General features: G+C 52.3%; 10 protein-coding genes and 1 long non-coding RNA gene across 24 annotated transcripts in view; 8 read left to right on the forward strand and 3 right to left on the reverse strand.

Moving 5' to 3' along the window:
• Window positions 1-1336: 1336 nt before the first annotated feature.
• NME3 (NME/NM23 nucleoside diphosphate kinase 3) lies at window positions 1337-6881 on the forward strand. The gene is made up of 5 exons (XM_058035300.1): window positions 1337-1474; window positions 1814-1944; window positions 2358-2459; window positions 3348-3460; window positions 4761-6881. Exons 1-5 carry the CDS (start codon window positions 1366-1368, stop codon window positions 4876-4878), a joined length of 573 nt encoding a protein of 190 aa, XP_057891283.1. The 5' UTR covers window positions 1337-1365; the 3' UTR covers window positions 4879-6881.
• A 2459-nt stretch (window positions 6882-9340) lies between these two features.
• Window positions 9341-39239, forward strand: UBN1 (ubinuclein 1). 8 transcript variants are annotated; one of them, XM_058035327.1, is made up of 18 exons: window positions 9341-9378; window positions 9809-10211; window positions 11690-11776; window positions 12655-12750; window positions 13293-13427; window positions 13865-13968; window positions 15080-15509; window positions 21131-21201; window positions 23568-23697; window positions 24966-25084; window positions 25536-25658; window positions 26427-26570; window positions 29313-29363; window positions 30424-30466; window positions 30764-31987; window positions 33347-33599; window positions 33885-33974; window positions 35360-39239. In XM_058035327.1, the coding sequence occupies exons 2-18, from the start codon at window positions 9972-9974 to the stop codon at window positions 35458-35460; spliced, it is 3441 nt and encodes a 1146-aa protein (XP_057891310.1). In that variant the 5' UTR covers window positions 9341-9378; window positions 9809-9971; the 3' UTR covers window positions 35461-39239. The 8 variants fall into 8 exon arrangements, with proteins under 8 accessions (XP_057891310.1, XP_057891313.1, XP_057891315.1 ...); XM_058035330.1 differs by having other exon boundaries at window positions 36847-39239; XM_058035332.1 differs by lacking the exon at window positions 33885-33974 and having other exon boundaries at window positions 36847-39239.
• Window positions 39240-39902: 663 nt separating this feature from the next.
• On the reverse strand, window positions 39903-71028 carry PPL (periplakin). Its single transcript, XM_058035746.1, has 22 exons — window positions 70918-71028; window positions 61878-61977; window positions 59986-60140; window positions 58712-58832; window positions 58071-58196; window positions 57766-57807; window positions 57288-57449; window positions 56778-56885; window positions 56047-56142; window positions 54979-55101; window positions 53985-54131; window positions 51681-51832; window positions 51101-51198; window positions 50689-50846; window positions 48368-48546; window positions 48146-48284; window positions 46713-46906; window positions 46237-46387; window positions 45866-45949; window positions 45214-45330; window positions 44497-44589; window positions 39903-43458 (listed from the first exon to the last, which is right to left on the reverse strand). The coding sequence occupies exons 1-22, from the start codon at window positions 70977-70979 to the stop codon at window positions 40774-40776; spliced, it is 5292 nt and encodes a 1763-aa protein (XP_057891729.1). The 5' UTR covers window positions 70980-71028; the 3' UTR covers window positions 39903-40773.
• An 8229-nt stretch (window positions 71029-79257) lies between these two features.
• LOC131090301 (syntaxin-binding protein 4-like) lies at window positions 79258-130017 on the forward strand. The gene is made up of 22 exons (XM_058035589.1): window positions 79258-79320; window positions 89689-89762; window positions 98082-98177; window positions 98958-99027; window positions 100000-100074; window positions 108208-108293; window positions 109825-109945; window positions 112848-112989; window positions 113175-113281; window positions 114018-114171; window positions 115731-115803; window positions 118677-118774; window positions 120858-120954; window positions 122908-123035; window positions 123504-123596; window positions 124080-124145; window positions 124246-124434; window positions 124903-125019; window positions 126140-126189; window positions 127039-127169; window positions 128424-128481; window positions 129246-130017. The coding sequence occupies exons 2-22, from the start codon at window positions 89696-89698 to the stop codon at window positions 129346-129348; spliced, it is 2121 nt and encodes a 706-aa protein (XP_057891572.1). The 5' UTR covers window positions 79258-79320; window positions 89689-89695; the 3' UTR covers window positions 129349-130017.
• Window positions 130018-136544: 6527 nt separating this feature from the next.
• On the forward strand, window positions 136545-175477 carry SEC14L5 (SEC14 like lipid binding 5). Its single transcript, XM_058035334.1, has 17 exons — window positions 136545-136614; window positions 140225-140332; window positions 142165-142238; window positions 156483-156632; window positions 156740-156871; window positions 158941-159069; window positions 159854-160064; window positions 161678-161790; window positions 166267-166456; window positions 167268-167356; window positions 167750-167820; window positions 168651-168822; window positions 169421-169555; window positions 170524-170661; window positions 171336-171581; window positions 172478-172656; window positions 173623-175477. The coding sequence occupies exons 3-17, from the start codon at window positions 142176-142178 to the stop codon at window positions 173726-173728; spliced, it is 2124 nt and encodes a 707-aa protein (XP_057891317.1). The 5' UTR covers window positions 136545-136614; window positions 140225-140332; window positions 142165-142175; the 3' UTR covers window positions 173729-175477.
• A 1626-nt stretch (window positions 175478-177103) lies between these two features.
• LOC131090165 (uncharacterized) lies at window positions 177104-178210 on the forward strand. Its single transcript, XR_009115299.1, has 2 exons — window positions 177104-177163; window positions 177250-178210. It is a non-coding gene; the product is annotated as an uncharacterized LOC131090165 (long non-coding RNA).
• Window positions 178211-189428: 11218 nt separating this feature from the next.
• Window positions 189429-201933, reverse strand: NAGPA (N-acetylglucosamine-1-phosphodiester alpha-N-acetylglucosaminidase). Its single transcript, XM_058035843.1, has 11 exons — window positions 201897-201933; window positions 201063-201786; window positions 198129-198268; window positions 197053-197161; window positions 196490-196618; window positions 195545-195753; window positions 194190-194237; window positions 193735-193863; window positions 191660-191791; window positions 191453-191507; window positions 189429-190924 (listed from the first exon to the last, which is right to left on the reverse strand). Exons 1-11 carry the CDS (start codon window positions 201931-201933, stop codon window positions 190699-190701), a joined length of 1938 nt encoding a protein of 645 aa, XP_057891826.1. The 3' UTR covers window positions 189429-190698.
• A 7779-nt stretch (window positions 201934-209712) lies between these two features.
• On the forward strand, window positions 209713-220761 carry ALG1 (ALG1 chitobiosyldiphosphodolichol beta-mannosyltransferase). The gene is made up of 13 exons (XM_058035844.1): window positions 209713-209950; window positions 210032-210109; window positions 211304-211407; window positions 211868-212016; window positions 212443-212532; window positions 213165-213275; window positions 215904-216043; window positions 216941-216979; window positions 217541-217600; window positions 218311-218421; window positions 219341-219455; window positions 220164-220239; window positions 220543-220761. Exons 1-13 carry the CDS (start codon window positions 209713-209715, stop codon window positions 220675-220677), a joined length of 1446 nt encoding a protein of 481 aa, XP_057891827.1. The 3' UTR covers window positions 220678-220761.
• An 81-nt stretch (window positions 220762-220842) lies between these two features.
• Window positions 220843-228318, reverse strand: EEF2KMT (eukaryotic elongation factor 2 lysine methyltransferase). Of its 4 annotated transcripts, XR_009115312.1 has the most exons (9): window positions 228195-228302; window positions 228055-228117; window positions 227379-227459; window positions 227077-227181; window positions 226344-226477; window positions 224880-225187; window positions 223724-223873; window positions 222634-223006; window positions 220843-222351 (listed from the first exon to the last, which is right to left on the reverse strand). XR_009115312.1 is itself a non-coding variant. In XM_058035579.1 (8 exons), the coding sequence occupies exons 1-8, from the start codon at window positions 228276-228278 to the stop codon at window positions 222906-222908; spliced, it is 1026 nt and encodes a 341-aa protein (XP_057891562.1). In that variant the 5' UTR covers window positions 228279-228318; the 3' UTR covers window positions 222442-222905. The 4 variants fall into 4 exon arrangements, 3 of the variants coding, with proteins under 3 accessions (XP_057891562.1, XP_057891560.1, XP_057891561.1); XM_058035579.1 differs by lacking the exon at window positions 220843-222351 and having other exon boundaries at window positions 222442-223006; window positions 228195-228318; XM_058035577.1 differs by lacking the exon at window positions 220843-222351 and having other exon boundaries at window positions 222442-223006; window positions 224880-225079.
• A 929-nt stretch (window positions 228319-229247) lies between these two features.
• NDUFB6 (NADH:ubiquinone oxidoreductase subunit B6) lies at window positions 229248-231967 on the forward strand. Its single transcript, XM_058035542.1, has 4 exons — window positions 229248-229566; window positions 229642-229734; window positions 230671-230715; window positions 231815-231967. The coding sequence occupies exons 1-4, from the start codon at window positions 229387-229389 to the stop codon at window positions 231881-231883; spliced, it is 387 nt and encodes a 128-aa protein (XP_057891525.1). The 5' UTR covers window positions 229248-229386; the 3' UTR covers window positions 231884-231967.
• Window positions 231968-238442: 6475 nt separating this feature from the next.
• Window positions 238443-275608, forward strand: part of CAPN15 (calpain 15) — a 58418-nt gene continuing 21252 nt past the window's right edge. Inside the window, exons 1-5 of one of the 4 annotated variants that reach the window (XM_058035811.1) lie at window positions 238443-238529; window positions 243657-244037; window positions 244126-244296; window positions 246893-246933; window positions 254180-254496. In XM_058035811.1, the coding sequence (XP_057891794.1) occupies window positions 254321-254496 (176 nt within the window). In that variant the 5' untranslated portion in view covers window positions 238443-238529; window positions 243657-244037; window positions 244126-244296; window positions 246893-246933; window positions 254180-254320. The remainder of the gene's footprint in view (window positions 238530-243656; window positions 244038-244125; window positions 244297-246892; window positions 246934-254179; window positions 254497-275608) is intronic. The other 3 variants (XM_058035810.1, XM_058035812.1, XM_058035814.1) reach the window with 3 other exon arrangements.

Consider the following 275608-nt stretch of genomic DNA (forward strand, 5'->3'; position numbering starts at 1 on the left):
AACAGCCCGGGAACAGACTGGGAACGGACTGGGAACGGACTGGGAACAGCCCGGGAACAGACTGGGAACAGACCGGGAACAGACTGGGAACAGACTGGGAACGGACTGGGAACAGCCCCGGGAACAGCCCGGGAACAGACTGGGAACGGACTGGGAACAGACTGGGAACAGACCGGGAACAGACTGGGAACGGACTGGGAACAGACTGGGAACAGACTGGGAACAGACTGGGAACAGACTGGGAACAGACTGGGAACGGACTGGGAACAGCCCCGGGAACAGCCCGGGAACAGACTGGGAACAGACCGGGAACAGACTGGGAACGGACTGGGAACAGCCCCGGGAACAGCCTCTGAATACAGCTCTGGGAACAGCTTTTGGGAACAGCCTTTGGGAACAGAACAGCCTCTGAATTCAGCTCTGGGAACAGCCCCGGGAGCAGCCTCTGGAAACAGCCCTGGGAATAGCTCTGGCACCGCCCTCGCCTCCTGAGCAGTGCCCACGTCTCCACAAGGGACAGAGTTTATCTTACAAAGGCTTTTCCACGGGCAGAATAACAACCGTACTGGAGCAAAGGGGTCAGCTTTCCTCAGGCAAAGCCACGCACTGGACCACCGGGATGCAACCACTAATTATTGATTGGTACAAACGTGGGAATGATTTACTCAAAACAGTGTTGGATAAAGCAGCTGGGTCCCTGCTGTTTGGAGACGGATCCCTGCTTGTCCCAGCCGAGAACAGAGGAGAGGGAGCAGAACACTATCTCTGAACACGAGACGCAGGATGGAAGCAGAGCCAGCACCCCGTGAGGCACCTGAGCAGCTCTGGGAGCAAAGCCAGCCCTCCACAGGGCACCTGGTGCAGGTATTTCATGGGCTGGTGTTTCCAGAGGCTGATTTTGGAGGGAGCTGAACCAAGAGGTGAGTTCCTGAGCGCAGGAAATGGAGCCCTGCAGTGCAGTGCTGACGAGCCCTGAGACTGAGAGGGCACTGACAGCCGGGTCTGACAAATGGAACATGGAGTCAGTGCATGGCCCTGGGGAACTCAGAACTCCTCTTCCTGAGCTCCCTGCCCGGGCCAGAGGGGCTGCTCAGTACCGCAGCAGCCGCCCCACACCGGCCTGATCTATAGTGTGCAGTAACGACAGAGACGGCGGAGGTAAAAGTCTTATAAACACCCGGGGCGCCGTCGCAGCGGCACAGGGGCGCTCAGAGCCGGCACCAAGGAGGCCGCGGCCGGGACATCTCGCCCCGGTGGAGCCCGGTGTGACCCACCGGGCCTGCACCGGGCCCGCCCGTTGCCATGGGAACGGGCCGTTCCCGGTGTCCTCGTGTCTCGGCCCCGCCGCTCCGCGCCCCCGGCACGATGGTTCCGCGGGGGGCGGTGACAGCGCGGGGGGAGCGCGGCCCCTTTAAGAGCGGCGCCGCCATGATCTGCCTGGTGCTGGGGCTCTTCGCCGGCCTCTTCCACAATGGTACGGAACGGAACGGGACCCGCGGCCGGGGTCTGAGGAGCAGGGACCCCCACTCCCCTTGTGCCTGAGGGCCAGGGACCTCCCTTCCCCGGGAGAGACCCCGCGGTTGAAGGCCCAGGCCAGGCCCCGCTGTCCCTGTGCCCTCAGCGGCCAGCACCGCCCTGCCCTGCCCTGCCCTCCCCTGCGGGAACCCACTGTGCCCTGTACCCCCCTGGGAATCCTCTGTGCCCTGTACCCCCTTTGTCCCCTCAGCTGAGGCCCTGCCACCCCCTGTGCCCGCTTGGCTGAGGGCCCGCAGGCGCCCCCTTCCCCCCTCAGAGCTGTGCCCTGTCCCTGCAGCCCTCGGCGGGGTCCACGAACGAACCTTCGTGGCCATCAAACCGGACGGGGTGCAGCGGCGCCTGGTGGGGGAGATCATCCGGCGCTTCGAGAGGAAGGGGCTGCAGCTGGTGGGGATGAAGCTGCTGCAGGTGAGGGCCGGGCCCAGCCAGCCTGGGGGTCCCTGGAGTGGGGGAGCCCCTGCCAGCCTGGGGGTCCCTGGAGTGGAGGATTCCCTCGCCCCCCCAAGCCGTGGCTGTGCTGGTGACTACTGGGGTTCTGCCTGTAGAGCCTGCTGGTGTCACTTGCAGCTCAGAGGAGAGCTGGCACTGGGAGGGTGATTCCAGCTGTGGGGAACGTGTCTGCCCTTGGCTGTGCCCATACTCCAGGCTGGCACTGTAATCCAGCAGCTGGAAACACCTGTCTGTGTCAGGCTGCTGCTGTTTCACTCCTGGAATTGGGCATCTGTGCAAGAGCTTCATTCTGTGAATTTCCTGCATCCCCGAGGTGCAGCCCTTGCCCAGGTGCCCCTGAGGGAGCAGACTGAGCTGTGTGCTCTGTGCAGGCCTCGGAGGAGCTGCTGAAGGAACACTACAGCGCCCTGCGGGACCGGCCCTTCTACGGCCGCCTGGTGAAGTACATGAGCTCCGGGCCCATCGTGGCCATGGTGAGTGCTGCCAAGGGACAGGGACACAGTGCCAGGTGTGTGCCTGCTGGCACAGTGGAAGTAAGGTGATATTGTTTTGCAGAGGTAACCAAAAACTCCACAACTTTGTGGAAGTTGTAAAGCCGGTATGTTTATTTACAGCACTGGATGCGTGTGGAGATTTCTCTCTTTGAAAGACATGTGTACTTCTGGGAACTTCATGTCCCTTTTTATCCCCCTCTCAAATACATATACATACAATTTCACAATTGGTTCACACATATTCATTTTTACGAATTTCGAGTGACATTTGCTGCTAGTTCTTTATCAGAAAGAATTCTTAAGTCAGGTTGACCTGTTCTCACAGCAATCTCTTTATCACTCTCTGTCTCCCCCCTTTATCTCTGTCCTTCACTGAAGCAGTTTCTCTGAGCCTAGGCTTTGCAGTCAGGCTAAATAGCTATGTTTTCTAATCACAGACTTCAAAGATGTACATTTCACCTAAATCAAAATGGATTTCTACTCTGGAGAATTTTTACTCTGTCTCAATATCCCCACTCAGAGGGTCTCTTGAAGCTGTTCTGAACTGCAGGGATGTTTTCTGTTGAACATTAAATCATAGAATTGTTTAGGTTCGAATGGATCCTTAAGGTCTCATTCCACCCCCTGCCATGGCAGGAGCACCTTCCACTAGACCAAGGTTGCTCCAAGCCCTATCCAGCCTGGCCTTGAGCACTTCCAGGGATGGGGAGAAATCCACTGACAATTTGGATTATTTTCCAAAATCAACTTTGGAAGAATAATTTGGAGACACTCTTTGCTGTCTGTCACCAGGGTGGGGAGTTCAGAGGGCAGCTGTGACCTGCTGGGGCAGCTGTGGAAGCTGATCCTGCTTTTGCTCTCCTGTAGGTGTGGCAGGGCCTGGATGTGGTGAAAACCGTTCGCTCCATGATCGGGGAGACCAACCCAGCTGAGTCCAGGCCTGGCACCATCCGAGGAGACTTCTGTGTTGAAGTTGGCAAGTGAGAGCTGTGACTTTTTCTTCCCTCAGTGTTTCAGGGCATCCTGTCCAGGCATTCCTGTGCTAAGCCTGCCAGGAATGAGTCTGCATTCCCAGAGCAGAAGTTTTCCCTTTTGTGCTCAGACCAGAACTGAGCTCTGCTTGCCAGGGTTGGCTTTAATAGGAGGAAGAGCCTGGGTTGTCTTTCCTTCCTCCTGAGTGCTCTGTTGAAAGCAGGTGGGCTTTGCCTGTTTTCCTCTGCTAATCAGGACTGTCAGGCTGTGAAGAGGAAGGGAGGCTCCCACTCAGTCCTTTCATGGGAGCAGGTGAATATCCATGGCTGGTGACCTTGGGTGGCCCCAGCCTGGCTCTTACTGAACCATCCTGCCTTAGATCTGTTTCCTGGTGTCTGACACCAACCCTGCTTTGATGGAAGGGGGAAAATCTGGAATCCCTTACATAAAAAATGCACATCCCAGAGCTACAGCCACTTGCAGCTTCTCCTGTAGCAAAAAAAAGGTTCCTCAGCACAGGAGGGGGCAGTGCTGGGAGCTGGCACTGCTGGAAGGATGAATGGTGTGGGATAGGAAGGGATATTGGTTAGGTGTGGTTAGGAGCATCAGGGGGCAGGATGGTCAGGACAGAGTCAGAGATCTCTGCACCAGGTCAGGAACTTGGGGTTTATTGCAAAGGGCCTGGGGGCAGGGCCCTGCTGGGAGCTGCCAAACACAGCTCAGAGCAGGCTGAGAGAAGAGAGGGGCAGAGAGGATGAGAGGGTGAGAGAGAAGAGGGTAAGAGAGCGAGGTTCCCATTACAATACAATAAATCTTCTTCTGTGTTGAATATTCTCATTCTCACTAACCAGTCTAATACAAGATACAAATCCTATAGCATTTCCATACAGCCTATAAGAATCACTACATTACCATACTGTGTTACATTTTAAACCCTAAAAACTCCTCTTTAAACCCCTTCTGCCAAGCCAGTAAGGTCTGCTGCGACCCTTAGACCTGCCTGCAAGCAGAGGGTGTTGTTCCATCAAAAGGGGATCACCTTCAGCCAGCCACACCATTGTTTTCCTGTTGTTCAGTAAGAGATCTCAAAGCTTGCTTTCATTTCAATCTCACTTATAGTTTCCATATTCTCAAAATCTTTTGCCAGGCAATCATATTTATAAAGCTTCCCTGTCTCATCTTCCCCAGCATCGTGGGACAGGACTGGCTCCATCACTTTAATCAAATTGGTCAAGGGGGAATTTTGCAGGCTGCAGCATCCCTCTCCCACCTTTCCCAGCTTGGTGAGAGCTTTCTCCTCACCCACAGGAACGTGATCCATGGCAGTGACTCAGTGGAGAGTGCCCAGCAGGAGATCTCGCTGTGGTTCCGGCCCGAGGAGCTGCCGTGCTGGGAGGACACGGCTGCACGCTGGATCTACGAGTGAGCAGCAGGCCCAGGGCAGCTCACCCCCTCCTGCTGGGACACAGCACATCTCCATCCATCTCCTGGCAGCTGCTGGGCTGGCTGCAGCTCCTCTGTGGGATTCCTCTTCTGCCTGTGGATGCTGGGAGCTGGGCTGTGTGTGGAACTCTGCTTCAGCTCCTGCCAAGGGCAGCTCTTTGTTTTTTTTTTTCTCTCTCTGCTCTAGTAAGTAGTTGGTATTGTTGCTCTGTTTGCTGCAGCATCTTAAATCCCAAGTAGCTCAAGCTGATTAATTGTAGCAAAACTTGGGCTCTTGGCCCATTTTCTGGGTGTTCTCATCCCTGCCTGGAGCAGGAGAATGTTTTCCTTGCTGCTGGGAGAGGTGCTGGTCACAAGGTGATGGGCTTGACAATTTACCTGCTTTTCTAGAAGGCTTTTCACCAAAGGCTCTTAAAAAATCAGGCTGCTGTAGGATAAGGGAGCAAATTCTCAGTTTGGAGTTCATTCCAAGACAAGGAATGAAGGATGGGACAGTTCTCTCTCCCTTGGTGGGAGCCCTGGGTGCTGGGCTGGCAGAAGCTCACCCAGTTCCTGATGTGATGAGCGAGTCCATGGAAGGAAGATTCTCCAAATGCTGCTAAACACACAATTCCTCAGGCTCTGCTTCCTGGGCTGTGGCTGTGGGGTGGGAAGCAGCTCCTTCAGGTCTGCTCTGGTTCTCTGGGGCCAGAGAGACCCAGAAACAGCCAGACCCTGCATGGCCCTGACCCAGCCTGACACCAGACTGTCCCTCCCTGGTCACTGATGTGAGGCAGCAGCCACAGGAAGAGAGGGGGAGAGGGGGGCAGGGAAGGGTTTGTGGATCTGGGGCTCAGGAAGGACTGTTTAGGGGAGTATTTAGTTCTCTCTTGTGAGACTGTGGAGTCCTGGCACTGAGCTCTGGCAAGTGCCAGGATCTTCTTGTCCCCCTGAGAGCTTGCAGTGGAGCTTTCCTGCTGGGAGGGTGTCTGGAAACCAGTTTGTAACGGGCTGGGCACCCCCTGTGGGCTGTCCCTGGGCCACCCAGCTCGTCAGAGCTGTGCCTGAGCTCCCTGTGCAGCCTCACCAGAGCAAAAGGACAGGGACAGTGACATTGAGTCCTGCCATGGAACAGGGACATGGTTCAACCAAGGGAACAAGATCCCAGGGCTCTCCTGTGTGCAGGATGAGCTTGACCTGTGCCCTGGCAGCCTGTCCCTCTGGCTGCTCAGCCTTGTAGGTGCTGGGGAATGAGGGCAGCTCTGGGGGAGCAGAGTGAGGTCACCCCCAGCCCTGCTCTGTGCTGGCCCCAGGTGTGGGGCTGGGCAGGGCAGGGGTGGGAGGTGTCCCCCAGTGAGTGGGGCTGTCCAGCTGCCTCAGCCAAGGCTCCTCCTGCCTTGGGGCCTTCTCCAAGCACTGTGTCCAGCTCTAAATACCTGACAGATCCCATTTGCTCCTGGAACTTGTCCACTTGGCTGAACCTGGAGTCTGGCTGCAGGAGAAGGTGCTGGTGAAGACTGAGGTGGGAGGAAGGCCATGTTTGTTGTTTAACAGATGCATTGAGAAGAGCTGCTAGCACCAAGAGCTGCCAGCTCTGACACAGGAAAACTCTGCCCAAATAGCTGAGCTTCATCTCCTGCCAGTGCCTCCTCCTGAAGGATCCCTCTTCTCCCTGTCTGCACACACAAGACTGAAGATGCCTCCTGGTTCAAAGTGCACTGAACTCCAGTCAGATACAGACCTGACTCACTGAGACACAATCCCAGCCCATCCTCTCCTCTGTGTGTGTGTAGGTTTGGTGTCTGCCATGACCTTGTCCTGCTCTGGGGCACAATGGAGCAGCAGCTGCAGGGAAAGGGCCCCCACAGCCCCTGCCAGGAGCTGAGCTGTGCCTGCTGTTCCTCGAGCCCCTGGGGACTTTTAATTGCTTTGCATGTTGGTTTCTGCTGCTTCTCCTCTGTCCAAAACTGTGTTAAACTGTAATAATAAATGTTGAAGCTGTCTGTTGTTCCTCTTGGGGCCCTTGAAGGCAGGAGGCTGCAGGTGCTTGTCAAAAATAGCCTGGGCAGCAGCGTGGAGGGGAGGTTTGGGTGTCAGAGCTGGAGGAGGTGAAGGCAGCAGAGATGGCCCTGTCTCTGCCCTGTGCAGGGTTTTGTGCTCCCCACTGAAGCAGGAGCCTGGCTGGGTGGTGTTCAGTGGAGCCAGGCTGATGCTGCAGCACCACATGCTCATGGCAGCAGAAACAGCAGGGGCTGTGTTCCTGCAGGAATCACAAAACCCCAGAACAGCTGGGGCTGGAAAAGACCTCTGGAGATCACTCAGTTCCCTGTGAGAGCAGGCTCACATGGAGCAGCCATCACAGGAATGAGTCCAGGGGGTTTTGGAATGTCTCCAGAGCAGGAAACTCCAAACTCTCCCTGGACACCTGCTCCTGTGCTTTGCCACCCTCAGTGTAAAGAAATTCTTCCTCCTCTTGAGGGGGGACTTCTTGTGTTTTACTTTCTGGCTGTTGCTCCTCCTCCTTCTGCTGGGCACCACTGGAAGAGCCCTGCCCATCCTCTTGGGGGATGCCAGCCCATGTCAGACCCTGCTTTCTGCTCCTGGGGCCTTTCCCTGGATTACCATCTAAAGAGTTGGGTCTGAGCTGCTGCTGTCAGCCAAACAAACACAGAGCATTTGAAAATGAAAGATGGTTACAAATTTTATGGGCTGGGAAATGGCTTTTGACCTGTTCTCTCCATAGTTTTGATCCATGTTCTCTCTTTGCTCCATGTTCTCTCTTTTGACCTGTTCTCTCCACAGTTTTTCTCCATGATCTCTCTTTGGACCTGTTCTCTCCATAGTTTTGCTCCATGTTCTTTCTCTCTTTGGACCTGTTTTCTCTTTGGACCTGTTCTCTCCACAGTTTTTCTCCATGATCTCTTTTTGGGCCTGTTCTCTCTTTGGACCTGTTCTCTCCATAGTTTTGCTCCATGTTCTTTCTCTCTTTGGACCTGTTCTCTCTTTGGACCTGTTCTCTCCATAGTTTTGCTCCATGTTCTCTCTTTGGATCTGTTCTCTCCACAGTTTTGCTCCCAGGTGTGTCTGCTGGGCTGCTCTCCAGCCTCTCATCCCCCAGACTGTGTCCAGCCCTGCCCAGGTGCAGGTTCCAGCACTGCTGCTGTTGGATCTCACTCAGGCTGTGCCTGCCCAGCTCCCTGTGAGGCCCTCTGGGGCTCCACAGCCCCTTCAGGTCACTGTTGTTGGCAAACCTGCTTAATGGATGGTCAATTCCTGGATTTGGAGCATTTGTAAAAACATTCAAGAGCACCAGCCCTCAGACAGAGCCCTGTGTAACCCCACTGGTGACTGTCCTTTGTCCCTGCCCTGGAAAATCCAGTTCCATGGCAATCATGGGATTTTCTCCTCTTTCCCCCTGGATTTGGAGGGGTCTCCTTTCATTCCAGCCTCATCCCAGCTTTGCTGCCATATCCAGCCACCCAAATAATGGGATTTTTGGATCTTCCTGCACATCTGGATGTCCCAGCCCCTTCCCCACCATCCCTGGAAATTCTGGGAAAACCAGGCTGGATACAGGGAAAGCCATTTGGGGCCATTCCTGATGTGACCCCATTTGCTGGAATCCTTTGAGCTTGACCTGGCAGTGACTGCTGCCTGCATTGTCTCTCAAGGGGTTTTCAGCAACTCCCTAAATAACCTCCAGGATTTCAACACTGAAGTGGGACTGACAGGCTTGTAGAATGTAGGGTCTTCTTCCTTAAATCTGCTTGAGAACTGGGACATTTATCACCTTCCACTCAACACAGGCTGTCCAGACTCCCCAAACCCTGAAAAACTACGGAGAGGTGGCAGGGTGACACCAGCAGTGCCCTGGGGTGGAGCAGTTTTATAAATGCTCCAAATCCAGGAATCCCATCTTGTCCCGAACAGGTTCAGGGGCTGCTGTGAGTCTGCCATCGTCCAGCACAGCCCTGCAGCCTTATGCATGCGAGGCCCTATTTAGATATATCAGATTATTCTGTTATCCCTTATCGTTACATTCCCTACGTCGCAAATCATTCTATGGAAGAAACCTCAGCTTCTTTAAGGGACACGAGGGGCAGGACGAACGCAGCTTCCTGGAGGCTTCACGCCATTGATTCCTATGAGGCTCCACAAACGCTGCTGTGGGAGTGAGGCGGGCTCGGGCAGCTCTGCGCGCGCTCCCTCAGGGGCCGCCGCCATCTTCCCGCCCCAGCCTCCGCCGCGCGCGGGCCGCCGGGACGGGGCGGCGCCGGCGCCGGGGATTGGCCCGCCGCCATCACGTGGCGAGGGGCAGCCGTCCGCGAGCCTTTCCCGCGAGGTGTGGCCGCGCCGGCGGCCGCTGATTGGTCGCGGTGCGAGGCGTGGCCGCTGGAGCGGTCGCTGATTGGCCGTGGCGCGCGCGGCCCGGCGCGAGGGCAGCACCGCCCACGTGACGCGGGCGCGGGGCCGGAGCGGGCCCGGAGCGGCGGCTGAGGCGGCGGTGAGTGAGGGCGGGCCCGGCACCGGCACCGCGGCTCGGACCGCCCCTCTGCTCCCTCCGGCGGAGCTGCCTCCCCGGGCCCCGCTCGGCCCCTGTCCCAGAGACAGCGGTGAGCGGGCCTCCGTGCAGCGGGACATCGCGCGGCCGGAGCGCAGCCCGGGCCCGGGAGGTGCAGCCCCGGCCCGAGAGGTGCAGCCCGGCCCGGTGTTCGTGCCCAGGGCTCCCGGGCCGCGTCAGAGCTAGTGTGGCGGGCTGGTTTTGTTGCCCGCAGCTGGATTTCCTTCAGCCCTTACCCATGGAGCGGTGTGGTGCGAGGAGAGAGAGCCGCAATGGAGCTGGAGGGATAGCGAGGAACTGCCGGTGCTGGAGGGAACACTGCTACAAGGCTTGACTTCTTTCTTTCTCTCCTTTTTCTCTCTAATGATTGCAGCGAGCGCTCGCAGCACGGCCCTTTGTCACTTCCCGGGAAAACTCCGAAAGCAAAGCCCTCGTTCCGCTGCTAGCATCCTCCGTTACCCGCGCTGAAACCCCACAGACCTTTCCTAATGCCGTGGGGACGATGCCGTGAGGCCTGGTAAGGCTCGGCCATAGCCATGACAGAGCCGCACCGGGTGTCGTTCACCACTCTGCACGGGCCCCTGAGCAGCAGCTTCCTCAAGAGGTCTCGCAAGGACGAGGCGGAGCAGCCCCCGGAGGCGGAGCCGGCGGCCACGGCCGTGCGCATCACCCTGACCCTCTTCGAGCCCGACCACAAACGCTGCCCCGAGTTCTTCTACCCCGATCTCCTCAAGAGCTGTCGGGGGAAAGTGAAAGGGAGCTCTTCAGGTGATAAGGTGAGTGTCCCTGGGGGATCTGTGGGGATCTGTGCTGCAGCTGAACGTCTCAAGGGCTGTCTCAGTTGTGAGAGCTGGGTCTGTGTTTGCTGTGAGTGCTGCGAGGAGGGAGGAGGGTGGGTGAACATTGACCCACAGGCTGGGGTGCTTGTTGTCAGGCCATGCTGGGGCACTCCTTTGCCCTGCTGAAATGTGGTGTTGTGCTGTGGCAGGTGTGGGATGTGATGCTCGTTCAGTGGATCTAAAGTGAGTTTTGGTACCTGGGCAGCAGGTAGTGATAAGGAGCTGTTTTCCAAAAAGTTCCAAAGGGGACATGAATGAAAACTCCTGTAGCGTCTAAAGTTTGAGTTAGGAGTGTTTGTCTGTGAAAAGAAACTTACTGGATTCTGTTTCTTTTACTGTTTGCCTTCAGGACTGTTAGCAGTCAGTTGATGTTTTATGCCATTTAATTTTTGGGGGTGTTTTCTGGGGTTTGTGAGAAGCAGAGGCAGGTACAAAACAAGCTGGGAAAGCACCCAAACCACAGGGACACTCTCAGAATCCCAGCATAGTTTGGCTTGGAAAGGGCCTTAAAGCTCATCCCATCCCACCCCTGCCATGGCAGGGACACCTCCCACTGTCCCACGTCACTCCCAGCCCTGCCCAGCCTGGCCTTGGGCACTGCCAGGGATCCAGGGGCAGCCACAGCTGCTCTGGGCACCCTGTGCCAGGGCCTGCCCACCCTCACAGGGAACAATTCCTCATTCCCAATATCCCATCCATCCCTGCCCTCTGGCAGTGGGAGCCATTCCCTGTGTCCTGTCCCTCCATCCCTTGTCCCCAGTCCCTCTGCAGCTCTCCTGGAGCCCCTTCAGGCCCTGGCAGGGGCTCTGAGGTGTCCCTGTGAGTGAGCACCCCCAGCTCTGCCAGCCTGGCTCCAGAGGGGCTCCAGCCCTTGGGGTGTCTCCATGGGCTCCCCTGGACTCTCTGCAGCAGCTCCAGGTCCTGCTGCTGTTGTTCCCCAGATCTGGGGGCAGCTCTGCAGGTGGGGTCTCACCTGAGGGGCAGAATCCCCCCCTCCTGCTGCCCATAGCAGGGCTCAGCCCAGCCCAGGGGGGTCTCTGGGTGCTCACAGCCAGGGCAGGTCCAGCTCCCACCCCAAATCCCTTCATCTCCCAGCCTGCACTGATCCCACAGGTTCCAGGTGCTCCAGCATTTGGCTTGGTTGAACTTTGTGAGGTTCCCATGGTCCCAGCCCTCCAGCCTGCCCAGGTCCCTCTGGATGCCCTCCCACCCCACAGCTGGGTGGCATCCCCAGGCATGCTGAGAGTGCCCTGATCACACTGTCCCTGGCACTGATGTTGATCAGCACTGTCCTAAAGGTTGCTTTATCTGAGCTTCTGCCCAGCTGCTCCATTCAGGATGGGTTAAATTCCTGCAGTTTTGGTGGCACTGTGACAGGTTTGGCTGTCATTGTTTTATCCCCTTTGTTTCTGCAGAAGAAAGACCCAGCTGATCCCTTCAATGATGAAGAAAAGGAAAGGCACAAAGTGGAGGCTCTTGCTAGGAAGTTTGAAGAAAAATATGTAAGTGTTGTTTTTTTTAAATTATGTTGTGTTGTTTTTTTTAAATTATGTTCTTTGGGCTGGGCAGTGCTGTTCAGGTCTCAGGCAGTGCTTTTAATGCTCACTGGCTCTCAAGTTCCTGTTCTCCCCCAGTCCTTTATCCTGGCTGCCATGTGCTGCTTTTTATGTTCTTTTTCTGTCTCAGGGCTGCAAAAATAGTTCAGATTCATTCTTAAATCAGATGAGTCTGATTAAAGCAAATTACATGAACTAAAGTGAGCTGCAAATCACTTGCTGTGATTGATAAAACTGAGTTTTCCTTAAGCAAAAATGGATTCCTAGGCCTTGTTGCTGTGGCAGAGTGGAATGTTCAGAGTGTGAGCCCGGGGCTGTGATGAGGACAGTGCTGCATGGATCTCTCTTACCTGTCCTTTCTGTTCTTCCTTTTCCATTATTTCTGTGGCTGGCACTAAAACCACACTGTGGTTTTTATACCCTTTGGCACTTTGGGGCAGTTGTGTTGTTTTGTGGCACAGATTTGGCCCGTGGGTCCCCCTGGCACACTCTGTGTGTGTTTGATGCCTGCAGCACTGAGTCTGAACCTGCTGGAGCACTTGGGGAAGAGCAAGCCCTATGGAAGAGAGCCCTGGCAGGATTGTTGGAGGGATGCAGACCCAGTTCAGTGTGGAGTCTGGCTGGAAGTTTTTCCTTTGGCTGCACTGTTTTGTTTCTGTATGACAAGGCTTAAAACTGGATTTACACACCCTGGGAGCGCAGTGTGACGGGAGCCAGCCCTGCTTTGCTTCTGCTGTAGCTTTTGTGTCCTGGAGCCTTGTGTCAGAGTATCTGTGGGCTGCTGGGATGGAAGAGTGATCCCAGTGTCCATGTTTGTTGTTCAGGGTGGCAAGAGGCGCAGGAAGGACCGGATCCAGGATCTGATTGATATGGGCTATGGCTACGATGAGTCCGACTCCTTCATCGACAACTCGGAGGCTGTGAGTGCAGGGGCTGGGGCTGCTGGGGCTGGGAGTGCCTAAAGGGGGCTGAGGGGAGGCTGAACCTGCTCTGGGACTGAGCCACGAGGCTGCCAGGGCCAGGGAGGGAGAGCTCTGGGGCAGGGGGTGAGCTCTGTGAGAGGGGCAGCTGTGTGGCAGGAGGTGCTGGTGGGCATCCAGAGTGTTCCTGGGGCAGCACAGCCTCCTCGTGACCAGGGACAGGACTTGGGGGCATGGCTGGAGCTGAGCCAGGGAGCTGTAGGTGGGATATCAGGAAAAGGTTCTTCCCCTTTCAAGGAACAGCTTTCTCAGAGCCACAGCACCAAGCCTGTGTGAGCTCCAGAGTGTTTGGACAACACTCTCAGGGATTGGGATTGTTGGGTTGTCTGTGCAGGGCCAGGAGCTGGACTCAATCTAATGGGTCCCTTCCAGCTCAGCATGTTTTGTGATTCCGTGGATCCCACTGCATCCTCCAAGCACCTGAGCTGTGGAATGAGGTAAGCAGGTCCCAGTGGCAATGAAGTGTTGTCTGTTCTTTGCAGTATGATGAGCTGGTTCCTGCCTCTCTCACCACCAAGTATGGAGGGTTCTACATCAACTCAGGCACGCTGCAGTTCCGGCAGGCCTCTGAGTCTGAGGATGACTATGTCAAAGAGAAGAAGAAGAAGTGTCCCAAGGTCAGGAAGGAGCTTTCTCAATGATCCCCTCTGTTACAGCTCAGAGCTTGCTGCATGAAAGTGTGTTAACATCCAGAGTGGGAGAGATTTATGACTTGGCGTGGACAGGATAGGGATAGGCACATGAAATCCCATTGTATCCTAAAATTTCTGAGTAAAATGAAGCATGTCTGGCATGGATAAGACTCTGGTGGGGTTACCTGGTTCCCAGAGCAGAGGTGGCAGCAGCTCCCTGTCACCCTGGAAGTCACAGCATTATGGGAGTGGTGTCAGATGCTGGAGGCAACACATGCCAGAGCCATGGAGAGGGATGTAGGGGGTTGGGGTGATGATCCTGTGTTTTCACATGCCTGGCAGAGGCCCCAGAGTGGCTCTGGGAGTGCTGGTGATGTTGTGGGAAACTCTTTGGTTGTGACTTGTTTTTAAACCCTCTGCAGAAGCGGAAGTTGAAAGATGGGGGTGAAAAAATAAAGAAGAAGAAGAAGGATGATTCTTATGACAAGGAAAAGAAATCAAAGAAGTCCAAGTTTCCAAAAGCTGGGTAAGGAGGGGAGGAGGCAATTCTTGCTGCTCAGCATCTTGTTCCAGGGTTCCAGGTGGCTGCAGTAGGAACCTGTTGCAGTGTGGGGTGGCTTCAATGCACATTGCAAACACCAGCAAGAAACCAGCAACACCACCCCTGTTGCTTCCCAAGGTGGAAAAAGGGAAGGAGCACAGCTCCAGAGCAGCAGGGTGTGAGCATGGGGGGAGCACAGCTGGCTGCAGGAGTGGTGTTGTTTTTGGAGCTCTGTTTAATGGGAACAGATCTGGAGAGGAGAGAGAAAGATAATAACTGTTGGGATGAAGCTGTGGGAGGAAAGGCAGGTGGGAAGGGCTTGGGGCTGCCAGGAGGGAGAGGTTACAAGGCAGGCTGTGTCACTGCTCTCTCTGGGCAGTCCTTAGTACTCCTGCCCAAAGTATTTCTTGGATGAGTGCTCAGCTCTTTTATAGCTTTTGGGCTGTAAAATGGAATGATTTTTCTTTTTGTTCTGAGTCATCTTGTGCTGTAGCTCTGTCCATGCTTTGATCTGCCTGGCCTGTCTCTTTCAGTGTCTATATCTGTTGCTTTTCATTAATTTCCTGTATTTTCCTCCTAAGTTTTTTCCTTCTACCTTTAACTATTCTTTGTAATTTATTTTTTCCTGCATGGATCTGCTTTTGGGCAGCAGCAGCCCATGTGTCTGACATGGTATCAGTGTGTGATTCCTTCAAAGTGAGCAAGGAAAGGAATTTGCTCTCCTGGTTTTAACACAGCAGAAAGCTTCACACTAACTCTGTCCTGCCTCAGTTCCTCTGTACTAATTGTGCATTTCCCAACCTTCCTTGCTGGAATAACAATAATTTTTCTGTAGCTAAGTGAAAGCAGAGCTCTGTGGAGGTCGTTTAGGCCCCAGCACCTCTCTGCAGTGAGTCAGGACAGACTTCTCTGAGCTGAGAAGAGCAGCCAGAACCCTGAGACTTTTAGAAGCTGTAAAATACTTTTTCTGCTGTAATTGGTTAAGGAGCTAAGACTTTTCAGGGAGTTGTGCCTGAAGTGAACTGGGGAAAAGGGACCCTGTCTGCTCCTTGGTCTTGTATTCAGTTCCCTTTCCCCCTCTACCCTTTGTTTGCAGCTTCACAGCATTAAATGCAAGTAAGGAGAAGAAGAAGAAGAAATACTCTGGAGCTCTCAGTGTCAAGGAGATGCTGAAGAAGTTCCAGAAGGAGAAGGATGCTCAGAAGAAGAAAGACGAAGAGCAGAAAGCGGTGGCCCCTTCCCCAGCAGACCCTGCAGGCCCAAGGGAGGCAGAGGCCATGGCTGACCCTCTGCTGTCCCTCTTTGGGCACGCCAGTGACAGTGACCTGCTGCAGGCAGCCTCAGCCATGGACTCCCTGAGCGAGCTGGACCTGGAGCGGCTGCTCAGCGAGTCCCCCGAGGGCAGCCCCTGCCCTGAGCTGGAGGATGGCAGCGACCCTGCCTTGGAGCAGGAGTTCAAGCAGCCCCCATCCCTCCCCGAGGGGCTACCTGCCCCCCTGGAGAAAAGGATCAAGGAACTGGCTCAGGTACAGCAGCTCCTGGGGACACTGGGGCTGGCGGGGACACAGCTCTGCTGGGAGGGTGACAGGAGGGTGTGACAGGAATATGTGTGTGTGTGTCTGTGTGTGTGACAGGAGGGTGTGACAGGAATGTGTGTGTGTGTGTGTGTGTGTGTGACAGGAGGGTGTGTGTGTGTGACACAGGAGGGTGTGTGTGTGTGTGTGACAGGAGGGCACAGCTCTGTGTGTGTGACAAGAGGGCACAGCTCTGCTGGCTCTCTGTGTGTGACAGGAGTGCACAGCTCTGTGTGTGTGACAGTGACAGGAGGACACAGCTCTGTGTGTGTGACAGTGACAGGAGTGCACAGCTCTGTGTGTGTGTGACAGTGACAGGAGGGCACAGCTCTGTGTGTGTGTGTGACAGGAGGGGCACAGCTCTGTGTGTGTGACAGGAGGACACAACTCTGTGTGTGACAGTGACAGGAGGGCACAGCTCTGCTGGCTCTGTGTGTGTGACAGGAGGACACAACTCTGTGTGTGACAGTGACAGGAGGGCACAGCTCTGTGTGTGTGTGACAGTGACAGGAGGGCACAGCTCTGTGTGTGTGACAATGACAGGAGGGCACAGCTCTGTGTGTGTGTGACAAGAGGGCACAGCTCTGTGTGTGTGTGTGACAGGAGTGCACAGCTCTGTGTGTGTGACAGGAGGGCACAGCTGTGTGTGTGTGTGTGACAGGAGTGCACAGCTCTGTGTGTGACAGTGACAGGAGGGCACAGCTCTGTGTGTGTGTGTGACAGGAGGGCACAGCTCTGTGTGTGTGACAGGAGGGCACAGCTCTGTGTGTGTGACAGTGACAGGAGGGCACAGCTCTGTGTGTGTGTGTGACAGGAGGGCACAGCTCTGTGTTTGTATGTGACAGGAGGGCACAGCTGTGTGTGTGTGTGTGACAGGAGGGCACAGCTCTGTGTGTGTGACAGGAGGGCACAGCTGTGTGTGTGTGTGACAGGAGGGCACAGCTCTGTGTGTGTGACAGTGACAGGAGGGCACAGCTGTGTGTGTGTGTGTGACAGGAGGGCACAGCTCTGTGTGTGTGTGTGACAGGAGGGCACAGCTCTGTGTGTGTGTGTGACAGGAGGGCACAGCTCTGTGTGTGTGTGTGACAGGAGGGCACAGCTCTGTGTGTGTGTGTGACAGTGACAGGAGGGCACAGCTCTGTGTGTGTGACAGGAGGGCACAGCTCTGCTGGCTCTGTGTGTGTGACAGGAGGGCACAGCTCTGTGTTTGTGTGTGACAAGGGGGCACAGCTCTGCTGGCTCTGTGTGTGTGACAGTGACAGGAGGACACAGCTCTGTGTGTGTGTGACAGTGACAGGAGGGCACAGCTCTGTGTTTGTGTGTGACAAGGGGGCACAGCTCTGCTGGCTCTGTGTGTGTGACAGGAAGGCACAGCTCTGTGTTTGTGTGTGACAGGAGGGCACAGCTCTGTGTGTGTGTGACAGTGACAGGAGGGCACAGCTCTGTGTGTGTGACAGGAGGGCACAGCTCTGTGTGTGTGACAAGAGGGCACAGCTCTGCTGGCTCTGTGTGTGTGACAGGAGGGCACAGCTCTGTGTGTGTGACAAGAGGGCACAGCTCTGCTGGCTCTGTGTGTGTGGCAGGAGGGCACAGCTCCACTGGCTGTGTGTGGCAGCACACAGGGACAGCACACTCCAGTGGGAGTTTCTCAGATCCTCTGGAATCACACCTTTGTGTCACTCAGTTTCCTCTAAGTGATTTTCTTGAAGGCCCAGATGTGAAGTGATGTCCAAGTGCTGGATCTTGTCAGGTGCTGAATGTGACACTTGAGATCACAACTGGCCAGGATTCCTTCTTTACTCCTCTTGGAAAAGTATGGACCTGGTGCAAGCAGTAATTTCCAAAGTCAGTTTGACATGAATGGACTGAAATGTGAATTACTGAGCCAGGGGTTCTGGTTTGGGTTGGGATGGAGGTCATTTTCTCCAGAGTGGCTGTTTTGGGGCAGTTTGGAATTGTGCTGTACACAGAGCTGATATCCCAGGGATGTTTTGTTGTTGAGCAGGGAGTGCTCACCCAGTGCCAAGGCCTCTGGTGCTCCCACCCCAGGCTGCCAGTGAGAGCAGGAGGAGCTGGGAGGGGACAGCCAGGACAGGGATTCCAACAGGGATATCCCAGACAGGGGAGTCATGCTCAGCAGATAAAACTGGGGGAAAAGGAGGAGGGGATGTTTGTAGTGATGGCATTTGTTTCCCACATGAAACATGTGATGGATGGAGCCCTGCTGTCCTGGGGATGGCTCAACACTGCCTGTCCACGGGGCGTGAGGAATGAATTCCTTGTTTTCTTTGCTTGCATGGCTTTTGCTTTCCCTGTTACACTGCCTTGTCTCATTCCATGGGTTTTCTCACTTTCACCTCTGTGATTTCCTGCCCCATCCCACCTGGGTGAGGGAGCAGCAGCTGTGAGGGGCTGAGTTGCAGGCTGGGGTTAAACCATGACAAGGACAAATGCCACCATAATGTTTTCAATGTGCTGTGCTGGTCAGGACACTGAAGGGGTGCACAGTGCTGTGTGTGTGAAATAAGAGGGTGCAGCTGGAAAGCACTGGCACAGTTGTGCACTGGGAGAAGGCCTGGAAAGCCCTGTAGATGGGGCTTGAGGATTTGCTAGAACCATTTCCATGTCACAGGCAGAGCCTTTGCTGAAGCTTGGGTACCACTGGAGCTGCACCAATTTGGCAATTTGAGTCCTTCAGCCATTTTTAACATCTGGTTGTTGGGGTCCCATTAGGGAGGAATGGATTCTTTGCTTCTTTTCTGCCAGGGCCAGGATTAAGTGACCAGACAGTGTTTCTTGTCAGACTCAGATGTTTATGAGTTCTTATCTATGTCACAGTCTCACAAGCTGTGAGTTTTACAGTGCTTTTCTCTAACAAGGTAGAAAATGGCTATGTATCTCTCTCTATAAGGCCTTTTAAGGCTAAACTGTCCAATTAGGAAATGACACCAAAATTATTTTTACTTTTAACCCAATAACCAACCACCTGTGCCCACAATGTGGACTTTTTATCCAATTACACAAAACCACCCAAACCCATGGAAGAAGATGAAGAAGAAGGAGCAGCCTCTGCCCTGAAACCTCCATCTTGCTTTATATATATTACTATATTCTAAAACATTAAACTCTTAAGTTTTCCACCACACATTACACACTTCTGTTCAAACTCCACACCCACAATCCCAGTTCTGCCATTCCATTCTGGAAGCTTCTCCACAGCCTCAGGTCAGTGCAGTGTTCTCTGGGGGGGTCAGTGCCTGGCAGCACAGAAAGTCTGAAATTCTCAGTGACCAGGGTTCCAGCAAAGGAGTGAAATATATTGATGTCTAGAAGGATGATCTTCTGTCTTTTCACCAGTAGCTCCTCCTGCAGGTGGGCTCCTTCTCCATAGTGTGATGTGCTTTGGGAAGCTCCAGTCTAATTTGGAGAAGGAAAACACTGGGTGCTGGTCAGGGATCTCTTCCTGGCCTGTCACAGTGTGCTGTGAGCCTTGTGGTGTGAGGGCTGTCACCATCAGCCTGTCAGCAAGTGCTGGGAGGTTTTGTTCCTGCTGCTGGTGTGGTTTTAAACATTGATTTTAAGTCCTAAACATGCCATTGGAGCTCTGTGGTGGTTCTGCCTCCTGGGGCACTTCAGTGCAGAGCACCTCTTGCTGAAGTGAGGGATGCTGAGTAACTCCTGTCACTGAAGATAAGCTGCTCTCAGAGAACTGTTCTGCTGAGTTGTGCACTGGGAGTGAGCAGATGGGAGGGGAGGAGGAGCTGAAGCAAGTATTGCCACGGCTGATAAAAATAATGGGCTCTTGGTGGATGTTTCTGTTTCAGAGAGCACCAAAACAGCTGTTTGTGGCTCTATCTGAGTTAAAGGAGAATGTTTTGGAAGTTCCATGGTATCAGGTTAATTGTTATGGTGTTGTGAAACAGTTTAATAGCAGAGTCCCCACTGGTTTCCCTGCTTAGATTTTCCTGCTGCTGTGTCTCTTGTGGCTGGATTGTGGGTGTTAAGAGAAGAAAGAAACTGAAATTGTGGGTCAGGGCTGTGGGACATGAGCTCAGGTGGCACTGAAGAGGTGCTGGACCTCTGCCTGAGAGCCAGATCTCTATCCCAGAGGTGGGAGCATCTCCTGAGCTAAATGGAGCCTCCAGGCATTTCCTTTCTCCTTGAACTGCTTTGACTTTAACCCTCTCCTTCCTGAGTAATTTTCCTGTTTAGGATTCTCCTTAGCATTGACTCTTGTCCTTTGACATCACCTGCTGCTGGCAGGGAGGAATGTTCACCCTCTGGGCATCAATTAATTGCTTGCCTGCCTCAACTTTGGAGTGATAAATAATGGGATTTCAAAATCCTCTCCTGGTCTGCTTCCCTGTGCAAGGAATCACTAACTCATGGTGCTGCCTTGTGCCAAATCCCAGTTTTGTTTATGTCCCCACTCAGAAAAAGCTGAAAGCTCTTGGCAATTTGCTTCTACCTCATTCATCTCTTGGAATTATTTTCCTGCTGGACATATTTTTCATGGGTGTGATTGTTTTGGGCAGCACTTTGTGAGCTGCAGTCATAGCTCTGGAAGCTTCCTGAACTGGGCTTTTTTTTTTTGTTTCCATGGTGTTGACTGGGAGTAACACATCCCCTGTGGCTGTGACTCTTCTCTCTTGGTGTCTTGGCTTAGTTTCCAGATGGATCTAGTAAACCTGGTGATAAGTCTCCTCAACCTTCCTTAGATGTGATTAGTTTGAGCTTCCCTGGTCCAGGGACAAGCTCTGAGCTCATATTCCTCCTTTTACTGAGAAGATAAAACCATGCTTGAAGCTGTTGTTGTCCCCATGGCAAGTTTGCCAGAGAAGTCACCTCCTTTGTCCTAGGAAACACTCCAGAGTGGTGATTCCAATCTGGAGAGGAGAATCCAGGCTGGGAAGGTCACCAGGTGTTGCCAGGTCAGACAGGGACCCGAGCAGGGGAGGTTCACACTTCTGCTGTGTTTTGCAGAGATAATCAAAACTCTACAACTGTTGTGAAAGTTGTAAAGCTGGTATGTTTATTACAGCGTTGGATACATGTGGGAATTGTTTTTTTAAATGATATGTGTACTTCTGGGAACTTCAGGGGTTTTTTTATCTTTTTTTCAGATACCTATGTATACAATTTTACAATAGGTTCATACATATTCATTTTTATGAATTTCGCCTGACATTTGCTGCTAGTTCTTTATCAGAAAGAATTCTTAGGTCAGGTTGACTTGCTCTCACAGCAGTTTCTCTGTATCTTTCTATCACTTTCTGTCTCTCCTTTTATCTCTGTCTTTCATTGAAGCAGTTTCTCTGAGCTTAGGCTTTTTGCAGTCAGGCTAAATAGCTATGTTTTCTAACTACAGACTCAACTCAAAAATGTACATTTCACTTAAATCAAAGTGGATTTATACTTTGGAAAAATTTTACTTTGCTTTAGCTGTGGCAGAGTTTGTGTCATAAAGCTGTGCCTTGTTTTGCAGTAGTTCTGGGGTGGTTTTGAAGACACCTGGTTGCTTGTGCCAGCTGTGAAGTGCTGATGATTTGTAACACAAATTTCCTGACTTCCAGGCTGCCAGAGCTGCTGAGGGAGAAGGCAAGCAGAGATTCTTCACTCAGGACATCAACAACATCATCCTGGAGTAAGTGCTGCCAGCAGAGAGCTGTGGGAAAGGAGAGCATTAAGGAGAGCATTAGGCAGAGCATTCTTGGTAAATCCAGGAGCAGGTTCAGCAGGAATTGTGGGGTTGTCCTTGTACAGGTCTTCCAGGCAGAACATGCCCAGAATAACATGAAAGTCTCCTATAAATGGCTTTCAGTTGAAATATGATGAGCTAGGAGAGTGTTGGAGGGAATGTACCCAGGCCTCCTGTTCTCAGGATGCTGCCTGATATTTTTGTGCCTAAATTTGGTCACTTGACCTGTGAGTTTAGCCTGATGCAAGTAAATCTCTCCCTGTGAGAGATGTCAGGTGTGTTTTTGCTACTTAACTTGCATGCTATGTAGAATTGTTTGTAACTGGGATAAGGCTGCTGTGTTCAACTGGTTCTCTGGGAAAACTGGAGGAATTCCATTCCTGCTCTGTGTTTTGAGGCCCAAATTACAGAGTGCCAGTGTTGCTCAGGCAGCTGCAGATAATGGCTTCATTCTTCTGCCAGAGCCTGGACAGGGCTGATGAATGCACAGGGTTTTGTGATCAGTGCAATTACACTGACACCCAGGCTTTAATTTCATTAAGGTTTATCCAGGCACTTGCAGGGAACTGCCAAGGGGAGTTTGGGACTCTGTTTCCCTCTCATTTCCAGGGCTGATTATCACCTTCCAGCATTCCAGTGCTGGCTGCACAAACAGTCCTTGCCTGGTGGTGAACTGATCACTTCAGCCTCACTCAGAGGAGATTTAGACAGATTTGTACAATTTTGCTGCACAATTTGGAACAGGGGAACCCCAGACATGAATATAGATTGAGAGAAGAATTTGGGCTGTTAGAGAGATGCCCCAAGGGCTGGAGCCCCTCTGCTCTGGAGCCAGGCTGGCAGAGCTGGGGGTGCTCCCCTGGAGAGGAGAAGCTCCAGGGACACCTCAGAGCCCCTGCCAGGGCCTGAAGGGGCTCCAGGAGAGCTGGAGAGGGACTGGGGACAAGGGATGGAGGGACAGGACACAGGGAATGGCTCCCAGTGCCAGAGGGCAGGGATGGATGGGATATTGGGAATTGGGAATTGTTCCCTGTGAGGGTGGGCAGGCCCTGGCACAGGGTGCCCAGAGCAGCTGTGGCTGCCCCTGGATCCCTGGCAGTGCCCAAGGCCAGGCTGGGCAGGGCTGGGAGCAGCCTGGGACAGTGGGAGGTGTCCCTGGACATGGCAGGGAAGGAACAAGATGAACTTTAAGGTTCCTTCCAACTCAAAGCATTCTGTGACTTTAATAATGGTGATGATGAATCACTTGATATTTTTTACACTTTCTGATACTGAGAGATGGCTTAAAAAGCCAGGCTCCTAATTTCTGTTTGATTGTGCAATAGGTTTGGGTTTGGCACATGCTGTCTCTCTCATCTGCTCACTTGGAAGTTGAAACCCAAGGGATAAAGTTTGATTTTGTGTTGTCCTGAATTCCACTGCCACAGCACCTGATACAACCAGTGTGCACTTCCCATTTTATTGCCTGATCCTCCTGCCTGCAGGTGCCAGGGGGAGCAGATGAGACTGCAGACTGCCACCTGTTCCTTCTCCAGCAGATTCAAAGCACAGCTTGGGATAAAATCTGTTGATTCTAGAATCCAGAGAACTTTGATGCAGTTTACCTTGTCCTTCATCCCTCTGTCCCTGTTGGGGGATGATGAAAAGGAAAGCCTTATAAATATGATTGTCTGGCAAAAGGTTTTGAGAATATGGAAACTATAAGTGAGATTGAAATGAAAGCAAGCTTTGAGATACCTCAGTTACTGAACAACTGGAAAACATTGGCATGGCCAGCTGAAGGTGATCCCCTTTTGATGGAACAACACCCTCTGCTTGCAGACAGGCCCAAGGGTCAGAGCAGACCCTGCCAGCTTGGCAGAAGGGGCCCAAAGAGGAGTTTATAGGGTTTAAAATGTAACACAGTATGGAAATGTAATGATTCTTATAGGCTGTATGGAAATGCTGTAGGATTTGTATCTTGTACTAGATTGGTTAGTGAGAATTAGAATATTCAACACAGAAGAAGATTTATTGTATTGCAATGGGAACCTTGCTCTCTTACCCTCTTGCTCTCTCACCCTCTCATCCTCTCTGCCCCTCTCTTCTCTCAGCCTGCTCTGAGCTGTGTTTGGCAGCTCCCAGCAGGGCCCTGCCCCCAGGCCCTTTGCAATAAACCCCAAGTTCCTGACCTGGCGCAGAGATCTCTGTCTCTGTCCCCACCGTCCTACCCCTGACACTCCTACATGTCCCTGCCTCCCAGTCCCCTCAGGGTGGCCCTGGTGGCTCAGGGCTGGCTGGCAGTCCTGCTGAGGCTGTGTTTTTGTCCCCAGCATCGAGCTGCAGACGCGGGAGCTCAGCAGCCAGGTGCGCTCGGGGGTCTACGCCCACCTGGCCACCTTCTTCCCCTGCAGCAAGGACACGCTGCTGAAGAGAGCCCGCAGGCTCTACCTCTACGAGCAGGTCAGGAGGTGCCACCAGGCCTGGGGGGTGGTGGCCCTGCTGGGGGGTGGTGGCCTTGCTGGGCACAGTGTGGCTGTTGCTGTCCCCAAACCCTGTGTCTTCCATGGAGCACCAGCCCAGCGCAGTGGCTGGGTGGCTGGGTGGGGGCTGGAGCTGGCTGGAGTTTGGTGTCCCAGCCATGGGAACATTTTGGGGTGTTCTGTGTGGCAGCAGCTCTCTGGCCACAGAGAGAAACACACAGCTCACACAGCTTTCCTTTTGGAGTCTCTGTGGCTGAGATGACCCCGAGGTGTTGGAAAGTCTCTTTTTCCCAGCCCAGAGATCGAAGGGAGAGTCAGGATTCTTCAGCTCTGGTTTTCAAGGTTTATTCTCTGTTATCTATTATTCTATCTAACATTCTTTTATTTGTTATCTATCTATTTATTTGTTATTCTATTTATTTATTATCTATCTAACATTCTTTCTCTGACCTGCTGAGATCTGTCTGGCAGGTCAGTCCATGGCACACTGACCACCCTCAGGACAGTGTTACCTTTCTATACTAAAAACTACCTGTACTTTATTTATAATAATGTTCAAATACCCATCACCTATGTTAGACAGTGTGTTTCTACTCTAAACCAATCCAAAAGTGCCATCATCACCCAGAAGATGGAGGCTAAGAAGAAGAAAGAAGAAGGGCAAGGCACACCCAAATTCCTCTGGCTTGGCTTCTGAACCCCCATTCTAAAAACCTCAACATTTTACTTTTTCACCCTCTGACAAAGTAACTGTCATTCTACTTAAACTTTTGTGGCTTGTAAACCTTCACATAAAGTTGGTAATTTTCTCCATGGGTTAAAATCAAAGCCACAGGTGTCTTTGGCTTCATGCTAAGGTCTCTGAGCCCCCTCCCAGGGGCTCGAGCCATCCAGGGCAGCCAGAGGGATGTCCTGGGTTCTGACACTTTCCCAGGCATCGTTCTGGGAAAAATCTGTGAGAAGATCAGAGAAAAAAAATGAGAAACAATTCTTAACTTGCTGCACCTGGTATTGTGAACATGTGGAATGTGTAACACAGATTTGTTTACCAAAGGATGATTTGTTACTTAACTAATGGCGACAGTGTTTTAATTAAAGAACTAATCAATTCCTCCTGTAGTGAACTAAGGTACAAAAGTACAGGTTTATTAATACAGATTATTGCTCAGGCTTCTGTGAATACAGGGAGTGTGTGTGGGTTACCAGCCAGTCGTGGCTGTTGTGCTGACAGCTCTGTGCCCGCTGCAGGGCGGGCGCCTGAAGGAGCCTCTGCAGAAGCTGAAGGAAGCCATTGGAAGGGCCATGCCAGAGCAGGTGGCCAAGTACCAGGAGGAATGCCAAGCCCATACTCAGGCCAAGTTTGCCAAGTAAGCTCCTCATTTGCTCATTCCCCCCTCTGTGGCTTTTCCCAGCAGGCTCCCTGTGGCCTGGGCTGCTCTCCTGAAGTTTGCCACCTCTTTTTGTTCCGTGGGTTACATTTGTTGATTGGCCTGACTGAGCTGTGTGTGTTCTTTGTGCTGTCTGTGGCCATGCCAGCTACAGCAGCACTGATGGGACAGAGCTTGGCTGAAGGGTTTTGCATGTGCAGACATGTCCTTGGGAACAGTCAGGCTGCATTAGTCCCATCACCTCTGTTACAAAATATTGGGAGATTTCTTAACCTTCAGCCCGTAGCTCAGCTTGCACCCTAAGCCAGAGATTGCTGATACTGAGACCTCCAGTGCTGTTCAGAGATACTTAATCTACTTAATACTGCAGATTAACTATCTGCTTGTACCTGCAGGATGATCACTTCCAACTTTTCTGTCTCCATTTTAGGATGCTGGAAGAGGAAAAAGACAAAGAGCAGCGAGTTTGTTCTGATGATGATGAGGATGAAGAAAAGGGAGGGAAGCGTGTCGCGGGCCCGCGGAAGAAATTCCAGTGGAATGATGAAATCAGGTTTGAATAACTCAGATATTAAGCAAATTCATGACCTGTCTTACTCTTTGCAGTTGGCAGTGAAGCATTTTGGAGTCTGTGTTTTGTTTACAAAGCACCTGTAGGAGCAGTCAGCGTGGAGGTTCGTGGTCTTGGTTGTGGAAGCCATTTCTGCATTTATTGCATCTCACCCTGAAGCTGATTTCAGGCCCAGGCTAACCCTGAGAGCCTCTGTGCAGAGTCCAAAAGAGAGTCAGATCTTTGGGAGCAGAAGGGATTCAGCTGAATTGCTGGCATCCTACAGCCCAGACTTTGACATGCCCAGGTTCTGGTTCTGGAAGCAGCTGAAGCTGTTGGGTTCTGCTGCCCCTGGAGTTGGGGCTGACAGAAAAGGGAGTGCTGAGAACAGGGGAGAGTGACAAAGGGTAAAAGGAAAATCAGTCCTGCTGTCTTTTTCTTCTTATTCTGGAACAGATTTGTGCTGCTGATCCATGTAGGACACAGCCAGCTGTGCTTCCTTGCAGAGAGGTTCAGTTCTGTGCTTGTTACTGGTGCCTGTGGCTCTGGCACTGGTTTGCTGCCTCAGCTGGTTCAGGAGTTCACACTGGGAAGGGATAACAAGACTTTTCTCCCTGTGCACACACAGACTGTGCTTTTCCCTTCTCCTTTCCTAAGGAGGCAGTGCAGGGTTGTGTCTTGGTGATTTTATCCAGCCTGGATAAAGAGAATGATCTCCAAGTGGGAAAGGTCAATCTGCATAACTGTATGTGAAATCTTCCTGTTCCTCAGGGAGCTGCTTTGCCACTTGGTGAAGATTAAATTGGATGGTTATGACCTTGACAAGAATAAGGCTCAGTCTCTAGAGGATTATGTGAAGACCTTCCTAGAAGGAGAGGTGAAGCCCCTTTGGCCAAAAGGCTGGATGCAGGCCAGGTGAGCAAGAACCAAGGGATTCCTTGTCCCAAGGGACCTGGGAAGGTCATTAGTCCTACCCTTGCTCAGGGAATGGTTGGCTTCAGAGTTAGATCAGAGTGCTCAAGGCTTTGGCATGTGGAATTTTGGAAATTCCCAAGGATGGAGATTACCACAGCATCTCTGGGCTCCTGTTCTGGTACTTGATCACTCTTCATGAGATCTTTTCTCCTTATTTCCTGTAAGAATTCCCCTTGCTGCACTGAACTGAATATTCCCTGCTTTTATTTTTTACTGTGCACCTTTGAGAAAGGTCTGGCTCCATCCTGTTCCTGTCTCCACCACTCTTTAGGTAGTGGCAGTCTGCCATTAGACTCCTCCTGGGGCTTCTCTTTTTCCAGGCTGAGCAAACCCAGTTCCCTCCACCTCTCCTTGACTGTCCTGTGTTGCTGTTCCTTGGGATGTTTCCAGTTTGTTGGCATCTCTCTTGGATTGTGGGGACCCTGAAGCTGGATCTGTGTCCAGATATGTCCTCCCAGGTGCTGATCAGGGGAGGGTTTGCCCTCAGCAGGACACCTCTGCAGCAGTGCTTCCCTTCCCTTGCCCCCAGGAGCCCCAGGCCTTTTCCTGCAGGGCTCTGCCCAGGGCTGTTCCATGCCAGTTGCAGGACTTGGTGCTGGATCTCCCTGAGCTTCACAAGGTTTGTGTAGGTCCCTTTCTCCAGCCTGGGAAGGGCCCTGTGGATGGCAGCCCTGCCTTCTCCCCTGCCTCTGTCCCTTTTCACCTCCCAAATGCCTGAGTGCAGCCAGGACTGGGCAGCCTTGGTGCCATGGTGGTGTCACACAGGTGCCACTGGCACTGAACTGGCTCTGAACTCAGGCCCATGGGCCAGTCTCTGCTTTCTTGGCTCTGTATCACAAAAGATCCACTTGTAATCACAAAGGATACATTTTCCGGACACTTTGGGAAGTCTTCTCTGGAGTATTCCCAAAAGAAGGGTTTTAGGGGCTTACTGGAGTCAGTAGAATCTGGTGTGGTTTCTGCACCCTCGCTGCTGTTTCCTGCTCTTTCCCACTCTCCATCATCCCTGCCCTGAGCTGGCAGTGGCAGAGAGCCACACAAATGGCACAGTCCCTCTGCTGGGGCTGTCACCACCTTCTGGCCTGCTTTGTTTTGCTCAGTACTTTCAAAGCAAGGACAACTCTGCAGTCTTACTTTGGAATCTTTAAGGTTCCTTCCAACCCAAGCTGTTCCATGATCTGTCTCTTTGCATTTCACCAGCTGGGCAGTGCTGACTTCTCTGCTGAGTTCTCTGCTGAGTTTGCTTTCTGGGTGTTGGAGGGTGAAGGAAGATGTAGGTAGCAGCTCCTGAGAGCAGTAAGAATGAGTGACATCAGAGATGCACTTGGAGAAGTCCCTGAGGGCTGTTTGGTGCATGTGCACAGGAAGCTCAGTGCTCAGCATGGTTGTGGTGTGGTGGTGCAGGAGCTGAAAGGTGGCATGAGGAGGTGGGAGAAGATTCCTGCTTAGTTAATGAAGATATACCCAGCCTGAGGGTCTCAGCTTGCCAAGATTTAAAAACTTTTCTTGTAATTAAAATCTTCAAGTTTGATGGTGAAACCGTTCTTGGGCATTCAGGTGTTCACAAAGCCTCAGTGTAGGAGGCACTTCCAGTGGAATTAAGTACAGTAAGTAATACCTCAGTAAAAGTGGATTTCCTGGTTGCTTTCCAATGGCTGAAGGACAATGGTTTCTCCTGCTGGGACTTGGAGTTGGACTTGATCTTTCTGGGTCCCATCCAACTCAAGATATTCTCTGACTTGGTGGTTTAAAGACAGAAGGTAGAGTGACAGCCATGGGGAGGGATTGGTGGCTCTAGGAAAACTGTAACAATTCCATGGATAAGTCAGCTTGATTCGCTGTCATCATGGTCTCAGAAGTTCATCTGTGAGAGGAACTTGAAGGTAGAGCAGCAATTTCATGGATGAGTTAGAGAGGCCCTGCCATGAGTCTGTTTCCTCCATGAGCACTAAGAGATGATTAGCAAAATGTTAGGTTAACATAAGCTTGCTTTTTAAGAGAAAAATAAAACAAAAGTCTGTTAATACCAGCCAGGAATCGCATTCCATGTGCCAGGAATCCCATTCCATGTGCCAGTACTGAAGGAATGTTTGTTGCTCCTCCCTGCCATGTAGGAGGGCAGCTGAGTGGCAGCTGGTTTGGGTCAGAGGGTGTTTGGGGGAGACTCTGCTTTACCCTCAGTAGTGCAGGCTTTGGATGAAGCTTAGTCTATGGCTGTGCTCAGTCAGTCCTTCCAGCAAGGGTTGTGGTGTACAGAGTCACCTCAGCTCCAGGCTGGGGACACAGGCAGCACAAACCCTTCTCTCCTTCATTGCTGGCTGAGAGGCACGGAAAGGGAACTTTCTCCCTGGAGGCTGAAGAGCTCTTGGATGATCTCTGGCAGCAGGAAGGCCCTGAGTGATGATCCTGCCCCTCCAGTTGGCTTTTTAAGCTGGCTGAGCTCTTTCCTTAGGCATTGTCCAACCACTGCCACGATGGCCTTTGCAGTGCCTACAAGCAAAGAGAACTGTGTGGGGCAGCTCAGGATGATCCTCCTGGCAAAGGGCTGAATATTGGTTTGCTCTCTGTGGTTTCAGTCTCACCAAGTCCCCTGCTGTGCTGTGCAGCTCTGTCTCCAGTGATCCCAGCTGCTCTACTGGGTCTTGCTGGATATCACTTCTCATTGCTCTCTTCCCTTCTTAGGACACTGTTTAAGGAGAGCAGGCGTGTGCACGGACACCTCACATCAGTCCTGTGAGTATCACAGCCTTCCTCTGGAGTGACAACTGCTCATCTCCATCCCTGGGGCCTGGGGGATCCTGCAGGAGCACCTGAGCTTGCTTGGCTCCCCCCTCATAGATCAGTGCTGCTTCCTTTGGGGAGGTCTAGGGACAGCAGCTGTTTGTGTGTGACATCTCCCAACACTTCCCTCAGGTGCTTTAGCCTTCAGCAAGCTCAACAATAACAGCTTTAAAGCCAGGTTAGCTCTGGTTCTACAGCCTGGAGTGAGGGCTCTGTGCTGGGCCTGGGAGGCTCAGGGAGGTCAGGTGGAGTGTGATTTCTGCAGCCTGTTCTGTTGGTACTTGCTGGGTTCTGCATTCCCTCTCTCTTGCTGCCTGGTTCAAGGAGGGGCACCGTGAGCTCACACTGGTGGAGGTGGGTGCAGCAGGCTCACCAAGAGCCATCAGAATCCACCTGGGCAAGGGCTTTAATCCAAAGGGTCTCATGGCTCTTGCTGGTGGTCGATAACAGATGAGGATGTGGATTTAGGCTGGTGTCAGTTGGCAGGCTGTCCTGTTCTTGGCACTGGTGAGTGAGGGGAAGTGGAATAGGGTGTGGAGTCATCCTTCCCCCAGCCACACACCCAGCAGCTCAGGGGTGTCTTGTACCAGGGATTGCATCTGACCAAATCTATTCTCTGGGAGTTTGGCAGATGCTTTTGCATCTTTTGCTTCTTCTGGGAAGCCAAAAGAAGGATGTAACTTCTGCAGAACAGTCTCTGTGCCAGTTTCTCTCTGGGCCTTGCTGTAGGAGGGCAGCAGTGGGGTCCTGCAGCTGGTGCAGATGTGCGTGTGGGTGTTTCACTGCTCTGCTGCCATTCCAAGGCTCTGCTCCACTCCCTGGTGGGAGCTGGGGCTTCCAAGAGCAGCAACCAAATGTCATGTGCTTTTGAATCCTAGCAACCTGAGATGCTGCCTCTGTTCCCTGCAAAGACTCAGTGGATCATCACCAGCAGGGCCCAGGAGTGCTCCCTGGCTGGCTCCTTCCCTGGGGCAGTCACTCAGCCATGTTTCTCTTGTCTTGCTCCAAACAGGGCGAAGAAGAAAGTCATAGCTCCTACCAAGGTGAAAGTGAAGGTGAGTTCTGTTTTCTGATTCTCATGGTTGGTGTGTGCCAAATGGCAAGTGACTGCCACCCTGAACCCTGTGTCTGAGCTTTGTATCAGCTCCTGTGAAATGGCTCTGCTCTGCTTGGAAAAATCAACTGGAGCAGCAGCTAAAATTGATGGCAGTGGCAGCTGGGAGGGAAGTGGGAGCTCATGGGCACAGAATATGCGTGTCCTGCCTTTTATCCCCAGATTGTGAACCTTCCTTCCCTTTTCAGCAGTAAACCCTATCTCTCTTCTGACTGTGCCTTCTCCTGTGATGTTCCAGGACTCTTCCTGCAAGCCAGACAAGAAGCTGTCGGTGTCTGTCCCTTCCCTGCACTCGAGCAGCACCTTGGCCATGTCCTCAGAGCCCCAGGGAGGAGCCCTGGGCATCAGTGCCCAAACCAGGGAGCTCTTGTCCCTTGGGACAGCCCAGGCTGCCAGCAGCACTGCTGCTCCTGCCACCTTCAAGGATGATTCCTTGGATGAGGACTTGATTCACAACCCCACCTCCTCCCTGGAAGCCGTGTCCAAGGAACTGGCTGTGCTCAACAGCAGGGCAGCAGGGAGCCCTGACTTTACTCTTCCTGCAGCTCCAAAAGCTCCACCAGAGAAGATCCCAGCTCTTGCATCCTCAGAGGAGAAGAGGACATTTCCAAAGCCGAACCCTTCCCTTTCATCATCCTCTGGTTCCCTCCAGTCTCCTCTAAACTTCCTAGCTGAGCAGGCCCTGGCGTTGGGCCAGTCTTCTCAAGACAAGAAGACAGAGAACTCTAATTACAAAGAACATTCCTGCCAAGCCTCCCCTAGCAAAATCCTTCCTGATGCCCACCAGGCCAAACAGAAGCACCACAGCCTGGTCAGGCCAGGCCACGGGCCGCCGGCCTCGGCGCCGGTGCCGGGCGCTCAGGTGAAGGTGTTCCACCCTGGTGCTCAGCTCCAGAAACCCTTCACCTCCCCAGCTCCCTTTGTCAAACTGCAGAATCCCAAATCCTCCACCCCCCTGCCCCAGCGCTCCCTCCTCCAGCAGGTCAAGTCATCAACCAAAGCTCAGAGCTTCCATTCCTCCGCGTCCCCGGGCAGCACCCAGAACTCCAGCAGCTCCCACAAGAGCCAAGGCTTGTCCTCCTCCTCTCTCAGCTACACCGGGAAGCACTCGAGCGGCTCCGGCTCTTCAGGACAATCTTACAAATCCCCTTTTGTCGCTGGCTCCCTCTCCAAGCACGGGGCTTCTTCCAGCAGCTCCTCTGGAGCTCCTGCCAACCAGGGCGGCTCCTCTGGGACTTTGCTCGCCGGTGTTGCGGCCCCGTCCCCGGGCTCGGCCTCGGGCCGCCCGGCCTCGGGCTCCTCGGTGAAGAAACCTCCCGTGGCCCAGAAGCTGACCCTGGTGGCACCTCCTGGGGGCTCCAACGGGGATTCCAGCGGGGGCACCCAGGGCGTGGCCAAGCTGCTGACCTCGTCCCTAAAGCCAGCTGTGGTCAGCAGCACCGCAGCCTCTACCTCTGTGCCGGTAAGGGGGCCCTGCTGTGCTGGCAGGCACTGCTGCCCTGAAGGGGGCACTTCAGAAGCTAAATCTGGAATGACTCTCTGGATTTCAGCTGCTTTAGACTAGAAAGTTGTGGCCTTTGCCCTGGGCTTGCCCTCCAGAATTCCAGCTTTCACTTTCAGCCTAAACAACCACTGAGCTGAATAAATACTATGCTGCCTTCCAAAGGGCAGTTACTGCCCAGGCTGTGTCATGGTCCTGCCCTGGCCCTGTGAGTTATGGGGACAGTAGGGCTCCCATTTGGATTAAGAGAAAGTGCAGTAAGGTAATTTATCACAAGAGATAAAATTCATTGCATAAACTAAAAGTATAATGATGAATGCATTATTAATTAGATCTACAAACTTAGCCTTCTTTAAATTATTCCAAGTAAATGACTTGTATTATTGCCATTTTTGTCATAACCAGTATAAATAACCTGTGGTTATAGAACCATGGAATCATTCAGGTTGGAAAAGCCCTCTAAGGTCATGAGTCCAACCACTCCCCCAGCACTGCCAAGGCCACCTCTGAGCCATGTCCCCAGTGCCACATCCCCATGGCTTTTAAATCCTCCCAGATGTGGTGACTCCACCCCTTCCCTGGGCAGCTGTGCCAGTGCCTGACCACCCCTTCCATGGACAAATTTTCCCAATATTTGTTGGGATAGAACATTTCAGGAAGGACCTCTGGGTTGTCAGTACAGACTTGTGTTACTACAATATTTTATTACTTAATTGTATAAGGGGGTTCATTTTTATCTATAGCAAAAAAGTAATAGTTCCTAATGTTGTATTCATTTGTTGTTGGCTGCTCATGCCTGCCTTCCTGTGTGCCCCATGGAAAGAGCTGGGAAATACAAGGAGTGTGTTTAAATGGAAAGCATGAACTGCTCAGCTGATACAGCTTGTCTGTTCCTGAGCTAGAGAGCTGGCAGCAGTCCCCAGTGGTGCCTGTCTCCATGAACGAGGTGCTGAATAACCTCCTGGGGTGCCTTGGGTGTCAGACCTCAGTGCCTGGAGTTGTCAGCAGTGTGTGCTGCCATGAGTGAGTGGGAAGCAAACCCTGGAACTCACGGGCAGTGTGGAAACTTTTCCTCTGCCTAATGGAGGCACAATTCCCAGCAAGGGAGTCATGGAGGCAAATCCAGTGTGGCCACATTCAGAAGAGCTGGCTTGCCAATGTCCATCTGCAGATGGCCTCAAGTGCTGGCATCTCTTGCTGGGAGGGTGCTTTTTCCAAGGGGGAATTCTTGAGCATTCCATGTTTTGCAGATCTGTAAGTCTGAATGATGCTGTACCTTGATTCTCCCTCTCCTGACTGACCTTTTCCATTGCTTTGCAGAAAGGAACTAGTGGAGCTGTGCTGCTAACAAGCTCTTCCTCCTTAAGTGTACTGGCTCCATCCTACAAGTCCAACAACCCAAAGCTGCCAGCTGCCCTGAGCTCCACCCCGTTAGGTATTATCTCTCCTATTCATTCTTTCCCTCTCCATGTCATCTCCTTCAGTTCCGACTCCTCCCCCAAAGCAGGAGTTTCCAAGGATGCAATAGTTACAGGACCTGCTCCAGGAACTTTCCACCACGGCCTCGGGCACAGTGAGTATCCTGCTGGTCACCTGTGTGTCACCTGTGCTGTCACCTAGACCACCAGTGCTCTGCTGGGCTGCCCCATTGCACACCAGCCCATCTCTCTGGCTGTTGCTTCGTGCTGTGCTCCCTGCTTTTGTATCTCCAGCAGTTTGGAGAACATCCCTAGAGCTCACCCAGAAGTGCCAATAACTGGAACCCGACCTCTGCTAACTGCTGCAGCTCGTCTGCTCATTCTGTCTTGGATGTGTATTTGTTCCTTTTTCCCTGTCCTCTCTTTGTTTTTCTCTCTAGGTCTTCTGGCTGGTTTGCACTCCAGCCCCCACCACGCAGCGCCACTCCCACACTCTGCCCTGGCCACTCACTTACCACAGAGTTTGCCAGGTAACTTCTCAGATGTGTTTGTCCTTCTGCCTCGTGAGTCTCCCTCTATCTCAGCAGATCCAGGGCTGCAGCCAAAGGGGTTTCCATGTTTTCCAGCTCGGTGCTTGTCTCTAATGCCTCTCTGAGGTACACAGTGAGGGGCTGGGGGAAACCTGCTCTGGTGGAAGGTGGTGGAACAGGATGGGCTTTAGGGTCCCTTCCAACCCAAACCATTCCATGGTAAGGAAGAAATTCTTCCTTGTGAGGGTAGGCAGGCCCTGGCACAGGGTGCCCAGAGCAGCTGTGGCTGCCCCTGGATCCCTGGCAGTGCCCAAGGCCAGGTTGGACAGGGCTTGGAGCAGCCTGGGACAGTGGAAGGTGTCCCTGCCCATGGCAGGGGGTGGAATAAGATGGGCTTTAAGGTCCCTTCCAATCAAACCATCCTGGGATTCTGTGGTTTCTGGAATGAGTCCTCAGTGCTTACAGCAAGTGTTGGTTCCTGCAGATACTCTGAATTATCCTGCCAGGATGAAAGCTGTGCCTGGAATGAATATTCCAGCTCTGGGGAGTTTTGTTCCTGGTGGCCTACATAAAATGTGTCAGACCAGACTGTCTTGTGTCTGTGACTGAGTTAATTGCCAGCATCTCCTTCACAACAAGCTTGTAGTGTAAATGCAGATTGCTCCTCTTGCTGCTCACAACGTGAGGATTTGGCAGTTAAGCCTGTTCCTGCCCCAGTTTGATGCCTGCAGAAGTGATGCATAAAACAGGAGTTTTACAAAGGAGAGAAGTAAGGAAAATTGAAATTCAGCGCCAGCAGATCATTCGTACCTGCTCCAGGGAGCTGCTTAGTCCCCTGATAATTCCCATTTCTGCTTTCTTAGACATGTTCTTTAGCTCTTTGGTGCAGTTCAGTGCCATTATCTTAGTACCTACTCCTGCTGGGATGGTCTTCCTGGGCTAAGTGAGCCTGATTTAGGGGTGCTAGCCTGGCCCTGTGGTGTGTGCATGGATAACCATGTAGCCTCCTGGAGCAGGCATGGAATAAAAGCCCTTGAGTGCTGAGCACGGTGCTTGTTGGCTGGAGAAGGAAGAGTGTGTTGTGCACTCAGGAAGATGCAAAGAGTTGGTTTGGTTTGCTTCCTCTGATTAAGTTTGATGTGGGTTGTGCCATGCTGGTGTGGTAGAGATGAAGAAGGTCCTGGCAGTGATCACTGGTGGGACAGAACCTTCCTTCCTGTTTGTAAATCACACTTCTGGAATGAGATCAGAGATAGCACATGGCTTGTGGAGTTTATTCCATGTCACTGAGGAGCAGCTCTTTGTCCCTTTAGTTCAAGGAGTTCAGAGTGATCACTGTTGTTCAGAGGGCTTATAACAGAAGATTTTTTTGATGAATTCTTCAGCAGGATGCAGGGCCAGAAGACCACTGGGAATAAGTGAAGGAGAATTGACCATGGATCCAGCTCAGCAAGGACCTCCTTTCTCACTTGGTGTTTTCACTTAAAGATAGGGGATGGAGCCTGGTGCTGCCATCTCTTGGATCATTCCCAGTTCTGGTGTTTTGGAGGAGAACACAGCAGATATTTAAGTGACTCCCATAAGCTTAAAATGAATTCCTGTGTTTTGTGGCACCAGCTGTGTTTGGCTGTGCCAACACCTGCCCACAGCTGCATTGCTGTGTCTGAGCACTGGAGCTGCCTGGGAGGTTGCTGCAAGTGCAAGGGAATGTTGATGCCTTAAATAAAAGTGCTTTTATATCCATGTACATCCAAGAGCCTCTGAGCAAAGAGCATCCAGTGCTTGCCTGTGTGTGGTTGGTGCTTCTGTTGCTGGTGGAGGTTCCTTGTGCTGGGAATGTGGAGATGGGATGTGCTGGGCTGAGCTCTTGCATGCAGAGGAGCTGTTCTTGGCCTGGAGGAGAAGCTGCTGCTGCACTGCTGGGTGCCACTGCTGCTTGGCTGCACGTCTCAGTGCTCCCATTTGTCCTTCACAGTCTGAAGTGGTTTTTATTGCTCCTGGAAAACTTTTGCTTCCTTAAACTTCCTTTTTCTCTCTTCAGTGCATTTTCTCTTGTCCTCCACATCCATTCCTTTCTGTTTCATCAGTGGTGAGATTCCTATGGATCCTGTTGCTATCAGTGGGCACCTAAAGCCTTCATTTAAAAAGCACCTAATTAAATAGTTCAAAAAAACAACCAATAAAGCACTTAAAGCCCTACCTAAAAGGGGTTTCTAGGTGAGGGGTTGGCCTCTTCTCCCACACAACCAGTGACAGGACAAGAGGAGATGGGGAAAGTTTAGGTGGGACATCAGGAGGAGTTTCTGTATGGAAATGGTGGTCAGGCATTGTCAGGGGCTGTCCAGGAAGGTTTGGAGTCCCCATCCCTGGAGGTGTCCAAGGAAGGCCTGGACATGGCACTCAGTGCTCTGGGCTGGGGACAGGCTGGGGTTGGGTCACAGGTTGGTCTCCTTGCCCTTTGAGGTCTTTTCCAAACTCAGTGATTCTGTGATTACAACAGCAAAAGTGTTCAACAGGTTCCTTCCAACCACCTTAGGGGCAAGGCAACCCCAGCATGTGTTTTGGGATTCCTGGAGGGGGAGATGTGGCAGGGGGTATTTAGAGAAGGGCCCAGGCTAAGGAGCTCCCTGGCAGCTGGAATTGTGCCTGGGGCTTCTGCTGGGAGCCCACAGGGGACCCTCAGTGCTTCCTTTGTCCCTTCCTCAGAGGCTGCTCCCAGGGCAGAGATGTCTCCAAGCACATCCTCTTCTTCTGCATCCCTTGGTGCTGGGAAGGAGGAGTAGGTCTTTCCAAACTCTGTGCAGAGGCCTGGCTGTCCCAGCTGCCCTTTGGGGGTGCTGAGCCCCTTCCCAGCTGTTTTATTTTCTTTCAGATGCTTCTCAGCTTCACGGCAAAGGGTCCAATGCACAGCAGCGCAAGTTGTGACGCCTGCAAGGAGGGGAGCTCCAGCACCCATAGGATAAAACCCAGAGGAACAGCTCATGGACTTTGGATACCAGCTGTGTCTTTTGATTTCTTTTTTTTTTTCCTATTTCTTTTTTTTTATGACAACTGGAGAGACTGAACTGCAACAAGGAACTCATTGGGGCGTCTGCTCAGAGGCTTTCAGAGCTGAGCCCCACCCCTGGGGCCACCTGGAGCCATGCCCTGATGAGAGGAGCCTTTTGTAGCACTGTTTATTGCTGCTGCCCTTCCTGCATTCCCTGGCACTGGCAGGAGCTGGAACTCACAGGGAGGCTGGGCTGGTCCTGCAGTGGATTCCCACCCTCCTGTGTCTGTAGCTGCCAAGTACCTCCAAGTCCAGTTACCTCCTTGGTCTCCCTGTGGAGGGTATGAAAGGTGCTTCTTTCTTCTGCTTTGGATTTACTTGGATAATTCTAGCACTGCCAGTGCTTTCTTGAAGACATTTGAGGAACTTTCCAATTGTACTATAAAACTGTGCTACACTTCATTGGAGGATTTAATATTTCCTGTGTGGTGAATGTGAGGAACCACCTGATGTTCCCCTCTGGAGGAGAAGGAAGACTCTCTAGAGACTAAAGACATTTTTAGATGCAGTCATCGACTTTTAGAATTCTACTTCTTTTGAGTTTTTGGATTTTTTTCCCTCCAAAGGGATGCTTTTTTCCTGCTCAGTTTTATCCTCATTGCCATCGAATGCATTGGATTGAATGGGACACCTCTTAGCATGTCACATGGATGGGAAGACATAATTCCAGTGCCTTTTATGGTGGAGCAAGAATGGACTAGTGACACACATTTCAGCCCTATTTTGTGTGCTCCTCAACCCTTTTTTAATCATTCTGTATTTAAAATGTATTCTGGTTTATTTAATAGAGCTTTTTATGGTTGCACATCAGAAGAAAAAAAAAAAAAAAAGCTGCACTGTCTGGACTTGAGTGGTGACCTGGTGACTGAGCACAGTCCCAAATCCAGCAGGAGCACCAGTTCCCATCCCAGTCTGTGCAGGCGGGTCCCAGGCCCTCCCCTAAAGCCATTCTTTCCTAGGGTTGTGAGTTAGGATCAATTTGGTGGGCAGAGGGAATGAGTGAGATGAGCCAAGGTCACGACCTGTCCAATGAATTCCAGAGAAAAACACCTCAGTGGTGCCTGCACCAGGATCATGTGCACAGCAAGCTGCAGGAACAGGGACCATCTACAGTCTGGGGGTGTCTTCTCTTGTTCATTTTTTAACTTCAGAGCTAAATACTCCCCCTGTGCACCCCCTTTCAGGCTAAGGGCAGGCTGAGGCTCCACCTGAGCTTTCTGAGGTTTGGTTTCCTGCTCTGCCCAGTCTGTCTTCTCTCAGGCCCCCCCAGCCACGTCCCAGTTGTGCAGGGGTAGTGCTGATCCATGTAGAATTTACTGGTATTCCAAGGAAAGGCTTGCAGCTTCCTCCTTGAGCTTTGGGGAAGGATGCTGAGCCCAGGATGCCAGCAAATGTCTGCTTTAGTTTCCTCTGGTTTTTGTTAAGATCTGAGAATGACTGTTTGCAATTTGAGCTGATACATAACTGCCCGAGATCAGTGAGTTGATTGTATTTCAAATTAATGGACACAGCTCAGATTTCAAGTCTGTTTACAGAAAATACCTAGGTTGTAGCAGAAGAGCCAAAGACAGAACTGGTGTGGGTCAAAGGAAGCACAGCAATTCTTGTTGGACTCTGAGCAGTGGATGTCGTGTGGTTCCTGTTGAAGGCCTCATCCTGAGGGGTGCTTGGCACCTTCCCCTTCCCCTGGGAGCTGAAAGCTTGGGACTCCTGGCAGGACAGGGGCTCTCAGTGAGTGACCTGAGGTACTGGTTCTTCTCCCTCTCTTTGCTTTCACTTGAATGCTTCTGCTGGGAAGCCCCCGTGTGCAGAATCCCTCCTTCTAGGAATTTAGCGAAGCCTCTTGCCTCAGGGAAACGTTTATGTGGTGGAAATTCTGTGGGATATTTTTTCTTTACATAATGAGTGAGTGAGTGGTGTGGAGCAGAGTGGCAGCAAGGCAGGCCCACGCAGAGCAGCTGATGGGGAGCCAGGCTGGCACCTCTGCCTTGGGGAGGCAACTTGCAGCGCTTCCAGGATGGAATGGGGAGGGATAGGCTCCCATGGCACTTACCTGGGGATGGCAGTTCCTTTTGGCTGTAAGAGCTGCAGTTTACTATTCTATTTTTTTTTTATGTGTGTGTTGGCACTGTCTTGCTGAAGATGGTGGGGGTGGTATGAAAAAAATGTTAATCTTGTACAGAACAACTCAATAAATTGTTTCAAACTTTCCAAAACGCTTTTTTTCCCCATCTCCTTACTTCTAGTTCCCTTTGTTCCCAAGAATTTCTGTTGCAGCTTGGATGCTCATCTGTGTCTCGAGTGAGTAATGAATTATTGACTGTTCTAAAGCCTCCTATGTGGTGAGTGAATGGCAGCTGTGTTACAGCTGTTGCAGGGGTAGGAATGTTTCTTCTCATTCCCTCTGTTCCTAATGGTTGAAGTTGGCCTCTGCTGGAAAGGACATGTGGGGCTCAGACCCTGCAGGGCCAGTGAGATCCTCCCTGATGCCTTCAGTCACAAAGGTAAAATAGTGGAGTTAATCCCCAGAGCCAAGAGGGTTAAGCAGGGAATGCTTATGATGCTTTTGTGGACATCAGAGCTCCCCAGGGTGTGGGTATTAGCTGAAATTGGGGCAAAAGGAAGTGAATGGGTTCTCAAAGGTACCATCCCATTGAAATCCACTGTTCTCCTGCAGTCAGTCCCATTCTTTAGTGCACTTCACTCCCATCTAATGCTGCTCATTAGTCCCAGCTTCAATGCTGCTCCAGCAATTTCCCCTTGGAAAAGAGCCAACAGCTAAAATGAGTATCTCAGTGTTTTAATTCTGACTCCTTAATGGCACCTTCTTGTACACCCAAAGATCAGGATGCTGCCATAATTAATGAAAACCAAACACCTTCTGATTGGAACCACTGCATTTTTATTTTGTACTATAAATAGAATTCCCCTCTATTCCCCATTCCCTTACACAAATAAATGAAACATGTAGCTGCATGTAACTCCATCCAGGAAAACACCAGCACTAACAGCTTTTAACCACGAGTGAAGGAGCTGCCTGTGGGAGGCCCTCTGCATTGGATTCCCTTGCATGCTGTGCACAACCCCTTGTGTCTGGTGGTTCTGCCATCTCTTCATGTCCTTTTCCTTGACCTCTGGGGTGATGTGAATGCTCCTCCTGGATCAGTGGCTGGTGCCATCAAAGTACACCTTCATTCTTCCCCAGCAGCACAGGCACAGAGGTGAACAAATGGTGGTGTTGAGTCTTGGCGTGGTGATTCTGGGCTGAAACCTTGGTTTCCACAGAGCTGGTTTTCTCAGAGGATGAGCCCATCATTGAGTCAGTTGTCCACAGTGGGACTATCTGGCTTATCACCATGCAGCTGATGTAACCAGCTCCTGCTGGTCACCTCAAAGTCACCTGGACCTTCAGTCTCTCTCCTGACACGGCTTCGTGCACGACTATGTGAGTAGGAGTTGAGGAAACTGCAGGTTCTACTGAGTCTTTTGGACTTGAGGCACTTCACTGTCCTAAGGCTTTCTCTTATTTTCTGGTAGGCAGGGAGGAAGAGGGGTTTCAGGAGGTTGGCAGATGTTTTCCACTACGGGTGGTGTTTCTGCAGTGTGTGACAACAAGCGGAGCGGCTGCGTAGCATGGCCGGGGCAGAGGCTGTAGCGGTTTGGAAGAGGCGAAGGAGGGCGAGGCTTTGCAGTGATCTGGGTGTCTGCAAGGTGCTGCAGCTCTCACTGGCTGCTCTTGAAGTGAAGTTTCTAGAGTGGAGCGAGCGCTGTGTAGTTGCTTCCGGACACCAAGACTGCCAGCTCCTGGATGGACATCTCCTTGTTGAGGTAACTGTCGTACTGGGCCGCCGTGAGCCTCCCGCTCTTCAGGGCGTCCTCGATGGAGAACTCCCTGCCAGACTTCCTGTCCAGGATCACAGACGATTCCCCGTTGGGACCCTTTATTGAGATCTCCTCCCAGTCACATTCCTGGCTCTTCAGTTTGACAAACAGGCTCCATTCAATGAGGCCAAACACGTGAGCTTCCTCTGGAGACATCTCTTTCCCGGTGTCGGGGTCAATGACCACGATGGAGCGCCTGAGGTGGTTCTCTCGTTGCTCCCTCTTGATAGCCACTGTCTTCAGGCGATTCTGAAGTTGCTCAATCTCTGCATCTTTTTCTCTGGACAACTGCTTCAGATCCTCTAACTCTCTTTCCAAAGCTTGGAACCTGGAGTCCAGGTTTATTCCACTGTCCACGTGGGTCATGTTTCTCAGATCCTGAGCTTCTGTTGCGGTGAGTTCAATCTCTGACTGCAGTCTCCTTGTTTCCATCAGTAGGTTCTGTTTCTCGAGGTGGAGCTTGTGGTTTTCCTCCCTTAACAAGTCTAGTTCCTTTGATGACTTGGAGTTGTTGAATTCCACCTCGGACAGCCTGGTTTCCAGGCGGTTGATATCTGCATCCAGCTCCCTCTTGCGCCTACTTTCTTCCTCCAGGTTGCTCTTCAGCTTTTGAATCTCATACTCCGTGTCTCCTTTGTCCACTTGGACACTCTCTGAAAAGACCACTTTCTCCTTGACCTCCATCTTCTCCAAAGAAAGGAGCTTCTTTCTGAGGGCTTCTAGCTCGGTTTGCAGGACTTGCCTGCGGTGCTTCTCTTCTTCTAACTCCAGCTTGAGGAGGGAGTGCTCCTTCTCCTGCTGGGGATCTTGCTGAAGGATCACTTTCTGTTTCACAGTCACTCGTTCTGTCGTTTCTCGTTCCTGTTCTTCCAGCTCGTTCAGCCGGATCCTGAGCCTCTGCACCTCCAGCTCGGCCTCCCTGCGGGCCTGTCTCTCCTTCTCCAGCTCCTCCAGCTGCCGCTCCAGCTCGGAGCGTCTCCTCTGCAGCCTGCGCAGCTCCTCACGGAGCCCGTCGATCTGCTTCAGTTCGCTCTCGATGCTCTGCGAGAAGGAGTTCACCTCGGCTTTCAAGGCAGGATCCTGCTCATACTTCACTACTTCCTGCTGGACCACCTTCTCCTTCACCTGGGAAAGTTCTTCCTCCTTCAGTCTTACTTTTTCTTCTTGGAGAAGCCGTTCCCTCTCCAGGTCAATGTGCTTCATTTGTTCGTCTGCCAGCTGCACTCGCAGCGACTCTACCTCCTCTCTAGTCTTGGGGTCTTCCCGAAACTGGAGGATTTCTTGAACAACTTCCTTCATTTGCACTTGGGGTTTGGTGTCTTTCAAAGCTTGTATCTCTTGTTTCAGCTGGTAGATCTCCAGGTCAGCTCTTTCGATAGCTCTGGTCCTCTCTATGATTTCCTCCCGGAGTCGCTGTAGCTCCTTTTCAGTTTCTGGATCATTCTTGTACTTAATGACCTCCTTAATTACTTCTTTGACCTCTACCAGAGGCCCTCTGTTCTTCAGAGCAGCCAGCTCGTTCTGGCAGCTCTTCAGCTGTTCATCCCCACCACGGTACCTCCTCTCCTGCTCTACCAGCTCCAGGCGAAGGTTGGCAACTTCATTCTCAGCCTTGGGGTCTGGGCGCACAATCTCACGCACCTTCTCCTGCACAACCACCTTGGAGTTCTCCTCCTCCAGCAGCTGGATCTTCCTGAGCAGCTCAGCCTTTTCCCGCTCGTTGGAACGGCCCTTGGACTTCTCATCTTCATACTGGCGCCGGAGCTCGTTCACCTCCCTCTCAATGGCCAAATCCTTCTCCACCTTCAGCACCTCCTTGACGGTGATTTTGCCCTCGGCGATGGCCCGTTCCTTCTCCAGACGCTTGAGCTTTTCCTGGAGGAAGCTGAGCTCTTCCTCGTGCTTCTGCCGAAGGGCGCTCTCCCTCTCCTTGGTCTCCTGCAACATCCGGAATTCCATCTCCAGCTGGGGATCATTCTGCAGCTTCAGCACCTCCTTCTCCGTCACCTTCTCCTGCTCTTTGTTCTTCTCGCTGGACAGCACAGCAATTTGCTGGCGTAAGAGGATGACTTCACTCTCCCTGGTTCCTTCCTGCCTCCTGAGCTCTTCCAGTTCCTCTTTGAGCTTCAGGATTTCAGCAGCTTGGGCCTTATCTTGTTCAATCCTCAGCACCTCTTTCACTATGTACTCCTGCCCTCCTTCCCTCTTCTCGTGCTCCAGGACTCGCAGCCGGATTTTCAGAGCCTCCAGCTCGTCCTGGAGCGCCTGGTTCTTGCGCTGTTCCTCTGCCAGGTTTTGCTGCAGTCTGTGGAAACTCTCCTCCAGCTGGGGGTCAGGCACCTTCTTCACCAGTTCTTTCTTCACCACAGTTTCTTGGGGCTTCTGGTTTTGCAGGTGGACAATGTTGTTCTGAATGGCTTCAATCTCTGCCTCAAGCTGCTGCCGACGCTGAGTCTCATCCTCAAGCTCTTTCTTCAACTTCCAGACTTCTTCCACAGGCCTTACAGACTTTCTGGTCTGGGCAAAGTCTTGTGTCACCTGAATATCTGGCTGCTGTTGTTGGCAAAAGGATCAAAAAAAATTAGTGCAAAAAATCCAGTTAGTCACACTTTTGGTGCTTATCATCACAGAATCATGGAATCATTTAGGTTGGAAAGAAACTCCATCAAGTCCAACCTGTGACCAGTCCCGACCTTGCCACCCAGCCCAGAGCATGGAGTGTCATGTGCAGTCCTTGGACACCTCCAAGAATGGTGGAACACATCCACCACTCCCTGGTCAGCCCTTTCCAAGGCCTGACCACCCTTTCAGTGAAGAATTTCTCCTGATGTTTAACCTGACCTTCCCCTGGCACTCGAGGCCGTTTCCTCTCCTCCTGTCCCCGTTCCCTGGGAGCACAGCCCGACCCCCCCAGCTGTCCCCTCCTGTCAGGAGCTGTGCAGAGCCACAAGGTCCCCCCTGAGCCTCCTTTGCTCCAGGCTGAGCCCCTTCCCAGCTCCCTCAGCCCCTCCTGGTGCTCCAGCCCCTTCCCAGCTCTGTTCCCTTCCCTGGACACATTCCAGTGATCCCATGTCCTTCTTTTCATGAGGGGCCCAGAAATGGACACAGGACTCCAGGTACCTCAGCAAGGCCAGCACAGAGGGACAATCACTGCCCTGGTCCTGCTGGCCATTCCTGACCCGGCCCAGGAGATCAGTGCCTCCAACAAAGCAGCAGGAGGGAGCAGAGCTGTGGCAAACCCTGAGCAGGGAGCATTTGCAAATGGACCTCTGCAGGTTCCCAGCCTGAGAAATCCTTTCTGCAATGTCAGAACAAAGCTCTGAGCCACCAGGGACACTAATTCTGTCACAGAATGGCAAAAAGAGTGTTGAAAACTATATGGAACTTCCTAGGATGAGTTGGCAATGGGACTGGGGGTTGGTCTGTCTGGTTTAAGTGTCTGTTGATTAATGATTTAGGGGGACAAGACACCAGCTAGAGTTGTTCCCAGTCCAGCCTGTATTGGCAGAGCCCCACATGTGCCATTCACAGGTGTCCCTGGGTCCTGCAGGTGTGTCCCCTCAGCATCCCCTTGCTCCTGTGATCACTCACCTGCCGCAGGAGGCTCTGGGCAAACTCCAGGTTCTGCAGCCTCTGCTTGTTCACAGCGTTCACTTCTGTGTATTTGGCTGCCAGAACAGCTTCCTGCAGAGCAAAAACGTGTTGGGAAGAGCTTGAGAAGGCCAGAAATAACAGGTTCTAAACTGGTAGCTCTGGGTGCTCCTCTAAACACCTACAGCAGTGAACTGCTGAGTTTTGGGGGGGAGAGGGATTCTCAAGCACAGATACACTCATGGTCGTGCTGTGATTTTTCTACTCAAGGTAAGCAAAAACAGGTGCAGTAAGAACCAGGTGAGGAAGCTGAGGAAGAACCAGGTGGACACTTTTGCCTGCCTCTCTAGGCAGGATAGGTTTGAAGCAGGTAGCAAACAGATTCTGCATAAGTGTGAGTAGCTTGTGGCCTCATCTCACTGTAAGTATTTCTATCTTTGGTAGTGAAATCTCTCTGAAAGTCTAGAGAAGGGAAAAACTTCCAGGTTTTTGGCTTTTCTCCTCCTTTTTCCCTTCCAAAAGTGTTAAATCCAGCATTTTCCCTCCCTCATTGTGGCCAGCCCAGTTCAAAAAAAAGATGAAAAATCCCTTCCTCCTGATTCCCTGTGGTTCCCTGTGGAACCAAGGTCCCCACAATAAATGCAGGTGTTTGCAAACCCTCCGTGGTCCCATGAGCTGCCCTCTGCTTTGGCTCTGCTCTGGCCAGCCCTTGCTCACCTCCTCCTTCACTTTGGCAGCTGGGGACTGCAGCCTGGGCTTCTTGCTGGTGTAGCCATTGCGGCCGTTCTCCAGGTCCAGGATGGATCTCAGCTTCTCAGCCTCCAGCTCGTAGTCCTGTGCAAAGACATTCCCAGGAGAAATGTGAAATTGCTGCATCCCCTTCACACACGGGCTCCTCCTAAGCTGCCCTGGCTTTAACAACTTCAGCCCTTGACCCATTTTTTGGGAAGGCCACAAAACCCCACCCTCTGCTCTGGGGCCAGGCTGGCAGAGCTGGGGGTGCTCACCTGGAGAGGAGAAGCTCCAGGGACACCTCAGAGCCCCTGCCAGGGACTAAAGGGGCTCCAGGAGAGCTGGAGAGGGACTGGGGACAAGGGATGGAGGGACAGGACACAGGGAATGGCTCCCACTGCCAGAGGGCAGGGATGGATGGGATATTGGGAAGGAATTTGTCCTGGCACAGGTTGCCCAGAGAAGCTGTGGCTGCTCCTGGATCCCTGGCAGCGCCCAAGGCCAGGTTGGAGCAACCTGGGACAGTAGGAGGTGTCCCTGCCCATGGCAGGGGATGGAATGAGATGGGCTTTAGGGTCTCTCCTAACCCAAATACTCTGTTTCTCTGATCTCTCACAGGCAGAATTTCAGTCCTTACCTTCACTGCCTGCTGGTACTGCTGAGCTGTGGCAGAGACCTTCTGCACCTCCTGTTCCTTGCTTGCAATGTCATTGAGCAGTGCCTGGGTGCACGGAGATACAGGTCAGAGACAACACAACATCCAAATGCATCCTTCAGCCTTTTTGGGGGTCACCATTAAAATCACAACCCTGAGAATTCCAACCTCCTTGAGCAGCCCTCTTTTGTGTGAACAAGGCACAGGAGGACCACGGGACCTTAGAGCACAAAGATAAAGCTAATAAACATTTCTGGTTTTCTATTTGATGTTCAGCAGCTATCTAAGATCTGCTTCTTTTAGTTTTGTTCCCTTTTCTCTCCCTGAGGAGCCCGGGGTGCTCTGGGAGTTACCGCTTGGTTCTTGAGCTTCATCTCCACTTGTTGGATGTTGTCAGTCTCCTGGGGCTCATAGTTGGGGATGTTGCACAGGAACTGGTTCACCTTGTCGTAGTTGGTGCGGTAGTTGGAGTAGGCACTTTTTGCTTTCTGCAGGGTTTGTGTTCTGTGGGGGAAACCAGCTCAGCTTCAGTCTCGTCCCATCTCCTGTGCCTGCTGCAGACACCTCTCAACCCATCCCGCCTCCCCTGCTCCCTAAGACATGGATTTGAGCCAGCTTGTTCTCTTGGCACCTCTGTTGCAACAATCTTTGTTTTCCCAGCTCTACCCAGGCACCACATGCCAGCAACTTCTCCCTCTTCCTCCTCAGACCTCCCTGGAATCCCTTCTGCAACTCCTCCATCCCAGGACCATGGTGCTGTGCCTCCTCCCGTTCCAGCGTGGTTCCACCACCCCAGCAGCCATCCCAGCTCCCTGCCCTGTGCTCTCACCTGTGGTCAATCTGCTTGCTGAGGTTGTTGAAGCGCTGGTTGAGCTTGTAGAGCTCTGCCTCCTGGCGCTCGATGTCGGGGCAGTGCTCCTGGAACTTGCTGGCCAGGGTGTTGGAGCACGTCTTGGTCCTCTGCAGGTTCTGCTCGGCCTCACTGAGCAGGAACTTCTTGGACTGGAGCTCGCTGCCCATGGCCTGTGGGGAAAAAGCAGGAGAGGAGGGGGATTCTCTGGGGTTTCACACTGTTGTCACCCAACTGATCCAGCAACTGCACTGGAGCTGCAGCAGTGCCACCAGTTGTGGAAAAAACCAAGCTCAATACTTATGTGGTAAGCAGGACCACCTGTAAACCTGACAAGGAGAAAAGCTGCCTCTTACTCCCTCCTCACCTGCTGACCTTTAAGAGTAACCATGCAAAGTGCAAAATGAGTGAGGAGCTGCTGTTCCTCATGCAAGGCTTAGATCCTGTTCTTGCCAGTGCAGCAACTGTGGAAGGAGCAGTGAAAGCTCATCCATGTTAGTGTGAATTTGGGATTTCATGGAAAAGCTGAAGGAGCACAGAAAATTCTGGCCTAGCCAGTTCTTGGTCTTTCTATAGCAGAAGAATTGCCAGTTTGGGTAGTTTTTCCAAGCAATAACTTCTCAAAGCCTTGCCAGGCCCATCTTTCCAGTATCAGGCCACTGACTTGCTTTTCCCAGACCATTTTATCCTTCACTTTTCTAAGAATCACAGAAGGTTTTGGCTTGGAAAAAACTTAAAGCTCATCTCATCCCACCCCTGCCATGGCAGGGACACCTCCCACTGTCCCAAGTGTTCCAAGCTCTGCCCAGCCTGGCCTTGGGCACTGCCAGGGATCCAGGGGCAGCCACAGCTGCTCTGGGCACCCTGTGCCAGGGCCTGCCCACCCTCACAGGGAAGAATTTCTTCCTAATATCTAATTCAAATCTTTCCTCTTTTAGTTTAAAACCATTCCTCTTGTCCTGTCAGTATCTGCCCACTCTGAGCTCTCCCTGGAGCCTTCTCCTCTCCCAGCTCTCCCAGCCTGGCTCCAGAGCAGAGGGGCTCCGGCCCTGGGAGTGTTTTCCCTGGACCTGCTCCAACAGGTCCATGTCTTTCTTGTGCTGAGGATTCCAGACCTGGACACAGCCCTGCTGTGGGAGAGTCTCACAAGGGCAGAGTAGAGGGGGCATGCATCTGCATTAGTCCTTTCATCAAATCCCAAGACCTAAAGTTGGATTGGATTGGATTTGAGGATGGGAGGTGTTTGTGTCTGAAGCAGGTGGGGTCACTACAGTCAAGGTGAGTTCTCACCCCCAGCTGAGGGAGCCCATCCTGTCACCAACAGATCCAAGCTTGGGAGTTGAGCAGAAATCACCACAGCTTTTGGAAAGTGTTTTTGCATGTACAGCACACAAACAGGGCAGGAAACTCACCAGCAGCTCTTCCTTCTTCCTGTCCACCACCCTCAAGTCCTCCGGTACCGTGTCATCTATGACCAGCTTGTTCTCATAGGTTGACAGCAGGTCTCGCCCTTGCTGGAGGCTCCTCTCCAGGTTTGTGGCCACCTCAACTCTGTCAGGCCACAAGGAAGGTGTTTAAGCACACCTGCACCCTCCTCCTGCAGGGCTCAGGCTGGGATTTAAGCCATTACTTACTTCTCCTGGGCCGCGCTGAGCAGCTGCACCACGCGCTCGTACTTCTTGTTGGTGTTGTCCACCTTGTTCCTCACCAGGGTGGCACTGCCTGTGTTGGGCACGGACTCGATGAAGGCCTCACACTCCTGGATCTTCCTGTTCTTCTCAGGCTCGATCCGACGGACCTCGTTGGTGATGTTCTGCAGGAGAACAAAGCAGGAGGAACACATCACCTCGTTGGTGATGTCTGCAGAAGGAGCAAAGCAGCAGGAACACATCACCTCGTTGGTGATGTTCTGCAGGAGGAACACATCACCTCACTAGTCATGCTCTGCAGGAGGAACACATCACCTCATTGGTGATGTTCTGCAGGAGAAATACATCACCTTGCTGGTGATGTTCTGCAGGGGGAAAACATCACCTCGTTGGTGATGTTCTACAGGAGGAACAGAGCAGGAGGAATACATCACCTTGCTGGTGATGTTCTGCAGGAGGAAGAGAGCAGGAGGAACACATCACCTCACTGGTGATGTTCTGCAGGAGGAACACATCACCTCGTTGGTGATGTTCTGCAGGAGAACAAAGCAGGAGGAACACATCACCTTGTTGGTGATGTTCTGCAGGAGGAACACATCACCTCGTTGGTGATGTTCTGCAGGAGGAACACATCACCTCACTGGTGATATTCTGCAGGATGAACAGAGCAGGAGGAACACATCACCTCATTGGTCATGTTCTGCAGGAGAACAAAGCAGGAGAAACACATCACCTTGTTGGTGATGCTCTGCAGGAGAACAAAGCAGGAGGAACACATCACCTCACTGGTGATGTTCTGCAGGAGGAACAAAGCCTTTAGAGCAGCTAGGCCAGGAGCTGGCAGCTACAGAGGAGCCACACTTGGCTGTCCAGGGAGAGGAAGGAAGTCAGGGCTGAGGATTTGTGTTTGGTGGAAGGTGCCTTCCAGCCCTGCAGGGCACAGAAGGATATTTTGGGCTGACTTTCTTTTGACCTGTCTCTCCTCAGTGAGGAAACTCCAGCTGGGGAGTGGTTCCCAGCACTCCAGCTCTGTCAGGGACATGCTGGGTTCATCTGGGCCGTTGGGCTCTGGCAGATGAATCCTTGCCTGGACATCAAAGTGCTGCAGGCAGTTGGGGCAATTTGCTTTCTCTTGTGGTAGCACCTGGATTTTGACACAGCCCTGGGCAAGTGATGTAACCAGGACTGAACTTCCTCCTAAACCAAGGGAGGTTTGTGGCATGGAGCCTGTCTTAATTAGGGGTCTGAAAAAGAGGAAAGGAGCTGGATGCTACTGGCACTGGAGCCTGGAGGAGCAGGTCCACAAGGAGAAACTGCCTGGGACCACAAGGGTTTTCCTGTTCCTCTCTGAGCTGGTGATAGTGGTGGCAAAGTTCACCAGGCAAAAATCCTGCATAAATTATTGGGTTAAATAGTAAGCCAGTATCATTCAATATGACAATATCCTTGGAGATATTCTGAGAGATCTTCACATCAGCACAGATCTCAGACTGAGAGCTAATAATGAGAAAGAGCAGAGCTCAGTCTGATGTAAATTTATTGTAAAGTATGATTCAAAGCTGCTTTGTGTGTCTTCATCCAGGGTAAAATAAATCAAGAAGGCACCTCCACTTATTTCCACTGTCAGTACACTCATAGCAAGCATCAGTGTAAATACTTGGTGAATGTTGAAACTCTGAAGTCTATAAGGTGGGTTCAGAACATACTTTTGAATAGCAATTAAGAAGAACCTACATCCCTTCTGGCTCACTGGCTATGATGAACTCCATTTTATCCTGCATAAATCATTGGGTTGGATAGCAGGCCAATGTCATTCAGTATGATAAGCCACTGTAGACCTCTGAATCATGATAATGCACAGAATCATCCACAAGCTGCCCCAGCTCTGGAAAGAAGTTTTGTTAGTGCCCTGGCTTTCACAGCAGTGACTCAAAGATTCTTCAGTGATTCTGTGTTGAATTGCTGTTCTTCTCAATAAAGAGTTTCATGTCTCAGGTCTGGGAGACTTAGACATGTGCTTGGATGATAGGCAGGATCCAAACCTGAGGGCTCCCCCCTCATCCTCACAGCCACCACCTGCAGCCATCACCTTTTTCCCATCTGACTGAGCTGGCAAAGGTTTTGGGCTTCTGAGGCTGCTCATAGGGCTGCTCCCCATCTCTGCGGGAAGCAGCTGTGAGTATCCCTCCACATCCCATTTCCAGGGCTCAGGGAGCACCTTAAGCACCCTTGGCAATGAGACCCTCTGGAGATGCTTTGGGAGCAGGAGCTCTGCCAGGCCCTGCCCCTCGGCCCCACAGCCCCACCTTGAGGTCCTTGGAGCGCTCGGTGCTGTCCTGCACGGCCCGGCTCTGCTCCAGCGGCGGCCGCAGGTTCGCTGTTATTGCTTTCTCCTGCTTCTCCAGGTCACTGGTGACTTTCTCCAGCCCTGCCAGCAGCTGGCGTCCCCGAACTGATGCAGCATCTGGACAGCAAGAGGAGACCAGATTAAAGCTGGTTATGGGAGCTGGGTGTGGGCTCAGTCCCACTGGTGAGTGCCAAATCCTCGTCCTGCTGCTCTCCCTGAGCCTGGCCTGCTGTGACCACAGCCTGGCTGCTCTGCCCCCCACCCATCCACCGTTGTCCCCAGGACCCTTAGGAGATGGGAACATGCCCATAAGATGCTCCACCACCTCAGTTCAAGCCTTTCTGTGCCCCAGGCTGCCCTCCTGCCCACACCTCCAATGCTGTCTGCCTTCAGCCCCTCATAGCGCTGCTGCAGAACGTTCTTGCAGTTGTTGGTCTTCTCCCTCACGCTCACATACTGCTTGGCAATCCTGCAGAAAGGGACAGCAGGAGGTCATTCAGACCCTCAGCCTCTCCATCACCCATCACCATCCCAGTTCCAGGAAGGAGCTACAGCTCTGGAGGGGCTGTGGAGCTGCTCCCTCGAGACAGCCGTGAGGCAGGTGGGGGAAAAAGCACCCTCACCCCATGCTGGGGTAGAGCAGCGTCTTCATTAGAACAGGGGAGAGGCAGCCGGGCAGGAACCTGCCTGCTGAGGGAGGGGTGGGCAGCTCCTCCTGCCACAATGGCCCCCAGAGCAGGGGGAGCCTGGGTGGGACCTTTGGGCAAGCAGGGAAGGGCAGGAATCCTTTGGGAGGAAGCCTGAGGCTCCGAGCAGGCAGAGCTTCACTGTGGGAACCCCTGGGGCACCAGAGCAGGGTGCAGCGCCGGTGGCAGCGCCCGGGGCTGGGCCTGCGGCAGGCAAGGGCGGAAGGGGCAGCGGGACGGTCCCAGCCGGGCTGGGGGCACGTACTGCTCTGCCAGGGCGATGGCTTCGGGGTCGGGCGGGGGGATCATGAAGCAGACCCCGGGGGCGCTGATGGTGTCTCCTGCGCTGTCGGCCACTTCCCAGAGGTCGCCGCTGTTGCTGTGCAGGGTGTAGTGGGCTCCGCGGCTGATCTGGCCCTGCGGGACAGAACCGGTCACAGCGGCACGGCCCGAACCACCGCCCGCAGCACAGCCCCGAGCCCTGCTCCCGGCTCCTCCGTGGGGAGCCTGCCCCTCGCCAGAACCTCCTGTGCCTGCTCCTCCTGCCCCTGCTCCTCCCTGCCCCTCAACACAAACTTGTGTTCCTGCTCCTCCTGCCCCTCTTCACAAACTCGTGCTCCTGCTCCTCCCTGCCCGCAGCCTGCAGGCACCGGGCCGTGCCTCTTGCGACAGCCACGGCAAGCAGTTCCCACTCGGGCAGAGATGAGGAGGCGTTCCCAGGGCTGTGCCCTTGCCTTTCCTTTTCGGAGGAGCAGGCAGCTGAGTTGGCTGGAGCTGCTGGCTCCCATCCCACCCCTGTCGCTGCCGTGGTGGCTGCCGGCTGTGCTGTCCCATCCCTCAGACCGAGCCGGTGGGATGAAGGGATGAGGGGATGAGGGCTGGGAAGGGCCGGTGGCGGTGGGACATTCCTTTGGTCAGGAACACGCCGGGACAGCAGCTCGGGGAGCGTGGGAATGTGACAGAGCTGTGCTGTCGCAACATCCCCAGGGGGTGTGAGAGGCAGCGAGGCCGCGTTTCCCCCAGATCCCTCCTGCTCCTCCGCTGCAAAACCTGCTTTTCCCACCGGGGCCAGGGCGACCTTTGCCTCGTTTTCCCTGCAGGAGCCACCACCACTGCTTGGGCAAACCTGCTCCTTCCCCCAGTGCTGCTTCCCCTGCCGTGCCCCGAGCAGCGCTGCCCGCCTGGGCTGGGGTGGATGGATGGATGGATCATGGATGGATGGATGGATGGATCATGGATGGATGGATGGATGGATGGATGGATGGATGGATGGATGGATCATGGATGGATGGATGGATGGATGATGGAGGGATGGATGGATCATGGATGGATCATGGATGGATGGATGGATGGATGGATGGATGGATCATGGATGGATGGATGGACAGATGAGGGATGGATGGATGGATGGATGGATGGATGGATCATGGATGGATGGATGGATGGATGGATGGATGGATGGATGGATCATGGATGGATGGATGGATGGATGGATGGATGGATGAATGGATGGAGGGAGGGAGGGAAGGATGATGGATGGATGGATGGATGGATGGATGGATGGATGGATGGATGGATCATGGATGGATGGATGGATGGATGGATGGATGGATGGAGGGATGATGGATGGATGGATGGATGGATGGATGGATGGATGGATGGATGGATGGATGATGGAGGGATGGATGGATCATGGATGGATCATGGATGGATGGATGGACGGATGAGGGATGGATGGATGGATGGATGGATCATGGATGGATGGATGGATGGATGGATGGATGGATGGATGGATGGATGGATGGGGGATGGATGGATGGATCATGGATGGATGGATGGATGGATGGATGGATGATGGATGGATGATGGATGGATGGATGGATGGATGGATGGATGGATGGGGGATGGATGGATGGATGGATGGGGGATGGATGGATGGATGGATGGATGGATGGATGATGGATGGATGGATGGATGGATGGATGATGGATGGATGGATGGATGCATGCATGCATGGATGGATGGATGGATGGATGGATGGATGATGGATGGATGGATGGATGATGGATGGATGGATGGATGGATGGATGATGGATGGATGGATGGATGGATGGATGGATGGATGGATGGATGGAGGGAGGGAGGGAAGGATGATGGATGGATGGATGGATGGATGGATGGATGGATCATGGATGGATGGATGGATGGATGGATGGAGGGATGATGGATGGATGGATGGATGGATGGATGGATGGATGGATGGATGGATGATGGAGGGATGGATGGATCATGGATGGATCATGGATGGATGGATGGACGGATGAGGGATGGATGGATGGATGGATGGATCATGGATGGATGGATGGATGGATGGATGGATGGGGGATGGATGGATGGATCATGGATGGATGGATGGATGGATGGATGGATGAGGGATGGATGGATGGATGGATGGATGGATGGGGGATGGATGGAGGGAGGGAGGGATGATGGATGGATGGATGGATGGATGGATGGATGGATGGATGGTGGGATGGTGGGTGGAGGGATGGACGGATGGGTGTGGTACCTGCTCGCCCTCGTACTCGCACAGCGCCTCCACGGGCACGGGCTGCGGCGGCGGCTGCCGGCGGTACCGCAGGGGCAGCACCTGCTGGCTGCGCTCCTGCAGCGACTTCACCACGGCCTCGTACTTGTCCAGGGCCTTCTCCTGGTCCTGGCACGGGGCAATAAAAAGAAACAGTAGGAAAACAGGGGAAGAGCGAACTGCTGGACTCTCACAGCCAGGGAGGAGCTCATTTCCTCGCAGCCGGGACAGAAACTGCGGCTGCTTCTGTGCTGAAGGCACCTCCTGCAGCCCTGGGTTCCTGTTCCAGGTGCTCCTGCACCCTCCTGCCTCCCTCTGCAGCCGGGCTGAGGGCTGGCACCATGCCCAGGGATTGCCAAGCCAGCAGGCAGTGACAGGGTCCCTGTGCCTGGCCCACATGTGGCTGTGCTGGTGCCCCACTGCCAGCTCTGATTCCAGCCCTGTCCCAAGGCTCTCCAGCATCTCCCTGAAGGTGGAGATCCCGAGATGCTGCGTGGGATGGAGCATGCAGGAACAGAGGGGACAGCTCTTGGGAAGGGCTATCAGCTGTCCTGGGACACCTGCATCAGCCTGGCCTGCTGCAGCATGCTTGGATTTAGGCTTAGGCTGAGGCTGAGGCTCAGGCCCAGCACAGCCCTTCCCATGTGGGTGATCTCCAGCCCAGCTCAGTGCAGCACATCGAGTTCCACCACCTCCTCTGGCAGCAGGTCTAATTATGCTCCCACCCCTAACGAGTGCTAACTCAATGAGAGAACAAATAAAAACCAGCCCAGTGAGCAATTACGTTGCTAGGGGAGAGGCAATCTCTAGCCAGGGGGGAAGGAAGAGCTGGGGGAAGGCAGCAGCACGGCCCTGCTGCTCCCCACGGAGAGAGCTGGGCCAGGTGCCCACAAAGGCAGGGACATCCCTGTGACAGTGCCAGGGGACAGTGGCTGCTGCTGCTGCCAACCCTGCAGCCCTGCCTGCAGACACTCACATCCAGCTCCCGGAGGAGCGACTCCAGCTGGTATCTGTCCTTGAACTCCGGGCTGAATTTTTGGTCCAGGTCTGTATCCACCTTCTTCAAAAGCTCCTGAGCATCCTTGGCGTCCTTCTGAAACTGCAGAGAGGGAAAGTTTCTTGTGAGAGAGGATCCTGCTGAAACTGGAGCAGACCCTGCATGGTCTTCACACAGCAACCAAGAGCTCCTCTGGGAATCTGAACACTAGAATATGTGGAGAAAGGCCAGGGATCACTATTTCCCTTGCTCAGGAGATCAGACTGAAGGAAACAACAACCAGGGAGGAGCAGCTTATTCATGCTGAGCTTTCCCTGCCCTCACTTTTGTTTCACGGGGACAGCATCACCACGGTGTGTGGTGCCACCACCACCAGCGCCAGCAGCAGGGAGAGCCCAGCCCTTGCTCACACAAACCATGCCCTGGGGCAGCTGTTCTGGCACATCCCCACAACAGGCACTGCCTGGGCTGGGCACCGCAGCTCAGCTTTGGCAGGAGCCTCGTGGGGTGGGGAACACACCCAGGCTGTGGGAGAGGAATCCAGCCCGACCTGCTCCCCTGCAGAGCCTCCCTGGCTGTCGGATGCCATTTATCCAGCAGACATCTGTCTGCCCAGCTCAGCTGGGACACTCAGCCCGTGTGCCCGGCTCCCCGGGGGGCTTTGGCAGCTGGGACTTCCTACATGGACCTGTTCTGCTTCCCAGAGGAGCATGCAAGCTCTCCCCATGCCGTTTGGGGGTAAAGGGATGCCCTGTTGTCCTGGGCACAGGGAAGCTGACACCCACTGTGGCTCAGGACACTTCTGTGGAGCAGAAGCTTTCTGCAAGTCATGCTTTGGCCAAGCAATCACTTACCTTAGGTGCCTAAGCAATTATGACTTGTGTTCTATCAGTTCAAGGTGCTCTCCTAGCCTTAGTCCTGGGTTTGTAGCACTCCATCTCTTCTACCCAGTTTCCAGAATAACAGGAATTTTTGTATTCTGGGATCTCCTGCAACCCAGCACCCATTCTCCAGGCTCCAGCAACTCACTGCCCAGGGATGTGGTACCTGGTGGAAGTCCTCCATGAACTTCAGGTGGCTCTCCTCACAGATGAGCAGGTTCAGGTACTCCTTCCAGTCGGCGTGCACGGCCTCGATGTGAGCCTGCAGCACAGGTACAGGGGACATCAGTGGGACCCCCTGGCAGGGGACCCTGAACTGCCCTCCAGGAGGTCCCAGTTGCCATCCTGAGGGAGCAGCTCCTTGGCTGCCTCTGGAGCCCCCCAGATGCTCTTGGGGGAGCCCAGGATGGGAACACCCAAGGCTGGGATGATCCCATGGGAACACAGGCTGTGTGCAGGTGGCACATCCTTGTGTCCATCCTCCCACCAAACAGGGAATGGTTCCACCACAGTTTATCCTCTCTAGGTGGCACATCCTTGTGTCCATCTCCCACCAAACAGGGAATGGTTCCACCACAGTTTATCCTCTCCAGGTGGCACATCCTTGTGTCCATCTCCCACCAAACAGGGAAGGGTTCCCCCACAGTTTATCCTCTCCAGGTGGGCACAAGGTAACTGCCACAGGAATGAGGAAGATGGGAAGAGCTCCTTAGGCTTATCTTTTCTCCTCCTGTGGTGTTTACACATCTGCAAGTGAAGGAGGCTTTTCCCCCCTTGGCATCCCAGGAACTAAAGTCACGAGTGGTGTTGGCACTGGGTCCCACTCTGGAGAAGGGCTGGGTGAGTCTCCCATGCTCCACAGTGGCTGAGGAGCTGGGAGCCATCCCTGGTGCTCACCTCGATGGCATTCTTCCCGGGGTGGTTCTGGGCCAGCAGCTGATCCCCATCAGCGTGCAGCTTGTTGATGGCCTCCTCCTTCTCCTCCAGCTTCCGGTGGATGAAGTTCTGGATGGAGAGAGGTGGGATATTGATCCCCATGAAAGGGTGGGAGCCTGGCTGCACTCTGGGGCTGAGCAGTTCCACAAGACAGTGTGCTGTTCTCCCACTGCAGCTTTCACTTTTCCTTCCCTGGCAGATGTTGCTAAAGATGCGACTGCTGCCAAGCCAGCGCTGAGATAAAGAACAGGAGGCTGAGGGAGCTGTCCCTGTCATGGGGACACTCCCCCATCACGTTATCTTTGGCAGAGCTAAGGATTAACCTCACTATCCCTGTACTACCACCTGCACATCTCAAAGCCATTTGTGATGGGTTGGGGGAGACTGAGGCATGAGAGGAGGGACATTTCCTGCCCCCATGCAGCTCCTGGCCCCGTGCCCAGCTCCCCTCTGCCCAGGCCAGGCTCAGACCTCGTACTGGCGGCGCCGGCTGGGGTAGTCCAGGTTGTGGTCGCTCCAGTCGTAATGGGTCCTGTCCTTGGCCTGCTGATCCAGCCAGTAGAGCTTGTTGGTGCAGCGCTGCATGTAATCCTGCAGCGAGTGCAGGTCCTGCTGCCGCTGCTGCGAGCCGGCCTGCGGAGGGACACACGGACAGCTCAGCCCAGAGCTCTCCCTGTGCCTCCCCCAGGGCCACCCCAACAGAGGAACCCTCCAGGAGTCACCTCCAGGGCCACCCCAATGAGGGACCCCTCTGGGAGGAGATCCCAGAGCCACCCCAACAGAGGAACCCTCCAGGAGTCACCTCCCAGGGCCACCCCAACGAGGGACCCCTCCAGGATGGATCCCAGGGCCACCCCAACCAGGGAACCCTCCAGGATGGATCCCAGGGTCACCCCAATGAGGGACCCCTCCAGGAGGGACTCCTCCCCAGGATCCCAGGGGCTCTTACCAGCAGCTTCTGGTATTTGGCTTGGAAGTCGCTCATGCTTTCCTGGAGGAGGAGCAAGGCAAGGGTTAGGAGGGGTGGCTGGAGACACTTGGGTGCTCTGATGGGGGCTTGAGGGTACAGGGGGATGTGATTTATGGGATTTGCCTCATTGTAAAGCCAGAGCTGGCATGCAATGCTGGGCTCTCAGGCTTGGAGGGGATCTGGGCACCCACCCAAACCTGCTGTAGCCCCCTGGATGGTGGGACAGGGACACCTCCCCTTCATCCTGGGCTCAGGGCAGCAGGGAAAGAGGCAGGAGAGCTGACCTTGCTTCCTTCCTTGACGATGTGGGGCCCGATGGCCATGACCTCGTTGTGGAAGATGTTGTGCTCTTCTACTTGGCTGTTGACCAGCGGCAGGTCAGTCCCAAAGCCTTTGCTGCTCAGAGCATCCTGGGGTGCACAGGAGTTGGGGTTAGCAATGGGGGAGTGAGGAAAGGCTGCCAAGGCCTAGGAAACTCCTCTTGGAGTTGCCCTGGAGCTGGGCTTGGATGGGCTCCAGTGGCTGCAGTGCAGGGATGCCCCAGGAGAGTGTGGGTGAAATCACCTGTGCTGGAGGGCAGCCATGGGAAAACCAGTTTGGGGGGTTAAATAAACCCTTCTCTGGCTGGAGGAGTGCAGGGAGTGGGATGAAATGAAAAGTAAAGGCTGTGGCATAGAGCCTAAAGCAGGTGGTGACTGCGGATGCTGAGGCCAGCAGTGGTGCCACCTCGAGCACTGACTCCTGGTGCCACAGCAGCCAGCCTTGTCCCACCAGCTCTGCCCCTCCCCTGCCACCCAGCTGTTTGCAGCTCCCACTGTGGAGCTGCCCAGAAGCTTTTCAAGAGCCAGGATCTCCATGGGGAGCTGCAGGAGTCCCTGCCCAGCTGGTGCTGCTGGCCAGGCAGTGGCACTGGTGGCCCCTGTACCTGTTTCTCCTCGATCACTGTTGACCAGTTGACCTGGGGCTCAATGTGCTGCAGGGGGAAGTTGTAGATCTGCTCGTGTTTCACTTTCAGGTTTGCCACACGCTCCTTCAGCTGCCGGATGCTGCAAGAAGGGAAAGGTGAGAGTGGAATCAGGATGTGGGCATGGCTGGCATTGGCATTGCTGGGTGCAGCTGATGCTCTCCAGGCCCCCTGGATGGTGGCTGTGCTTGGGGAGAGCCCAGGGGGCTGGCAGCAGCTGGGCTGTGCAGTGGGCAGGGAGAGGGCACCCCCTGTGCTCTGCCCTCTGCCAGGGGCTGTGAGCTCAGGGCACTGGGGCAGTGTGGGGCCACCTTGCCAGGCTGCCATCATCTCACACTCCCCGTGCCCAGGATGGTGTGGGTCACACACCCTAACGGGAGCTTGTAGCAGACTCCACAGAATTGGCCAAGGCTCTGTGCAGGGCTGAGATTTGACAGTAGGAACTGCTGAGTTATGATGAGACAGCAAAATAAGCTCCTGTCTTCTACCCCTCACCCCATTGCTTATCTCTGTAACCCCATAGGTCACTTTTCCCTAACCCTTATTATTGGACAAGGTTGGATCCCCCTATACCCCATAAAAATGGGCTGTTTTAGCCCATTCAGCAGAAGAAGAGCTGTCACTGGAACCTTCACAGACCCCTCAATAAACCATCACTGTGGAACTGCCAGGACCTCTCCTTCTCCTCTCTCTCCTCTGCTTCTGCCCCAGCCAAAGGCACCCTAGCAAGCAAGCTCAAGCTGGAATCCCAAGAGAGCTGAGAATCACTAAAGAGCTGAAATCACTGAGCTTGCTTAGGGTAACCAGTGGCTGTGAGCTGACTGGGTATTCAGCACTCTGTCTCCCAGAGTGACTGAGTTATTGGGATAGGACTGCCTTGCTCAGGGTTAAGCCCAATCTGGGGGCTGGGGGCTTGGGGGTAGACTGGCTCCCCCTGCCTTTTCAGGAGCTGGCATGCAGAGCAGCCCGTGGTGACCCCTGCCCTGCATTCAGCCACTATCTCGACAAATTTTGAACATTTTTCCCACCTAAAATGGTTTCATAGTCTGATAATTATGATAGAAGGATTTTTTTAAATCTTTGTTGGAGTTAAAAAAGTTAAGGACTTAGGTCTTTTTCTTCCCTTATCAATGAAATTGATAAATAAAGACCAACTCTTTAGCTCAGCAGAGCCCCTGGAGAGGCCTCCACTCATCCAAGGGCTCTGGGGACAGTGGCCCATGCGTGTCACTCACTCTTCTGTGATCATGTCCCCCTGGGGGTGCTTCATGTGCCGGGCCACAGCCGCGTCCCCATCCAGCACGTAGAGCAGCTTGTCAGACTCGGAGAGTTTCTGTGCTGTCAGCTCCTTGTACTGTGCCAGCTGGCACGACTTGATCTTGTGCAGGTCCTGCATGGTGGGGACAGGAGGAAGGGTCACCCCTGGGTGCCAGGAGGTCATCCCAGCCCGCTCTCCCCTGGCACTGGAGAGGAGCAGGAGCTCTGCTGTCTCCCTCCCACCTGGGATGGATTTTACTTTCCCCTCTCCTGTCACAGGATCATGGAATGGTTTGGGTTGGAAGGACCTTAAAGAAAATCCAGCTCCAACTTCTTGCCATGGGCAGGGACACCTTGCACTTGACAAGGTCACTCTAATCTCTGCTGCTGGGGAAGGGCTGGGGAGCTGCATCACCTCGGGATGCATCCTTTGGGATCAGGAGGGTGGTTCAGGCCTTTGGGGTGAGGAGGGTGGCTCAGGCCTTTGGGGTGAGGAGGAGGGCTCAGGCCTTTGGGATCAGGAGGAGGGCTCAGGCCTTTGGGGTGAGGAGGATGGCTCAGGCCTCTGGGATCAGGAGGGTGGCTCAGGCCTTTGGGGTGAGGAGGATGGCTCAGGCCTTTAGAATCAGGAGGATGGCTCAGGCCTTTGGGGCGAGGAGGGTGGCTCAGGCCTTTGGGATTGGGAGGGTGGCTCAGGCCTTTGGGATTGGGAGGGTGGTTCAGGCCTTTGGGATCAGGAGGGTGGCTCAGGTCTTTGGGGTGAGGAGGGTGGCTCAGGCCTTTGGGATCGGGAGGGTGGCTCAGGCCTTTGGGGTGAGGAGGAGGGCTCAGGCCTTTGGGATCAGGAGGATGGCTCAGGCTTTTGGGATCAGAGGATGGCTCAGGCCTTTGGGGTGAGGAGGAGGGCTCAGGCCTTTGGGATCAGAGGATGGCTCAGGCCTTCGGGATCAGGAGGGGGGCTCAGGCCTTTAGAATCAGGAGGATGGCTCAGGCCTTTGGGGCGAGGAGGGTGGCTCAGGCCTTTGGGATTGGGAGGGTGGCTCAGGCCTTTGGGATTGGGAGGGTGGCTCAGGCCTTTGGGATCAGGAGGAGGGTGGCTCAGGCCTTTGGGATTGGGAGGAGGGTGGCTCAGGCCTTTGGGATCAGGAGGAGGGCTCAGGCCTTTGGGATAAGGAGGATGGCTCAGGCCTTTGGGATCAGAGGATGGCTCAGGCCTTTGGGGTGAGGAGAGTGGCTCAGGCGTTTGGGGTGAGGAGGGTGACTCAGGCCTTCGGGATCAGGAGGGGGGCTCAGGCCTTTAGAATCAGGAGGATGGCTCAGGCCTTTGGGGCGAGGAGGGTGGCTCAGGCCTTTGGGATCGGGAGGGTGGCTCAGGCCTTTGGGGTGAGGAGGAGGGCTCAGGCCTTTGGGATCAGAGGATGGCTCAGGCCTTTGGGATCAGGAGGAGGGCTCAGGCCTTTGGGATCAGGAGGAGGGCTCAGGCCTTTGGGATCAGAGGATGGCTCAGGCCTTTGGGATCAGGAGGAGGGCTCAGGCCTTTGGGACCAGGAGGGTGGTTCAGGCCTCCTCATCCCCAGCTCCCTGCTGGATGCACACCCCACTCTGCACAGTCCTGCTCTCCAGGTTCAGAGGGAATTTTGGGGGGCCCTGTTGCCTGGAACACCCTCCCACCCTCTTCCCACGAGCGGGGGACCCCAATAACCCTTGAATGACCCTTGCAGATCATCACAATCCAGGTGCCAGTGAGGGCTGGGCAGGCACCCACACGTGCCCAGGAGAGGAGGGGAGAGCCCGGGCAGTGCCAGGGGCTGGTGCAGGGGGCAGAGGGGCTCAGGGAGGAGCTGTGGCTGCGGGACCGTGCCCTGCTTACATTCTGCATTCGGGAGTCGGTCTCCACGATGTTTTTCTCCACCTGGTCAGCATTTTTCTGCAGGCGCTCGATGAGCTCGGTCAGCTCTTTGCTGGAGATGCTGGGGACAGAAGGGGGGCTCAGGTCACCCCTCGGGGGCGGGCACAGCTGCCCGGGGTGACCCGGGGGTGGCCGGGGGCCAGCCGGGCCTGCCAGGCTCTGCAGCTGTGTGTGACTCACTGCTGCCTTCCAGCCCTGTCCAAAACACCGAGCCAGGGGGCCGGGAGGGGGCGGCTGGAAAGGGGAGCGGGGCCTGAGCCTCCCTCGGCCTCAGAGCAGGGACAGAATTACAGAATATCCTCAGCTGGAAGGGGCTCACGAGGAGCATCAGCCCCTGGCCCTGCACTGACACTCCAACAATCCCACCCTGTGTCTGAGAAAGGGAGCTCCAGTGTGGAAACAGAGGAGCTGGAGCAGCAGGGAGGGCCCATGCCCACAGTCAGGTGCCCCTTGGAGGGTGTTGGCCACGGGCAGCCCCTGCTGCAGCCCTGCTCTGCCCCTCTGGGCTCAGAGTTTCCCTCTCTGTTCACACTTTAACCCCACACAGGGCATGGGATCACACACATTGCATCTCCTGCACTGGTTTTGCTGCCAGGGTGACACTGGCCAGGCTGGCAGGGTGCAGGGCCAGCCCAAATTCCCATCCCACTGCAGGGACAGCGGGGCTGGAGCAGAGCAGAACACCCTGTGACGCAGGCTCTGCATTGCTGGGCTTATTTTAAACATTTCATCCCGTGTCTGTCACTGTGGCTGCAGGGAGAGGCTGCACATGCCAGGAGCCTGTGCCAGGCACTGCCCAGCTCACCCAGCCCTGACCAGGGGCAGGGGCAGGGTGTGCCCCCCAAACCCCTGCAGCCAGAGGGGGCTGAGGCTGCTGGCAAGGCTGGGGTGTCCCAGCTGTGCTGCTTTGCCATCTGGGCTGGCTCAGTGCAGCCCCAACCATCTTCATATGAGCCTTAATGAGCTCGTTATGTGGTGGCAGAAGGAATCTTTATGTGGCACTTGGAAGTGTCCACTGCTGCTGGAGAGGATGAGCGGGGCTGGCTGGGGGAGCAGCAGCACCCCAGCAGTGCTGGCTCGTGGCACAGAGAGTTCCTGCATCCCCAGGCAGAACCATGGAATTGTAGAGGTTGGAAAACCCTCCAAGCACATCGAGTCCAACCATTCCCCCAGCACTGCCAAGGCCACCACTGACCTGTGTCCCCAAGTGCCACATCCACACAGCTTGTAGATCCCTCCAGGAACAGTGAGCCTGGGCAGCTGTGCCTGTGCCTGGCCATTCCATGAAGGAATATTCCCAATATCCAACCTAAACCTCCCATGGCACAACTTGGGGCTGTTTCCCCTTGTTCTGCTCCCTGGGAGCAGAGCCTGACCCCCCCGGCTGTCCCCTCCTGTCAGGAGCTGTGCAGAGCCACAAGGTCCCCCCTGAGCCTCCTTTTCTCCAGGCTGAGCCCCTTCCCAGCTCCCTCAGCCCCTCCTGGGGCTCCTGACCCTTCCCTGGATCCCCTCCAGCCCCTCAGTGTTGGGAGGGCTCAGAACTGCCCCAGGACTGGGGCTGCAGCTCCCCCAGGACTCTGGTGCTGAATTTCAGGACCTGTTCCTGCCTGCCCCATGTGCTGTCGCTTCAGTGCAGCAGAACAAACCCAAACCCCAGCTCTGGGCTTGTTCCTCCCTACCTCAAACCTGCCCCAGGCTGCAGGAGCCTTGTGGCATCCAGAAAAGTTCACACTTCCCTGGGAAGTTCTGCTATGGGCATGGTTTACACTGATTTTTTTCTTTTTATAGAAGCTGCATCATCAGGATGGTACTCAGAGGTTTGTGCCCGTCCCTGTGCCTGCTGCCTGCCTGGCACCTCCTGCACCAGCAGCAACGAGCCCAGAGGGCATTCCTGGCAGAGGAGACAAGGAAGGGGTCACTGGGAGCTGTATTGCAATAATTCCAAGGGTGATTCTCATTCTGTGTTCAATAATCACAGCTGGAGGGTGCATGGGGAGATGGGGTGTGGGTGCTGGCTCCTGCTCCAGGGGTAGAAGCAGCTCCTCAAAATCCACTTTGGGGTTTCTTCCAACCTTCACCATCCCACAGAAAGCAGGGCAGGAGTCAGGTGGGATCAGTGGTTTGGAGTGGGTGCCTGAAGTGTGCTGCACGTGTTTGGGTCTCTTTGGGTGATGGTTGCTCAGAGCTGGCAGCTCCTGCACCCTGGCAGAGCCTGAGGCCACCAAGGAGCCTTCCTCATCCTCACCCTGCACTGGAGCCACCTGAGCTGGGGGGGTGAGAGGGGTTCATCATCCAAGCTTGGCACTGAGCTGGGCACAGCTGGCAGCTCCTGCTGGCTCCTCTCCCTGGGCCCTGCCTTGGGCTCAGGGACCCCAGCAAGTCCAAGGATGGATCTTCAGGGCTGTAGCATGGATGTGAAAAACATCCTAAAACCCAGCAGAAGTCTGAGCTTTTTCTAGTTCTACCTCTGACTGAAACCTCTGAACTGTAGGCAGGAAATAAACCCAAGGCAGGGAATTTTGGATGCATGGCTGTGGCTCAGGCTGACCTGGAGAGCTGAGCCTGGAGCCTTGGCCCAGCCTTGTGCTCACTTTGCATCACAAAACTGATCTCAGGTGCTGGAAGCAGCGAGGGTAACACCCAGCCCTGAGCCTCCCCTCACTGCCCAGCTGGGGTGGGGTGAGGATGAGCCCCTGCTCCCCTTCCCTCTGCTCCTCTCTCAGCCTGGAGCCACAAACTCTCCTCATCCCTGTGCCCTGCCAGCCCCTTCCCAAGCGGGGGGTGCTGCCCCTGGACCCCCTCCTGCCCTCAGTGACTGCCAGGGCTGGGGCAGAGTCACCCTCAGCCCCTGGCACTGGGGACACTGATGGTGACAGTGACAGTGACATCCCTTCTCCATCAGGGCAGGATGGAGCAGGGGAGGGCAGAGAAGGGAGGTGATGGTGATCCAGAACCTGCAATGTCTGGGTGAGCAGGGCCAGGAAATGCAGCCTTGCTCAGAGCAGGCAAGGACATGCTGGGAGTGCTGTGGGCATAGCTGGGCTCTCCTGGCACACCAGAGGAGCTGTTTGCCCTCTGCTGCTCTGTGGTTTGTGTGAAAGTCTGAGGCTATGGGACAAGGAACTCTCATAAACACTCCCATTGGAGCTGCAGCTCAAACTGCAGCTTTGGGGAGCTGCTGCTGTGCTCCCCATCCTGGCCTGAGCTCAGCTCTGCTCCCCATCCTGCCCTGAGCTCAGCTCTGCTCCCCCAGCCACTGCAGGGATAACAAGTGGGCAGGAATAAACAGAAATAAGAGAGAATGGGAACCCCTCATGGGAGATCTCTCTTATTTGTATATTTATTTCTCCACACTTGTCACTTTGGTGCCACTTCATCAACCAGCTTGGACATCGCTGATGTGAGAACATCGGGCCTGTTAATTACCCATCAGGCCTGTTAATTACCATCAGGCCTGTTAATTACCCATTGTCCCTGCCACAGCTGGGGCTGTGTGGATAAACCAGAGGAGAAGCACAGCCCCTGCATCCAGCTGGATGTCAAACAGGGAAAGCTGAAGCCTGGCTGGACTCTCCATGCCAGGGGATGGAGGAGTTTGGCTTCATCTGCTTCAAGGGGGAAGATGCTGGGATGCCAAGACCCAGGGAATGGCTTCCACTGCCAGAGGGCAGGGATGGATGGGATATTGGGAATTGGGAATTGTTCCCTGTGAGGGTGGGCAGGCCCTGGCACAGGGCGCCCAGAGCAGCTGTGGCTGCCCCTGGATCCCTGGCAGTGCCCAAGGCCAGGCTGGGCAGGGCTGGGAGCAGCCTGGGACAGTGAAAGGTGTCCCTCCCATAGCAAGGATGGGATGAGATGAGTTTGAAGCTCCCTCAGAATCCAACCCACTCCATGATTCTGTGCAGGACAAGCACAAATGGATGGGCAAAGCAGTGAGGGAGCCTTGGCTGCCCCAGGAAAAGTGGGTGGATGGGATTGGGAGGATGGGGCTCCTTTGGGAAGCTGCAGGAAGAGCCATGGATGCATCCAGGGAAGACAAAGGGATGCCAGGGCCCAAAAGCAGCCTGGGGGGATGGCTGGAGCATGGAGCAGAGCAGGACTTGGCCAGAGCCCAGCTGGGATGGGCAGCACACACGAGACTGAGCAGAGCCAGGAGTGAAGTGCCCAGGGCACGGCCCCTGTGGGGCTGCAGCACAGGGGGAATGCAGAGAGCTCTGCTGGAATAGATAAGGCTTTGTTTGAGAGATGAAAAAAAAAAATAAATAAAAGCCTGGAAAAACTGGCTTTGCCATTTCTGGAGAACTTTAACATTCTCTGGTCAGGGAGGAAAAAATGATCTCTCATGGAAAGCTGTGCTCAGCACAAGAGTTGATTTTTGTCAGTGCCATTGCCTGGCTGGGGTGAGGGACCCCAGATCATTCCCATGGGGAATGGGAGCTGGTTTTGGGGTTTCTCCCAGCTGGGGAACAGGAGGAAGCAGCTTCATCCATGTACCACAATTCTGCCCGCAGGACCTTGCTTTCAGAGGGGTTCAGGTGTTTCTGAAGGCTTAGGGGGGATTTTTAGGATTCAGGTTTTTCTTTCTTCTGTTTTCTTACAGTTTTGGTGATTTTTCTTAATATTTTAGTTGAGATATTTTTACGAAGAGGTGTTCTCAACAGACAAATATGATTATAATTATTGTAATGTGAAAACTTTGCTGCTAAAAACTGGACTTTTCCTCTATTCATTTTTCTTTTCCTCTTCTCATTAGGTTGCACCCTCAGTGGTAAGAGCAGGTTTTGGAGCAAACCTCCCTGAGATCAGTTTCTCCAGGATGTGCAAAGGCCTTGTGCTTGCTGGCAGGTGGTAGAAAATCCCTTTGATTTCTCAAGTTTCCTTTTTCCAAACAAGGAGGTTTTTTTTCCTTAATCCCTCCAAGGGAGATGTTCAGACACTCCTGAGTTTTGGCAGCTCCAGCTCATCCTGGGAAGGCTCCTGCTGGGGATTTGCCCCGTGAGCCTGATCCCTGCTGGGAGGGTGATGGGAAGGGATCCCCTGCTCAGGGATGCTGCTCTCCTGTCAGGAACCCTTCCCATCCCTTCTCCTGGTGGGATGGCTTGGCAGGGCCAGGGGAGCTGGGTGAGGATGGCTCTGATCCCACCCCTGGCATGGACAATGAGCACGGCAGGCAGTGCCCACCCTCTGCTGCTCCCAATCCCATCCCATTCAATGTCCATGCACAGAAATGTCACAGAAAGCTCTCCCAGGTCAGCCCTGCTGCTGGAGGAATTAAACTGAATGAATCCTCCAGAAGGCCACAGAGCTCTAAATGTCCTTAAAGCTCCTCCAGCCTGCATGCAATTCTCTCCTGCTGCTTTTAATGACCCTGGAGTGAGGCTGTGGCACAAGGGCTGGGCTCTGGCTGCGGTGATTCAGGTTTGGGAGAGATTAGGATCTGGCTGAAAACTCAGAGCAGGCTCTGTCAGGCTGCCCACGGCAGGGTGAGGCTGGACAGCAGGGCTGCTGTGCTCAGCCCAGCCAGTTCCAGGGGTATTTATCTTCCCTGCGAGCAATGGTGATATTTCTGTAATCTGCATGGAAATGAGGGCAGGAACGGGGCGGGCAAAGGGAGCTGGCTCCTCCCTCAGCCTGAGCAGCTCCTGACTCACCTGCTGACTCCAGCCCTTCCCAACAGCCTCTGGAAATGGGGCCAGCCCTGCAGGCAGAGCTGTCCCAGTGCCTGCACCCCCTCACCTGGCCACTGACACTGCTGAGGGTCCCCAGGGCTGGGAGTGCTCCCACCCCGAGGATGAACAACCTTCCTGCTGGCAGGAGAGAGTTTCAGCAGCTGGGAAGGCTGAGCTGGTTTTTATCATAAAATGATCAAATGGTTTAAATTAGATGGGCAGGGACAGCTTTCACTATCCCAGGGTGCTCCAAGCTCCATCCAGCACCTCCCTCACTGCCTCCTACCTGCCAAGCCTGGACTACCAAAGAAGAAGAAGGAGCCAACCTCTCCTGTGTTCTAAGCATGGCGAGGGTTTGAGGAACGTGGTGTGGAAGGAGGCTGGTGATTTTCCCCACACTGTGGCTCTGTTCAAGGCTTTGCCTTCCCTGCCAGGGACACACATCCATGTAACAACACCGGGCACAGCTGAATTCCCAGGGCCTTCCCGTGCTCAGGGATGAGAGCAGAGTGAAGCAAGCAAGTCCATGAGACAAAAGAGATGAGAAGACAGAAGAGATGTCACCATCATCCCCCAGGATCCCCAGCCAAGGCAGGAGATGCCCAGGGCTGGATGGGGATGGCTCCTGAGCCTGGAGGCCAGGCAGATCACAGAGCTGCAGCAGATATTCCTGAGGAGAGACCTGGACCCTGGTGCTGCTGGATCTTGAGGGCCACTTTGGGGGTGGGACAGGGTGGCTGTCACATCCAGAGTTGTTCATGGGGAGGGTGCAGCTCCTGGTGCCAGTGCTGTTCATGGAGATGTTCCCATCCTGGGCTTTGTCCCGAGGCTGAGGAAGCCACCAAGGCTCCCGGGGCTGGCAGGACACGCTCGGTGCCCCCCTCTCTCTCTCTCTCTCGCCAAACCGGTGCCGGTTCTCGCCCCGTCCCTCGGTGCTTTGAAGGCTCCGTGCCGGGCACCGCGCCCTGCCCAGGGCGCAGCCCCGCCGATCCGGCCGCGCTCCCGCCGTGTCGAAATCGCGGTCCCCGCTGCCGGCGGGGGCGGGAGGCTGATTTGGGGAGTGTTGCTCTGTTTTCCTGGCAGCAGAGCGGGGCGGGAGCCGCCTGGCAGTGCCTGGAGCAGGGGACGGGGCAGCAGCTCCTCGCTGCTTCTTCGCAATCCTCCTGCAGCGAGTTGTTCAACCGGTCGGGCGCCGGCTTCCCCATCTTGATGGTGGGGCTGTTTCCACACGGTGGGAGTGTTCCCTGGATTCACAGATGTTTGTAAACTCCGAGGCAGGAATTAACAAATTGGGGCTAATAAGCACAGCTCTCCCCGAGGTGTGCACGGACAGCCGGGGCGCAGGAAGGGAGGGAGGCTGGCCCCGGGCACAGCCCTGCGCGGCTTCCTCAGCCACCACCAGCCAGAAAAACAGAGGTTCCAGCCTGGCCCGCAGCCTGCGGAGGTGCTCTGGCACCTGCCCAGGGCCGCTGGGCTGCAGGCAGGGAGGAGGAGGAGGAGGAAAGCAGCTTCCTTCCTTCCTGCGCTGATCCATCCCCGGCGGATGGAGAGGGCTCGGGGTACCCGGGGCTGGAGCACAGAGTGGGGACCCGGGCACAGCCCCGCGGTGGGGCACAGTGCAGTCTGTCCTCTCCTGCTCCACAGCCTCCTGGCAATGCTGTGACACCGCAGCTCTGTCTCCTCCTGCTCCCGGGGTCCCGAGCTGCCATCCCATCCCATCCCATCCCATCCCATCCCATGCCATCCCATCCCATGCCATCCCATCCCATCCCATCCCATCCCATCCCATCCCATCCCATCCCATCCCATCCCATCCCATCCCATCCCATCCCATCCCATCCCATCCCTGCTGGGGGGTTTCTCACTTTCGAGCCGCCCGCTGATCCCCCGACGCTCAGAAATGCTCAGAGGGATGAGCATTGGCACCATCCTCACCCGGGGGAGTCGCGGCCGCCAGCGAGGTGCGGAGCCTCCAGGGCTCGGTGCCAGCCCCGTGTGCCAGGATGGGCAGCACAGCGTGCCCAGGGAGCCTGGGCGGCCCTGCCGAGCCGGCCGGGGGAGCCCTCCCGGGGCTGGAGCTCAGCAATACCCGGTGCCAGGGCAGCAGCGGGCACGGAACCCCTGCCACGGGCACAGCCCCGCTCCCGGGGCAGGGAGCAGCCGGGGATCCCCTGCTCGGGAAATGCCGGCGCCTGCTGGGCTGGCCGGCCCCTCCTGGGTGCTCAGAGGCCCCTCAGCCCCAAGCGCTCCCCAGCTCCCTTCCCAAAGGAGATTTTTGGGAGGGGGCGGCTGCTCGGGCTCCACCAGCCGGGACTGGTGCCGATGGAGAGGGATGGGAGGGGATGAACGGACACGGGCTGGGATCTTGAATCCTTGAATCACTCAGAATCCTGGAGCATTTCACATGCTCCAGAGCCCCTGTAGCTACTCTGGGAAACACAGGGCACGTTTCTGATTAATCGCAACATCCACCTCTGTGGAAACACATCCCGGCTCAGGCAGGGGCTGGGGACTGTCCAACATCCAGCCCAGAGAGGCCGAGCCTTCCTGCGGAGGGATTTTTACACCTTTTCCCTTTTATCAGTGACCTTTCACAGGGCGCATTCAACACCCTGCTTTTCTTTCTTTCTTTTTTTTTTTTTTTTTTTTCTTTTTCTTTTAGCCAACCAGTACAAGCGAAAGGCGTCCCCACCCCGCCAGAGAGAGCCGAGGAAACGACGATGGACCGAATCCTCGGTCCGGAGGGAACAGGGGCCAAGGTGGAGAACAACCAGACTATTTTCTCCTAAGATCTGACGCAGCACACACCTGGCAAGGGAAGGAACCTGCTCGCCGGAGCTGCTGCCATGGGAGGGGAGCTGGGAGAGACAATCCCTGTGCCCACAGCCGGGGCAGGAGACGGACCCAGCTCGGGGAGGAGCTGGCACCGCACGGGGGGGCAAACACCGCAGCTCGCACTCGACTCTCAGGGCTCCACCAGCGCCCAGAGCGTGCCCGCACCTCGAGGCTGTGGGAACACTTCAGGGTTCCTCTCCTCGGGGTTGCCCACACTTTAGAGTGCCCACACCTCGGTGGTGCCCACACCTCGGTGCTGCCCACACCTCCGGGGGCAACCACTCCTGGGGAGGTGCCGACACTTGGGGGTTCCACACCTCGGGGGTTCCCACACCGGGGGGATTCCCACACCTGAGGGGGCTCCCACTCCTCGGGGGGCTCTCTCTCCTCGGGGGGCTCAGCTCCGCCGAGCGGGCGGGATGCTGCGGGACGGGATCCCCGCGATCCCCTCTGCCCGTCCCGCGAGGAGCGGGGCTGCCCGGGCCCGGGTCACTCACCTCTTCTTCTGCACGGAGGGGCTGTATTTGCCTTTGTTGCGTTTCCTGAAGAGCGAGTGCATCGCGTCCCCGCACGGCGCCCGCCGCGCTCCTCCTGCCCGTCCCCGCCGCCGCCCGCAGCCTCTGCGCCGCCACCGGGCCGGGCCCCGCCGGGAGGCGGGACGGGGCAGCACCGCCTCTGCCTCCTGCGGCTCCTCCTGCTCCTCCTGCCTCCTCCTGCCCCTCCTGCTCCTCCCGCCGTGCCCATCCCAGCCCGCAGCATCCTCCCCTGGCTTTGGGGGCGCCCCTGGGAGGGTCCCGGCAGGGTTGAGACCCCTCAGATGTGCAGGGGCAGGCACGGGCCCGGGATGGGCACAGGGGGCAGTCAAGGGGGGCTGCGGCTCCTCCCGGGAGGTTTCTGTGTTTGGGGATGAGCGGTGCTGGGAGCGTCCCTGCTCCTTCAGGGACATCGGCACTGCCGGGACAGCGCTGGTCTTTTCACACTGAGGGGATGGAGGGGGTCCAGAACAGAGCTGGGAAGGGGCTGGAGCACCAGGAGGGGCTGAGGGAGCTGGGAAGGAGCAAAGGAGGCTCAGGGGGGACCTTGTGGCTCTGCACAGCTCCTGACAGGAGGGGACAGCTGGGAACAGGGACAGGACAAGGGGAAAACAGCCTCAAATTGTGCCAGGAACGTTCAGATTGGATGCTGGGAAATCTTCGCTGAAAGGGTGGCCAGGCCCTGGCCCAGCTGTCGGGGCTGTGGTGGGGTCCCCATCCCTGGGGGGATTCAAAGCCCTCTGGATGTGGCACTTGGGGACAGGGTCAGTGGCAAATACGACGGTGCTGGGGGAGTTGGACTTGATGATCTGACAGATCTGCTCCGACCTCGAGGTCTCCATAAGGCACGGAGCTGCCTCCCCCAGGCCCCCCGCAGCCTAAGAGGTTTTGCTCACACATGCCCACAGCAGTCAGCAATTAGGACCAGCTCTGGCCTTTTTATCCCGGGATTTTGTGCCCATGCGGGATTAAAGCCCTGATTGTAGCTTCCCCACCAGCCCCAAATCCTCTGTTCTGGGGGCAAGTCAGTGCACGCTGTGACCTATTGATCCCGATCCCTGCGTGTGCCGGATCCGGGGCGCCCTTAAAGAGCTCCGAGCGCTGCGGGCCCGGGCACTCCCGGCCGGGGGAGCGGGGAGGCGGCGGGGCCGGCAGCCACAGCGCAGGCAAGTGCGGCTTCGCGTCCCTGTGTGTCCGTCTGTCTGTCCGTGTTGCTCTGTGTGTGTTTGTGGCAGTCCCCTCCATCCCATTCTGCCGCGGTTTGTGCTCCTGGCTCGTTGAGGAAGTGAGAGCTGTTCCCGGGCTCTGGCACTGCTGCCTGGCTCTGCCATCCCCTGAGCTGTGAGGAACCCACAGCCCGAGCCCCACAGAGCCCCGAGCCCCCCGGGCTGGGCTGTCACCCCACGCACAGCAGCTCTTGGTGTGCCCCATCCAGCCAAGCTGCTTTGCTGCTTGGCCAGCGGGGATGGGTTTAAAACCCTCACTGGGGCCCAGGGTGGTGCTGGAGGTGGATCAGCTGGGGCTGGGGGCGGCAGGGTCCTGCTGGCATTGAGCCCAGCGCTGTCACTCGGTGCTGGGTGTGCTGGTGTGAGGCTGGAGCAGCCCCCGAGAGCCAGAGCTGGGGCTGGGCCTCACCCTGGCCTGGCTGGGGCCGTCTCTGGGCCGTTCCTGCTGCCAGCCATGGCACCAGCTCCATCTGAACCATCACTGGGGTGTGAATTGCTCTCCATGGTGCCCAGCTTCTGTTCTTATTTCTAAATAGATCATGAGGATCCCCCGGGCAGGAACTGTTCATGTGATCCCCAGAGCCCGTTATCCCCTGGCATCCCTGGCACTGCCTGGAGCCTGGCACCCTCAGTGCCTGCCATGGCCTCAGTGCCAGCCTCCTGCCCGTGCTGAGGAGCACACGGTGTTCCCCTGGGTTTTGGGAGGAGGGTTTTGCCGGTGCTGAGGTTCTTTTGGAGGCTGTGAGCATCCCTGCCCTCCCTGCAGCCCCACAGAGAGGAGCTGAGGGGAGAAACCCAGCCCGGCTGCTTTTGCTTCACTGTCTGAAATCCTGCACATCCTTACTCGGCTCTGGAAACACTTTCTGCTTTTTGTGCTTTGGGATCCTCCCCCCATCTCTAGCAGCAACATGTTCTGGATGCTCAAAGGACTGATTGCTCCTCTTAAAGCTCCCAGAGCCATCCCAGAGCCCCCCTTCTTGACCCTGTGGGAAGGTGAGCAGAGGTTTAGGGATGAACTGCCTCTGCCTACCAGGGGGTTTGCTTTCCATCTCCTCCTGTGCCAGTTCTGCAGCCTTAATCCTCCTAATCTCCCCACATCTCTGGCGTGGCTCATTTTTGTGTGCAAATGCCCTTGAGAGCAGCAAAATTGCAGCTGCTGGGTGAAACACCAGGCGGAGAGAAACCCTGGTGTAGTGGAAATCTCTGTCTTATGTAAACTGCCCAGGCACTCTGCCTTTGCCTTGGCTTGGGATCAGAGGCACTGCACACCCTCTGTGCACAGGGTGCTTTTGGGGACCTGGGGGCCTGTGCTTTGGGGGTGCTGGCAGCTCTTCTCCAGCTCTGGTGCCTGCCCAGAGCACAGCACAGCCCGTGCTGGAGTTCCCTCCTCGGCTGGGCTCTGCCAGGGTTGGTTTTGCAAATGAGCCTCTGGGTGGCTTTGCTGCTGCAGCTGCTCCCTGCTGTGCTCTGTGCCTTCCCCTCTGCTGCTGCTGGTGTCCAGGTGTCCAGATGTCTACATATCCAGACATCCAGGTGTCCAGGTGTCCAGGTGTCCAGCCCAGGTGCCACCGGCTCCTTGGAGCCACCTGAGCCTGGGGAAGTGGGGCTGTCCTGCCAGCCTGGCCCCTGCCATGCCCCACGAGCTGCCCCATGAGCTGCCCCAGGTGTGGCTGGTGGGAGGATGCCCAGCCCCAGGGTGCTGCACCCACCCAGATGAGTTCCCTTGGCTCCTTCCCAGCCCTGAAACACCCACGGAGCTCCTTCCACGGAGCCAAGCCCCTCGACAGAGGCAGCAATGTGGCAATATTGACTTAACCTGGGGAAGAATCTCCTGAGCTGCTGCCGCTGCTGCGGGAGGGGAGCGGGAGGGGAGCACGTTTTATGCAATGAGATGACATTTTGCTGGCAAGCCCTGCTCTGGCATCCCACACCCTGCTCCACCCTGTGCCAGCCCCAGCACCCGGCCCAGGCCGACCCTGCTGCCCAGGGCACAGGATGGGCACCAGCCTGGGGGTCTCACTCCCTGCTCAGGGTCTCACTCCCTGCTGAGGGTCCCAATCCCTGCTGAGGGTCTCACTCCCTGCTCAGGGTCTCACTCCCTGCTCAGGGTCTCTATCCCTGCTCAGGGTCTCTATCCCTGCTCAGGGTCTCACTCCCTGCTGAGGGTCTCACTCCCTGCTGAGGGTCCCAATCCCTGCTGAGGGTCCCAATCCCTGCTCAGGGTCTCACTCCCTGCTCAGGGTCTCTATCCCTGCTCAGGGTCCCAATCCCTGCTGAGGGTCTCATTCCCTGCTCAGGGTCTCACTCCCTGCTGACACCTGAGCCACATCCTTGGCCACCCCCCTGTGCCCACCATCCCACCCCACTCAGCCCATTGTAATTTGGGATGGCACCAGGGCTGGGTGGGTGATGCCAGCACCACCATTAGGGTGGTGCCATCCCCTTCCCCATGGCCCCAAAGGCACCGTGGCACTGTCCCCAGGGTTCTGGGGACCCATCAGAGCAGAGGAGGCAGGCATGGAGATGATCAGCCCCGGCAGTGTTCCTCAATGAGGAATTTCCAGATTTCACTTCTGATGGAGGGGAGGGGGGGTTGAGGCAAAACAACTTGGAAATCTCTTCCAAAAGCTCGATGGAACACAAACAGCAGTAGATGAGCCAAAATCTCATTTATTCTCTGGGTGGGGAGTTTGTGGCAGCCCCAGGAGGGCCCAGCTGAGCTGCCGGCCCCCACGGCAGCGATTGGGGTGGGGAGGGAGTTCCTCTCGCCGGGCAGGAAAGCGGGGCACTGAAACACTGAAACGCTGAAACACCTCCGTGCTTCCTCCTGGCGGCTCCCACGTGCGCAGGAATGCGGCCGTGCCCGTTCCTGGCTGCTCCCGAGCCGGCCGAAACCTCCCCCAGCTCCGTTTGGGGCTGTTTGCTCTGAAATCAGCGTCCAGCACGGCTGCTCCGGCCCCAGCCCCAGCCCCTGCCGGCCTCGAGGGCTTTGGGTGGCTCTGGTGGCACCTGGTGGCTCAAAGGAGCGGGCTCAGGGCTCCTCAAAGGGTGAGGAAGAAATAGAATAAAACAAGTGCATGGCTGCCGATGCTGAAGGATGGGAGAGCTCCTGTCGCAGCAGGGAAGTGCTGCCCTTTTTCTGCTGCCCTTTTTCTGCTGCACTTTTTCTGCTGCACTTGCTGCTTTGAGCCCAAGTGCCATCAAGGGACTCAATACTGAGCAAACACCAAGCGAAAGCGGGCGCAGGCAGCCAAGCAAAACAAAGGCTGAGAGAGGCCGGTGCTCTGACTCATTTGGCATGGAAATGCAGCACGGAATAAATTAAGTTTGGCTCTTCCTCCTCCTCCTCCCGGCATAGAGGTACAGAGCGGGAGGGCTGCATTGTCACCGTGCTGGGTGGCTTTGGGTGCACTGGGGAGGCACAGGGACATCTGCACCGAACTGGGGGAAAAGGGGAGAGGGGGACACAGCCACCCTGGCAGGCGCCTGTCCTGTGTCCCCAGCCGTGAGTTTGGAGTGGCACTGAGCTGTGCACAGCTGGGCTGGATGGTGAGGGCAGAATGTGCATCCAGCAGCAGCTTCTCTGGGTCCTTATTCTCCTGTCTCATGAAGGGATGGGGTCCCAGACCCCCAGTGGGGACACACAGGTGTCATCATCATCATCATCATCATCATTGAATCATTGTGCAGTGATTTGGGTTGGAAGGGACTTAGAGCTCATCCAGTCCCCCTGTGCCAAGGCAGGGACACCTTCCACTAGACCAGGTTGCTCCAAGACCCATCCAACCTGGCCCTGAACATTTCCAGGGGCATCCAGAGCTCCTCTGTGTCCCCTGTGCCCCTCGGTGGCACGGTGCTGCAGCCCTGAGCCCTGATCCTGGCTGGGACCACTCTGCCACAGCGCCTCAGAACACATCGAGAGGCAGAAAAAAGGTCAGGGCTTCACTGCAGCCTTTGGCCTGTGATGTAAAGAGTGGGAATTTCCGGGGTGTAATGTTTGCATCTCTATAAATATGCAGTGGAGCGCACCCAGGGGCAGCTGCCTGCGATGGGCGAGGGCGATAATGAACGCCCCGCTTCCTCCAGCGCGGGGAGAAGGGCAGGGCAGGGCCGGTGATTCACGGCCCCGGGGATGCTGTGACCCCCAGGGCTGCGGGGACAGGGGACACATCCCTGGGGAGCCGCGGGAGGGCGGGCAGAGGATGGCCCGGCACTGCGGGCCCGGTGGCACCGGGGCGGGCACGGGGCGGCCCCGCCGCTGTGTCCAGCCGGGCTCTGTCCCGCCCCGAGCGGGTGACACGGCCTCAGACAATCCCGAGCGGCGAGATGGGAGAGGCCGCCCTGCCCCGAGCCCGCCCGCTCCCCGCGGTTTCGGCAAACCCAGGGCCCGTCCTGTCCCGGCAGCACAAACCAGTCCCGGCAGCCACACCCGGCACCGCCCGGCCCGCCTGGCACAGCCCCGGCACCGCTGGGCTGCGGAGGGCATGCCCCCCAAACAGCCCCAAACCCGCCCCGATGGATGGGGGTGCCCCGATGGATGGGGGTGCTGGGCTGAGCCCAAAGCAGAGCCGCTCACAACGTGAGGGGGTGACAGGCTGGTGGCGCTGCCCTGGGCGGAGGGCTGTGCCTCCTCAGGGGACCTGGCACCGGCACCGCTGGGCTGCGCAGGCCGTGCCCCCCAAACACCCCCAAACCCGCCCTGGGGTGCCCCGATGGATGGGGGTGCTGGGCTGAGCCCTAAAGCAGAGCTGCTCACAGCGTGGGGTGGTGACAGGCTGGTGGCGCTGCCCTGTGCCTCCTCAGGGGACCTGGCACCGGCTGGGAGGGACAGGGGAGGCGGTTTTGGCGCGGCACATCCTGCACAGTCACTCGCAAAGGATGCGAGCGGGATGGGCCTCAATTCCCCGCCTTGTCCCGGCGGCAGCGCCCTGGGGCAGCACCCCGGGCCCGGCCCGGCCTCGGGGCCCTCCCTGCTCTTGGTCACGGCGTGGGTGACAGGGCTGGGGCGGCTGTGCTGCCCCACGGAGCCGGATGTCCCCATCGGTGTCACACGGGCACCCTGAGCTCCCTGCCCTGGCAGCCGCGGGATGGGGAACAGAGGCTGCACACACAGGGCACCCATCACAGGGGCAGTGCCAGCACACACAGGGCACCCATCACAGGGGCAGTGCCAGTGCACACAGGGCACCCATCACAGGGGCAGTGCCAGCGCACACAGGGCACCCCCTCTGCTGCTCAGAGCTCTCCTCTGCTGGTCCTCACATGTCCCACCCTGAAGCAGTGACATAAAGCTGTGCCAGGGCAGGTTTAGGTTGGAGATCAGGAAAGGTTCTTCCCCCAGAGGGTGCTGGCACTGCCCAGGCTGCCCAGGGAATGGGCACAGCCCCGGGGCTGCCAGAGCTCCAGGAGGGCTTGGACAGCGCTGCCAGGGATGCCCATGTGGGATTGTTGGGGTGTCTGTGCAGGGACAGTGGCTGCCCTGGATGATCCCACTCAGGATATTCCATGATTTCCTGTGCCAGCACTACCTGGAGCTGGGGGGGATTGATGAGCACAGGAGCTGGCCCTGGGGAGGCTGGTGCCATTCCCAGGCCACCCCAGACACAGACAGATGCATTTCATAATCCCCAGGTCTCACCTAATCCCCAGGTCCCAGCCACCCCCGGCTGCTGCCCTGGGATCAAAACTGGTGGGGAGAGGGAGAAATGAAATACACAAAATGCAGTGGCTCGGTGCTCATCCGGGACTTTCCCATCGCCCTGAATCAGGGCCTGTCCGTCCATCCTGCTGTCTGTGCATCCTGCTGTCCATCAATCCCACCCACAGCTGGATGTGGACAAACATGACTGGGCTGGCTGTGGCTTCACTGCTCTGGGATAATTCACATTCCAGGATAATTCCCCACTTCAAACAGTTTCCATCTGCCCACCAGCGCTCACTCCCAGGGCTTTCCTAAATAGTCTAAAGGATAATTTGGTTGCTGGGGTAGGATCAGAAGACTTTAAACAGGAAGGGAAAATATCCAAATGCAAGACTTGTGCCCCATATTAGATAATATACTTATATATATAAAATATAAAATAATATACTTATTTATATAAAATATTATCATGCAGTGGCCAGGGGTGGGGGGAGCCCTGAGTGCTGCCACAGCCCAGGCTTAGTGCAGGTCAGAGATGCCTACAATTATCTGTAAATAGTTTGTGGTCCAGGTTAACCATGGATCACAACCATCATTAATGATTATAACCACCATTAATGATTACAGCCATCAGCAGCAGCCACTGCAGGTGTAGGGTGAAGGAGGGGGGGGCCTGAAGGGCTCCCTGTGCCAAAATAAACGCTCGGATTATGGGATCAGGGTGGGCAGGGACAGCGGGACGGTGGCACACGGGCGATGGGACACTTTGCTGGCTGCCGTGGGGGTCCCGTGGTGGCCGTGGCTCCCTCCCAGCCCAGGTGTGGCCCAGCCCCGCTGGTTGGAATCAGCCACACTGCGGGTCCCGGCCCGGCCGCTCTGTCCCTCTGTCCCGCTCTGTCGCTCTGTCCCTCTGTCGCTCTGTCCGGCAGGGTTTATCTGGGGGCCGGCAGAGGGGCGATCACATGCTCGCTCGCCCGCCCGGCCGGGATTAGGTGCAGCCGCTGCGGCGGGGAGCGGTGCCAGGGAGCGGCGGTGCCAGGGAGCGGCGGTGCCCGGAGCGGCGGTGCCAAGGAGCGGCGGTGCCCGGGAGCGGCGGTGCCAGGAGCGGCGGTGCCCGGGAGCTGTGGCCGTGGCCCCGCAGCCGCCCGGGGCACTCGGAGCCCATGGCCCCGGGCAGCGGGAGCCGGCCGCGGCTGCCCCCATGATGAACCTGCTGCAGCCCCCTGGCCGGGCCCTGGAGCGCTTCGATGGGCTCTCCCTCATTTACTGGTGAGCGGGATGCGCCCCGACCCCGGGAACGGGATCCCGGGAACGGGAGCCCGAGCCTTGGATCCGCTCTGCAGGGATGGCCTTGGGGAGGATGCTGGGCTCGGTGACCCCGCGGCTCTTGGCGGAGTTGCTTTGATTGGGTTCATTTTCGGGGTTGCTTTGATCGCGTTCATTTTCGGTCCGTGCGGGGCAGGGTCCGGTGGGGGTCCCGCGGCTGCACCGACCGCTCAGGTGAGGCCGGGAGCAGCCAGGCTGCCAAAGGGGATTGATTTTCCAGGCAGCACCAGGGGAGCACCCCCAGCCCCGGGGAGCAGCTGTGGCGCTGCTGCAGCCGCAGTTCTGCTGCGGGCTGTCCCCTCCGGCAGGAGCTCCAGCAGGGCCCGGTGCCGGTGCCGGGAGCGGAGCGGGGCGCGGAGGGGACGGGAGGTGGCGGCGGCCGCGGATGTCTGCGCTATGTAGGGCACGGAGAGCGCGGCCGTGCCCGGGCCAGGGTTCAGAGCGTGCGGCTTTAGCCGATTAACTGGGGGTCAGTGGGCCGGAGCCAGCGCCGGCCTGGGCCCCGCCGGGCTCTCCGGGACCACCGTGGGTTCGGCGGAGCCTTGCTCGGGACCGGGCCGGAGCTGGGCTCCCCCCAGCCGGGACCGCGGCCGGGGCACGCTGGGGGCGGCCGGGGCCGGTCCGTGCCGTGCCGGACACGATGCACCTGCGGCTGAAGTAGGTCAGGGGAGCCAGGGCTGGGGGCCGCGGGGCTGCGCCCCCGGCGTGCCCGCGGGATGGGCAGGGCAGCAGCCCGGGGTCACCGACACCGAGCCGGGCCTTGGGAGGCGGTGCTGGGGCTGCTCTGCTGCTTTTGGGGGCGCAAAGGGCAGAATCGGCTGCCGGTGGGAAGGAGGAGGTGCAGGACAGGCGTGGCTGTGCTGGGGCAGGGATACCAGGTGGGGGCTGATGCTGTGGGGCCGTGGGGTGGATTTGGGGCCCCTGGCCATCCTTGGCTCCATGGGGCTGCTGAGCCCTGGTGCCCTGCGAGGCAGAAATGCTCAAACCCCATTTTCCACCTCACATGGAATTTGGAATGCTAAAATGTTGGGTCGAACCGTCCCTCAGCTTTGCCCACTGGGCCGTGTTTGGTTCGGGAGGAGAGGGGTGGTCGGGGGGAGCGTCCCCCACATGTGGCGGTGCCAGATGTGCTGGCTGGTGTCCGTCTGTCCGCCGGCCCCGCCGGGACGCGGCGAGGATGGCGAGCAGATGGCAGGGAGATAACACCTCCCCGGCCCTCCAACAGGGATGACCCCGCTCTGCCGCTGATTAAAAGATTAATTTTGGAGTTTGAAATAGGAATTTGATAAATAAACGCGAGCCCTCGGCAGAACCTCACCCGGCTGGCAGCATCAGCGCGGGGGCGGCGGCGGCCGTGGCCGGAGCAGCGGCTCATCCCTCGTTCCTCATCCCTCATTCTCCATCCCTCATTCCTCATCCCTCGTTCCTCATTCCCCATCCCTCGTTCCTCATCCCTCATCCTTCATCCCCCATCCCTTGTCCCTCATTCCCCATCCCTCATCCCTCATTCCCCATCCCTTGTCCCTCATCCCCCATCCCTCATTCTCCATCCCTCCTCCCTCTTCCCTCGTCCCTCATGCCCGGCTCTCCCGGTGGTGATGCCAATGGTTCTCCTGCAGCTGGAAGCTCTAAGCCAGTTTTGCAGTGCTGGTTTCTGTGCAGGAGCTCGGCCAGAGCCAGCAGGAGCTCAAACAGCCCCGAGGGGGCCGCCGGGGCCGGGCAGGGCTCGGGGCCTGGCCCTCTCTGTGTTTAGGGATTCACTTGGGTGAATTTCGTGCTGTGGTTCTCAGGATTTCTCCCATCTGTGGGGTGGACAGGGGGTGGCCAGGCCTGCAGAGCAGGTCCTGCAGCCCCCACCAGCCCTTGTTAATAAGTTTATAACCAGTGCAATCCCACAGCCCAGGGGATTTAGGCAGGCAGGATGATTTATAATCCTGTTAACCCTTCACAGCAGTTGACACCCAAACAGGGGCCATGGGACCAGTCCCCAGGTGAGCATCAAATCACTTCTGATGGGAAGGGGAGGAGGAGGAGAAAGGCTTCCTCGTGAGAGAGGTGTTATCACACCTTGGAGCTGCTGTGGTGGAAATGAAGGCCCTGTTTGAGCTTTCCCCTGTGTTTGTGTTAATCCCCATCTCAGGGGTACATCCAAGGGTTGGGCTGGAGCAGATGTTGGGGGATGTTCAGCTCAGCTGGGCTCTGGCATAAATGCCTTTCCTAAAACTCCAGGGCAGACCAAGCCTGACCTCCCTTCTACCTTAAACAATCTCTCCTAATTGCTGCAGGACAGGTTGAATTGATAATTCATAATTGCAGAGGTTCTTTTTGCCTTCTCCCAACCAAAACCTTTTGGAGCAGCACAGGGAGATCTGTGTGTTGATGCCCATTGGAAGAGAGCTGTAACCCTTGCTGTGGTTTAACCAAGCCCCAGCAGTGTCCAGGAGCAGCTCTGCCAGGCAGGTGCCCACGCACTGAGCATCTTCTCCTGAGCAAGAAGAACCTCCAGAAATGCTCCACCACTCTTGGCCTGATGCATAATTGTCGATGGCATCAGGTTCCTCCTGCAAGCCCCTCTCTCCCTGGGGTGAAGGGGATGGGCAGCAGGGATCTGACTGTCAGACAGCAGAGGGTCATTGGGATGAGCCCCTCACGCTGCAGAAATCCACAGGCTGAGAAGGGTGATGGAAATGGGGATGGAGTTTAGGGGAGGGTGATACAAGGGGCTGAAGAACAGGAAAGCCTGACCAGCAGTGAGGTGGATCTCTGGCTGCCCGAGGTCTCTGTGGCTGGTGCAGTGTCCTGGGAGAAGGGGATTTTCCTCCCTGAGGAGTGAGAACGTGCCTCAGCCTCAGGGGAGCCACTCTCCTCCAGCAGGAGGAGGAACAAGCACTGAGAACAGCCCGGCCATCAGATACTCCTCACTCTGCATTGTCAGGCTGGGCTTGGGAGGGAGCGAGGTGACACCAGCAGGAGTGGGGAGGGTGAAACGCCCCCCAGGAGCCCCCTGTGACCTCTGAGGGGTCAGGGGGAGGGATTGAAGGAGCTCTGGGGCCCACAGGGTCCCTGGGAGGAGGAAAGAGCCCAGGGCTGTGGGGACAGGGGTGGCAGCCCTGCCCATGGGGATGGAGACCACAGGCTTAGAGGAGCAGTGTCACCCCCCAGGGCTGGCTGCAGCCACTGCCACCCTCTGCCCACCTGCAGCTGGTGCCCAGGGAGATGCTGAGCCCAGGGCTGGGCTGGGAGCACAGGATTGCCCATCCCTGAGTAGTCCCTGTGGGACCTGCCTGGTCCATCGCCACAATTTTGGCACTGTGGTTCCCTTGGGTGCAAGTTACTGCTGAGGTGGTTCCAGCTGGACATGAGAGGAAAACTTTGGGAACAATCAGCCTTTGGAATCACTTCCCAGAGACGTGGTGCATCCCCCAGTGCTGGATACTTCCAAGGCTCAGCTGAGCAGGGTGCTGGGCTGTCTTGCCCAGACTGTACTTTGGACAAGAATGGTTGCACCAAGCGCTCCTCCAGGTCCCTTCCACCCCGGTGTTCCATGATTGTTTGTTCCCTCTTCTGTTCAGACTTGTCTGTGAGCATCTCTGATCTCCTGAGCTCATCTGAAGTGACTCCATGGGTGCTATTGTGAGAACACCGTGGGCTGCACCGTGGGCAGCTCCCTCCCAGCTCCTTCCCAGCTGATTGGTTTTTCGATTTATCCCCAACGCTTTGTAGCTGATCCTGCAAGCAGCACAGTTGCAATTTTCCAACTTCTAATCAGATGGAGAAACCTCTGCAGCCTACACTGATCTTGTTGTGTCATGAAGTGAACTCACCCACTAATGATCCCGAGTTCCTGCTGCTCCCCGGGGTGGGAGGATGGCAGAGACCGTGACCCAGTGCCCCGCTGGGGTGAGCCCTCCCACCTCCGCCTCCTTAATGCTGCTTTCCGGTGCCAAAAGGCCTCAGACAGATCTCACTTCCACTGCAGGATGTCTTTCCACCTCTAATCCCCACCCACACAAACCTGCTTGGACTCTGCTCCTCTGCTCAGCCGGGCACAGAGGCTCCCTGCGGGCTCAGGGTGCTGCTGTCAGCACGGCCTCCCCTTTTCCTCTTTTTCTCTTTTTCCCCTTTTCCCCTTTTCCCCTTCTCCTTTTCCTCTTCCTCTTCCCCTTTCTCCTTCCCCTTTCTCGTTCCCCTTTTTCCCTTTTCCCCTTTTCCCCTTTTCCCCTTTTCCCCTTTTCCCCTTTTCCCCTTTCCCCTTTTCCCCTTTCCCCTTTTCCCCTTTCCCCTTTCCCCTTTCCCCTTCCCCTTTTTCCTTCCCCTTCTCCCCTTCACCTTCTCCTTTTTCTCTTCCCCTTTCTCCTTCCCCTTTCTCCTTCCCCTTTTCCCCTTCCCCTTTTTCCTCTTTTCCTCTTTTTCTCTTTTCCCCTTTTACCCTTTCCCCCTTCCCCTTTTCCCCTTCCCCTTTTTTCCTCTTTCCCCCCTTTTTTCCCCTTTTCCCATTTTCCCCCTTTTTTTTTCCCTTTCCCCCTTTCCCCCTTTCCCCCTTTCCCCTTTTCCCCTTTCCCCCTTTCCCCTTTTCCCCTTTCCCCCTTTCCCCTTTCCCCTTTTCCCCTTCCCCATCCCTGTGCCTGTGCCTGGCCAGTCTCAGGACCCTCCCTGGGGCTGTCCCTTTGTGGTTTGATGTGGTCCTGGGGGGATCTCAGGGATAACCCAGGGATGCTGCTATGGGATCCCCACGGGGTCTGGCCATGCCTGGTCACAGCTGCTCCCCTCTCCTGGTTCCTGGGTTTAGCCTCAATGCTGGGGCTGGAACAACTGAGATTATTCAGATTAATTCAGATTAATAATGGAGATGATGGTTCCATTTCTTGTACAGCCTCAACGTGGCCTGGAAATTACTCCATTGGTTCAAAACAACAATTTTTAGGCCCAGCTATTTATGGAACACAATGACATTTTGGGCTGTGAGGGTCTGCGTGGCTGTGGGGAACCCCCTGAGCCCTCAGTTTCAAAGGAAATGTGTTTCATGGGAGAGGAGCCTGGGGTGATGCCTCCTATGGAATTTGGGTTTGCTGCTGGACACGCTGCCCATGCCATGCCAACCCTGTCCAGCAGTGACACCAAACCCATCACTGCCCTCGTGCTCCAGCTGCTCCCAGCTCTGTTTGCTCCTTGACAAGGGCACACCTGGGTTGTTTTTTACCATAACTTTACTGTTGGTTGTACTTGTTTCAGCCATTCTCTTCCCCTCTTCTCTTGCTGAAACCCAAACCCATCACCACCACCTTCTCCAGTGCTTCCTCTTGGCGCTGGTTCCTGTGCCTCTCCCAGCGCTCCCAGTTTCACTCTCCCACACTTTCCTCTTCATGCTCTCCCAGAAAAATACACTGGAAATGCACCTGACTTGTGCTGACCCAGCATTTTTAACTCTGTGCTCCTGCTCCAAGACTCATTTTGATTCTATTTACAGTTTCACCCACCCCTGCTTATAAACGGTACTGTTAAGTAAAGCTGACTTATACAGTTTCACTCAACTTCCATTAAAAATATATTTTCCAAGCAAAAGTAATTTTCCCATTGGGAAAAAAAATTTCAAGGGGTTTTAAGCCCATTTTTCTAGAAGTCAAAGAAAAAGTGGACAACAAGTGAAACGTGTTTATTTGCTGTCCAGCCCCATGGGGCATCAATTCTCATTTCAATTATTCTTAATTCTTCTATTCTCTCACTTAAAAAGCTAAAATCTGATTTAAAATCTGAAGTCTCACCAGCAGTTCCCTGGGAGGAGAATCCTGGGTTGCCCTGGAGTGGCTCAGCTGGGTCCCAGCTCCACAAGGATCTCGAGCACACAACCCAGGCCCTTTCCCAGGGGAATGTTTGCCCTCAACACTGTTACACAAATGATCTACCCTGGGACCCTTGGGTAGATCATGGGCCCTTATAAATTCTTCCTGAATGTGATCCCAAGTTTTAAACCACTGAAAATCCTCTGAATTGTTTTTGTTGAAGATTCCTCTGATTGGAGATGCGTTAATGAATGGGAGCAGCAGCAGTGTCTGGTGCTTTGCCAGGTTTGGTGTGTGTTTTGGAGGATGGAACTGAGGAACTGAGTGTTTGGAGAGAAAGTTGGAAGCTGAGCATTGCTTCTCTTCCCTGAGGGCCTCTTGGATTTGGTTTTCATTTCTTTTACCAGCTTGTGGACAAGCCTGTGGTTTATTGCAACATCCCACCCAATGGGAAGGACCAGGAACCCCAGCCTGGGGCAGCTGAAGGACTTTGAGTCAGAAATGTGAGCCCCAAACACACCTGTGTAACCCTGAGTGTAGAAATTGTTCCCTGAGATGCAGAAATCAGGGTGGGTGAATTGCTAAAGTGCCAGGCAGGAAAATTTCCCCATTTTCCTGAAAGTTTTGGCTTGGCCTGGCTCCAGTGAGCTTTCCTGCAGCCCCTCTGAAACTGGGCAGAGAAGTGACCTTATCACAGAGCCACAGAATGCTTCAGTGGGAAGGGACCTTAAAGATCATCTCATTCCACTCCCTGTCTTGGGAATGGACCCCTTCCAACCTGCCTTTGGAGATTTCCATGGATCCAGGGGCAGCCACAGCTTCTCTGGTCACCCTGTGCCAGTGCTTCAACTTTATCCCACTGCCATTGCCTCCAGTGCTTGTGCAATCCCTTCAGCATCGCTGATTTATCCCAGCCAAGACTTTGGCCCGTGGATTGGGGCAGGAATTGTGGGACAATGCATCAGCAGAGTCCCAGGGCATCTGGGATGGTTGTACACGGTGTTTTGGTGGTGGTTTGATGGTGTTTTGGTGGTTTTTGGTGGTATTTTGGTGGTGGGATGGAAAGGTATCTTCCTCTGACCAGGAAGGTTCTTGATGCATCAGAGGACTCAGGGTGTAATCCTGAGTGTGAGTGGCAGGAGCTGCTGGGTGAGGGGTGCCCAAAAGGTCACCCCAAGGTGGGCATGGTGCCAGGGCTCCCCTGCCCCTCAGGGAGCTGTGCCCTGGTGTGGAACAGCTCCCACTGCAGAGTGGGCACAGAGGGAGGGTTCCACAGCCCAGCATTGAATTCCTGTGCATGTTCTGCCACAAAACCTCCTGGCCAGCCTTGAACGAGGCACCAATACCCAGAGCTGGTGATCATCGGGTCTTGGACTCTCCTGCCTTAGTTTTTGTCTCTCCAGCAGATTTGGAGATGGGCCCAGGTTCCACCCCTCAGGCTTAGCCTGCTTCAGCCAAAGCCTTGGCGAGGATGTGGAGAGCCAAAAATTAAGGCAAGAGAGCCAAAAATTAAGGCAGGAGATTCCAACATCTGATGACCCCACATCTTGCTGTGCTGGAGTGTGCAAAATGATCTATCACCAGATGCATCTATGTTTGTCTAGTTGGCATTACTTATCCAAATTTTATTTTTTTAGCTAGATAATTTAATTCTTAGGAAAGTTTTGGCCACCTGAAGGTCAAATCTATTCAGGTTTTATACGGCATCTGAATGTCCTCAAGTGAAAACAATTTTAAAAAAAGAAGACAAAATGCAGGAGAACATTTCCAATTTGTCTTTGTTTTGAAGCACTTTGCACGAGGCCATCGGGGAACATCCAGCTGATAAAATCAGCTGTTCAAGCATGGGAAGAGCAACATCCATCCAGCAGCTTGGACTCAAGGGATGGTTTGGCAAGGGGTGGCAGTGCCAGGCGTGGCCACAGTGGCTGCAGTCAGAGCTCTGCTAACGAGGGCAGGGGCCACTAATGGGGCCTGGCCAGGAGCCTGCTGAGACATGGGACAGCACGAGGAGAACACTGATGGGGAGGCAGGCACAGGAGCTCCCTGTGACCTCAGATGTCCCCCAGAGCTGGCTGGGATGCAGGACCAGTGTCCTCCTTTAGGTCCAGGGGAGGACATTTCCCTTCTCAGGAAAGCCACCAGAGCTTTCCTCCTGCTCCTGCCAAGCCCCAGGGTGGCTCTTCTGGTCCGTTCCCATCAATGGCAAACCTTGGATAATCTTATTTCATCCCCCCATCCCACAAGACAGGGGTGCTGCTGCTTCTCCAGCTGGGTGGTGGCACCAAGATAGGGATGGAGCACACAGCCTCAAGCTGCACCAAGGGAAATATAGGTTGGATATTAGGGAAAAGTTTTTTACTGATAGAGTGATAAAGTTCTGGAATGTTCTGCCCAGGGAGGTGGTGGAGTCACCATCCCTGGGTGTGTTTAACAAAGCCTGGATGTGGCACTGGGTGCCAGGGTTTAGGTGAGGTACTGGGGCTGGGTTGGACTCGATGATCTTGAAGGTCTCTCCCAACCCCGTGATTCTGTGAATTCTCTGGCTGTTCAAAGGCAAGTCAGGCTTTTGAGCTCCCAGCACGCAGGGGACAGCTGAACTTGTCCTGCATTAAGAAGGAAATCCTGTGGGCTGGAAAAGATGCTAAAAGGAAAAAAATCAACATCAACCCTAAACCCCCTAACTGCCACAGTCTGTTCCTGCTTCCAGAGCTCTGCTATGGATTTTAACCCTTTAGGGATGGTGACTGCACACCAAACACTGCCCTCCATCCCTGCAGGGGCCGTTCCCAAGAGCACATCCAAGGAATCCCCTTGTGCTGAGGATGAGGGGCCAGCCCTGCTCCAGCCCCGCGCCTGGAGGGGCCGCACTGGCCCCGGCTTGCGTAAGCTTTAATCTAAAGTTGGAGATGTTTTGAGCTGATCTGTGTTAATGTTGGGAGGAATTAACATGCATACGGGGACACCACGTGATGCCCTCCGACCTCCCCCTTTTTTTTTTTCCTTTTTTTTTTCCCATTTTTTTCCCCCATCACTTTAACGGATTCCTGCCAAATCTGAGCGGTGGTGCCGGGCAGGGCCGGGCTGGCACCGCCGCCACGATGCCCGCGGTCTCTGTGCTTTACAAGGGAGTCATCATCATCAGCAGGTAATGGGGATGGAATTGCTCAACAGAAACAGTTCCAGCCCAGGCTGTGCCCTGTGGCTTCCCCCGGAGCGGGGTTGGGATGCAAGGATGGCAGGAGGAGCCCCGGACTCCGGCACTGGTTGGGTTTTGTGCTTTGGTGGTGTTTGAGGCTGGTTGGGTTTTGTGCTTGGGTGGCATTTGAGGCTGGTTGGGGTTTGTGCTTTGGTGGCATTTTGTGCTTTGGTGGCATTTGAGGCTGGTTGGGTTTTGTGCCTTGGTGGCGTTTTGTGCTCGGGGCTGCCAGGCAGCCGTGCCTCGGCGTGGGGATGATGATGATGATGATGATGATGATGATGATGATGATGATGATGATAAGGGTTGATGGCAGGGATGATGATAAGAGCTGATGGTATCAAGGAGCATCTGCTCCACTGGAGCTGCAGCCGGTGGTGCCTGCCCTGATCCCGGCTCGCTCGGGGAATTTCCTCTGTGATTTACTCGAAATACCCTGAAAATCCCGAACCAGCCTGAATCCAGGGCTGCTCTGCCTCCCTGGGATGCCTTCGAGCTCCATTTTTCAATAGCCACATGTGGCCAGTTGTTTGTTCAGTCTTCAGTGAGGTGCAAGGATGGCAAGAAGGGGCACTTTTTATCATGGAGAAAACGCCTCCAGTCCGAATCTGAGAGGGGGAAGTTACTGGCTTTGCTGGACAGCTCGATATTTTGAGTTTTATTTTGGACTCCTGGTAAGTCCCTGCAGGTTATTCTTATCCTGCATCCTGCTGGATTTGGAGCTGCCTCTTGTTTCCCACGCTGCTGTTCCTCCTCATCCATGTTCAGATCTGGGACCTGATATGGATTGGGAAACACTTTCTCTCTTGGCACTCAGATGCTGGGGAGTGCTTTGGTGCCTCCTCAGCCCTGGTTTCCACCTGGCACATCTGGGTTGGGGTTTCAGATCAGGGCTCATCCATCCTGAGGAGCCCAAGGAGAAGTGCTGGTGGTCCCAGGTTTGGTGTCTGGCATCTGTGGTTGGGCAGGGTGGTTTTGGGGTCATTCATCTGGGAGCTTGCCTAAGGTGTTTAGGGGAGGCTGTGGGATGTTTTGGGGGAATCTCAGGTGTGTGATGCTCTTCCATCTGCTCTGGCTTGTGATGAGAAGCTCCCACCAGGCCAGGCATGACTGGGAGCAGTTCTTACATCCCGTTTTCCAGACCCTCTGCCTGCATTAAAAGCCTTGAGAGTGGATTGTGCCTGTGTGTGTTCATTCCAGGCTGTGTTTGTGAAGTGCTTTATTCCAGAGCAGGGCTCCCAGCTCTGATCTCATTTCCCAGGAGCTGCACAGCTGTGCAGCCCCGATAATCTGGGGTAATGAAGCACAGACAGGTCCAGCAGATTTGCTGGGTGGGGAGGATGATGCTCAGCCCTGCACATATTCTCTCATTTATCTGGGCACAGCTTGGGGGGGCTGGCTGGGCGCTGTTTTGCCCCTGTGGGTGCTGTGGTGGGGCTGTGCCTCAGCCTGGGTGTGTGCTGGGCTGGGAGGGACAATGCGCCCCAGGGTGTGCTGGCTGGGCACCTGTGCCCCTGTCCTTTATGGCCCATGACACAAAACTGCTCCTCTTGTCTCCCCCAGGACACTCATGGGACCGTACGGGATGGACCGAGCCGTGCACTGCTTCGACTTCTACGAGTGTGCAAACGGGCTGGGTGAGTACCAGGGCCTGGGGGAGTACCAGGGATGGGCTGTGCCTCAAACAGCCTCCAGCCCCAGAGCCTGGCTCAGGATGTGCCTCCCTGTGTGCAGGCCCGTGTCCCACTGCATCTTGTGCCTTGTACCTGCCTGCATTGAGCACCTTCTGCACCTTTTGCAGCTGTGGCATTAAAAGAATGTCAAAATCCCAACTAATTCCACGGTAATGGCGAGCAGCCAATGCAGGAGCCCAGGCCCACAGCCCCTTCCCTCAGCTGGATGAGCAGGAGGGGCCTTTCAGAATGTTTTGGATTAAATCAATTAAAATGATAAATAAATAGAAAAGCAGAAGCCCCAGCACTCCCCTGCCCCTCTGCAGACTTTTCCCCTGAAAAACCATCCCAGTGGGGGATGGAAGTGGGGGATGGAAGATGCTTCCTGCAGCACTCCTGAGGGCTGGGTGCATGAGCTGCCTTTGGAAAGTTTGGCCCACAGGGAAGGGAATGAGCACTGGGTGAGTCAGGTGTCCTCCCAGAGCACTCTGAACTTCAAAGCATGGGAGAGGAGGGAAAGGAGGAGGTCACATCCATCAGAACGTGACAGAGTCCCAGGTTCATGACACCCAGCCCAGAGGGATCCAGCAGAGCCTTTCTCTGACCTCTCTGTATCCAGTGGTGCTCTGCCATGGGCTTTATAAAAATCTGTTATCCTGCATCAGCATTTCACAGTCTCTCCCTTAATCCTTGATTGTGAGTGCAGCCCACCCTCCACAGAGCAGCTGGGGACCCTTGGTGAGACCCCTGAATGACCATTTGGGACAACTCCTGAGGAGTCACCAGAGAAACAAGTTCAGGTTTCCTGAGACCTGAGATTAATTATGGATTCATTATTGGCTGTTTCCAGCTCTGGCAGGGACAGCTCTGCTGACTCTTCCCACATTCATGGGGTTCATGGGAGCTCAGAGAAATTACTTTATTTGGTGAATATGATATTTTAATCTGCAGAGGTGGATTTGGTTGGGTTGATGGGATTTCAGCTGCTGGCTTAGATTAGCTCATTGAAGGAGGAGGCCCAGAAAAGCCTGATGGGGCCATCACTGACCTCTGGGAGAGGTGACAGACGTGGCAGCCCTTTGTGAGCCACTTCCTCGGGTTCCAGCTCCTCTCCTTTCCCCCAGTCTGGGCCTGAGGGTCTCTGCAGGGTCCAGCAGAACCTACAAAGCAAATTGTGATGTGCTGGAGGAAGCTACAATGATGTGCAATAATGTGGATTTCCTAAAGCCATCAGCTGCTGGCTTCACCCTCTCCTGTGGGGCTTGGAGCACTCAGGACAGGCAATCATCCTCCAGAAATCATGGAATGCTTTGGGTGGGAAGGGACCTCAAAGTCTCATCTCACTGCACCCCCCTGCCATGGCAGGGACACCTTCCACTGTCCCAGGCTGCTCCCAGCCCTGCCCAGCCTGGCCTTGGGCACTGCCAGGGATCCAGGGGCAGCCACAGCTGCTCTGGGCACCCTGTGCCAGGGCCTGCCCACCCTCACAGGGAACAATTCCCAATTCCCAATATCCCATCCATCCCTGCCCTCTGGCAGCTTAATCTTCCCTCTCTGATGAGTGCTGCTTACAGAATCCCTGTGTGCGCCAGAGGTGTCAGAGTGGGTTTATTTGGGAAAAGAAAGTGCCTTGATGAGTTTCTCAAGCTGAATGCAGGGTTATCCCAGCAGTTTCTCAGATGTTATCCCAGCATTTTCCCAGGTAGGATGAGGTGTTATTCCAGCAGTTTCTCAGGTGGGATGCAAGGTTTTCTCAGCAGTTTTTCAGGTAGGATGAGGTGTTATTCCAGCAGTTTCTCAGGTGGGATGCAAGGTTTTCTCAGCAGTTTTTCAGGTAGGATGAGGTGTTATTCCAGCAGTTTCTCAGGTGGGATGCAGGGTTATCCCAGCAGTTCCCAGATGGATGCAGGGTTATCCCAGCAGTTTCTCATGTGGGATGCAGGGTTATCCCAGCAGTTCCCAGGTAGACTGAGGGTTATCCCAGCAGTTCCCAGATGGATGCAGGGTTATCCCAGCAGTTCCCAGATGAATGCAGGACTATCCCAGGTGGGATGCAGGGTTATCCCAGCAGTTTCTCAGGCAGGATGAGGTGTTATCCCAGCAGTTCCCAGGCAGGATGAGGTATTATCCCAGCAGTTCCTTGGGAGCAGCAGCAGTGCTGGCTGCCAGGTCAGCGTTTGGCCGCGGGTCTGTTGCTCTGTGGCTTCAGGTGCAAACCCACAAGTGAACCTCAGCAGAAGTTCAAAGGGGTTACCTGGCAGCTCCTCTCACCTGAACCTCGAATTAAGGAATAGCCATCAAAGGGAAGTGCTGATTAAGGAGCATTTCTCAGAAACACTGAGATCTCATTATCTTGACCTTCATCTGCTTAGGACAGGGCAGGGAGTGATTCACCTCCAATCTGTCCCTTCCTCCAGACAGAAAAAGCTGGCGGGGGCTGCAAGATCAACAGAGGGATTAAGGGAAATGTAATTGAACATTGCCAGCTTAGGCAGGGAGCAGGCTGCCCCTGTGTGTGCCCAGCCTGGCAGGCACTGGGGTCAGGATGATCCCAGTTGGACTAAACAACCAGCTTAGCCAGGACACCCCCTGACCTGTGTGGATCCAGGAGCAGGTGAGATTATAGCCTGAGAACTGTGACTCTGGCATTAGTGGGAGTGGGATTAGAGGCACCAGAGGAGCTTGAGGGTCTTGGAGAAATTTATAGGATTGTTAAGAGCCTAAACAAAGCACAGACTTGGTCAGTCTTACCTCTAAGTCCATCTGGAGTTTTCCTGGCAAACTTTGTTCTGCAAAAGAGAAAAAAACCAGGGACATGGACATCATCTCCAGGACCTTTGCCAGAAAGGAAAGATTAAATAGAGGGATCCAAAATAGGCTAGATTATCTGGCCCTAAGTATGACTTAATAAGCATTATACTGGGACTTTGATGCTGTGATAATTAAAGAGCCGTTATTTACCTACACTGGGTCCCAAATAGAAATCTGATTGAAGTAAATGTTTATAAAATATGTAAAAAATTATCATCCCAGGAATGCTGCCACCACAGTCCTGGATGGTCCAGGTTTGCTGCCATCCATCAGCTGCTGTCCCCTGGAGTGATCTGAGCCCTGGAAAGGCTGAGCCCTCCCTCCTCCTCCTCTTCCTCCTATTCCTCCTCCTCCTCCCTGCCCCACTGGGACTCTCCAGTGGATTTGGGGGGCAGGACTGGCACCCAGAGCAGCTTCTTGGTGAGGTGATGGGTGTGAGCAGTGGGCAGAGCTCAGCAGCCTCCAGCTGCTTTCCCAACAGGGGAGCTAAAACTGAGGGATTTTTCCTCCCCCACCCAAGTTTGAGTGTGTCTGGAGCAATACTGTGAGTAATCAGTGATTTTAATAACAAGATCGGATTTTCTCCTGACATCGTTGGGGATAAAGGAGGATTTGGGATACCTCAGCTATATTAAGGCATTATTACAATTGATTTGCAGACACAAAAGGAAATGAGTCATTATTGATTTGATATCTCAGCACACACTGGGCTGCTGGGGGATGCTGTGGCTGGGCCTCTGCAAGGTGCAGATTTTTATATTATTTGTCTGATGTTCTTCATCATTCCTAATTCCTTTGTGTTAGGAGTGAAGAAAGATGTAGGATGTGTTCCTCAGTCATGTCCAGCCTTGGGCTGGACTTCAGGCTCTGCTCCATCCAGGAAACTGATGGGCTTTGCCTCTGCAGACCCCTCATGGTTTCCCAGGCCCATCCCTGGGGTGCCCCTGTTCCTGGGATGTCTGCACAGCCCAGCCGAGATCCCCTGGCTCCGCAGGGAGCACAGGAATGTACTGCTCAGCATCCCTGGCCATGGGCACGTTTTATCTTTCATGGCAGCAACATCTCCTCCCTACTTTTGTGCCCAGTGCTTGACCTGACCCACAGCTTGGTGAGGCTCGTGCTGCTTATAGATACTTTTATGGAACAATATTTCAAATTTGAGTGAAATTCTTTTATAAATCACTATAAATTATAAAATATTATAAATATCAATTATAATAGATAATAATATAATATATTGTATAATTTATAATATATTATATATTGTATAATTTATAATATATAAAATAATATATAATGTATATTATATATAATATAGACATTATATATTACATATTATATATTATATATAAATAAAATAAATATAAAATATTATACAAAATATAGAAAATATAGAAACAAATTATAAAATAATATCTATTAATATATAATATATATTCTATATTATATATTATATTATATATAATATAATATTTTATCTATCTTTTATCTTTTATCTTTTATATTTTATACTATAAATTAGAAAATATCAGTGCCCATTCCTGACGTGTTCTGCTGTGAGTTCCCTGTGAGTTCCAGCAGTAACAACAATTCCAGCTCCACACAAGGGCCTGGTTAATGCATTAAGCCTAGGGAATAAACTCCAGCATCCAGACAGGGCTGGGATTTGGAGCTTGGGAAAAGCAGCAATTGGTGCATATAGAAATGTAAATGTATTTATGGGAAATTGTTATAATTTAGTTATTATCTAATCTAATCTGAAGGTGACTTGTGACACAAAGTCTTTCCCTGGAGGCAGATGAAAGCTGTGAGGGGCCTGAGAGCTTGGGTTACCAGAGGAAGGGAAGCAGGGATGGGAATGATGCTGTGCCCTGAGAAATCCCCACCCAGGATCCCCCTCTACCTTAGTTTTTAGGGTTCCCAGGTTTTAGGGCAGCAGCTGGGCCTTGTCCCTACAGCCCAGGACTGTGCAGGGCTCAGAGTTGGGGCAGGGCTGGCCTGGGCCTGGCTCGGTGGCACTGCCTGTTCCCAGCCTGTCCCCAGCCTGTCCCCCTCAGCCAAACGCCCGACCCATGGCTCTGGGCACAGATTTGTTAATTAAAGCCAGGCTTTTTAATCCTTCTGTCCACAGCCTGGATCTTCCAAGTAGGACTTAATGAGCCCTGGATAAATAAATAAGTCTCTTGGACCTTTTCCTGCCAGCCAGCTCAGGGTGGGCACAGCGACAGGCCCGTGGTGGCTCTGAGGTGGCTCTGAGGGGGCTCTGAGGGGCTCTGAGGGGCTCTGAGGTGGCTCTGAGGGGGCTCTGAGGGGCTCTGAGGGGCTCTGAGGTGGCTCTGAGGTGGCTCTGAGGTGGCTCTGAGGGGGCTCTGAGGGGGCCCTAGGTGGCTCTGAGGTGGCTCTGAGGGGCTCTGAGGGGACTCTGAGGGGGCTCTGAGGTGGCTCTGAGGGGCTCTGAGGGGGCTCTGAGGGGCTCTGAGGGGGCTCTGAGGGGCTCTGAGGTGGCTCTGAGGGGGCTCTGAGGGGCTCTGAGGTGGCTCTGAGGGGGCTCTGAGGGCCTCTGAGGTGGCTCTGAGGGGGCTCTGAGGTGGCTCTGAGGGGGCTCTGAGGAGGCTCTGAGGGCCTCTGAGGGGGCTCTGAGGGGGCTCTGAGGTGGCTCTGAGGTGGCTCTGAGGTGGCTCTGAGGGGGCTCTGAGGGGCTCTGAGGGGGCTCTGAGGGGCTCTGAGGTGGCTCTGAGGGGGCTCTGAGGGGCTCTGAGGGGGCTCTGAGGGGGCTCTGAGGTGGCTCTGAGGGGGCTCTGAGGGGGCTCTGAGGGGGCTCTGAGGGGGCTCTGAGGGGCTCTGAGGGGGCTCTGAGGGGGCCCTAGGTGGCTCTGAGGGGGCTCTGAGGTGGGCTCTGAGGGGACTCTGAGGTGGGCTCTGAGGGGACTCTGAGGTGGGCTCTGAGGGGCTCTGAGGGGGCTCTGAGGGGCTCTGAGGGGGCTCTGAGGGGGCTCTGAGGGGACTCTGAGGGGCTCTGAGGGGGCTCTGAGTGGGCTCTGAGGGGGCCCTAGGTGGCTCTGAGGGGCTCTGAGGGGGCTCTGAGGTGGCTCTGAGGGGGCTCTGAGGTGGCTCTGAGGTGGCTCTGAGGGGGCTCTGAGTGGGTTCTGAGAGGGCTCTGAGGGGCTCTGAGGTGGCTCTGAGGGGCTCTTAGGTGGCTCTGAGGGGGCTCTGAGGGGGCTCTGAGGGGCTCTGAGGTGGCTCTGAGGTGGCTCTGAGGGGGCTCTGAGGGGCTCTGAAGTGGCTCTGAGGTGGCTCTGAGGGGCTCTGAGGGGCTCTGAGGTGGCTCTGAGGGGCTCTGAGGGGCTGTGAGGGGGCTCTGAGGTGGCTCTGAGGGGCTCTGAGGGGGCTCTGAGGGGGCTCTGAGGGGGCTCTGAGGGGCTGTGAGGGGGCTCTGCGGTGGCTCTGAGGTGGCTCTGAGGGGCTCTGAGGGGGCTCTGAGATGGATCTGAGGTGGCTCTGAGTGGGCTCTGAGGGGGCTCTGAGATGGATCTGAGGTGGCTCTGAGTGGGCTCTGAGGGGGCCCTAGGTGGCTCTGAGGGGCTCTGAGGGGGCTCTGAGGTGGCTCTGAGGGGGCTCTGAGGTGGCTCTGAGGTGGCTCTGAGGGGGCTCTGAGTGGGTTCTGAGAGGGCTCTGAGGGGCTCTGAGGTGGCTCTGAGGGGCTCTTAGGTGGCTCTGAGGGGGCTCTGAGGGGGCTCTGAGGTGGCTCTGAGGGGGCTCTGAGGGGCTCTGAGATGGCTCTGAGGTGGCTCTGAGGGGGCTCTGAGTGGGCTCTGCGGGGGCTCTGAGTGGGTTCTGAGAGGGCTCTGAGGGGCTCTGAGGTGGCTCTGAGGGGCTCTGAGGTGGCTCTGAGGGGGCTCTGAGGTGGCTCTGAGGTGGCTCTGAGGGGGCTCTGAGGGGCTCTGAGATGGCTCTGAGGTGGCTCTGAGGGGGCTCTGAGTGGGCTCTGCGGGGGCTCTGAGATGGATCTGAGGTGGCTCTGAGTGGGCTCTGAGGGGGCCCTAGGTGGCTCTGAGGGGCTCTGAGGGGGCTCTGAGGTGGCTCTGAGGGGGCTCTGAGGTGGCTCTGAGGTGGCTCTGAGGGGGCTCTGAGTGGGTTCTGAGAGGGCTCTGAGGGGCTCTGAGGTGGCTCTGAGGGGCTCTTAGGTGGCTCTGAGGGGGCTCTGAGGGGGCTCTGAGGGGCTCTGAGGTGGCTCTGAGGTGGCTCTGAGGGGGCTCTGAGGGGGCTCTGAGGGGGCTCTGAGGTGGCTCTGAGGGGGCTCTGAGTTGGCTCTGAGAGGGCTCTGAGGGGCTCTGAGGGGGCTCTGAGGGGGCTCTGAGGTGGCTCTGAGGGGCTCTGAGGTGGCTCTGAGGGGCTCTGAGTTGGCTCTGAGAGGTCTCTGAGGGGCTCTGAGGGGGCTCTGAGGGGGCTCTGAGGTGGCTCTGAGGGGGCTCTGAGGGGCTCTGAGTTGGCTCTGAGGGGGTTCTGAGGGGCTCTGAGGGGGCTCTGATGTGGCTCTGAGGGGCTCTGAGGGGCTCTGAGGGGGCTCTGAGGGGCTCTGAGGGGCTCTGAGGGGGCTCTGATGTGGCTCTGAGGGGGCTCTGAGGGGACTCTGAGGGGGCTCTGAGGAGTAGAACCCCATGCCAAGGTGGTGCAGGACACCCAGGGGTGTCACACATGGAGCTGGGGTCACCCCCCTGCTCCTGCCCCAGCTGCTGCCCCAGGCCCAGCTCTGACACTCCTGGGGTGGCTCTGCCATCCTGTCAGGGCTGAGGGGCTGCTGGGGCTGCCAGGGCGCAGAGATGTCCCCAACCCCTGGGGGGTGTCCAGGTGTGACCAGGGAAGGAATCTCCAGTGGGAAACGCCACCAGGAATGATTTATTTGATCTGCAGCGGGAGCAGATCCTTTCCCATCAGGGATGAACTTGAAGGTGCTGGAGAGAGTCCAGGGCAGCCCATGGAGATCCCCAAGGATGGAGCCAGGCTGGCAGAGCTGGGGGTGCTCACCTGGAGAGGAGAAGCTCCAGGGACACCTCAGAGCCCCTGCCAGAGCCTGAAGGGGCTCCAGGAGAGCTGGAGAGGGACTGGGGACAAGGGATGGAGGGACAGGACACAGGGAATGGCTCCCAGTGCCAGAGGGCAGGGATGGATGGGATATTGGGAATTGGGAATTGTTCCCTGTGAGGGTGGGCAGGCCCTGGCACAGGGTGCCCAGAGCAGCTGTGGCTGCCCCTGGATCCCTGGCAGTGCCCAAGGCCAGGCTGGGCAGGGCTTGGGGCACCCTGGGATGGTGGAATGTCCATTGGAATGGCACTGGATGGGCTTTCAGGTCCCTGCCAACCCGAACCATTCCATGATTCCATGAATTTAGGGTTGGGGCTGCACCCCTCAGGCATGGCCTGTGCCAGCTCTGGTTCTCCTGCCTTTGTGCCACGGGCTGTGCTCTTCCTGCAGGCATCAAGGTCATTGGTGGCATCAAGGAGCTCACTGGAGAAGAATATGGAGTTTATGTCAAGAGGATCCTTCCAGGGGGTGTTGCTTATGCAGATGGTGAGTGGAACACAGGGCAGGGTGCCATGAGGTCTGAGAACAGCCCAGACTGAGGGCATTTATTCCACACATTTGTGTAATCCCTTATTAGATATTTTGGGTGCTTGCTTGGAGATTTTCCAGTGGTTGAGGGGTATTTTTTTAGTGTGGCAGCAGCCTTGGACTGGCTCCTCAGCATCTGTTCTATTGCTTTGTGTGTGTAGAGCCTGACCCATCTCTGCCACACAAGAACTTTCCTGTCCCTTCCCACCTCTCTGTGGCCCCAAAATGAGCAGAGATCCTTTTGCAAACTCAGCTCTGCTCTGATATACTGATTTCATTCTGAATATGTTCAACTAAGTAGCTATTAGGGGTCTGCAGAGCTCCCCTTTTACAACTTCAGCTAAAAGCTATCTTTTTTTTCCCCAGCTGACATCATTTTTCATCCAATAAAGGAAAATAAATCCAGAACAGGTGGAAATGCCTCTCATGGTTTTCTACCTGACCTCGAACTGAACTGCTTGACCTCAAAGTGAATTAAGCAAAAGCTTTATTGCAGTTTTCAGCATTTACTTTTGCAACTTCCTAGAGCAGAGGAAGTGCTGAGACCTTGGCACGGGCTGTTCTGGGAGGTTGCAGAAATTCATTTATGGACATCTGGAAAAACAGGTTGGACGAGCATCTCAGGAACAGCCCATGCATTTTTCATCCTGTCTCTGGGCACAGGGGGAATGCCCAGCCTCTCCCAGTCCCTTCCAGCTGTATTTTCCACAGTTTCTATCCATTAGTTTTCTTTTCTAGGCCGCCTGCAGCCAGGGGACCAGATCCTGGAGGTCAATGGAGAGTCCCTAATTGGGGTTACCAGTGAAAGGTACCATGTCCAAATAGAAATGTCCCATTCCTGTTGCTTTTGTGGGATTCTGTGAAGTGGCTCAGGCTGTGGGTTGTGTGGAGGACACCAGGGCATCATCCTGGGTGCTGTTCCCAAGAGCCAGCTTGGAGATGATCAGACAGAATGATTCAATATAAAAATAGACCAGAGAGCCCAAATTGTATCAGAGCTGCTCAGACATCTCCCCAAAAGCTGGGTTTGAAACAGCTCCTGGCACCTCCACTCCATCTGCTGCAGCTCCCAGCACGTCCTGCAGCTTCCAGCACAGGAGATGAGCTGAGCCTGAGCCTGACAGTGCATCTCCAGCTCCTTCTGGAGCCATGACCCAGCCCCTCAGCTCCCACCAGAAGAATCATTCACAGCTCCACAGGAACACCAGCATTTTGGGGCTCTCCTTTGCCATGAAACATTGTGCTGTCCTATTGCCTGCCCTGCATTCAGGTACTGAGGCTGGATGGGGAGCAGCACGAGGAGCTGCCAAAGCCCCAGAGCTGCTGGGCTTGGTGCTGTCCGTGAGAAATCTCTGTGGCTGTGGGAGGCTGTGCCTGCTCCCACAGCTGCCCTGCCTGCCAGGGGTACTTGAATTTTGTCCCAGAAATGGCTGTCCCTGGGATGGAAGCCTCCCCAGGCTGGGAATTACAGAATCCTGGAATGGTGTGGGTTCAGAAGGATGTTAAAGAGCACCTCGTTCCAGCCCCTGCCATGGGCTGTGCAGGGGGATTTGCTCTGGTGTCTGCTGGGTTTTGCTGTCAGGGACTTCTCGCTTCCTGCAGAAGTGGGAAACCAGGGTATTGCTGGGCTGCCCTCGGCCTCGCTGCCAGGGCAGGGAGTGGGGCGTGCAGCCAAAGCTCAGCTGCTGGCAGGGCTTGCCCAGGGCAGGGGGCTGTGCCAGCTGTGGGGTGAGCAGGGTGAGGCCAGGGGAGCTGGGACTGACCTGTCCCTGTGTTCCAGGGCCGTGGACATCCTGAGGACGGCGTCGGCCACCAGCCACATGCGGCTCCTGATCGCCCGCGATGACGACGCCAGGTCAGGGGACACGGGGAGGGACCTTGGGGCACTCCTGGCACCACAGCTGGACAGCCTTGGGGCAAATGGGGCTCAAAGCCCACAGGGAAGGAGGCCAGGGGTCCTTGGTCACTGTGCACTGGTGGGAATTCAGTGGAGCTGTAGTGGAAGGAAGCAAAGCTTCCCTCGGTGGCTCCCAGCTCCAGCCCTGCCTGGGTGAGGTGCCCATGTCTGTGGGACATTCCAGCACTGAGCAGATTCCCACAGGTCCTTCCCCAGCTAGAGCCAGGGCTGCTCCAGGCTTGGCTGCAGGGTGGCACAGCTCCCTCATCTCTGCTCTGTGGTGTTTCAGCACATCCTGCACAGAACTCTGGATGTAGGGACAGCAGGATCTTCCCTTTCCTTTCTGGGAACACGGGGAAGGATTTTTCTGCTCTCCACTTTTTTTTCCCCGCTTAGTTTTGTCTTTTATTGATGTCCTGCTATCTTTTAAGTCTGTCCTTGAGCATGGGGGAGCATCTGGCATGTATCAGACACACTGAGTTAAGGTCTTCCTTTCCCAGAGGTTCCCTCCTTCTCAGGGAGGATGAGAAGTTTCTCCCTAAACCTGTCCCTTTGTTGCTCCCTGGAAAACCTTGCTGTCTCAGAGGGTTTGGAAGGAGAAGGGAAGAGCTCAGTCTTGTCTTGACTGGGTTAAAGCTGTGTGGGACAATGATGAGAGGGGGCAGAGCTGTGGGAGCCCAGGCATGGATTAGTGGGGTCTTTGCTGATATCCCACAGGAGATCTGGCACAGTGTGCTGGCACAGCCTGTCCCTTGACAGGAGCAGGGGCAGCTGAGGTGCTGAGGAAGCAGAGCAATGAGGGTGGGATGGGGCAGAGGGAGGCTGTGGGCAGGCTGTGCTCTGCCTCAGGTCAGTCCCTGCTGAGCACACCCGGATCCCGTTAGTGTGGAGATGATGGATGATTAATGATGGCTGCATTCCTTATCCATCAGCTGCTGTGCAGCCTTGCTGCCTTGGCACAGCAGTGAGAGTGCCCTAATGACAGGCGTGAGACCAATTCTGACACAGCCATACACTGCTGGGAGAATTATTTGCTATTAATGACAGGCTGCTTTTAGCCACCCTCTTCCAGGGGAAATGCCATCTCCTGTTATTACACTGAGTGCAAGCCCTTCAGCAGCTCTGAGGAGGTGCTGGGTGAAGCCAGTAGGTCAGCAGGGATGCTCTGCTCCAGTGGGGATGCAGCTGTGGGTCACAGCAGTCCCCTTGGTGGGGCAGAGTGCCAGGGGGCATCTCACACTCTCCCAGCAGGAGGGATGGGATCCCTGTGCTCTGACACACTCGATTTCTCAGCCACAGCCCCCAGTTTGGGTTTTCTGCCTCCACGGAGCTCTGTTCCCAGCTGTTCCGCAGCTCCAGCATCCCCAATTGCAGCAGATGTTCCTGCAGCGCTCCTGGGCCGGGCGTGGCCCCGGCTCCCCCCGCCCCGAGCACTGCGGGGAGCTGGGGCAGGGCAATGGAACTTCAAGCGATTTATTTGGCCTCGTTCACTGTTTGTTATCTGTTAAATCTGCAAAAGGTTAGCCAGAGGCAGAGGGGAGAAGTAATCAGTTTATTTTTTCCTTTTTCCAAAAGATTTGCAGAGATTTCACTTACATAATCACCTCGCAAACTGTTTAATACACGAATACATATCTCCAGGATTAAGAGCTGGGGGAACACGGGGAAGGATTTTTCCACTCTCCACTTTTTTTTTTTCTCACTTAGTTCTGCCTTTCATTGATGCCCTGCTATCTTTTAAGTCTGCCCTTGAGCATGGTGAGCAGCCAGATCGATGGAAAGGGGGGTGATGCCCAGGGAGGTGCCATGCCATGAGCTCTGGGCACCTTCCCCCCTTCCCCCTGCCCAGCAAAGCATCCCATGAGACCTGAAAGCTGAGGAGGACACAGAGAAAATTCAGTTTATTTTCAGATCCTTCCTCACCCAGAGCTCTCAAAGGAGGAGGGAACATCATGGCTCTGGGTTTGGATCCAACCCTCCTGCCAATTTTCCCAATGACTCAGCTGAGTAGCATTTTGTTGTGGTTGCCCTTGGGTGAATTTGAGTCATAAACGCTATTATTTGTCTCTGGAGTTAATTATAGGCCCAAATTACCTGTGCTTTTCATGGAACTCAGTCTCTGGCATGTATCAGATGCATGTTTGGGGCCTGTCGCATCAGCTGGGCTGCAGAGAGCAGCAGTAATGCCAGGGCTTGAAGCAGAGGATTCAGATTTGGAGCTGGACTCACCAGGTTTAGGTGATGCTTAAATCTGATTTTCGTCTGTGCTCACCTTCAGCTAATGAGGATAATTTTATTGCATAGTCATAATTATTGTTTATTCATTCTCAGCCTGAAAGTCACAATAGTTCCTTGTTTCTCTGCCTTGCACAGATATGGGCCTGGTCTGTCAGGTTTATCACTGGGAGGAGCCAGGTTGTGCTGCACCTCTGGGTCCTGGCAGGATCAAATATTAAATTCATTGTGTTCCCACATGAGATGCATCCCCAGCACGCCAGGAGCAGGGGCTGGTGGGGTAGCAGGGCTCACACAGCCAGCAGGAAGGAAAGGCTGCTCCTCTGTGAGTGCCCTGCAGTGTGGAGCAGGGTCAGACTCACAGCATCTCTGAGGGTGGAAAGGATCTTTGAGTCCAACCCCTGACTGCTGTCCCAGCTCAGAGTGCCATGTCCAGCTGTTCCTTGGACACCTCCAGGGGTGGGGACATCCCCACGGCCATGGGCAGCCCCTTCCAAGGCCTGACCACCCTTTCCATGAAGAAATTCCTCCTGGTGTCCAACCTGCCCCCCCATGGCACAGCTTGGGGCCATTTCCCCTTGTCCTGTCCCTGTTCCCTGGGAGCAGAGCCTGACCCCCCCGGCTGTCCCCTCCTATCAGGAGCTGTGCAGAGCCACAAGGTCCCCCCTGAGCCTCCTTTGCTCCAGGCTGAGCCCCTTCCCAGCTCCCTCAGCCCCTCCTGGTGCTCCAGCCCCTCCCCAGCTCTGTTCCCTTCCCTGGACACGCTCCAGCCCCTCAGTGTCTGTCTTGTCATGAGGACCCAGAACTGACCCCAGGCCCAGGTACAGAATCAGCTCCCAGGTCACTGTGCCCACCCTGTTTCTCCCAGCAGAGGGGCTGTGACAGGAGCTGGTGCCTGGTGTAGATGCAGGATGGTCCCTCCTGCCCTGCCAGCCCTGCCTGTGACAGTGACAGCCCAGCCCATGGCTCTGCTGTGCTGAGCATTCAGTGCTAAGCTGGCAGGGAGGGCTGGGGCTGGCTGCAGCAAGCCTGGGTGTGCCAGGGACGAGGGCTGGGCTTTGGGACAAGCTGCCAGCCTCTCCCAGAGCTGTGAGCTGCACCTGGGCCTGGCACTGCTTCCATCCCACCACAGAGAGGGAAGGCATTGAATGGTTTGGGTTGGAGGGGGTCTCAAATCTCATCCCATCCCACCCCTGCCATGGCAGGGACACCTCCCACTGTCCCAGGCTGCTCCCAGCCCTGCCCAGCCTGGCCTTGGGCACTGCCAGGGATCCAGGGGCAGCCACAGCTGCTCTGGGCACCCTGTGCCAGGGCCTGCCCACCCTCACAGGGAACAATTCCCAATTCCCAATATCCCATCCATCCCTGCCCTCTGGCAGTGGGAGCCATTCCCTGTGTCCTGTCTCTCCATCCCTTGTCCCCAGTCCCTCTGCAGCTCTCCTGGAGCCCCTTCAGGCCCTGGCAGGGGCTCTGAGGTGTCCCTGGAGCTTCTCCTCTCCAGGGGAGCACCCCCAGCTCTGCCAGCCTGGCTCCAGAGGGGCTCCAGCCCTTGGGGTGTCTCCATGGGCTGCCCTGGACTCTCTCCAGCAGCTCCAGGTCCTGCTGCTGTTGCCCCAGGGCTGGGGCAGCTCTGCAGGTGGGGTCTCACCTGAGGGGCAGAATCCACCCCCTCCTGGTGCCCATAGCAGGACTCAGCCCAGCCCAGGGGGGTCTCTGGGTGCTCCCAGCCAGGGCAGGTCCAGCTCTCACCCCCCAACAGCCCAAATCCTTCCCCAGGGCTGCTTTTGGTTTCTTCTCTACCCATCCTGGACTGGGCTTGGAACTGCCCTGACCCAGGCACTTGGCCTTGTTGTGCTTTATGAGTTTTGCACAGGTTGTGCTTTATGAGTTTTGCTTTATGAGTTTTGAGGGTTCCCCCTCTCCAGGCTGCCCAGGTCCCTCTGGATGCCCCATCCCTCCCCTGCAGGTGTGACCTCCCCACAGAGCTGGGTGTCAGCTCCAGGCTGGCTGGGGGTGCCCTCATTCCAGTGCAGCTGTGTGAGAAAACCTGCCTTTGTGACGCTTTTGGGGTGCTCTGGGTTCATGGCTCCCACTCACCTGCAGGTTTGTTTTTTGGTTTTTTTTTTGAGACAAACCAGTAATTTCTGATGTCACAGGCTCCACTTTCTCTCCCAGCTGTGGTGCAGAGCTGAGGTTTCCAGACGCTGTGTAACCTTTGATGTAGGATTCACCCTTTGTTCTTCCAGGAACAAAAGGGCAGCACAAAGAGGCATTATGAGATAAAATAACAATTTTCTGTGGGGAGATTGACCCCCTGCTGCTTAATCTACAGCAAAGTCATCCTGGAGCTGGCTGATGCTGCAGGACCCCCCATCCCACCCTGGGGCTGGCTGAGGCTCTGCAGGGCCAAGCTCCATTGCAAGCATCCCTCAGACCTCAAATGTTTGCATCCTAATGAAAAAAAACTGGAGAAGGGCTCGTTAAAATGAACTTTCCACCTCATACAACGCCACGGTTGTTGTTTTTTAATCAAGCTGGGCATTTTAGTCCTGCAGGCACCTGACAATTCACAATGTTTTAGCAAGGGTCAAATTTTAAATATTAAAGACATCTTCTGAAGCTTCTTGGTGTCTGAAAGCACAAAGCAAGGCCTGCTGGCATTCCTTCAGTGTGCTCCTTCATTAATCTGCAATGTTTGGGCATTGTCTGCCCTGTCCAGCTCCTCCAAACACAGCACTGAGCACAAAATTAATTCCCATGAGACTGGCACCAGAAAGTGCTTTACTTTCTGCTGGGATAAATAAATGTGTGCCTCAAGTTAGTCATGTGTTTGTGTCCCTGGTGGAACTGGGGCTGGCAGGAGTGACCAACAAAGCAGGAGCTGGGACGGTGGCATTTGGTCACATTGTCCCTGGGCTGGACCCAGCCTCACAGCTCATTCAGGCTCCTGAGAAAATAATGATAAACCTCCTTTGTGGATGAATTTCAGGACACAAAATAAACAACAACAAGGAGTGCTGAGCCCGTGCATGTGCTCACTTATGACAGAGTTTGGCAGCACGGGTTGGTGACGGGCTTTGCAGGGTCACAGAGCTGCTGCACCAGTTGCATTTGCATTGACTAAGAGTATTTCAGCCATTGTTTGGCGTTTATAGCCTCCTCTGTGCTCTGCTGGATTATTATCTGAGGAAAATGGAACAATAGATGACCACAGAAAGACCCAGCCCAAAACAAAGCCTGAGTGCTGGTGTCTTGGTAAGCACTGGGAATAATGTGTGAGATTGCAGCGTGTTGGACCTGCCCCTGCAGGGGTCAGGGAGGGTAAGGCCATGGCTGTGTGAGCTGCCAGTGAAACTGGTATGAATCAGCTGCAAAAACACAGAGGCTGTGCTGGGAAACTGGAATAATTCTGCTGAGATCCACCCGAGGCTCAGCTCAGGGATCAGCAAAGCAGGGGCTGCCTTGTCCTTGTGCTTCCCCAGAGCTTGTGGAAGCATTTAGGTTGGAAAACCCTCTGAGACCCTCGAGTCCAACCCTTAACCCACCACTGCCGAGGCCACTGTTAAACCATGTCCTCAAGTGTCACATCCACATGGTTTTTGAACGCTTCTAGAGATTCCACCACTTCGCTGGGCAGCCTGTTCCAGTGCCTGACATCCTTTCAGTGGAGAAATTTTCCTAATAATTCACTTATTTTGGTGCCTTACATTATGAAACTGCCTTCTCCTCATGCACAGTAAGTGCAGATCACACAGGGCTGGCCCCACACAGCTGTCCTTTGATGGGCCACCAAAAATGCCTGCCACTGTCTGAGGGGTAGATCCAATAAGGAATTCCAGTGCTTGGAGAATGGCTTTGATCATCCTCTTGTCCTCCCTACTGTTTTATCACCACCATGACTGGGAGGTCACAGCATCTTCTGGGTGTCCTGATGGCATCTTGGCTGTTCCTGGGAAGTTTGTGCCCAAGAGGTGAAAGCCAAAAATGCTCTGTGGGGTCGTGAGGTTTCTGAACAAAGTCATGGTCTTTTTTTAAGGTCATGGGTTTGGTTGATAAAGACAATAGTATGGATGCAAATATTGGGATTCACCAAGGCATGTCACTGAGCATTGTGTGACACTTGGGTTTTAAATTAGCATTAAATGGAATGAATAAGGCATAAATTTGATGGCAATATTAGATAAGGCATGCGCTGGTCTTTGAAGTTTGTTAATGAGCTGGTTGTGACTGGGAAGATGTAAATTACTGAGAGCACTTCCAGCAGGAACCTGAGGAGCTGATGATTCATTCATCATTTAATATTGTTGACTCTAATCTAGCCAATAACACCCCACATCTGTCCTGGTGAGGAACGCAGATGACGCAGCGTCTGCGAGTGTGTCACTGCAGTCTCCTCGCTCAGGGAACTTTGCTGTGGCTGGCTTCCTACAGGTTCACCTCTGGAGCTTGTCTGACTGGCAAGCCTGAGAGGGAGCCACTCATAACCAGGCTTTTCCTGGGGCTATGGCATCAGGAAGGCTCCTTCCCATGGGGATTCCCTCCTGCCTTCAAAGACGACATCTAATGGTGTTGCTGTGGCCACTGAAACAACATTTGCAGGGTCTGTCCCACTGCCTGGATGCTTATTAACTGGCATGTGTAAGAAATTAGTCATCCTTGAGGATCTCTCTGCCAAAAGGTCAGATCCTGCAGGTGAGGTTGGGTTATGAAGGGAGAGAACACCCCCCAGTGCAGGGGGACAACATGAGAGCAGCATGGCAGGGCTGGATCAGAAGGCTGCTGAACATGAGCACGATGGAGATGTGATTCCTTTCCATGCCTCCTCATCTGAAAGGATGTGAGGGGCTCACAGCAACTCAATGAAAGCTTACAGAAATGAGGCAGGAGCTGGTAGATGTGGACAATGGTGGTTCTTAATGGAGAGGTCATGAAGAAAATCACCTGTGGTGTACAGGGACTTCCAGCTCATCAAGGGCTCAACACACGGTGGTCAAACTCAACCTGGAACAAATCGTCTTGTGCCTGGGCATGGAGATCACTTTCCAGGGGATTTTGGGGATGAGATTACATGCAGGTCTTTGTTGAGGTGTCATGCTCCAAGGGTATAGCTTGTGATGTTTGTGGAGAGCATCATCATGGATGGGTTAGGAAAGTGGGCTGATGCTTCTGCAGGTGCCCCAAAAGCCATCTCCCCTTTATTCCAGCAAGAGCTACAGGATCTGCCTTCTGTCCAGAAAAAGAGGAGCAAAACCAGAGAATGACCTGTATTTAACTGTCCTAGAAGGAGCCACAAATAGGCCGAGAATTTTTGGGTTTTGTTTGCACAGTTACAGCTCCTTCTGGCAGGGTTTCATTTGTGTGGTGTGTTTGCAAAACTTTTGAGCCTTATAGATGGGGGTGAAAACATTCCCAGGAGGGTCCATGAGGAGGGGTGCAAGGCAGAATGCAAGGCAGGGCTCCAGTGTTCATCTGCCCTCTCTCAGGAATGACAGCTCTCAGCACAGAGCCTGTCCATAGAATCATAGGATCATAAAGATTGGAAAAGACCTTTAAGGATACATCCCTTCCCAGCTCCTCTTGTCCTGAACACACTCCAGGGCAGGGAAGGAGCACTCTGGAGCTCTAGCCCATCACAGGAGAGCTGCACTGCCATGAGATTGATTATAGACCTGAAGCCTTGCACAAGCTCTTGAAAGCAGGCTGTTCCCAGGAGGAAGCTTTGTCTGCTCCCACAGCTGGAGAGCACCAGCCCTGCAGCCTTGGTACCCAGTCCCTGCTATCGGGGGCTCTCTGGCCATCCAATCATGTGGGGGGAGCTCTGAGCAGCAGCTGACTGCACCATGGTTTTGTTTGCAGGAGAGAGTTCTCTGAGCTGCTGGAGAAGTTTGGCTCCCAGAGCAACACGGGCTCGGCGCGGAGCTCGCCGGTCCTGCACGGCGGCAGTGAGTAGCTCTGCAGGGAACTCAAATCTCCTCTCTCTGCAGAGAGAGTTCCCTTCATCCCAGTGTCATTCTGAAGGAGCTGTGGTTGCATTTGAGGAGGTTTTGGGGTGGAGGTTGGAAGAAAGCTTGTCCTTATTGCAGACCCTTGGTGCATGCCAAGAGCATGGCCAATGCTGCCATGGGAGCTTGAATTGGGATCATAACCACTCCCCTGATCCCCAGATTCTGCCTAACTCATGTGCTGGGCAGGTGACTCCATCAGTAAATGCAGCTGCACATTTTTGCTCCGAATTTCAAGGCATTTCAGCAATAATTCATTTAAAGATCATTATTTTTCATTTGCAAATGGGAAATGTTTAAAGAGATGCAACAAGGTTGCCCTAAGCATGGTGCCAGCACAAAAAGCCATGTGTGCCTGGGGAAGAAAGCTTTCCCTACAGCTTGACATCCCACCAGAGAGCTGCTGGCCCTTCCCCTATGGCAGAGGTGTGTGGGGTTGGCAGTCCCATGTTGGAAGAGTGTAGGAGGATAGAACATAAAGTAAATAAAGATAGTAACATAAGTAAATAAAGGTAGTATAGAAAGTAATCTTACCTCCCTAAAGAGTTGCAGCTGAGCCAATTATTAAGGATTAGGAGCAGGCCTGATATTAACAGCCACACCTGTGGCCAATCAGAAGAGTGTTATAAAAGAGTAGATTGGTTGGCTGAGGAGGAACTGGAGTCAATTGGCCACCGTGAGGGCAAGGAAGAGTCAGTGCATAGAGGAGATGCCTACAAGAAACATCAAGGATGTACAAAACTCTAGCGATATGGAACCCTTGCAATGTAATGACAATAGAACTCTTGCACTATAATGACAACAGAACTGTGCCAAAGAGGCTGAATGTTTCCTCTCCTTCAGCCCTATCCTGGTGTCTTTAGCCACCATGTGGCTTTCCCCAGAAATCCAGGAGTATCCCGATGTCTTTTATTACCGTGCCTGAGTGGGTCGCAGCTGGTGAGAGAGAGACGGTGAATCTTGTATCTTGATCAGAAGGCTTATTTATTAAGATATTATATATAATACATTATGACTATACTAATAGAATATAGAGAGGTTTGCAGAGCTGCTAGCTAAGCTAAGAATAGAAAGAAAGAATCCCAAACAAAGTTGTGTCCAGGGACTCAGTCCCCTAGCTTGCACTGGTGATTGGCCCTTAATTATAAACATAGAAAATGAGCCAATCAAGGTGAATCCTATTGCATTCCACAGCAGCTGATAACAATTGTTTACCTTCCCTTCTGAGGCCTCTGCCTTCCAGAAGACACAGAAATCTGAAAGAAAGGATTTCTGTGGAAAAATGTCTGCGACAGTCTTTAGCCACCATGTGGCTTTCCCCAGAAATCCAGGAGTATCCCGATGTCTTTAACCACCATGTGGCTTTCCCCAGAAATCCAGGGGTGCAGCACCATCTCTCAGCAGCAGAGCAGGGGGAGGGTGATGCTGGGGTGTCTGAGTGCCCTGCTCTGACTGTGCCTTTGGTGTTCAGGTCGGTACCTGGAGAGCACCTCGTCGGGCTCGTCGTCGCGCTCGCAGAGCCCGCTGCTGCTGAGCCCGGCCACCTCGCACGGCCCCTTCCTGGGCAGCCCGGCGCACGCTCCTCACGCACAGTACGTACACATCCTCCCAGCCTGGGCAGCAGGGCACCACCAAATGTCAGAGGATACACCCACTAAAGAAATCCAGGGCTTGTGAAGTTTTGTTCATCCTTATGACCTCTCTACTCTTCTATCGCCGGAACGGTTCAGGGGCCACAGCATCTTCTGGATGTGGTGGTGGCATCTTGGCTGTTCCTGGGAGGTTTGTTCCAATGGGGGTGAAAACGTTCCCAGTTGAGACAATCCATATGTCTGCACCATGCAGCAGCTCCTCTTCTGTGGGGGTATCAGTCATCAGTTTTTCTGAGTCTGGATTGAAGGCACTTGAGACAGTAATTCAAGTGTTTATTATTTCTTATCAGTAAAATAGTCTCACTGCTGTGAGTTCGGCAGCTTTTCATTAGAAGGCACAAAATGGCCAACAATCTCTTGTTACAAGGTCTTTTTAAGACTAAACTATCCAATTTAGAACTGACACCTAGATTATTTTCTCTTTTAACCCAATAACTGATCCCAAAGAGCTGCAATGGGGACTTTTCTGCCCAATTACAAAATGCCACCCAAACCCAAGAAGAAGAAGGAAGAAGAAGCATGAAGAAGAAACCCAGGATGACACCCTGTGCCTCCATCTTGCTTCCATCCACAAGATATTAAAAATCCCAAAACCTAAATTTCTCACCAAGTGACACACCTACATTACTCTCTATAATCTATTTCACACTTTTGTGGATTCTATTTTATCTTGAAGTCTGGGAAACTTTCACCATGGATGAGGGTCAAAGTCAGTGCTGCCCTGGGGGTCAGGGCACCCCAGAGCAGACAGAGAAATATTCCTGGTGCTCTGGGTTTCCACACTCTTCCTCCCATGTGAAAGCCAGGGAGAGGCCATGGTTTGCAGCCAGGTGAGAGGGCCCTGCACATCACCTTGTAAACCACGAGCAGTGTGTTCCTGCAAGGCTGGTGCTGCTTTCAGGAGCTGTTTTTGGAGCTTGTGTCCTATTGCCCTGCTCCTGGCACTTTGACCCCATGCTCCAAGAGCACCAGCACCTCTGCATGCAAACATCCCTGATGCCCTTTGCTTTGGGGTCATCATCCTGCAGCCACCTCATCCTTGGGTGGCCAGAGCATCTCCCAGAGTGTGTTTCCATGGCACACTCTGCAGGGTCAGAGGCTGGGACAGGCTGAGCTGGTTTTTCTGCAGTCCCGTCTCCAGGGCCCTTCTCCAGAGGGACAGCTTGGAGGCTGTTCACAGTCATGGAATGGGGACCATTTGTCCCCAGGGCTCCCAGCTCCCATCCTTTGCCAGCACAAACAAGCCAAGGCACTGGTGAAGAGAATCAGCCCTCACTGCAGAACCAGTAAATCCTCTTGCTAAATACCAGCTTATTAGGGATTTGCAGAGGACAAATATTTGGCACCAGAGGTTTAAGCTGCTTGCGTGGAGTGAGAGACCCAAACAGAGGAGACACCAGATCATCTACTTGGCAGCTGCTTTGTTCAAGCCATCCTCACTCTGCTGTTAATTCCCTCCAGGGTGAGGTATGGAATCCAGAATGGGTTGGGTGGGATGGAACCTTAGAGATCATCTCATTCCAACCCCCACACTGGGCAGGAAAATGGGCATTGAGGGGCCTGTCTTGGTGACCTCCTTGCCATGCTGTGCCATGTTCTGCTTGTCTCCATGCAGCTGCCAGGCCCCACAGGTCCCCCCCCTGGAATCACAGACCACTGCTTTCACCTGAGCATTGGTGGTCAGCTGTGAGATGTAATTTGGGCCGTGGGTCTTTTCATGCATGTGGCTGCCACCCCTTCTGCTCACCACAGGTTGTCCCCAGGCTGTGACTTCTCATTGTGGCATCACTTGAGGTCCTGTCCCTCCACTGAGCAATGGGAGCTGGATGCAATGTAATCTCACCACAGTCAGTGTCTGAGATTCTGGGTTGAACAGAACATTTTAATGCTGTATTTCATGACTTCATTTCCCTAAGATTGTTCACCTTACAGCAATGTTTTTTTTCATAAGACTATGGCCCATCCACTCCTTCCCCTGGGGTGTGTGACCACAGGGATGGCATTGCTTGGGAACCTGTGCTGGTGTCACTGTGGGGCGTGGGATGCTCAGCTGCTGTTGTGTCTGAAGTTGTAACACGAGGAGCCAGGGCAGGCTCTTTGGGCAGGGGCTGCTGTGGAAATAAACTGAAAAGCAAAAAGCCAGCTGCACCCACCAGCTGCACCCATCCCATTTGGAGGAAAAGGCTTGTGGATCCTTCTGCACCACCAAATCCTTCCCCAACCCCCCTGTTGCAATGCTGCCCATGGGAGCTCAGTGAAATCTCTGCTCCTGTTTGCTGCTCCTTTCCATCCTCAACTGGACAAGCCACCTGCCACAGCAGCAGCTCACAGTGTGGTGGGTGTTGCTGCAAAGGATGCCCATTTCTTAGGGCATCTTGCATGATTTTGGGTCCAAATCCTGGTTAAGACACACCCAGCTGTGTATCCCGAGCTTCACTTTGATGTTTCCTTAGAACTGCTTGATAGCTGATCCATCTGTAAATTGCTGTCTGGTGATTTAGTTGGGTTCAAGCAACAACATGTTGATCATTTGTGTGGTTTTGGCTATAAAACCAGGAATGCCAAGTATATTCTGGTTAAATCTTTAGTTTCTTCTCTAAACAAGTATTCCCCTATTGGAGATTAGGGGAAGCAGTCACTTTAATAACACTGAACAATGTCTGCCCAAGAACAGGAGGCCTCACTTCCCCTTTCCAACGGTGGGTGGAAGAAAGGATGCAAATAAAAGGCTGGGAGAAGGCAGAAGGATCACACATAGAAATAAATCCAGGCAGTTTGTTCAGTGATATGAGAAGATAACCCAGATCACCTTGAGTCACCTGCTGACTTCTCTCCCTTGCAGCTACTCCATTGACTCAGGAATCCAGAGCATCTCTGTAGCAAACTCCTCTGGCTTGGGGCTGACAATCAGTGGTGGATCCAACAGGCCTGATGGGCCCATGATTTATGTCCAAGAGCTTTTGCCAGACGGGGACTGTTACAAAGTAAGTGTGGAGACCCTCAGGAGCTCTGCCATGGGCACCTTTCCTACAGGCTGTGGCTGTTCTGAAGCAGTTTTTCTAGGAGTAGATGGATAATTGAATGGACTAATGAGGATCTGTGTTGCAGGAGAAGGCTTTGGGCAGAGATGTCCCTTCTCAATGTTGTGTCTTTCTCCCTGTTTGTTTAGGACGGTCGGCTCCGACCTGGAGACCAACTCATTGCCATCAACAGAGATTCTCTGGTGGGCACCACACATGAGGAGGCCAGAAAAATAATTGAAAAAGCCAAATTCAGGTAGGCATAGAAAGTATTTCCTGTCATCATCAGGTGCTGCTGAGTCTTAGGCAGAACACTTCATACCAAGCTTTGGCTTCAAGGGCACTATTAGCCTTAAATGATTCTTTAAGGTGGTCACATCAGGAAATCTTGAAGGCATGGATCATCCTGAAGTGTAATCCAGACCTTCCTGATGTTCTGGGCCTCATGAGTATCTCCTATCACTGCTTTGAAACAGAACTGAAGTTAAAGAAGGGGATAAAAGGAGACTCAGGAGAGATCTTATGGATATGTACAAGAGGGTGGAGCCAGGTGGGGATTGGGCTTTTTTCCCAATTAACAAATGACAGGACAAGAGGAAACAGCCTCGAGTAGTGACAGGGGATATTTAGATTGGATATTAGGAAAAACTTCTTTCATGGAAAGGGTTGTAAAGCCCTTGGCACAGGCTGCCCAGGGCAGTGGTGGAATCACCTAGAGGTGTTCAAAAGCCATGGAGATGTGGCACTTGGGGACATGGGTCAGTGGTGGCCTTAGCAGTACCTAGGAAATGATGGAACTCGATGATCTGAGGGGTCTTTCCCAACCTTAACCATTGAGTGGAATGCAGCTGGTGGAGATCCAGCAGCACTGGTGCAGGCTACTCAGGCTTAGGTCAGGTTATCCTGGAGACAGAACCACAAGCACGGGAGTTCTGCAAATTTGTGCCTTTTGTTTGGCTAATAAGATGTTGTGTGTTTGTTGTTTGTTGAAGACACGAGGGAAGCACAGAAGTGGCCTTTATCCCTGGGAGGGGACGGTTACACCCTGGCCTGTCAGTGCACAGCAACAGCCCATCCCCACCTCCAAAGGCTCTGGGGAATGGCCTGAGCTCCTGCAGGCTGAAGGTCCACGTGAGGTCCCCAGAGGTAGGTGGAAATTCATCTCTAAAGAGGTGTGATAGCAATCCTGGAGACAGATACCAACCCTTGATCAGAGAACTCTTCTTCAGGGAGTCCCAGGTAATACTTCTAAAAATCCAGTGGGAAGTCTGTGCTGTTGATGTATTTACCTGCAGGCAGATGTTTTAAATCTGAAGTAATTTCTTCTCTCTTGGGTTTGAGACAGAGATGGATCTGTGGAGGTAATGACAGGAGTTTCTTCTTCAGGGCCTGCATTCAGACCTGTTTCAAGAGTCTCAGGTTTAAAAAAAACCAAAGCCTTTCTGTGGATAGAACCTGCATCTCATTCAGCAGCAGCCATAGGGCTGGAAGGGATCTCTGGAGCCAGTTTGATCTAGGCTCCTCGCCAAAGGCAGGCACAACTCTTTATTCTCCAAGCCCTGTGATGAGGATGAATCCCCAGCATTCCTGCACAGCCCATTCCTGCTCCTGACTGCTCTAATGATAAGCCAGGCTCGTTCCTGCTGCAAAGCCAAGCTCCACTTTGTGTTTGCAGAGCAGTGCTCGAGCTGTGAATGGCTGGACAGGGTTTAACCACACAACCCTCAGGGTCTGCAGCTCCACTCTGTGCATTTGTCACTCCCCTCCTGGACTGGTGCCGTGCTGGGTGTCCTTTCTGCCCTCTTCCACACAAATTTCCTTCAAAAGAGGCTGGCTGGATGTTCCTTTCATACAAGACCATTCACAAAACACCTTGCTTTCCAGACCTGTGGGGACACACACTTACATGAATGTCACCTATGTGTTGCCTTTGGGTGCCCCAGGCTGGAGACGTGCCCTGGAAAGGCACCAGAGCCCCTGGAGCTGTGGCTGGGTACTGTGGTTGGAGCCCTCACCCCCAGCTTGTGATGCTGTGTGTGAAATCCCACCATTGGCTGGACAGATTTGGCTCCTTTCCTCACTTTGCTGCTGAAAGATGGAACTTCTAATGAGGTCTGGATTCGCACACCAGGGAAAGAGTGCCCAGTCAGATGTGCTGCCTGTCTGTATGTCCTCACACCAGTCCTGTGCCCTCTTGGCACCCAAGTCCCCAGCTGTGTCCCAGCTCTCTTGGTGGTGTTCACCCTTGGATTATTTTTCCCTCTTCCTTGTGCTCTCAGCCATGACATAGCACACAAGAAAGGGTGTGAACTGATTTCAGCTTCCTGCCCTGCTCGCTGGGATAATGATGGGTTTGGGGTAAATATCACACCTGGCTGTGGCCAGACTTGGGACCTCCCTGCTGGATTGGATGCAGAGCTTCAGGGAGATCCTCTGTGGAGAGACCAGGCAAGGCCAAAGCCAGCCCCAGCACTCAGGCACAGTTACAGAAAGGACAGAACTGTTTGTGTGTGACCAGGTTTTGGGGTGGCTCAGCCTGTGCCAGGGGCTCCCAGAGAAACCCCTGGAATCTCTTTAGGTTCACCTGCACAAGGGATGGATGTGGTGCCCTCATGGCTCTGCCTTGAACTCTATCTCCTGCTCATTATTTACACCAACAGATTCTCCTTAGCAACTGTCTGTGCCATTTTGTCTTGTTTTTCTAGAATAGACGTGAAAATCCTTTTCCTGTGCCTTCTTTGTCTCCGGACATTTGCCCACCAGAGCTCACAGTCTCAGGTGAGTCCTGCTCAACCATTCTCTTTGTGTGGGTGACAAACAGCTGTGGCTCCTCAGAGCTGAGGAAATTACAGAATCACAGAATGGATTGCCTTGGAAGGGACTTTAAAGCCTGGCTCATCTCATCCCCTGCCACGGCAGGGACAAATTTCACTATTCCAAACTGCTCCAAGCCCCATCCAGCCTGGCCTTGGGCACTGCCAGGGATCCAGGGGCAGCCACAGCTGCTCTGGGCACCCTGTGCCAGGGCCTTCCCACCCTCACAGGGAACAATTCCTTCCTGATATCCCATCCATCCCTGCCCTCTGGCAGTGCAAAGCCATTCCTCTTGTCCTGTCACCACATTTTTATCAGTGTTTCTACTGCTGGAGTGGAATTTAATGGGGTGATAGTGACACTCAGCCTGCTCAGAGAGAGGGCAGGCAGCAGCTTGGTTTACTCAGTGAGTAGTAGCTATATCCATGTTTGCCCATAGCAGCAAAGCTCTTTAGTAAGGCACTCAAGGACTGAGGTATTCAAGAAGACAAATTCCTGCACTCTCAGCCTGTGGTTCACTTGCAGCAGTGGCTTTGCCCACCTAAACATGCAGCAGGTTCTCCACAGGCCACATTCCCTTCTGGGGGGAATGGGGGGTCTTGGGCACACAGCATAAAGGCAGTCAGGTAGAGAGTCAGGATGTACACAGCAACCCTGGGCTCTGAACAGGTTTTGAGGATGCCCTCAATTGGCCAAACTGGGAAATGGCTTAGAGATGTTAAATAAATCAGATTTATCTCTACATCCAAGCTTCAGTTTTTGCTTATTTTCCATTCTGTGTTTCATCTTTATGCTCTGGGTCTCCTGAGCTTTTACCTTTTGTGGAGAGAACCACTCTGTTCATCCAACAGTGTGGCAGCAGTGAGGGGTGAACCTGAATCGCCCTGCAGCTTCCCAAATCCCTTAATGCTATTGAGGGAACCTCAGTAATCCCCAGAGCCCAGGGAGTCAACCTCCACAAGGTACCCCACACCTCTGTGAGAGGAAGGTTTCTCCTGCCCTGAGGGAAAGATGGATTTACCCAACAAATCCTGAACAAGTGCTGCCCACCATTCTTGCAGCCTCAAATCCAACAGCCCTTCCTTCCCTGTGCTTACAAATCCCTGTGCCTTGCTGCAATTCTCTGGAAGGCTGAGAGCAAGCCCTGGAGCTAAACTGTGTTTAGTCCATCCCTGGGAGCAGCAGGAGATGGGGCAGCTGCTCCCAGAGATGCCTGGCTCACCTTGGGCAAGCTCAGCTCTGCCTTCCCTGCTGCCCTGGAGAGTCCCTGGGATGGGGATGAGCTCTGTCCTCCCTTCCTGAGCGCCCTGCAGGTGCCAGGGACACTCTCAGGTGGCCACCACAGACAGCCAGTCCTGGTGATGGGGACAGAGCAGCCCAGTACCAGCAGTGACCCACCCATGGCCTGACTTAGCTGGGGATTTGCTCACTCCAGGATTTGAGTGTGGGATGCCAAGGAGGATTTGTGCCAGTGTTGTCATCCACGGAGACAAAGTGACTCTGAAAGAACCACAGGCTGGGAGCCTGGGCCAGGCAGTGCCTCTCTCTGGGTGCCTGATGGATGCCCTGGATATGGCTGTGTCCAGAGCTGACGGCACATGGAGCTAATCCTGATTAGCCATGGCTCCAAGGGTAATGGCTCTGCCCTTGAACTTGGAGAGGGAAGTGCTGGTGGCTGATCCAGCAAACCCATTTGCTGCCTCTTGCTGCTTCCCAGCTGCTGGCCTTAGCAGAGCAGATGGAGGCCTGGATTAGGAGGATTATGCAGCTCCTCTGCTACTCACTGCCTTCTCCTGACACCTGGGCCCTGCCCTGATGGCTAGGAGGGCGAGGTGAGGGAGAAATGCTGCAGGGATTCCAGAGGAGCTGTGGGACTTGGCCAAACAGAGCTCCCTGTGATGTTATCCAGACCCAAGCAGCAACAGGAATTGCTCCCTGGGCAAATCTCATGACTGGCACCAGAAGGAAGCTTGTCACCTGGGCTGAAGGTCTGAGGGTGGGCAGGGGCAGGCACAGACACCCTGCACCCTCCTGGAGTCTGGGTGGGCTCTCCAGGAGCAGTAACACCTCCTGCAGCCCTCCTCCCAGGGGGTACCATGGTTCCTTACAGGCAAGGGTTAATCATAATGGAAAAGGTGGGGTTGCCTCTAGGGATGGACTTTTGTGCTCTGAACCATTTCAGCAGTGCTGGCAATGCTGAGCCAGCTGTTGGCAGCTGGATCCTCCAGCTCATGGCAGCTTTTCACCAGTTCAGCAGCTGCTGCCTCTGGGTCTCTCTGCCTCTGTGCCTGCCTTACAGCACATGTGGCTCCTGCCCAAAAACCCTGCCTGCCCAGCTGAGGGGAAAAGGGTTCAAGGCTTTTTGCAGTCTTGGGGAGGGAAAAAACCTCAGAGTGGTGCTTTTCCACATCACTTTTAATCTGTTCCTTCCTATGGGTGTCAGGAATTCTTTCTGTTTTGTTTAATCAGAGTAGACAAGAACCAGGCAGATTTTAATTCATTTTTCTCATAGTTCACCATAACTCCAAAACTCCACAAAACTTTGTGATTGGAGATTTCCAAAGTGCTGGAAGTTTTTTGCAGTACTTTGTCCCTGAATGAAACATCTCATTTTAAACCATGCAGAAGCCTAGTTTCAGAAGGATTTTCCCCAGTATCCAATCTTTCCAATAGAGGCCTAGTTCAGCCTTCCAGAGCTGGTTTAAGTAAATCGTGGGCTTGGATTTTTGCCCTGCTGCACACACTTTACATTTCATGCAACAAGAGATCTGAATTTTGCTTTGCAGACACCTCTACCCAAATGCTTCCCCATTAATCTTTGGGTTTTGATTTTTCAGCACCTGCTTCAGCTTCTAACTACAAAGCAGCTTCAGGCACCAAACCCAAAGTAGCCCTGGATCCCCACATCCGGCTCAAGGATGGAAAACTGGAACTGGTGAGTGGCAGGGTCCCTGTCCCCAGGGCAAGGTCTCCTCCTTGTGCACTGTGCAGGAAATAGTCCAGCTTCAGCTGAGCTTGCTGCAGGTTACGAGGGTGAAACATCCTGACTGTGTCCAAAGGGGCATTTAAACATGCCTTGGCTCATCTTGGCTATTTCTTGGTGCTCCATGAAGCTCCAGAATTCATTTCCTGGCAGCTGCACCTCCTTTAGACATCATGCCATCGGCCAAGGTTGTGCCCTCCAAACTTTTGGTGCTGCTGTCACTGCTAGGGTGACCTCAGGCAGCCTGGTGTGCGGGAGGGGAGGCTGAGACAGGAGTTATCCCATCGAGATTCTCCCATCCCTTTGTGGAGAACACATTCCATGGGCATGGAGCAGGGCTGCCCATCTGCTCACCGAGACCCCGGGGAGGGACAGGGCGGTTCTCCAGTCTGGCACCTTGGGTTATTCCGGCGTTTGAGGGGGGACACGGGGACAGGGCCTCCACGGAGGCCCCGATGTGACGAACATCTGCTGCCCCCCGACGGCAGCGCCGCGGAGCCGCTCTCGGAGCCCGGGATTCTCCCGAAGCGGATCCAGGGTGGCATCGGCACAGCGACCTCTGCTCCTCAGGCTGGCAGGAGCGCAGCGCTTGGTTTCGCTTCTCAAAGCTCTGTTAGCTTTGGGGGGTGAGGCCTCACTTGGAGTATTGTATCCAGTTCTGGGCCCCTCACTTTAGGAGGGACGTTGAGATGCTTGAGCGTGTCCAGAGGAGGGCAACGAGACTAGTAAGGGGCTTGGAGCACAAGCCATATGAAGAGCGACTGAGGGAGCTGGGGTTGTTCAGCCTGGAGAAAAGGAGACTCAGGGGTGACCTTATCACTCCCTACAACTTCCTGAAGGGTGGCTGTGGTGAGCTGGGGTTGGTCTCTCCTGAAGGGTGGCTGTGGTGAGCTGGGGGTCGGCCTCTTTCTCCGGGCGACAATGGATAGAACAAGCGGACACAGTCTCAAGCTGTGTCAAGCGAGATGTAAGTTAGAATTAAGAAGGAAATATTTCACAGAAAGAGTGGTCAGATACTGGAATCATTTACCCAGTGAGGTGGTGGAGTCATCATCCCTTGAAGAGTTCAAAAAAAGACTGGATGTGGCACTTGCTGCCATGATCTAGTTGAACAGTTAGAACATGGGCTGGACTTGATGATCTTATAGGTCTCTTCCAGTCTTGAAAATTCTGTGATTCTGTGATTCTGTGACACCGACTGGCGCAGCCTGAGGTGGCTTTGGGGTGGCCAATATCCCAAAGTGAGGGAGCCTGCAGCAGTGCCTTGCTCAGGGGGGTGAGCAGAGGAGTAGGAGGTGGGAATGGGACAGCAGAGGGATCCCAGGACTCGGTGCTGGTGCTGGGAAGGTGAGCGAGGATCCCTCCGAGCCCCTTCCCAGGGAATCTCCTGTGAGCAGGAGCTGTGAGTGCAGCCTGGAACTCGAGCGTTTCACTCAGGCTCTTTCCCAGAGTCTGCTCGACTTTGTCTTTTAAAAGCTTTCAGCTGCTGCTGCCAGCAGGGAAGCGGGGCTTGCACAGGCTGATCTGCTTCTGTGTGCTGCCCTGAGGTTGGGCTGATAAACATCAGGAGAAGTTAGGGCATCAGGAGTAATGAGAGAGCAAAACATGCAGTGGAGGAGCAAAATGTTTGAATGTCTCCTCTCTCCATGAGAAACACTCTGTTAATAGCTTTTATCTTCCTGGTCCCAAACACAATTTTTGAGCAGTAAGAGAAAGGAGAGCCTGAGTTCTTGCCAGCTGAGTCTTGCTGAAACTCCACTGGCTTTTGATAAAAGTCCAGTGGACTTTTTGATAACTCAGTGGAGCAGCAAATCTGATTGCAGATAAAATGTTCTTGGAGGGATGTGAACCTGTGTTCAGGAACAGACATTTCTGTGCACATGCAACAAAGGAGAGACTGCAAATCCAATCCAAGCCTGTTCCTTTGGGAGATGCTGCCTGGAGAAACCTAGCACCAAGTGTCTTCCCAGTGCTTACCCCAAAGAATTGCTTTTCCAGTATTTTTCTTTTTAAAGGCTCCTTGTTTCTGCTCAAGGTTCTGCAGTACCTTGGTCTGGATGTGACTGAGGAGAAGAAGAGGCAGCTCAGGCAAAGCCTGACCACGGACTCGCAGGGGACTGTGGCCTATGGAGGTGAGCAGGGGCTCTGCCCAGGGAATCTGACATTTCTGTGCAGCTTCACTGGCAGCTAAAAAGGGAAAAAGGGACAGAAGTGGCTGGTGAGACACCTGCCTGGGTAGGGATGGAGCCTATAAAGAGGGGAGGTCACAAACACAAAAGAAGGCATTCTGTAGAATCATGAAATGCTGGAAGGGGTTGGGTTGGATGGGATCTCAAAATTCATCTCATTCCATCAGACACCTTCCACTATCCCAGGTTGCTCCAAGCCCTGTCCAAGAGAACCCTTCCAGGGAAGGATCAGCCACAGCTTCACTGTGAAACCTGTGCCGGGGCCTCACTGCCCTCACAGGGAAGAATTTATTCCTAACATCTAATCTAAACATACTCTCTGTCAGTTTAAAGCCATTCCCATTGTCCTATCATGGGTAAAATCAGACTAAAACAAAGCTGGTGCAAGGGTTTACTTTCCTTAAAATCCCAGTTTTCCCAGCAGGAAAATGAAACACACAAAATGAAAGCCAGTTCTGCTTTCTGTGGCCTTCCAGAGCATGGCTGGCCCACAGGGTCTGCTCCCCAAAAGGCTTTCAGCAAAAATCCCAAACCATCAGCAATGTCCCCAGCAGAGAGAACAGTCACAAGGCATCTGGATCAATGTTTTGTGCAGAGGGAGGGATGGCACACAGAACCACAGCCCTCTCCTTTGAGTGACTGGAGCTGTAGTTAGTGGAAACAGAAATGAGGATGATTGGGGTATTTAGCAATGTGCTGCTTTTGCACAGAGACTCTGGCTCCTGCTGCAGCCCAGGCACCATCCAGGACAGGCTTCAAGGTGGCACCCTGTGAACCTCATGGAGTTCAACAAGGCCAAGTGCATGTTCTTCACCTGGGTTAGGGCAGCTGCAAGCACAAACCCAGGCTGGGCAGAGAAGGGAAGGAAAGCAGCCCTGGGGGAGGATTTGGGGTGTTGGAGGGTGAGAGCTGGACCTGCCCTGGCTGTGAGCACCCAGAAACCCCCCTGGGCTGGGCTGAGCCCTGCTATGGGCAGCAGGGAAGGGGGGGATTCTGCCCCTCAGGTGAGACCCCACCTGCAGAGCTGCCTCCAGCTTGTGGGACACCTCAGAGCCCCTGCCAGGGCCTGAAGGGGCTCCAGGAGAGCTGCAGAGGGACTGGGGACAAGGGATGGAGGGACAGGACACAGGGAATGGCTCCCACTGCCAGAGGGCAGGGATGGATGGGATATTGGGAATTGTTCCCTGTGAGGGTGGGCAGGCCCTGGCACAGGGTGCCCAGAGCAGCTGTGGCTGCCCCTGGATCCCTGGCAGTGCCCAAGGCCAGGCTGGGCAGGGCTGGGAGCAGCCTGGGACAGTGGGAGGTGTCCCTGCCATGGCAGGGTTTGGAATAAGATCATCTTTATGGCCCCCTGGTGCCCAAACCATTCCATGTTTCTGTGATTCTGGGACCCTGGTGCCACCCCCCTGATGGTCCCCACCTGTCCCACACAGGCCATTCTGCTGTGCCTTCCTTCATGTCTGAAAGAAAATTAATGTGGATTTTCAAACTTGTAAATTTGACACCTTTTCTAAGTACTGAACTCACTGAGTTGAGTTTTTGTTTAAATCAGCAACGTGAGAAAGGGCAGCAGGTGCCTTTTTTCAGGGAAATGTGGGTTTAGCCTAAAATTTTAAAACTTTCAGAACCACAGTCGTCAAAACTCCCCTGTGAAAATATCTGGGGTTTTCTGGGTGTTAAAAATGTCGCTTTTTTCAGTTGGATTAGAAACAGGAGTATGATAAAGTCTGTCAACAACTCATTTAAGCTTGACGGGGTTGCTGACAAACCCAGGATTATTAGAGAAACCTCTCTGGCATCTCTAAACCCTGGATGGCCCCAAAACCAGTGGCATTTTCCCCCTAACCCACAGCAATTTTCTCTTTTAGCCTGGTAAAAATTGCTTGTTTCTCACAGATGTTCTCCAAGCACTCAGGGATCTGATGCAGGAGGAGCTGGACGAGGCTGGTCTGGATTCCAGCTCTGTGCTCTTCACTCAGCACGAAGTGGCCAATTTGCTGGATACATCAGCTTTTCACTCCCTGGTCAGTCACCCCAAAGCTCTGCTACATTGAATCCATGGAATTCTGAGATGGGAAAAGCTAAATTACAATTTTCTGGTTGTTCTAGAGTTAGAAAGACAAAGCAGAACTATTAATTAATCATTTTTTAATAGAAAATTCCATAAAAGACCTCAAACTTCTCATTTGTAATAAGGAAATAAGAGTATCTATGGGATAATATGAGGAAGCAGCCTGGCAGTTATGCAGAAGGAGAAATAGCCATAATTAATCAATTCTAAGTAATTTCATCTGGTTCACAAAGTGAAAATTCACTCTAGCTCAGCCACATCAGCAATGATGGGGATCAGAGAGTGAAATTCTGTGGGGCAAAATGAACCATGCTGGAGCTGAATTATTTAATGTGCCTTTTGATCTATTGCATAAAAACGCTGACTCCCTTTTTGGGTGATTCTGGTTCAATGTGTGATGAGTCTGTCCCTCTCCTTGCAGACCTTTGACTCTCTCAACTGCAATGGCAGCGAGGACCTGGAGCAGCTGCAGCTGGAGATGAGGGATCTGCGGCACGAAGTCCGCAGGCTGAAGGTTCAGAGCAGATTTCTTGGCTGGGATTTCTTGCTGTAGCTCTCTGTGGGGGTAATGGGGTGGCCTGTCCCTCTGGAGAAGTCACCAGTTTGCATTCTGTGCATTCCTCAGTCACACAGGAGCCTCTCACCCTCCACTCTCCTTAATTGCCTCTTTCTCGCTCTCAACCTCAAAGGAAAACTTATTTGTACTCAAAGCATGCAGGCCCTTCTCAGCAGGGAGTTAACATATTTAAAAAGCAGCTCTCATTAAGAATTCCAGTGTGTGATTAACAGAAGCAGCACCTGTCCTCTCACCCTCACCTGGCTGTGAGGACCTCAGCTGTGTCCAGGTGAAATTCTGCAGGTCACAGCTCTAAAAGCTCTCCCTGTGTGGGGACAAAGTGCACAGAACTTCTGTAAAATAACATTCTGGTGGGTAGGGGCATTCTAGAAAATGTCCTGTCATCTGTTGCTCCTAATCTGGTGAAAATATTTCCCACAGTCTCTCCTGAGAGAAGTGGAGAGCAGCAAGAAGTCGATGGAGGATGAGCTTCAGCGGCTAAACCAAGTTAGTGGAGGGATTTCTGGGCTGCTGGGGTGGGTTTGGGGGTGGGTTTGGCAGCTGAGGGGGACGTGGGGTGCTCATCAGAAGTTCCTGGTGCTTGCAGAAGGCGCTGGGGTTCCTGTCAGAGAACAGGAGCCTGCACAGCAAACTGCAGATGGCCGAGGTGGTGCAGAGACAGGCCCACAGCGCCGAGCAGGACTACGAGGAAGTGATCCACCTGCTGGAGGCTGAAATTGCAGAACTGAAGATGCAGCTGGCAGGGAAAAAAGCAAAGCACGTCTCTGAAATAGAGGTAATGCAACCCCCTGGAAAAACCCACAGCCCTTCAGACTCTTCTTCTGTGGGTTCATAGTGTCATGGAATGATTTGGGCCAGAAGAGATCATAAAGCTCATCTCAGTCCAACCCTCTGCCATGGGCAGGGACTCCTTCCACTACCCCAGGTTGTTCCAAGCCCCGTCCAACCTGGTCTTGGACACTTCCAGGGATGGGGCAGCCACAACTAACTAAGGTCACTCTCCTTCTATTTACACAGGCCACAACTAACTAAGGTTACCCTCCTTCAATTTACACAGGAGAAAATGAAATAGCACATAGATCATTTGCTATGTGGGACCACAAGGCCAACACAGTCTCTGGATCTGTGTTATAATTTGCACAACTTCCACTGTCCCTTCCCAAATGCCCCAAACTGTTGTTTCCAAAAGCCAAGGCTGGAGCATCACCAGCCCCTTTGTCCTCCTGCTGTGTCCCTGTGTCAGGAGGACATCCTGGAGCTGAGGAGGCAGCTGTCCCTGGCTGATGGCCAGCTACGAAAATCCGAAGTGTCGCGGAAGCGCCTGGAGATCTGCAATAGGAAACTGCTCCTGTTTGTGCAGGTGAGGTGTGCACCTGCCCACTGCTGCAGCATCACCAGGGCCCCTTTCCTTCAGGGTGCTTTTGCAAGTCCAATCAACTTCCTGCTCCATAAGCAAGAGGGGTTTTTTTTCCCTCTCTTACCCAAAAAAGTCACTGTGTGTTGGTTAGGAGGAAGCAGGGGATGAGCTCAGATCTCCTCATCCCCCTGGGAGCAATGCAAACTCCGTGGTGCAGGTTTTGCTGGTGGCTCTGCTCTTCCTGGCTCCCTGTGCTGAGGCTGATGTCAAAATCACCCATGCTCACCTTCCCTTGCTATAGCTCTATAAATAGGAACCTGGAGAGTGGCTTTGCTCTTCCAGCGCTTTTCCCCTTGGATTTCCTGCAAAATCTCAGAGTTTAATGCTTCATTTGATGGGTTTTCCACTTCATTCCCTATATTGGGAACACCAGTCTGTGTCATAAATAAACTGGCCAGCATGGGAAGCATTAGTAGTCAGTGTATCTGCCATGGCTACTGGTGGCCTGTCTCAAGAACTCCTGAAATCATGCAGAAACAGTGGAGCAAAAGGAAATGTAGATGCTGTGTCAATGTAGATGCTGTGTCCTCTGCTCCAGAGAAGGGAGAATTAAATGCCACTATCTGCTAGAGCCTGTGCAGTTTGGGGTCAGAATTTGGAAATATATCTCATTGATTCCAGGGTCAAACATCACAGGATTTTGAGCACTGGAGCAAAATGTCTTCATTTTTCCTCTACCCCTGAGTGGTGCTGGAGAAGTGCATGGTAGTGAGAGCTTACACGTGCAGGTCCAGCCCAGGAGCCAGGGGCTGCTGGCAGCCGTGATCACTGAAATGCAGCCTGCAAAATTATTCCTTGGAAGAGGATTTTTGTGTTGCATTTCATGTGTTTTAGCAGTGGTATTAAAATGCAGAATTCAGATGTGTCTGTAAATTCATGAATGCTGCCTGAGCTGCAAAAGGCCTTGAGATATTTGCTTCAAGGGCAATGAATAAGCAGAAGCTGATTACTGTCATATTAAATCTGATCATCAGGAAAAACCCATGGGGTTTGTTCTCAGGAATTATTCATTCCTACAAGTTTGAAACCTTTTTTTTTTTTTTTTTTTTCTGTTGCATGACAGAACATTTACAAGGTCTTGAGCACACACAGTCATTTACCAGATGAGAAAAGGTAGGAGATGGCTTCTGGGCTGGGAATGGTGAACAGCAACATGAAATGTCCTTTTCTGACCTTTCTCTGGGGAAGGTGCTTCACACGTAACCTACCCAGAGTTTCTAAACATACTTTCACTTTGGAAGTGAAACCATGGGAGAAAGATGATCTGGAGGCTGCTGGTGGGTTGATGCTGGGGGAATTGGGCCTGTGTTTAGGCTTTTTTGGGGAGTGAGGAGCTGAAACTCAACTTGGGTTAAATTGCTCTTGTCAGCAGAGACCCCAAGCAGGTTGTTTCAGAGCAGCACAGTTTTGACCCACCTGCTTTTCCAAACATAAACCAGTTTTGGCTCCAGGACCACATCCTTTTTATCAGCAGTTAGAGCAGACAGAGGGTAAGCAAGGAGCTCTCCAGACTCTCAGCTGCATGAATAGCTGCAGAAACAGAGCTCAGGCTTCTGGACTCCCCTCCAACCTGAGCCTGTCTCCTATCACTTGGGCATAAATGTACCACAACTCTGTGTGTGTTTTTAAATCATTGAAAAGTCACTGTCCCATCGATAATGACCAGTCCCTTTAAAAGCCAGTTTTTAAGAGGGATGGAAATCAGTTTTTAAGTTTCCAAGTTGGTTCTTTCTAAGATAATGCGGGGGAAATGCTTTTGACAAATTCTGAAGAGTACTTTGCTATTTTTCTGTAACAAAGCAATGCAAGTGCGTCTAACAGACACTTTAATGTGAAGGGATGGAGATGCAACCCCCCCAAACACACAGAATTTATGTAGCAGATCCTTCCTGAGAGGCTGGCCAGGATTGTCAATGCCCATTCTCTGACAGAACTATTGATGGCACTTTCCGTATTTATAAGCGTCAACCATGAAACAGAAGAGGATAAAACAGATGCAGTCTCAGACACATCTCTTCCACCTTCAGATCTTGTTGACCTTTTGCTATCAGAAGCTAAAGAGCTGTTAGCACCAATCCTCTCCAACAAGGACGGTAAGCACTAAATGAACCAGAGAAAGCTGAATCCCAGCAAGTCCCAGGGATCTCTGCCAGTGTTATTGGCAGTTTCCAGCACCTTCCATATTTTTCCATACCAGTTGAGCCTCCCTGATTCTCTCATGCTCACTGGGATGTAATTACCCTATATCCATGTGACTCATCTGTGGATCTGCAATGCAGAGTCGCAGGGTATGGAGTCAAAGACTTGTGCCCAGGGCCAGAGGAAAGTTGTTTACCCAGGGGGAAAGCCCTGACAGGCAGGAGGAGGGTTTCACAGAATCACTATAATGATGGTTGAAAGGGACTGCTGGAGATAAGAACTTCTGCTCCAGGTAGGGCCATCCCAGTAGAGGGGATCTGCAGTGGGTTTAGCCAGCCAGGATGGAGATCCACAGCCTTCCTGGATGGTGTTCCCTCACTGCTCTGTGACAAAGATGTTCCCAGCACCAGCCTGAGCTCCCCCAGGGGCAGCCTGTGGCCTCTGCCCCTACTTACACCAGCTGCCCTGCCAAAAACAGCTCAGCTCCACAGCCTTTAATTTCCCTGATGTGGCAGTGGGGGCTGTGAAGTTGCCTCCAGGCCTCCTCTTTGCCAGGCTAAACCAGCCCAGCTCCCTCAGCCCTCCCCAGCCTCTCCCTACAGGCCTGGAGCTTCCCTTGCTGGATCCTGTCCAGTTTCCCAACAGCTTTAGACCCAGGATCCAAACTTCCCTTCTGCCATCCAGGTACCGTTCCAGCAGTGCTGAGCAGAAGGGAACAGTCACCTCCCCATTTCCTTGGAGTAAAAACCAGCCATGCTCCCTTTTCCTCACATCTGTGAGCAAACCAGGGAACAGGCATCCAGCTCCATGGCAGTCTGGATTGGCTTTCCCAGTCTGGGAATCTGAGCTGGTCCATAAGCCAGAGACATTTCTTGGTGGCAATTATTTGACCCTGCTTGTCTCCTCCCCCACAAAATGAGTGTCTGACCTCCTCAGTGTCATGTCCAGGTGAATGCACAGCCCCAAACAGGTGCCCAGTCCTTACTTTGATGCTATTCACCAGCTCAGTGTGGCCACAGCCCAGCACTGGCTTTGTCTCAAAGCACAAGACACAAAGGAAATAATTGCAGCCTTTCAGGAGCACCTCTGGTTTGTGAGTGCTGTCAGCATTTTCTGAGCTCCTGCCTCATTAAAATGTGCATTATCATAATGCAGCAGCATTGGGCATGTTCTCTGCACTAACATTGGCTCTGTGCTTCCATCTGCAGCTCTGCCATGGGACAGGGACCAGTGCCTGCCTGCTGAAGGAATCCCAAATTACAAGGAGTAGGTGTCAAAACTGCTGTGGTCTGTAATTTGGACAACACAGATACTAAAAAATCCTGTCTGTTTTGTTGGGGTTTTTTAACCAAAACTGTTGCTTGATGACTTTTGATCAGACAGTCTAGGAGAGGCCTCCAGATGGCCATGACAGAGAAATGCTGTGAAATTCCTAGACAGAAAGAGACTTCCTGCCCTGCACTGTGTGAATTCCTGGATTTCTCTTTTGCTTTATAAAATGCTGGTTTTCCTTCAGGCCAGATGGGAATTTGTGGTTCTGTGGCTTGTCTAGCCAGCATTTTTATAGTGCACTCTGTGTAAGGGAAAAAGCATCACTGAATATGTTAATTTTTTATGCTGTGATATCGAGATGCTGTGAAGCTCCAGACAAGGAAAGCAGGCTGACTTGGCTTTGTTTGGACCTTAAACTGTTAAATTTCCCTGAAACCTCTTAAATTGCTTGTATTTAACAAAGCCATTTCCTAAAGTTATTTGAAAGGGCACTTTGAGACCTAAATATCTCCTACTGCTTTCTTAGCTTAACTCAACCTGAAGATCTGCCAGCACGGTTTTTTGTTTAGGTACAAAGTACCCATTTGCAAATGATAATTTCAAGGTTATGAAAAGCATTTTCAGACAAAACAGGCAGCCTGCACTGTCTAACCAGGCAAGATCTGTGGCTGCTTCTTCTTTACTAAATAACAAGTGCTATAATAATTACCCTCTGTGTCCTTCTCCCAAACCACCTAAGGCATCTTTCTCCTTTTCAGCCACCTCCATCAGAAGACCACGTGGCCCCCTCCTGCAGGCCAGACCAAGAGTGACCAACCACAGCCACCAAGCCCCACAGAACTGCCTAAGAAGTCGACATAAATACCCCATGGCTTGGTGGTGCCCTGAACCATGGCCATCCATCCCATGGGGGATGAGAAAGACACCCCCAGGCACCTCAGCTTCCAGACCAAGCAGACTGAGAACAAGAATCATTCTTCCTAACTATCCAAGACTTTTTCAGCAACCTCCCCTGCGTGTCTACCTCCGAGTTATCGTACAAGGCTTTTTGCTCACGGTTTTGCAGCTTTATAGGAAAAATATTCTCATGAGGCTACAGAGGCCTGGATTTCTGTGGCAGCCTTTTAGAGCTTGTATTCTGGGTAGCATGAATGTACCTGAGGGACTCAGGGGTCTCCAACAGATCCCTTTTGGTATTTCAGATGAAAAACCAAAGTCTATTTAGTGACTGTAATCAAAGCAGCTTAATCCCTAGTGTCCTAGTTGTCTTGGGATAGGAATTTCTCTTTTTATTCTTTTTGTATAGCTTATCCCAGCTGCAGTGCTTGGAGTGGGAAGCAGCAGCTCAGGCAGTTGTTGGCCAGAGTGCAGGAGGCCAGCAGGGTGCTCTGGTCACAGCGTGGACAGCGAGCCCTCCCTGGAACGTGGCAGGACATAGTGAACATAGCTCAGTAAAGGTCCCTGGTGTCACTGGGAAATGAGATCCACGTGATGCAAGACTGGGACAGCAGTGGATGGGGATGGGCAGAGGTCTGGAAAATAAAATGGAAACACTCCTCACAAGGAGTTTGCTCTCTGGGTTCTGATTGCAGCTGCTGCGTTCAGCGTCTCACAGACAAAGACACAGCCTGAGACCATTTTTCCTCCCTTTTATTTTGGCAGCTCCTGGGGAGATGCATTGAGAAGTTGCAGGAAAATGGGGTACAATCTGGCTTTTACAAATAATTTGTTAAGATTACTTCAAGTCTTCTTTGTGGGGGTTCAAAGCATGTGGATCCTTTATTGTCTAAATTAAAGGCTTAGGCAAAATCATGACCCTCACCAGCATCTCCTGCACTGGAGGTATCACTGCACTGCTAAACCAGCAACTGTGTGGTGGAATATATCACATAAATAACCAGTCTGAAATTCTGGGTAAGCTTAATTTCATAGCTTGGGGTAAATTAAATCTTGGGAGTGCATACCTCAGAATATAAATTAAAGGACTTCTTTTAAAAGGAGATGTAATCCTTTGGACTGCTTACAAGGAATATTCCCAGGAAGGAGAAAATATTCATCTTGGGATATCCTGTTTAATAGCTCATTGCCCAGTGCTCTCTGCTGTGATGGAATGATAGCAAATCCTGGTGTTACCTGTGGGTTTGGCCCTACAGCTTTGTTCTCATCTCCTGTGTTACACAGACAGGTAAGAGGCACACTCAGCAAAATCCAGTCTCACCAGTCTGGTGTACCCTGGCTCTGGAAAAACACCTCCAGTTCCCCTGGGGTTAACCAGCAGATCCCAATCTGCTCCTGGCAGGGTCTCTCCAAAAGCATTTGGCTGGAGGTGGCATCCCAGGGAGATGTCTCCAGCCACTGCTTCTCACACTTGTCAGGGAACAGCACAAACAGGATTTGGGGAAGGAGCAAGACTTGGGTTGTGCTGTGCTATTTCATATTCCCAATGTCACTTGAGACACCTGGGAGAAAAGGGCAAAGTTATGGGGGGAACACACCTGTTTAGGCTGCACTTAATCAGCTAGAAAATCAACAATCTGTTGTGGAAATCCACAGAAGTTTCAATTTCATCTCTGACAGTCATGGAATTGAGTCATTTTCTCAAAATACAAGTTCTGAACTCCACCTCCTTGAGTGCTGGAAAGGCACAGACCAGGACTGTCCCAGCAGAGACCAGTTACATCAACTGAAAGAGGAACTCTTGATGCTGCTTCCACAGTCTGTATTATTCCACAGATGTGTATTTAGGGTCCCAAGAAAGAAGGTTTTGTATTAAAGCATCACAGTGGGTGAGGGTTTGGATGAAATAAGCATTATGTGGTTGGTGCTGGCACCTGGCAAGGGGTGGAAAGAAGGGGATGCTGCTCCAAGGCTGCTGTATTTGGGGTGTCCTGAGCTGTCTGTTTCCAAAAGAGCTGTGAAGTTCTCAACTTTTTAAATTTAAATTTAATAATAATAATTTAAATTTTCAACCTCTGAGGCACAGAGCCTCAACAGCTCTGTGCTCTCAGCTAACTGGCTCTGGAAAGGAAATCCTCCATGTTCCCATCAGCCACTGGAGAGCCTCACACCAAACAAGGATCAAGCACTGCATGCTTCCCCAAGCTCTCATGTTTCTCAGCTGGTTTCCAGTATTTCCTCTGAATTTACCATATTGCTGTGCCTTTGCTCCAAGCCCAGCAGAGCTCCCTCTCTCTGCTAACCCTGCTGTTCCAACCCCACCTTGCAGAGCAGTGCTCAGAGCTAAGCTCTGACAAGAGCTGTGCTCCCGGAGCTGACACTGATTTTGGTGACCCAGAATAGCAAACCTGTGTCAGGCTTTACTCCCAGGCAAGGGGAATCAGGCAGAACTCAGCAAGGCACGGGGTGACATCTCCTCACAGAGCTCCAAGAGGCAAAAGGGGAAATGCTTAAAGGAACAAACAGCACAGAAAGAGAAGTTATTTAAATTGGGTGTTCTTTATTCATACAGGGCCTGTCTAGCACTCTGCAAGAGAGCTGAATTCTGGGTTAATTTGCAATACTTTTGGCTTGCTTGTAGGGTTGTGGAGATGTGCTGCTGTCACAATGTGCTGTGTTTGTCTCAGAGAATGTGCCTTGGAGGGTCCCAGAATGACTGCACAGAAATGAGAAGGAGTGTTTGTGATAAAAATGAGACCTGAATGGTATTAGATCTTCCTGAGTGGCCTTCCAGATCCTGAAGGGATCCTACAAAAAGATGGAGGGAGACTTTTTACAAGAACATGTAACAGGACAAAGGAGAATTCTTCACACTGACAGAGAGCAGGTTTGGATTAGGTATCAGGAAAAACTTTTCTGTGAGGGTGGGCAGGCCCTGGCACAGAGCAGGTGTGGCTGCCCCAGCCCTGGAAGTGCCCAAGGCCAGGTTGGACAGGGCTTGGAGCAGCCTGGGATGGTGGAAGGTGTCCATGTCCATGCAGGGAGTGGAACTGGATGAGCTTTAAGGTCCCTTCCAGCCCCCAAACCATTCTGTGTTTCCATGATTCTATGATAGGCTGGAATATGGCAAATATTTTATGAGCCAAAATGCAGAGAGATCCCCATAAACAGAGTATGTCAACACACTGCAGGTGATAAACTCAAAAAGATGCATTTAAAGAGCATCAGTGGGATCAGCTGTTGAGCTGGAAGCTTTGGGGGTTAAATATTACTGATGTGATGGGTTTATTTTGTATTTCTCTTATGCAAAGCAGAAATTCAGTTCTTAGCTGCTGGTGGTCAGAGGGTGGGAGCCCCCTCTGCCTCACAAAACAAACCAAACCAAGACTGGAGCATCCATTTCAAAAGCTGCAGAAGCAGGGAAGGCAGGGCAGGGAGCCCTGGCACTGTCTGGGAAGGTGAATGTAGCAGAGCCATTAGCACAATGTTCATCTGCAGTCCCACGGGGAAAGGAACCCAATCTCAGCCGGCTGCTCTCCAGTTTCATCTCTGCCACCTTGCTGGGTGACCTTGGGCAGCACATTTCATCTCAGGTTTGCACCAAAAACAAACAGGACTGAGAGTGGCACTGGCAAGGCAAAGGCCAAAGGGATCCACGGGGTGTGGGGCTGTTGTGACCGTGTTCACAGGGGTCTGAGGATGAGGGAAGAGATGAGGATCTGACTCCATGTTTCACAAGGCTGATTTATTATTTTGTGTATTATATTAAAACTATACTAAATGAATAGAAGAAAGGATTTCATCAGAAGGCTGGCTAAGAATAGAAAAAGAAGGAATTATAACAAAGGCTTCTGTCTTGGACAGAGAGTCTGAGCCAGCTGACTGTGATTGGCCATTAATTAGAAACAACCACATGAGACCAATCACAGATGCACCTGTTGCATTCCACAGCAGCAGGTAATCATTGTTTACATTTTGTTCCTGAGGCCTCTCAGCTTCTCAGGAGGAAAAATCCTAAGGAAAGGATTTTTCATAAAAGATGTGTGTGACAGGGCAATGTCCTGGCAGGAGAGGGTCAGTGAGTGCTGTGGGGTTGGGTACTGCAGGTCTGCTTTCAGTCAAGAAAACATCAATGTTTCAACTTTTCCTGGCTCTCAGAACAGCAGATGCAGCTTTTGCTCAGCTCTGGTGGAGCAGAGTGAGATGAAGTGTTAAAAGGTGTTTTTCCCGAGGTGTGCAGGTGCAGAGGTGAGCTCCAGCCCAGAATAGTGCAGGGGAGGAGCTGCTGTTTCTATCCCAGTGCTGGAGGTGTGTCGGGAGCCTCTTCTTCCTCCCAGCTCCCCTGTGACACCTGGACTGCAGCCCACGTTTAGAGAGTGCAATTCGCCTCCACGCTGCTTAAATGGGCTCTAAAAGGCAGGTGAGCTTTACTGCTGAATTTTTAAAGCAAGCCTTTAATGTTTAAGCAGTGCTGATTTTCTAAGGGCTGTTGGACAGCAGCTCCCCAGAGTGACACTGCAGGAAGGGCTGGGCTGGAGGTGTGAAGCTGCCTTTGCCTTTGCCTTTTCCTTTCCCTCAGGGATCCTCCTCCTGCTCAGGGCTGTTACCCCAGCACCTCCATCACAAACCACTGAATTTCCTGGCCTTGCTGACTGCAGCTTTGCCACAAACCTCCTTTGCAAGTTCTTTCAGCTGCTTCCCTAATAAGGTAAATAGGAATAACAATATAATAACAATACAATATAACACTGTCCTGGGCTGGAGCTCACTTCTGCCACCTCCCCAATCCCTACAAACTTTTTCCTGCACGTGATGTGCCAATGCATTTGAATTGCTGTTGAGTTTTTTAATTTATGTCACCAGAAGAGGCAGAGAAGTTGAGACAAAAGCAGAATTTGGAGTGAAATGCCCTTGTAAAGGGGGAAGTGGAGGCTGAATGATATCTCCAGACCAGATGTCCTTCCTGGAAGACATTCTCCTTTCTAACTGCAGGAGTTCCTGGGCTGGGCTGCTGAGGGTCAGAACTTCTTATTGAGGAGCTCCCATGAGAAAAAGCTGAGGGCCAGAGCCAGCCCTTGAGGATAACACCCAGTCCTGGTAGGTGGGAGGGCAGTCAGGGCCCTTGGGAATGCCCTGGAGAGCTGGCCATGTGTCAGGGGAAAAGGCAGCCCACTGCCACTGGAAAATGCCAAGGTGACCTGCTGGCAGCAGGAGAAAAAAGTGTTGGAAAATAGGAATTATAGTCAGGGCTGCACAGCAGAGAAAAAGATGGATTGGGACTCACCAAAATCTCATCCAGCTTTTATGGCCTGAACAAAAGGGAAACAACCACAATTAGGGCACAAAGCAGTTACAGGCTGGTGTAAATTCTGCAGAAGAAGATGGAAATAGTTCTTTATTTTTTCTTCTGTTTTCTCTGAGGAAATTTAGCAGTAAATGAGGAACAGGAGAGACATACCACTTCTTTAAAAAAGAAAGTTGCTTTGTGATGGGAAATTCAGAATATTTATTTATAAATAAATACATTTTGTTTTTATTTTGAATATATATCTTTGAAGTAGATGTTGCAGGCCTTGAGTAACTTTGTGGTTTTTGATGCCAAGTTGTGCTGCAAAGGTCTTTAGGAAAAGTGCTCTGGCTCCACAGGCTGCAGCCCTGGGAGCTCTGACATTTGATGGTCAATGGTTGTTTTTGAGCAGTGTCAGGTTGGTTTCCCCAGTCTGAGATAGCAGAACATTTCAGGAAATATTGCTGATCAGAAATAGCACTGCAGCTTCCTGAAATGCCTGCCCAGATAAGGAGACACTCTGCAGCTGGAAGTGATAAGGAGGCAGGAAAAGACAAAGCAGCAGTAAATGTGATGTTACTTCAATACCAGCAGGCAAAGGGGCAGCTGGTCCTTAGGGAGAACCTGAAAGGAGGCTCTGAAGGTGCAAAACATTCCCCAGCCATTGTCCCACACCCACTCGTGGTGCCACACACCTCTCCTGCCCCAGGACCAGCTGCTCAGGCACTCTTTGACACCCCAAAGTTGGGCAGTGTTGGCATCATTTCCTGCACAGAGCCACGGCCCCAAGGACTGTCACTGCATGGTGACAACTGCCCAGCACATGGCCTGACAAACAGGGGCCACTCACCCTGAACTGCAAAGGATTCAGCAAACACTGCTCAGGCTTTCAGAGCTGGTGGAAGAGGGGAAGCTGAGGGGTGAGGATGCCTCCCAGGATCCTCCTCAGTCTCGCTTGTCTGGGTGACTCCCTGGTACCTCATCCCAGAGCACAGTTTGGGGAATATTTGCTCAAGGTGTGGATTCACAGGTGTGTGATAAATCATGTAATAAATTAAACAACACAGTGCAGTGACAGAGTAGAGAGCTAAGGTGAGCAGGTCCCTTTGCTCAGACCTACCCTGGGATAAACAGGATTAGACTGTGTTTGGGAGCTGTGGCTCTGCCTCCTCCTGCCCTGACCCAAGAAAGTTCCTCCTTCTCCTCAGGGGCAGGTGCTGGCTGGGGGAGAATCACAGAAACATGGAATATCACAGAAACATGGAATATCCTGAACTGAAAGGGTCCCATCAGCATCATCCAGTCCAGCACAGCCCTGCACAGGACACCCCATCAATCCCACCCTGTGCCCCAGAGCGCTGTCCCAGCACGCCTGGAGCTCAGGCAGGGTTGTTGCTGCGACCCCTCTGTGGGGTGGGGTGAGCCCATCTCCACACACAGCCCTCCTAATTCTCCTTTTCTGCCCACGAGAGACGTGCCCGGGGCTGGAGCCCTCAGCACAAGGAGGACATGGAGCTGCCGGAGCGAGTCCAGAGGAGGCAGCAAGGTGATCAGAGGGATGGAGCAGCTCTGCTGTGGGGACAGCCTGAGAGAGCTGGAGACTCAGACTTCAGAGCCCTTTCCAGCGCCTAAAGGGGCTCCAGGAGATCTGGAGAGGGACTTGGGACAGGGGCTGGAATGACAGGCCAAGGGGGAAGGCAGGGTTCGGTGGGACACGGGGCAGCGCCGTCCCCTCACGGCGGGACCGGGACCCGCCCGCCCCTCAGCGAGATGGCGGCGGGGGGTGCGGGGGGGCCGCACGTGCGGGGGGCGGAGCCTGCCCGCGCCCCCGCAGCACAATGGACAGCGCCCTGCGGGGGCGGGGCCGGCAGGGGGCGGGGCCGCCGCAGCCGCGGGAGCCGCCGAGAGCGGGATGGGTCCGGCCGGGCTGCGCCGCGCCCGCGGTGAGGGGGAGCGGGACGGGCGGGACGGGAGCCGCGGTATGGGATATGGGCTCGGGAATCTGGGTGTGGGGTACGGGAGGCGGCCGCGGTGGGCAGCGCTCTCCGGGGATCTCTCGGCGCCGCCGTGTGAGGGAGGGGCGGGAGGGGGTGGGTGTGAGGCTTTTCCTGCCTCGCGTGTCTGGCCGGGCGCGTCGTGAGGCGGCGGAGCGGGGGCGGTTGGGTGAGTGTGGGGGCGCCGGGAGCCGCTCTCCTTCGGACACGGGAAGCCGAGAGGGAAATTTTAGCCATAATCCTGTGGGATCGGGGAAGGAGCCGGTGAAGACTGGGGTGGCGGGGGATCCCTTGGGGTCTAAGGACAAAATGCAGCGGTTGTGGAGCTGTCGGGTCGGTGATGCCGGGGGCAGCGCGGCAGGCGCGGCCGAGCCTGGCGGGGGCTGAGAGCGGGACCCCGGCACCAGCCGAGCTCCCCGGGCTCGGGGTTAACAGATCCACCCTGAAACTCGCCCTGAAGTGTTTATAAACTCAAAGGGTGACTCTGATCAATGGCTGTTGAGTGCATTGATGGATTTAACAGGTTGCCCAGAGAAGCTGTTGCTGCCCCATCTCTGGAAGTGCCCAAGGCCAGGCTGGATGGGGTTTGGAGCAGCCTGGGCTGGTGGGGCTATAACGAGATGGGATTTAAGGTCCCTTCCAAACTATTCTGTGATTCCATGTTTTCAAGTCAGCTTCAAGGTGAACCAAGTATGTTCTCAGGGTCACTTGGCTAAACTCCTCCAAGCAGTAAAATTGGTCTGTAGAGGGTGAGAAGGTGCTTGTGTGGGGTTGATGACAGCCAGCCTCTGTTAAAGGAAAATACAGCTGCAGATTTAACTCAAGGCACGCTGAAACAGTTTGCTGGGGCTTTGTTGTACTGTCAAGTGAGCTTCTGCCTGGCTCTGCTCTTGATTTACGTGTTAAACTGAAGCATGGGGTCCTTGGCAAAGAAGGATGTGAACTTGGTGAAGTGGATCAAGAGGAGATGCCCCAAGGGCTGGAGCCCCTCTGCTCTGGAGCCAGGCTGGCAGAGCTGGGGGTGCTCCCCTGGAGAGGAGAAGCTCCAGGGACACCTCAGAGCCCCTGCCAGGGCCTAAAGGGGCTCCAGGAGAGCTGCAGAGGGACTGGGGACAAGGCATGGAGGGTGATGAAGCCCTTGCACAGATTACCCAGAGGAGCTGTGGCTGCCCCATCCCTAGAAATGTTCAAGGCCAGGTAGGATGGGGCTTGGAGCAGTCTGGGACAGTGGAACGTGTCCTTGTCCAGTGAGGAGAGAAAACAGGACAGGCTTTAAGGTCCCTTCCAACCCAGACCATTCCAGGATTCTGTGTCTCCTACTCTTAAATTGTGTTTGAGAATTGAACTATTTCCTACACTGGATGGATAAATGGATGTGCTATGACTTCCTGTGGAGTAGTAAGGTGAAGAATGAGGGGTTTACTTCAGGAGTGCTTATCTCCTGCTGCAGGCTGGCAAATATCACAGAGTTAATGTATTGCTGTGCATAAAAGTTCCATGGTGATTCTTTGGTGAGAAAATTACCTTACGAGATGGATGTGTGGAAATATTGGGCATGGAGCTTGTTGTGATGCACACATGGAAGAGAAACGGCTCTGAGAGCAGAGTGCTGACACTGTTCCGTTTCCTTCTTCCCCTCAGCCAAAAAGACTGTTCCCTATTGTGTGGTCAGGAGTGTATAAATGTTGTTGTTTGGGTGTTTGTGTTGCACACCAGGACTCCAGGTACCTTTGCCAGGTGTAGGAGCAGTGCCCAGGCTCCACCTCAGCACAGTGATCTGTACCTCCCATGCTGCCTCACCTGCTCCTGAGGTGTGTCTCAGGGGCAAGACTAAGCCCTGCCTGAGCAGATGTCTCCTTCTAAAAACTGGTAAAGATTTATTCTGGCACCATTCTGCCTTGAGCCTTCCTTATATCAAGCTTCAAGAGACTTGTTCTTAAGTTCTTAGGTGAAAAAGCTCTAATAAATATCCTACAGCTTGGTGCTGTGTTGTTATTCTGTGTGTAAAGCATCAATTGCAATATCTCCCTCAGTGAAAGGGGCCCCAGGCAGAGGAAATGTCACACACCTTTCACTCCACCTTTCTCTAGAAAGAATGCAGCCCTGTGGATTCCCCTTTTCTAACTGGAAATATCAGCTTAGCTGGGTGCCACAGCTGGCTTTCACGTGGTGCAATGGTACTTGAGGAAGTCAAGAATCCTGCTATTTTCAGCAGTTCTTTGTCAAAAACAAAACAAAAAAAACCTGCTCAGTTCTCTTCAAGATGAAAAGCAGCCACCACAGGTGGGAGAAGTTAATAAAGTCACTTGCTGCCAGTTCCACATCCAGCAGGCAGCCCCAGTGTGGAAGGAGCTGGGTGAGCTCTGTGCCTTGATGAGGAGCAGGGGGTTTGATTCAGGGATTTCTGTGTATTTCATCTATACACTCATTTCTGATTTCCAGCCATCTGGCTGCATTCTGTTGAGTAAGCTGCTCCTACAAACAGCAGAATAGAAGTCAAGCATATGGAAAACCCCTCAGGTGTGCAGTGGGTGATTCTGGATGAGAAGGAAACACCCAGTCACTGTCACTGCCTGTCCCTTTGCTGTGTGCAGTGATGTGAGTTCCTGCCTGGCTGCTGTGCTGGGGGAGCTTTGCACAGTGGAGCTGCACCACTGCTTCTTCAGAATCCATTTCTCTGGAGTTACAGCAGGTGCCATCAGGGGTCCATATCCCTCCTCCTCCCACCTCCTTCCCTGGAGCACCTGCTGGTGCATCTCAAGCGTGTAATGAGCTCTCTCTGGCTCACAGAGGAGTTGCTGTGTGGGCTGGAGCAAAAGGGGTGCCCAGGGGGCTGAGGCTCCCAGGGCTCAGTGCTGTTGGCACAGTGTGTTGTCTGTCACAGGGTGCTTTGGGAAATGTGGTGGCTGCTGCTGTTTGCTGCGTGCAGCTGTGCAAGAATTGAAATACTTTTAAAACCTACTTGGGATGGTTAGGGTTGCTATTATTGGGATGATTGTTGGTAGCCAGATTTGTTGCTTCAATACATTGATGACTCCAACCTCTGAGATTTTATCAGCTACTCTGGGCTTGGCCAGCTGGTATTGAGCCTCTTTCCTGGTGTTTCCCCATGGATGCTCCAGGTGTGCCTCCACCTGTGGATTGGGCTTTCCAAGTGGTCATGCTGCAGTTCAGTGGGTCACTGCTCTTCACCTGAGTTGTCTTCCCTCAATGTTTTTTTAGCCAGATGCAAATAGGAAGTTGAGCAGGGAGCCTGGGCCACTGTAGAGCTGGGAGGATGTTTGAGGAGCAGACAGACTCTCTGGGTTGGGTGGTTTCTTTCTGGTGGTTGACCATACCTGTTTATAATTTGAGTAGAACACGAGATGAATTTAAAACCACATCTGTCTTTGGTGCTAAAGCCCTGGGAAGATGCACTCTTGAGCTAATATGGCTCAGATGCCCAATGGTAACACCTGGGACTCTTTGTCCTCATCAGTGCTAATCATCATCTTCAGCTGGGTGTGCCAAGCAGCCACCTTTCACTGCCTTTTCTGATGTTTTTTTTCTTTTTTTCCAGGACTTGCAACAAGAATCCCTGTTGCTTTGAGAAGCACAATGACCATCTCACAGCTCTGTTTGGAGGAAAGGGCATAGAAGGTCTGCTGCCACTGCACTCTCCCGAGGTAGGAAAGATTTCTAGGGCAGGTGTGAGTTATCTGTCATTCTTCCACAGCTTCCCGTGGGTGTAATAGTCACTGGCTCTTTTCTCCAGCCTCCCCTCAGCTGGAGGAGCACAGGGACAATAAACCTGTGGCAGTTGAGTCCAGCAGCTGCCAGGAGCAGTGGCTCTGTCCAGGTTGTGCCATCCCACTGCTCTATGGCTGGTGCCTCTGTGGGTGATTCTAGACTGATCTGTCTTGAGCCTTCCTGCTGTGGAGGTTTCTGACCTTCTCCTGCCAAGGTGCAGGAATTCCTGGTGTAGGAAGTGAGGTCAGAATAAGCAAGATCCCAGCTAAATGTGCTTGAGGAGGCTTCTCCTGCTCTGTTTGCACTCACAGGAGGGTCCCTGCCCAGCCTAATCGTGTTACAGGTCATGTTCCAAGGTGCCCTGTCCTGTGCCTCTTGGCTCGGGTGTCTGACACCTGATAGCAGCCAGGGCTCCCTGGGATGTGCTTGTCCTGCTGCACTCTGGGTTGGATGCTCTGCTGGGAGTTTCTCTCTGCACTGACTGGCTTGGCATGGACTGGCTTTTAGCCCCAGCGAGACAGAGACCCAGCAAGTCCTGACCTTTGCTGCTTGGGTAGTGTGATCCTCTGCAGAGGAACTGTCTGATCACTGGGCCCTATTTCTCCAAAAATCCCCCATTCTCAGGTACTCAAACTCTTCAAGTCCTTTTTCCCCTCATCCTTGCATAGATTTTACAGTGTGATGGCATCTTGCAGCAATTTTTGAGGGAGAATCTATTGCCTATTCATGTTTCACCTCGGGTTTTGGGCTGAAAATGTCAGGGATAAGTTGTGTGAGTGCTCTGAGTTCAGCACTACACTGCGTCACGCTGCCCAGGGCTGTGTCTGCTCAGCAGTGGAATTTGAGTGGGGTGGAATGAGCACAGTGCCTCCAACCAGCCATCCATCCAGCCTTTTGTGTCCTGATGCTCATGGATGGCATTGGCAGGAGCAGTACAAAGGAATTCCTAAAGGAATTGCAGAAAGCAGCCTAATAATGCTTTTTATAATGATTTGTGCACTTCCCTTGAGATTCTGGTTACTGGTGCATGTTTGAGGGTTAAAACCCAGGCAGGAGAGTCTGAGGGAGGAATCCTGATGAGGACAGTGAGAGGTGGCTGGGAGCAGGGAAATGCTGAGGACAGGATTGTTCCTGCTCCCTGCAGTTCTTGCCTCAGTTCAGCTGGAACAGTGGGCATCCAGGCAGTGGGATGTGATTGCCAGCTTAGCATCAGGCATGTTCTTTCAGCATGCTGCTTCCTTTTCCTTCCTTTCAGTGAGCTAAAACAACTGAGTCCTATTTTGTGCACAAAAGCATTTAAAACACATGGTATGGGAAGCTGTGGAAGCTTTCAATGAGAAAGATTTTGCCCTAATGATTACAAGTATAATTTAGGGAAGGGGGATAGGGGGAAGAATTGCTGTGTAGGCTCTGTAAGGCTCCTAAGACAGGCTCCTTCTCCAAAATACATTTCATTCTGGCTTTACATCTCTGTGCTTTACATCTCTGTACTGTGCTTTAATTATTGTGAGTTTTGTTGGAGCTCCAAGTTGAATTTATTGCAGTAGTGCTGGCAAGCAGCACAGGATGCTGGGCACTGCTCTGGACTGGGACTGCAGAGACCTGCCTCTGTCTCTGCCACTTACTAGGCAAGATATTCTACCTAATAAATCTCCTTTCTATTTGTAAGAAAGGGCTACAGCTTCTAGTAAGGTCTGTAAAAATCACCTAGAATGTATTGCGCTGCTTGATGTGGGGGATCTAAAATGTTCCAATTTCTCTCTGTTACAGGTGTGGTAAAAATGGTGCAGAAATACCAGTCCCCAGTTCGAGTCTACAAATACCCTTTTGAGCTCGTCATGGCAGTGAGTAACACTGAGCACCTTCCCTGCTCCAGCTGCTGAGGGCCAGGGGAGGTGGGGGACTCTGGGTTTGGCTGCATGTCTGTGACAGTCCTGCTGCAGGGACAGAGCCTCAGCTCCCCTCCTCCAGTTTTCCAGGAAAAATAAGGATTGGTATCTCAGTGTTAAGAATGGCAGCTTAGTTGTTAGAAGGGGAAAACAAAACCAAACAAGAAAATCCAACCTTATGGAATTATTCTTTGACAAGGAAGGGAAAACTAATTGACATTGTTAGGCAGGGTCAGTTTGTGGCCAGACACCTCCTTTGCCACTCAGTTCAAAATCTGTCCAGCTGTGATCCCAATCAGCACTGTAGTATGGATGTATCTACAACTGGATTCTGAGTAATACTGAGCTTTTTGATTTGGTTAAAGGCTGGAAATCTTTGGGAAAAGTCTCCTGTATTATTCTTCCCCATTCACTCTGTGATTGAGCTATCCAGAGACCTCTCTCCAAATCTTGTGATTTCCACAGGGGGCTTGAGGGCTGTCATTGGAGTTCATCCACTGGTAATGCAGAAGGCTGATGTTGACCATGGGAGCTGCTTTAGGCAGAGTTTCTTTTCAATATTCTGGACTTTGTCACAATCAGGTGTGAGTCAAATACCCTCCTCAAAGGTTTGCTGTTGCATTTCAAGGGCAGCATTTGGGTGTTGTTAGAGGAGCTTGCTTATGAAATCTTGCAAAGTTTTGTTTTGTAATCTGCTGGGCATTTCAGCTGAAGGGATCCCCAGGCTTGGTGTTTGGCACTTCCATCCTGCTGCTTCCTCCATGGCCTGTTCCCAGTTCCTTTAGTTTATGGGAGCCCAGAATGAAGGTGGGAAGCTGCAGCTCTTGCAGACAGCTGATGTGATTCCCATGAATGGAAGGGAGAGCCTCTCTTGAGCTCCTCTTGACAATGTGACCTCTTCAAGATTTCTGAAAAATTCACGCCTTAAGATTTGTTTTATCTGAAACAGCCTCAATCTTTTATTTCAACAGTTAAAACTGGGGACATCAGTTTGTTCCTCATTGTGAACAGGGGACCCCAAAGGCAGCAGCAGCTGAGAGTGGTTGCTGCTCACTTTTCTCTCTGATCATCCAGATGAACACTGCTTTTGCTGACAGTTGAGCTCCCTCCCAAATCCACCCCTTTTTCACCCAGTCTTCCCCAGACTGGCCATGTCTGTTCACAGCTAAACCAGTAAAGTGCCACAGAATTGCCCTGACCAGTTTGGGGCTGATGTTTGTGGCAGTGGAGCTTTCTGGCTGTGCTCTTTGCTCTCTCAGTGCATCCTGTGTGAGAATAAGACACCAGTGGCTGTGATGAAGATCCTGGGAGCCTTTGCTCCGTGCACACCTCTCCACATTCCTGTTGTGTATTACCAGGATAAAGCTACCACCAGATGCTCCTCGGTCGATTGGCTGCTAATTGAGGAGGGCTGCCTTGAGACAAATCCTTTGTAAGCTTGTTAGCACAGGCCTAAAGGCCAGGGGCTGCTAGGCTTAATTCTGCAGTGGTTTAAGTTTATTTGCTTTCAGTTTTTCAGCATAACAGAACTTAAAATTCCCTGGGAATTGAGGGCTGGGGTTCTAAATGTCATCCTTTATTGTTCAGCAAATCTTAACAAAGTTATTAGTCCTCTTTCTTATGAACAAATTCCTTTTCCAGGCTCACCCAGCAGACTGTGCTGTGGAGTAGGGAGCACAATACAGACCCCTTAGCTCCCCCCACGGTGTCCTGTGAAAATCCTGTGTTCCCGGCAGGATCTGCTGTTGTCAAGCAGCATTTCAGCCTTGTGGTGGTCGGTGCAGGCAGGGCTGGGTGCCACCGTTCAGTGCCACCGTTTGTGTGGAGGCAGCTCGGATCTCACGGAGCTGTCAGGTACCAGCTGTCAGTTGCTGGAAGTTTTGCAGGGAAGAGTGGGTGTGCAGTGAAGCTGTTTTGCTCCTCAGCACGTGGCATTGCTGTTAATCTCCTTCACCATAAATCTGACAGCAGCTTCCTCAGCACTGAGATTCAGCTGCTTTCATCTTTTCCCCTCAGATGCTGTGTGGGAACCTTTGGAGTGCCGAGGTCTCAGGCTGTGGTAGGGAAGCAGAGGTTGCAGGGTGACCTCAAGACACCCCCATGTTTTACAGATCTCTGGGCACCCTTCAGCCTGATACACTTGTGCTTAATTCCTCACTGGGAAGGGTCATCCCTCACAGCACAGCCTGAACACAACACAGGAAATAAGTTGGGAAAAGTATTTTTCCCTCAGAACCTCCAGTGTTTGGACCCTAGAAAGGTGTGGGTGTGCTTTGCTCACTTAGAGTTTGAGAAATAGGGGTGTCACAGCCAAATTTGGCAAACAATTCCTTGTTTCTGGGCTCACACACACCCCAGGCCCTTTGTGGAGCCCATCCCCAGGAACAGGAGTTCTCCTTGAGGCCGTGTGTGTGCTGAGGCTGTGCTCAGGGATGAGCTGGGGCTTTTCCTGTGATACCTTTGTTACTTTGTCAGGGTAATTGTCTCTGGATTTGCACTCTGCCCTTTGCTAATGCTCCTGCAGCTTGGGTTGGAGCATTTGCAGGCAGGAGATTTGACGTGTATTCCAAGGCCTTGGAAGAACATTCCGCTCCTTGCTCTCTTTGCCAGTCCTGTGCATCTGAGGAAGTAAAAGGGAATCAGCTTAACGAGTCTTTTCTTGTCATTTGGGAGTTCTGAATGCTTTTCTTTTTTCTTGTCCTTCCTTCTAAAACAGATTTTAGCAAAGGGTGTTTTTTCCACACCTGTCCAAGGTCACTGTAGTCATTTCCACCTGCTTTGTTCCTAACTTGGATTCACATTAATGGATCAAAAGTATTATGCTCTTCAAACACATATTCAGTGCCTGGCACCTTTATACCTTATACTTGAAAAGAACCTTGACTTCTGTTAGGCTTTGTTATCTTGTCATGTTTTTCCTTTCTATTTTATCTTTTTTGTCTGTGTCCTCTTTTAAATGGAGCTGTTCCTCCAATGGATTGTCCATGCCTCTCTGGGCCTCATCTTGTCTTCCCTTCAATTAGATCAGTAGATTTGACATTGCATGTCTTCTAATTTTATCTTACAGCCAAGAAAATTCCCAAGTATAAACTTACTTTTCATTTTCTTTCTGTTGTAACTGGAAAGCTAAAAGGGATTTTTTAAAAATTATATAATGAATGAAAAATCCAGAAGGAGAGGTACCTCTGCCACATATGAATGATGCAAATATTTGTGAGCCTTCTGTGATGTACTGGGGAGGAGAATTTGGTTTGGGTGAGCGAGTCCAACATGCAGGAAACAGCCAAGAGAGAGAGATATTGCATATTTAATGTTATTTGCAGTGAATTATTAGGTTAGATGAGATGGCTGGGGCTGGAGGGTTTCAGCTTTGAACGTGGTAGGGAGTTGTGCTCCTGTTCTTTTCAGTAGTGCCTCAGCCCTTCACACTCAAGGTTGACATTGACCATTTTCACACCCTTTTGGGAATTTATAGGGTCAGGTCCCTAAAGGTACAGGTTGGGAATAACCCCCCAGAGACCTCACAGGGCCTTGTGTATGTGATGGATAATTTCAGTTGCTGCATTAGTGGTGCAGATGAGAAATCTCTGGCAGCACTTGTCAATGATTTGCTCCTCTTGCCACAGTGCACTTCGTGTTCAGCTCTCACTGCTAAGAGCAGTTATGGTTTCTGCTGCAAGAGAGAGATCTTTCTGCACTACTCTATAAAAATAAGTCATGATTTGGGGAAAAAGAGCAAAGATCAGGCCCTGGGAGGTTTGCAGGAGCATCAGCTCCCGTTGCCTGTGCAGTTGTGTTTTGTGCTTGAGACAGAGCTGCCGTGGAGCCCCACATGTGCCTGATGTGAGTCAGTGCTGCTTTCTGCTTGACCTCATTTCTTGGTGCTGCCCAGGGCATGTGCTGACACATATCTGTGCAGCTGGGAGCCTGAGCTCTTGGACACACACACACACACACATGGGAGCCTTGGTGTGTGCTTCTGTGCTGCCTGAGTGCTGCCCATCAGCCAGGCCAGTTCTGCTCCTGCAGTGAGAATGTGGCTGGGGGGGCTCCTCTGGGGTGCCTCTGGTGTGGGGTGTGTCTCATCTCCAGCATCACTCAGAGTCTCTGACAGACCTGAGGCAGCTCAGGAGCCCCTGCCTGGCTCTGCAGGTGAAAGCTGCAACATCTCAGCTCCTGGCCTGCACTTCCCAGCAGCTCCCTGACTCTTCTGGTTTTAGTGGTGATTCAGTGTTTGAATCACAGAACAGTTTGGGTTGAAGGGGCCTTAAAGCACATCCCATCCCATCCCCTGCCATGGCAGGGACACCTTCCACCATCCCAGGCTGCTCCAAGCCCTGTCCAGCCTGGCCTTGGGCACTGCCAGGGATCCAGGGCAGCCACAGCTGCTCTGGGCACCCTGTGCCAGGGAACAATTTCTCCCCATCTAACTCTGCCCTGTGGCAGGGTAAAATCATTCCCCTTTGTCCTATCATTCTGTTCCCTCATCCAAAGTCCATCTCCAGATTTGTAGGTCTCCAATGTTCTTTACATTTACTTGTTCTGCAGTTTTTTATTTCACAGGTAAGATGAAGTAGGAAATTAACAGTGGATGGATCTGTTTCAGCTCAGTATAGATTGAGTGTCAGAGGTTCTAACAAGCTGAGTGACAAGTTTAATTCAGGCTACAATTGCTGCAAGTTTATTTCAAGTCAGAACTTAATTCTCATGGAGTAAGCAGCTGAAATATTCCTTCTCCATCATCTCTACTCTCTCATGCTGCACACAGGGTCATAGCCATGGAAAGCAAACATCCATGGTCCCAGTGTGAGATGTCTCTCTCTTGTGCCTGACTCTCAGGAGCAGTCCCAGTGATTGTCACTGGATTTGGCAGAGCCTCACTGCTGTCCCTCAGCCTGCTCTGCACTGTTTGCTCACTGGCAAAGCTTTTGCTCCTCTCCAGCAGCTGAGGATCTGGCCCAGGGTTATGTGCAAGAGTCACCATCCAGGACAACTAAGATCCAATTGCATCACTCATTTCACAGCAATCCAACATTCTTTTGTCACCAGAGTTAGGAGGTTTGTAGATGCAGGCTAATTGAAAACAGCTCCTTGCTGTTTTGGCTGTCAGGCTTAGCTGGAGGAGAAGAAGCTCTGAATGCTGGAGGTCAGGTTCTGACAGCCAGAACTGCTTTCCATCCACTTTTTCAAACTTATTTTCCTTTTCAGCATCAACATGCATTGTGTTAAAGTTTTTAGATTTTAAGTAGCTTTATTTTATGACTTCTTCCTGTTGCCTTTAGCAGATTGAATGTATAAAGAGACTGCTTAAATCTTGGTGTGCTGGGTGTGCTCTCCTCCTTCCCCAGTGCTGTGGTGTCTTAAAGGGTTTGATTTTTCACTGGCTGATGAAATTATGTTCCTGCAGAACCTCTGAGCCCATTTTTGCTGCTTAACACCCAAACAGCTCAGGGTGTGCTGGGAGCAGACAAATGCTGTGAGAGCTGGACAATGCACAAGCAGGCTGATGTCTGGCAGGTGTCTCATCAGCTCTGTGGGTTTGTCCAGAGTGACAGCTCAATGTGTGTGTTCACAGCCCAGCCAGGCCTCAAAGTCTGGTCCTGTCTTCCATCCTAAGTGCTGCAGATTGTTTGTCAGGTCACCCACAGTGCCATGGCACTGCTGCACCACAGAGGACACTTTGGGGGGTTCCTGAATGCCAGGTTGGAGTTACAGGCTGGAATGGCCCCATCTGGGGCTCCAAGTTGCTGTCACTGTTATGGTATTGTCACAGCCTGGTTTTAAATAAAGAAAAGTAGAATCTTGACTGAAATATTTGATGCTGGCTCATAGCCTCTGCTTTCAGGTGTGAGCTCTGGAGAGCATTTTCTGCAGCGAAGCAGAGCAGCTGCTGGCAGCTGGAATCCTCAGGAGCAGCAGTGCAGGCACAGAGGGAGCAGCCAGGGAGCTTGGAGTGGAGCTCTCAGTGCAGGAGTGCCAGGGGAGAGGATCCTGCTGCCCTCTCTGTGGATGGCTGCAGGTGACACAGGGAGGAGCTTTGCTGTGTGTCCAGTGCTTGGGAGCTCCTTTGCAGCTGCTGTGATGCAGGTGATGGCACAGCTTTTAGAAATTTTGAAATTTTTAGAAATTTTGAAATGCTATTGCTGAGTGGCAGGGCCCTGGAGATGGAGAGAAAATCAACGTGCAAGGGGGAAAAATGCCACAAAACAAGTGTTCTTTGGTGGTCAACCCATGCCACACATGACATGAAATGTCTTGATAATAACCTAAGCAGTTAAGAAATTAAGAGATCCTTGCAAAGCAGAATCTGCTTTACTTTTTGTTTATTTGTGTATATTATTTATTTGTTATTGATTGTTATATGTTATAGATTTTTATTGATGTATAGATTGTTGGGTATATAAAACTTGAAATTCCTCCTTGGATGTGCATGCTCTGCCTGGCAGCTGTGCCAAGTATTTTAAAGAAGGCAGCTTCCCTCATCCCTACTTTTTGCCCTGTTTGGAAGGTGAGTTTGCTGTGACTGCCAGAAGCTACTGGGTTAACATTTTATGCACTTAGAGATAATCTAGTGTTGACTCAAGACATGATGCTTCAGTGTGACTTGAAGGCTTGAAACTCTGCTGTCAAGATACACTAAAAATATCCCCTCATCTTGCTGCTGAGCAGCACTTGGCAGCAGGAGCTGGGGGTGATGCTGTGGGTGCCAGCTGGGCTGGCTCTGCTCTGGGGGCTCAGCCCCAGGCCCTGCCACCTCCTCCCTTGGCATGCAGCAGGTTGAGAGTGAGCAGAGGCTGGGGAAGAGCTGACATTTCTCCTGGGACTGTGGTGTGGGATGTTTGCCCTCAGGTGAGCAGGAGGTGTTTGGTGAGTGCTGTTTGTCCCAGCTGCTGGAGGATGGAAGAGCTGCTGGCAACATCTGCACAGCACCCTCAGTGTGTTGTGTGGGGAGGGCAGAGGTCTCTGAGAGCTTTTAGACTCCATTTGCTGGGCAGGATGGTGCTGACCATGTGTGCCTGCAGAAGGTTTGCACTAATTCCAAGGGCTGTACAGTTTACTCACTTCTCCAGCTGCAGCATGGAGGTTTTCCTTGAAGGATGGGTTGTGTCTCAAGCTTAATCTGGCTGGTGCAGGGATGGCTGAGCTCTGAATGGAGCTCCAGTTCAGAGGCACAGCACAGGGAGACACCTCCAGCTCTGCTCCATCACCTTTATCTCATCTTCCTGTAGTGACCCTTCTCTACTGAAGGTGTAGATGCAGAAGATAAATTATAAACTCTTCAGCAGGGACTAAAACAGGTGGTAAAATTTAGAATCATAATTAATTCTTACACCTCAACCAATATGAGCTTGTTTAAGTGCTGAGCACAGTGACTTTCCCAAGTTTGGCCCTGAATCATGGCCAGTTTGTATAAATTCTCACAGCAGCTTCTGGCAATGACAGAGTGTCCTTCTGAGTAGCCATTAGTTTGTGAGCCAGCCTTGTTTGATTTTGGGGTGAATCAGCAAGTAGTAAATGTGTGATGTGACACTTGACTGCTGTGTTTTGCTCTTTCAGGTGTTAGTCACACCAGATCTCTGCCTCCTTGCCTTCCCATTTTGGTTCCTCTCTCTCCACACTGGGCTGTGACAAGCAGTGGTTCCTGGATAAGGTGTCACTTCCACAGTTTTTTGTAAAGGTCAGAGCCTTGTGCTGTTGGTGACCCCAGCTGCTCCACACAGAGTTCCTTCTCCCAGCAGAGGAGAGAAGGCTGCAGCAGGACAGCCTGAATGGGATATTGTTCCTCCTCAGACAGGAGGTCAGGCACGTTGGTGCTCCCTGGGAGGGCTTTGTGCAGCTGCAGGCAGGGCCTGGCTGTAGGAGCTCTGCTGTGGCCCTCAGTTGTGCCTCTATTGCAATAGATGCTGCTGCTCCCTGAATTGTTTCTTTCACCAAAATCTGAGGGAATGAGGCAAATTCTTGGCTCTAGTCCAGGCTGAGATAACACTGGGTCAATGTTTGTGGCCTGGGTGCTGTTGTCCCATGCACTTCTCGCTGGCAAATCTTTTTCCTCTGGCCAACAGAAGTGGGGTTTTATTTTCCCTTGGGCCCCAAACACTTTTGCTGTGCATACTCTGCACCTCCTTGAAATGAAGTTCTCTTTTCCCTGAATCAGTGCCTTTCTGTACCCTAAATATGCATTTTGTCCCTCCCACATTGTTCCTTGTATATTTTATCTTACTTTGTGGCTAGTGGGAAGCTGGGATCTGATCTGTTCAAAGCACGTGGATTATTGTGTCTGGTGTGTGCAGACTCTGTGGTTCCCTTCAGCACTGAGACCAAGCAGTGGGAGGAACTGCAGGATGAAGTTCTTTTTTTCCTAGAAGGCCTCAATCTGCAGAGGAATATTTATATATCATTAGAGCTGCTCAAAAGCTGCTCCAAAGGCATCCACTTCCTACTTAAAAGTGATGAGGTGTCTTCATCTTGCTTCTCATCATCTCTTTTCAAAGGGATGGTGTTCTGGGCATCTTCAGCTCAAAACCTGGTATTGTACCTCCTCCTCACTTCCCTTCCTCTGAACACAGGAGTTCCTTTTTCCTGGCAACCTGCACATGGCTGTAACATGACCTTGAGGATTCTCATTAATTAATACAGATTTAAACACTGTCTGGTCATGAAAATTTGAAGTGTTTTAGCACAAGGGTGAAGTCTTCTCCTTGTCACATATTCGTGTAATATTGACAATAAATTCTGTCTACTTCAGGAAATATTGACTATAAATTCCATCTACATCATCACAATTAAGTTTCTTTGTGCCCCACACAAAGCAATTTCCCCCTCACAGCTCTGGTGCTCTTGGAGATCCCATCTCACAGGAGCTGCCTCTGGAATCACATGGAAAGCACCCAGGGCCCAGCAGGCTGGAGGGAGCTGCCTGGGCTGTGCAGGGGGTTTGGCTGCTGAGGTTTTGTTTCCTGCAGTAATTCAGTGGTTCCACGTCCCTGTTGTTGTGCATTCCTGTGGTGTAAATTGATTTCAAGGTCACTTCCTAGCAAACCCTGCCAAGGAGAAACAGGAGTAGCTGTTGGAGAGATCCTGCCCTGGCCACGTGCTGTGGCTGCTGTAGGAACAGCAGTGTCACAGCTCCTGAAGGGGAGGCAGGAGCTCTCTGGCACTGCCAGGATCTCTGACACCTGGGAGTGTGCAGGGCTTGCACTGGGCCCTGCTCTGCAGGGGAAGGGGCTGAGCAGGTGGAGGGGGGGGTGTAAAAGAGGGTAAATTCCTCTTTTCTCTGTGGCTGTGAGGCTTTAGAATGGCATTTCTGGGGTTTGACACTTGTGGGTTTGTATAATTTGTTCTTGTTTCCATCTGGCTGGCCTTTGGAGTACTGTCTTCTCTCAGATGTGGTCTTTGTACTGGTTCCTGAGTATTTAGCCAGCAGTTCAGAACACTTCCAAGCATGGCTTCTTGCATTCTTCTCAAGCTCTCCTCCTCTCACAAGCTGATTTTCACTTTTCCGTGTTGGTGCATAATCCATTTGGGATGGATATTTACCAGAGCAGGTAAAACCACTGGGATGTATTTCCCAGGAGATCCCAGGGCAAAAGCTTGGTCAGAGCACTCTGCTGATTTGACAGTCAGCTGTATCACTGTTAATGATTGTTCCTTGTAATTAATCATTTGTCAGCTTCAGTGGCACTAAGGGGTCTTTGTTGGGATGCAGAGGTCACTGTAACCAGTTGGAAATATCCTTATCCTACTCTGGGCTCTCTTCAGTGTGAAAGGAAAATCTGACACTATTGAACCTTTGAGATCTTGAACTTTCCTGCATGTTTTAACTTTTCAGCTAGAAATTGTTTCACTTTTTTTTTTCCATTTAATTTCTCCTATGTTGATTTTTTTCATTCTGATGAATTGAATCTAAATGCTGTTGTTTGTTTGGTTTTTTTTGGGTTGGTTTTTTTTTTCTTTTTACATTTAGATGCATCCAGAAATAATTGGTTATAATTCTAAGCAAATGCTCTTGATGAGTTCAAACAGATTCCAGGTCCCTCTGTTTTCACTCAGCCCTCTTGTGAAATTGAATGTGTAATTTCAGTCTCAGGACTGCAGAGATTTAACTGACTCTTTGAACTGTTGGTTACAGTGCACTACAACAAAATCACTGATTTTTGCAGCAATTCTTTTGTCAGAAATCTGGGGAAAACCAGCTTGATTTAGGGAAGGACACTGATCCTGAGCCAGCAGCTCTGGTGGAATGGTTGGTTTGGGTATGAGGTGTTAATCCCAGTGGGGTTTACAGGAAGGGAGGGCGTGGCTTCATGGCAGCATTAACTTTATTATACATATATATTTGATCTATATCTGATTCTGGTGGAGACTTTGGCCACCCCAGTGTAGTCTGAAGTGCAGTCCCACATCAGAGCTGTAACACCCAGTGCTGGCACAACACTGCTGTTGTTCCTTCTGGGAAAGGAGAGGCACAGAAGGGAGAGACAAATCCTAGTTCCTGTATCTGCTCAGTGCAGAGCTCCTGCAGGAAGGAGCTGAAAGAGCAAGTGCAGGTAATCAAAGCATTAAAACAATTAATACCAAATACTCTGTGCCTTTCATTTCTCTGGGATGTTCTGTTGTCCACCTTGGACTCTGCAGAATCCCAGAGGGGTGTTGAGATCATTAGCTTGTCAGAGTGACCCCAAGAAAAGTTTGAAAGTCTCTTTTCCCAGCCCAGCGCTTGAAGAAAGAGTCAGAGCTCTTCATTTCTCGGTCTCAAGGTTGTTTATTGTTTTTTATCTATGAAATTCTTTCTCTTGTCCAGCTGAGGTCTGCTCAGCAGGTCAGACAGAGGCACTCTGCCTGCCCCCGGGGTGGTGTTATATCTTTATAATAAAAACTACATATACAATATTTACAATTACTTCCCAATACCTATCACCTGTGTTAGACAGTGAGCTTCTACTCCAAACCAATCTGTGAGTGCCAACATCACAGCAGAAGATGGGAGCCAAGAAGAAGAAGGAGAAAGGCAGGACATGCCCAGATCCCTCCATCTTGCCCCCCTGAATCTCCATTCTAAAAACCCCAAAATCTACTTTTTCACCTTGTGATAAATTCACTGTCATTGGTCTTAATTTGTCATGGCTTGCAGATCTTCTTCTAAGGTTGGTAACTTGCTCCACGGGTCATAATCAAACCCACAGGGGCATTTTGGGCTCTGTGCCAGGGTCTCTGGCAGGGGTCTTGGCTGCTCAGGACAGCCAGAGGGATGTCCTGGGTCCTGACAGAGGAGGAGACATAACAGCTTTGTGATGGCTTGAAAAAAAAAATAAGCATTTCTCTGTCTTTCTAAGCTCCCTCAGTTTCCCTGTTGCAGCAAAGAGGAGGATTTTGGTAAGAGGATTCTGCTGGGTGCAGGAATGGGCTGCTCTCTGCTCAGCTCAGTCTGCAGGGATGGGAAGTCTGGGTGCTCTGGGAACAGCTTTGCTGTGACTGCAGCGTGGGGCTTCAGCTGTCCTTCATGTGATCTCAGGCATCTTCCCTGCTGTATTTTTAGAGCTGTTGTGCAAAGAAGATTAGCAAAGGACTTAATATCAATGTGGATATGGATTCTTTGTCAAATATGGCAGTGTTCCCCCTATTTAGGCAATGTGTTTGGGCTCGTGTCACAGTTATATCACCAGGCTGTGCCCTGCCATGTGCCTCTGCCCTGGCCTCTCTTCCTGCTCCAGATGTTGTTTAGCTGACTGAAAAAGTGCCTGCACTCAGTTTTGGTCTCAGTTTTGCTGGATCTAATGACAGTTTATTAGGGAGCCTGTTTCCAGCTGGATCAGCTCCATAGTTAGTGGAGAAAGAAGCAGCTGGGAGTTGAGATCCAGTGCTTTACCCTCAGATGGGAGCCACAGACACCTGCATTCAGTGGTGGTTTCGGACTGCCTCTTGTGGTCCCTCCATGGTGAGGGGGCACTTACAGGTGAAGCTGTTCAGGGTCCTGGTCCCACTAGAACAGCTCTTGTTTGTCTGGAAATTCCCTCAAATGTTTCTGGCACAGCTGCCCCCCTGAAAGGGCAGAATCACAGAATAATTTGGGTGGGAAGAGATCTCAAAAGCCCATCCAGTCCCACCCACGCCCCTGCCATGGACAGGGACATCTTTTGCTGTCCCAGGCTGCTCCAAACCCTGTCCAGCCTGGCCTTGGACACTGCCAGAGATCCAGGGGCAGCCACAGCTTCTCTGGGCACCCTGTGCCAGGGCCTGCCCACCCTCACAGGGAACAATTTCTTCCTAACATCTGATTTAAGCGTGTCCTCTTTTAGTTTAAGACCCTTTCCCATTGTCCTATCAAACTGTCCACCCTTGCTGTGGAGTTAATTGGGGCAGCATTTTCTCAGGGAAGGGCTTCCAGTGACACTTCTTGCAGCTGTGTTGAGGGCACATGTATGGGATGACATGGGACAAAGTGCCCAAAACTAGTTGCTATATATTCTGGTATCCCAGTGGCCTCTGAGGTGTTCTCAGCATGCACTGCCCAAGCACTCAGGACTCCAGTAACTCAGAATGGGTGGCCTGAAGAGATACATTTTGTGTGCTCTGGAACAGAAGAGACCAGCAAGGTGCAGGCTTTGGCCTCAGGATAGGCCTGGATGGTGGTTTGGAGTGTGGAGGGTTGGGACAGGGCAGGTGGAAGCACAAATAGACGGTGTTGACTGTGCCTGAGCAGATGAATGCCTGACAGATCCATGAACTCCCATCCTAACAAATTCAGCTGCTCAAAGCAGTGAGAGTGCTTCTCTTGGCTGGAGCCAGGGGGGTCTGTGTTGGAAACTGTTGGAAACAGTCACTTAGCACGGGAATTTTGGATTTATCTAAACTGGATTTGTCATTGCTGTGATGAGGAGTGATAAGCACAGGTAGAAGAACATGGGAAGAGTTCTCTGGGAAGTGTGGCAAAGCAAGCAGGACCTTGCTGAGGGACTGGGAGAGCAGGGTTTCAAACCTGCGTGCTCTGTTCTGGCCAGGACTCCAGCTGGCAGCTGCCTGCACTTCCCTCCTGATACTGGAGCAACATGATAATCTGAAATAGCTCCTTTCCCGTCCAGAGGTCTGGGAGCAGATCTGGAATGTGTCCTTAAGTGCCTGGGCTATTTTGGGAGCAGGGACATGAATCTGTGCAGGGGCATCCAGGCTTTGCATGGCTGTGTTAATGGGGAGCTGACAGCCCAGCTCCAGCATCAGCACAGCAGTGTTTGCTTTTGGGCCAGAGAACTCATGGATGTTTTTATTTTTCTGGTGGTGTCTTCTGGAAGGTGGGAAGATGACAGCAGTTCCTAGAGGAATTGCCTTGGAAAGATGGCAGAAACATCTTAGGATGGAAATGTGGAGCTCTGAGTGGAAGGAGAGTACAGGTTCTCTTCCTGGAACAGCTGCAGTGGAATTCTGGGCACCTTGTGCAGCTGTGCAGCTGCCACATATTTGTAACAGCAGCACAACGTGCAAGAGGCTTTTCAGAAATCCAAGGAAAACATTCCATCCTGCAAACATCTTAGAATATAGTAAGAGATGAAGCACTTAGGGAAGGAGCAGCAGCAGTGAGTACTGCTCATGCAAGTTAACTTCTCTGCAAGTGCCAGGGAAGAGTGGATTTCTGCTAGAGCTGCTAAAGAAGCTTTGGAGAAAGGGCTTTTCACAGGAATGTGCTGATAGAACAGGGAACATTTCAGAGCCAGGACAGAGTTGGTTTAGAAATGATAAATTGAGGCAAAGTCAGTAGCCAATAATTGATGGTCTTACCCTTGACAACAAGAACTGTTCAGCACATCACGTTTTAAGGCTTCATACAACAGTATTGACCCAGACATTATAATATTCCAGTCTTTAGCCAGCAGAAATCAGCAGAGCTCTGTTTGCTTTTGCTAGTTAGGAGCTTCCTGCTGTTGAAGTGATGATTCCCTTCCTAGTATTCTTCAACAGCAGGATTCTGTTTCTACTTCATGTGTGAAGGGAAAGTTATGTTAGGACATGTTTGGCTGGTGACTGACATGGTGCTGTCCCTGCTTGTACCTACTCTGCTTTAACTTCACCTCTGAGAAAACTGGGGAAACCTCCAGAGTTCAGAGGGCTGTGTTTTGTTGGACTTTCACTGTCAGGGAATTATTTAATTCAGAAACAGTTAAAATTGATTTACCCAGAAGCTGAAATTTACTTTATTTTCACTTCTAGGCCTACGAGAAACGCTTTCCTACGTGCCCAGAGATCCCAGTGTTCCTGGGGAGTGAAATCCTGCACGAATCCAGGAGTGAGGACGGAGCCATCCACGTCATCGAGCGCAGCTGCAAGCTGAACGTGGACGCTCCCAGGCTGCTGAAGAAGGCAGGTGGAACCTGGGGAGCAGAGAGGCCTGCATTCTGTGGGCTGGCTCAGATAGATAAAGGCTCCTAAAGCTACTCTCGTGTCTCAGTGTTTCCCCTTCTGTTCAGATTGCAGGGGTGGAGCACGTGTTCTTCATCCAGAGGAACACGGTGAACTGGAGGGAGCGAACGCTGCGCATCGAGGCCCACAACGAGACCTTTGCCAACAGGGTGGTGGTCAGGGAGACCTGCAGCTACTCAGTGAGAGCCCTGCTGGGGCTGGCTGTGCTGGGAGGGGCCAGCTGTGCACTCACACACTGGGGGAAGGTGCATGGGTGGGTTTGAGCACCCCTGCAACAATGGGATTAGAGACTCTGGGGCTGGAAAGGCTGTTGGGTACTGAGTGTGGGATTGTTCAATTGCTTTGGAGAGACAAGACCAGGAGGAATGGCTTCCCACAGACAAGTTGGATATTAGGAAGGAATTCTTCCTTATGAGGGTGGGGAGGCTCTGGCACAGGGTGCCCAGAGCAGCTGTGGCTGCCCCTGGATCCCTGGCAGTGCCCAAGGCCAGGCTGGGTAGGGCTTGGAGCAGCCTGGCATAGGGAAATTTCTTCCTGCCCATGGCAGGGGGTGGAACTATTTGGGTTTTAAGGTCTTGATCTTAAAGGTCTCTTCCAGCCTTGTGATTCTGTGTGTCCATCCAAACCATTCTGTGCTTTCATAGGGCTTGAGAAACTTCTTCAGGTTGATTCCCTGCTTGGAGTGAAAGTGGAAAACAGAACTGATACTCCAGAACTGCTGGTGTCCCCTCAGTTTCTTTTTGATTGAAATTCAGGCTGACAAAAACATCTAGAGCTTAGGCATGTCTATAAATCTGGATGTCTAGAATTAAACCCTCACTGTTCATTATTATGAGGGCCTGAGCAAAGCCTGACCATTTATTTTGCCCACAAATAAGTGAAAGTTTTAGCACCTTGTTTGTCATTATTTTTGTGCTCTAAAGATTTGGGAAAGGACTTGAGCCTTATTTGTGGCCAGGCTGTCTCCCTGTGTGGCTGTTTCTGTGCTGTTTCACTGCAATGCTGCTCTGAGGGCCCAGCTCAGGTGTTTCTGGAAGCAATCAGATCCTACTTGTCTTTCCTTACACTAATGTCCAGCTCCTGTTACCTACCTGCACTTTTGGCAACTGGACAGCAGCTCAGCTTCTTGGGAGTAAACAGGCTGTGAGAAGCTTCAGGCAAGAGGAGGAGTAGAAAAGCTGTGAACATTTTGGATGGTGAGGGTGTTCCTGGGCCAGAGATCCCTTTGTGGCTGCAGAAGGCCACCTAAAAACTGCCAAAAAACATCCTAAAAACTGCTGTAAATTAAACTTCCATCATTATCGAAGGCACAGACAGGTCTGAAATGCTCCCAGGTCAACTCTGAGATTGTTACACTTGCTGATTTTGGCTGTGTCCTTAGGAAGGAAACGTCAGCATCTGGGCTTTGAGGGGAACAGGGTGGGAGCTGCTGGCTGCATCCTCAAGATGGTTCCCTGCTCTATTTTTACCAGTTCCCTTTTCCCTGCCAGAGTGCACCGGAAGCAGGTTTATTCTCATCTTTCCTTTTCTGCTGCCTTCTCTGAGGCAACTTGGAGAAATATGATCCTGCTCCTGCAGTTACTTAATATCTCCCCAGGGAATTTGTCTTTTGTGGTATCTCTGTGTGGGGGCTGGAGTTGTTTTTCTTTCCTGTCAGTTTGTGAACAGCAGCACCTGCAGAGAGGAGGCAGAGCCTTCTCAGGAAAGGGTTAAGTTTGAAAGAGAGAAGGATTCTGTCATAAATAGAGCAGCAGAGGGGAAATGAGGGAAAGGTGTGTGTTGAGCTGGAGTGGGGAAACTCCCTGCTCTGCCATGTCCCCAGTGTTTTGGGGAGAGGGCTGATGTTAGTGGCTGAGTCTCCCACCCAAAACTAAAAAAGAAACCTGGTTTGCATTTTTCTTCTTTGCAGGTGTAAGAGTTTTAATGGCATGTTCCACAAGGCCATCTCTATCTTTCCATAAGGAGACTTTGATATGAATGCTTGATGTGGGCAGTTCCACTGCTTTTTTTGTGCAGTTCAGGTCTGCTGAGGCAGACATGGGTTTAAATCTTGATTTCCTTGTGCACATGAAGAATGTTGGGTTGGCAAAAGTCTGGATGTCCAGTTCACAAAGAGTTCTCACAAGGGGAATGAACCTGGCTGGTCACTCCAGATGTGGCAGTGCCTCCTCTGCCCCTTCTCTGTGGTGCCAGGGCCATGAGCCCTATGTCCCCATCCCTCCTGTGTGTTGTGTTCCCCTGGCTGCAGGTTCACCCTGAGAACGAGGACTGGACCTGCTTTGAGCAGTCAGCCTCCCTTGACATCAAATCCTTTTTTGGCTTTGAAAGCACCGTGGAGAAAATTGCCATGAAGCAGTACACCTCCAACATCAAACGGGTAAGGTGGGCCTCCCTGGCTGCCCCTGGGCCTCCCTGGCTGCCCCTGGGCCTCCCTGGCTGCCCCTGGGCCTCCCTGGCTGTCCCTGGGCCTCCCTGGCTGTCCCTGGGCCTCCCTGGCTGTCCCTGGGCCTCCCTGGCTGCCCCTGGGGTCCCTTGGCTGTCCCTGGGGTCCCCTGGCTGTCCCTGGGCTCCCCTGGCTGCCCCTGGGCCTCCCTGGCTGCCTGAACACACAGACCCTCTGTTTTCCTTTCTCTAAACACACCCAGTGGAGGTTTGTGCCCTTGCTTGTGGCTCTGGAGTCCCTCAGGTGGGCCAAGGAAGGCAAAGAGCCCAGAACAGAGCAGAGCTGGCTGGAATGTGGCTGTGCCAGGGGAGCAGGGCACTGGGTGCTGTGGGTGCAGGGCTGCTGGGCACTGAGGACACTCTTTTGTGCAGGAAGGGAAAGTCCTGGGTGAAAAACACTCCCTGTGTCTCCAGAGGTTGGGCTTGGGACAGGGGCTCTGTGTGCAGAGGAACAGGGCAGCTAATAGGGTTTGAGAGCAGGAGGATGGGGTAAAAGTAGTAGAAAGGCATCCATAACTGGGATTTTCCTGGCCATTATTTGTAATTCATCATTCACAGGGGGCTTGGATACTGGAGGTTTTTTGACAGGATCATGGGGGATGGAAGGAGAGATTTCCTCTCTATTTATCCTTAGCAGCATTCATCATCTGTCCTGAGCAAACTCCAGCGCCTTGCTGGCTCTGGAGGAGGCTTTTCCTAACAAGAGTTCTCCCCTCCAGGGCAAGGAGGTGATCGAGCACTACCTGAAGGAGCTGATCTCGCAGGGGATCACGTTCATCCCTCGCTGGAGCCCTCCCGCGGCGGAGGAGGAGCAAACCCCGGCGCTGGCACGGGCCCCCGGTGCCACCCCGCAGGAATCCGGGGCTGCTGGCACCAGCAGGGACCCTCCTGGCAGCCCCTGCCCGCCCCCGGAGCCTGCCAGCCCCGACGGTAGGCACTGCAGCTCTCACTGACCAGGAGCTTATTTCCATTTCTCTTGGCATCAGGTTTTTCATCTGGAGTGTGGGGGAGGAGGAGGAGGAGGGAAAGCTATTTTCTTTTTTCAAGGAAAATAAACAATGGAACTTTTTCTTTCCCCTAAAACAAAAAAAAAAAAAAAAACTGTGCAGGCAGTGTGTTTTGGAGCTTAGAAAAAAATTCTATTTGATCAGGTATTTTATACTTTAAACTAGAGAAGGTGTCTTCAGTATGCTGGAATTAAATATTTTATCTGTTCCAAAATTAATATTCTTGGGGACAGGTTTGGATGTTTTTTGGTCCTGTATCAGGCCAAGACAAACTTGAGGAATGTCTCCTAATGCATTTTTCCCACAAAATGCCTGAATCAAACTTTATCTTTCCATGTGTTGGTCTGATGATATTTTCTGGACTAAATAAAATACTAGGCAAAAAGAAATAGGAGGGACCTTTGAATCCAGAGTTGTAATAGAAACACTTGTTGTCATTCCTGAGAAGGAAAGGCAGCACTTGTTTTGCTGAGTGTAACCTAGCAAAAAGCTTGGAATTTGGAAATATCAGTAGTTCTGCTTTCACCTGACATTCTCTGGGAGCTTTTCTGGAAAAAGATAAGAATCCACAGAGAAGCTGATTAGAAAAAATGATTGAGATTAATGTTGTCCTCAGAGTGGTGGGTCCCAGCTAGCAGAAGAGGAGAGTAGCCCTTGTTTTTCTGCCCATATTCCTGCTCAGGACAGGATTAGCTCCCCTGGGCCTGCTCCCCACCTTGCTGACTCTGGGGGTTCCATGGGATGTCTCACTTCCAAATGCAATTTCTGTTATCCTGCTTATCCTGTGGGTGTCCAGGCCCCCTTCTGAAGTTGATGGCATCTACTGGAACCTTGTGGCTGACAAAGAGCCAGCTCTGAGGTATCCCCAGCCCTGCTGCCCATGCCTTCCACCCCATCTGCTGCTTGAGCTGCCCTGTTCTGCTGGGTGGCAGCTGCCAGCCCTGGGTGACACATCCCCTGTCACATCCCTCTGTCACATCCCCCTGTCCCTCGGTGCTGGCAGTCACCAAGCCCTTGTCCTTTGTCTCTGAGCTGGAGCAGCATTGAGCTGCTTGGTGTGCACAGGACTTCTCCTGCCAGAATCCTCCCTGGCTGTCAGAAATGTGCTGTTGTTCTCCCTCAGTCTCTGGTGTCCCTGGGCAGAAGAATGGCTTGGTTTCCCAGCAAGCCACTTGTCACTGCAGTTGTGGGTGAGATTTAGGACATGTGGAGATGGAAGTGCCCAGGTCTTGGAGAGGTTGGTGAGCTGAATGCCAGAGCTCATGAGAGATCTTTTAAAGCTCCTGCTGGAGCAATTCAGGGCTGAATGGAATATTGGAGGCAGAGCCAGGTGGAGTGATACAGCACATGCTGCCATGGCCTTGTGCCCCAATCACCAGGAGAGTGTCCCCCCATCCCTCCATCCCTCCCTCAGGCTGCTGGGATGAGGCTTCTGAGCAAATCCCATGTAAACCATAGGAAGCCCACTGTGCAGAAGCACCTGCTCCCCTCCCTGCTGGCTGTAGCAGTTGCTCTGAGCTGTTGTGTCCCCTGCAGGTGACAAACTGGACTCTGACTACATCGAGCGCTACCTGGGCCAGCTGACCCCGCTGCAGGAGAGCTGCCTGATCCGCCTGCGCCAGTGGCTCCAGGAGACCCACAAGGGAAAGGTGGGCAGGGCACAGAGGGGCACTGAGGGGCATCCCCAGCTGGGATGGGGAGCCCTGGCTGCACAGACACACTGGGGAATGAGAGGCTGTGGTGTGACACCACCAGCTGGGGGTGCTGGTGGATGCTGAGCTGAGCATGAGCCAGCCCTGGCAGCCCAAAGTCACTGAGGGCACTGTCCTGCTCTGCTCTGTGCCACAGTGGCCTCACCTCTAGTCCTGAACACCACAGTATCAGAAAGATCTAAAGCTGACAAGAAGTGTCCAAAGGAGGAACGTGATGGTGGGGAAGGGTCTCAAGGGGAAGCCATAGGAGGAGCAGCTGAGGGCACTTGGTCTGTTCAGCTGGAGGAGAGGAGATGGAGCACAGAGCTCACTGGGGCTGCAGCTCCTCCTGAGGGGCAGCTGGAACCTCTGCTCTGTGACCAGGGACAGGAAATGGTTGGAACTGTACCAGGGCAGGTTTTGGTTGGAAATCAGGAGAGGTTCTTTCCCCGGAGGGTGCTGGCACTGCCCAGGTTCCCCAGGGAATGGGCACAGCCCTGAGGCTGCCAGAGATCCAGGAGTGCTTGGGCACTGCCCTCAGGCTCAGGGTGGGATTGTTGGGCAGTCTGTGCAGGGTCAGGGGTTGGACTGGATGATCCCTTCCTGCTTGAGGAAATTCCATGGTTCTCTGATACTTCCCTGAGAAGCAGCACGGGCACTGAGGGATGGATGTGTCTCTGCTCTGCTGGAATGTCCTGGGCTCCTTCTGGTTAAAGGAAAGTCTCTGTCAGACCAGCAGGGTAACTGATATGTGCCTGGGAAAAGAAAGGGTCTAGAGCAGCTTGAATGCCTCAAAAGGGGTTTAACTCCAGATTTCCTGATGGAGAGGGATTAGGAGGGAAGGAAAGAAGGACCAAGGATAGCACCAGAGAGAGTAGTTGGGTGGGCTGAGTGGATAAAGAATACTGAGGAAGAGGGGCAAGTGATCCTGCTTGGAAGCAGAGAGCAGATGGATGATGTTTCAACAGTAAAAGCTTCCTGGCTTAGAAGGAATCAGCTCAGTCAGTCAGGATGGGTTAGGTGAGGTGCTCTGCATTCCTGGCTTTGGGAAGATTTTCATTCTTTTTCCTTTACCTGCCCTTTCCAAAAGACACTGCTGCTTACATGGAGCTTTGCCAGTCCTGCATGCTGTGTGTCTCAGAGCTGAGCATGTCTCATCTGAGTACAGGGAGTCTGAACATGATTTAGAATGCTGTTTCTTCTTGGAAAAGTGAATGTGAATCACCTCTGTAGAAATCAAATGTAACAAAGATTTAGTGCTATTGTCCTGAAGTTCCCTTGTGTGTGAGCAGGCACGTGGGTTTTGTTGGTAGCCAGGAGTGTGGATGGAGAAACAGCTCCCAGCAAACCTCACTCTGAAGACAGCAGGAGGTGTTGGGGCAGTGTCAGAGGCTCCCAGCAGCTGATAAGCTCCATACACCAACAGTGCTGTTGAATTGTAAGAGCTGATAAATTCCCATCCCCAAACATCTGCCAGAGCTGGCCAAGGCCACTGGGGTACAGTGGCATCAACAGCAGCTGGGATACCTTGGACCAGAAGGATGGGGGCTGCTGGAGGCAGGTAGAGACTGCAGGAACAGATGTGTGATATATAATATATGGTATGTGTCATATATAATATATTGTATATATACACACCTGATGTAGCAAAGGGGCCCTTGAGGGGCTGTGACACCTCCCTGGCAGCTGCTCTTGTGTCCCTGTGATGCTCTGCCCCTGAGGAAGGAGCTGGGGCAGTGAGTGAGCTGTGTGAGCAGGAACAGCCTCAGCAAGCAAAGGGCTCTGCTGGAAGCTGCTTTGATCTGTGTCTGCTGTGATCCTCCAGTCAGATGGGAGGCCCTGGACAGGCAGGGGTCAGTCCCTAGGTGTGAGTGGGCTCTCAGAGAGCACAGGAGGCTTTTCATGGAACCCTGGGCACTTCACTGGACAGTGAAGTGTTGTGGGCTCCACTGGGGTAGGAGATCTCTCACCTAGTGGGTCCTGGATGGGAGGACATCCCAGAGACAGGGTGGCTTTGTCCCTGCTGTGACCTGCAGGGATCCTGCTTTCACCTGGAACAGGCACCACCTAAACCTTTGTTTAGGTTGAAAAGTATCAACCCACAGGTTGGTTTTCCCCCTCCATGTCAGAGGCTGGAGAAGGAAGAAGTGAGAGCACATAAGCCAAATGTGGAGCAGCTGCCCCTTGGGTGCCTGGAGCTGGGCAGGGAGGGGCAGCCCCTGTCCCCTGGGCAGTGCAGCTGAATCCTGAGCTCTGGGGACACTGGAGCTGCCTCTGGGTGGCCTTGCTGGGCCCTGTCCCCAGGAGGATGTGGGCACACAGGAGGGGAGGTGCTGGCTACTGAAACTTCACATTGAACCCCCTGACTGCTCAGCTGCTTCTCCTGATTCCCTGACAGTGCTGGCCAAAATCAGGAGCTTATCCTGCAAGGCTGGGGTTGTCCCTGGAGAGGCTCTTACCTTGCTGTGACAATCTGTTCTTTTAATTCAGAGCAGGGATGGCCTTATTCCTCTATCAGAAATTATCAAAAAATAGATCTCCTGTTTCTTGGAAAATGGCCCTTCTTATTTTTGTCCTCTGTCCTATTTCACTATCTTTCCCCCATTCCTTCCAAAGCGGACATTAACTTTACAATCAGATATGTTGTTCCTTAAAAAATCTGAGGAGTTGAAGGAACAAACTGTAAATGGTGTTAAAACTGCAGCAACTTAAAGCTCTGTTCAAGGCTTTGCAGCATGCAGGAGAGTGCAGCAGTTTTACCAGGGAATACAAAAGCAGGCTGAAATTAAACCTTCATTTTCTTGCATGTGGGAGTTACTGCTTTGGTTGGACAAGGATAAAAGACTAATTCTGCTGTGGAATGAGTCTTCTTGGAGCTTCCTGCCCTTGGTCCAAACAGAAGTGCTGGATTTGCCTCTTCCCTGGAGTCCTGCACAGGGGAGGTTTGAAGCAGGAAAACATCAAACCTTCCAGCAGCCATCCCTCTCCTGCAGGGATCCCGGAGTTGTTGTGGGTGTCTGGGCTGGGCCTGATGAGTGACAGCTGCCTCTGAGCCACAGGAACACAATCCTGAATTATCTGATGAGCACTCTGCTGGCTTTAAACTTGCTGTCATACTGAATTCCTCTACATACTCCTGAGATCATCTTTGGGAAGGCTGCCCTCTCCTTTCCAGGACACACAGATGCAGTGTTAGAACCAGTGTTAACCTCCCCCCTGCTCCTAAGGTGCTTAAAGATTGGCTTAGGCTGCCTGAACTCTGCCCCTTCTTTAGGTGAGCCAATTCTTACCATCTCTTGCTTGTGAATCCAAGATTGCTCCCTCCTGACACAGCTGCCAGCCTTGCTTTCTACCCAGCTTTCTGTTTCCCTGAGCATGGCAGTGGACAAACAAAGGGGCTTTGACTGCTGAACATGGGGGTTTGTGTCCCAGCAGGGCTGGGAGTGCTTGGCTTGTGCTAGCACAACATGGATACTCTGGAAGAGACAATCCCTGCTCCACAGAGCTGGATTTTTTTATGGAAACTTGTAGAAAATGAGGCCAAACACTTTTGGAGAAGTTGGAGTGAGGGACTGTGAATCCAGCAGCACATGCAGCTCTAATCCAGTTGGATTTGCAGCTGACAGGCTCTTAGTCAGATTTGGCACTTCTGTGGGATCCATCAGGTTTGTTGTTAATTCCTGCTGCTTGGCACTCCTGCCAAGCTGTCTTTGATTCCTCAGCTAAAGAGAACATGGCAGATCTGGGAGGAGGTTGGGATAAGCCATTCTGCAGACTTGCTTTGGGAAGCTTTTGTGCCTGTGATGTGAGGATTAGGGCTAGTGCTGGGGTGAGTGGTTGGGAGAGGGTGTGTTGTAGTTTGGGCCTATTTGGATCAAGAGTTATTGTGGTGTAATGGGGCAGGGAAGCCTTTGAAGCACTCAGCAGCTTTCCTGTCCCAACACCAGCAGCAGGGCCTGCACAAGAGCTGGAATTGGTTCTGGTGGCATCATTCAGACTGCCCAGTTGTGATTCCCTGCAGTGCCTCTGTGCTCAGGGTGTTACCTGTGGCTGTTTGGTACCTGTTCCCATCATGTGCTGATTTGCCCTGGGCAGGTGAACTTGCAGCTCCCTGACTTTCACGCAGTATTTTGGAGATCCTTGTGGATAACCAGCCAGGGGAAACATCAGCCAGGCCAGGGTTTGCTGGAGCTCCTGGGAATTGCACTGGGGAAGGGCTTCTCACAGCCAGTGAAGTGAGCTGGTCCCTGCTGTTGTGCTCCTGCACCCTCTGCTGCTTCCAGCTGGGTTAGCTGCCGAGGGAGGGAGGCAGAAGGGAACTTTAATGTTTGCCGTCTTACTTTGAAGAGATTTAAAACTGGTGTCAACTGCAGCCTCCTCTGCAGGCCAGATGGAACATTGCAGTGCTGATCCTGGGGTTTTCTCTCCTGGCAGATCCCCAAGGATGAGCACATCCTGCGGTTCCTGCGCGCCCGCGACTTCAACATCGACAAAGCGCGGGAGATGCTGTGCCAGTCGCTGGCCTGGCGCAAGCAGTACCAGGTGGATCTCATCCTGCAGTCCTGGAGACCCCCAGCCCTGCTGCAGGAGTACTACACTGGGGGCTGGCACTACCAGGACAAAGGTGAGGATTGCCAGCCAGGGGCTCTGTACAAATCACAAATGGGATGGGACTGCTGGGAACGTGCCTTGAGCTGTTTGATTTTCCACCACCACTCTCATTACTTGGTGATGACAATGGGAAGATGCCAGTAGCAGACCAAGAACTCAATGTTAGAACTTACTTTAAAAGTTTTCTGACCAATCACACAAAGCAAAAGCACATTGACAGTAGTTCTATCCAATCATTATAACCTTTGGTTAAACAATGCTTGCTTATTTTGGATACAATACCTGCTTGTAAGCCTTAAAACACAATGCACAGAGCTCCATTATTAAGCTTAAAACTTCCTAATATCTCACTAGATACACTTTTCTGCAGCTTAGGGAGTTATTCTAGACAAGCATTAATACACAGACCATTGTTCTATTTATCCTTACATTCCTACATTTTACTGACCTATCCTATGGCTACTGCTCAGCTCTAATCACAGTTCTGCTGTCTCTGAGGCCTGCCTTTTGCAGCTTTCCCAAAACCCTCTGATTTTATGGAGAGTTATTTTATTTTATGCCCCTGGTACCTCACTGGTGGCCTGGGATGTTGAGGAAAGCTGTGTTGACATTTTTAAAGTTAACAAAGCAGTTCAGTGCCTGTGAGTCCCTGTAATTGTATTTCCTCTGCACAGATCAGTCAGTGCAAAGCAATTTCTCTGAACAGGTTGCTTTTGGCAGTGATTTTTATCCTTTTCAAATATTTAATGTGGCTTTAAAAAAAGATATGAGAGTGATATCCTGGGAGACTAAAGTGCTGCCCTCTCTAACCCCTTTGCTTGAAGATGGGCGGCCGCTCTACATCCTCCGCCTCGGGCAGATGGACACCAAGGGTTTGGTGAAGGCCCTGGGAGAGGAGTCCCTGCTGCGACACGTGAGCTGTGCCTTTGTGTGCCACCTGTCCCCTCAGGGTGCTGGGAAGTCTTGGCATGGTGCATCAGGAATCCTGGAATGGTTTGGGTGGGAAGGAACCTTAAAGTTCATCTCACCCCACCCTGTCATGAGCAGGGACATCTTCCACTGTCCCAGGCTGCTCCAAGTCCTGTCCAGCCTGGCCTTGGGCACTGCCAGAGATCCAGGGGCAGCCACAATCTCTTTGGGCACCCCGTGCCAGGGCCTGCCCACCCTCACAGGGAACAATTCCTTCCCAATATCCCCTTTAACCCTGCCCTCTGCTTTCTGTACTTTTAAAAATAAGATTTTCCAGCCATCCTGGTTACTCAGCCATTCTCAGGCTAATCCCTGTCTGTGCTGTCTTTGATTCCAGGTTCTGTCCATTAATGAGGAGGGACAGAAGAGATGTGAGGAAAACACCAACATCTTCGGCCGCCCCATCACGTCAGTATCGTTGGTTTATTGTTGGTTTATTGTTGGTTTATGGTTGGTTTATGGTTGGTGTATCGTTGGTGTATCGTTGGTTTATAACTGGTTTATCGTTGGTTTATAACTGGTTTATCGATGGTTTATCGTTGGTTTATAACTGGTTTATCGATGGTTTATCGTTGGTTTATCATTGGTTTATCGATGGTTTATTGTTGGTTTATCGTTGGTTCATAACTGGTTTTCCTGAGCCCTTGCAGACTCTCAGGGCCATGGTGAAGGATGCTGCTGTGGTTTGGGGTGATGTCCTTAGGGTTACAGTGCAGACAGCAGTGTGTCTGTGGTCCCCATCTAGCCCATAAGATATTTATATATTTATTTGTTGGACTTAAATGCAGACAAATCCCACAGTTTTGTTGGAAAGCAAGTATTGATCCTTCCTTACATCATTTTCATATCCCATCTCAGATTAATTTAATCTTTCTGTTTTGGTGATTTTAATCCACATCTTTGAAATTCTGGGGTTTTTTAACACAGGAGCCTGTCTGCCAGATTCCACCTTCATTTAAAATGCATTTTTGCATTAGTTTTAGCAATAGGCCTGCATACCTTCATCACCTTCTTCCAGAGTGACAGATGTTCCTGCCCTTGGGGTTGGGGGTGTGTGTTACCTGGAGCTCACCTGGATTCTGCTGCCCAGGTGGAGATGTGCTTTTACTGGAGCTGCTCGTGTCCCTTGTTGGCTTCCCTGGGTCCTGCAGGGGCTGTGGGGTCACTGTGGATCCTAAACTGAGCACCCACCACACTCTAAAGTTCTGACAGGTTCTTTTTCTGCCTGTTTATTTTAGATCCTGGACATGCCTGGTGGACTTGGAAGGGCTCAATATGAGGCACCTCTGGCGGCCTGGGGTGAAGGCCCTGCTCAGGATCATCGAGGTGGTGGAGGACAACTACCCTGAGACCCTGGGGAGGCTCCTGATTGTGAGGGCACCACGGGTCTTCCCTGTGCTCTGGACCCTGGTGGGTGAAACCTGGGCTCTGCAGGGTCACAGATGGCTACATCTGCAGATGCAGGGAGGGAAAATCTCCAGGCAGCTTCTGGGGAGCTCCTGAAGAGCCACAGCAGAACCAGGCCATGGGGTGCCTGCAGCTCACTGGGTTCTGGTCACTGCCATCCACCAGGACAGGATGAGAAGCCTGGATCAGAATTGCCCATTCCACCCCTTGGTGGGCTTTCATGTAAATGGGCAAAGACCTTTTAATCTCATGCTGTAGGGCACTGAAGGGTAATAAGTAGTAATAATCAGTAGTAAATAATAAATCTGGTTCTGCCTGGTGCCTGCTGACTGCTCTGGCAGTGTGAGAACATGGTTGTCACATTTCTTGTGAGGTTTGTGGGTGAGGCAGTGACTGCAGACTTCCTTTACATGAAGCAGAAAGTGCTGTGAGATGGTGATACAGAGAGAGAGAACATTTTCAGTTTGGTATCCCTCTGTTTGGGAAGTGCCTCAGAGCTGTGAAGCTCTGCACACTGCTGAGACATGTGATGAGATGGCTCAGCCAGCATCCCTAGCTGCCCTCAGTGACAGCCATGTCCTGCGTGCCCTTTGTCTTGCAGGTCAGTCCCTTTATCAATGAGAACACAAGGCAGAAGTTCCTCATCTACAGTGGCAATAACTACCAGGGCTCAGGAGGGCTGGTGGACTATGTGGACAAGGATGTGATCCCAGACTTCCTGGGAGGAGACTGCATGGTGAGTTTTCCTTCCTCCTGTGCAGGTGCAATCTGGAACTGATTCCCTCTTCCTCACCACCCTGGCCTTCCACTGCCTTCTGGAAGGGGTTAAGCCTTTGAGCATGGCCCTGCTGTGGGCACAGGGCAGATCATTTGTGTACACAGGGCTGCCTCCTGCAGTGCTGGTGCTGCCCTGGGATGCTGGGGTGTAGGAGTGTTGTGGGGCAGGACAGTCAGGACAGAGACAGAGATCTCTGCTGCAGATCAGGAACTTGGGGTTTATTGCAAAGGGCCTGGGGGCAGGGCCCTGCTGGGAGCTGCCAAACACAGCTCAGAGCAGGCTGAGAGAAGAGAGGGGTGGAGAGGGTAAGAGAGTAAGGGAGTAAAAAAGGTAAGACAGTAAAAAGGGTAAGAGAGCGAGGTTCCCATTACAATACAATAAATCTTCTTCTCTGTTGAGTATTCTAATTCTCACTAACCAATCATAGTACAAGATACAAATCCTACAGCATTTCCATACAGCCTGTAAGAATCATTACATCACCATACTGTGCTACATTTTAAACCCTATAAACTCCTCTTTGGGCCCCTTCTGCCAAGCTGGCAGGGTCTGCTCTGACCCTTGGGCCTGTCTGCAAGCAGAGGGTGTTGTTCCATCAAAAGGGGATCACCTTCAGCTGGCCATGCCATTGTTTTCCAGTTGTTCAGTAACTGAGGTATCTCAAAGCTTGCTTTCATTTCAATCTCACTTACAGTTTCTATATTCTCAAAATCTTTTGCCAGGCAATCCTATTTATAAGGCTTTCCTGTTTCACCTTCCCCAGCACTGGGGGCACAGCTCTCTGCAGGGAGCTCACAGAAACCTCGGTGGTTCCCATCAGAGCCACTGTGCAGTTCTGGCCCGTGTCTGACAGCCACAGGAGGTGCTGGCTCACTGCTGGAGCATGCTGAGCCCCTGTCTGTCTGTCTGTCTGTGTGATGTTGCAGTGCACTGTCTCAGAGGGGGGACTTGTCCCCAAGTCCCTGTACCAGAGCGAGGACGAGCCGGAGAACTCGGATCACATCCGGCTGTGGACAGAAACCATCTACCACTCTGCCAGTGTCCTCAGAGGAGCCCCACACGAGGTACAGAGCACACCTGAGCTGCTGTGGTGGCACAGTGACATGTGTCCCCTCTGCTGGGCTGGCTGCAGCAGCCAAGGGCTCCCAGCACAGGGAGCTCAGCAGCAGCTGCTGTTCCTGCAAGGGAGCAGCTGCAAGTGTGGGAGTGAAGAGCAGCAGTGTGAGCAGCAGGGCTCTTATCTCTGCTGTGGCCTGATCTTCTGAAAGCTCCAGTCTCTTCCTCCTGCCCCTCCTCCTCCTCTTGGGAGAAATAAAGGGCTCTCAGTTTCCCTTGTGATAGTTCAGCTCCTATTCCTAGTGGTGTAGCTGGGACAGTAATGGGGGTGATAAAGGAAGGTGTGTGCTGGGAGTCACCACCAAACAGGATGTCCCAAAAAGGAGCAAATCAGTGTCAGACCAGTCTTCTGGCCTCCCTGATGGGGAGTCACTCTGATTTGGCTCTTTCCTCAGTTCCACTGAGGTTTTCCTAGAACAAGTAACTCATTTACAAGTAACTCTGATATGGGGAGAAAAGGTAAAAACACCTGAGTGGGTGTAGTGTGGGAGGTGGTGTGTATCCCCCTCAGGAACCAAGACCAGCTGAAGGATTGTGGAGCCAAGTCTGTTTGCCCCAGAGTGGGGAGGAGCACAGTGCTGCCACCTGACCCTGCAAGGGGCTTGTTCTGTTCCTTTCTCAGATACTCGTGGAGATCCTGGAGGGGGAATCTGTCATCACCTGGGACTTTGACATCCTGAAGGGAGATGTGGTGTTCAGCCTCTTCCACTCCAAACGAGCTCCTGAGCCAAGTCACAAAGAAGCCACAGCACCAAGTCCCTGTGGTGCAGGGGACAATGTGCAGCTCATTGACAAGAGCTGGGTGCTGGGGGTGGATTACAGCAGGGTGGAGTCTCCCCTGGTCTGCAGGGAAGGAGAGAGCATCCAGGTCAGAGGGCTGGGGTCCTGTCATGGCCTCAGGGTCCTGCCAGCTCCAGAGTGGAGTGGTGGGGAGGGAATTGATGGTGTGGGAAATCAGGAACTGCTGGAAAAGGGGGCTGTGGTCATTCCCAGCAGCAGGGAAGGGGGGATTCTGCCTTTCTGCCCTACTCAGGTGAGACCCCCACCTGCAGAGCTGCCCCAGCCCTGGGGCCAACAGCAGCAGGACCTGGAGCTGCTGGAAAGAGTCCAGGGGAGCCCATGGAGATGCCCCAAGGGCTGGAGCCCCTCTGGAGCCAGGCTGGCAGAGCTGGGGGTGCTCACCTGGAGAGGAGAAGCTCCAGGGACACCTCAGAGCCCCTGCCAGGGCCTGAAGGGGCTCCAGGAGAGCTGGAGAGGGACTGGGGACAAGGGATGGAGGGACAGGACACAGGGAATGGCTCCCACTGCCAGGGGGCAGGGATGGATGGGATGTTGGGAATTGGGAACTGTTCCCTGTGAGGGTGGGCAGGCCCTGGCACAGGGTGCCCAGAGCAGCTGTGGCTGCCCCTGGATCCCTGGCAGTGCCCAAGGCCAGGCTGGGCAGGGCTGGGAGTGACCTGGGACAGGAAGATGGGGATGGGGATGGGATGGGCTTTAAGGTCCATTCCCACCCAAACCATTCTGTGATCGTTTTTCTGGATGCCCTGTGAAAATGGGAAATCCTTATTTAAAGTGAGTCATTGGAAAGAGACTCCAAGCTAAAATTCTTAATGGAAGTTAAGTTAAATAAGTTGGGTTTTTTTTCCTGCTGGTACTAGAGGGCTGTGTCTCAGGGAGGTGACACAGGTGAATGCCACCTGTGCTGGGTCATTGAGCCATTCCCCCATTCCCCCGTGCTCAGCTGCTGTCCCTCCCTCTCTGCAGGGCTCCCATGTCACTCGCTGGCCTGGCTTCTACATCCTGCAGTGGAGGATGCACGGGCCCCTGCCCTGCTCCAGCTCCAGCCTGCCCCGTGTGGACGATGTCCTGGCCTCCCTGCAGGGCTCCAGCCACAAGTGCAAGCTCATCTACTACTACGAGGTGCTGGCCTCCAAGGACTTCAGGTAGGGCATTTACAAGGGGTTTACTAAGAGTTGCACTGGGGGTGAGTTAAACATTTGGATATCAGAGACCCCCTCAGGGGGTGTGTTTAAATGACAAGTGCATGGACACAAAATTGGTGGCATTTTTGCAACCAGTCTCCTCTGGTGCTGTAGGTATTTAAAAGTTCCCTTCAATCTGTGTCCATCAGTGAAATTTGTGCTTTGGGTCTTGCTTGCAGCTGCCTGAAGAGCAGGAGATTTTTGACTCAAGAGGGTTTTTATCTTAGTTGGGAATATTTTTAGAAGCTGCTTTTGGAGTAATTTAAATATCAGCTGGGCTGTATCCCAGATGATTTTGTTTGGCACTTGAGAAGGATGAGCACTTCTGGACAGGTGAACAGCCAGCCTTGGCAGGGTGTGCCTGGCCCCTTCAATGCCAGAATCACCTCCCCATCTGTCAGTCTGAGCTCTGTGCAAGCCTTGGCCCTTCCCTGGAGCTGGAGGCGTTGGGCAGAGCAGATGTGAAGGTGGTGGCTTGAGGTGTGACCTGGCCGGGTGCTGTGGGGTCAGAGCAGCAGAAATGCCTCTCTCCAGTCCTGCTCTTCTTGGGGCTATTCCTGAGCCCAGCCTGCCTTGGGCAGGAGGAGCTGGAGGTGCTGAGTTGGGACTCTGCTGTTCAGCAGCCTGGAGCTCTTGGGTTCACAGGGCTGCATTTGGAGTCCTCTGGGGCTTTTCTTTCACCTCTGAGGCTCCAGCTGTGTCCCTTTCCCCAGAACAATACTCAGACACAAGGAATCATATCTGTAAATGGGAAAAAATGTCTCTGACTGATTAATTTTTCATCATGACACAGAGATTCTTAGAGAGCAAGTGGGAAATGATGGGCCCAAAAGCAATTGTGCAAATGTTGGAGAGGGGAGCTGATCTGTGGGAGGAATCCCTGAATTGCAGCCTTGCTAACAGCACATCTGTTCTGTCCCATGCCAGGGGATCCATGTCCAGCCTGGAATCCTGCACCAGTGGCTTTTCCCAGCTGAGTGGAGTCACCACATCTTCCAGCCAGTCCCAGAGCAGCTCCCACCTCTCCAGATAGCAGAGCCAGGGCTGCAGCACCAGGGGCACCCAAACCAAAGAGCTCCAGGGCTGAGCCGTGGGGCAGCCACAGCCATTTGGACACAGAGACGCCTCTGGGGGCTGCTTCAACCACAAAAACTGAAATTCTAAGGGCAGGTTTGGGGGTTTGAGGTCAGCTGCCTGCTCCTCAGTAGCCTCCCTCACCACCTGTGGGTTCTGGGTGCCTGTGAGTTTGCAGGAACCCACTCCACTCCAAAGGGCTCTTTTCAGTTCTTTCCCCCAGAGGAGGCTGATGTTGCCTTACCTGCTGCACCTTGAGGGAATTCCTGGGTGGCAAAACAAGGGAATGTCCTGGATGCCCACAGGGTTCTGCTTCCACACTGGGCAGTCAGGGGGGCATTCCAGGGGCAGGGCCTTGGCAGGGCCTCCCAACACCTGGGTACAGGCAGCATGCTTCAGAAATCACTTCCAGGCCAAACCAAAAACTCTCCTGGTCTGGCAGGATGCTCTGGGAAATGTGTTGGATTTTTTTTAACCCTGCTGAGAAACAAAGTCAAAAGGTTTTGGTTTTGTTTTTTTTTTTTTAGAAATTCCAGGCATTGAATCTGCCTGCAGTGAGTGGCATCTTCCAAACTATTGTTTCTTTTTACTCAGGTTTACAGCAATAATGAGTAGGTCTGTCCCATTCCCAAGTGGATGGAAACTGAATCCAGTCCTAAAGGGCTAAGAAAAGCAATATTTGATTTCCTGAAGGCACAAGATTTTCTGGCAGTATTACAGAACTTGCTTCTTCTAAACATGAGCTCACTTGAACCATTCAGAGAGGCATGTATGTATGTAAGCACTTACTGAAGCCTATTTATTCTATACTAGCTTATTTTAAATTAATTTTTAACTTATTATGTCAGAAATGACTATTTATTAAATACAGTCACCTTTTTTTAATGGGATGAACTTTGTTTTAGAAAGGAATAACTGATTGTCTTCAATCCCAAGCAATCTTTCTGCTTGGGTCCTGATCTTTGTGATCAATGGATGTTCTTGCAAAAGGGCTGCATTGGGGTAAGGGCTTGTGTCACCTTTCTTGCAAGGATAGGTGAGAGTCCCGTGCTTTTTTAGACTGTTTTTTAGGATTAAGAAACAAGGATTGAGTTCAGGAGTTGTCATGAAGATGCACTGTCTTCCTACACACCAAAAATGCCACGTTTGTCCCTAATCTCTGATTGTTCCTCTACTCAGGTTGGGGAGCAAAGTTATCCATGTTCTTGTCCAGGTGAAAAAATAATGAGAGCAGGTGTCAAATACTCACCAAGTTTTTATTCAGGAATCTGTGAAGTTGTTCCTTCCCACCCTGTTTTTTTTTAAATCACTGGTTTTGAAGCACCAGGCTCTGCCAAATGAGAAAAGAGCCAAAATATTTGGGACAATGGGAGACAAAGAACTTGACATGGGTTTTTTTAAGGATTGGAGCCAAGGGAATCACTCTGCACCTTGCATCTCTCCCTGTGAACAGGTAACTTTGTTATGTAGAGCTCAGGAAAGTTCTCATTTCCAATTCTCAGTTGTTGCATGGACTTTCATGTTTCTCCCAGACAAATGAAATTTCTGTCTCTGGCATTTCAGCATAACTGGAGTCTGATAAAGATGGACAAATGTAAATGTAATTCCTACATTTCCTCTGGAAAGTCAGGAATTCTGGAAGCAAAAGTGCATGTGTGTATCCCTCATGGAAAATCCTTGACCCAGAATAAAATCTAATTTAGAAACAGTTTCAGACTCCCAAAGCCTCAGGAGAAAACCCAGCCCTGTCCCCCTGTGCTGTTTCAGGATTTTACCTTCCCTTCTCACGGGTTGCTCACATCCTGGTCCTGGGTTTGCTCTGGGTAAGAAGGATCTCTTCCTTTGCCCTGAATTTGTTTTTTTGGTAATTTTGTTTTGAAACGTGGGATGTGCTGTTTTCTGCTCACCAGAAGTTTGACTTTTGTCAGTGGGGGAATTTGGCCCTGGCAGATCTCTGAAGGGTGGGGTAGGGATGGTTCCTCAGGGTGTTCCTGCCTCTGGGGGCATCCCAATCCCAGTTTTTCCTCTTGTCCCTTGGCAGTCCCACTCCTCTGCCCATCAGAGATCATGCACAGGTCTGTGAAGCAGATTGTGACCTCTCCAGGCTGCCTGCTTTATCCCATCTGACAATTTACTCTGAAATCAATTTAAATAATGCAGTAATTCTTTCCTTTTTCTCTTGAATATTAACAGGAAAAAAGGAAGCAACAGCCTGGATGCTGTGCTGTGCTTTCTAAACCTGACCTTGTGAACTGCAGATACCAGAGACACAGAATTCTTCTACATCACCTTTTCCCCCTCAAACTACATCAGTGTGCTTAGAAAATAAACTCAGAGTTTTCTTCACAGTGAGCTGAGTCTGGGAGGGATTTTGGATCCTCAGAAATCAGAAGTTGGCAATGGGCTCATTGTGGGTGGTGCAGCAAAGCCCTCCCTGCAGTGAGGCTGCTGAGCTCGGGCTGTGTGCAGGGAAGGAGCTGCTGGTTAAAAAGTGGCTCCCAGGAAACTGTGGGGCTGTCCCTGGTTCAGATATTCCCTATGCAAACACAACACCTACCTCAGAGCTGGTGCCATGCCCGTGGGGGCAGGCGAGTGCAGGATGCTGTGCCAGGGTCACACAGCCACAGGGGGCACCTGCATTGCCAGAGCTCTCCAGGTGTGCCCCATTCCCTGGGCTGGGAGGGCAGACACAGAGGATGGGAATGGATGTTGGATGGTCTCAGCTGAGGTTCGGGGCACAGCCTGAGCTGTGTTTTGCTGCTCTCCGCTGGAGGAGGAAGAGGAGGAGGCTGCGCCCCCGGGGCACAGGGGCGGCTCCAGCCCCGGCTCCAGCCCCGCAGCTGTCACCGGAGCCGGGGAGCGCTGGGGGTCGGCTCGGGGGCTCTCCCAGGGAGGCACCGCAGCAGCTCAGTCCATTCTCAGCCCCTGAGCTCAGCTCAGTCATTCACAGCTCAGCCCTTCCTCAGCTCCTGAGCTCAGCTCAGTCCATTCTCAGCCCCTGAGCTCAGCTCAGTCCATTCTCAGCCCCTGAGCTCAGCTCAGTCATTCACAGCTCCTGAGCTCAGCTCAGTCATCCTCAGCTCCTGAGCTCAGCTCAGTCATTCACAGCTCAGCTCATTCCTCAGCTCCTGAGCTCAGCTCAGTCCATTCTCAGCTCCTGAGCTCAGCTCAGTCATGCTCAGCTCCTGAGCTCAGCTCATTCCTCAGCTCCTGAGCTCAGCTCAGTCATCCTCAGCTCCTGAGCTCAGCTCATTCCTCAGCTCCTGAGCTCAGCTCAGTCATCCTCAGCTCCTGAGCTCAGCTCAGTCATTCTCAGCTCCTGAGCTCAGCTCAGCTCAGTCATTCTCAGCTCCTGAGCTCAGCTCAGTCATTCTCAGCTCCTGAGCTCAGCTCAGTCATCCTCAGCTCCTGAGCTCAGCTCAGTCATTCCCCAGCTCCTGAGCTCAGCTCAGTCATCCTCAGCTCCTGAGCTCAGCTCAGCTCATTCCTCAGCTCCTGAGCTCAGCTCAGTCCTTCCTCAGCTCAGTCATTCACCGCTCCTGAGCTCAGCTCAGTCATTCACAGCTCCTGAGCTCAGCTCAGTCCTTTCTCAGCTCCTGAGCTCAGCTCAGTCATTCTCAGCTCCTGAGCTCACTGTTGGGAACAATTCCTGGCACTGAGCAATCCAGGCACTCCTGAGTGACTGAGATGCAGCTGTGCTCTCTGCTCAGCCACTCTGGTTCTGTCTGTTCTTTTTCAGAAGTGTGGATAACAATTTGTAATCCCAGTTTGGTTTGTTGGCAGATTCTGAAAATGCCATAATCCACTCTCAGTTCCCAGTAGGAACTGGTGAGCCCAGCTGCCCACCACACTGGGCTGGGGAGCTGCTGGGGCTGAGGCCAGCCCTGCTCCAGGCAGGGAATCCCTCACTTCAAAAGGCATTTTCAATCCCTCATTTCAATCCCTCATTTCAAAAGGCATTTTATGAGCTCACACTGCTTTAATGTCCCAAATGTTTGTACTGTGAGCAATTAATGCAAGGAACAGCTATTAGAGATTTACTTGACAGCAGCTGTCAAAGATTCCTGCATGCAATTAGCTTTAATATTCCTCCAACACCTTTGTGATGCTCCTTACAGCTGATTATTTCTCTCTTGGAAGGTGAAATTGGAGTCAAGTCACATTTGCTGGCTTTTAGTGACACCCCCTTCCAAGCTTTCAGTTACACCTAAGTTAAATGGGCATTAATTAAGTTTTTTAGCAGCACTTACTTTCTCTCCTTTGCAGCTGGCTTTGGTTTTATACACTGAAATCCTGATTTTTCTCAGCCAAAACCCTCAAACCTCCTGTAAGAGCCCACTGCAGGGCACTGAAATAACAGATGTCCTCCTGTGATGGTGTCTGTGTGTCCTGGTAGAGCTGTACATTTGGGTATGTGGGAAATAAAACTTCTCTGAGAACATGTGGAATTGTTTGATTCAACTGTTGAAATTGCAGGGCAGTGAAAATTCAAGCCTGTGTGCTGCTCTCTTTGCCCTCACAGAAGCAGAGGTAATGCCTGTATTCACTTTTTCCTGCTTTTTAACTAAAATGTTTGGGGTTTTTCCTACAGAAGCAGCATCTTGTGTTTAATTTCCTAGTGAAGCCCTAAAGCAGATAGCCTTCTAGAAGTAATGGGTTAAAACATGGAATGTGAGGCATGTAAAGCAGGGCCTAGCACTAGAACACACGGAGAAAGCACAGCACTAGGAAAACAGAGCAATGAATTAAATAAGAGGTAGAGCATCATGACAGGGGAAGAGATAAGTATAAGAGAAACTAATGGGCTAAGCAGGGGTAGAGCCAGCAATGTCGAAACGACCCTAAGGGTTTTGCCAAGCCACGGGATCTAAGCCAAGTACACCGGGAATTGACCAGATTAGGAAAGGAGTTCAAAAGTTTAAAGAGGAAGACTCATCGGAAAGACCCCGTCTATGATGAAGGCAACAGGAACGACCACCTGAGAATCCCCCAAAAGAGATGTCTCCACCTGCGCTCCGCCCACGCTCCGCCTACACCACGCCCCATATGAATATGCATGATTATGTATCTGATCTGATGTAATCCTATACCCAAAAATGTGTATAAGGCTTGCTTTTGCTATGTGAACTCAGAAATCCATTTTGTGATTTCTCCGACGCATCGCTAATAAAAATACCTCCTGCTTAATTGACTTAAGCTGAGTCTGATTAGGCAGTCACTCTGCCTGTTTGGGGCAAAATTTGGCATCATTTCTGGCGGGCCAGGCAGGAGGTATGGCACCAGACAGGAGATCCAAGCCTTAAGGGTCCTCTCCCGAGCCGGGTCCGGGGCCGGGGTCTTCTGGGCGCCCCTGACGGCTTTTCGTCGGGAGAAGCTCCTTCCCTGGACCGGTGCTCTCGGATGGACGCTGGCTGCATCTCCTGCTCAATTAAGAGGTATTTTAATTGCCTATTGGCTTTAAGAGGTATTTGAATTGTTTGTTGGTTTTGAGATAAAGCGCTTTGTTTGGGAAACGAGGGTCAGACGTGACCGCTCGCAGGGTAAGCCGGAGGGACGCCTCGGTAAAAATCCCTGATTCTACGGGTTAAAGTCCCGTAAATACGGGTTAAAGTCCCGTAAATACGAGTTAAAGTCCCGTAAAAAGAGTACAAAAGGAAATGACTAGGTTATGGTAGAGAAGAGTTGAACTTCGTATCTTTGGTTTGTTTTGCTGTATGGGAGATTGCCTACTGTTCTTTGAGAACGGGAGAAAGATGTGTTAATTGGTGGTTTTATGTGTTTGTTTTATGTGTCCGTTGTAAAATCTTATAGGGGACGCTTTTATTACTTTCTATGTAAACAGATTGGAAATGTATGTGCATGAACTTGGGAACCCGGTATTTCACGGTCTATCGGCGACCTCTTGTGACCAAACCCGGTAAAACAGTCTGTTCTGACATAAGACCATAAGGTAGGAACCTTTCACTGTACGGGTGTGTGTGTGGAGTGAGGTCGGAGACGGACGAAGCGAATGGAAATTGTGTGAATGAAGTGTTAAGGTATATTGGCATATAGTACTTGTGGAAAAGAGCACGAATACAGAGAATAGCCATGGGAAGCCAACAGAGTAAAGATATAAATATGAAAACCCCCTTAGGATGTATCCTAAAACACTGGAAGGACCTGGGAGGGATTCCAGGGGGAAACATAAGTAAAAAGACACTTCTTAAGTATTGTACACAATGGTGGCCCCTGTACCGTCTTGATGACGGAGAAAAATGGCCACCGGAGGGGACAACTAACTATAATACCATTTTACAACTTATGCTCTTCCTCCGGCGGCTCAATAAATGGGATGAGGTAATGTACGCAGACATGTTTTTCACCCTAAGGAATAAGCCTGAGTGGCAAAAGGAATGTGGAATTAATGTAGCCCCTCAGGACCCCCTAGTATTGGCTTTGGAAAGAGATAAGAAGGGTCCGAAGTCAAAGGACCGTTGCTGTGATGCATGCAGTATTGGACAGCAGTGTCTCAAGTTAACAAGGAGAGATAGTGGAAAGGAGAGCGAAATAAGCTTGTGGGAATACCATCCATTTGCTCCAGGGCGGGAAGGACCCCTTCCCAGACCAAAAGAGGAACAAGGGGATCCTAGCCCATTAAAGAAATTGGAGCAGTGGTGGAAATCTAAGTTTGGATGCAGCCCTCAGAAGCTAGACAACGGCTGGGAGGAGGGTAGCCCATCAAAATCGGGGATTAGCGAGGGAAAGGGCAGCCCTCAGGGACCAGGTAGCCCACAGGGGTCGGGGAGCTATGCTGACAGTCCACCCAGACTGGAACTCGAAAGGGAAGAAGGCAGTCCGTCGGGAGTAGAGAGCCGGGGGGAGACACGCAGCCCGCCCGAGCTCAGTCCATATGGGGATAGTAACACATCCAGAAATGGGGGTGACTGTAGAATGGAAACTAGCACACCCAGGACTGGTGTTTGCAGAATGGAAACCAGCACACCAAAGGCTGGGGACAAGAGCGGCTCATTGGGGGGCGACGTCTCTGAATTAAAATATAGTAAGGGGAGTGGTAATGTGACATGCGAAAAGGAGACAGAGAACAACTCGCAGAGACTGAGTATAATAATACAGATAGAGGATAAAAGAGATGGGAAAGCAGCAGAGGACGAGAGGGGTAGTAGCCCGGGGCAGGATAGGAGCCGACAGATATTAGGGGGACGACAGACCCAGGACGGGAATCGGACGGACTGTGTAATAGAGATAGGAGGTGAAAATGAAGAACTGGACATAGAGGCACAGGAAGAGGACCCCGGGGCAAGGACCAGTCACTCGTATTATACCAGATCTGTGGCACGGGGGGAAGCAAAGCGAAGAGAGGAGGGGAACCATACGATAGCTCCTCTCCGACAAATTATGCCAATGGTAGGGGAAAAGACTAGAGTAAAGGTGCCGTTCTCGACAAGTGATTTGAACAATTGGAGGGATGAAGCAAAAAATTTTAGGAGAAATCCGGAGGGAGTAGCAAAGAGATTTGAACTAATGGCGAAGAATTTAGATATTGATTGGGAGGATATAGAAGTGATGCTGTCGGAGCTGACAGATACAGAAAGGGAGCTTGTGTTGGAAACAGGGAGACAACATGCTCAAGTGTTACCGGGGAGAATAGAAGATAATTTTCCCAGCAGTAAACCAGAATGGGACCCAGGTAACGCGGATCATTATCAACGGTTAGTGCAGTATAGGAAACTGATAGCGATGGGCTTGCGTAATGCAATCCCTAAGGCTATCAACTGGTCAGTGCTATATAACATCAGGCAGGGAAAGGATGAGACCCCATCGGAGTTCTTGGACAGACTCAGGGCGGCAATGAGACAATACACACCCCTAGACCCGGCAACAGAAGAAGGGAAACAGCACTTGCTAGAGTTAATGATGGAACAGAGTAACCCAGACATCAGGAAGAAGTTACAAAAGCTTGAGCATCCAGCAAACAAAAACCTAGAGACACTGCTAAACGAGGCATGGAAGGTATACAATAATAGAGAAGCAGAAGAGAAGAAAAAGGAATACAGGAGGATAGCTCGAGTGGTGGCTGTAGCAGTGGCAGCTCAAAAGACAGGTTACCCGGAACCTGGAACTCGAGGAAGGGGTAGAGGCAACCCAATGGGAAGGGGAGGAAGACTCCAGCCCCACCCCACTAGGGTAGGGCCAAATCAATGTGCGCACTGCCTACAGATGGGGCACTGGAGGCGAGAATGTCCCCAACTGAGGGAAAGATTTATGGCCACTACCACCACCACACATCAGGATAGTGAATGACGGGGACCGGTGGGCCGTACCCTAGCAGACCCACTGGTTAGAATGGAGCTAGGGGAAGGTAAAAAGGAATTGAGCTTTTTAATTGATACGGGAGCAACTTTTTCGGTTTTAAATCAAGAATTGGTACCTAAAAGTGATGAATTTGTACAAGTTGTGGGAGCAACAGGCCAACCAGAAAAGGCTTACTTTTTGAAACCCATTAAATACAAAATTGGGAAACAAATGGGAATTCATCAGTTCCTGTATTTACCAAATTCGCCAAAGCCCTTATTGGGAAGAGACCTATTGGAAAACCTGGGAGCCATAATAAAGTTCAACAAAGACAAATTGGAATTTCAAGTAAACGATGAACAACTGATTACAGCCCTAAGCCTAACAATCAGTTGTGTGGAACCCAAACCTGAGAACCACAACTTCGAGCGAATCCTGAGCAAGACTTATCCATTAGTATGGGCTACGGATATACCTGGAAAATCAAAACGAGCGACACCGATTGTTGTCGAACTTAAGGTCGGGGCAAGACCGGTGGTAAGAAAACAATACCCTCTGAAGATAGAAGACAGAAAGGGAATTGAGCCCATAATCAAAAGGTTTTTAGAACTGGAGTTATTGGTAGAATGTGAATCGGATTTTAATACACCGATCTTGCCAGTAAAGAAACCTAATGGAACGTATAGGCTCGTTCAGGATCTGAGGGCAGTAAACGAAATAACCAAGACATTACACCCGGTGGTTGCTAATCCATATACGCTTTTAACTAGGCTAAAGGATAGCCTGGCCTGGTTCACCGTATTAAATTTGAAAGACGCATTCTTCTGCCTTCCCTTAGCCCCCGAGAGTCAAAAGATTTTTGCCTTTGAGTGGGAATCAGTAGATAAGGAGAGAAAGACCCAACTTACCTGGACACGGTTGCCCCAAGGCTGGTCTAACTCGCCCACGATCTTTGGGAATCAGCTAGCCAAAGAATTAGAACAATGGGAAGGGCCGCCGGGAGATGGCGCCCTCCTGCAGTACGTAGACGACCTCCTAATAGCGACAGTGACGGAGGAAGAATGCATTGAATGGACTATTTCCTTGTTGAATTTCCTGGGTTTAAGTGGATATCGAGTCTCTCAACAGAAAGCACAACTGGTGCAAAAGGAAGTGGTGTACCTGGGATACGAAATCTCCAGAGGACAGCGATCCCTGGGAGCAGCCAGGAAAGAGGCCATCTGCCAGATGCCCAAACCAGAGACGGTGAGAGACCTGCGCGCCTTTCTGGGGATGACAGGTTGGTGTCGGCTATGGATCTACCAGTATGGAATACTCGCTAAACCACTGTATGATTTGCTGAAGGAAACCAAGAATGTCCTAGCTTGGACTCCCGAGGCGGAAGGGGCCTTCAAGAGGCTGAAGCGGGAGCTGATGAGAGCACCAGACTTGGGTCTCCCAGATGTGTCAAAACCATTCTGGCTATTTTCCCATGAGCGGCAAGGGATGGCCCTAGGAGTACTAGCACAGCAGTTGGGACCACACAAGAGAGCTGTGGCCTACTTCTCCAAGCGATTAGATGAAGTAAGTAAAGGATGGCCAGGCTTTCTGAGGGCAGTGGCCGCAGTGATAATTAACATAGAAGAGGCTAGGAAGCTTACGCTGGGCCAAAAGGTGACTGTGTTAGTATCCCACACTGTGTCAGCCGTGCTGGAACAGAAAGGCAACCATTGGTTGTCGCCTTCCAGATTCTTAAAGTACCAGGCCATCCTGGCTGAATCAGATGATGTAACCATTCAGGTAACTAACATTGTGAACCCAGCTTCATTCTTAGAAGGAAGAGCCCCAGCAGAACCCATCGAACATGACTGCCTGGAAACAATTGAAGCCGTCTACTCCAGTCGCCCAGATCTCAAAGAAGAGCCGTTCGAAGACGCGGACAACTGGTTTTCGGATGGCAGCAGCTTCGTGAAGCAAGGAGTAAGAATGGCTGGCTGTGCAGTCACCACTACAGAGAGGGTAATTGAGTCAAACCCCCTGCCTGCAGGGACTTCAGCTCAAAAGGCAGAGCTGATAGCTCTGACCCGAGCCCTGGAATTAGCAGAGAACATGCAAATTAATATATGGACAGACTCTAAATATGCCTTTTCTGTCGTACATGCTCATGGAGCCATCTAGAAAGAAAGAGGACTGTTGACTACACAAGGAAAAACAGTCAAACATGCAGAAGAAGTTCTGCGACTGCTGGAAGCGGTCCAACTCCCAACACAGGTGGCCATAATGCATTGCAAGGGGCATTTGAAAGGCAATACTATTCCAGAAATAGGGAACAAGAAGGCAGATACAGAAGCTAAATTGGCGGCCACAAGAAATAGAGAAGCAGAAATAGCGGCCCTAATACCAGGGGAACTGGATATCAATATCCAGCCAGATTACCAAGAATCAGATCATAGATGGATTCAAAGGAACAAGGGCAAAATACTAGAAAATGGTTGGGGTCAATTAGAAACAGGACAGTTAGTGATACCAGGAAACGTGATGTGGCAGTTTGTGAAGGCAGAACATGAGAAGGCCCATTGGGGCCTAGATTCGCTTTACCAATATTTGCAGACCAGAATAGCAGGACCAAAATTATTTACTACTATAAAACATGTTACGTCCCAGTGTGAACGGTGTCTGAAGAACAACCCGAATACAGGAACCAAAGTACACCAAGGAGCCATAAGCCGAGGTAAATTCCCAGGTGAGGTATGGCAAATTGATTTTTCTGAACTCCCAAGAAAAGGGGGGTTTCGGTACTTGTTGGTATTAACTGACACATTTTCTGGGTGGCCTGAAGCATTCCCCTGTAGGACAAATAAAGAAAGAGACGTAACTAGAGTACTGTTGAATGAAATTATTCCACGGTTTGGGGTACCGAAGAGCATTTCTTCGGATAGAGGTACACATTTCTGTGCAAAAGTAGTGAGAGCAATAAGCAAAGCATTACAAATCAAATGGCAATTGCACACGCCCTACCGTCCACAGGCCAGTGGGCAAGTAGAAAAGATGAATCATCTTATCAAACAGCAAATTGCTAAAATATGCCAAGAGACTAATTTGCAGTGGTATCAGGCTTTGCCTATTGCTCTGCTCAGACTGAGAGTCAAACCAAGATCAAAAGAAAAGTTAAGTCCATTTGAAATTCTGTATGGTAGACCCTATGCTATGCAAGTTGTAAATGGAGATGTCATAGACCAGATCGGTAATCAATACATTTACGATTATGTAATTGCGGTGGAGAAACAGTTTGATAAGAATGCTACTGTGATGATCGAGCACCAACCTAAGCAACCTGATTGTAAATTGCATCCGTTTAACCCCGGTGATTGGGTGTATGTTAAGAATCTTTCAGGAAAACCCCTACAAGAAAAGTGGGAGGGACCTTTCCAAGTGCTGCTGACTACCTTCACCGCGGTTCGGATCAAGGAACGACCTACGTGGATCCACTATTCACGGGTCAAGAGAGCTCCGGAAAACAAACAAGAGGAGCTTAAACCTGCCCTAGATGTACAAACTTCTGAGTCAGCTGTCTCCGCAGGATCACGTGAGAATCCAACATAAACTAACATTGACTTTGCCAAAACCTTTATCTCTCATAGCAGAATTTAATGCCGAAGCTAGAGCTGCATTGCGTAGCACGCCAATACAGTGGACAGGGTGGGTTGAAACATACAGTCAACAAAGACCTGACCCACAGGACCCTATTCACGATCAGCCGTGTTTTGGGTGTGGGGAAAGAAATTGTGTGGGACTAATTGGATTTCTTTGTGGAGGTTGTGATAGAAAATTTTAGAACGTACAATGTTGTTTACTGGACCTCCAATGCTATGAGTGTAGCTGCGAAGAAGCAAGGGAAAACGACCACTACTTGGCCTTAGAGAAATTCGCCAACAGACCCATTTTAGAAGCTAAAGAATTGTTTGAAGCTCCCGAACAAATTGTATTAGGGTGGTGCCATTAGAAAGTACACCGCTGGTTACAATATTGTTTGAAACTTAGTCGTTCTAAGGTTTTATCGACCCGTTGCCATTCTTCTGTCCCACGACATCCACTAACAAGTGACCAAATTGGACCCTTTAGAAAACAAAGAGATTTAGACACTGAACTAGAAAAGGTTATTTTACGAGTAAAACAAATTCACATCAAGCAACGAGAGCGCCAAAAGAAATAAAATTGACAGCCAGACATCATGACCCCGACTCCACCTCAAACCTTTACAACTCTGATCATTGGACTCTCGATAAGTATAGCTCTTCCCCAAGACTCTTCCCCAATAGACCCATGGTCTCATGCACACCAGTGTATCCACCCGGAGTTGGGAATGAGCGGACCCTATTTCGAGGTTTATGCCTTACGTAATAATCAGCCATACGCAAGTGGAGTATGAGATCAGCCCTCCATGATAGCATACAAGGGAGACCAAATCCAAATTGGGTGTCGAGAGCTTGACCCAGCAGAAGGAAGAGAAAGAAAAACAAGGCGGCTGGTATTAACAATTCAACCCTCGATGCCAGCCTCTGAACATAACCTAATTACCTTTAGTCTAGTGAAAATGGGCAAGCCTATTGCCTGGACTCAGCAAAAGGGCCCAATTTCATGTCAGTGGAGTGACTTCAGGGAAGATCCACCTGGATCACAACCCCGAAACTCGGTGATTTATAGAAAAGATTCACTTGGGGAGCTACACCCTCAAAACATAACGTATAACCCTCACCCCCTTCTCCATTCTCCGGGAGAAATTGTAGCATCTAGTGGTCCTGAGGAAAGAAAAGCACAGTGTGAGATGGCATTTAGATTAGATCAGTCAATGACGTTCACATGTGAAAGGGAGTTGAAAACACTGGGACAGGGTTTTAGCTTCCCCGGGCGTGCTGTCGAATATAAGATAGAATTACCAGGAGACGTGATCCCATTGTATCCAGATCTAGACTTGCCCCAAGAAACCACCCTACCAGTGGAATGTAAAGCAGTACATAACCTAACCTTTATAGGGCCTCAAGTGATAAGAAAATCTAACGAACTAAAATTATTGTTAGACCCCACTTATTCCCTGAAAAAGGTGCAAATGAACATTCACACCGATATTACTTATTTGCAAAAAGATTGCTGACCATTTATACAGCAAAGCCTTAAGGGATAGAATGCATGGCTAGCGACAAGGTCTCATCACAGAAGAACAAAAAGAGATCTAAGTGGGTGGATTGGCACCGGATTTAGCATAGTAAACACAATAGATCAAGAGGTATTAGTAAACAAATTAAGTACCGTCACGTCGAGCTTAGGAAAGCTTAAGATGCCCCTCAGTTCATCCATGCTTACATTAGCTGAAACACAATCGCTAGTAGTGAAATTACTAACCATGGTAGCAAACCATACTGCAGAAGATTTTGTAAAGCTCACTGACTACACAGGAGAACTTAGCAGAGACATTGCACTCGCTATCCAATGCTCTCAGACGCAACAATGGGTACAATCAGTAGCGGCAGGAATAATGAGAGAAGGAACGTCAGGTATATTACCTCAAGAAATAAGGGAAACAATATTAAAGGACAATCATACTACACAATTTGAGAGGGACCATCAGGCTTGGTGGCAACTAGTAAACTTCACTTATGAGCCTCAACAAGAACACATTGAAGCTTATGTCCTCACCATTAGTGCGGCAGAGGAAAGAGCTATCTTTCCCATCCTCACTCTAGGGACAATACACCAAGATGTCATTGTCAGGCCAATAAACCATAACGTCTGGGCCAGTTATGATTACACCAAAAATAGGTGGCAATCGGTTAGCACAGAAGCATGTATCCCTAGAAGACAATTAGGCTATGTTTGCGAAAATGCTGTGGTAGAAGCCGAAGATTTATGCTTAGATGCTGAAAATAGTGTATGTACCTTAGAAATGCTTCCGCATGATAGAACACAATCACAAGTTTACTATATAAGAAATGGGTGTGCTTGCGTAAGGACAGCTTGTGACAACGTCACTATAGATAATTACCAAGAAGAGACTAACAATACTAACTTTTGTGTATGCAACTTTACCAAGATCGTAGGTTGTGATTTTCATTACACTGTCCCAATAACTACCCAACAGCTAATTAACGCAAATTTCAACCTATATCAAGAAATACCGAAATTACAAATAGGGATGGACGTCAAGATTCTCAAAGCAATGCTTGCACACCCTGAAGTAAAGAAATTAGTGCAAAAGGTGAATCAAACAACTAAACGAATGGTATGGCAGATAGAACACAATTCAAAAAGAATAAAGAATGTCCTGACCGAAGTAGAACAAGTAGGCCAGCATCACTGGTGAGACATCTTTACAAGATATTCCCCAACAGCTACACAGGTCTTCCATTACCTGGTGCACCCAATGCTAATAGTAATTGTAGCTTTGTTATTACTAACCCTTACAAACATTTGTTTGTGGTGGAGACTAAGGAGCATAATGAAAAGGACCCAAATGATTTGGGCAATGGTACGAGCCTATCAGCGTCCTGTGGAACCAGAACTTGACGAAAGAATTCGTAAGTTACAAGAAAAGGGGGGAAATGAAGCCCTAAAGCAGATAGCCTTCCAGAAGTAATGGGTTAAAACATGGAATGTGAGGCATGTAAAGCAGGGCCTAGCACTAGAACACACGGAGAAAGCACAGCACTAGGAAAACAGAGCAATGAATTAAATAAGAGGTAGAGCATCATGACAGGGGAAGAGATAAGTATAAGAGAAACTAATGGGCTAAGCAGGTTTAGAGCCAGCAATGTCGAAACGACCCTAAGGGTTTTGCCAAGCCACGGGATCTAAGCCAAGTACACCGGGAATTGACCAGATTAGGAAAGGAGTTCAAAAGTTTAAAGAGGAAGACTCATCGGAAAGACCCCGTCTATGATGAAGGCAACAGGAACGACCACCTGAGAATCCCCCAAAAGAGATGTCTCCACCTACGCTCCGCCCACGCTCCGCCTACACCATGCCCCATATGAATATGCATGATTATGTATCTGATCTGATGTAATCCTATACCCAAAAATGTATATAAGGCTTGCTTTTGCTATGTGAACTCAGAAATCCATTTTGTGATTTCTCCGACGCGTCGCTAATAAAAATACCTCCTGCTTAATTGACTTAAGCTGAGTCTGATTAGGCAGTCACTCTGCCTGTTTGGGGCAAAATTCGGCATCACTAGCACAGAGTGGGCTGGAACAGCACATCCTGCAGTGTGGGTGTTATTAAACATAAAAGAGCCCCTGGGTTCCACTGGGGGGCTGAGGTTAGCTGGGAAAGGATCAGCTCCTTCTGCAGCTGCACATCAGGAATTCTGAGTTTCAGGCAGGTAGCACTAAAAGACTTTATTCAAGTTTCAAATAAAGTTCTGTAAATCATAGAAAAATAGAGTCTCTTGGTTACAGGCTGATTTGGTGCCAACACTGGCACAGAAAATACACATCCTTTACTTGGAGAGGTAAAAAGGGAGTGAGTGCATAAAGGTGTGTGGGGCTCAGACAGGCTCTCACCCCTCTGCAGCACCCAGGGGCTTGGCCAGGGCTGGTTCCCTCACAGGGCAGCAAATTCCAACACTGTTTGAGTGGAACTGTGCAAGGATGGGTTCCACATTTCCAGAGGAGCAGCTCAGGGTCCTGGCTGGGCTGGAGCCCTTGCTGGTCCCTCTAAGGAGAGCCCAGCTGTGCCATGCCAGCCATGCCAGGCTGTTCCTGTCTGTGCCATGGAGCCATGCCAGGCTGGCCCAGTCTGTGCCATGGAGCCATGCCAGGCTGTTCCTGTCTGAGCCATGCCAGCCATGCCAGGCTGGCCCAGTCTGTGCCATGGAGCCATGCCAGGCTGTTCCTGTCTGAGCCATGCCAGCCATGCCAGGCTGGCCCAGTCTGTGCCCTCCCCCTCAGGGACAGCTCCAGGCTGTGCCAGGGTCCCTCAGAGCTGGGCAGAGCCTTTGGAGAGATGCACAAATGGAACCTGGGACCTGAGAGGCCTTTCCTGGTGCTGTGCTGCAGGAGCTGCCCCAAAGCACAGCACTCAGCACCCGCTGGGGCTGCTCTGGCCTGAGGGTTGGTCACAAAGCACCCCAGCCCTGCAGGGGCTGTCACAACCCTGCATGTCACCTGAGCCATCACCACAGCTGGCACAGGAGGGCTCTGCTGGCACTGGCTGCTGCACCTGCTTCAATGTTTTACAACAAACTTTTGGTCACTTTTCTGATTAAAATCAGCTTAGCAAGGAAGGACAGACACTGATTAGTACCTTTAAGCCCAGCTTTGTACTAGAGGCAGCTTAGCATCTTAAAAAGCACTGCTCAGGTGAGCAGGGATCTTTTGGAGGTGCTGACTTGCATCCCTCACCTGTTTGCCTTCAGTTCTGGAAGGAACCAGCCCATCTCCTTTGCTGCTGCAGCTGTGGAATTCCCTCACCCAAGGGATGTCCTGCATCCCCTGATGCTGCTGGGGCAGCAGAGGAAAGGAAAGCACAGCCACAACAGGGCAGTTCTGGGCTGAGGCTCCCAGTGGGAACAGCCCCAGTCCCAGTCGGTGCTGAGGGGCAATGCAGGGTGAAATCCTCATCCCATCCATGATTCTAAAGGAACTCCTGGTTTGGCTCCTAAGTGTCCTCAGGCTCCTGGGTGTCCTCAGGCTCCTGGGTGTCCTCGTGGTCCCAGGCAGCAGAGGTGGGGCTGTGAGGGCTGTCCCCGTTGATGTCCTTCAGGGGGAGGTAGCGATAGTCGCGGTGCTGCCGCCGCCGCCCCTGCAGCAGCAGCCCCACGTTCCCCAGGGCACTCAGCACCAGCAGCAGGGCCAGGGCAGAGCTCAGGGAGAGCCACGAGCTCCTGTGGGACACAAATCACAGCACCAACAGCTCCCCTGTGTGCCCCAGTGTGCACAGCATTGCCCTCCCTGCCGTGTGTTCCCAAGCTTGTGGCCTGCTCTCAGGACAGAACCATGGAATTGTTATGGCTGGAAAAACCCTCCAAGATCATCGAGTCCAAACATTGTCCCAGCACTGCCAAGGCCACCACTGACCCACGTCCCCAACTGCCACATCCACACGGCTTCTAAATCCCTCCAGGGATGGGCACTCCACCACCTCCCCAGGCACCCTGTGCCAGTGCCTGACCACCCTTCTGGGAAGGAATTTCCCCAATACCCAATCTGAACCTCTCCTTGCACAATTCAAGGCTGTTTCCCCTTGTCCTGCCCCTGTTCCCTGGGAGCAGAGCCTGACCCCCCCTGCTGTCCCCTCCCTCAGGAGCTGTGCAGAGCCACAAGGTCCCCCCTGAGCCTCCTTTTCTGCAGACTGAACACCCCCCATGCTCTGTGGCAGCCTCTGAGATGCACAGTGAGCACCAAACACTTACTCTGACAGGAAGAACTTGTCTTTGCTCTTTCCCTGGGAAGCCAAACACTGTCCAGCTGGAAAGTAAAGAGGGAAGAAAGGTGGGGCAGGGTGTAAAATTCCACTAAAAAAGAGCAAGGTTAAGCAGAGCTGGTGACTGAGAAAACACCATTATGCACTAAAGCTGCTGGTCCAGCTTTTACCCGAGCCCCAGCCCCTGCAGGGATACCTCTGTGCAGGAGCTCCTGCAGCGCCCCGTGGTGGCTGATGTTGCAGCTGCCGCTCTCGGGGTCACAGGGACACGAGTGGTCACACGCACAGCGGCTCCGGCAGCTCGGCCCAAACCAGCCCAGGGGACACTCTGGGGATGGCATCACAAAGGGACTGGTCATTGTTATGAACAAAAATTCGGTTAATATTTTTTTTTTTGTGAGAAAAAGTTACAAAAAGGCAGCCAGATCACTGTAGCTGCCGAAGTTCTTCGTGTTTTGTTATTGTAATCACGGGTCGTTGTGGCCAATCGCTCCTTTTGTATCAGCAGAGCCTTGCCCGAGGCTGTGTACTTTTCCCTGAAGGGTGAAGAGACCTGAGAGGGTTGGGGGGGGTTATGCAAAGTGACTCCAAGGACCAGCATGCTGTGGGACCCTTACTCCAAACGTGCAAGAACCCCAAAAACAACGAGCCAAATAAGAGTTGAGAGACTGGAGTGATGTCTGGAGACGTGAGAAGCCGAGTGCTGAACCTGCAGAGATGCTGAACACCTTCGGACCCTCTCGCCCTGACCATGGGAGTTGACCCCGGCGCTGAGACCGGGCCGACTTGGTTGGGAGAACAACAACTGGAAAGGGATCAGCAGGCTCTAAAGGCTCCCAAGAGGATCTGATCCCCAGCTCTGCCCCTGGTGTACAAAGCTGTGCGTATCCTCTTCCTCAGAATTGCCTTAGGAGAGACACCGGATGCTGCAGACCCGTCGAGCCGCCCTATCCTAAGCTGATCACTTTTAATAAAGGCATTAAAAAGGAGAAGAAGTCTCCTGGCCCTGTCTATTTCAGTCATTGCCACGGCTCGGGGAGCACCCGGGCTGTGGCTGCAGCTCCCTCAGCTCAGCTAGCCTGCAGCAGCCTGGGAGCACCATGCTGCAGGTCAAGGCTGCTCCTTGGTGGGCTTCAGAGGGAAGTTTGTGTAGAACTGGGATCACACAATCATGGAATGGTTATTTGAGTTGAAAGGGACTTTAGAGCTCATCTTGCTCCACCTCCTGCCATGAGCAGGGACATCTTCCACTATCCCAGGCTGCTCTAAGACCTGTCCAAGCTGGCCTTGGATACTTCCAGGGGTAGGGCAGCCACAGCTGCTCTGGGCAACATCTCCGGGACGGGATTAGCTGAGTGTTCCCAGGCTGGAACAGAGCATCACTGACACAATCAGGCAGCCAGGAAGTTCACACCCCTCTGGAATTCAATCACTCACTCAGACACAGGGGACCTGCAGTGGTTACACCAGGCAGAACAGAACACCCAGCACTGGCACGGGGAGTGTGAGGGTGGATGGCAGGACAGCCCTGTGGAGCATTCCCCAGGCTCTGACTGCATCACCTGAAGCCTGGGCTTCAGCAGGGCCTCGTGCAACACCCTGGAGCAGAGGATGTTTTGTGGTCACTCAGGGGCTCTGGGAGAAGAATGCAGCTCTTTGGGGCTGAGACTGAACAGGAATCCACAATTCTCTATTGAGGAAGCAAACTCCTCTTTCCTCTCTGCTCCTTCTGTCACAGACACATTTTATGAAAAATCCTTTCCTTAAGATTTTTTCTCCTGAGAAGCTGAGAGGCCTCAAGAACAAAATGTCAACAATGATTATCTGCTGCAGTGGAATACAACAGGTGGATCTGTGTCATGTGGTTGTTTCTAATTAATGGCCAATCACAGTCAGCTGCCTCAGACTCTCAGTCACAAGATTTTATTATAATTCCATTCCTTCCTTGGCTTGCTAGCCTTCTGATGAAATCCTTTCTTCTATTCTTTTAGTATAGTTTTAATATAATATATATACTATAAAATAATAAATTACCCTTCTGAAAACATGGAGTCAGACCCTCATCTCTTCCCTCATCCTGGGACCCCTGTGAACACCACCACATTCCTTCCTCTCCTTTTCAGCCCATTTGGGTAGGACAGGCAGGCCCAGAAGAGCTGGGAGCCGGCTGGGGATGCTCAGGCCTGAGCTGCCGTGGCAGAACTGCCCCCAGGAGGTGGCACAGGGGTGACACAGCGCTGTCCCAGCCCCAGAGGTCGCTGTAACCCTTACCGTGCTCACAGCTGGCGCCGTAGAAGCCGGCAGGGCAGGAGCAGGCTCCGTGCACGGGGTCGCAGGAGCTGCCGTGCTGGCACCGGCACCGCTGGCTGCAGGACGGCCCGAAGGAGCCGGGAGCACACGCTGCGGGACACAAACAGAGATGTCACCAGGACCCTGGTGGCAGAGGTGAGCAGTGCCAGCACACAGCCACAGCCCATGCCTGGGGAGGGATGCTCCCACAAGCTGAGTGTGTGCCCTGAACAAGGAGCAACGACTCGAGTGTCTCCCACCAAGCCAACTGTAGATGCCCCAGCTGCAGTGAACTCACACTGCCAGGAAAGAGCAGCCCAGCCCACAGGGAGCCTCTCCCTTCCCTGCTCCCCCCTGGGGCAGGCAGCTGCTGGAAAGTGGCTCCCACTGCCCCTCCCTGGCCGTGCAGAGGCACAGGAGCAGCACTCAGGGTTTACCTTCAGTGCAGTTGCTGCCAGTCCAGCCGGCGTCACAGAGGCATCCAGCTGTGCAAACACAGAACAGGCATTACTGACAACAACAACACACAGGCAGGCAGCAAGGACCTGAAATTAGGAGCCTCTGCCTCTGGAGGTGCCCTCAAGAGGAGGAACCCTGCACTCACACCAAGGGTGGGTTCACAGCCCCCTCCCCAGCTGCAAATGCAGCAGAATCCCTGATGGCATTCCCTGGGACCAGCTCTGGGGCAGCACTGGCAACACCTGCACCCAGCAAGCTCTCATTCACCTGAATGAGAGTGGAGTCAGGAGGACAGGAGCAGGGTGACAGGGCTGGGCACAGAGGGGCAGAAGCTGGGGACACACATTCCAGCAATCCCTAGGCTCAGATTCATGGAAGAGTAGCAACTGCACACTTGTAAAAATTATAAAGTAGGAGAGGGAGGTGAAGAAGGAACAGTAAGGGGAGGGGAGAGAAGCAGCTGCTGTCACACAGCGTAATATATAGCTCTGCCCATCAGCAGCCTCACAAAAACCCAGAGCACAACCCTGAAGTGTTGTGGTGTGCTGTAATGTCCCATTTTGGCCTTCCAGGTCACTTCCCCAGGTGTGCCAATACCTCTCTCCCTTCCCCCTTGCCCCCATGCTGAGTGAGTCCTGTCAATCAGGCTGAACATTCCAGCAAGGCGTCGTGTGGTTGGGCAAGTTCAAAGGATGCCCCTATGCCCAGAGGTCATTGGCCTGTCTGGGTGTCATCTTCCCCTGAGACCCTGCCCCTCTCACCTGGTTGGTGGCTCACCTGTCCCTCCCCTCCCCCTGTCCCTGAGCTTAAAAGGTGATCAGACCACACGGCCGAGGTTCTGTTGGAGCAGTTGCTCACGTTCAGACCTCTGTAACCATGGAATAAACCTCTGGACATTAAACCCTCCAGCAGAATCCTCTCCTTTTTCTCTTCACCATTGCCTGAAGCCATTCCTCCTGAGGTAAACGGGGTTCCTAACAAGCCTGGACTTGTTCAGTGCCCAGCTGCAACCACCAGCAAGCCAAGGTATCTCTGGGGTGACACACCGCAGTTGCTGCCTTTGGCCCGGCAGCGAGGGTCAGACCGGCCCAGGCACAATCTAACTGGTAATATTGGGAGCCTTTTTTCCAATACTGAAGCACAAAAGGAAACTGAGGCACAGAGCTGGCTCCTAAAGGCAACGTGCTCTGACCACCTGTGCCTCGGATGCTCTGGAGAGGGGAAGCAGCCCCACACACCCGCCTGGCACTCCACATTCCCCCGGGACATCCCCAGGGCTGCACGGCCAGGTCCCGCCCCCCGGCCCCCCAGTGCCACGGCCCCGGGCGCTCACCGGCGCTGCAGACGCCGCGCAGGCTGCAGTTGGCAGGGCCGCAGTCCAGGGTGTCGCAGGCGGGTCCCGCCCAGAAGGGGCTCTCGCAGCGGCACCGCCCGGCCTCGCACAGCCCGTGGCCGCTGCAGTCGGGCGGGTCGCAGCCCGGCTCGTGCACGCACACCACGGTGGAGATGCGCCGGGGACAGCGCCACATGCTGTCAAAGGAGCTGGGGACAGCAGAGGGGACAGCCTGAGCTCACCCCGCGCTGCACAGCATGACCAACAGCCCTCACATAACCCAGAGATTTCCTCCCGAGCCACGCTGCCAAACATGAACGGGAATACTGGGGAAATACAATCACCAAACTGCATTGGAGTCAATGTTTTAGGTGAGTTCTAAATCCCATCTGATAGGTATCATTTCAAACATGGAATTACAGAAGAAACAGTCCCAGATTCCCTCATTTTGGCACACATTTTCTTCAATGTTATTTGCTTTGAGATACATTATATCACCGTAGTTATGGCAACTGAATGTTAAATCCCTTCATGTTTACAGTCAGAACCGACTAAAAAGTTGAATTTAAAACAAAATATTCTTTAGATTCCCTCCAATGAGGAAGGACAGAGTCTCCCAGTCAGTGTTTCTCTTCCATAATAATAAGCTGCTGACAGATCTCTGCTAATTCCCCTGGATGTGCAGCTCTGAATCTCCCAGACTAAGAGCTGCTGCCTTATCCCATTCCCACGTCAGCCACTCAGTCACAGCCACAGCTCTGCTGCCTGTCTGCAACCAGCTCAGCTTTAATCCTGGATGACTAAGTGGAAAAAACCTGCAGTCACTCAATCTCTTTAAATCCTAGAGCTGCTCTCTCCTGCCTTGGCTGTGCCCTCCCAGGCTGTGGGCTGGGCTCTGCAGGCTGGCAGGAGCTGCAGGGCCTGGGCAGAGGCAGCAGCACCTACCAGTGCTCAGAGGGGTAGTTGGCCAGGGTGCCATTCAGGACCAGCGTGGCAGAGCCTCCCCCATCCAGGTTGATGGCATTGATGACTCCCTGCTGCTTCAGGAATTCTGCCATTTCCCACAGGCTGACCCTGCAAAGCAGAGCTTGGTTGGTGATTTGCCTTCAGTGAAGCTGTCAGACCAGGAGCCTGCTGCTCTCTGTGGGGGAAGGGGAAGCTCTCCCATCCCAGACCGCTTTTGGCGGCTCTTTGGTGACTCTGAATGAGGGGAACTCCCCAGCAGCCAGAGGCAAGTGCAGGGCAGAAGACCTGCATGGAGACAATATGTGGATGTATAAATAAGGGGAGTCTGGTCAACTTCAGGGCTCTGCCAGTGCAAGAGAAGACAGTTTTTAGTGACATGGGCCAGATTCGATGAAAGGCAGCTAAGGGGAAAGTGCAGTAGCTGAGCCTTTTCTGTGAACCTTTTCTGGGTCCCTGAGCTCTGCAAGGCTCAGCTTTAAAACATGTCCCTGACAGCTGCAGAGCCCTCCAGCCCAGGAACTGAGGAATTCCCCAGCCCTTACCCTCTGGACTCTGTCTGTCCATCCACATGGACCAGGACCAGGCGGCCCTGGCGGTCGTGTCCCACGGCAGTCCTGGCTGAGATCACATTGATGAACCTGTCAAAGGTTCCTGCAGCACAGGGAACAATTCACACTCAGCTGGGGCACACAACAGGCTGCTGAGACACATCTGGCTGCAAAGAGCTCCCAGCAAGGGCCTCATCTGAACTGAGACACAGGGAGAGCACAGCCCAACCTCCTCTCGTTCATCCAAGCCCTACAAAAGTGCTCTTGATTAAGCTTTTGTCTGGCAAGGGGACAAAGCAGGGGATTCACAAACCCTTGGCATCAAACTCCTGTAATAGGCACCTGCTTTGAGTTTCTGATTGGACAGGATGGGAATTGTTCCCTGTGAGGGTGGGCAGGCCCTGGCACAGGGTGCCCAGAGCAGCTGTGGCTGCCCCTGGAAGTGTCCAAGGCCAGGCTGGACAGGGCTTGGAGCAGCCTGAGATAATGGAAGATCCCTGCCCACAGCAGGGGTGTGGAGTAAGATGGCCTTTAAGGTCCTTCCAACCCAAACTATTTCATGATTCTATGAAAGTTTGACCTCTTTGTGGAATTCACATTTTCTGAAAAATGTCTTTGCCCAGGATTTTTCTCCTGGGAAGCTGAAGAGCCTCAGAGAAAAGGGAAACAATAATTATCTCATTTGATTCTCCTGTGTTTTGCTCATCTAGAATGAGTTTGGAGATTGTTTACCCACAGGTGATTGTTCCATTGGATTCTGCTGTGAGTTGTTTTCACTCTTTGGCCAATCAGGGCCAAGCTGTGTCAGGACTCTGGAGAGAATCATGAGTTTTCATTATTATCTTTTTAGCATTCAGTAAGTATCCTTTCTATATTCTTTAGTGTAGTGTAGTGTAATGCAATGTAATGTAATGCAATGTAAAATAAATTAGCCTTCTGAGAACTTGGATTCAGATTCATCATTCCTCCCTTCATCTGGGCCAACCCAAACACAATTCCTGTTAAGTGCCCTTGTGCCCAGAGTGCCAGGGACAGCCAGCCCCAGCTGCAGGCAGGCCCACAGCAGTTACCTGTGCTCTGGGTGTCCCCACACTCGGCTGCCCGGCTCTGGTTGATGTACAGCTCTCCATCCCTCAGCAGCCACACCACGCCGCTCACCAGCTGCACAAAGGGGTTGGACTGGTCCAGCACATCCTCCTCAGACAGGTAGCTGGGAACAGAGGGCACCAGGGTCACCCACAGGCACTGCACACCACCTTAAAGCCTCTCCTGAACTAGGGAGAGGGCAGGAAAAGGCAGAATGAAGGACAGCTACATCCAAATCCAGGGACCAAGCAGTGTGAAACAGCACTTGAGCAGCCAGAGCAGCCCCTTCTCTCTGCACAAAGCCACAGCTAACCATGGTCCCAGGTCACTGTGCCTCACACAATGGCAGCAATGTGGCCAGGGTAATGAACAGAAAGCATCTGGCAGGACACAAGGACAGAGCTGTGGAGAGTCTCAGTTCAGTCAAAGAGAATTCTCCCAGGCTTCAGGCCTGGGAAACTTAGAGAGGAAGAATGAAAACAATTATGATCTCTCTTTCTGTTCATGTTGTTTATAAATATGTACCTTCAGAGTGTGCTATTCATAGTTCACCCATAGTGTGAAAGGTTTTTACTTTGAGACCAACTGGGTTACACCTTAGTGATCCTGGTTATAAAAGGACACCACCTCTTAATGAAATCTCTCTTTTTCACCTTCTGAACCATGGAGTCATTTCATCCATCCCTGACTCAACAGTGTCACAGAGCCACTGCCAAATACTCAGGGATCTGTGGAAGCAGCTGTAACATCTTGCTGCCTGTCAGCTTCTATTCTCCAAAACTGTGACACCCAACAGCTTTGGAGAGCATGTGGAGCTGCAGCATCCAGCCTGCCTGCAGCTGCACTGGGTGGCACCTGCTCCTTCCATCTGGGCAGGAGCTTCCCCTGCTCCTGCAGACAGCCAAAGGACAGTTCAGGTGCCACCTCCATGCCCAGGTGTTGTGTGTCACCACAGGGATATTGGGGATACAGGGGAACACCTGCCTCAGGGGAGCCTGGGCTGGGGGATGTCTGCAGCTGAGGGGTGGACAGCTGTGCTCTGCTTTTTGGGTTTAAAGGTGACTTTCTGATGTCTTGTGGGAGCTGGATGCTCAGCTTTTGTTTGGTATCTATGACTGTAGGCAAACAAAGCTTTGTGTAATTGCAAACACCTGAAAAGAAAACATGCCAAACCAATCCCCTTTTCCCATGGGAAAGGAACAAGAAGACAACATGAACGTGGCTGAAAGCAGATCGAACTACAAAACAGTTTGGGCAGGGAGTGACAGCTTTCAGAGCCTGGAGTCACCCACTGGCAGCCCAGGGAGCAGCAGCAGCTGTGCAGGGTGGGGTGACTGCCCTGGGCTGTCCTGCTGGCCTGATGCAGGCTGAGAGTGAAGGTGTCAACGACTTTCCCCACTGTCCCGACAGCCACAATCACACCCAAACTATCTTTCTGATCATGGTTTGGAAGGCACAAAGCCACCAAAGACCACGACAGCTCCATTTAACAGGGACATCCTGCCAGAGCTGGGGAGCAGCAGGGCAGAGCTGAGCTTAGGGACTCAGCAGGGACCCTGGAATTGCTGTTGAATTGAAGGACGTGTCACTGACCCACCCAGCCCCTCTCTCACACAAATCAAGGCCATGGTGCTCAGGCCTGCCAGAATGGCTGCGGGATAAAGCCCTGGCTTGGCACACTCAGTGCAAGGATCCTTCCTGAGCTCTGGGACTGAGCTACCAGAAGGGTGGAGATGCAAATTCCAGGCTGCTGCTGCATCTTCTGAGACCAGCAGAAGGGTCCTGGGAACACTTCTGGGCCTTTCAGGACCCTCCTGCTGCTGAGGAAGGGCAGCTCCTGGAGGCCTTGCACTCCAGAGAGCACTACAGTCTCTCAGTCAAATATTCCTCATCAGAGGGTGATTGGAACTTCTGTCTCCATCTTGGGGAGGGTCACATGCCCAGGTGGGCAAGAAGGCCAGTGACACCTGGCCTGGACCAGCCACAGTGTGGGCAGCAGGGCCAGGGCAGTGACCATTCCCTGTGCTGGCACTGCTGGGACATCTCCAGTGCTGGGCCCTTCACAAGGCAGACACTGAGGGGCTGGAGCGTGTCCAGGGAAGGGGCTGCAGTACCAGGAGGGGCTGAGGGAGCTGGGAAGGGGCTCAGCCTGGAGAAAAGGAGGCTCAGGGGGGACCTTGTGGCTCTGCACAGCTCCTGACAGGAGGGGACAGCCGGGGGGTTGGGCTCTGCTCCCAGGGAACAGGGACAGGAGGAGAGGGAACGGCCTCAAGCTGTGCCAGGGGAGGGTCAGGTTGAAAATGGGGAAAATTCCTTCATGGAAAGGGTGGTCAGGCACTGGCACAGATGCCCATGGCCTTAAAGAGTTCCAAAGAGTAACCACCCATAAAGTGTTCCAAAAAAGTGTTAATATGGTCAATCACACGTTTGCCCAGAAAGGATGTGGAGTCTCCATCCTTGGAGATGTTCAAAATCCAACAGACATGGCCCTGAGCAGCCCACTCCATCCCACCTGTGCTGAGCAGGGTGCTGGATGAGGCACCTCCTGAGCTCCCTTCAAACCCAGCCTTTCTGTACTGCAGCCAGAGCACACACACTGCACTCTGTGCCTCCTCTGTGCAAAACACAGAGCCCTCTCTCCTTCTACCCCACCCAGTGTCCCCACTGCAAGCTGGGAGAGGAGATACTGGAGCCCAAGCAGCTGGAGGTCAGCACTTACTGAGCTTCTCTTCACCCTAGGACATGAGCCAAGGGCCACCACCAGGTGCAGCTAGAACATCCCTATCTTCAGCATTCCAAGTGAGCTTCTGCTCTAACTGGGGAGGCCAAGGAGGCAGTGCTGGGATGAGCTTCCTGCCCAGCAATGCCTGAAACTCTTCAGGCTGGAGAGCACTCTCCAAACACCCCCCAGCTCTTACCCGAACACCATGGTGCCATCTTTGCGGATGCCAAACTGAGCGTTTTGCAGGCCTCCCGAGTCTCTCACCAGCCTCCCATCGCTCACAACATTCCCGAGGCACTCCCCAGTTTCCATGTTGAAGTACCCGCCGTTCTGGGCCACCAGACACTTCCTGAGCTTCGCAGTCTCCTCCACGGTGGCTCTGCGCTGAGCCCGGCAGCCGCCGGCCCCGCCCGGCTCCAGCACCGAGAAGGTGCTCAGGGGGTTCCTCACGAACGTGAAGTGCCCGTAGATGGCCTTGCGCTCGCTGCCCTCCGGGTGGATGTAAGAGACAAACGTCCTGGTGACGGCCACCGGCCCGCCCGTGCTGCTGTCGCCGGGCCACGCTTCGTGGGTGAGGTTTCCGTACTTGACGGGCTGGCAGTCCCTGACGTGCCGGTGGCCGTGCCGGGGGCCGTGCTGCCCGGGCGGGTACGGCTGCAGCGGGGGCTCGCCGGGGCCGCTCCTGCAACGACAACACCCGGTTGTCCCAAGGCCGCACAGGCGGGGTGGTGAGAGCGGCGCAGCTGGGGGTGGGCACGGCCTCGCTGGCACCCAGGCCCGCTTCTCCCGCGTCCCCGGTGAGACCCGCCGCGCTTCGAGGGCGGCCGTCCCGCCTGGCACCCGCTCCACCGGCCCGACACAGGGCACCGGGAGCCCCCGTACAGACGGTGCCCAGACACTCACCCGGCGCCGCGGGCCACCTGCAGCGAGCCGAGCACCGCCAAGGCGGCCATCAGGACCGTCCCGACCCCTGCTCGCCCCGATCCCCGTCCTGGGGCCGGGCCCGCCCCGACCCCCGCCCGGCCGGGACCGCCACCCGCGGCCCCCGCCGTCCCACACGCCGCCATCTTGGCGGGCGCTCGGAGTGCGGGCGGCGGCACTGCCCCCTAGCGGCTGCCGGGGCGGGCGGGCGTCGGAGCGGGGCCGGGAACCGGGACAGGGACAGCTCCCACAGGGCGGGAATCGGGACAGGGACAGCTCCCACAGGGCGGGAACCGGGACAGGGACAGCTCCCACAGGGCGGGAACCGGGACAGCTCCCCCAGGGACACGGGCGGGAACCGGGACAGCTGCCCCAGGGACACGGGCGGGAACCGGCACAGCTCCCACAGAGACACGGGCAGGAACCGGGACAGCTCCCACGGGGCGGGAAACGGGACAGCTCCCACAGAGACACGGTCCGGGGCTGGGACAGCACCCACGGGGCGGGAACCGGGACAGCTCCCACACGGACACGGGCGGGAACCGGGACAGCTCCCACAGAGACACGGGCGGGAACCGGGACAGCTCCCACAGGGACACGGGCCGGGAGCCCGGGCTCTGAGTGTCCGTCTCTCTCTCCACGGCACCTCTGACCCTCAGGGACGGCACAGCACCCACCGCCCTTACAGCCAGTGCAGATCATCCCCCCGCTCGGAGGATCGAGACTCTGTTTTCCAGAAGGGAAAAATTGTTACACCGAGGGAATGATGGTACATTGATTGTACATTGACTGTACCTGGGTTATCCTGAATCTAACTTCAGTGAATCTAACTTACAGAATCATGGAATGTTTTGTGTTAGAAGGGACCTTAAAGCCCATCCCATCCCACCCCCTGCCATGGCAGGGACACCTCCCACTGTCCTAGGTGGCTCCAAGCCCCTTCCAGCCTGGCCTTGGGCACTGCCAGGGATCCAGGGGCAGCCACAGCTGCTCTGGGCACCCTCACAGGGAACAATTACTGCCCAATATCCCATCCAGCCCTGCCCTCTGGCAGTGGGAAGCCATTCCTCTTGTCCTATCACCACATTTTTTATCAGTGTTTCTACTGCTGGAGTGGAATTTAATGGGGTGATAGTGACACTCAGCCTGCTCAGAGAGAGGGCAGGCAGCAGCTTGGTTTACTCAGTGAGTAGTAGTTATATCCATGTTTCCCCATAGCAGCAAAGCTCTTTAGTAAGGCATTCAAGGACTGAGGTATTCAAGAAGACAAATTCCTGCACTCTCAGCCTGTGGTTCACTTGCAGCAGTGGCTTTGCCCACCTAAACATGCAGCAGGTTCTCCACAGGCCACATTCCCTTCTGGGGGGAATGGGGGGTCTTGGACACACAGCATTCCCCTTGTCTTATCCCATTGTCAAAGTCCCCCCCAGCTCTCTTCAGGCCTTGATTCCATCAATGAGGTGGCACAAGGACAGGAACTGTGGTATTTGCTGGGTCTCCAAAACAAAGGAGGAATTGAGACTCTGACTCCATGTTCTTAGATGGCTATTATATTATATTATATTATATTATATTATATTATATTATATTATATTATATTATATTATATTATATTATATTATATTATGCTATACTAAAACCTATACTAAAGAATGAAGGATACAAACAGAAGGCTTAACAAGAATGATAATAAAAATCTCGTGACTTTCCAGAGCCTCAACACAGCTGGACATGATTAACTTAAAACAATTAACATGAAACCAATCAAGCAATGACCAGTTGGTAAACAATCTCCACACCACATTCCGAAGCAGCAAACACAGCAGAAGCAATCAGATAATTATTGTTTTCATTCCTCTCTGAGGCTTCTCAGCTTCCCAGAGAAGAAATCCTGGCCAAGGGATTTTTCCAGAGGAGATGACAGTGACAAGGAGCCAGCCCTGTGCCCTGGGGCTGTGGGGCCACAAGCCCAAGGCTGTACTGCAGGAGCAGAGCCCAGTGCTTCCACAGCCAGGGGGTTATGCCTCAGCTTTCCCAGGATTAGCACACCTGGTACAGGTAAATAAATGTGCTGCTCTCTCAGGTGTCTTGCAGGTGGGAAAATGGAGTTTGATGTCACAAATTAACCGGAAAACTCCCTCAGGACAAGCCAGTGCATTCAAAGATCTTAGCTAGTGGGTTATTATTCAGTTTTATTCAGCCATGGAGAACTGCAGGTGTCCTGCTTGTGTTTCCAGCTGGAAACAAGCTGTCCAGTGGAACTCCAGGGTGGCCTAAAGGTGGTTTTCATGGTCTAAACTCAGCTCTACATAAAGCATGAGTAAGTTTATGCTTCGTCTTTTGCTCAAACCTTTTCACAGAGACCTTCATGTACTAAGAGTTCCACTGGGAGGCTTCCACCCAGTTCCCAAACTCACCCAGGCTTTTCCATGGCTTCCAAGAGAGCCTGGAATCACAACATGCAGTGTGGAATCCATGGGCCAAAAACCACCTTGGGAAATCCCTGGGGAACAGAAACCTCTTCCAAATTGGAATGAAAAACAAAGCAGTACTTCAAAAAGGAATCGTGTCTCCTTTCCACATAGTGAATTGCTTTTCAGTTTGCTTTCCTCTCTAAAGCAGCTCCTTCCACCTGATTAGTATTAAGTATAATTGGAGTTCAAGGGACTTGTTTTTCCAGAATTGCTCAGAGGAAAGGGTGGCATTGCCAGAATTCCAGTGTTTGTTTTGCAGTGACACATGATTTCCCCACTAATTGAGATAAGCACCTGCTGTTAAAGATAACCAGTCTCCATTCCAGGTTGTGTCACAACCACATTCATGTCCCCAAAATGCAGGGTCTAAAGTACATGTGTGTGCAAGGGCTGGGAAAACACCTTGTGACCACATTGAGCTTTGGCATGAAGACACAACCCCAGCCCCAACTGAAATCTAAGTCAGGCTTTAAATATCTCTGTTTACTCCACTCAGTGGAGGTCAGCCAGTGGGTGTTTTTCTCTGTTATCAGAGTGAATATCATGAGAGGAATGTGCCTGCTGATGTCTAGAGCTAATACTAATTCCAATTATATATTGGAATATAAGGCAGATATTCTTCTGTCTTGAGCCTGAAGTTCAATCCAGCTCTGAAAATATGGCCATGACCACAATTAGGAATTATTTTATTCTTTTCCTGCAATTTGAAAATCTTGTGTTGTGAAAAAAACTTGTCTAATAATTGCTAATTTGAATTATCCTATGGCTGATAACCACACTGGCTTTGCTTTTCCTGATTATCTCCTTTCTTCCTGTTCTAAGCCCTGGGAGGAATAAAAAATGTAATTCTATAACCTAAACCTGTACCTGTCTGAAAAGTTGTCTAAGCCAATACAAACCATTCAGGGGAAACTGTCCTTGGGAAGTTATGTAAAAATTTCCTAGGTCACTTCTTTTACCTTCACTCCTTCCTTAGGGATTTTTTGGGTGAGGGGAAAATGAATAATGCAGATGACAAGCAGCTGGTGAGGTTAAAAGGCAGCAACTGCAAGAAGGGTGCAGAGTTTGAAGTGTTTGAGGAAAAAGGAGCATTAAAAGTGTCTTTTCATGCAGTGGGTTGGAACAAGATGGTCTTTAAGGTCTTTACAATCCAAACTCTTCGTTAATTCTGTGACCCTGTGCCATTTTCCCTTTTGACAGGAAGTTTGGAAGGCTTGGTGAAAAGTTTATGGGAAACAGCTGAGATGAGATGAGGCAAAGCAGGTGCAGGTACTAAATAATAACATTAATTTGCTATTTTAGAGCACGGGGAGGGTTGGAGGAACATTAGGGCCAGTCCTCCCTTCAAACACCAGAGGTTTTCCATCTCCAAGGCAAAGCCCAGGGCTGTCCCAGCAGCACCAGCCCAGGCTGTGGGCTCAGGGCTGGGACACCTGCAGGGGCATTTCAGGCCACCTGGAATGGCTTCCAAACTGAGTCTATTCTGCAGCCAGCTCCTTTCATCTCCACTGTGGCAGGGGTTGTGCTTTAAAAGTGGAGCAAAAAGAGAAAAAACCACGAGAAGCAAATCACTTTGCTGTTAAAAATGGCCATAATTTATCCTTCATGGTGTAGTACAGTGCCAGTGCTTGCAGCCCTTTGGAGTCATGGTGAGTTTGGAGGATTGTGCCCCACAGTGCAGGTGCAAATACTTGTTACTGGAACATTCCATGTTATTTTTTTCAGTGCAAATAAATAAATAAAAATTAAAAGGTGGGTTTTAAAAGGTTCCAACTACATATATCATGTGGCTATAAGAGTAACCACAGTAGCAGCAGGCTGTCATGAGATTTGCTTGAGACATTTGAAGTGGAGACTTCTGGGATGAGAGAAGTTCCATTTGTGAGAGGGATTTTGGCTGCTCTGTCTCTGTTTATTGCACTCACAGCAGTCCATCAAGGGCAGGAGGACCAGGCATGGAGCTTAAACACACTATTTCTAGGGTAAGTGCAAACAGCATTTCCAAATTTCTGAAATGGTCAGGAAGAAGAGACAGGAAAAGGCTTTTGTAAAAGAGAACTGCTGTTCAAAACATATGAAAAATTCTCCGGGCAGAGATCAGTAGTCTCTGAAAATGCATTTCTCTAAAGTGCATCCCTGTTCTCAGAGCCTCAGCCAGAAGTGATGACTGCACCTTATTTATCTTTCTCCAGATAAGTACTCTGAAGATGATACAGGTCAAAAGGACTTTTATTGCAACTCTACCTTCATAAACTAAAAGTCACTGCATCCCTAAAGCTGAAACACTTGTAATTTTAAGCACTTTGATAACCTGCCAGAAAATACAGCTGTATGGAGTTGGGGTGTTATAGCCTGATAGCCTGCAAGGATCCATCAGTCCTCATTCCATTGCAGCCAGGATATTTGCACTTTACTCAAGGAAGTAAACAGAAAAACAATTTGCATTTTGCATTAAAATGGTACAAGCAAGGAGCTGTCAGGTGAGATAGGAGGGACTGGAAGAAGGGATTCCCACAAGATCAGACCTCCTGCGGGTTGGAATGGATGTGTGTAACAGCAGGAGGGGATGTGGGGCTTTTCTTGAGGAAACCTTGGCTCCCCAGGGAATGGGCACAGCCCCGGGGCTGCCAGAGCTCCAGGAGTGCTTGGACAGAGCTGCCAGGGATGCCCAGGGTGGGATTGTTGGGGTGTCTGTGCAGGGACAGCAGCTGGACTGGATGATCCCTGAGGGTTCCTTCCCACCCAGAAGATTCTGTGATTCCATGTTTTGTCAGTAGAAAAATATGCATTCCAAGCAGAATCTTTGAACAAACGTTCCAGGCTTTATTTTGTTGTGAAACCAGTCTGCCCACACTTGTAATTAGTTACATGTTTTAAAAGGAGACAATGGTTTCATTGTTACTGCCTGCTTGCTGTTAGGCAATACGGAGAGTTACGCTGGAAATGCAACATTTGACATCTGCCTTTGTCAAAGGGAGAGAGAAACACTGGAACAGCAGGATGCCATTCAGATGGGGGGGGCAAAAGGTCTGCAGAGAGAATTGTGGAATTGTGACATTTCCTGGTTGGGAGGAGTGTCACAGGGATCATCCAGCTGCTGTCCCTGCACAGACACCCCAACAATCCCACCCTGTCCATCCCTGGCAGCGCTGTCCAAGCTCTCCTGGAGCTCTGGCAGCCCCGGGGCTGTGCCCATTCCCTGGGCAGCCTGGGCAGTGCCAGCACCCTCTGGTCCCCCTGATATCCAACCTAAACCTGCCCTGACACAGCTCCAGTCCTGTCTCTGGTCACCAACATCTTTAATTTGTGTCTTTATCCCTGTTTGTAGTGAAGAAATACAATTTGCTCTCTGCATTGTGTGACAACCCTATTGGATTCTTGGCCTGTCACCATCATATTTTCTTGAAAAATCCCCTTGCCCAGGATTCTTCTCCTGGGAAGCTGAAAAGCCTCAGAGAAAAAGGAAAAAAATATGATCTCATTTTCTTCTCCTGTATTTTGCTGCTTTGGAATGTGTGTTGGACATTGTTTACCAACAGGTGATTGGTTCATTGGTTTCATGTGAATTGTTTTTACTTAATGGCCAATCACTGTCCAGATGTGTCGGGGCTCTGGAAAGAGTCACGAGTTTTTCATTATTGTCATTTAGCCTTTGGTCTGTATCCTTTCTCTATTCTTTAGTATTCTTTAGTATAGCATTCTTTAATATAATATAGATCATAAAATAATAAATTAGCCTTCTAAGAACATGGAGTCAGATTCATCATTTCTTCCCTTTGATGGGGGCTTCAGAAAATACCACACTTGGCCAGTACAACTGAACTTATTTTTAAACACTTGTACAACTTAATGATTTCAACGTGTTGTTCAGTCACTTCCATGGTGCCAAGGTAAAGTGGCAAATGCTTCTGTCATCAGGCTTCTGTTTGTCCTGTATTTCCATCAGAAAACAGGGATCAGCAGGATGAAAACAGATGGAAATTGTTTATTAAGTACACATATGAGAAATCAGTGGGATGCAGATGTTGAAGGGATTTAGTACCTAGTAGGATCAGGGATTGAGACAACAAAGTCTCAAGGGATAGCACAGAAACACATAGAGTGTTAACTCAGATCTAGAGAAGGGCTGGTTAGAATTTAGCTGAATTCAAACTAAGGAAAAGCACATGCATTGGATGGTAATGGGGCTGCACTGAAATCAACCCTGACTTCAAGTGTGGGAACCCAGAACATCCCTCTGTCTGTCCAGGACAGCCAAGACCCTGCCAGGGGGCTCAGAGATCCTGGCACTGAGCCCAAAGCACCTGTGGGTTTGATTATTACCCATGGAACAAGTTACCAACCTTATATGAAGACCAACAAGCCACAACAGTTTAGGTAGAATAATAGTGAAGTTATCACGGGGTGAAAAAGTAGATTTTGGGGTTTTGGTATGGGGATTCAGGGGGGCAAGATGGAGGGAACTGGGCATGTCCAGCCTTTCTCCTTCTTCTTCTTGACCTCCATCTTCTGCTGTGATGGTGGCACTTTTAGATTGGTTCAGAGTAGAAGCTCACTGTCTAACACAGGTGATAGGTATTGGAAAGTAATTGTAAACATTGTATATGTAGTTTTTAGTATAAAGATATAACACCACCCCAGGGGCAGACAGAGTGCCTGGAACTGTCCTGCTGGACGGACCTCATCAGCACAGGAGAAAAAATTTTATAGATAAAGGACAATAAACAACCTTGAGACCGAGAAATTAAGAGCTCTGACTCTTAAAGCACCGGGCTGGGAAAAGAGACTTTCTAACTCTTCTCGGGGTCACTCTGACAAACTAGAGATTGCGACATTTGAGATGCTCTAAAATGTCCGAGAAAACCCCACACTGCTGTTTTGCGGAGAAAAGAAGAAACCTCACAACTTTGTAAAAGTTGTAAAGCCCGGTATGCCTTTATTACGACGCGCCGGACGCAAGTCCCCCAACAAGGCATGCGTACTTCTGAAGACCTCGGGTCTTCTTTTATCCCCCTTCCAAATGCATATGCATACAGTTTCACAATAAGTTCATACATATTCATTCCGTGTGACATTTAGCACCAGTTCTTCTTTATCAGAGGAATTCCTAGGTCTGGGGCAGATCGACCTTGCGGTAATTTCTGTTTTTCTCTCTCTGTCTCCTTGCTGTCTCGGCATGCGAGTTCTTCCTTCAGCTTTGGCCTCACAGACTTTTCACCTCTCTTAGACACTTCACCTAATTCAGAATGGATCTTTACTCTGTCTCACTGCGGACGAGAGTCCAGTGCCGCTGTAATTAGTTAAGCCCCGTCTGTGCTGTGATTAATTTAATAATGAACCGTTCACTCGGTAATTGCCGGTACCGCGCTCCGGCCGGGTCCCCTCAGAGCTGCCCCTCCGCCCCGCCAGGGGGCGCTCGCGGCGCGCCCTTCCCGCCCTGGGCGCTCCAAGATGGCCGCAGCGGCGCCGTGGCCGTGGCAGGGCCTGTGGCCGGGGCTGTGGCCGGCTCTGTGGGCGGTGGTGGCGGCTCTGCTGCTCCTGCTGCTGTGGCGGCGGCGGCGGCGGGCGGGCGGCGCGGGCCGGGTGTGCGTGGCCGTGCTGGGGGACCTGGGCCGCAGCCCGCGGATGCAGTACCACGCCTTGGCGCTGGCCCGCCACGGGCGGGAGGTCGCGCTGCTGGGCTACCTCCGTGAGTGAGGGGCCGCGGGGCCGCGGGGCCGGGCTCTGCCCCCGCAGAGAGCCGGCCGCTGACCGGGCTCTCCCCCCGCAGAGAGCCGGCCGCACCGGGACGTGCTGCACTCCGAGAACATCCGGCTGGTGCCCGTGGCGGAGCTGAGCGGGCTGCGAGGTGCGTGAGGGCCGGGCCGGGAGCCGAGGCTGCGGGGGAACGGGGCAGCGTGAAGAGCCCGCAGCGTGTGCGGGCCCAGCCCCGCCGCACGCCCGGCTCCCACCCTGCTCTGCCTTTCTCTTTAAACAGGAGCCCTGGAGATAAACACTGCTGGTGCATTGGTGCTGTTCACGTGTCAAATTGGTGCATTTCACAGTGAAATGTGGACATGATTTTCATTCTGCCTCTTTCTCCCCTACCTTGCGTTTAGCCCTGTTGCCCAGAGCAGCTGTGGCTGCCCCTGGATCCCTGGCAGTGTCCAAGGCCAGGCTGGGCAGGGCTGGGAGTGACCTGGGATGGTGGGAGGTGTCCCTGCCATGGCAGGGGGTGGGATGAGATGAGCTTTAAGGTCCTTTCCAACCCAAACCATTCAATGAGTGTAGGATTTCTTTCTATACAAAATACAGAATGAGAATTTGTAGGGATCACGAGATGTTTACATGGCTTTACAGTGATCATAGAATAAAACCACAAAGGTTGGTAAAGCCTTCTAAGACCATTGAGTTCAACCATTCCCCCAACACTGCCAAGGCCACCAGTGACCCATGTCCCCAAGTGCCACATCCACATCTTTAAACCCCTCCAAGGACGAGCACCCCACCACTGCCCTGCACAGCTGTGCCCATGCCTGACCACCCTTTCCATGAAGAAATGTTTCCAATATCCAACCTAACCCTCCCCTGGCACAGCTTGGGGCCATTTCCCCTTGTCCTGTCCCTGTTCCTTGGGAGCAGAGCCCGACCCCCCGGCTGTCCCCTCCTGGCAGGAGCTGTGCAGAGCCACAAGGTCCCCCCTGAGCCTCCTTTTCTCCAGGCTGAGCCCCTTCCCAGCTCCCTCAGCCCCTCCTGGTGCTCCAGCCCCTTCCCCATCTTTGTTCCCTCCCCTGGACATGCTCCAGCCCCTCAGTGTCTGCCTTGGAGTGATCCAGCCTGTCCAGATCCCTCTGCAGAGCCTTCCCACCCTCCAGCACATTGACACTCTCACCCAGCTTGGTGCAAATTTGCTCAGGGTGCCCCTGGTGTACCCAGGTCATTGGTAAAGTGTTTCCATTTTCATGTTATTCTGCCCTGTCTCTGCAGAGCTGGCTGGTTCTGACATTCACATTTCTGTGGAGAGAGCTGTAATACTCTTACCTGTTTTTCTGTCACTCTGCAGTGGGGCCAAAGCTTTTGCAGTATGTCCTGAAGGTGCTCGTGCAGTCAGTGCAGTTACTGTACACATTGCTGAGGATAGAGCAGCCATCCTACATTCTCCTTCAGGTATGTTTTGTGTTGGGACTGATTTCAGTACAAATAAATGCTTCACAGGGTGGTTTTGGCCATCTCAGACATGGTTGTAATTATTTCAGAGCTGAGCTGGCCTCTTCAGTGGTGTAAACCTGTATGCAGGTATTTTTTGGCTCTAAACTTGGATTGGTCTGTTAACAAGTCAAGTTTTCTCTTCCTATTAGTTCTTGTGCTTTCAAACTTCATTGCCATGGGTGGCAGTAAAGCATAAATCTTACTGGAAATGTTGGTGTGTTTATTGGAGGGGAATTTTCATCTTGATCCAGGGTTAAATTTGAAGTACCTGCCAGTGTTCATAAGTGAACACAAACAGTCTCTGTTGATGAAGCTCTTTTAAGGTGATGCAACTTCAATTTGATTTTTGCTTCTGGTATTTGCTTTGTGTTTGTCACTTGGTCACAGCTGATGCTATTTTGGTTTTGTTTTTGAGCAGAATCCCCCAGGCTTACCCAGTATAGCTGTTGCCTGGGTGGCAGGGCTGTGGTGGGGGAGCAGCCTCATCATTGATTGGCACAACTATGGGTACAGCATCATGAGCCTGAGTCACGGGAGGAGCCACCCACTGGTCCTGCTTGCAAAATGGTTTGTGCACTCATTTCTGCTCCCTGTAAATGATGTGCCTTGGTGAATTCACAGTGGAGGCCAGTGGGGAGGGTGTAATTGGCACAGGGAGGGGTTTCTGGGCTTTGCTGTGTGGTTTCTGTTCTGCAGCTTCTTTGTTGAACATGTGGGAGGGGGTTGCTTTTACCTACCTATGCAAATGTTGATCTTGTTATTGGAATTTCTTTCTAAGTCCTGAATTTTTTGTTCTCTAATGCTGCTTTACACTCCAGCTCTTCTTTGAGCAGCTCCTTGCTGAATAGAATTGGTTTTGTGTAGTTAAAGCAATCAAATTTCAGTTCTGGGGGCAGTTGGGTTTCTTTGGGTTTTGTTTGGCTTTCATCAAGCATGGGCACTGGGAGCAGTTGCTGCAGTTGTGGTTTCTGACTGATATTTCATTTTTGCCAGGTATGAAAAGCTTTTTGGGCGCTTGTCTGACTATAACCTGTGTGTTACTGATGCCATGAGGAAGGATCTCTGGGTGAATTTCAAGATCAAGTAAGTCATGTGCCTCAATTTATTGTGTGTATGTACTAAGTAAATGAAAGAACAGATCCCTGAGGATTCAGGATTCAGAGGGATCTGACAAAAGCAGCTCTCCTGAGCTCACCCATCACCACTGAAACACATCAGCTCAGTTTTGTGATGGGCCAGTATGGTGTGGGCATTCAGGAATCTTCATCATCCTTCTGAACTAACACACCCCAGTGACTGAGGTGGCACTCCAGGAGCCATGGCAGTGTGCTGCAGGCTGCCTGTGGAGCCAGAGAGGGACAGGTGGCACTGGGATTTGAGCAATTACTCTGACCTGCCAGCTTATCTTGAGGGCTTCAAGATCAGGGGCAGTTATGGAGTAAGTTTGAAAATCAGCACACATAGTGTGGTGCATTTCACCCCTAGAATAAGCACACAAGAAAGGGGTTCTTTGTTACTTGTGCCCACCTTGGTGTGTTCCAGTAAACTTCAGGAATACAGGAAGTTGTAAGAGTCAAAAAATTGCTTTGCTGTATAGTTATTTCTTTAGTTTTCTAGTTAATTTTTTCTGATTACATTGTGGCAGCCTGCCACTGTACCATGTGCATGTTGTTACATCTGTATCTTATTTAAGCTGCCCTCTTCTTTCCTCCCAGGGCTGTAACATTGTATGACAGACCAGCATCTTATTTTAAAGAAACACCATTAGACCTCCAACACAACTTGTTTATGAAACTTGCCAAGGACTATGAGCCCTTCAGAGCACGGTATGGGCAAGGGCAGCTGCCCCTGCATTGTAGGAGTGTTGGGGGGCAGGATGGTCGGGATGGAGACAGAGATCTCTGCACCAGGTCAGGAACTTGGGGTTTATTGCAAAGGGCCTGGGGGCAGGGCCCTGCTGGGAGCTGCCAAACACAACTCAGAGCAGGCTGAGAGAAGAGAGGATGAGAGGATGAGAGGGTAGAGAGTAAAAAGGGTAAGAGAGCGAAGTTCCCATTACAATACAATAAATCTTCTTCTGTGTTGAATATTCTGATTCTCACTAACCAATCTAGTACAAGATACAAATCCTATAGCATTTCCATACAGCCTATAAGAATCATTACATCACCATACTGTGTTACATTTTAAACCCTATAAACTCCTCTTTGGGCCCCTTCTGCCAAGCTGGCAGGGTCTGCTCTGACCCTTGGGCCTGTCTGCAAGCAGAGGGTGTTGTTCCATCAAAAGGGGATTACCTTCAGCTGGACACACCATTGTTTTCCAGTTGTTCAGTAACTGAGGTATCTCAAAGCTTGTTTGCATTTCAATCCCACTTATAGTTTCTATATTCTCAAAATCTTTTGCCAGGCAATGATATTTGTAAGGCTTTCCTGTTTCACCTTCCCCAGCACTGCATCCTTGCCCAGGGCACGTGGAGCTGTGGCACTGCAGTTACCAAAATCCTGTGTGGGGCATTCTGACCCCAGCAGGCACAGGGGGCACTGAGAGGCCTTGGTGTCATCATAGAGCACAACAAAGCACAAAGCACCACAGCTCCATCAGAAGGGTGCAAGAGAGATTTATTACAGCAACATGTTGCTTTTATACTTTTTCAAGATATTTACATTCACTTAATATACACATTCACTGCCCAGTGGTTATAGGAAAGAAACAAAGTTTTCAGTGGGTGACCAAGGAGCCATGTCATTCTGTGAGCCAGCTAGAGTCTGTATCTCTTAACTTTCACTCCTTCATCACATCTCCATGGTGACAACCTTGGTGTCTTCCTCAGGAGAGATGTGGGGCTTTCCTTTCTCTTCAGGAGGCCTTTGCTGCCTCACAAGAACAGCACAGAATGTCTCTCCTACACCTTAGTTGTCACTAGAGAGGCCAGAAGAAATGAGAGGACTGAGCTGTGGTGACACAGGCAATGAGAGCACTGAGCTGTGGTGACACAGGCAGTGAGAGGATTCAGCTGTGGTGACACAGGCAGTGAGATGGTTGAGCTGTGGTGACACAGGCAGTGAGAGGACTGAGCTGTGGTGACACAGGCAGTGAGATGGTTGAGCTGTGGTGACACAGGCAGTGAGAGGACTGAGCTGTGGTGACACAGGCAGTGAGACAATTGAGCTGTGGTGACACAGGCAGTGAGAGGACTGAGCTGTGGTGACACAGGCAGTGAGAGGGCTGAGCTGTGGTGACACAGGCAGTGAGAGGATTGAGCTGTGGTGACACAGGCAGTGAGAGGATTGAGCTGTGGTGACACAGGCAGTGAGACAATTGAGCTGTGGTGACACAGGCAGTGAGATGGTTGAGCTGTGGTGACACAGGCAGTGAGAGGATTGAGCTGTGGTGACACAGGCAGTGAGAGGACTGAGCTGTGGTGACACAGGCAGTGAGAGGACTGAGCTGTGGTGACACAGGCAGTGAGAGGACTGAGCTGTGGTGACACAGGCAGTGAGATGGTTGAGCTGTGGTGACACAGGCAGTGAGAGGGTTGAGCTGTGATGACACAGGCAGTGAGAGGACTGAGCTGTGGTGACACAGGCAGTGAGATGGTTGAGCTGTGGTGACACAGGCAGTGAGATGGTTGAGCTGTGGTGACACAGGCAGTAGAAGTGTTTTGTTTTCAAAGCAGCTGGCACCAGCACTGAGGCTCTCTGTGCCAAGTGTCTGGGGTGGAGCTCTGCCTCCCACTGACCCCACTGCTTGGATGCTTTCTTCATAGCATCCCTTTTTTAATTACTGTGCACAGCTTTCAGGATCTTGGTCCAAGAGTTAAACACTCCCCTCTGGCAGTGCAGGATGTCACCTAAAGCAGATGTACCAGATGTTTGACTTCACCAAACTAAGGCCTGAAAAAGCAGTGAAATCCACAGTGCATGGTGGGGATTTTTTGGAAATGCCTTGCTCAGAATGTGTAGGTTTGTCACTATAGGACATGAAACAACACAAGAACACAGCACTGTTCTCAAGGTGAAAAAAGGGAAGTTTATTTTCTGACTCCAACATTTATAGATTTCTAAAAGTGACAGTGGATTGGAGGGTGACAGTGCCACCTCTCCAATGACACTGGACATACCAACAGTCCATCAAATTTCTCTTCCTCTATAAAAGAATGCAAACCAAAAAGTTATTTACAGAAAGTGTGTGAGAAAGTTCGTTACAAGAATGTAAACATCAAAAAGCTTAGAAAATCTTAAAAAATCAAACTACATAAGTTCTGAGTTAAGTAAATGTGCTGTTGGCCTCCATGCTGTGGTGTGAGACAGACTGTGGAAAGGGAACCTGACTGCTCAGCTTGTGAAGGAAAACATTTGGCTGGAAAGTGGAATTGTGCCTGTAGCAGCAGGAAAGAGGGAAAAATGGCCTGCCCTGTCCTGGTATTTCTGTTGCAATGATTCTGTTCCTAGACAAGTTGAGCTTGAATCTGAAGCCAAATGTGTGGGAATGGGTGCCAGGTCGGCCTTCACCCAGAGGGACGGCAGCAGTGGCAGCGTGCTCAGGGCCAGGGGCCGGCCCGCCCTTCTCATCAGCAGCACCAGCTGGACAGGTCGGGAATCGCTTCTGTTTTCCATGTTAAATAGGGGGGTTGTGCTTTCTCACACTTGAAGTTTTGCTTGTCCTTTGTTTTCCTGGGAGAATTTGAAGACAAGGTGTGTACGATGCAATGAAGTATTGTGTAACTTAAATAATACTACAAATGAATGGTTTTTTTGAAGTTGGATTTTAATTATAGAGCCCAACTTTAAGAATAATTAAAAGAGGCTTCCTATTTGTTTGTTTTTTTAGCTTTCATTCTAGACATACAGCTTGCATGGTGGTGTAAAACAGATGAAAAAACTCAAATATTTACTCCTTACTGAGCACCCTGCACCCTAGGGTGCCTCTGCCCTTGGCAGGGGGCTGGGATGAGCTGAGCTTTAAGGTCCCGTCCAACCCACTCCAATTTGTGATTCCATGATTTCTGATGATGTTTATTACACAATTATGTGCATTTTCCCTCTGTATGGGGAAAGGAACAAAGATTAGAAACAAATTCATTGCCAGTGATCATGGGCAGGATTGTCTTTATCTTTGAATTATCAGGGCAGTTTTTACACTTAATTCTCAGTTTCAGAAACTAGAAAATTTTAATGGCTTCAAATTTTAATGGCTTCAAAGATATAAAGTATTTGTAGCTGGTTTATCTGTCATATTGCCCACAAGGGAGATAAATAAACACTGTGTATGGTTATGGACTTCTATTTATGAAAATAAACTAGGGGATTTTTAATAGAACATTTTAGTATATAGTAACCTTTAGGTACAAACTATGTACTTAACTTTGAGTACATGGTATGTGTTTAAATTGTGTAGGTGAAGGTGAGAAAAATCTCAATTGTTATTTCAAGTAAAAAATTTTAAATGGTAGAAATATGAATGTTACTAATAAAACCTTCTCTTTCAGAGGATGAAGACTTCTCAGTCCTTTTAAGAGCTTTAGAAGGTTGGTATGAAGGAATTGGTCTCACTCTTTCAAAGAGGTCTTCTGGCCACTTAAGAAGGGTTTTGCTAAAGAGCAATGCTTCCATATTCAGGTGAAAATGCAGTTGTATTTGATTAATTAGCACTAATTTCAGATTAGTAATTGAAATACAGCAGTGCAACATCTGAATTCAATTAGAGGAGTTGTCAGGGGGAGTTAAATCTCTAACTGTCTCCTAAACTGCAGTTTTATTTTCTGAGCTATTACATCTGCTCTCCACAGGTATCTGCTAATGGGAAGGGAGGGAATGCTTTGTCTTGTCTTGTAGACTTTGCAGCTGCAGTTCCAAATTGATCTATTGAAGCAATTGACTGGGGAGCAGTTGAAGAAATGCTTCATGCACAAACAGCCTGATTTATTTCTGGAGGAAATGTAAATGTTAACATTGCTGGATTTACTGCTGTGTTACTCATACATGCTTGTAAGGAAATTGCTTGTGGTGAGAAGCTCAATAATTCATGCACTGTCACCACTCTTCAGCCAAGCACCCTGTCAGCTCTGACCAGTTTTTATCTTCTCCAGATTATGAGAGGTTTATTGAGGAGGGAGCTGCACTTCCAGCTTTGGTGTGTGTGATAACAGGTGAGGATGTTTGTGTTACAATTCTTCAGTGCCAGCAGAGGGTTCAGTTGTCACTTTTGTTCTGTGCTGACTCTTCTGTTGCTGGTGGCAGAGAGGAGGGACTGTTGCCTTTGTGCTGGTTATCAGGACAGTGATTTCCAGCTGAGTTATTGCACCATCCACCAATTATGGCACATCTTAAGGAGCCTCCCTGTCTGCTCCAGCTCTGCATGAAAAACACTCTAAGGCCCATGTTGAGATGATGCTGCAAAAGCAATGTCAGGGGGAGCAGCCTAAGCTGTGCCAGGGGAGGCTTAGGCTGGGTATTGGGAGAATTCCTGCATGGGAAGGGTGTCAGGCACTGGCACAGCTGCCAGGGCAGTGGTGGATGGATTCACCATGCCTGGGGGAATTGAAAGCCATGGGGGTGTGACATTCAGGGTCAGTGTTGGCCCTGGCAGTGCTGGGGAACAGCTGGGCTTGGTCTGAGAGGGATTTTCCAACCTTAAAAACTCCATTATTCTCCATTGATGGGAAACTCATTGAAATACTGAATAAGAGAAGTCCATGTGCACATTCCTTTCAAGGAAACTTAAGATTTTTCATGTCTTTTTGGGGTACCACAAGTGTTGTATCCTATATGTGCTCCTGATCCAACAGGAGCTTGCATTTCACAGGCCACACTGTTTTCAGTCATCTGGATAAAACTTTTTTTTTTCTGTTTTACACAGGTAAAGGACCTCTAAAAGATTACTACAATGGGCTGATCCAAAAGCTGCACTTTAAACACATCCAGATCTGTACCCCATGGCTGGAGGCTGAGGATTACCCTCTTCTGCTTGGTAAACAGTGGGAGATGGAAAAGCCTTGAGGAAGTGTGGGAAACAGCTCAGCACAGTTGCAGGGGCTGATGCAGACTGGGAGAACACAGTCAGGAATGTTGCTGTTAGTGACAGGATATTCATGGATTTGACTCATTCCAGCAAAGAATTGTTGGAAATTCCTCTGGCTGGCTTTTCCTTGCTTTCCCAAGAAGTAGCTGTGCTGTTTCAGCCTGTCCTGGGCACTCTTTGTTTCTTCCAGCTGTGCTGAAATACAGATTCCAGTGCCTGTTCTACTTTACCTTCAGGGTCAGGCCAGTAAATGAAATTAAAATGTTGTTGGCTGAGCAACCAAAAGTAGCTGAAATTCTAAATTAACATGTCATTGGAATGTTATTCCTTCAGCATCTTCATTGCAACAGCACAAAGGGGGAGTAAAAGAGTTATAAAATACAAATTCAATGTGATCTTCATTCTGCAGGGTTAGAGCCTGACAGTCTATGTGGCTATAAAACCCTGTTTATTTGGTCCTTTTTAAATAATAAACAAAATGCCTGTAAAATCACACTACAGTTCCTCTGTTTGAGCTGCCTTCAGCTGGGAGAGGTAACTAGTGAGGTCACAGTGTTTACTGATGGGGTTGGGATGGGATTTTCCTTTTCTTGCCCATTTTTAACAGATTAAGAAGCAGAAAGGCTGTTTTAAGATACATAAAACTTCAAAATCCTCTTTAATTTAACATGCACTCACCATTTTTCTAAAACATAACTAATTTTGAGTCCAGAACACACTATGCTTTATTTTTTTCCCTGATTGCTTGAAATTGTGTCTGGGTAGTTGAAAGTTTCACTTGCACCATCCAAAGCAGCAGGAAAATGAAGGTTTGCAGGACAGAGGAGCTGCTTTCAGAGAGTTCAGACTGTGTTGTGTTGGATTTCAGGCTCAGCAGACCTGGGGGTGTGTCTCCATAAATCCTCCAGTGGTTTGGATTTGCCCATGAAGGTGGTGGATATGTTTGGCTGCTGTTTACCTGTGTGTGCAATACATTTTGAATGGTAAGAGCTTCTTCTGTTACAGCTCGAGGCAATCACATAAAGCAATATTCTTACAAAGCCAGAGTTCAGCAGCTACTGCAGGAATTCAATGAGATCCCTGTATTCTGCCATTTTAAAAATTAATTAAGATAGAAATCAAGGTTGGTTTAAGTTTAAAAATTAATACTAGTTTCTAAAAACTTGGGAGCATTTAATGCAAATACTTGTCTTAAAAAATCCCTGTATTGCACTGTTTCCATATATTTAATTAAAAACAATCTTTTTTCTGCATAGACACCTGTTCAGTGAAAGGCTGAGTGTGTGCTTGGGCATTCTTGGAATTAATGGTCCTTTGGGAAAACAGCAGCTTTATAAAGAAGATAAATTCCTGTGAAGATTTCATGATGGATCATGGACAGATTTTCCTTGTGGAACAAGAATTAGTTTTAAAGTGATAATTGCCCTGGTTTTTAATGGATGTGCAGATGAGTGGCACAAAGACAGAATGAGGGCCCTTTGGTACAGTTGTGGTAGATTTGGTCTGACATAGAAAGGAGAAGAAGTGTTTAACTGTTTAATACTGCCTGTGTGACTCCTGATGTCAGCTGTGGGGCCATAATGATACAGACACCCTGGTCTGGTCCCTTTGGATGTCACTGTGCAGCACTGCAAATGTCCCACTCACTGCTTTTTGCCTCAGTTCTCCTTTTTTTGTGTCTTTTTTCACAGTTTACACGAGCTGGTGAAGCACAATGAGAATGGGCTGATATTCAGGGACTCACAGGAACTTGCAAAGCAGCTGAAGGTAAAGGCTCTGACTGATTTCTTTCCCCCCAGAAATAACCCCAGAGGTGCCACTGTGTGAGCAGGCTTTTCAGGTCTAACATCACCTGTTTTACATTTTCACAAGGCTGGCCTGGCCTGGTGAGCATTGTCTGCCTCACTTCTGTGTGAATGTGAACCTGAAAAAAGCATTTCAAACTCTGTCCTTGGTCTCTCTTCATGGGGCCAGACCCCAGAACTGCAGCTGTAGTTGAGGGGAGGCTGGAATGAGCCTGAAATGGAACCTCACAGTTATTTTTCTGTGGTTTTGTTTGTTAAATTACAGATGCTTTTCTTGGATTTCCCCAGCCTGGAAGGGAAACTTCAGCGCTTCCGAGAGAACCTGCGCGAGTCGCGGCAGCTGCGCTGGGAGCAGAGCTGGGACCAGACTGTCCTTCCCTTGCTGGGCAGCAGGGACTGATGGGGCAGGAGGGTGTCAGACACATCCCTGCAGCTGCAGGGATTGGGGAACAGTGAATAAAGATTTTGTATTGTCTGCACTTAAGAGTTTCTAACTCCTTTTCTTGGCTCTCACACTCTTCCTGTACAGTTTCAGCTTCCTGGGTGAGTAGGAGGTGCTGGAGGTGCTGAGCTGTTTGTTGTGTGAGAACCTGTGCTGCTTCTTTTGGTGAAGATCCTTGAAAACAGATAGAAACTATGACCAGCTTCACATCCTGTACAGTCAGCACCTCAGTAGGTGATTTGGGTATGGTTTCTTTGGCACATGGCAGATGCTTTTCATTGGAATTGTTTCATTTAATCTGGTCAGTTTGATGGCCAGTAATTGCCCGAGCACTGAATATTCCTGTGTGGATTTATTGGGACAGAACCATTTTGTTTCCAAGTTGTTTTTCCTTTTGACAATGTGTGCAAGGGTGTGGAAGCACAGCACTGGTGTGTGACAGCTTTACTGGGCACTTGGAGCAAAGCAGAGCTTGCAGTGAGTGTTGTCCCTGTACTCTGAAATGAATGTGCCCATTTACCTTGGGAAAGGACCTAAAATTCCTATCTTCTTGAACAGAAAAGGGAAAAATAAACCCAAAATACATGAACAAAGTATGTATAACTTAGTCAAAAGGCACTTTGCTTTGTGAGTGCTTACTCAGGTACAGCCTTCAGCTTTTTGTTAAGCTCAGTATTCACATGCAAGCCTAATGCTTACAAGATTTTTTTCATCAACTTTTTGATGATAAAACAGATGTCAGTCATTGGTAACTTGGCTTGGAATGTGTTTACTGCTTCTCACAGAGCTCCTGCTTCAGGCTGGGAGTGAGGACTGGGCTCTGAACCAGCAGTTTTAAACTCTGAGCAACTCTTGAATATCTGCTTTTGTCAAAAGAGAAAAGGTAAATATAGGGTCAAGTTGCTTTACTGCAGGAATTTGGCAAAACTTCCAGCTTATGGATTGAAGAATGATTCCTAAAGATTGATTTGCCTGTTTTTTAGTGGTTTTTTTCCTGTTTTCAGTCAAAATCCTTTCTAGAGATTTGGCCATTCTTGTGCACATGGAGGTAAATTAGGCACTTTTCTGATTAAACACTAATGCCAAAGGCTTTAGAGAGGTTTCCTCTTCATAGAACAAAACTTTTTAGATCCAAAACGAGCTCTATACAGAACCTTTGTCTTGAATTTTGTGTGAGGGGAGATAAAGGAGCTCCTGTGTGGGCTGCCAGTTTGTGTTTACTCTGGAAATAACAACTTTGAGTTCTTTTTGGGGACAGGGAGCCAAAACCTGGCCTGGGGTTCTGCTTGATCCCAGCAGTCGTGGTCTCCTTAAGCTTGAAGAATAAGAAGATTCTTCAGGTTTCAAGTTAGGTATCATCAGTTTTCTCTCCATTGCTACAGAAGGAGGAGGCTGAAGTGTTTTCATTTCATTTCAAGTAGTTTTTAGTAGAGAAAAGGAAGCTAAAAGAGAAGAATGAGCATCACTTTAATGTTTGTGCTTCAGGACCAGTGCTGCCCAACAGAGAGGGATGAATGATGATGGGAGGTTTCAGAGCAGGGGAGCTCAGTCCTGTTTGCAGGATCCCTGGAACACTGCTATGGAGAGAGATTCCTTTTCCACTGCCAGCCCTGCCTGGATTCCCAGCAGCCACTGTGAGAGAAAGGGACAACAATTCTGACTCATCATCACTGCAGAGTGAAGATGCACCTGATTTACAGCAGAGTCATCCTGGGACACAGCTGCAGGTACTGCTCACTGTTTATTGGGGGTTTTTAAGCCAACCCAAACTGCAAATATACACAGAAAAACACCAGAGTAGATTATTACAGCTGGTTTTAAAACCAAAACCCACTGATTACTCTGAAACATTGCTCTGCTCCCTTGTCTGGGAGATCCTCACCCTGTGATTTGCAGGTTGCCCCCAATACTTACAAATCACAACAGAGTTGGGAAAAATCCCTGCTTGAATTCTGCTGTCTTCTACAGAATCCAAGTGAAGTGTGATTCGGGCTTTTTGGTTCCTGTTGCTTGAGGTTCAGTCACTTCCCAGGGGCAGCTGCAGGCTTGGATCCATGCTGGGAATTAGAGGAAGGACTCCATGTGTCCAGCTGTATCCTCAGAACCTCCTTTCCACAATTCAGGATAATCTTGTTACAAGGCTGACACAGCTCCTGTTGGTCTCTAAATTCCAGTTCTATTTGCTGTTATACAAATAGCTGTAGAATAGTTACATCTGGCTGCACATCACAGAGAAAATTACAGCTGCTGTGGCTTGGAATCACCTGCCACCTGATCCCAGCTTTATCTGTGAAGAGAAACACTGAGAATCATATTTATGCCTAATAAAATGAAGAGCAAAAGTTGCATGACAAGTTCTGTAAGGAGAGATCTTTAGCATGCTGTGATTGTCAGGCAAATGCTTATGAGTGTTTTTGTAAAAATCCCATAAATGGCTGTGCTGAACACTCAGTGTCACTTTGTGAATTAACCAGAATTTCCCAGAATATCCTGAGCTGAAGGAACCCACAGGGATCATCAGGTCCAGGTGGTGAACACCAGCTGACACTGCAAAAGATAGGCCTTAGGAGTTTATATGAAGAAAAATCCCCAAATCTATTTTACTTAATCTCTAGTTGGGGTTTTTTTGTCAAAAGAGAAAAAGTGAAAATAGAGTCAGGTCAAGGAACAAGTAAGATAAGATTAAGGGTTTAGGCTGCATCTTAGCTGTTATCACTGACAGTGCAGCACTGATGGCTCCCTCCTTTAAGCTTAAACCTCTTTTTATTTCCTACTGGCACCAGATTACAAATCATCCCTCACAGATGTGAGCTGTGATAGCCAGGATGGACCCAAAGGTGAGTTCCAAGCTGATGAAATCCATGTGCAAAAGCCACTGCTCCTAAATCCAGCTCTAGGATAAGATCCTGCCCTTGGACAATGCTCCTGCTCCTCTACCACAAAACAAGGAATGGGAAAAGGCAAAAAGGCAGAACTATTGAGCTCTGGATGGAACAGCACCCACCCAGCTCAGCCTGGAACAGCTGATACGTGGCTGGATTTCGGATTGTGGAGGCAATGAACACCTCAGGAGCTTTCCTGTCTGCTCTGGAGGTGGAGAGTTTCTGTAGCATCCCAATGAGGGCTACAATTATCTCAGGATCATACACCACATCTAAAAGAAAAAAAAACATACAATATTTATTGAGAATTGAGCAAAAACCGGACAAAAAACTGCAAAGCAGAAATAAAATCTTCACAGTGCAGGAGAATATTGATATTTTATGGGCTATGCCCTCATCACTAAAAATCAGTGCTCCTTTTTGTAAATGGATTGTCAGATATTTTATTTAAGCCCATCCTAAGGGAGGCAGCAGAACCACTGAGTGTTGGTGCTCTGTTCCCACTGCCCCTGGCAAAACAAAGCTGCCTTGTTAGGAATGAGTGGTTTAGAAGCTGCTGCCAAGGAGTTTTCATCTGGAGTCATTCCCTGGAGAGCAGAAATGGTGCTGAGAGGTCAGGGAACACCAAGGGGAGCAGAGTGCTGATGCTCAGGGGGGGCTGTTTCCTACACAGAGGAGTGCAGGTGTGAAGGTTTCCTACACTGAGGTGTGCAGGTGTGAAGGTTTCCTACACTGAGGAGTGCAGGTGTGAAGGTTTCCTACACTGAGGTGTGCAGGTGTGCAGGTTTCCTACACAGAGGAGTGCAGGTGTGTGCTCCACTGCAGTTACTCGTGCTGCAGTGAGTAACAGCAAATAGAGAGATGTCAGTGCCCCTCAGCTCTTCCCTTCAGAGTGCAGCTGGGGCTGGTTTGGGCACTGAGCAGTGTCACTGCCATTAGGTACCATGCAGGGACTTCATTTTATACAATTCCCAATCACTGCATCCTGTGATACCTGGGATGCCAAAGACATTTTTGCACCTGGATTCTCAGGTTTTTTCTTTGCAAAGCCCCAAATCAGGGTGTAAGTCCTACAGCTGAGGCATTCTGCTCTCACTGGGTATCACCACCATCATCCTACTGCCACTAGGTTTTCCACGACTAATTTTTTATAGATCTCCCTCTGATTTTATACACAGACAAGTCCTAACACAGTCTGTAGTTGGTTGTTGTTATTTGTTACTCCTCAAGAGGCTGCTGGGGTTGCTGAGCCCTGCCCACCCCTGCTCCCTGTGGTACCTGCTGCAATCACAACATCAGCTCTGAGAGGCAGCAGCTGTTTCTCTGTCACTGAGCCCCAATCCAGCTCAGCCACAATCACTTTTGGGGTTTGGCAGCTCTGTCCTTCCCCCTCCTGTCCTTGGGACTCTGTCTGGGGGCTCCAGGTCCCGTCAGGCTCCGGGCTGAGGCCGTTCAGCTGCAGGTTCTCCCCCAGCTGGCTGAGAACACGGGGGTGGCAGTCACTGAATATGAATGTCCTGGGTTGGCAGCTCTTGCAGATGGCAATTCCAGTGAAGCCAACCCCACTTCCCAGTTCCAGGATTGTCCTGAGGGTAATGGAGTAAAAAGGACTATCAGGACTCTGCATTGAGTTAAAATCAAAACATTCTAAATATAATTAAAGGTAAAATCAGTTCCAGATAATTACAATAATTTTTGAGTGAACCGTCCACAATCTAACCTTTGTCCCAAACAACTGGAGAGCTGGGAATAACTGAGGGTGGAATTGTCAGCATAAAATTAATTAGCTGAAATGCTGATTTCTGTAAGGCACAAAGCATTCCCACCACAGGGAGGAGAGACATTCCCACCTGGCTTTGGCCATCTGCAGCAAAGTTGTTTCCTCCTGAGCTGGCTCTCCAGCTTTTAGTCAGTGGAGAGAAACAGACACTGGGCAGCACAGTGCCTTCCCCTGTGAGTTTAATTATTATTAAATTATCTTTCCTCAAAACTCCTTGCTCATCTTGACTGCTTATAAATAAATTGGAAATGATGTGATCAGAGCTGCACACTAATCTAATGTAAATAATCCTTCGTGAATTCCATCATGAGGTGAAGGTCATTAATGAAATTACTGAAAACTGAACAGTTGACCTCTGACAGAGCAGGTCAGACTGCACAGTGCAAGGGTGCCATCCCAAACCAGGCCCTCTCCTGGGTTAAAGTTGGCAGAACAGACAAGAGCAGCAATTACTCAGCAGCAAAAGGGTGTCATGTCAGTTATTTTGGGTGCATAATCTGTTATTAAATATTTCTGTTATTAAACTACAGTAGTGTAGCTCACAGTACCAAAGGGCTGGAGCCAGGCTGGGAGAGCTGGGGGTGCTCACCTGGAGAGGAGAAGCTCCAGGGACACCTCAGAGCCCCTGCCAGGGCCTGAAGGGGCTCCAGGAGAGCTGCAGAGGGACTGGGGACAAGGGATGGAGGGACAGGACACAGGGAATGGCTCCCACTGCCAGAGGGCAGGGATGGATGGGATATTGGGAATTGGGAATTGTTCCCTGTGAGGGTGGGCAGGCCCTGGCACAGGGTGCCCAGAGCAGCTGTGGCTGCCCCTGCATCCCTGGCAGTGCCCAAGGCCAGGCTGGGCAGGGCTGGGAGCAGCCTGGGACAGTGGGAGGTGTCCCTGCCCATGGAATATGTCCCTTCCAGCCAAAGCCCTGGGTGACCCTGCAGGATCAGAGCTCTGTGGTGCTGCCATACCTGCCCCTGAAGAGGCTGGGGTTCTGCAGGGCCCACTGGGCCAGGTGCAGGGCAGCCTCCCAGGTGAGGAGCCCCGTGGTGCCCCCGGAGATCAGCGCTGTGCTCTCACAGAGGCTCACACAGTCCCCCGAGGGCTGCAGGACACAGAGAGGCAAAGATGCATCAGCACAGGCCATGACTGAGAGCTTACAATCAACAGGAGCACCTGGAAAAAGGCAGGAAGCACTCCAGGCTTCAGGGTGCGTTGCATTCACATTCCCTGAAGAAATTCCTTCACCCAGGGTTTTTCTCCTGGGAAGCTGAAAGGCAGCATGAGAGGCCTCAGAGAAAAGGAAAACAATTCTTATCTCATTTGCTTCTCCTGTGCTGTGCTCATCTGGAATGTGTCTGCAGATTGTTTACCCACAGGTGATTGTTTCATTGCATTCTGCTGTGAGTTGTTTTCACTCTTTGGCCAATCAGTGCCAAGCTGTGTCAGGACTCTAGAAAGAGTCACAAGTTTTCATTATTATCTTTTTAGCATTCTGTAAGTATCCTTTCTGTATTCTTTAGTATTGTATCCTTTAATATAATAGTAATAAATTAGCTTTCTGAAAACATGGAGTCAGATGCATCATTCCTGCCTTTGTCAGGGCACCCTGCATTTACAGTAAAGGTGGGTGTTTTTAAAGCCAATTATTGCTTCATTTGGGTGAGTAAATGTGGTTTAGAACAGTGCAGAGTCAGTTTTTACCAGTAAGTAGTTTTTGTAACAGTGAGTAGATTCTTCTTCTTCTTTCAGAACATCTGCCAGTGCCTCGTAGAGTTCATCCAGGGGTTCAGCAGCTGTGGATTCCAGCTGTGGGGGAGGAGAACAGGGCAGCTCTGAGCATCACATTGTCATGAAAGAGAAAACAACTGCACCCTAAGCCCCATTTTAGTACAGAGTATTTACACTGAATGTTGTGGTTGGTTATTACATGGGGTATTCTCATGGGAAAAAAAAAAAAAAAGAGAGAAAAACAAGTGAAAAATAAGCTGAAAAGCAGGAGGTACCTTTTTGATGAGCTCAGTCAAGAAGCACCTCCTGTACTTGGCTGAAGGAGGATATTTCACACACAGAGGGTGAAGAATTGTCTACAATGAGAAGAACCATGGAAACCAATTACCCAGGGCAGGGTTTAGGAAAGGCACTAAGGACCACAGCAGGACCATTAATTGGGTCTGGGAGCCATGAAATATTTTGGAATTTAGTCTGTACAAGAGATGCTAAGCCAGAAATTGAAATGGGATCATTTCTGACAGGCTTGTGAGTTTACAGAACTGTGGCCACAGAGTTCTTACTTTTTGTGGCAACAAAAATATCATTTTTTAATAGAGCAAAGAGGAAAACAGAGTGAGAATAATCCAATTTCCTCTCCTCTTTATTTTGCTCTTCCTTCTTTCCGTTTTGGCTTGCTGCCTGATTTGTGATCCGCAGGGACAGTTTAGCACCCCCATCCCTGTATCCCGAGCATCCCGGAGCCATTCACCACCACATCAGTGCTCCGGCACGCGGGTCTGTTTTGATCTAAGAACACCCAAATACCGGGCAAAGAAGGAAATCTGCGGTTCTGCGGGACCTAAAGAAGCACTGCAACACCAGATCACCGATCTCCGTATTTCTGAGCAATTCCGGCGGATTTGGGACACCCCGGTGATGGCACGGGGGTGACTCCGAGCCGCTCCTCACCTTGTGCAGAATATCCGCCAGCAGCGCGGAGTCCGGCGCGGTCCGCAGGCTTTGCTCGAGTTCCTAGAACGGGATAAATAGATAAATAAATAAATTAACAACGCCGCAGTGCCGCCTCCCCCCGCCCGGCCCCTCCGTACCGGCCAGGGCAGCGAGCGGAGCGGCCGCGCCGCCAGGAAGCGGCGCTGGAAGCGCAGGGCCAGGCCCGGGCACGGCTCGGCCATGGCCCCGGAGCACACACGGCCGGGCAGGCCCCGGTTCCCGGAGCAGGAGCCGCCCCGAGGGCGGAGCGGCGCCGCCCCACGGGCCCGGAGCACGGAACGGCCAGAGCGGGGATCGAACCCGCGACCCCCGGACACCGCTCCGCCACAGAGCTGCCCGGGCCGCCAGGGGGCGCTACGGACCCGCTGCCCAAGAGGGAACGGAGAGAGCGGGAAACACCGGGACGGGGGAAACACACACCGGGATGGGGGAAATACACACCGGGATGGGGGGGAACACACACCGGGATGGGGGGGAACACACACCGGGATGGGGGGGAACACACACCGGGATGGGGGGGAACACACCGGGACGGGGGGAACACACCGGGATGGGGGAACATCGAGATCATGGAACACTGCAATAGGGGAAACGTGGAATCACTGGATAAATGAATCATTGGGATCATAAGAACCATGGAAACGTTGTAATTATGGAATCGTGGAATCACTGGAAACATGGAAACACACAATCACAGAATATTGGAATAATGGAATCAAGGGATAATTGAATGGTTTGGCTGGGAAGGGTCATTAGAGACCATCCCACCCCTGCCGTGGGCAGGGTCACCTCCCACTGTCCCAGGCTGCTCCCAGCCCTGCCCAGCCTGGCCTTGGGCACTGCCAGGGATCCAGGGGCAGCCACAGCTGCTCTGGGCACCCTGTGCCAGGGCCTGCCCACCCTCACAGGGAACAATTCCCAATTCCCAATATCCCATCCAGCCCTGCCCTCTGCCAGTGGGAGCCATTCCCTGTGTCCTGTCCCTCCATGCTGTTACAAGTACACCTGCCCTATCTGCTCCCCGCGGGCACTGGAAGCGGCCCCAGATGAGTCCCCTGCGCTGTCCTTTCCCCAGCCCCTCCCGGTTTCCCTCACGGCACCACCTCAGCGGCCTTGCCCGGCGCGTCACCACTGCGCGCGCCGGGACGTCACCGCCGCGCGCCGCCGCGAAGGACACGGCGCCCGAGCGGGCCCGAACGGGACCGGAGTGACCTGAGCGGGGCCGAACCGAACCGGACCGGACCGGACCGAAGCGGAGCGGAGCGAGCGGCCCAGGCGGGCAGAGGCGCCATGAGCAGCCCCACGCAGGATGAGAGGCTGCGGGTGCAGCAGCTCCGCGCCCTGCGGCGCCGCTGGCTGCGGGACCAGGAGCTGAGCCCGCGGGAGCCGGTCCTGCCGCCGCAGCGGCTCGGGCCCGTGGCCGCCTTCTGGGAGCGCTTCCTGCGGCCCGGCGAGCCCTGGCGGCACCAGGTGAGCGGCGGGACGCGGGCACCGCGCGGCCTCGCCCGGCCCGCTGGCCCCGCCTGACCGCCCCTGTGCCCGCAGGTGCACAACTTCTACCAGGGCGGCCGCTTCGTGTTTCTGCGGGTGCTGCTCCCCGCCTGGGCCATCACCTACTTCGTGAAGTACCATCTCCTGGTGCGTGCGGGCCCGCCGGGGCAGGGAATGGCCGGGAAGGGCCGCGGGGATGCAGCGGGACTGGTCCCACAGCGGGTGGGGGACGGTGCTGCTCACGCTCGGCTGCTGATGAAGGTTATTCCCCGTGGCCTGTTCATCCCAAAGAATCACTCTTGTGACACCCTAGCTGCAGAGCTGCCCCCAGATCTGGGCCAACAGCAGCAGGACCTGGAGCTGCTGGAGAGAGTCCAGAGGAGCCCACGGAGATGCCCCAAGGGCTGGAGCCCCTCTGCTCTGGAGCCAGGCTGGCAGAGCTGGGGGTGCTCACTCACAGGGACACCTCAGAGCCCCTGCCAGGGCCTGAAGGGGCTCCAGGAGAGCTGGAGAGGGACTGGGGACAAGGGATGGAGGGACAGGACACAGGGAATGGCTCCCAGTGCCAGAGGGCAGGGCTGGATGGGATATTGGGAATTGGGAATTGTTCCCTGTGAGGGTGGGCAGGCCCTGGCACAGGGTGCCCAGAGCAGCTGTGGCTGCCCCTGGATCCCTGGCAGTGCCCGAGACCAGGGTGGACAGGGCTGGGAGTAACTTGGGATAGTGGAAGGGTTAAGGCCCCTTCCGACCAAAGTCATTCCATGATTTATGGCAGTGCCCAGCTTCTCCTGTGATCTGAGCAGAAAAGCTGTGACTGAATTGTTCCTGTCCTGCAGGAACAGCCCTGGGAATAACCAGGGCAGCAATTGGTGTGGGGAGGGAAAGGGCCAGCCCTGCCCTCCCTGGCAGGTGTGACTGCTGCAGCCTCAGGTGTTTCTCTCAGCAATGGAAGGTTTAACAGGACTTGTGCTTAGCACAGTTTGTATCCTGGAAGGGTCGTGGTGCCCATTTTGAACACCCTTTGTGCTTTCTCCAAGTAACACTGTTCTCTCTGCCCTTCCCTGTGTTCTCCCCCTGTTCCAGAAATTGCCGCACGGGGTGGTTGTGGCCAACCCACGGATATTCCCAGTAAGTCTCTCATGGCCTGTCTTATCTTCTGTCACACACACAGGAAGGGTTTCCAGGGAGCATCTGGGAAATGTCCAGTGACAGCTTTCCCAAGAGATGTGCTGGGTCCTGTGGGCAGCATAGCAACAGTGGGTTTGGCACTTTAATCTTGTCTCAGTGCCTGTTTCAGTGTTACCTCTCAGTACCATCTGGCTGATGCTGCCCCTCCTGGGTGGGAAATACAAACATTCCCTTTGGGAATGGGTGTCCAAAGCCCCAGTGATTGTTTACACATGGAATCACACAGGAGTGGCTCTGCTTCTCCTTGTTAAGCCCTGAGAATGTTGGTTCTGGCTTGGTCCCACTTGTCCCTGAAGGTGCCCCACACTCGGGTGTCCCCAAAGAGTTGTGTCACCTCAGCTTGGGACAAGTTGTATGAAGCAGAGAGTGTCACAATGTTTGGTATTTTCTTTTCCAGGCTGCTCTGAGCTGTTACTGATGGGTGTAATGAGTCAGAGGGCAAATATTCCTACAGAAAATCAGCTCTGCCCTTTCTTACTGCTGCCCATTTTTGGCATAACACCTCCTAATCAGCTCTGTCTAAAATAAAATTATAAATTATTACATCCCAAACAGCCACAAAGCAACATGCTGAAGGTCAAGCTGTTGGCCTCTGTCCTTAGCCTCATTTTTCAGTTGAGTTAGGGCAGCTCAGCAGGCCAGGACTGTGCCTGGAGCTGGAACAAGTGACACTGGGGCAGCAGGTTGATTTTTGAGGGTTTCCATGGCTCTCCATGGGCTCTGGGCCATGGGGTTGGACTCGCTGATCACTGCTGGAGGGGATTATGCAGTGCTAGAAGTAATTTTTAAAACAAAGCAGCTCAAAATGTGTGGCTGCTGTTCTGTAGTGAAAACAAGGGGTAAAGCAAGCACAGGCTCCAGGAAATTTTGCTGTGATGTTATTCCAGCATTCTGGGGACGTTGGAGGAATTAGAGTGTTCTGGGTGTGTTGTGAGATTCTTGCCTGAAGTGGGGACAGTTGCAGGTTCCCTGAAGGACTGGGCTGTGTGGGGGGAGCCTGGGTGCCACAGGGAATGCTCACCATGCTCTCTTCCCACAGGGGGACAGGATTTTAGAGACTGGAGAGATCATGCCACCCCTGAAAGATGAGCACCACAGGCACCACTGATGGCCAGGAGCTGATTTCCTCTGTGGGGGAACATGGCCAGAGCTGCACCTGCTGTGTCTGTTCCATAAAAGAGTGTTCACTGGGCATTGTCTCAGCTCCTCTGTCATTTACTGTCCCATTAATCCATGTCATTCCAGGTGTTCCTCCTGTGGGAGTTCATTATTGCTGGATCCTGGGGATCTCTCAGCTCTCAGTGAGCCCTGGCAGAAGGACAGTGTGGGCTTGGGGTGACCAGAGAGACACTCCAGATCTCAGGGATTTTGGAGCAGAGCTGAGCCCCTCACACACTTGGTTCTCCTCTCCCACTCTACCAACCCCTTCTGACAGACTTCCAGACATTCCACCTTTGTCATCCCACCTCTCTGCCTAGGGGGGGTGGCAGAAGAGGCCCTGCTGCCAAAACCCTTTTTACCACTCTTCCCTCTGCCTTCAGCCCTTTCTGAGGAAGAGTCTTCCAGCCCCCACATCCCAGGGGCACTTTGCACTGGGAAGACTGGTCTCTTAAAGAGCAGTGATGCCTGTGGGTCCCTCCCAACCTGACATATTCTATGATCTGAAGGCTTTAGTAGGTACTTTGGGGATAGGAATGGTTAAACCACAATCCAAAGGGTAACCTGGGTGCCTGTGACACAATTCCCTCATGGAGCCATGAGAGAGCAGCCCAGCCTGTGTGTGTGAGGAGCAGGGGACAGGTCAGAGCCCCTGTACTGTGTTTGGGGACAGCCAGACTCCTCATAATGGAGTAGGGACTGGAACCATCAGGGCTGTGGCAAACACAGGGAAAACCCCAGCACTCAAAGGAGATGAGGGAGGCCATGGACCCCAGGCCCTTGCCAAAGCCACATCCCTTTCTTTCCTTGGCCACACAGTGGCTCAGGGTGAGACAGCACTGAGGAATGAACTGGGGGGCAGCAGGATCCTCTGGGTCATCCCTGGGGAAGGTTGGGGGTCACTGGGGGGGTGGGAGAGTGAGCAGGGGCTGTAGGGGAGCACTGGGGACGTAGAGAGTCAGGGGGAGCCTGGGAGTTGAGGGGTGCTGGCGCTGGTAGAGGGGCTGCAGGGGGATGAGACTTGTCCTTCCCAAGGCCCTGGGGGTCCCTGTCACCACCCCTGCCCCAAGGTGTGCCCAAGGGCCACAGTGAGCCCACCCCCCTGGCCAGTGATCAGGGGTGGCCTTCCCTCCCTGGGCTCCCCTGACACCCCCACCCCACTGAGGACAGCTGGGGTACCCCAAATCCCTGGCTCCCCAGGCACTTGTGCAGTGCTTGTGAGGAACTGGGGACTGTGACATCTCCTGGGGACTCCACACACCCAGGGGGATGGATGCCTGATACTCCCCGAGCTCCCAGATTCCCCCAAGAATGCCCTGATACTCCCAGGACTCTCCAATTCCCCTAAGGAGATGCTGACAACTCTCCTCCTCTAGTGAGAATTCCCCCAGGACTGCAGGGAATTCCTTGTACCCCCAGAGTGCTATGAGCACTCCCACAGCTCCAGCAATCCTAGAGACACCCCAATTCCCCATGTCCCTGTGATATGGGGCCCAGGGGGCCATTTTAGGCACAGACTCAGTCCCAGGGACAGGTGTGGGGCCCTGGGGTCACCTGGGGGCTTTGGAACAGATAATCCTCCCTGAACAGAGGGGATGGATACCTTTCCCTCAAGCAGGGAGAGGTTTGAGTGTCATTACCACATAAAAAAAGACAACAGAGCACCTTGAACATGTCCTGGCACAGCTGCAGCAGGAGCATTCACCTCCATCCCCTGAGCTGTCCCACTGCAGGTGACAGCACGTGGTGCTGGGCAAGCAGGAGGAGCCACGAGCCTGGTGTGAGCCCAGGCACTGCTGACAGCTGCTGGTCCATGTGCCTCCACAAACACAGGGTGCATCTCCCCTGGGCCATCCCTGCACCTCTCAAAGTCACTGAGTCCCATTTCCCTCACACCACAAATGTGGGAGATGCATTCTCTTGACAATGAAAGCAAAATCTGGGTTTGTACCACATTGTTCCCTCAGGTGCCCTCAGTGTTGCACACACAGATATTACACACAGCTCTACATCTACATAACTTTGAGATCCCTACCACTAAAAACATATCACTGACCAGTGATAGATGCACACATAGACAATCACAGAGTCATGGAGTGGTTTGGGTTGAAGGAACTTTAAATATCATCTTGACTCACCCCCTGCCATGGGCAGGAACACCTTTCACTGTCCCAGCCTGGCCTTGGACATTTCCAGGGATCCAGGGGCAGCCACAGCAGCTCTGGGCACCCTGTGCCAGGGCCTGCCCACCCTTATACAATATATACATTATATATTTAGTCAAGGGTTGCATTTCCTTGTTAAGATAGAAGATTAGAACCAAATTTAAAAACTATTAGCAGAACTACAAATTGTCAACAAAACTTTTTCAGTTCTTGTTCCTTTCTCCTCTTTAGATGTATAGAAAGGGTGAGCTGTAAGAGTGTGCCCCCTGTTAACTGAGTGACAAAACTATCCTTTGTCCCCTCAAAAAAGAAAGAAGCCCAGAAGTTTCTCTGCTTGATTAGCTGAAAAAAGCCACGTCATAGGCCCAGGGGACTTCACCTCAAACTTAAAGATAGCTAATTAAACAGAAGCCAAAAGGTCCCACCTAAGCAATTAACTAAAAAAAAAAGAGGAAAACAAAGAAACGAATGGCTTTGTAAAGTGTTTTACCAGGAACAAGAAAGTCTGACACCCAGCTCCGTTTTTCTGTTTGTTATTTTGCCTTTTATTAAACCTTTTTGTTTCCAACACTGCAACAAAAGCCATCCTACCAATTTTTATGCCTCCAAAGATAGCTGAGCTATCTAAGGTGTGTTAGAGCCCTCCAAAGCTTATTAAACCTAACTCAAAGAAGCTACTCTAACACTTCTTTGCACCTGCCTTGCACCTTCCATTGCAACAGCTCAAGGAGGAAATCTCCTCCCAAAACAATGATGGATCTAAGGCTTTCTGTCCTGCCCTCTGACAGCCACCAGGACCTGCAGCTGGCAGGGCTGAGGGCAGGCACCAGGAAAAGCCACTTGCCACTGTGAAGGGGAGGTCACAGCAGAGGTGAGAACTGAGGGAAGGCTCAGTCAAGCTTGGTGTCCTGGGAAATCCCGTGGGAGATCCTGGCATGTGGAACATGCCAACCCTTCCTCTCTCTCACCTGAGGTGCCTCAGGCAGGAGCTGCTGGTTCCAGCAGTGCCAGAACACAACAGGGAATTCTCCCTGTGCATCCTCCAGTCCCTGCCAGCCCTGGGTGTGTACCCTGGCCTTGGCCAGCTGGGTCTGCTCCAGGCCACCTCCCGTGCTCTGGGGTGTCCCATGGCACAGCAGCTCGGGACCAGGGCCAGGGGAGCTCTCAGGGACATCCAGAGCCGTGTCTGGGCTGACACACATCGATCCACGGCTCTTGGGTCTCACTGTGCCAGTCCATGGCGTGGGGATGGTGCCTCAGGTTTTGGCTTTTTTTCAGAATCTATTTTTCAGATTCTGCACTGCTTTAGTGTGCACTTCTGAACTTTGTATTAGGGAATGGTAAGCTCTATTCACAGAGTAGGGAGACAAAACAATTCCTTGTCTAGCAGGGGATTAAGGACAAATGATCCAAATATCAGGCCCAAGAGCACAAAAAATGGAGAAAAATAAGCAGGATGGGACTGCATAACTTAAAGCTGTCATTGGATAATGAACTCCAATATGTAAATAGTCTAGAACTTATAAAAGTGAGAGACCCCGTGACTGGTTGTGCATTTTGTGACCATTTTGGTTCATCTTGGGCGCAGCCCTGGCTGGGCTCTTGTGCTGCCCAAGGTGGATCCATTGAGCCCTCCTAACAAATCCCTGCTTTATTCTGTAACTCTGCCCAGTCTCTGTTCTGGGGCAGCCTGCACAAGGCACCAGGGAGAGCTGGCTGACACTCTCCTCTGACAGATTTGGGAAGTGCTGGTGGTGGGGGAGAACCTTTGCAGCCAGAGGAAAGCAAGGTTTGTATGGTCAGGAAAAGCTCAGGATGGTCCAGGCAGCTCCAGGAAAAGCCCTGGAATGGTTTTAGGAGGCATGGCAGGTGGAAGAGAAGCTGGGCAACAACACTTGGAAATTATTGTTTCTGTTTCTATTATTGCTCAGGGCAGAGCAGGAGGTGACATTCCTCTCACCTTTCACTCCCAGGAATGCAGCTCACTGCAATATTGATGCCTCTGCTGCACCAACTGAATGTTAGATCCACTTTATCATCCAAGACAGGAACAGGAATTATCCTGGAATAACTGGAAACCTCTGTCTTTCTGCAGTGCTCACAGATGTGATGGGCAATGCCAGTTATGGGCCTCAGTTTATCCAGCTAAAATTAGGGAATGGGGATCCCAGTTCATTGAATTTCTGACAGGCTGGCAGAGCTGGGGGTGCTCACCTGGAGAGGAGAAGCTCCAGGGACACCTCAGAGCCCCTGCCAGGGCCTGAAGGGGCTCCAGGAGAGCTGGAGAGGGACTGGGGACAAGGGATGGAGGGACAGGACACAGGGAATGGCTCCCAGTGCCAGAGGGCAGGGATGGATGGGATATTGGGAATTGGGAATTGTTCCCTGTGAGGGTGGGCAGGCCCTGGCACAGGGTGCCCAGAGCAGCTGTGGCTGCCCCTGGATCCCTGGCAGTGCCCAAGGCCAGGCTGGGCAGGGCTGGGAGCAGCCTGGGACAGTGGGAGGTGTCCCTGCCATGGCAGGGGTGGGAATGGGATGAGCTTTACAGTCCCTTCCAAGCCAAACCTTCCCACGATTGTAATTCCTAACTGAACACACTGAAAACATTCACTTTTTGAAAGCCCTTTCTAACTGGGCCAAGTTTGCTTCACACATTTATTCTTCACATAAAGATGGCCAGGCTGGTGACATAATTCCAGCCAAGAAGTCCCTGTCATGCCAGGGCTGGGCTCTGTGCTGTGAGGATGTTGAAGCCCACAGGAGCTGCAGGGGCTCGTTGGACTTGATGATCCTGGTGGGTCCCTTCCAGCTTGGGATATTCCATAATCCTGTGATATTGGGAATACCTGCTCTGTGCTTTCCTCAGGCACTGTTGGAGCACCAAGCCCTCAACTTCCCCAGACCAGGAATCCCATCTGTGAGTGAGGGCAGCATGGGGCTGCTTCTCCCCTGGCCCACGCCAAAGAACAGCAGCAGAACTGTCTGCAGCCTCTAGAAAAGATGTCTGCAAATAAATGTGTTGATATGACTGGCAGTCACATTTTACAGAGGGATGAAGGGAAGCCCAAGCTCTTCATCAGCTTTTGGTCCCTGCATTGTGCTACAGAAGGTTTCATGAACTTTTGCCATTTCAGCACCCCACAGAGAAAGCCTGAGATGCCCTTTGGGGAGGGTCCAACAGCCTGAAGATAATATTCTCCTCACTCTTTAGCAACTGTCATGTTTCACTTAGCAGGCAGTGATTGCCTTCCAAGACTGGTGGCTGCAATGATGCTGCTTTTGCTGGAACAACGACCACCGACTTCCATCAGGGTGTGCCGGACCAGCTGGGCTGGGTCCCATCTGGGGCCCTCTCTCTGTTTTCCCTCACGGCTCCGGGAGGGAGCAGCCCAGCACGGAGAGTCGGACCGCTCCCATCTCTCATCTCTGTGGGGTGGGAGGGTGTGAAGGCGCTTCTTAGCCCGGCGAGTCTGGCCTTGGTTTGGCTCGGGACGTGGGTCGGAACTGCGAGGCCGGGTGGGTGCAGACCCCGGCCCGGCCCCGCTCCCAGTCCCACGCCGAACCGCGGCTGCACATCGCCCGCAGCGCCGAGCACATCGCCGCGGCCCCACCTTCGCTTCATGTGCCGCCAGGTCATTAAAGCTGTAATTATGAGCGGTGTCTGCCCAGGTTGGCTCAGCCGCGGGCTCTGCTCCGCACAGGGAACGCCCGGATCCTCCATCCCCTCACGGCGGCGCCTTCAGGGGAGCGCCGGGGACGCTCATGGGCGCACGGAGCCTCCGTATGAGGGCTCAGGGCCACGCACCCGCCTTTCCCAAACCGCGGCCTCGGACGAACGGAGCCACGGGATCCCCGGAGCACGCCAAGACCCTCCGGGACCCTCCGGGACCCTCACCCCTCCGGGTCCCACCGCCCCCGCGGCCAGCGCCGCCTGCGCTGCGACCCCCGGCCGGGGGTGGGCGCTCTCTCAAGGGCCGCAAGGCACGCTGGGAGTCGTAGTCCTCGCCCACCGCACAGCGCCGGCCGCCCCTCAACGGCCGCTGCGGCCCGCGCCCTCCGCGCGCCCGGAGCTCGCCGCTCCCTCGGGCCCGAACCACCGCCGCTGCCCGGGACTCCGCCGGGCCTGCCCCGGCCCCGAACCGCCGCTCCCGGTGCCCCGCTCGGCGGCCGCTTTCCGCTTCCTGCGCGCGGCGCCCCTCGGGGCTCGTAGTCCCGCCGCGCTATTCACGACGGTCCCTGCGCTGTCTCCGCGCCGCACGCCCGCGGCCGGGACGGGGCGCTGCGCCACGGCGGCGGCGTAGGGCGGGCGCGGGGCTCGGGCGGGCGGGAGGAAGGGCCGGCGGGGCGGCCGGAGCGGGCGCGAGCTGCTCCGCTCGGGGGAACGCGCGGGGCCGGGGGGACGGAGCGGCAGCGCGGCGCCTCCACCCCCAGGTGAGCGGCGACGGGGGCGCGGGGGAAGGGAGCGGGGACGGGCCGGCCGCCCGGGGCCTCCCGCTGCAGCCCCGCGGGCCGCCCGGGGCTCTCCCGGCCGGAGGCGTCGGCTGGGCCCCGCCGCCCCCGGGCCGCCCCGCACCACCTGTTGCCGGTGGGCCCGCGCGGGGGCCGGAGGCCGGGGCGGCCCGGGGGGGCGGGCGGTGCCGGGGTCCCGGCTCGGGGCTGTGCGGCGGCCGGGGCGCCTTGCCCGGGGCTGCGGGGAGACCCGGGGGCTGCGGGGGCCCCGCTCGCCCCCGGCCCGGCCGCACGGCCGGAGGGGTTTTAACGGGCTTGAGGGTCGTGCAGCAGCCGGGGGGGACGGGGCGGCTCCGTGACTGGCCGCCTCAGGCTGCAGTGCCTGCCCTGCCTGCGCCCCGCAGCTCCCGGTCCTGCCGCGGGCAGGGCACGCCTGGGGCACCGCCGAGCGCCGGCCCCGGGCTGGAGCACGGCAGAGCCCCCAGCGCCCCGGGCTGCCTGTCCTGCAGTTCTTCACTCTCACCTCCAGCTCAGACACCCGCGCTGGGGCTGAGCAGGGCTTTATGCAGAGTTTCTCGTGCCTCTGCGAGTTTGCCCTTTAGAATCAGTTGTCTGGCTGTTACCCTTGGGTCTTGAACATCCTAAGGCTGTTGGGTCCCAGTGTCTCATCAAGACCCCTGGATTTTGCTGCATGTCAGCTCAGCTGCAGCTGAAGCATCTCAGCCTCCAGGTCCTGGATGCAGGAGTCTTAGAGGATGGAAAAGCTCTGTGCTTGCCAGCCTCTCCATTTACTGAGCTCTCTCCTCTCCCTGCTCCTGGGGTGCATCCCCCCAAGCACCAGGAAACCACTGTTCAGGGTGATCATCCGTGGGCCTTTTAGAGGAGATGGGATAATGTGAACGTTGTGTTTGAAATGTCAGACTGTTTCCTCCAAGCTGGGGATCTCAGTGGAGCTTGGCTCTCCATAGGCCCGCAGGCCCGGGATGCGGCTGGGTGCGTTCCCATGGTCGGACAGAAGGTTTTGTGGGAATTGCTCCGTGCACATGGCCTGGGGCACTGGTGCAGGACACTGCTGCACTGCTGTGTGCTGTGGGTGGGTCAAGAGCTGATGGAGACTGGGAGATGTGTTTGGAGAGAGCCGAGGTGAGGGGTGCATATCCCAGACTGTGGCTCTGAATGCAGAGATCTTGCCGTGCTTTGCACGTTGTCACCTGGGACTTGTGCTTCAGGGCTGTGCTCTTCCCTAAACTGGAGCACACCTGCAGTGACAGACTGGCTGCCTGTGACTCCGAGAGTCTGCTGGTGGCTTTTGTCTGGCCATTTTTTGAGATCCTGCTGAACAGTCTGGCTCGTGCCCCTGAGTGCACCAGAGCAGGGCTGAGCTGTCTGAGCATAACCTGTGCAAGGCATGATTCAAATTACCCTGATTTTGTGTGTGTGGGGATATTAACTCATTTTGAATTGCATCAGCTTCTGTTTGCATCCAAGGCTTTAGGAGTTGGAGGCAGAAGCAAGACCCAGCATTGCTCCCTTCCCGGGAGGGGTGGAATGGCTGGAGAGCCCTTTGAAGGCCTGATGTGAGTGGCTGGCTTTGCTAAGCCCGGTTGCTTTGGCAGGAGGGAGAGCAGCCTCCTCCAGCCTGATGACTTGGTGCATAAGGGAACTGGAGGCGTGGGCCAGGCACGGTGTCTCCTGAATCAGAATAAATCTTGGAAAACAACCCAGAAGTGCTAAAGTTGCACGTAAAAAAGGTCAGGCGGCGTGCCCAGACTCGGAGCTGTCTCGTAGTGGCGGAAGGGCTGGGTGACCCCACAGAGGAGCCTGGATGTCCTCAGCAGATGCACTGATTGCCCCTCACTCTCCTGCTTGCTCCCCCCTTATCTTTGCTCTGGCACCCTTTATCTGTGCTTGGAATTCTGCTGCCTTTGCAGAGGGAAGTGGCCACGGCCCTGGTGTTCTCTCAGCCAGCTGAGAGCAGTTGGCTTTGACTCATGGAAAACACTGCTGCTCTCTTCTGTCCTGGAGGTTTTGTGGGGGCTTTCCAGGTTTGTGCTGGTTGCACGTGAGATCTGTGAGATCTAGAGAGAGACTCAGCCTGTGTCGTTTGCCCATGGTTGTGTTAATCCCCGCTGCTGGAAACATCGTCTGCTCCTAGGTGGAGAAATGCTGTTTTCCTCCCATCTTCCCACTTCATCTGAATCCAGGCTTGTTTCTTTCTGGCTTTGTTCTGACCCTTCCTGTGAACAGAGGGGTCTGGGAAGGACCTGACCCTGTGGCATTTCTCCAAGTGAGGATTTTTGTGAAGCAGAGGGAAGCTGGAGCGAGGGACTGTGGCTGCCTGCGGTCAGAGGAGGCAGATTGGACAGTGTGTGTCGGCCCAGTGTCCTGCCACCACGGCTCTCTCCCAGTGCCCTGAGCTGAGGAGAACTTTGTGAGCCCCTGTTTTGCTGGAACTTGGGGCTCTGATCAAGGTCACACTCAGTGCAGCCTTGGGTGGGAAAGCTGCTTATGCGGGTGGGACAGGTGAGTCAGTGGCTTCCTCCTCATTTTCCGTCATAATCCCACTCTGGAGCGAAGCGAGCTGCCTCCCTGCTCCTCTGCATCTGCCTGTGCTCACCTCAGCTTTGCTGCCTGCTGTTGGAGCCTTCCTGAGAGGCTCCCTGCTCTCCAGGCCACAGTCACCAGGCTGGGCAGGGAGGAGCAGGCTGCTCCCAATTTCTGTCACATTTGCTGTTTGGAGTGTTGACACTTGCCTTGCGTTTAGCAGTGGCAGCTGAGGAAGCCAAGAGAGGCTGAAGAGCTGCTGCCTGCTCATGAGAAACATTTAACTCTTGCCCTCACAGCTCCCTTCCCCGTGTGCTGGCAGCTCTCAGGTTGGCTGAGAGGAAATGCTGGTGGTGTTCCCAAAATTATTTGGTGTTCAGTTGCTCAAAGGATGAGGAGGGTTTTTGTGTGCCATTTCCTCTTGCTCTGGAAGAAAAGAACGCTGGTGCCCTGGTGCCTAGGGAGAAGGGGGAGCCCTGGCAAGGAAATAGGATCCAGAGAAATGTGTCACCAGCAGAAAGAGCAATTGTTTTCCTGCATTTCCATGGCAGAGCCTTGTCCTGTTGAGGCAGCCCGTGTTTGACAGCCAAGATAATACATTTATATTGATGTAATTAGCGGGATGTGGAGTTTGCTGAATGGCTCGGGGGCAGCCTGCTTTTCAGACTAACTCCAGCAAATAGATCAGGGAGGATTGGAAAGCTGCCGTGGGTTGCTGGAATTGGCCCGTTGGGTTTCTGGAGGTTGAATACATAACTGCTGATATTTCCTATTGTGCTGTACCCTGCCTATTTGAAAAGAAAATAACTCAAGGGAACATGGGGCTATTTTTGCCAGCTTGAGATGATCAAGTTTGATTTCTAAAAACTGAAGCCGAGTCTTTAGGCTTGCACATTAAAACCAGTGTTGGAACCATATCTCTGTTCCTCCACAAATGCGTGCCTCCACACTTTGCCAACGGTGTGAACTCTAATGAGTGTTCATAAAAAAAGAAAGAGCTTTTCTTTTCCTGCAGTGCAGCCCCTTTTGTAGGAGATGCTGTGGGCCTGAGCAGGCTCAGCACCAGGGATGGTGGCAGTGTCACTGTGTCAGGGGACTGAGCTGGTGTCCTGTCCCAGCCCTGGCGTGAGCAGCCCTGATAACCTCAGGGTTATCAGTGCATTCTCAGTTTGGTGAAATAGAGACCAAGACCTTACAAAAAGCTGTTGTCCTCCTCCAGTGATGCTGCCCAGCTCCATTTCTAATGTGATGCTTCCAGTGGCACCAAAGTTTCCCCTTCAGCATCTTGTTCCCAGTCCCAGCCCAGGTGATTTCAGTTTACTGAGGATATCACAGGCGGCTTCCCAACTTGTGTCCTTCTGCTCCTGTAACAAAAAGAGAAAGTTACTCATGGACAGCTTTGCTGGCAGCAAATCCCCTGTGTTTGTGCTGGTCTGTGGAAGTGGGAGCACAGCACCAGGGTCTTTGTGTGCTGAGCTCTGTGCTCAATCCACAGAGGCTGCAGCACTGGTGTGGTCAAGGTCTTGCTCTCCAGCTTGCCCCTTGTCAGTCTGCTTCCTGCAGACTCTGGCCAGCAGGCAGAGCTCGGGAAGTCCTTGGAATTCCAGCCCTGGCCAGCAGGTCTGTGCTGAGCTGCTGGGGGCTGAGTGCTTTCCCTTCCTATCCCCTGGAATGTGCAAGGATACTGATGTGATGTGGCACTTGGGGGGTGCTCTGGCTGCTGGTGTTGGTCTCCCTGCCTCGTTAGCTCTCCTGATTCTCCTGCCTTTCAGTGCAGGAGAAGCTCAGTGAGTGCCTTGGAGGGGCTGTGGGCCTGGAATTCCCTGTGCAGCTGCACAGACCCTTGGGCTAAAAGGATCAGGGTGGTCCTTTTGAGCCTGAAGGGTTCCTGAATTCCCTTATTAACTCATTACTGCTCCTGTTCCTGGCCCATTCTGTACACCCTCCCTCAGCAGCACCTGTCCAGGTGTTCAGCACAGGGCACCTTCTCCCCACTGCCTGGAATTGTCAGTGCTGGGGAGTGCTGGAAGAGAAAAGCTCTTTGTGAATTCATCACCTACCCCAGGGGTATCACACTGCATCTGATGGTGTGGCTGTGGGGATGGTGAGCAAGGTGAGGGGGCAGAATGGGTCCCTTGCTCTGCCATGCTGCTAAAGAGGCTCACTGATCACATGGTGCCAGCTGAATCCTTATTTCTGTCCTCCCTCCTCAGCCTAAAATAGAGGAAGTGAGAGTGTGCTGGAGAGCCAGACACTTATGGACAAGGGTTCTTGTTGCCTCCATCTGCTAAAAGCCTGTCCCAAAGGAGACAGCACTTTCCCAAAGCAGCAATTTCATGGTAACAGGTTGTTTTGAGCACAGAGGATGAAGGAGGAAGGGGAAATATCTCAGAGGAGGGAGGTTTGCCGAGGCAACTATCAAACGTCATGGCTTCTGGGGGTGGGATGGGCATGTTTGCCATAATCAGAGGAATTTGTACTTGAGAATCTCCAGGAGATGTAGCTGGTAATGATGTCCTGGCTATGCAGAGTAATTAACATCTGTTTCTGTATTTGAACATTCAGGCAGCGTGCCCCGCCAGACATCGCTGCGTTCCCGTCCGGCCCCGCGGGAGATCCTGCCCTGTTGCTAATTGTGGAGAGCTGTCCAGAGTCCTCCTGCATGTGATCCTGCTGTGCCCCATCCTGCTGTGCTCCTGAGGTGTGCCATCCCTGCTCTGATGACAGCTCCCACCAGGATGCTGAGCAGCAGCCACCAGCAGGGAGGGAGGCCAGTGGTGGGCATGGAACTGTAAAGTCACAGCCAAGAGTTCTGAGAGCACGAGTGGAGAGTCTGAGCTGACCCAAAAGCTGTCTCCAGGCGGGACCAAGCTCCAGCTGGATGTCCTGGGAAGCCCTGCAAGCTGGAGTTCAAGGGGATGCTGATTGAGGGACCAACAATGTGAGGTTGGTTGTCTCTGCTGGTGCCATGCTGATGGGTCTGGAGTCTCAGCAGTCATCTATTCTTACATGCCTTTTGTCACTCTCTGTCCAGCAGCTTGGGGACAGCAGCTGCTCCTGCCAGGCTTGGTGTGCTCCCAGTGCTCCGTGCAGGGACCTTCTAGCATGCTCCTCCAGCCAGGCCTCTCAGTGGGTGCCAGCAGCAGGACACCAGGCTGACCCTCCAGCGACCAGCACTGCCCCTGCCAAGCAGGAATCGTGTTGGGTGAGAGGCTTTTCTGACTCAGCTGGCACTGGGCTGGGCTGGGAGGGGCTGCAAGGAAGGAAGGAGACCTTCTCCTGGTTTGTGAGCACAGTTACCCTGCTTCGTGTCTCTCATGCCTCTCGTTCTTGTCTTTCTTCCTTGTTTGAATTCCTCCTCTGAGTGTTTCTGTGCTGGCTGTGTGAAGGCTACGTGCTTAAATGGTGGGAATATCAATGTCCTCTGGTTTCCTCATGGTGAAGAAGGAACTGTGAAAGTGGAAGAGAAGTTGTGGGGTCTTCCAGCACCTCGCAATCTTAATCTCACGTGGCTGTCCCAGGGTGTGTTTGAGGCAGTGCAAGGACAGGGCAATAAAGGAAGAAACTCTGCATGGGTTTGCCTGCAGTAACCACAGAGCTGTGGCAGTTCCCAGCCCACTGGGACAGAGAGGTGACTCTTGTGCCTTGTATGGCTGGGAATTCAGAGTCTGGAGGCAGGACAAGGTGCTGGGAAGCCAGTCTGAGCTTGGACCATCAGGATGCATTTGCAGTGTGTGATGGTGTTTCCTTGGATTCAGATAATCCAGGTTGATGTGGCCTCATCCAGGTTGGGGCATTGGATGAGTAAGATGGACACTGGTGCTTGCTGTGTGGTCTGGCCTGGCTGGTTGTTATGGACTAGCTGGAATCTTTATGTGTTGTTGATGCCCAGCCACAGCAGAAGGTTTGCAGGCACCTCTCATGGCTTTGGTCAGTGAAGCTGGGCCATGAGCACTCTGGTGTTTGGCTGGTGACTGTCAGCAGGCAGGTGTTGGTCACATCTCCACCACGGCTCCTTCTCATGGCTGAGAGGGATGAGGTGGTGTTCCTGCTCTTGGATCTGTTTTGATGCAGCCTTGGAATGTCTTCCAGAAGCTCCTGACCTTGCCATGTCTCTGCAAGCAGAGCCTGCTGGAGGGAGCCTGGGGGTCTGCAGCACCACACAAGGCTCAGGCCTGTGGATGTACTTTGCAAGGCATGTGGGAGTGGCTCCAGTAACATGAGCTCCTCTCCATCTGCCCTTTTGGTTCAGGATGCAGCCAGCAGCCCTTGGTTAAAGCCCTTGGTTAAAGCTCAGCTCCCTCCTCATGCTGGAGGTACCTCACATGGCTGCCTGGCTTTGCTCCACCATTACTCAAACCATCTGCATTGTGTTTCAGCCCTCTCAGAGTACAGCCTTTTCCTCATGTGACCATTGTGTTTGTTCAAATGTCTGTTCCCAGAAAATACTGCTTAAAGTGTGTGTAATTGAACACATCCTACAATTCCAGCTGCACTGGTGTAGCTGAAGAGGAGCCACTTTGATGGAGACAGTGAGCCAGTAAAGCTACTCTGGTGAGGAGAGGGGAGGTTGTGGTGGTCTCAGGCATTGTTTTGTTTGTGTCACTTCCTTGTGGCAGGTGTTATTCCACACCTGTAATTTCAATACAGGATAATCTCCTAACAGAAGCAATGGCATGGCTGCCACATAAGTGTGCAGAAGGATTGATGTGTTTTTCAGGTGTCATCTGGAGGTGAAGAGGTGGTGAGCAGTAACGTGGTGCTCTGTTATTAAATGATTGTGCTGAGCTGTGCTTCCCTGTTGCTCAGAGAAGCTGTGGCTGCTCCACTCCTGGAAGTGTTCAAGGCCAGGTTGGATGGAACTTTTGAGGCAGCTTGGGATAGTGAAAGGTGGCAGGGGGTGGTAGGAGGTGGGATTTAAACTTCCCTCCAACCCAAACCATTCTGTGATTCTGATTCTAGATGAGGAACTTCCTCGCTGCCCCCTGAGTCTGTCTCACCTCCCTGTCCTCTCCCAGTTCCCTGTGCTCCTGGGGAAGACAGGGGCCTCTTGTGCAGCTCTCAGCAATTATTGTGCTTTTATCTCTTGGTTGTTTGTGATGGAAATGCCAAATGGCACCATTGTCTGACAGGCTTCTTCCACCTCTGCGCTTGCCTGAGGCACAGCTAGAGATGTGTTGGCTTAAATCTAGGCCAGTTGGATGGAAATTGGGACGTGGTGCCTGATGAAAGCCAGGGAAGGCCAAATTGCATTAGAATGGCAGAAGGAGACAGCCAGGTGCTGCTGCCTGTGTGGCTTGGGCACTGCAGTGTGGACTGGAGCTATCTCTAGGAAGGGATGCAACTGGATGTGTCTTGGGCAAATGATATATTTACTGTCTGTGTAATCTGTGTTAGAATTACAGCTGTGACTGGAGTGTCTGGGGACAGTGTGCTCAAGGGACATCTCCACCTCTCAGGCTTTGCTTTCCAAGTCTGTGCCCTGAGTTTTCACTGGCTGTGAGACTGTTTCTTGCTGCAATTCTCTTCCCCTCCCTTCTGCAGTGGCCAGCCCTTCATCTGCTTATCTGTCAACTTAGCATGAGCTGAAGATACAATCCCTGCTGTCCTTTTGGGAATGACCTTGTGTCTGTGCTATGTCTGGGCCTCTATGAGTTTGGGTTGCTGAGTGATGGGGGGAAGGAACTTCATGGGTCATCAAGTCCAGTTCCATGCTGCTGAAGATGGGCAGTCATCTCATGCAGGTCATGAACTTGTCCAGGAACTAATTATTGGAACTCATGCTGTGCTTTTTTCCCCAGTGCTTCTGGAGCAGCTGGTCCAGAGGTCTGCTCTTGGAAAGGTTAGAAACCCTCCTCAGCTTCCAGTGTCCACTTTTCCTGGGTTGGTTTGCTGTGCCTGTGTCATTGCAGAGTGTTAGCTTGCAGATGAGATGATGACTTGCACATTTTTTTCCTTCCCTGGTTCTCTGTTACCTTTATGTCCTGCAGCAGTTGTGGCTCTGGTTGGAGATTTGTCCTGAGGAATGTGCTGAAGGCTGTTTTGTTTTCCCATTTGGGCAGCTTGGGTTGGCTGGGCCCATTTGTTTCCTTGTTGTGCTTTTGAGTGTTTCAAGTGCAGGTGGAGCTGTGAGCTGCACAGTTTGTGAATGTTAGCGAGCGCAGAAGAGCACTTTATGTGCTGCTGTCATTTTTGTCTTTTCTTTTTTAATGTTTGTCCTTGCTACTTGTGCCACCTTGCCCCTTCAGGAGGGAGAGATGTCAGAAACATTTGAATCAAGGTGAAGCTGATGAAGCAGTGTGTTGAAGAACCAGTGCCTGGCTCTTACTCGTGGCTCTTATTCATGTTTATCTCTAGCTGTGAATGTGCAATAACAACAGTTCTGTTCAGCACAGGCTGGCACAGCCTCAGACAGGAAGATCTGCTGTTTACCAAGCAACACTCTGCTATAAGTGAGAAAGAGGGGAAAAAAGTGGTTTATTGCTGCTGGGTAGCTCAGAGTGTAGTTAAACCTTTCAGAAAAAAGAGGAAACTAAGAGCACATGTGTTACTCAAGATGCATTTTTCCTGGCAAGAGTCCCATGTGTGTGCTCTTCTTGCAAAGCATCCCTGCGTATGCTCCTTCCCATTCAATCCTCAGCATATTGGGAGCAGGCAGGCAAGAGCTTCCTGTTTTTATAATGCAACTGGTCTCAGCAGGCAGTCTGTCGAGGTGATTTTTCAGCCTGACATCTTTTGTAGCTGGGGCAGCCTGCGAGCTGAGTAGGATGGCAGAACTCTGCTGCAAGGATTATAAACACGGGGAGGAAAAGATCTGGAAATGAGATCTGCTGCTAAAGCTTGCCGGGATTGGATGCTGTGCCTGGTGTTGTTTTGTTCCTTCCCCCGTGAGTGTCCCTGTGGCTTTTCCTCGCTGCTGGTGCAGGGAGGGCCCTGCCAGCCCACCCACGCCGTGCTGAGCTCCGGAGTCCCCACAATTGGCCGCGAATTGCGGGACGCACGCGGCTCGCTGCACTTCAATGGAGCAGTGTTAATTGACTTAATAGAGCCCTGGGCTTGCAGGGATTTCGTTGTGTGGGTTTTCTTAAACGTGTGTGCACTCAGACCCTTCTGCAGCAGCGCCCTTGTTGCCGTTTTCACGCTGTTCAGAAACTGCTTCACAGTTGTCAGTGGAAATGAGGTTTGAAGTTAACCCTTATTTTGAAAAATCCTTCCTGCTTCTCCTCTTTTTCTCCCTCCTGCTTGTGATTAAGATGCTGATTGCCCTTTCAGATCTGTGTAATCCCCTCTCTCAAAGTGACCGGGATAGATTTCCAGGAGCTCCCTGGATTATCTGTCACTGCTTTACAGTGTCCAGTGCAAGGGAGAAGAGGAAACTTTGTTCAGACTTGGATGATAGTTGCTGTGTGGCCAAGCTGGCTCTGCAATACATCTGCTTTTCCTATCAGTCTTTCACTTCACACTTCAGACACCTCTTCCTCTGCCTGCACACTTACAAAGAGTCAATGCTGTGCATTAATGCAGCTTAGCCCAATTCAGCTGCTGTGTATGAGTTTCTTCTGGGCTAAAGTTGGGCCAGAACCAGTTTCAGAGCAGCTGAAAGAAGCTAAAGACCCTCAAGCTTACCTTTGCATGTTGGTGTCTGTGGCCAGAGACCTGTGCTGCTGTTCTGGACTTTGTGGCAGGGAGTGTGAGATCCTGTTCTGTGCTGTTCTGGGACTCCAGGTTCAATTATCTTGTTACCTCATTAATAGCCCATCTGGAAATCTGCTTCCAGACAGTTCACTTCAGCTGGGGATATCTCTGCAAGTTGTGTACTGGTCTTATTTCTCACCAAGACCTGCAAAACAGCTCACTTAAAGCTTCCTGTCCCCTCAGTTTCCTGCAAGGCCACAATCTCTGACTCTCTTCCCTCAGCCCTCTGCCCCAGAACAAACATTTGGGTGGGTGAGTTTCACCCTTCTCTCCCTTTTCTGTGTCCTCCCATCTGCAGTGTTTGCACTCTGCCTGTCATCCTCGTGCCTTGCACACCTCAAGGCTCCTTGGCCCTGGCAGGTAAGGCAGAGCTTTCTGAGTCACAGAGCCCTGGGGAGCTCTGTGTGGAGGACAAGGGCTGGAAAAGCCTCCCCCATCCCAGCAGAACGTGCCAACCACTGTCCCATCCCTCCAGCTGTACCCCTGCCTCAGTCTGTCCTTGGAGCTGCCTTCCCACCCCTCCCTGGTAGAAGCTTTGCAAGGAATTGGAACTTGCTGACACCTTCATTTCCTGCCAAGACTGCAGCACTTGGGCTGGCTTGGCAGATGAGGGCAGGGAGAAAGAACAGCAAAACTTTGTCTTGTCCCCAGCTGTGTGCAGGACACCTGCTCAGCACAGAGTGTTCCAGCTCTCCTGCTGCACTTGAGCCAGGGAGCTCTCGTTGGGTTGGTGTTTGCAGCTTGGGTTTCAGTGCTGTGTCTGCCTGACGTGGGTGTCTTGTTGCTTGTCTGCTCTTCCCCTGCTGCCTTGTGGAAAAAAAGAGGATTTTTCACTTCCTCTCCTGGGGTTGCTGCTTTTCTCAGGGTCATCTCAGCCTGGTGAATTCCAGCCATGGTTTTGCACATCCTTAAGTCCTGCCACCCTGCCTGGAGCTGGGGGCTGGCTGGATCACACAAATGTTTGAGCTTCTTTTCCTTCCTTGGCTAGCAGAACACCATCAGACACTTCCCTTTGCATTCTTAGCTATCCCAACCTGCTCTGGCACTTTATAACCTCCTTAGGCTGCCACATCTCATGCTGTGCACCTTGCAGCCCTGCACACCATTCCCTGCTTGCCCTGGCCTCCCTGGGCATGTGCCTCCTTCAGGGCAGATCTGCTGTGCATGGAGGCAGCACTGGTGGGAGGCCAAGGCTTGCCCATTCCTCCAGGATGTTTGATGTGCTCTCCTCCAGCTGGATTCCCCCCTGCAGCCCCAGCTCCTCCAGCTGTCCTTGGTGTTGAAGGGTGTGAGTCACATCCTGCAGTCCCCAGGGAGGAGGCTGCTCCTCCAGGGCTGTGTGTGGGTACTGGACAGTGAGAGCTCTTCAGGAGCCCTGGCTTCTCCCTGCCAGCAGCAGCTGGCATGGGGCAGAAGGCAGAGAGCTCCTCCTTTGCTGGGGATGGTGGTATACCAGCTCCCAGCACATCTGGATCCCCTGGGAATGGTCATGGCTTCAGGAGTGTTTGGACAATGCTCTCAGGCACAGGTGGGATTGTTGAGGAGTCCTGGTGCAGGACCAGGAGTTGGACTTAGGATCCTTTTGGGTACCTTTTAACTCAGTACATTCTGTGGATCTCAGTCAGCCCCCAGACAGAGGAGCTCCCACAGCAGAGGGAGGAGAAGGGCTGGTACTTCACCTTCAATCTCCTGCAGCTTCCTCTGGGCACAGCTTTGAGGGATGTGTTTCCCTCAGGTACATGGTGAGCCTTCTCCTGGGCCAGCTGCTGGCCCTTACTTCAGACCAGAGCTGTCTGATCTCAGTGTGTCTGATGGTATTTTCATTCCTGGATCTTCCCTGGAGCAAAGGAGTAGCTCAGGATTGACTTGATTTATAGGCTGGGGGAGTGGAGGAATTAATGAAGTGGCAAAGTCTTGTCCCTGAGTTTCCAAGGCTGAGAACCAAGGGAGGCTGGAAAATTCAAGCAGGAGCAAAGCTGGCTCGTGCCACGTGGATCAATAAATTACCAGGAAAAGGAGGATGTGGATATCCCATCACAAAGAGGGGCTGCTGCATGAGGGACCAGCTGGGGTGAGCCTGCCTCCCTGGTTTCCTCAGTGGCTGCAGCAGCTCCAGGGACCTCTGTCTCCTCTTCCTGCTGCGTGCCAAAAGGAAGAGTTTGAGGCTGATGCTAGGAAAAGTTGATCCTGCAACTTCCTAGAGGCATTGAAACACATGGGCTAGTTCCCTTTTTTTCTTTTTTTTTTTTTCTCTCTTCAGAGCCAAAACCTGCTTTGAAACTGGAGGGAAGGAAAGGGGATTGAGTAGATCCCCACCCTTCCTGCCTGCTCTGCTGTGACACGAGAGCTGGGGCCCAAGGGTCAGCACTGCTCACTGGTGAGGAGGAATAAGGTTATGTGGAAGCATCCAGGCTGTCCTGGCAGCAGGAGGAGCTCCATGGGACAGCTTTGCTGTCCTGCACACTGTGTACATGCCTGCTGCCCAGGGTGTGGTGCAGAATTTGAGGGAGGGTCTGCATCATGTAGCACAGATCAGGTTAAACAGCTGGGAGTGGCTTGTGGCTGGCAACATCAAACCTGGTTTCATTTTGGAAGGGATATTTTGAGAGCAGTTACCCAGCATCAGTTCAAACCTGGTAATTATTGCAGCTGTGAGGGGCAGAAAACCAAAATCCAAACTCAGCATCTTGCTAAGGTGCTTAACTGATAATTTCCATGAGTGAGATCCACCCTTCTCAAGACACTTCAATCTGTTCACGTTGTTGCTTCCTCCCCAGATTAGATAGGTGGAAGCAGTGCTTTGTTAATTAGAGAAAAAATCCTGCTCCCTTCTGCCAAGACAGAGGAACTCCTGGCACTTGGCTCCCTTTTAGTGACTGAGGCCTCCCCTGTTCAGCCACGTGCCTGCAGGTCATCTCCTGGGGCAGCTCCTTGCCCAGTGGCAGAAATTCCTCAAAAACAAGGCTGAGTGCTTCCAGAGTGGCTTTCTTCTTCCTTAATGACTCTTTCCCTTTCTGGGGTGCAGTTTCCATTCTCACCTTGACTTCTTGGAGGCTCCTCATTTGCTTAGTGTTGGCCAAAGGCATTTTGGGGCTCGGCATGGTGAGCACGTACTGCTTTGCATTGGGCTGGAACCTGCTGCCACTCCTGTTCTCAGACTGGTTTGCCCTCTCCCCACCTTTGGGCAACGCTCCCCCTTCAGTATCACTCATTGGCTGCTCTCACCTGGCATGAGGATGACCCTGAGGAGAAGGATTTACTGCTTTGCCTGGAGAAATCCGATTTCACGCAGCACTCACAGCCAAGCAGCCCAGTTAGACCAGACAGTCTCGGAGATCACTCCGACTTAGCGTGGTTATCCTCCACCTATTTATAGCTCCTTTCCTCTCCCAGCTCCACCCAGTGTGGGGTTTTACTGCAGGTTCTGAAGCAGGGCTCCCAGCCTTTCCCCACTGCAGAGCACAGCTGCCTGTCGTGGCTCCTGGAGGACAGCAGCACCGCAGTGGGAGCTGGCAGCGATGTGGGCAGCAGGCATGTCTGCCTCCTCTTGGGATGAGCTGAAACTGGCATTTCCATGGGCAGCTGGAGCAACTGAGGGTTCTGCTTTACCTGCTTGAGGAAGTGATCTTGAACCAGGCTGTGGAATTGCTTTATGTGGCAGTTTAACCCAACTCAAGGGGGAAAAAGGCTACTGACGCCTGAGCATCCTTCCTCGGATTGGCTCGGCCTGCATTGAGGGGCTGTTCTACCCACCTTGCCTTTACTTACCTATTTTATCATGAAAGAACCTGAGGGTTTGAGGTAAGAGACAGTTTGTTCTTCTAGTAGGTGTCAGAGTTGCATCCCCTGTGCCTTTGCTGCTGGGATGGGGTGGAAGAGCCAGAGACACCACAGGTGTGGGAAGACTGATGTCTCCAGATAGACTGATGGTATTTGGAAGTGCTCTTCCCCTCACATCGTGTGGCTTTCATGTAGCCAGAAAATCAGATTTGTTACAAATTAACTGCTTGAATAGCAGGAAATGAGAGGGGATGTGCCAGGGATCCTCTTTGGGTGGATGTGCAGAAATCAGTGAAACCTTGCTGTTGGTAGTGGGGATGGGGGAGCTGATACACAGCAGGGAGACAGCCCAATTAAAACAAGGAGGAGGTAGGGAAAACTGTGTTCTTGGACTTTTTTCAGATTTGTTTGGTTCATCCAGGCTTTGCAGGCTACAGAGACCATGACAGAGCAGTTAACATTCTCCAGTTAATGACCTTATGCAGGCACATTCTGGTATTGAGCTTGTAACAAAATTGCACCTGTTCCTTGAGCTGCTCCTTTCGGGAGTCTATTATCTATCAACGTCTTTCTTGATCCCTTAGATCAATCCTGGGATTGAAAAGCTGTATTTTAGGACTCCTCATCTCAGCCTTTTTACGGCAAAAGTAGTTTCTTTGCAAAGGTCTTTCTGTGGTTCATTCATCTCCTTAAATCCTGGTGGGTAATTGAATAAGCTCAGCTGTGCTAATTTTCCCATCTTCCTTGTTTCTTCTTTTTTGCTCTGTTAAATGTTACCTTGATCCACTGCTCCTGACATGCATCCAGATTGTCCTGCCTTTTCACTTGAAGGAGAGACGTGTGTGTGTTTCAACTTCTTTTAATACAGAGGACATGAAATGTTTCTGGAGTTTAATTGTGAGCATGCTTGAAGAATAAATTCTGAAAAGTAGGAAAGAGAGAGGGAGAAAAGGAGGAGCAAAGCCCCAGACCTGCTTCTGTGGGTAGCGGCGTGCTCAGGATCAGCTAAAACTTGCCTTGGGCTGAAAGTAAATAGTCACAGAAAATACTTGTGCAGATCCCCAGTGTGTCCAGTTCCAGTCCTACTGGGGTGTTAGTGGGAAACAGGAAAAGGGGAATATTTTATTTTATATGTAAGCACACAAACCATCCAGTGCTTGTAGCTGAGTAACTAGAACTGTGTGCCAGTCAGAGCCCAGTCTAACCTGGTGTGTGTGGTCCCCAAGGGCTGCTGGTTTGGGCTCCAGGTGGGCCTGGCTTGTCCCGTTTTCTGCTTCTTTCCTGTGTGTGAAGGACTTTGTGCTGGGTTCTGCTGTGCTTCCCTGTGCCTGGGAGCTCCTGGTGCTTAACTTGGGGGGAGCCTTTTCTAGAGCCCCCACACTCCCCATCTCCAGCAGCAAAAGCTGATTCGGTGACACAGCCCTTCCCTTCCCTTCCCAGTGAGCTCTGGGACGGGGACCCTGCTCAGAGCATGCATTGATAGGCTTTAAAACTGGAGCGTTGTTGCTGAAATCGTACCTTATCTTTCTCTCTTTTTCTTTCCTTTTTTTCCCCTTTCTCTGTGTTTGTTTGTTGTTGTTTTTTTTTTTTTTTTTTTCCCCAACTCTGATCAGAACCGACCCTCCTTTGTCCAGCGTGCTGGGATCTGTGCAGCAGCCCATGCCGCGGCGCCTCGCCCGTCCCAGCCGAGCTGCCCATGCCGCTGGCTCCCAGCTAACCTAGGCTCAATCTCGGCGTGGCGGGCAGGGGCAGCCATGGGGAGCTCTGCCTCATCGCTGGCCGCAGAGACCGAGTCGGACCATGGCTTCAGTAGCTCGCCCTACGCGGGGCACCCGGCCGTGGGCTGGTATAGGAGCAGCCCCGGCGGCCCCGTGTGGGAAAGTGCCCTTATAACGCGGCAGCAGCAGCACTTCCAGCACCGGCTGCGCAGGTAAGGACGAGGGGAGGAGCCTGCTCACCTCTCCCTGCCCCCTGCCCACTGCTCACCTCTCAGCTTCAGCCCCGCCGCTGCCTCTGCCACACCGGCTGCTTTGCATCCTACTCACTGTTGGGTCCCTGCATTCAGAGGCTCAGTTCAGTTCCTCGGGAAGCCAGAGCCAAATTCTCACTGATTTGAGTAGTGCCAGATCCTGGCTTTACATGGGGGGCTGATGTCTCCTGCAGAATGGGCTGCAGGACTCATCCCAGCTCTTCCTCTCTCACCTAAATTGTCAAGGTGGCTGCCTGGGAATGGGATCTCAGTTCCTTGTTTGCCATGTTCTCGTGGCTCCTTTTCTTTCTGGCCTCCCAGCCACACTGCAGTGTCTCAGGTGGAGGATTGTGTCTCCAGGTTGGGTGGCACCAAGTTGCAAGAGTTTCTGAACCTGGAAGAGCCAGAGAAGCTGTTTTCATGCAAAAGCAGTGAAATGCTTTTGAGTAACAGATCCACAGGAATGAAATGAACCAAAAAAGAATTACTCTTAAAACCAGATTAGTGTTTCCAGCCCTCAATTCCTATCCCACCTCGATGAAATCAGCATTTCAGATGTATCTCTGAGCTGTTGCCTCTGCCCCTTCTGCATCAGCCACTTGCATTGAGGAGTTTCTCTTGTTTTGGGGAGCTGGTGTCCTGCATTCAGTCTCTGACAAGTTGAGAGATTTATCAAAAAGCATCCACCACCCCTCTGCCCGAGGGCTTGGCTGTAGAGGCTGCCGTGTTTTGTACTGATAATGTTTGAGCCTTTGCCTAATGCCTGCTTTGTGTGGACTCCAGCCTGGATGGGTGTCCATACCTGCCTGAGTCTGTTTGGAGCTGCTGGTCATTGAGGAGTAGCTGCTTGCTGAGTGTCCCTGAGCTGTCCTGGCTTTCCCCTGGAGGTGTTTGCTGTGATGTTGGTGCAGTATCTGTGGTGCAGTCCTTGTTTTCCTGCCTTCTGCTGCTTCAAGGCCCAGGATGTGCTTCCTGGGCTCTGGTGCATGACTCTAGAGCCTCCAGCAATGTCAGGCTTTGCTCCTTTCTTGGGTCTTCTTGTTGAGCTGGGAACAGTGTGAAACCAATAAGTTGTTGTCTTTACTCTCTAGCATAGACTTGAGTAATTTTAAAAAAGATATTTTGTGCAGTTCCCAAATTCTGTTGCTGTGTGTGCCAACCTGTGTGGCTGGTCCACAGCTCTGCTCGGTGCTCTGTGCTGTGTGGGTTTGTCTCCTCTGGTTTAGAGGGATTCTGCAAACAGAGTTGGGCCCTTCCTGCAGGATTATCCCTTCTGGACTGCTGGTTATCCCTCTGTTGCCTTGAGGAGCTGGGAAGGTGTCTCAGCTCACAGATAACTCCCTGGTTTGGCTGTGCACAGCCACAGCTGGAATTTAGGAACTTCCAATGTACATCTGGCCCTGGGCACTAAAAAAGGCAGTGTGTCTGCAGCTGAGGCTGCTCATGGCTCCAAGTCTGTAGTTTGAGGAACTAAGTGATATCTTGACATGTGGAAAGAAATTTCCTGAAGAACCAGCCTTGGTGGTGGAGCGGATGTGGGGGCAAGAACAGGAACTGCCGGTCTTGGTGCAGATAACGCCGGTGTCCTGTGGGGACAGGAGTGCCTTTTGTGATAATTCCTGATTCCCCTGCTAAAGGGAGGGCAGAGCTCATCCCCACTCAGTGTGGCGTGGTTCCTGCAGGCAGGAAGAGCAGGGGCTGTGATTCACTAGCAGCGAGTTGCGTGGGAAGAGCTCGCTGCAGGCGCTGGTGATGGAAGTGGGTTCAAAAGCCCTGCTGAGATCAGCCAGGCTGCCAGGCATCAAAGGGCCGCCCTCCCCAGGAGCCCCGGGGCCCAGCAGCAGTGGGGGATTGGTTTCCAGAGAGGAACAGATAAATATATTCCTTTAAAAATTAAGTAAGTCAATAGAACAAGTCAGGGTAGGTATCCTGCCTGTGCCTGTCCTCGTCCCTGGAGTCACGTCGTGTAGGAAGGAAGTGGAGTACTGGGGAGTCAATTTGAGGCTGGGCAGGAGCTCTGGGATAGACTTTGCTTTTCCTGCTGATTTTCTGTCCCTGCCTGCAGCCACCTTCAAAGCTGATAATGCTTTGGCTGCTGTGGAGCAGCACAGAGCCAAGCTGCTCTGAGCTGTCTCAGGGATGAACACAAACCTTCCTTGGCAGAAAAACAGGGACACAAATAGTGAGTGAGTGACTTTGGTCTGTACTTGATGGGGGAGCTGGGGGAGTCATTCCTTATGGTGGGATGGGAATAAGGGGAGAAATCAGTGCTGTTTGGCTTTCAAGATTTAGAACCTGGGAGGAGGCTTCAGTGTCTCCTGTTGCCTGGGTGAGGCTGATGGTGTGGAATTCCCTGTCTGCTGAAGACAGGGAGACAAGAGGGAGTAGAAAAAGGGTCTTAGTGGTAGAAGCAGCAGACTTGTGACAACCAGATTGGAGTCCCTGGTCTTTTCTGGACAGGACTGCACAGTCTCTTTCTGTGTGTCAGCATTTAAACAGGAGTCTGTCCCTTTCCCAGCATGCCAGGAGGACAAGTTATTGAGAGACTGGAGGTACCAGGCATTAGGTGCATGGGGGAGGGATCTGATTGCAGAAATCTCTGCTTAGGGCAAAGATGTTGGGTTTAAATTCACCTCTGGTAGCTGTGTGCAGCCAAATTCTGGCTCAGCTACAATGAGCTCTGTCTTGCTCATGTGCTTGACCTGGGCTGTTGTGGGGTGGGAGGGTTCAGCTGAGCCAAGAGATCCATCCTGGCCAAGCTCCCAATGTGCCAGACCCTTCCTGGAGCTGGGAGCAGGAAGGGGCAGTGCCACAGGCTTGGTGCTGGCAGCAGGACATGGCTCCATTGCTGTGGCTGCCCCTGTGGGATGGTTTGGGAGCTGTGGGATCACAGTGGTTTCCAGGGATGGTGGCACATCTCCAAGGTGCATCCTTCCTCATTGCAAGGGGTTAGGAGGGAATTTGGGCTCTGAACTGTTTCCTGATGAGATTTGAGGGAATGTTCCTGTTCACCTCCTCCTCACTCCCAGGATTCATTAAGAGGGTCCTGTTGAGTACTGAGAACTTCTGGATTTTGCTCTTGGGAGGGGCTTTTGGGGAAAGGGTTGCAAGGTCTGTGCAGCTGACCTGGGGGTCTCTGCCCACTACTCACTTTGGCTGAAGCTCTCTGAACTCCCTTCTCTTCCATAAAATATTCATTTCCTGGGTTTCGTGCAGTGTTCTGCAAAGGATTTTTATTTTTCTATAAAAGCCTCTGCAGAATGAAATACCTCTGGGTCTCAATGACTGTGGAGGGAGGAACACACTCTTTTATTATTCTTTTATTTTATTATTATGGTATGCTAAAAATATGTAAATCTCCCTGCTTTTGAGGGAAGTGAGGGGACCTGCTTTGTTGTTGGCAGTGGTGGGAGGGCACTTGCTGTGCCATCCCCTGCTCCTGAAGCACCTCTCACTTGTGGGGAGAATCTCTGGGCAAGCCTGAGTGTCCTGTTTCCATGAACAGCAGCAAGTCAGAGCTGCTGGGCAGCATCACAGGGGCTTTTTCTGCGGGCTCTGAGTTGTTTTGAGGCTGGTGGAGATTTTCCTAGCTGAACTCTGGCATATGGAACTGTGGCAGGGAGCTGTGTGGAGGGATGTGGCTCTGTGCTGCTGCTTCAGCCTCCTCCTGTGGTACTTCAGCTCTGAGTGCAGCACAGGCAGAAGTGTCTGGAGGACACCAGGACAGTGCTTAGTCTGAAGAAAAGAAGGCTCAGGGAGGATCTTGTGGCTCTGCACAGCTCCCTGACAACAGGAGGGTGTAGCTAAGGGAGAGTCAGGCTCTGCTTGCTCCCAGGGAACAGGGACAGGACAAGAGGAAACAGCCTCAAGTTGTGCCAGGGGAGGTTCAGGTTGCAAGCTGGGGCAAAAATTCTTCACAGAAAAGGTGGTCAGGCATTGGAATGGGCTGCCCAGGGCAGTGGTGGAGTCACCATCACTGGAAGTGTTCATAAAGCATGTGGCACTTGGGTTACTGGTGGTCTTGGCAGTGCTGGGGCAGTGGTTGGGCTCCATGTACTTAGAGGGCTTTTCCCAACTAAATGTTTCTTGTTGGGGAAAACAGAGCCCAGAGAAATGAGATTATTGAAAAAAAGCTCCTGGTAAAGCATCAGGTGACTGCAGGGAATCAATCACCTGGTGATCAGCTGCTTCTGTTTCTGCCATCAGATCTCAGGCTGGGCATCAGCCCTGGGAGCTCTGGCAGCCTCAGCAGGACAGGAACCCCAACAGAGCTGGGCTGGGCACAGATCCTGGGCTTGGTCAGCAACCTGCCTGGATTTGGGTGTGCTTGGAGTTTATTTTGCACTTTTCAAGAATCACTGACCTCAACCACATCAACCTCACCCACTGGTTGAGGCTGGAAGGGATCTCTGGGGTCCAGCTGGTCCATGACCCTTCCTAAGCCCCCATGCAAAGAGCAGATGTGGCTGTGGGGCAGATGGGGATCCCCAGCACATGCTCTGAGTGTGTGTCCACAGAAAAAGGAGCCTCTGCCCCAAACCAGAGGGCACTGCCAGCAGCTCTCATACTCAGGACAAGCCTGCTCAGCAGAGGAGTGAAGCCTGTGCTCCCCAGGGGCTGCAGGGAGGTGGATCCATCCCTGTGTGGGCTGTGCTCCCTCTGGAAGTTGCTGAGGAGTTCAGCTGGGATTTGGTGGAGTAAAGATGCTGCAGGTTGTTGTGATACCTGTTTGATGGCAATGTTTGGTTTGTAACTGTTTGCTCACCAGCTCTCACCAGAGCCTGTGGGATCTGGAGCAGTGTCTTGCTCAAGGAGGAGTTGCAGTGCCAAGGAGTTGGCAGCATGGAGCCTGTTTCATCTGCCTGAGGTTCCCAGCCCTGCCCATGCACTGCCTGCTCCAGGGTCACAAAGCCTATTAGTTGTTTAAATTAGGGCTATTTATAGCTCTGGAGCCACAAATATCTCAGAGAGTGGAGAGCAGAGTTCTCAATAGATCCCCAAACAAACCCTCCCTTTGCTCCCTGTGTGCCCTCCAACCTTGCTCATTTCCATGTCCCACAAGAGCCATCCTGCCCCAAAGGAGGTCAGATCCAGGGCAGAGGCAGCTGCAGCATGTCCTCATCTCACATGGCAGGCTTGGCCAAAGCTGAGCAAAATGCCTGGATGTTGCTGTCACAGCATGGAGAGCACAGCAGAGCTGTCCCTTTGAGAGAGCCAGCCTGGAGAAGGGAAAACCCAGCACCTGAGAAAAACCAGCATCTTTACCTGGTTTGGGGATGCTCCTGTCTGCAGGAGCTGAGCACTTTTGCTCCAGGACCAGGGATTCAGGTCCTTCTCCAAGTGCAGGTGTTGGGGAGTTTTGCTTTGGATGTTGAGGGTGGGGAGGGAGAGGAATTGGCAGCTTGTGATTTTTTTTTTTTGGTTTTTAAAAATTTTTTAAGAGTAAGAGGAGCCAGAGCAAGGATTTTTTTTTTTTCCAGAGTAACTCTGCATTGCTTCCTTGGCTGCATAGAGAGGAACGTGGTCTCATGTCTCATGGCACATCCCTTGTCCCCCTGAGAGGTGTCACACACGTGGCCTGGAGTTGTGGAATGGCCTCAGTCCTCTGGCAGGAGCTGGTGCACGGATTTGGTGATAGTGGGAAGCTCAGGAGCCTGGCTGAGCTGCTGCAGGAAGGAGGAACTGTAGGAAGGGGTGTGTTTGGAGGGTTATTTCTTCTCTCAGGATCAGGATGGAAACTGCAAACACCTCCTGCTAGCAGTGTGCAGCATCTGTCCTGCAGGGACAGGGGCCTGCAGTGACCTCGTGGTGTGGCTTTGTGAGAGGAGGGGTGAAGGCAGGAATATCCTGCTGGGAGCTCCCTTCCCTCTCTGCTCCCTGGGATCACTCCAGGCCCTTTGCTCCCCTCTCAGATTCCCAGGTGCTGCTTGCTGTGAGAGGCATGTGCTGGATTTCTCCAACCAGTAACTTAATCCAGTTTGACACTGGTGGTTCTGGGCTGGAATCTGACTAACATGAGTCACAAACAGCTGGGGGGGTGCTCAGAGCTGCACCCACCTCCCTGCAGCCTCTTCCCCCGTGATCCCCAGCCCTGAAAGGCCCCTTGATGCCAGTGCAGCCAGAGCCTGGTGCTGAGCGTGGAGGGGAGGCTGTGCTGAGGGAGCCTCTGCAGGCCTTTGTTCTCTGCGATGGAGCAACCCTCAGCACGGGGCTGCTGCCAGCAGAAGGGCACTCAGAGGGAAGAGAGCCCTGCCTGGGTGCTGTTTGCACTTGCCAGGCTGTGCTGCACCCTGCTTGGGTGCTGTTTGCATTTGCCAAGCTGTGCTGCATCTCTCTGTTCCTGCCTGGGGACCCACAACCCACCCACAGGTGCCTGTGCCTTTTCAGTCACTCTCTTCAAACAAACTGCCCTGGGCTTTTCCTTGACTTGGGCACCTTCCCATGCTTCTCACCCTGCCAGCATTGCCACTGTGCCTGGCAGGGCACCAGGATGGCAGCAGAGCCCTTGCCAGCTCACAGCACCCCAGGCATCGCTGCCCTGAGAGGGGCAGGTGCTCCAGGTCACCCTCAGGAGCTGTGGGGAGCTGATCCCAGGAGAAGGGAGCTGCTCCTGCCTTACAGATGGCATTTCTGAGGCTGCAGCAGGACATCCACACCAGAAGGAAGCTGAAGTGGAGTGTGAAGGCAGCCTGGAGCCCTTCTGGATGGCAGCAGGAGAGCTGGGGCTGCCGTGTGGGGGTGAGCGGAGTTCGGGCTGCAGGTGCTCGCAAGCTGCCAAGGCAGCAGCTTGCAGGGGGCTGGGGGGCCCTGCCTGCCCTTGCCCAGAGCTGTGCAGAGCTCAGCTGGGGCTGCAGACGCTCAGGTTCCAGCCCTGCTGCTCCCAGTGCTCCCTGGGCATCACACACTAGGCTTGTGCTTACACAGAGCTGAGCTCTGGCACTTGGAGCATGGCAGGTTGGCTACAGCAAAAGGGGATTTTGGGGGGCTGGATCTTGCCAGCTTTTGGTGGGAGAGAAGAGTGTCTGCACTCCTTGGTCTTCAGCAGCATTCCACAACAGACACAAGTAGGATCTTTTGTCTTCCTTAAAATCTGATTTTATCTCCCTGCCTGGCAAAGTGAAGCTATAGATGGATAGATGTGTATGTGTATATAGCTGTATTTTTTCCCCTGCTTCCTTGGGACACCAAGGAGAGGCCACCCTTCATTCAGAGCCCTGGTGCTGGCTGGCACGTGCCCCATGCAGCTGGGACATTCCATCAGAGCCATGCCACCAGCTGCACCTTCCCTGCCCAGGAGCTGAGCTTCTCCTGCTGCCTCACCCACAGCTGCTGTGCCTGTCTGTGGGGAGGGACAAACAGGGAAACATTTGCTGCATCTGGAATATGGAAAGCCTGTTGTTCTGCAGGAGCTTCAGGCTGCAGCCCATGGCAAGAATGGAGTGACCAGTGGCATTGCTGCTGCCCCTGTGCCCGTGCAGGGACTGGCATTGAGCACTTCACACACAGCCCAGTGAATCTCCAGCAAAGCTTCCCCCCAGGACCTGTTGTGCCTGGGCTGTGTTCTCCTGCAGGGCCTGTTGTCCCTGAGTTGTGTTCTCCTGCAGGTCCTGTTGTCCCTGGGTTGTGTTCTCCTACAGGGCTGTTGTCCCTGGGTTGTGTTCTCCTGCAGGGCCTGTTGTCCCTGGGTTGTGTTCTCCTGCAGGGCTGTTGTCCCTGGGTTGTGTTCTGCAGTAAATGTGTCTTTGGGCACTGCAGTGCCTGCTCAGGGGCTGCTGCTGGTGGCAGTGCTGGGGAGGGCACAGCAGCAGACAGTGTCTGTGTCTGGTGCAGCATTTCAGTCTCCAGGGCACGTGTGCTCCTTGCTCCTGTGTCCCATGCAGGTCAGCAGTGATGTCCTTGAGGGTGTCCTTGAGCAGTCTGTGTGCTGAGCTTACCTGGGGCTGCCTGTGAGCGTGTCTGTGACTTGATGAGGTTCAGGAGCTTTAAACAGCAGCAGGAGCTGCTCTCCTTGGTAGAAAACTGAGTGTTGTGCTGCAGGGGAGGGACACTGGGCTGTTGGAGCAGCCCCAGCCTGGCCTCCCTGGTGTGATGCAGGATGCCTCCCTCTGGCACATGGACTCGCAAGGGTTAATGGCACGTGCTGCAGTCAGGAGCATCCTCCTGATTCCAGCTGTCACAGCACTGAGTTAAGTGTGTGTCATCTTTACAAGGCAGTAAACAGTGCTGCAGTCTGAATTACCCAGCCTGGAGGCCTCCAGGGTACAGTATAACTTGGAGGGGTTTCCCTGGTAGTTCCAGCCTGTGCCTGCTCCTGGAGCCAGCCAGGCTCAGCTGCTGCCTCAGTTAAGGTGGCAACAGCTCCAGAGCTTGGGCTATGAGCAGAAGGAGCAGCTTGGGGTGCTGGGTGGTCCTGTGGGTCTGTCTGCCCCAGCACAGCACTGTTCTGCTGCATTCCTGGCCCCTCCATAAAACCCACCAAATCCTCCTCTCTGTGTCCAAGAGGCTGGAGAAACCACACAGCCCCATTTTGAAAGGGCACCCTGATGCCAAACTGAATCTGAGGCCAAGTGTGGATTCCTGTGTTGAGCCTGTGTTTGATGGGGCATGGGACTGTGTGGGATTCTGTGTTTGATGGGGCATGGGACTGTGGTGGGATTCTTTGTTTGGTGGGGCATTGAGACTGTGTGGGATTCTGTGTTTGGTGGGGCATTGGGACTGTGGTGGGATTCTGTGTTTGATGGGGCATTGGGACTGTGGTGGGATTCTGTGTTTGGTGGGGCATTGGGACTGTGTGGGATTCTGTGTTTGGTGGGGCATTGGGACTGTGGTGGGATTCTGGTGTGCCCTGTGTGCTCCTGGAGCCTGGAGGTGTTTGCTGCTGGATCCTGGAGGGGATCTGTGGCTGGCAGCTGCCTGGGATGGCCTCAAGGCACTGCTGACCTGGTGCTGATGGGGCAGGAGGTGCATGGAAGGGTTTTGTGCTGAGGGAGCCCCTGTCACTGCCCACACAGGATCCTGTGCCAGAGGATACAGGCCAGGCTCCCCTCTGCACACCCTGAGCTATTTCACCTGCACACTGGTGCTCAGTGTTGCCCAGGACTGTCCTAGAAGCTGCCAGTGGCAGGAGATGAAAGTGCCAAGTGGGCTGTGCATGATGAAGCATTCCCAGCCAAACCACAGGAAGGGCAGTGTGTTCCATCCCACTGATATTCTAGGGAACTGTGGCTAGCTGTCCCCTCTAAAGTTGAGCACATGAGAAAGAGGAGTGGCCTGTACAGGTGAGGAGCACTCACACAAACAGATCCATTGCTGTGGGTGGGACTCAGCCTGTGCACAGCATCCCATCCTCTCCCAGCTCCTTGCTGCACTCAGTGCTGGCTGGGGCACCTCAAGGAGATATTTCAGGCAGGGCTTGAGAGCTCCCCAGTGCCTTGGGGTCAGTTTGGATCCATTTTGACCTCTCAGCAAACTGAAAGCCCCACCCTAGGGTGGTTCCTGGAATGAGCAATGAGCCTGGCCTGGCTCTTTCTGCAGGGATGCCCAGGGCTGAAAGGCCAAAGTGTCCTTGGCTGTAATCCTGAAATCCCTCCATGGTTTTGGCAGTACAGGACAGAGGGCTGGCTCAGGGCATGGGGGTGAAGGGGTGATGTCAAAGGAAAGCTGTTGTGTTGAAGTTCACTAGAGAGGTTTTGCTTTTGATTTTTGAAGACTGTGTGTCACCCAGTTGTGCAGAGCAGAGTCAGGATTCCCTGGGAGCTGCAGGGCACTCTGGCCTTCCCTTGGCTTCTCAGGGGAGGGGGCAATGGGGCCCTGGGTGGGGGAAGCCCATGGCTCTTTGCACATGCAGGGATATCAATCCATGCCCTGACAGGCTTTTCCTCCAGATCTAGTGGGCAGAGCTGGCAAATTCCTGGAGGTGCAGTGGATATTTTAGCTCACCTCTGACCTCAGCAGGTAGGAATGGTGTTTAACCAGTGCCAGAATGAGGAGGCAGTGGGTGACATTTGGGATGGGGGTGTCCCTTCTCCTGTCCTTGGTGGCTGCAGTGTGGAAGTCATGTGAGCAGCCTGCAGATGCCCTGTCCCTTTTGTGTCGTTCTCTGCCAGGTGTATTTATGGAGCATGACAGTTCAGGTGCTGTGGAGATGGATGGATTTCTATTAACTGAACCTGTGTGTGCCCAGCTGCAAAGCCAGCCCAGGCATTGGCATTGCAGGGTCTGAGGGCTGGAGCACAGCAGCTGGAAATGCAGAGTGGTTGCTTCAATGGAGATGTGAGAGATGGAGCAAACAGTTTTGGTGCCCTGGTGTTGCTCCTGACCAATTTCCCCTCCCCTCTCTTTCATTCCCTCTTTCTCTTCCCCCACCACTCTTCCAATTCTATTTTAACAGCACTACAAATTGCAGCATAAATCTTTAGCTGAGCAGCAATTTGGCTTGGCAGCCACCAGTAAATCTCCTCTTGCAGCCTCCCCATGTGAGGGGAGTTGCACTGGGAGTAAGGGGATGTAGGTGAGTCCTGACTTTACAGTCCCATCAGGTTTTCCTGGCTCTTTCCAGCTATGGGCCTAGAGCCTTAGTCCCACATCTCTCTAGTCTTGAAAAACAGGAAAATTCTTCTCCCACCCCAGCCTTCAGTTCAAGGATCAGGTGTGTTGGGAAGTGATGTGAAACAACCTCGAACATGGAATAGGAGGGGTACCAGCATAAGTTCTAAATGCTCTTCAGGTGTGTGATGCTAAAGTTGTTCCCTGTTGTTGAAGACAGTACAGGGTGGTGTGTGTGTGTGATGCTCTTCATCTGAGCAAATGCACCTGTCCCTCCAAACTACCCTGCACACACAGGTGCTTTTGTTACCTGATGCAGAATGTGTGTATCCTCCATGGGCTGTGGTAGGAGTGATGGAAAATAGCTCTGAGTGGTGTGTGAAAGGCAAAACTTTTGCCATTTAGTCCATGCAAGGGATCTGTCTGCACAGTCCCACACCAGGAGCTGTTTGTCCCAGCAAACATTTTCCAGATTGGTTCTGTGTCCTTGGAAATGTTCTGATGTTAGGAAGGAATTGTGCCCTGTGAGGGTGGGCAGGCCCTGGCACAGGGTGCCCAGAGCAGCTGTGGCTGCCCCTGGCAGGATCCCTGGCAGTGCCCAAGGCCGGGTTGGATGGGGCTTGGAGCAGCCTGGGACAGTGAAAGGTGTCCCATGGAATGAGATGGACTTTGAGGTCCTTTCCAACCCGTTCTGTGGTTCTGTGAATATGAGACCAGGATAAACTGCAGACCATGCCTGTATCTTGGCCCTTCTTGGCTGGGTGTGAAGCTTTAAAGGCATTTTCCATGCTGGATACTTCAAACACTGGGCAGGTGTTGAAAGACACAAGGAGAATCTGCCTGAATCCACCACCACTTGCTTTTTGTGTGATGTTCCAGTGAGAAAACCAAGGTGCAAAGGGGAGAGGCACCTGCTGCAGAAGTGTGTTAGAAAACAGAGAGGTTCTGGGGCTTTGGGGCAGAGTTTCTCTTTTTTTGTAGAGAAGCACAAGTCCCTGCAGAGCTGGCTCCAGATGGGCACCTCACCCTGCTCTGCTCTCTGGGGACTGCAGGCTCTTTGAGGCAGACCACAGACCCTCACTTAAAAAGAAATTCCTTAATTGGCTTAAAGACAGAGAAATGAAAACAACAAGTAGAGATTCCTCTTCATCCAGCCTGCTTTCCTCAGGGGTTGCTTTTGAAGTGGCTGTTCAAACATAGCTCAGGTGTGGGGAGCTAAGTGGATGGAAACAAGTGTCCTTTGGTCCCATGAGTCCACCCTCCTTGCTGAGGCTGTCCCAGCTCCTCAGATGAGAGAGAAGCATAATGAGTTCAGCCTATTGCTCCTTTCCTTGCCTCCTCCCCTCCCTGCTGAGAGCAGGTAAGGCTGTATTGTGAAACAACCGTGGCTGTCAGCCCCAGCAGTACCTCCCTTCCTTCCCACTTTTCATATGAAATTCCTCCCTGCCTGCATCCTGCATCCTACACCCCTGTGCTTCCTTCAGAGAGCAGCCTGTGCTACACTTGAGCCCATTTCAAATGGAACCTGGAGAGAGTGGATCCACACTTATTCCAAGGATCTCCATGCCCAGATCTGTGAGCTCCTCCTGTGGTCCCCTGCCCTCTGGGGTGAGGGACACATCAGCAGGATCCCTTGGGATCATTTTCTCTCCCAAAAGAAGCTGGGCCCCTGTGTTGTGGGATCTTTATCTAGCTGTGCTCACCCAACTCAAGCATAGAGCTTTTGTTGGTGGCACTGGGGTGATGGAAGCTCCTGGTTAGATCCTGGCACTGGTCTTGTCCTGAAGATTTGGCCCTCATCCTGTTCAGGGGGGGGCAGCTGTCCCAGAAAGGGCACAGCAGTCCTGGTGTCTCCAGGCTGGTGTAAACCTCCCCACTAGCACTGAAGGACCTGGTGTGATGTAGCTGAGCTGGCAATTCCTTCACTGGGATGATGTTTGCAGGCAGAGCTGGCTCTGCTCCTCTGGGGCCAGGCACTGGTGTCTGGGTGCTCAGAGGTTCTGGGATCCCTCTGGATCTCAGGATCAGATTCCACTCACACACATACACACACCCTTTACTAGCTGTAATAAACCATATGCCCTGTTATTTAAATAGAATTAATTTAAAAAAGGAAAAGCCTCCAAGAGCATTTGGGAGTCCAGCACCTGTGGAAAATCAGCAGCTGAAGGAGCTGTATGGGAGTGAGAGTGGGGAGAGGAGCCTATAAAGGGCTCAGTGGAAAAAGAGGAGTGTCTGGAAGTCTTTCATCTTCCCATTGCAGTGTTCAGATGTGACTCCAGCTGCTTTCTATTCTGGGATGCAGGGAAGTGTGTGCTCCTACTCGTGGCTATTGCAGCTCAGGAAGCAGCTCAGGATTGACCCAAAGGTTGGGAAATCATTCTGCTGCACAGGGAGAGGAATTCAGAGCATGGTGAAGGTGCTTTGCCAGGGCTTGAGAGATTCACATTTCATTTCTGAATTTGTCTTAGACTTAGTGGTCTGTCAGTGCTTTGGTTGCTGTCTAATCCCCGTGGAAGAAGAATCCAAGGCTCTCCAAACACCACCTGCCTGTTTGCTGCAGGCACAGAGCTGCACAGAGAAGTCTGTACAGGTGTGAAGCCATATTCCTTTTGGGTGCTGATGGTGTTTCTTCGGTTGCATTGGGAAAACCAGTCCCAGTTCTGTCTGGAACTCCACCAGGTACTTTGTGGAAAAAGGGAATGTGGCAGGCAGGCAGGTGTTGCAAGCTGAGGAGGACACAGCCATCTCTCTGTATTCACTGGAGACCAAATGGACACTGGAATTCCTTTGCTTCAGGAGGGGCTTCTCCCTCTTCTCTCCTGGCTAATTCACACAACTGGCATCCCAGATTCTCCTTGTTTCAGGTTCCTTAAAAGTTAAGAATTTTATTTCCTGTCCTTCTGTACAGTGAACTCTCCACACTCAACAAGAATTCACTTATGAGCTTGTGATGGTGTTCACAGGGGTTCTTGGATTGGGGAAGAGACTAGCATCTGACCCCATGTTTCAGAAGGCTTGATTTATTATTTTATGATATATATTACATTAAAACTATACTAAAAGAATAGAAGAAAAGGTTTCATCAGAAGGCTAGCTAACTAAGAATAGAAAAGAATGATAACAAAAGCTTCTGTCTCAGACAGAGAGCCCAAGCCAGCTGACTGTGATTGGCCATTAATTACAAACAACTCCATGAGACCAATCACAGATGCACCTGTTGCATTCCACAGCAGCAGATAGTCATTGTTTACATTTTGTTCCTGAGGCCTCTCAGCTTCTCAGGAGGAAAAATCCTAAGGAAAGGATTTTTCATAAAAGTCGTCTGCGACATGAGCTCGAGTTGCAGATACAAACATCCCACTTGTGCTGCATTGCCCTAACCCATGTCCCATCCCAGACACTTCTGCCCAAACCTTCAATCCCTTTTGGAGGCTGAAGGGCCAAGGCACGACCCCTCTGGAGCAGGGGACACTGGGGGTGGCAGTTAGCAGCCCTGAGAGGGGGATGAGCAGTGCTGGCTCACACAGTGCTCACCAGCATCCCAGGTGGGCAGGCAGGATCTCCTGCAGCCTGCTTCTCCTGAGCTGCTGGTGGTTTTCCACCCAGGAGTGATGCATATCCCACTTGACTGCCAGGCCCTCCCCTCTCCTGGTGTGGTTCAGCAGCTCTGACAGGAAGGGCCAACCCTGCTGCAGGCTCTCAGCATTTGTCACAATAAATTCCTTCTCCTCCTGCTGCGTGGGGGAGATGCTGGTCCCTGTGCCCTGAGTCTGAGCAGCACCTGAGGCTGCTTCCCCCTCCCTGCTCTTGCTCTTCCTCCCTCCAAGCCTGCCAGGAGAGCAGAGCCTGCTGCAGCTGGCAACAGGCTCCCCAAAGCTTGCCTGATGCAGCAATGAGTTTTGTGTGCTCTTGCATTCAGCTGCTTGACCTGACATGACATGGGAAGGGGAGCAGAGCTGGAGAAGGTGCCAATGCTCCAGAAGCAGGAAAGGCAGGGGCCAGGAGCCATCTGTGAGGCTGGGGGGGTTTGCTGCTCTCTGGGGTGGCCCCTCTCCAGCACAGGTCAGTACAGGGGAGGGCCTGGCTCCAGTACAGCAGCTGCACCAGGCCTTGCTGTGTCTTTTCCAGCAGCTGGCAGGGAGTGGGAGTGCACTGGAGTTGTGTGTGGAGCAGTGCCCACTGTGTGTGTGTGTGTGTGTGTGAGTGTGCAAACTGCAGTGGCCAGTGTGTGTGTGTGAGTGTACAAACTGCAGTGCCCAGTGTGTGTGTGAGTGTATACAAACTGCAGTGCCCAGTGTGTGTGTGTGTGTACAAACTGCAGTGCCCAGTGTGTGTGTGTGTGTGTACAAACTGCAGTGCCCAGTGTGTGTGTGTGTGTGTGCAAACTGCAGTGCCCAGTGTGTGTGTGTGTGTGTGCAAACTGCAGTGCCCAGTGTGTGTGTGTACAAATCAGCTGGGACTCTGCCCTGTGCATGTAGGAGAGGGGGCATTCAGGTTTGCCCTCTGGCCTGTGACCCCAGGAGCTGGTGCCACGTCCAGGCAAGCCGAGCAGGGTGTGCTGATGGTGGCAGTGCCTGTTGGACCCTCCATCCTCCCTGTCCCTCCCTGCTGGGTGCTGCAGTGGCTTCATTGCTGTGCCCTGATCAGCCCCACTGAACTCCAGGGCTGCTGGGAGCTGCCAGAGTTCCTCTCTCCTCCCCTGGCAGTCTGTGTTTCTCCCTGCAGATCAGTGCAAAGCTTGTTGGCTGGATGTTAATTGTGAGCTGCTTTCCCGAGGTCCAGGACTGGCTTAGCTCTTCCTTAAGGGCTGTTAATCATGCTGAGGAGCTGACAGCTGCTGGCCATGGAGCTCAGTGCCCTGCTGCCTCCCAGCTCTCTGGGCTGGTGCTGCCCAGGGTGCCCCAGTGGCGCTGGCAGCCCTGGGGAGGGCACTGCCTGCTCTGGCATGGGACACTGCAACTGCAGAGCTTGGCTTGAGAACTTTCCTCGTTTGCAGGAAGAGTTCCCAGTGCAGCTCTGCCAGGAGCTGGGATGTGGCCAAGTTAAAGCCCTAGGAGGGGAGGAAGAGGAGGCTGGGGGCTCTGCTTCCACCTGCCAGGCTGCAGCCCTGCTCTCCTTAGCCTCAGACCTCATGGCTACATGAGTCTTTCTCTCTCCCTCCATCCCAAATGGTACCAAGCTCTTATTACTGTTGGTTTTTGTCTTAATTGCACCCTGGAGCTATGCTTTGATTTATTTTATCAGGGAGAACTTAGGGGAAAGGATTGTTGTTTGTGAAGCAAATAGCAGCGTGCCTGATGTAGGGCTGGGAACTGGGGGGACAAAAGGAGAGGGGGCTTGGCAGTGCCCTCCCAGCCCCTCCTGTGGCTGTGCCATGGTGGCTGCAGCACCCCAGAACCCCCAGGGGGGCTGGCAGGGGGACAGGAGCCCCCTCCACACTCGTGGGGCATCCCCAGCAGCAGCACAGACCTCAAAGGCAGCAGCAAAGGGCTTTGAATTTCCTTCTCCTGCTGGGAAGAAGGGATTTAATTTACTCTCTGAAGGTACAGGGGGGTGTTCTGGAGCTGAGCTGGTGGTGCTGGCTGTGAGAGGGGTGGGGGAGTGGAGCTGCTCACAGAGCATCACCTGCAGCTCCTCAAACTGTGCCAAGCCTGGCTCTCCAGATGAAACACAGAAGGAGATATCCTCCACTCCTTTCCCTCACACCTTCCATCTGAAACCCTTCCATGCTGAGCTCTTCTGGCCATCCCTCCTGCTTCTCCTGCTCAAGATTTTGTTGGGTTTTTTAATTAAAGCCTGCCATGATTTGAAATGAATTAGTGTAGCAGCAGTATTAAAGAACATCATCTTCCCAGCTGTTCCTCCCCAGCATCTTGCTAGTCCTAGAGCAGATGTCCTGCTCATAAATCCTCTCCCTGCTGTTCTTGATACTCCCTGATTTCTGTACATCTCACACTGTCCCAACACCAGAGGAGGCTTGGAGATGTGTTCCCATCCCTGTGTGATGTGACCTGCTCACATGTTCAGTGCTTGCTCTGTTTTAGGTGGTCACAAAGTTTTCTGGACAAGTTTATTTTACATGGAAAACTTTTCTGCTCAGACCACAGATGGAGTGTAGTTATAAAAACCATACAGGGTAGCTGATCCAGTTTTTACCAGGCTTTCTAAAATACAAAAATACATTTCTCAAAGTGATTTTTTGCTCCAAGTGTGCAAGAAGCTGAAGCTCCAAGTATCCAACAGAAATTGAGCCATCAGTCTTCAAGGATCAGGCCTTTTATTGACAAAAAAAAGATAAAATTTTTAAATTCTTGTGTTGCATTTGCTGGAGGACTATGGGCTTTTTTCCCCTGAAAAAGCTGCTTTTTTGGGAGCTGCAGGCATGCTGAAGCACTCACTGATGTTTTGGCAGAACCAGATGTCTTTTGTGCTTTCTACACCAATTTCATGCCACTGTGACAAACCCCTATAAAACTATTGTACCTCCTTTTTGTATTTGCTCTTGAGAGGGTTTAAATATCCATTTTATGTAGATTTTGGTCAAAGTCAGTGTTGTGCAGTCAAAGCAAGGCTGTTCAGTTCATCGCCTCCTCAAGCCAAATCAATGTGTTAATGGCCATGGTACAATGCTGGCCCAAGTTAAGGACACAAATTTCTGCTATAGGATTTGGGTGCAAATGGAGCTTGGTATTTTTTGCTTTTAATTTCCCCAGGCACACGAAGGGCTGGGGAAATTAGGTACAGAAAAGGTAAATAAAGTCATTGAGTAAGAGGAATGATGGCAGCAGCAGCGCTGTGCTAAATTGGTTTCTTTGAAGTAAAGTCTGATTGCAGCTGCAGAAATTTCCCCTGCTTGCATGCAGGGAGGCAAGATGAGGTTATTAATTATAACAACAGGCTGGAATTGATCTTAATGAGAAATGGTGCAGCTTGGGAGGAGCTGAGGCTGTGCTGGTGGCTGTCTCCAGGGCTGGGGCTGCAGAAGGACCTTCCTGGGCCATTCTCCTGCCAGCCTTGTTCTCCAGAGCCTGTCCCATGATGATCCTGTGCTGCTCAGTCCCTCCATCCTGGGTTTGAACAGGTCACATTGCTGTTGGCCACCCCATCTGGGCCCTGCATCTCAATAACCTGGGACAGGTGCAGGAGGTGCTGCTCTAGGGTGAGACCTCATCAGGAGCTGGTGAATCCAGAGCCTGCAAAGCTTTCGAGCAAAGGTGGAACTTGGACTTTGCTGACCTTGGAACACTCAGTCTGCCTCCTCCTTTTGTATCCCCAGGGACTGTAATTGTTGCCCTGGCAGACATGTGGGAAAGCTGCTCATTAGCTGAGAGCCTTTGGGAATGGTCCTGTCCCAGCGTGCCTGTGCTCTGCCAGTCAAACTGGTTTTCTTCTGAGAGCTCATTTCTTACAACACTGCAGCAATTAAGGTGTATTAAAGGCTAATCATGCCCAGCCTGTTTTTCTCACAAGACAAGCCTTCCAGATTCTGATTCTGCTTTGATGAAGAATGATGAAAGTCTATTGTCTCCAGTCCATCAGTTGAGGGTAACTCTCCCTGTGTGTCCCCAGGCTCAGAGAGAAGGCACACTCCTTCCAGGTGTGTGTCACTTGGCACTCCTGCAGCAGCTCCAGTAACTGCAGATGGGCAGATCCAAAAACTCTGCCCCTTCCCTCCCTTTTCCTGAGCAAATCCAGGGATTTCAGCCATGAAAAGGACTCTGCAAGCCAGGACAGTCTCCTCAACTTCCCTTTGACATCAAAGTGAGACTTTGGTGTGTGTCACAGGAGCTTTCAGGGTGCTCCTGCCCCAGGTGTGCTTCTGCCCTCTTCCTGTTTCCCCCACACTCTGAACACATTCCTTGGTGTCTCTTTGTGGCTGGTGGAGGATAGAGAAGTGTTCTCTGTCCCACTTGCAAGCACTGAGCTTTGCCCAATTAACAGAGCATTGCCCAATGCTCTCAGGGGTGCACAGGGAGGGATTGTTGGGGTGTCTCTGCAGGGCCAGGAGTTGGACCCATAATCCTTGTGGGTCCCATCCAGCTCAGGACATTCTGAAGTGATTCTGTGAAGTGATTCTGTGAAGTGATTCTATTAAGTGATTCTATGAAGTGATTCTATGAAGTCCTTTCTTGCCTGTCCCACAGCAAGATGTTCCCTCTCACCCTCACATCTGACAGACAATCCCAGATTTTGGGGAGGTGACAAGAGAGTAAATTGCAGGGACAGCTGCAGTTTGAGAGTGTGTTCTGTGGCTTTGTTGGCTGCCAGAAAAACTCCTGTGCTGAGTGCACCCTGTATAGCTGGGCCAGTGTTTTTTCTCTCAGACCTCTCATTAGCAGAGATCAGCTTTCCCCTGGGAACTTCTCATTAAAACTCTCAGCCTCTTCTCTCCCTGGCTGTTGAAGCACATCTGAGCTGCTGGAGCTGTGTCCAGTGTGAGAAAAGAAGAAACTCAATAGAAACTGTGCTAGAACCATCTGGAGGTTTTGTGCCATGGGACCAAGAAATTCCCAGGAACTGGGACCAAGAAATTCCCAGGAACTGGAGTGCATCATCAGCTTGGGAAACTCTTTGTGTCTGTCTGAGCCTCTTGGCACCTCTAGGGAGGGTTGTGTGGTGTTGCTGAGTCTTTTATGGCCCCATTTATCATCAAGTGCTCACCCTTGCATGGTTTCCTGCTGCAGAATTAGACCTTTATTTCCCCTCCCTTCTGCTTTGATGAGGGATTTTTGCCTGCCACCATTGCTTGATTAAACAGGACAATTCCAGTTGCCCTGTTTCAATTCACTGCAGGTTATCACCAGTAGAAAATGCAATTTTCTGCATAAATGTACTTGTCCTGCTCCAGTGAATGGTCAGGAGCACTGATAACTCCAGAAAGAAGGGATGTCCTGGCCACAGGAGAGTTTGTCATGGAAGGGGACCAGGCTGGTCCCTTGGCTGGTTTTCCATCCCTGCCCTAAGCTGTGTTTCTGGGAACTCCTTGACAGTTTGTCCTGGATTGACATTAAAGAGCGAGAGCAGATATAAATATATGATAAAGCTCTGGAGTGCTCAAAAATTAATATTTCAGGATCAAGAAGTCTTTATTTCCTCAAGTGCTCCAACAAAAGGAGGAATTTGTGTAGTTGTAGTTGTTGTGGTTTCCTTCCACCAACTGAAGGGACAGAGGGAGCTCAGAGCAAAGCCCCAGCTCTGGTGCTGGCTGAAGGGGATGCCTGGTGTCAGAGGCTGCATGAAGAAAGTGGTGATGTTTTTGGAGCTGTTTTTGGTGTTGGGGTGTTTTGGTGGTCAGGGTGCTGGAGTGTGAGTCCTGCAAGGAGAGGGGGAAAGAGCTGGGCTCAGTCAGGAATTCAACCCAAGTTTCCCTGCTGGAGTGAGTCCAGAGGAGGCCCCTGAGTTGGTCACGTGGAGATGGAGCCCCTCTGCTCTGGAGCCAGGCTGGGAGAGCTGGGGGTGCTCACCTGGAGAGGAGAAGCTCCAGGGACACCTCAGAGCCCCTGCCAGGGCCTGAAGGGGCTCCAGGAGAGCTGGAGAGGGACTGGGGACAAGGGATGGAGGGACAGGGCACAGGGAATGGCTCCCACTGCCAGAGGGCAGGGATGGATGGGATATTGGGAATGAGGAATTGTTCCCTGTGAGGGTGGGCAGGCCCTGGCACAGGGTGCCCAGAGCAGCTGTGGCTGCCCCTGGATCCCTGGCAGTGCCCAAGGCCAGGCTGGGCAGGGCTGGGAGCAGCTGGGACAGTGGGAGGTGTCCCTGCCATGGCAGGGGTGGGATGAGATGATCTTTAAGGTCCCTTCCAGCTCAAACTGTTCTGTGATTCCATGAATAGTTCCAGCTGGAGAGAAAGCATTGCAGGAGCTGTAGCAGGACCTGCAGACATCATCCAGAGGTTAGAACCAGGCTCTTCACAGCAGCACATGGTGGGAGAACAGGAAACAACAAACAGGATGAAACAGGAAGTTTCAGGCTGGGTATAAAGAGAAGCATTTCTGTCCAAGGACAGTCAGACTGACAGACAGCTGTCCAGAGAGGTTGTGAAGTCTCCATCCTTGGAGGTTTTCAAGACCAGACTGTCTAAACCTGCTGCAATCCCTTTAAGAGACTCAGCTTGAAGCAGGAGTTTGAGCTGGAGACCACCCTGAGGTTTCTTGTGCCCTGTTTACTCTGGGATCCTCCCTGGCTGCTCCTGTGGAAGTGGGGTGCTGCTCCTGCACACACATGGAGAGCCTCTGCGTTTTGGGGGTGTTTGTGCCATTGCAGTGGGACCTGCAGTGGCACTGCCTGACATAGATACTTGGATCCAGGGCTCCAGAAAGAGTGGCTGAGTTTGGGGGGGTCTCTTTGCTGTCTCTGCCCTTGCTCAGCACACCTGGGAGAAAAGGGCAACGAGACAGGTCCCTTCTGGTGCTTTATTTTTGTCCATGTCTCTCCAACACAGAATATCCTGAGTTGGAAGGGTCCTGGAAGGCTGGGGTGAAGGTCACTGTTATTAAAGCCTGGTTTATTTTCTTGTTTCACT

This window comes from Melospiza georgiana, chromosome 16 (genome assembly GCF_028018845.1).
Source record: "Melospiza georgiana isolate bMelGeo1 chromosome 16, bMelGeo1.pri, whole genome shotgun sequence".
Lineage (NCBI taxonomy): Eukaryota > Metazoa > Chordata > Aves > Passeriformes > Passerellidae > Melospiza > Melospiza georgiana.

What these genes read in the sequence shown, in the direction of transcription:
- NAGPA (XM_058035843.1), bottom strand. Translation starts at nt 201,933, where the DNA reads ATGGCGGCGTGTGGGACGGCGGGGGCCGCGGGTGGCG. An exon ending in GGCGGGGGCCGCGGGTGGCG is followed by an intron (nt 201,787 to 201,896) that starts GTCCCGGCCGGG and finishes GGCTCGCTGCAG; the next exon opens with GTGGCCCGCGGCGCCGGGTG. An exon ending in GACAAGTTCTTCCTGTCAGA is followed by an intron (nt 190,925 to 191,452) that starts GTAAGTGTTTGG and finishes TGTGTCCCACAG; the next exon opens with GAGCTCGTGGCTCTCCCTGA.
- NDUFB6 (XM_058035542.1), top strand. Translation starts at nt 229,387, where the DNA reads ATGAGCAGCCCCACGCAGGATGAGAGGCTGCGGGTGCAGCAGCTCCGC. An exon ending in GCGAGCCCTGGCGGCACCAG is followed by an intron (nt 229,567 to 229,641) that starts GTGAGCGGCGGG and finishes CTGTGCCCGCAG; the next exon opens with GTGCACAACTTCTACCAGGG. An exon ending in TCGTGAAGTACCATCTCCTG is followed by an intron (nt 229,735 to 230,670) that starts GTGCGTGCGGGC and finishes CCCCTGTTCCAG; the next exon opens with AAATTGCCGCACGGGGTGGT.
- LOC131090301 (XM_058035589.1), top strand. Translation starts at nt 89,696, where the DNA reads ATGGGACCGTACGGGATGGACCGAGCCGTGCACTGCTTCGACTTCTAC. An exon ending in GCCCGCGATGACGACGCCAG is followed by an intron (nt 100,075 to 108,207) that starts GTCAGGGGACAC and finishes TTTTGTTTGCAG; the next exon opens with GAGAGAGTTCTCTGAGCTGC. An exon ending in GCGCACGCTCCTCACGCACA is followed by an intron (nt 109,946 to 112,847) that starts GTACGTACACAT and finishes TCTCCCTTGCAG; the next exon opens with CTACTCCATTGACTCAGGAA.
- EEF2KMT (XM_058035579.1), bottom strand. Translation starts at nt 228,278, where the DNA reads ATGGCCGAGCCGTGCCCGGGCCTGGCCCTGCGCTTCCAGCGCCGCTTC. An exon ending in TCCGCTCGCTGCCCTGGCCG is followed by an intron (nt 228,118 to 228,194) that starts GTACGGAGGGGC and finishes ATCCCGTTCTAG; the next exon opens with GAACTCGAGCAAAGCCTGCG. An exon ending in GTTACAAAAACTACTTACTG is followed by an intron (nt 226,478 to 227,076) that starts GTAAAAACTGAC and finishes TGTGTCCTGCAG; the next exon opens with CCCTCGGGGGACTGTGTGAG.
- NME3 (XM_058035300.1), top strand. Translation starts at nt 1,366, where the DNA reads ATGGTTCCGCGGGGGGCGGTGACAGCGCGGGGGGAGCGCGGCCCCTTT. An exon ending in CGCCGGCCTCTTCCACAATG is followed by an intron (nt 1,475 to 1,813) that starts GTACGGAACGGA and finishes CTGTCCCTGCAG; the next exon opens with CCCTCGGCGGGGTCCACGAA. An exon ending in TTCTGTGTTGAAGTTGGCAA is followed by an intron (nt 3,461 to 4,760) that starts GTGAGAGCTGTG and finishes CCTCACCCACAG; the next exon opens with GAACGTGATCCATGGCAGTG.
- SEC14L5 (XM_058035334.1), top strand. Translation starts at nt 142,176, where the DNA reads ATGGTGCAGAAATACCAGTCCCCAGTTCGAGTCTACAAATACCCTTTT. An exon ending in CTTTTGAGCTCGTCATGGCA is followed by an intron (nt 142,239 to 156,482) that starts GTGAGTAACACT and finishes TTTCACTTCTAG; the next exon opens with GCCTACGAGAAACGCTTTCC. An exon ending in ATCTTCGGCCGCCCCATCAC is followed by an intron (nt 167,821 to 168,650) that starts GTCAGTATCGTT and finishes TGTTTATTTTAG; the next exon opens with ATCCTGGACATGCCTGGTGG.
- UBN1 (XM_058035325.1), top strand. Translation starts at nt 9,972, where the DNA reads ATGACAGAGCCGCACCGGGTGTCGTTCACCACTCTGCACGGGCCCCTG. An exon ending in AGAAGAAGAAGTGTCCCAAG is followed by an intron (nt 13,428 to 13,864) that starts GTCAGGAAGGAG and finishes AACCCTCTGCAG; the next exon opens with AAGCGGAAGTTGAAAGATGG. An exon ending in CAGCCTCTACCTCTGTGCCG is followed by an intron (nt 31,988 to 33,346) that starts GTAAGGGGGCCC and finishes ATTGCTTTGCAG; the next exon opens with AAAGGAACTAGTGGAGCTGT.
- ALG1 (XM_058035844.1), top strand. Translation starts at nt 209,713, where the DNA reads ATGGCCGCAGCGGCGCCGTGGCCGTGGCAGGGCCTGTGGCCGGGGCTG. An exon ending in CCTTTTAAGAGCTTTAGAAG is followed by an intron (nt 216,980 to 217,540) that starts GTTGGTATGAAG and finishes TATCTTCTCCAG; the next exon opens with ATTATGAGAGGTTTATTGAG. An exon ending in TTTGGTGTGTGTGATAACAG is followed by an intron (nt 217,601 to 218,310) that starts GTGAGGATGTTT and finishes TGTTTTACACAG; the next exon opens with GTAAAGGACCTCTAAAAGAT.
- PPL (XM_058035746.1), bottom strand. Translation starts at nt 70,979, where the DNA reads ATGCACTCGCTCTTCAGGAAACGCAACAAAGGCAAATACAGCCCCTCC. An exon ending in TCGTCAAGGAAGGAAGCAAG is followed by an intron (nt 57,808 to 58,070) that starts GTCAGCTCTCCT and finishes CTCCTCCTCCAG; the next exon opens with GAAAGCATGAGCGACTTCCA. An exon ending in GCGAGTACGAGGGCGAGCAG is followed by an intron (nt 51,833 to 53,984) that starts GTACCACACCCA and finishes TCTGTCCCGCAG; the next exon opens with GGCCAGATCAGCCGCGGAGC.